This window comes from Perca fluviatilis, chromosome 19 (assembly GCF_010015445.1).
Source record: "Perca fluviatilis chromosome 19, GENO_Pfluv_1.0, whole genome shotgun sequence".
Lineage (NCBI taxonomy): Eukaryota > Metazoa > Chordata > Actinopteri > Perciformes > Percidae > Perca > Perca fluviatilis.
The window spans coordinates 34,270,298-34,558,655 of NC_053130.1; the positions used below are offsets into that span (position 1 = coordinate 34,270,298).

General features: G+C 41.1%; 2 protein-coding genes across 18 annotated transcripts; both read right to left on the minus strand.

Moving 5' to 3' along the window:
- Nucleotides 1-3,296: 3,296 nt before the first annotated feature.
- Nucleotides 3,297-40,266, minus strand: LOC120547505 (cGMP-dependent protein kinase 2). The gene is made up of 20 exons (XM_039782939.1): nt 40,160-40,266; nt 39,502-39,656; nt 36,642-37,007; nt 28,762-28,928; nt 24,564-24,677; nt 21,602-21,707; nt 21,263-21,326; nt 21,034-21,111; nt 18,065-18,159; nt 16,741-16,809; nt 14,953-15,051; nt 13,974-14,121; nt 11,523-11,659; nt 10,533-10,622; nt 7,772-7,913; nt 7,504-7,667; nt 6,731-6,853; nt 6,411-6,473; nt 5,715-5,781; nt 3,297-3,904 (listed from the first exon to the last, which is right to left on the minus strand). Exons 2-20 carry the CDS (start codon nt 39,621-39,623, stop codon nt 3,809-3,811), a joined length of 2,310 nt encoding a protein of 769 aa, XP_039638873.1. The 5' UTR covers nt 39,624-39,656; nt 40,160-40,266; the 3' UTR covers nt 3,297-3,808.
- Nucleotides 40,267-52,397: 12,131 nt separating this feature from the next.
- On the minus strand, nt 52,398-222,274 carry col13a1 (collagen, type XIII, alpha 1). 17 transcript variants are annotated; one of them, XM_039783669.1, is made up of 44 exons: nt 221,536-222,274; nt 211,662-211,731; nt 149,778-149,785; nt 142,186-142,212; nt 135,270-135,305; nt 132,286-132,312; nt 126,250-126,300; nt 121,815-121,850; nt 119,750-119,776; nt 119,440-119,466; nt 117,230-117,256; nt 117,108-117,134; nt 116,632-116,658; nt 113,778-113,849; nt 112,331-112,393; nt 108,793-108,882; nt 106,740-106,781; nt 106,605-106,622; nt 106,068-106,094; nt 104,369-104,413; nt 100,868-100,894; nt 99,988-100,032; nt 92,475-92,510; nt 92,329-92,382; nt 91,115-91,201; nt 90,957-90,983; nt 90,822-90,857; nt 90,657-90,713; nt 90,548-90,571; nt 90,404-90,457; nt 87,165-87,209; nt 86,846-86,980; nt 85,848-85,919; nt 85,595-85,636; nt 85,441-85,491; nt 82,153-82,179; nt 81,915-82,001; nt 80,637-80,672; nt 78,324-78,377; nt 78,172-78,225; nt 76,767-76,802; nt 70,246-70,332; nt 65,575-65,613; nt 52,398-53,051 (listed from the first exon to the last, which is right to left on the minus strand). In XM_039783669.1, exons 1-44 carry the CDS (start codon nt 222,034-222,036, stop codon nt 53,019-53,021), a joined length of 2,493 nt encoding a protein of 830 aa, XP_039639603.1. In that variant the 5' UTR covers nt 222,037-222,274; the 3' UTR covers nt 52,398-53,018. The 17 variants fall into 17 exon arrangements, with proteins under 17 accessions (XP_039639603.1, XP_039639602.1, XP_039639604.1 ...); XM_039783668.1 differs by having other exon boundaries at nt 108,793-108,885; XM_039783671.1 differs by lacking the exon at nt 52,398-53,051 and adding an exon at nt 65,359-65,441 and having other exon boundaries at nt 108,793-108,885.
- Between the last annotated feature and the right edge of the window lie 66,084 nt (nt 222,275-288,358).

Consider the following 288,358-nt stretch of genomic DNA (forward strand, 5'->3'; position numbering starts at 1 on the left):
GGAACATGCTGCTGAAGCCTGAAGCTGTCCTAACTTCTTCAGAGCTGTGGGCAGCCACCATGCAGCAGCCAGGGACCAACTGAGGCCAGCGTTTTGCTCAAAGGCAATGGAAATGATTATGCCTAAGACTGACTTACACTGTTGGCTACCACCACCAATACAGATTGTACTAAAGCATATTTTTGTTTCATTTTATTCTAATTTTAAATATTTGAGTATCTTTTTATACATTTTCTGTGTGTAGCATGGAGAGGGCTATGGACATATTTCATTGTGCAAGCTGCATAATGACAATAACGCTGATCCCTTGAACCTTGAAAACAAAGAGCAGACTGTTTCGTAGAGTCCACCTCCACAGAAATTGAAGAACAGATGTGTGTGAGATGCATTCAAATGTGTTCACCCACTGGGTTATTCCACCCACTGCAGCACATACCCTGGTTGTCACAGTCCTGCTCTTTGGCCAAAGGCCTTCAGACCTTCTGTTGTTCAGATTCTGAGTTAAAGTGTGACACTGACTACATTTACATACAATGATTATTCCTTTTTTTGCCCTTATTCTGAAAAAGACAATATTCCGACTTACGACCTTACACCAAACAACTTTTCAAGCGATTCCATTGTTGCAGACTAATTTCCAATATGGGAATGATAGGAACTATTAAAAGCAGGTGTTGAGATGGAAGGGAGAGCAAAGAGAAGAAGAAAGGAGAGCAGCACGCAGAGGAACCAAGAGACCATGGGAAAGAAGGAAAAGGACAGAGGCTGTGAGGAATAGCGGACCAATGAGCGGCATCGAAGGAGCGCCGTGGACCAGAGTAGGGGAAGTGACGTGGAAAAGCAGAGGGGTGGTATCGCAATACACCCCTCTTCCAGCTAAGCACCCTCTCTACACTTTCTACCATTGGATTTAGCAGAGCCCTCCTTTTTAATTGAACATTTTTACCTCTTTGATTTTAGTACTAAAGCTACATCCTTGTTTTTTTTTATCCCAGGCTGTTTGCCTTTTTACAGAAGGCTAGGTACTTTTTAAATTAAGTGGCGTCTGCATTTTAACTTTATTTTAGCCTTTTAATATTTAAATTCCAAATTGCTTTTATTTAAAGCTATAGTGCGTATAAGGAATGCTAAGTAATGACAACAAAACTGTCGGTGCGTCCACATGATACAAGCCTTCCATGATCGAGCTGGAGCTTGTGTATTTGGTCTTCTGTTCATGTTCCTAGTGCTTGTGCCATGTGGTCCCTGTAGTCCTGCCCAACAGGTCTTCCCTTGTACACCTGTTTTGAGTCTAGCCTCGTCTGCCTGTCAGCGTTTCCCTCTTTATTCCAGTTGCCTGCCCACTCCAGCTGTGCTTTGTTTTGTGATTAACCCCTAACCCTGACTCCTTGTGTATAGCTCAAGCTCAACAGTGTGGTTCCAGTTGCGGAAGTAAAAATCAGATTTTCTCCATAAGGATTGTGATTATTAGCCATAATGTCTAAACCATCCAAGGTAGACCGACCACGAGCTACGAGGTTGTGAAACAAAAGTTTATATTCCTGTCGAAGCTATAGAAGTCCTTATATTAACCTGGTGTTAAGAAAAACATTTTATTTGCAATGTTTTAGAGAAGTACTACACTACCCACAATCATAAGCGTAACAGTGACGTCTTTGATTGGTGGAGCTTGCTGTTACCATGGAAATGTTTACCACAGCCATGAACCTGAAAACAGCTACTGAGCTGCTAAGACTAAGGTCTATAATCATTTCTGTATATTGACTTGTTTGCCATTTTAAAAATGTTTTATTGTCACGATTTATCTTGTAGCTGGTTGGCTTGGTTCCAAACTGAAAACTCTTTATATAAGCATTTTCTAATGGAGCAATTGAATAGGAAAAATCCTTCCGGAAGGTGTTCAAAAAGTGGGCAGTCACTGTTGAGCTACCTACTGGTATGCCTGTGTGTCTTAAATGTGCTGCACTTTGACCAAACAAATTTCCCAACTCTGGGATAATAAAGTATACATTGAATTTGCTGAATAAAAAACTGCAATATAGTTAAAAGCTGTTGAATTCTATTCTAGTATTCTTTTCTATAAACCTCTTATACAGTAAATGCACAAATTGAAGTAACTGGCGGAATTACACTTAACTGGAATTTTACCTTATATACATGTGAAAAAACTGAAAATTGATTTAACTCCAACTGCCCAACAGCAACTTAATATTACACATACATGAATGTATATGGTGGAGAAACACAAAACACATAAAAGATGGAAGAAAAAAAGAATAAAATCATGTGTTAAAAGTAAAAGTTAAAAAAAATATAAACAAATTTTCAATTAAAAATCTTTGTAAAACATTAAATCAACGATTGTACAGATCACAAGTAGTTACATGTTTTGAATGGCAACTTACACACCTACACTGTTGACTATAGCCAATTAACACACCTTATTAAAAGGTATACTGAACTGTCACACTTTGTCCTGTGGGAAGATGGCATCTTTTCTGACGTGGCCCGGCTGGGTCTCACAGTGAACTCGAAGAGGGGCTCTATGAACCCCTCTCAGAGCATGACCTTCATTGGTGTGGCTCTGAACACACAGTCACTAGGAGGGCCTGTCCCTCACTTTAGCGTGTGGACAACATCATTTACCTGCTTCCCCCCACTCAGCTAGGGTTAGGGAAAGATTGTGGGTGGGATTAAAAAATGTACGTTTAAGTGACACGCGGGACAAGAACGGGACAAGAACCCTGGTCTCCTAGGTGAAAGTGTGTTGTTTGACCGATCCACCACCCCAATCAACCTCCTTATGTGGATTTTGTATCCACTGATTTACAGATGTGTCTTTTGTCATGGGGAAAAGTCTACAGGGAAAAGTCTTTTGGGCCAGAGGGCATCACGTGACAGGCCTGGAGTTGCAATTCCACAGTTTGGCCACTATGTTTGACTTACTTCAAAGCCACGCACACTTTCTAGGGGCCTGACTTTCAGCGGTTGCTGGCAGTGCTGTTTTTGATTGGTCCAGCATGTGACAAATGTGACTAAAAAAATCCAACAACAGTAACCACCAGTGTACTACTGCATCTTTATCAATTAGGACAACCAATACTTTGAAAACAAACCAACATGTCCAGGCACTCATCGATATTTCGGGAAAGGAGGTCACTCAGAGGGAGCTGGAGTCAGAGGTTTTTAACCAAAAGGAAGATCAGAAGATTTCTCAGTGACAAAACACACAGCCAAACAAATTATAAAGATGAAACAAGAAAAGAGAAAAACAAAAGGATCACAATGCGCACGGCTGACCAAAATGAAAAAAATATGATGGAGTTTAATGAGCTTGACTCATTTTGAGCTATTGACTGGCTTTTGACGGCCCCAACAGTGGCTTAGATTCTCTGTTGGCGTGTAAACCAGATGGGTAACTTCACATACCAAACAGTTCATAAAAATGACATATTTTGACCCACCATAGCCTTTTCATGGCATATACTGTATCTGAAATACATTAGTTTGAAAAATACTGTGAAAACACAAGTTCTTGACAGTATATAACTGTCTCATTCATTTAGATTTGATTAATGCTGACCTGTAGTTTTTACAGTAGTAAAGGTTACGCAAAAAAGGATGAACATTACTTTCCTCACAGGAGGTTACCTATTCAGTCTCAGTTACCATGATGTTGTGCTCCATTTAAAGTAAGCCACCGTGCGTAAAAAGCCAAAAATAAGCTTTAGGACTTAGCTTGCTAACACACTGCAGCTGAATGTGACAGATCCACTGCTGGTGCTTAGATTCTGTACGATCAGAGTCCTCAGAAGTCTTTATCCCAGCCAGACAGCTCATCAGGAGGCTCCTCTGTGTCAGGAGGAAACATGTCAAAGTAACTGTGATCCATCGGCCCCTTCAGCTGCAGAAACAAGGAAAATCATCATGAAGCCATTGCATTTTATCAGCATGGGATCACACATCTTTCTCATTGACAGAGCTGCATTTCCATTGCACAGCTTCTTATAAAACCCATGTCTTTAAAAGTGAACATTTGTCAGGGACAGTTTGGTTTCTTTTATTCATTTGGCCACAATAACAAGATGTATGTTTGGAGGAGGAAAAGCGAGGACTATCATCTGACAAGCATGGTGGTGGGACAACACAACCAACAACCACGGGGAAAGGATGCCTTACACGCCAGGACACGGCCACGGGGAAAGGATGCCTTACACGCTGGGAGACGGCCGCGTGGGAGGACGCCTCACATGCCGGGACACGGCCGCGGGGAAAGGACGCCTCACACGCCGGGAGACGGCCGCAGGGAACACGCGAAAATAACAGGACGGTTAACGGGGAAACAAAACGCCACACGCGGGACGCGGTAAGGAAAAAAACAACGGGGAAAGGATGCCTCACACGCCGGGAGACAGCCACAGGGAACACGCGACAATAACGGGACGGTTAACGGGGAAACAAAACGCCACACGTGGGATGCGATCCCCGGCCTCCTGGGTGAAAGTCCGGAATTGTGTGACATTTATTTTCGGCATTTAAAGCGCCCATATTATGCTCATTTTCAGGTTCATAACTGTATTTTTAGGTTGTACCAGAATAGGTTTACATGGTTTAATTTTCAAAAAAAACCATATTGTTGTTGTACTGCACAGCTCTCTCTCACTGCTGTAGATCCTCTTTTCACCTGGTTTCTGTTTTAGCTACAGAGTGAGACCTCTTTTCATCTTCTTCTTCTGTACTATCTTTGATTGCACTCACACATGCTCAGTAGTTCAGATGTAGATCATGTCAGCTAGCTAACTCTAGAGACAGTAAAAGAAAGCCTGTTTCTCCAACTTTGGTCAGTTACAAGGCAGGATTAGCTGGGAGACTTCTAAATGAGGGCGCACATGTAATTAGTTCTTTTGTAGATTATGGTGAACTTGTGTGTGTTGTAGCAGTGCTTTGCTATTGAGAACGACGTAGCATGCTAGCGTTAGCATTAGCGTTAGCATGCTAATGCTAACGGTTAGCATGCTAACGAGCTAACGGTTGTGGTTAGCCAGCTCATTTTGGACTGTGACCGAGCCGATTTTGAACAGCTCACTAGGAGACTGAAGGCAGGACACATTCAGAAACCGTATCTCACTCAAAACACCATGGATGGATTTTTTTCAAAGTTTGTGTGTGTGGAAGCACCAGAGACACAAAAGAACACCCCAAATCCCAGAAAAAAAGTGATTTTTTTCATAATATGGGCACTTTAATACTACTCACTACCATAGACGTGCTGTGACCACGACATATGCTTCCATTTAAATACATTAGTTTACATTTTCGTCCTGGCCACCACGAAACAAACGACAAAAACGTCCCCGTGAACACGTATCAATAGATTAAAGTCACTGCCATGAGACTGGGTTGGATGGGAACATGCGTGGAAGTGGAAGTTAAGAAGGAGGAAGATTACATAAGAATTCCTCAGGACCATCAGCTACAAAGGTGCATCTCAAATACAACTGGGTGTTCCAGCCATAGACTATAAAAATAGTGGACGTAGCAGCAGTGTTGTCACCCATTGGTTTGTGGACTGCCGTTTTGAAGCCTTGAGTTTGGCAATTTGGGCGTTGCTGTCTTGGTTTTTTGAAACCAGACATGCTGATTTTTGACGAGAGGGTGGAGCTGGGGTGGATGATTGATTGTTCATTGTTAGGAAACAAAGGTCATAGTTTTACCTCTCTCCTCAATGGAGACAGCAGCTTGTGACGCCTCAAACCCTCCCAGTTAAAGCCCTGGAACCACCTATAAGAAAAAAACTTTAAAGTTGGACTTCATTTGAGACTAAAACTCCTATTATGTTCTGACAATGTAACCGATCACCACATCACTATTTGGTGAAGAGTTTAAGGACACCTTTCTTAATCCAAATAGAAACCACGTGGTGCGCCTACTAGATTAAGCTTTTTGGGTCATTCACTGAACATTGAAAATCTTAAGTGAAGTGAACTGTACTGTACACTATGGCAGATTAAACCCTGAACAATCTATATCTATCTATCTATCTATCTATCTATCTATCTATCTATCTATCTATCTATCTATCTATCTATCTATCTATATATAGTGAACTGAAGTGAACTGTACACTATGGCAGATTAAACCCTGAACAATCTATGTATGTATATATATATATATATATATATATATATATATATATATATATATATATATATATATATATATATATATATATATATATATATATATATATATCTCTTTGTACTTTATGCTGCCATTTGGAGAGGATTGCTCCAAGAGAATTTTGTTGTATCGCATACAATGACAATAAAGATCTATTTTTATAAACTTAATCCAAAATAATAATGAACGGACAAGAATGGAGACTGATATCCTTTAGAAAGTAAACATACTTGTGTTTCTTTATGTCAATGATGCCATTCTTTTTGTTTCCCAGCCTCTCCACTGGATTTAGCCTGTAAGGAAAAGAAATAGACGTTTAGCCTATTTTGGTTTAATGTCAGAATTAATAACCCTTTTGATGTTCTGTTTAGAAAGAAAGAGCCAGGGAACTTGACATAAACATGATTAAATTAGTCTAACACATATGGTTTAATACAGCATCATCTACATACGACAAGCTAAATTATACTGCCTGGTCTGCTCCACACCACCAATTAGGCTACGCAGTGATTCACTGATTGTCTTTAAATTTTGCTTTGATTCACCGTACTTGCAGAGTCTCCGGATGAGGTCGTCTGGACGCTTCCCTATTCTCTTAGGGAAATCCACCTTCTCAATGCCATGGAGGACCATGGTGTAAATCTTTATGGGGTCTGAGCCAGCAAAGGGTGGGCTGGAAGAAAAACAGCTTTTCAGATTACCGGTTTATTGCAAAGGTAAAACTTCACAACAATGTTCAAAGGATGAGTTTACCATTTTGGCAATCATGTTTATTTGCTTTCTTTCTGAGAGTAAGATTAGAAGACCAAAGTCTCATGTCACATGCATATTCTTAGACTTCAGACAGAGCCACGCTGGTTGTTTCTACCTGCTTCCAACCTTTATGCTAAGCGAGGCTAACCCAGCCTGACTCCAGCTCTGCATTTAACACACAGATTGGTATCTTCTCATCTCATTGTCTGAAAGAAAGCAAACAAGTGTATTTCTCAAAATGTTGAACTATTCCTTTGAAGACACAATGCAATACTAAATGACATGGAAAGCTGCATTACAATTAGCACAACTGGACTTAATTAATCATCAAAAGGCCTCACTGACAGAAAACAGTGTCAGGGATTCTATTCGAACCTGACAGCATGTAGATGATGAATAATCATCATCTACATGCTTTCTCTGGGTCTCAGATTGAATTGCTATGTCGATGACACTAAACTGTGCCTTGGTGTCATCAAATCCATAGTTGTGAAAAGCAAATGTATATGCTTTAACATGTTTCAAGAAGTACACATCTCAAGAGTAGCAGATTCTCCCTAACTGACTTACTTGCCAGTGAGAAGTTCAAATATGAGGATTCCCAAGGACCAGCAATCAGCTCCAAAGTCATGGCCTTTGTTCATAATGACTTCTGGGGCCACATACTCTGGAGTGCCACAGAATGTCCAGGTCTTCTTTCCAAGGCCGATGTTTTTAGCAAAGCCAAAGTCTGCCTGAGAAAATACATAGGACTTAGGAAAACAATACAGATACACGATGAATAGCAGTCTTTAAGAAAAAAAAGACATAAACCTAACAAGTATTTAGAGTGACTTACCATTTTGACATAACCCTTAGCATCCAGTAGAAGGTTTTCAGGTTTCAGGTCTCTGTAGACGATGCCCATAGTGTGGAGGTAATCAAAGCCCTCTAAGACACAACCAGTACAGAACCTGGTTGTGGGCTCATCAAAATAACTCCTAGTAGGTTATGAAAAGATCAACAAATTAATAGAACCCTATGACACAAAGCCGACTAATGGCCAGTTTCAGGAAAACTAGGGCAGTTAATATTCGGTCTCTTAACCCCTGAACCAATGGGACATCCCAGGAACAACTTAATGTAGAGCAGAAGCACATGGCAATCAAGGTCTTCCCAACAAAATGTTACTTTGTATAGAGTTTATATGTGATTATAGCATGTGTGTAATTGCGAGGTGGGTCACATTCCAACTAATGTACGAAATTTGCATTCATCAATACTCAAGCTCATATTTTACTATGTTTAATTATACTGATGTGAGGGCGATCTGGCTGCGACATCTGTCACCCCATTGATCTCTAGGGTTTATTCGTGGGTGTCTTGTGGCTCTGAGGTAGAATGGTCGCCCCATAACCACTAGGTTGGTGGATCAATCCCTGGCTCCTCTGGCCACATATCAAAGGGTCCCTGAACCCCAAGTTGCTCAGTGGACGCTGTGTGTATAGCGGTCCCTGCTCCTAATACTTAGGATGGGCTAAATGCAGTAATAGAATTTCACTACATTTTACTGTGTGTATGTGACGAATAAGGAATAAAGTTTTTTTTGTACTTGGTCAGGTAGAGGCAGCATTCATTGTACTAAACGTAGTGGTGTACAACAAAAGACACAAAAGAAGAAGATGCTCCATGCACACACGTGTGTGTGTATATGTGAGTGCACACCTTCCGGTAAAAAGAGACAATGGAGCAGAGGCAAAGAAGCAGACAGAAAGCGGACTGACATAGGTTCCAAGACATTGTATTATCGCATAACAATATTGTTGGCAGTATATTGCATGTTGTGTTGAAATTCATTTATTTCAGAGTTTGAAGAAAAAAAGTTTGTAGAACTTGGCTAGCAGTCAACCTCCATATCGCTAGTTGTTGTTCTAAGGTCTCTGTCTCTCTTTGGGTTATTTGCTTCATAAAAACTAACTGAGTGTATTTTATCCATCCATGGGCTCATGCAAATCCAAACAAAACTATTTCCCCTAAACTATTGCTAAAGAGAGCACATACAGTAAGTACACAACAAGTTGCTTCACTCGATGATCAGGTTTTTTTAATAACCTTTTTGCTGTTTTTCGTTCGGCCTCTGTTAAGATTGTTTGCAGTGATAGGCCTACATTTTTCGGGTGCTCGACTTTTTATTACGCCATGTGATAGAAAACTTTTTCTGGGTCCAAAGAGAGCCCAGGGGCCTCATTTATAAAACCTGTTACGCAAGAAAAAGTTGCGTGAAGCAGGGTGAAATTTTTCGTCGCAACATTCCTCGCAATAGTCGGGATTTATAAAGAATTTCCATGCGTAAAAATGTTCCCAGTTTTCCGCAAACTTTTGACCACACGTGTGATCGTGCGTAATGCTCCCAAGGTTTTATTGACTGCGTTTTAGTGAACTCCGATGGTATGCCAGTTTTCCGAACCTAACCCAGTTTTTTTTTTCCTGAACCCAACAATCCTGTTCTTGCTAAACCGACCCAGAGCCGGTCGCGGCGCCCGGCGAGGGGCTGCAGCAACGGGGAGAGGCAGGGGCTCCTCCCACACCGAGCAGCGGAGGAAATGCGCTTTTCCTCCGCTGCTCTCCCCTGCCTCGCCCCGGGAAATGCGTTGTTTGTTTGATGTGTATCTGTGTGTGTGTGTGTGTGTGTGTGTGTGTGTGTGTGTGTGTGTGTGTGTGTGTGTGTGTGTGTGTGTGTGTGTGTGCCTGTGTGTCTGTGCGTCTTTATGTGGTCGTGTCTGATTGTAGGTGTCTGTTTGTGGGAATGTTGTCTTTCTGCACCTGCTATTCCCAAACAGTTATCATACAAGTTACCAAATTGTTACATTTCAAGCACTTTCACCTGTTTTGCACCAATAATGATCCAAAATCTTGTTTCTATTTTTACCTTTTTAATAACTGAATTTCCTTTCTCACAAAAAACGAAAATGATCATATGATCATAAATGTGATCTCACAGGGGTAAATGGCAAATATGAACAATAAATTATGTATATCATTGGTAATTGAGCTAAATCTGTTAAGTATTAAGGCTGCGTAACAACAATATGAACACTAGGGTTACGGTTTCCAAACAGGATTTTGTTTCGATGTTCTACCTCTGTTAGGAGCACATAAATCTCACAATCACTGAATCGTGTTTTTTCCCCATTTTCCCGTTTCGTGATTGGTGATCAAGGGCTCCTTTCAAGTCTGGAATATTCATTGATTGATTAACATGGACCTTATTAGGACAAATATGGGACGACCTTGGGAGGAGCGTGAGGCTCGTGCAGGACCGCATAAGGTAACGCACGTCCGTATTTATAACGAGAAGAGTGCGTACCGGTGTGCGCCGCAAGGTGTTATAAATCAGAATATTGTTTTTGCGTACGAAAATTCTGACTTTTTTGCGCACGAAATCTTTCAGAATAGAATCTACGCACAGTTTTATAAATGAGGCCCCAGGTAGGTGAGTACTAAATACAATTTAATATTGCTTTTGGCTGAACTATTCCTTTAAGTTACTCTTTAAATATCAATTTATGGATGTTTTCATTTGTAGTTGTTATGAATGTAGCAAAAGCACCTACACTCACATATCCCGCAGCACAGTCCACAGCTCTCCACCAAGACACACCTCCAGCAGCATGTAGACAAATCTATCATCCCGAAATGTTCGGAATAACCTGAAATACATGCACAGACAGCCAGGAGACCCTTTGTTAACTTTTGCATTAAAAACACCTCATAATCCACCTTCTAGCCTAGTAACAAAACATAGATAAAAAAATGAACTAAAATTAGGACCTCAAAATATAAATAAGGATAGTCCATGGCAATATGCTGTACATTGGTGGTGAACGTCCAGTAGAAACTGCATTCATGTTTTGTGATGGCATTGATTTTTTTGTATTGGTAATGCAATCTGAAAATGTAATAATGATAAACATATACCAACAACATGCCTTATAAAAGGCCACCAACAAAAGGGAAGCATTGCAGATTACAATTGCTGATGCAGCAGCTCTTCAGAGAAAGACTTTTGATGCAGGCTCTAAAAGATCTAATTCTCTGAACTTTACATGAACACGTAAAAGAATCGGCATTCTTAGATTTCATTTAACACTGAGACCCCGTACAAAATCTCTGAACTAATAAGGAAGAAACTAACTGGTAGGAAGAGTGTAGTATTAGTGAAGTGAGAGAGTGAACACTACATTTTGGCTGAACTTTTCCCTTTGAATGACTGCTTGCACAAGGACTTTGTTCTTTAAAGTCATAGTCCAGATAAATCAGCGGTGCAGCGGTGGGACCCGGGTCAGCAGCATTCTCCCAGCAGGTTTCTTAGCAACTCCGGAGAAACCAAGACAGTGACCAGCCCCCATTTTATTTTCTTCTTAGGGAATACAAGGAGATTGATCCGATGGCTAACCTACCCATTCTCTAGCCTCTTTTGTTCAACATTTCATATGCTTCCACTAGCTCAGATTATGGAAAACAACTAAATATCTAAAAAAAAAAAAAATCACACCTTGCTCTTCATTAAACAAAGAAACCTGATGGATAATGATGTTTGTGGCCCACACCTGATGATAAACGCAGAGTTTGTTTGCTGAAGGATGTTTTTCTCAGAGTAGATGTGCTCCTGCTGTCTGGTGTCCACAATGTGCTTCTTCTTGATGCACTTCAGAGCAAAAGTTGTGTCCTCGTCTTTCAGCTTCACCTGAGAAACAGCAGAGAGGAGCTCGTTGAGGAAACCACACAGAGGGACACTGGAAAAGTATGTCAGAATGTGACTTTAGCCAGCTTTTTCATTTTGTTCCCAATGTAGCATCTTTTGGTTAACTACCCAGTTTGAGGTTTAGTAGTGTGTGTGTATTTTTCATTTGGTTATTTTGGTAGATGTGTTGCATGTTTTAACAGTTATTATTTGCATGAGGTTGTGGATTTGCTGTGTTTTTTCTAATTGTTAGACTGGGATTATGAGAAGCAGCTGTGATTGTGTGATTGTGTGGACGGGAAACAGGTGTGGGGGGAGACAAACAGGAGGACAAAGAAAGAGAAGTCGGGGCTGTGACTTGCTGCAAGAGAGTTGTGTTTTTTAGTCTTTTTAGTAATGTTTTTTTGTATTGCTGTGCAGAAGGAACCAGTTGGATTTTCAATAAATTATTGAAGAAACCATCCTGTGGAGGCTAAGTTTTTTTTTTTTAACAGTGGAAATGCCTTGTTTTGCTGGTAACAAAGGACCTCCCACCACTGCGTGACAAGTACATAACACAAAATCTAACAAACCTAATTAACCAACATTACTACAGTAAATGTGGAGGCTGATCTAGAAACTGCATACCCTCTAATGGCCACTAGAAGAACAATACTCTGATTGTAGTGACGAGGCTAGGGGAAATCTCAGGCTTCTCTCATGAATTTCTAGAATGGCTTAAAAGCTAGATGTCACTTGAATGTTTGTCCTTGTGTTCCACAGCGCTGCGGAGGAAGGTCTCTGGTTTATTGACATTTCTTTAAACCAATCACTAAGCACCAGACAGAGCAACGGGTCCTCTGCAAGGAAGGAACTTGTTTTGGTGGAACATGTGTACGTTCAAAAGTAGTTTTAGTCGTGCAACAGAAATTCCATCAAATTTCCGGCAGCACCAGAACAATCCCGGAAATGAAATGTTGTCGATATAGACTACTGTAGCATGTATCCCTTTCTACGGGAAACAACAACAACCTCCAATCTAGCAAGATACACGCTGAAATTTACGAAGTTTTGATGACAATTTGGATAATGCAATAAGGCAGGCCTTGTTGTAAAGATTTACAAAGAATATGCTCACGGCATTTACTATTTAACAGGAACGTGCTAGCACGTTTGCCCACTGGTTATGAAAAGAAAGATACTTTGCACATCTATACCATGAGCCTGATAAAGTTTTTTTTGCAACTTTTGCCCACACGTTATGGAAAAAGTTTTATTTTCCAAGCATGGCCTATCGTCTGCAGTGAGCTAGCAACGGTAACGTTAAACACATAGACATGGCGTAAAAAAACGCCATGATTTTGGTTGTGTCCCCTGTGACAATGGAGGACCAGCAGTCAAGTGGGGTAACTGCAGCTTACAATGCAAGATAGAGAAAGGACGAAAGAATTGCTGCTGTATGTTTGTTAGCAAGGATTGATAAATAGCCATCCTTCCAATGTTGACCAACTGGTGGGGATTTCTGTAAACTAAGCACATACGGCGATATACTGGTATGAGGAAGTTTAACCATGTATCCAGCTAATTTAAATAGCTTACGTTACTGTATTGTGTGAACAGTTAACTTCATTTAATATTGAAAATGATGAAAATGTTTCGCCTAAACAAGTTCCTTCCCGAGGCTATTTTGCAGAGCCACAGTCGCTGCGTCCGGAGCTTAGCACCACCCAAGACAATTGTTATTGGTTTAAAGAAATAACAACCAACCCAGAGCGTTTTTTTTTCTACTATCCCAGAATTCATGTGTGGTGTAGCCAGATCTTACTCCAGCGCTTTGAAAATAGGTCTGGCAATGCGACGCTATCCCTCACCCTATCATATCCACCGATCCAACGTGAGGATGATGTCACATACACTACCCCTTTTGTTTTTGAGGATATATTTTTCAGTATCTTTTTGCTACATTGGTAATACTTTTACTCAAAAAGATGATGCACATACTGTATCACTAAGTGGGTCAGTTTTAACCAATAACAGGGTCAGGGATTGGCAAAACTAAAATATCAGCTGTAAACGCAACACAGCTCAATCATTTCCAATATAAAGGGGGGCTGACTAACGACAGGTGATAGTTGGGGCATTATACTTGGTCACTTTTCTCAGCATATTAACATGTATTACAACCACTGTCTTAAGTTGTGATACTTTTACTCCAGTTGGGCTTATTTAAATAGTATTTGATCCAGGATTAGCAAGAGAGCACGATGAGCCACGTCTGCTCACCACGCCGCCATAACAGGAAGTCTAGTCGGGGCATTATAGTGTTACTGCAGCTCACCAGCTCCACTCGTCCAAATCCTCCCATGCCTAGTGTAGCTATTATCTCGAGCTCCTGAAAAGGCTGGTGTAGAGGCAGGAGAGCAATCTTCTCCCTCAGTCTCCTCAGCTCCTGGGCCTCTGCAGAATCAATCTGAGGTGAGTGGGGCCTGAGAGAGGAATAACACAGGACATGTGATTACATTTGGGCCCTTATTGCTTTTCAGCCTAGACTGATACATTTGAAAACAAAACTTTAAATCAGTTTATCAGAAGTAAAACTGGAAATGCAATATGAGTATATGACATGCAATAAGTCACCACCATTATGACCTTACACAAAGGCCTAATTAACATTTGTACAGCTGCACATGATTATTCAGGCTGTTCTCATGAACCATTCGTACCTATAGCTACGAAAAGTAATGCACTGTAATTCGTATGTATTCCAGGTATTTATTACTGTATGCTCCAGGTTGACTGTTGCTGTATAAGAACAGAGTGGTGGATGCATGGGTCCTAAAACACTGGGCTTTCAAGCAAGGGAGCAGGGTCTGATCCCAGAAGAAATTAAGGGGAAAAAAACAAGATTTCCAACCAGGACACAGGTGTGTGTGTCCCGGGAGTACTACTTAAGGGGGCTGGTGTGTCGACCCAAACCACCGTTTTTTTCCTAATCTCAACTAGTTATTAACTGTTGTCGCAACATGATGGTCACCTTATGTCGGCTAAACTCAACTGTAAAGGCCACTGTCATGACCGTCCCCTTATGGTGCTCTGTACCTATCTTACCGTCACCTTTTCTCAGCTAAATTTAACAGTAAAGAATGCTAAAAACTGTGATGTTACTGTTCAGTTAGATTTCGTCATGTGACTGGCTGGAGGTCACTGTAATTTCATAGGAAATCATCCAAATTGTTGTGCATGAGTTTTCGTACAATATCATACCTGTTTATAAGAATGCGTTGGATTATTGTGTCATCCTGTTATTGTGCACTTACAGGGCATTTCTCCTCTCATCACTCCTGGAAAGCTCTTCCACGTATTCCTTCAGGTAAGACTGAAGTTCCTCATAAGTTCCCACCATTTGGTTGAAATTGCTGCAGAGGAGGAGACAGGGGGCAAAGGCATGAACAACTTTTATTTGAATGTGTGTGTGTGTGTCTGTCTGTGTGTGTGTGTGTGTGTGTGTGTGTGTGTGTGCCTTGCCATTTCTAAGCACAGTATTGACTTTTCATTGCTATGCAGACATCTAACTCTATTTAACAATAGTATATAGTTATATTTTTGTTAGTATAAATAATCACAGCTAGCTGTTTCCCAAACCAATATGTCATATCTTTAATAGATTACTCAGTGGGGACCTGTCCGCAGTTTTGGAAAGAGGCTAAATAATAACCTTTATCCCCAGAGGGAAATGCATCTTTCACTGGCTCCAACTGTAAAACTATTAGCATAGTCCCTGTGCTTAGTAAGATACTTTCCTAAATTACTAAACTACTTAAAAAGGCACACCATGCTTATAGACCAGGGCACTCTACTAGCACTACATTAGTACACATGACTGATCAATGTGGATGACAGGAAACTAGTTGGGGGCTGTGCTCTTGGATTTTACTGCAGCATTTGATGTCACTGACCATAGTATTGCTATTGCCAGGCTTGTTGCCAAAGGAGGGCTGGGCAATATATCAATATGTTATCTATATTGTGATATAGATATAGATGATTATCTGCTTCTCTTCTTAGTCATCAGATTCATCTACCAACCCTTATACAGCTGGCTCAGGTTTGCCTTGGACCAGCTTTTAGTTATGCTGTTATAGTTTTAGACTGCCGGGGGACTTTTTTGACACACCAAGCTCCTCTGTCCTCTCTCTTTCCATCTGTGTGCGTTCATGTCCCAGTAATGCATGTTACTAACTTATCTCTGGGGAGCTTATTCCACGGAGTCCTTATGTTTTCTCGCCCCACAGTTTTCTTTGGATTGGGATGGCACCTAAATCATGGTTACAGATGCTGCCGTGGTCCTGCTCAACGCTCTGCTACGCCCCTTTTTCTCACCACTTGAGGATTCTCCCTAAAAGAAAGTTTTTCCTCACCACTGTTGCACTAAATGCTTGCTCTTGGGGGAATTGTTGGGTCTTTGTAAATTATAGAGTGTGGTCTATCTGTAAAGTGTCTTGAGATAACTATTTTTATGATTTGATAGTATAAATAAAATTGAATTGAATATGAGACTAGATTAGTCTTAGATTTTGGATATTGTAATATAATAAGTCTGGTCTTTTTACTGGTTTTACAGGCTGCATTAAAGTGAGGTCATTTTCTAAATTTACCAGACTGTTCTAGCTGTTCTTTTATTCAGCTTTACCCACTTCATTATGGTCATTATGTTCACATTACTGATGAGTTTTTATAAAAATCTTATTGTGTAAATATTTTGTAAAAGCACCAAAAGTCAACCCCACAATATCATTGAAATATCGATATTGACTCCATATTGTCCAGCCCTACATCAAGGTTTTTCATCTTCAGCTCTTGATCTCTTCTCATCAAATGCCTAGTCAGATTCATAATCTTGTGTACTTATTTTTAGATCTGTCACTTTCTACAAAGATGCTGGGATCAGGGGCATCCACACTTCTTAATCTATCCCTAGGAATACTATATACCAGTTATAGTAAGAGTAAACAGCAGCAACAAAAAAACAGTATCTAAAAGGTCTGGTATATGGTTCCAAGTGTACATAATAAAACATGCCACAAATACAACATCCAGCTACTCACTCTCTGTCCACCACCAGGCAGTGTGTGTCGTTCTCACTGCAGATGATGTTGGCTGAGCGCACATCCTCACTGTAAACATACAGGTACAATTCAGTCAAACAAATAACACAAACACATATGTACATCCTCACTCTCTGTTTTTGGCAGTGGTGGTTCTGGGGGCAAGGGTTGCCAGCGCCCCCTTAATATTTAGCCTTGATCCCCCTCTGGCCCCCCTAACTGTGGCAAATATTTTCATAAATTTTCCCCCCAGTCTTTATCCCCAAAGAGAGGATATTGTTTATGTGCAGTGATAAATAAAATGTATAAGTATTGTTGTGTTTATTGTTACTGTATATGTGTATATGTGTTTCGTCTTTTGTGGAACCAAACCTATGGAGGGGTTGGTGGTATGTAACACTTGTGGTTTTTATTTGGTACCCCAAAAATCGCATGTGGCCCCTCCCATTTGAAATGGTCTAGAACTGCCACTGTTTCTCCTCTGCTCTTCCCTCTGTACATGTCTCTTTTTGGCCAAATTATACACAGCCATGGTATTAATTTCCAATGCTATGCTGATGATACTCAGCTGTATGTGCCTATAGAGGCGGATGGTCATTCCCACATTATTAAATTAGAGGCCTGCTTGTCTGCTGTGAATGACTGGATGTCAAGTAATTTCTTTCTCCAAAATTCAGATCAAACTGAGAAGTTGGCCATTGGCCCAGCTTGACATAGACACCAGTTTAATCAAGTAGAGTCAATTTAGACAACTCAGTGATACGCCAAAGTCAGACAGCCAAGAATCTTGCGTTTGAGTCAACCCTTTCTTTTCATTAGCTCAAAAAAGAAATCACTAAAATCACCTTCTTTCACCTATGCAACATAGCTAAAATAAGGTATTTTTAATCCATGGCTGATACAAAGATCCTAATTCAAGCTTTTGTGTCATCCAGACCGGATTATTGACCACATTACACCGGTTATAGCTTCCCTTCATTGGCTCCTGATCCATGTCAAATCATATTTGAAGGTGCATCTGATTGTAAAAACAATTGTTAACGGGCACGCCCCTTCCTACCTGCCTGACCTCCTTAAAGCTTGTGCTCCAATCTGGACTTTCCGTTCTCAAAATACAGGGCTCCTTTCTGTCCCCAGAGTTTAAAAGAAGTCAGCACAAAGTCACGGAGCCAGACTGTTTTTCTGCTTGGGGTGAAGATTTTTTTAATTTATTTAGAGACTGCAGAAAATTCTGAAAAATTCTGCATCCGCCGATTCCGTGTGGCACTGCTAATGAGGGAATCTGCACTGTGTCTTCAGCCTTCTGTGAAGCTCTTACTTGTACCTGATGAGAGCTTTTTCTCCAAAGTAGTCTCCAACTCCCAATGTCTTGATTTCCTGTGGTTCAGCCAACCCCTCGGTGCTTTGAGTGACTATGACCTACAGATAGAAAACATATAGAATGAGGCACAACAACTAGTGTGTATATCAGTGTTATTACCGCCGCCAAGGAGGTTATGTTTTTGGTTTGTCTGTTGGTTTGTCTGTCTGTCAGCAGAATTATGGGAAAACTACTGGCCTGATCTTCAAGAAACTTGGTGGAAGTGTGTAGCATTGGCCAAAAAAAGGAAAAAATACATTTTGGAGTGGGGCGGATACACAAATTATTTTTCACTGCATTAACATTGTGAGATAGGGCATGCCTTGGCGGAGGTCTGCACTATCCCAGTGCCCTTCTAGAATTGTCTGTTTTATCATTGGAAACAAATTCTTTCACTATTCGACTAACTGTACTGTAAGTCAGTCAAGGCAAGGCAGGTTTATTTATATAGCATCTTATCATACACAGAGCTCAATTGCTTTACAGGCAAAACACCAACAACAAACAGAAGTATACGATAAATGAAAGCACAGACATTTTATAAAGGTGCAGAGAAGTTAAAAAATTTAAATAAATAAAAGTACCACAACACAAGACTAATTAAAAGCTGTGGAAAAGACAACGGTCTAGAGGTGTGACGAGATTTCTCGTCGAGGTAAAAAGTGTCTCGCGATATCAGTACACAAGTGCAGAGCAGCAGCAGAGAGCAGCTCGAAATTAGCATAGAACATCCCCCCCCGTTCTCCAAAGTTGACTCTTAATTTATTTTTGCAGAGAAAAAAACGCCCGTATAAAAACCAGCGTTAGAACGTTAGAGAGTACCGCCGCTCTCACTCTCCCTCTCCCTCTCCCTCTCCCTCTCCCTCTGTACCTCTCCCCCTCTCGCTCTCTCTCTGAGTGAAGAGACTATCTCTACATACCGTATATGGAATAAGTACCAGTGTAACTGTTAGTTATACAGGAGAGGAGCCAGTCATTTGAGTTTGTGGCAAAACCTTTCAGTGCTGGTTTTTCATTTTGTGACTTTCGATGGAATAAAGGACTATTTTTCCAGTCTTATTTCCTCATTGAAGTTTTCTGTAAAATTCTGTAAAAAGTCCCTGCTTATCTGAGAGACATACCCGGCTTGTACTCAAGAAACATATCTGCAATATATTTTGGGCCCAGACCATTGAATGACTTATAGACTATAAGTATGGCCTTGAAATCAATTCTAAATTTAACCGGAAGTCTAAGAATTGGAGAAATATGTTCAGTCAGTATAAAAGCTTTGGATAATTTCCTTAAAAGTGTGTGTATTTGTAGGTATTTGGTTTTGAGTAATTTGCAACCACTACGCCTACATGCTAGGCTGGGTAAACCCAGCCAGATCTTCCGGCGATTTGATTTCTCCCTGCAGCTCAGGCCAGAAACCTGTACATTTATCTGTCCTGCTTCCGTTACAAATCTGCGGGAACCAATCACAAACTGGCTTATCCACCTGGCGTGCTACTGGTGGGTTTAACACGATGACGATAGAGAAGCGACCAAGCAGCTTTTCGTTTACAGTCGCTGCTACGTCACCCGGATCGTGATTGGTTGAAGGACTATCCAATTGCGTACAGTCATTCGAACTATCCCCGCTGATCACGCCTCTTGTGCAGTAGAAAATACAGAGTAGACTCCCCTGACTAATTTTCAATCTTAAAAGATTGAGCTTGGTCTGCTGCTAGCCAGACAACCTACATGCATCAATAGTTACTCTAATGGCCACAGTTTGTTTTAATAAAGTCTCTGTTCGTAGTTGCCTGGAGAGTGTGAGAAAAGAGATGCAAACACAAGCACTTAAAAAGTCGATACGCCGCCGGGCCCTTCTGCACACCATTTAAAAGGCATCACAGCGATCTGTATGAAGAGGAGTGCACCCACTATCTCCAACTCACACAAGCCTGCTGGGGGTTTAGTCCAATCAGATCGCGGCTCATTTGCAAACAGCCTCTCAGAGCCAATCGAGGACTCTGCTATTTCACCTATTTGAAACCTTTTTGAAGAGAATTGATTATGATGATGATTATTGGTTAAAAAAAAGAAGAAGATATTTCTCCGATTAATCGACTACTTTTTGGAAATAGCTGATGACTACCAAACTGCAGCAGTCGTGAATGCTGTAGTATACTGTATACACAGCTATCAATACTTTTTAGGCCCCGACTATGAATAAATATTTCCTCCATACCCGACTGCAGTATAGAGTATCGAAAAATATCCTCGTCAGTCAAAACCCAATTTCAATACCTGAGGAGTAAATTGCATGCTTCTACCAAGATCTGATAATGTCTGTGATTGGCAGTCTAACGTTACACGTCGTAGAGACACGCAAGAAAAACTCTACGTTACACAGAGATGGGGCTCACGTAGCAGGAGCTGGAACAAAAATAAAAAGATTTGTGCTGTAATGTGTAATGGTCTAATTTCTTTTTTTTGTTGTTAAATTGGTATCAAAAAAAGTTTTGTTTAGGAACCGGTATCGAAGTCACGGTATTGGTATCGGTACCGGTATTGGATATTTTTTAACGAAACCCAGCCCTACTCTTTATATATGTTTTTATACTTGCACCTTTATTGATATTTTATACATGGACTCTATATATTTGCACTCTTTCCTACTGTGCACTGCAACTGCTGCAGAACAATTTCTTTCAGGATAAATAAGCTTCTGCCTCTGATCTGATGTTATTTTGATGCCATGTGAGACACACCTGTAGAACTGTGGACATGGAATTGGAACAGTGCTTTGGCTGTGACTGATGACATTTTTCAAATCCATGGGAAGTACAGATTGAGAAAGGCCTAGTGGTTTTTACTAGCAACACCAGACTCCAACCAAATTGTTTTGAATTAAGAAGATATTAAGGCTTTAAGATGGGCACAACAACATTGTGCAGATATCTCACCTCTCCTTTTGCGATAATAAAGAAAGTGTTCCCTTCTTCACCCTCTCGAATAATATACTCCCCTTTTTCAAAATAGTCCTGAAAAGACAAAAGGTCAGTCACTCTCTTGTCCACTTAGATACAATCTGAAAAAAAAAAAACGATTTCGTCACAAACAGCTACTGTATGGAAGTGGATAGAATGAATAAAGATTATAAGCAAAAAAGGTGGTGGAGTGGGAAATACTCACCACTTCAAGACAATCGACAACCTTGGCTAGCTTCTCCTCAGGCAGCCCTTGGAGCAGAGACACACTTACACACACCCCAGAGAAACAAAAACACACAATCATTATGTGTGTTAGATCATATACAGGGAAACTGTAAAACAATGTAAATGTCAAATTGAATAAAGAAAAACCTTATGACGATAGGAGCTATTTAAATGTGGCTGTGTAACAAGTGGACTTTTGCTGAAAATAGACCAATTGTTTATCCTCAGGGATAGTTTGGAGTAATACTGCCAACCTCACTGAAAACACTAGTTATATTGTAGTTAAGAGACGACACACCGTCATTTGTGTTTGTACCTGCGCAGAAAGCTGAAGTACTCCTCATGTCTGGCCTGTGTGGTCCGCATCATGATGGTCTGGAACGTCTGGCGGTCCAGAGCCCAGATGTGAGACTGGGACACAGCTGGATGAGAATGGAACCATCAACAACTCATTAAACCTTTTGCTTTATCATCACTGTGGGGGATAGTTAAGGGTCCTTCTATTGAATTGGGTACAGAGCATGAAAGACCTAAACACATTTCCGACATGCACTTGGACAACAGAACTGATTGACTATCAAATGGTTTAGCAAACAAATTGGGAAAGATTTCAGATCTCCTTTTCTTTTGGCACTTGTTATCTCAGTTGGTAGTGCTACTATAACATTCAACTTTATGTTCTGGTAAAATGTAAATAATGCAAATGAAAACATTAGATTTCTAAGCACAAATCAGTTGAACATTTTTCACCAGCTGTAATTTGATGAACAACCTGTTTTTTCATGTCTGAGGAATAGTTCCTTATTTGTTTGATTTCAAAGAGTGAGATAAGAAGACTAGCTAGCTGTTTCCCCTTGCTTCCAGTCTTTTGCTATCCACATCCTGACTCCAGCAGACAGACAGACAGACACACAGACAGACGGACGGACGGACGGACGGAGAGACAGACAGAGAGACAGACAGACAGACAGACAGAGAAACAGACAGACAGATGGAGAGAGAGACAGACACACAAACAGACGGACAGTATTTCCAATAAAACATTGTTTAACTATTCCTTTAAGACCATGTTTGCAACGATAAACAAAGAGAAAGGAATAATCCTTAAAATGTGATTCTAGATCAACTAAGAAGAGGTATGTATTTTGCATTTGATTTTGAACAACCATCACACCAAACATGCATTTATTTTAATTTTCTCTTTAACTAAATCATCTTTATATTGTGATTATTGCATAGAAAAAAAGCAAACATGAACACATAAGATGAAGATAAGCTATACATTTTACAATTCATCATCAAGTCATCATTAAAAGTCACAATAAGAAAGCATAACTATTGAATAGATATTAATAGAGCATCATTTACATGTCAATTAAATTATTCAATTTATAATAACTATTTTAAACTAAGCTCTTTTTAAATAGATTATAATTCAACAGTAATTATTCCTGTGGAACACCCCAGGCTCAATGTGTTAGCCTACCTAAATTGTGCATTGTGAAAAACCTACAACTTCCATCCGACATTACAGTTTTTTTCGATTGCTAGACGACTCTGGGCACAACTGGAGTCACATGTGCAAAACTCTAACTACAGTCTGCACAGCAGCAGTTCATGTGGACCAAACTCTAGATCATTTTTCATTGCTTGAACACAGTTTTCAAAACTCTACACACTTATCCCATGACTTTAACCACAACGTGCACAACACTGTAGATTTACAGCACTTTGTTCAAATGCTAACACACTGCTGTCAGAACTGTTAACCACACATTCAAAACAGAATAGATTTCAGTGTGGTGCCTATCAAACACTGCTGATTGCAATTTTAGCTGAAAGCCTAAGCAGGTGTCTTGTTTTAGACTAGTTAGTGAAGATATATGGTATTTATATACAGTAGAGAAAGCTCAGAAAGCATTTTTTGTACACAAACACCAAATAAGAATGAAACAATTATACACTGTACTGTTTGAGAGAAACAGGTAAAAGAGCAAAGATACCAATATGTCCAGGTAAGATGTCTGAGGTTATGTACACAGCTATACAAAAAAAGTGAAAAATACTATATCTTTACTATAGTAAAACTGCGTTCTTACTGTTTTTCAGAAAGTAATGGAGGTGAAAGCAATGGAAACACCACATTCATTAGTATTTAGAGATGATGAAGACATCCAATGTGATGAAGAAAACTTGCCAAATGATGCTGGAGAGAGGCAGGATTAGTCACACTATTCTTTGGTATTGTTACGTATGTACTTTTAGTTTTTTTTCCCCAGTAATTCCATAAATTACTAGAGACAAAATACTTTATTGAAGAAAACTGCTGATTTTCATTCCTTCTTGTTTACCTTATGTAAAAACTGGTATGCTATACAATCTATATTTTTTCCTTAAATACACTGTTGATTAGTGTCAAGTCACTCAAATTGTTCAAACTGTAAAGATGAAAAAGTTTGTAATCTCTGTATTGGTGTGTGATGCTAGTGTTTTTACTCTCCATGTGTTCTGAGTGACAGTGTGTGTTATCTCACTGAGGACTGTTCATAGTGTTTGGCTGCACTGAGCCTGTTTTGAGACGTGTGTTAAGAGTTGTGTTGCTGTGAATGAGTTTTGCAGGTGATGTGAACTGTTTAGCTCAGATGACTGTTGGTAGTGCAGACTGTAGTTTGAGTTTTGCACATGTGACTCCAGTTGTGCCCACTGTCGTTTAGCAATCGGAAAAAACTGTAATTTAGTCCTATTGGGTGCTATAGTTACACAAAAGCTGGCAAGCATGACAATATCAGCACATCCCTACAGTATGAGAATGGATGTGTAGGTTTAAAGTATATTTAACAACCCCCTGTGTGAATAATCATCTGCTCATGTAGCATACAGCCAGCAGGTGTGTTATACTGTACATTATCTGGATATGGTTGTGGTTGTCAAACACACACACACACACACACACACACACACACACACACAGAGTGATGCATGTATGTAATCCCAAAGGTGATCTGGATGTGGTTGTCGAACACACACACACACACACACACACACACACACACACACACACACACACACACACACACACACACACACAGAGTGATGCATGTATGTAATCCCAAAGGTGAGACATATTACTGTAAAAACCTTTACTGGTTTGGTCATATTTAAAGTTTTTTTTATCCAATGTTTATTTGTATAGGGACAAGTATGTAGCATCGACTCATAGATATATCTAAACTAATTTTCAATGCATGTCCCTAGATGGACCCTTTTGTGTCACTCACCTTTGACGGTGGCTGTTCTCTTACAGTTGTACAGTATGGCCAGTTCTCCAAACGCTGTGCCAGGACGCATCTCCCCCAGCAGCTTCCCATTCTGGATGACCTCCAGCAAGCCATCTGCAGTTAGAACAACACAACATACAGTTCATACTCATTTTATCATCTACATTTTCATTGGATACATATTGTTAACTCGAGCTAACCTAGGATAGTCAGATATATATATATATATATATATATATATATATATATATATATATATATATATATATATAAAGAGTAGAACTTTATCTTCCTTTACTGTGGAGGATAGCAATATTTGTACAGTCTGTAGAACGCTCTAACTCCGGTGCAGACCAACTTTTTGAGTTCACACCAGAGCCAGTGAACAGCAACATTTACAAAAGCTGAACTAGAACTATACTGCCACCTACGTACTTCCGGTAGCAAGGTAACATGACTATAGTCTATATCGACGATGTTTCATTTCCGGGATTGTTCAGGTCCCGCCGGAGGTTCCACCAGATGTTCGTCATCTTCCTCTTTCTTTGTGTTGGCACACCTTGCTACTATCACCTATATACTCAGCTTTCCATTCCTGTGCATTGAGGGTACTAGAAGGAGGGCACGGGTTGACACCAGCCCCTCTTGAAATTTGATTGGCCCCCCGCTGACCCCCCCCCTGGTGGCATACTGAGCCTGTAGAAAACGTGTAATGTTTTCGGATATACAATATGTTTAAAATGAAAAAAGAAATGAAAAAAAAAATGAAAATGTTTTATTTAGCAGAATAATATTATACACACAGGTATTTTGGGCATTTCTGCCTTTATTGGATAGGAAAGCTGAGATATGAAAGGGGAGAAGACAGGTTGGAGCCGAACCCTGGACCTTCTGCGTCGAGGAACAAACCTCTGCATATGTGCGCCCGCAATACCAACTGAGCCAACCGGCCACTATGCTATCCAATATTTAACAGATTTTCTATGGTGTATTCTTATAAAATGTCCCCCATCGCGCCTGACTGATTATTGGTCCCCCCTGTGTCACCCGACTTAAAACAAATCCTGGAATCGCCCCTGCTCCTGTGCCAGATATTTCCATCTCTTTCGTTGCCACAACGACCTTTGTGACTTTTTTCTAAAGTGTTTTTTGCATGATTTTCGGTCTCTGGTTTCACTGCTTCTCACCAGTACCTCTCGTATTTTTTTCCAAAGGGCCTCGCTGCCAGCGCCAGCCACGAGGGCCGCTGTGCTCCAGTGTTTCCTCACCGTGCTCAGCCGGATTAGTGCCAGTCACCTGCCTGTCTCCTGTCGCCACCACCTGTGCCTTTAGGCTGCATTTTTTATATTAAAACTCTAAAAAACCTGAAACCTGAAACCTGATTCTGTCCCTGCCTAGCGCTGTGCAATTAACCCAGTTTTAATTGTGATTTTGATTTCGGCTCCTAACGATCATAATTCAAAAAGTTCAAATATTAAGGGAAAGTTCACACTTCGAGGGGTTTTCCCTGTTGATTTGTTTAATATAATAATAATAAATAAATGCCACATCTTTCCAAAAGTCAATGAGTGATCGTGTTTAATAATTGTGATTTCAATATTGAACGAAATACTGTAATTGAAACTGACCAGTTATTAGCATATATAAATCAGCCTTTTTGTGAAAAACATGATGATAGGCTTACTGGATACTAAGCTAGCCATCCACAGATACAGTTCATCCTAAGGGTTCACTGTCCAACATAAAAACATGATTTATAAAATTATACCAACAATTATTTTAGCTTAGTGTTCTATGCACTTAAAATGAATGTGTAAAGGATTAGGCTGCCCACACATTATTGTAGGCCCAGTTTAATATACAGCTTCATTTTATACAATATATGTAGTAGGGGGTCTCTGCTCCATCTCTCTCCCAGATAAGGGGTCCTTGGCTTAAAAAAACATTGAAGACTCCTGCCCACGATGTGAGTCATGCATGTGCAGAACGGCCGCCATCGTTGACAGCTAGCTATGGCAAAACCACTTAGAGCAAGTGTGAAAACTAAATACTTTCACCCAAGAAAAGCGTGTTGGTTCCTCGGGAGGGTTTTAATCACCACAATCATTTTCCTAAATTTAACTTGTCGTTTCGGTGCCTAAACGTAACTCTTTCTGGGCTAAACTCCACCATGGCCCCTGAAAGGACCGTCTTCCAGCTCACAATTACCTATTGGTAGCTATACTCAACTACAAACTGCCACTGATACAACGGAGCTCTGTAACCGGTGTCACAGAGCTCTGTAGCAGCTAAACACAACTACCAACTGGCCATAAAAAATAAAAGGAAAGGATGCGTTTCGTATCGCGTCGATCGGTATATATGTGGTTTGTCCAAGTGGTGTCACGTAGCTAGCTGTCAAAGATGGCGGCCGTTCTGCATATGTCCGACTCACATTGTTTAGACACTACATCGTGTCTTGACAGGCTTATCAGGTACAGACCCAGGAGCCCACAGGTCTCAGGGACCCGCTGAGCCGAAGCCTATGCTTAAAATGATGGTTCGGAGTAATTCACCCTAGGGTCCTTTGCACCATGACCTCGAGCCAAACACCCCCCCAGAAGCTTTTTTCATCAATGACCTGGGTCTAACATTGGGCGAGTTAGCGTAGAGTAGCGTTAGCCGCTGAATAGCTTAGCGCGGGGCTAATGGACCCATGTTTGTATCTCTTAAATGACCCCACTAATAATGCCCGAAATGATACCAAAGGTCTACACTAGTATATATAGGTTATGCTCTCATTAAACGATGGATTGGAAAGTTTGTAAGTACACCAGAAGTTTATGTAAATAACACTTGCCTGCTGGCTTCTGCTCTCTGCTGTTGTTGTTGCTGCTGTAAGACGAGTGCTTAGGGACATCTACAAATTACAACACCGAAAAGAGATGCAACAAAAATATTTTTTAATTTAACTTATTTTACTAAGTAAGTGCTGTAATATAACTAGCAGGAGACAAGTAATAATTGAGGTAAGTTTGGAGACATTACCTTATTTAATCATTAAATTAATACATATTTTTGTTGTATCTCTTCGGTGTAGTAATTTATAGACGGCGGCCCTAAGCACTCGTCTAACTGCAGGTAGCGCAGCAGCAGCTAGCAGAAGAGAGCAAGCAAGTTTCATAAATTTGGTCACTTTGCAAACTTTCAATGAGACATAACTCTATGCTAACGATAACCAGCTAAGCGACATACTATTTTAGACAGTTGTTACAAAATTACTCGAACCATAACTATAAGATCGTTTGTCATTGGAAAGTCAAAGAGCAGCAGAACCTCCTGTCCAAGCACTGCATCGCTGCACGTGTGTTTGTCGATCTCCTGGCCAATCGTATCCTCATTCAATGCCTCTTTTTCCCCCCCAAATAAATACATATTTGAGTATTTCAAAATTTATTTTTCTTCTACTTTTATTTATATTTTGTTGTATGTACTAACAATGACAATAAAGTCAACTTTGAATCCCGATTATATTTATTTAATGAACATATACACTACCTTTCATTGTCTATAAGTAGAATGACGTTTACTGAAATAAAGAGATGTGCTAACTGTGGCTCCTTTTTAACATTTACAGTTTTTATTTAAAAGAGATGCTAAAACTGTACTTTAAAACCACTTTAACATACAACTAAAATACATTTAGCCATCTTGAAAGATGAAAAGGTGGTTTGGGCATCTGGTAAGGATGCCCCCTGGGCCCTGTTCCAGGCACATCCAGCTGGGAGGGGGCCTCGGGGAAGACCCAGGACTAGGTGGAGGGATTATATCTCCACCCAGGCCGAGGAACACCTCGGGATCCCCTGACTGGGGAGTCAGAGCTGCCTAATGTGGCTCGGGAAAGGGAAGTTTGGGGTCCTCTGCTGAAGCTGCTGCCACCGCGACCCGACCTTGGAAAAGCGGATGATGATGGACGGATGGATGGATCTTGAAAGAATACTCAACCAGATTTTTGGTACATCTCTCATCCCAATGGGAAAATAACATCTGTAAATGATAAACTGAAGACTGTTGTAAATCATCCCTTGTGTTGCATTCTAGAATTGTAATCTCCCTCAATCACTTTTGCTAAACTTTGTTTCTATACCAACTGTTCTGTAAAGTGAGCAAAATCACACAAGAAGTCCCATCAGAGCTACACACATTCTGCTGAACTGACCTGCCAGTACATAGAGGTAGTTCCCAGGTTCCCCTTCCTGGATGACCAGCTGTCCCTCGGTGTAAACCTTCTCATACATACAGTCCACCATCTCTCTCATGTGCTGTGGCTCCAGCTTGTTCAGAAAGTCATTGTTCATGATGGCATCGTTGATGAGCTTCTTGGTGCTGGGATTAAAAAAAATACAGAAACAAACAGTGCCAAAGTCAAGTCAGTTTTACTTATCCAGAATAATTAACCGTTTGCTAAACCTTTCCTCCAAAAACAATTTGCCCAATCATAGCTTCGCCAATTTAACTAAGCACAATGGGTCTGTCAAGCTTTGGGTTTCTCCACCTGGTGAAGTGGAGTGGATGGTTGTGTCTTAAGGGCATGGGCTTGACGGGTGCAAGGACCCTTTTGCAACTCAAGGTATTATTATTATAACGTGAAATGAATCACATTTTTTAGGTGATTAAGATGCTGAAAAATGCACCAAAATATGCACATGCATCAGGACATAATTAGATATTTTATGGGTTTCGTTCTTGGGTGTGACAAAGTGTCTCAATAGTGCCCCCTACATTTTTTGAAGCCCCCTTCTTCAAATTGTATGTACACTAATGCAAACTGGTAGGCATATGTAACATGTAACAAAACCCTATTGGAGGTATACCCTAAACTCAACAGTAAGTCGGCCATTTTGAATTCTCTTCCAAGTACTTGAATTTTAGCAGATAAAGGCCCAGTCAAGCAAAAGAAAGAAAATACTGTGATATACTGTGAAACTGCCAGAATATTAAAAACATCGTAAAAAATACCGTGATACAAATCTTTCGACATACCGCCCAGCACTAGCAGAGAGTTTCTTTTTTATTGGTGATGGTTTTGCCCGCTCCCTATACTTCAGCCACGCCCCCTTTCATAACCAGTGTTGGGAGTAACGGCGTTAAATATAACGACGTTACTAACGGCGTTATTTTTTCAGTAACGGAGTAATCTAATTAATTACTTTTCCCATCGTTGCAACGCCGTTATCGTTACTGAGAATGTAAAGTGGTGCGTTACTTGGTTGAATGAAGTGCGAGGTGTCAGGCTTTGGCTACACATCAGCTGCCTGAAGAGAGCGGGTGGGGGGTATGATGACACCGTTGCAAATACGATGATGATTGGCTGGGTGGGCGGATGCCCTGCTCACGCTGTCTCACTGCATGCTCTGACTACCACTAAACACAAGACAGCGACAATGGCGACGAGCCAGGGAAATTCAAAGGTAGCGTTCTTGAACTTGAAGTACCGGCACCACTTCTCCCTCATTGAAATTGAAGGCAAGAATGTTTCTGTAACATGCACGCTATGCCCAGGAAAAAACACTTTATCCACATCTGCCTCAAGCAACTCCAATCTTATGAAGCACCTCACATCAACACATGCTAACACGACACTTGTTGTTGCTGCTAACCCAACCCAGAGCCCAAATGCAGCTAGCGGGAGCTCCAGCGAAGGAGACGGAGCCACTCTGTTAAAACAAGCAACGCTCGATTTTTCGGGTCAGCAACAGGTGATACTGTATATAGTGTTAATATAAACATTTTTGACGTTAAAGATGTTATAGAACGTAATAGCGTTATAGAACATAAAACATAATGTCACAGTTATTTTGCTGAGTAAATAATTACTTTTACAATGTGGTAACTGAGTTACTAAATCAATTACTTTTTGGGAGAAGAAATTTGTAACTGTAACCAATTACTTTTTTAAAGTAAGATGACCAACACTGTTCATAACTAAGTAGACAGTGGTACATTTGCAATACACCATTTTAACACCACACACTCCACGTACAAAATAAAGTCTAACTTTTGGTCCAGCTGTCCATCTTGGTGTTGGTCTGGACTAAAAACACACATCAACAGAATTACAAAATCAGCCTACTACCGTCTCAAAAACATAGCAAGACTTAAAGGACTCATGTCTCAACAGGATTTAGAGAAACTTGTTCATGCCTTTGTTTTTAGCAGACTTGATCACTGTAACAGTGTCTTTACAGGTCTCTGTAAAAGATCACTCAGGCAACTACAGCGTATGTTATAGTTGCTGTTTGTTTGCCTTGTTTTTGCTTGTTGAATTTTATGGTACAGTACATTTGCTTTGTATGTGTATGCTTATGTAAAGCACTTTGAATTGCCTTTGTGTATGAACTGTGCTATATAAATAAATTGCCTTGCCTTACATCAACAGGTGAGAAGTATGGCTTTTTGGGGTATCATTACACAGCACTAAGTTTGCATGCTATCACTGGTTTCTTTGGAGACATTAAAAAGTCAGCTGGACAGTTTGATGGTAAATCTGTTATCACTGTGAACTGCATATGTGCCAGAAAAAACATTTGGACAGTGAGTGAGGAGACTTTGATAATGGCATTGTCAAAAGCAACAGCTGGTTTAGTGTGAGAGTAATGTCCTCATGTTTGTCCAGGATTGCAAACTCAAGCGATAACCAGCTGCCAACCTCAAGGCATTTAAACAAAAAATGCCAAGGAGAGAAGATACCTTGAATCGAATGCTAGAATTTGTTATTATGTTCAATAACAAATGTGATCATGTCAGTACTGCATATGTTTTTACCAGATATGGTTGCTAAACCAATAGAATCTTGCAAATGTGGTTCCAAGCCACTGCATTATGTCTGCAGTTTCAATTTATTCCACAGATTTCCCTGAGCGGGTGTTTGTGTGAACACCTGATTAGCACATCACACAGCTGATCAGTGAAAAGGAGAGTGCTGAATGGATCTGACAGTAGTGGGCAAGAGAGGCAGTGAAGGTTGTGTAATTCAAGCCCATAATGATCCAGATACTGCATTTAGATTGTGTGGCCTTTTGTTTCCCTCCATGTCTTTCTATTATCCTGCCATGCTAATATAGCCTTTCAGATGTGGGGGGTATTAAAAAAGCTTGCCAGAGCTCTCAAGTCCTCTTACCAATGATATTCTGTTTGGGTTGATCATAACTGATCAAACTGTTTTAATGACAACAGGACCGTCTTTTGAGCAAGTGAAGAACTTGTTGATGATGTAAAACAAAATTTTAAGTTGTATCATAAGTGATTTGTTTGACATTTTCTATAATCGCAATCATAGTTTTTCTACACTTCAGCTATTATAATCAGTGGGTAATGTGTAGAGTCCTGCTTGAGGCTGATAGGCTATCAGATGTGAAGCAGATCTTTCGGTATACATTTCTCTTAGTCTCAGTTTAAGTAATCAAATGCAATTTCACAAACAACAGCTACATTTCAGGCCAGTTTGTAATATTTCTAACACTTGTCATTTTGTTTGACTTTATTCATCCAGTCTGTTGGCCCATCCCATGCAGGGATAGGCATTGGAGTCATGTGCATTGCCAGACAGGTGACAGTCAATCACAGACAGGTTCTTAAATTCGGATATTTCTTTAATTGTATAGTAATTACAACAAATACATAATTTTATTTTCAAAAGCAAACTGTAGTTTTAGATTTGTAATGCATTTTGTTAGCTTGCAGGCAATCATTCGGCCTCATGCAGCAACAATCTCTTAAATTTCTTTTATACATTCTCTTATTTTTTAGAGAATTTGGTTTTGTTGTTTTGTTGTTTTTTTCTGATTAACCAATGATTCTTATGTTTGCTCTTCTCTCGGCTCAGAGAATAACTCAAGGAATTTTTAGCAACATAAAAAAGAGTATATCATATAATCAAATTTAGATTATATATTATTATATTATAGATTAGATTGTTTTATTATGTTTTTGATTTTTTTTTCTGTAACGCCAGTAGCCTACTGACATTCGAAAATTAGACATTTACATTTACTTTAAAAAATAAGAGAAATTTAAGAGAATGTATTAGGCCCACTATGTCATAATTCTGTAATAAGTCTGATAGGTCTGATCCCTGCACAATGTGCCATGTGTGACAATCACCCCCATCGGGAAAGTGGTAAGTAAGGTAATTGCAGTAAGTGTTTAAAGGGAACCTTTGAGCTTCCGGGAGCGGACGCTGCCGCGTTTTGGCTGCCGCGTTTTGGCTGCCGCGTTTTGGCTGCCGCTGCTCACCTGGCCTGCTGAATGTTTGTCTGCCTGACGCTGTTGGATTTGTAGTCTATGCTTTCCACTGCTCATCCTATCGGATTTGAACGTGCATGTACGCTTTTCAAGATTGGATAATTAATTCCCCAAAGAGACTTTTTCTTACTCACCTACAAGCTTGGACAGCCCCTAACTCAGGCCCTCTTCTGCCCTGATCAACAGATCATCCCTCGGCGTATGGGTGTGTAAGTCTCCCCTTCCTCACTGTTGTACGCTGAGTTTATCTGTTTGGGCAATTGGCTACCGAGGATTTCAACTTGGTTGTGAGTCTCGGAGTGGCCCGAGATTTATGGTGAATTAAAATGCGTCCGTTTCCGATCCTCGCCGTTTTATGGATATTGTGGATTTTTATTTTTACCAGTGACTTTTCTATTGCATCACATCGGAGTATGGCCTTCTCGTACTCCGCCGAAGAACTTCGCAACTAAATGTCGCCGTCCCTCCATCTGCCCGCGATGGTGTACAAGCTGTGTACCGCCCTCGGAATCTCTCGCCAGCGACCTCGTTATGTGCTTTGAGGAAGCCGTCACCCACAGTTTGCTTTAAACGAAATCTTGTCCTGCTCTTCTTGCCTGCTCCCAGATTCCCAGTGACTCGGATTCCTGTTCACTTTGCTCCTCGTCCCATCTCTGCCAAGACTGTTGTCCCCCGTGGCGGAGTGGATTTGGCATGTCTCCGTTCACTTCGTTTTGATGGACATGTCTCCACTAGATCAACTCAAACTTCACCTGTTAAATTTGCTCTTATTAATGCCCGTTCTGTAGCCAATAAGACATTTATCCTAAATGACGTCATCACATCTCATGAGCTGGACTTTCTCTTTGTTACTAAAACCTGGCTTAGTATTGGTAGTATTGGCTTAGTATGTCCTCCCCAGTGGGATTTCCTAAATTCCCCAAGGATCTCAGATCTCAGGTGGTGGCCTAGCTACACTTTTTAAGAATGTAGCCTATTTAACTGCAAAATCCTTCCTGTAAATACCTTCATTTCTTTTGAAGTTCAACTGTTCTTACTTGTAAACTGTCTCCAAACCCCCTGTTATGTGCACTGGTGTACAGACCCCCCAAAGCTACAAGCTTTGATTTCTCTGACTTCCTGTCTTCTATGGCCATTCACTCTGATGAGATGCTAATTCTTGGTGACTTCAACATTCATGTCTGCTGCCCAACTAAACCGATGGTGAATTCATTTTTAGCAATAGTCAAATCTTTTAACCTCACCCAATCAGTATGCGGTCCTACTCATGTCAAGGGCCACACACTGGACCTCGTCCTGTCATCAGGGATATCAATTGATAAATTTGAAATCACTAATGCTGCCAACTCTGATCACTTTCTGATTGAGTATGAACTCTCCGGGCCTTACTTACCACTGACTCTGGATCATGTGCATTGCTCATCCTCCTAGACCTCAGCGCTGCTTTCGACACCATTGATCAAGGCATTCTTATTGATCGCCTGGGAAATGGAGTTGGACTACAGGGCTCTGTCTTAAGCTGGTTTAAATCATACTTTACAAAAAGAACTTTCTCTGTTAAACTGGGTACTAAGTCCTCCTCTCCAGTGGGTATTAAATTCGGCGTCCCCCAAGAATCAGTTCTTGGCCCCATGTTATTCTCCCTATACATGCTGCTGCTTGATTCTATCCTTGAAAAGCACAACTTAAATTACCACTGCTATGCTGTTGATACACAACACTACTTACCCATCTCTCCTGGTTGCACTTCATCAATTAATAAAATCTTTAGCTGTTTGGAGGACATTAAATCCTGGATGGCAGCAAACTTCCTCCAGTTGAATGACAAGATAACTGAGATGATTTCATTTGGATCCCCCACCTCTACAAAAAACCTGAGCAATGCCCTTGGCCCTTGGTCATCAAATTTACAGTGCATGGTCAGAAACCTATGTGTTCTCTTTGACAGCTCTCTAAATTTTGATAAAGAAGTCAGCTCTGTTGTTAAAGGTAGTTTTTACCAGCTTAGAACAGTAGCTAAGCTGAAATACTTTTTATCTAAGAACGATCTCGAGACAATCATTCATGCCTTTATAACCTCACATTTAGACTACTGCAATTCACTATACACAGGCCTAACCCAATATAATTTAAACAGACTCCAATTAGTCCAGAATGCTGCTGCAAGACTCCTCACTGGCATGAAAAAGTATGACCACATAACTCCCGTTTTAGCTGAGCTTCATTGGTTGCCAGTGAAATTCAGAATCGATTTTAAAGTTTTAATTTTTGTTTTTAAAGCACCCCATGGTCAAGCCCCTCCGTATATTTCCGATCTCCTGTCTACTTACTCTGCCGCCAGTTTATCGGTGGTTTTTGCCCCCAACGGCTCCTTCCAGGCAGCGCTGCACTAGGATTAGGCACTGGTTATGGTTAGGGTAAGGGTTAATGTTAGGGTTAGGTGCCTTGGAGGCAGCAGTCGCAGCGCTGCCTGGAAGGAGCAGTTAGGGGAAAAAAACACCATTGAACCTGCCGCCAGGGCACTCAGGTCCACAACCCAACAACTCCTTGTCATCCCCCGGACACGCATAAAAACCAGAGGGGACCGAGCCTTCTCTGTAGTAGCCCCCAAACTCTGGAATTCCCTCCCACCCCATATCAAATCTTGTAATACAATTGCTTGTTTTAAATCAAATCTGAAGATGCATTTTTACTCTCTTGCTTTTAACTCCCTTTTTTGAGATTCAGAGCTATGAACTGAACTCAACTTTTTCTAATCTTTTTGTATTTACAAACGTTCCATTGTTGTTATATTCTATGTTACATTATTTAATTTTACCTTTGCCTAACTATATTCATGGTACCTTGCACACTTGATTATGTATATTTAAGGCATACTGTTTCTGCCTTCCCTGCTCTACCTGTAAAGCACTTTGGGTCAACTGTTGTTCGTTTAAATGTGTTATACAAATAAAATGACTTGACTAATATGCTTTTCTGTTTTTTTCTGTCATATCTATGATGTTTCAATTTCAGGTTTTTATGTTAGATGTGGCCAGAGCTTCAAATAATGAGGTAAACGTATTCGGTGTCACGTAAAACCGAGCTGGGTCTCTATGATTGGTCCAGGCAGGCTGTTGCAGTTTTTTTAGGCTACTGCTGTGTTTACGTAGGACTAGCTACATGCTAAGTCAGGGAAAGCTGTAATCTTGGCTGCCATTGTTGTTAATTTCTCCCCAATTTCGGCCCATACTACTGCTGAAACATATCCAGTTGGGTAGTATTTGGTTTAGAAGCATTTATTGGTGATTTTTAACGGTAAGTCCTGCTCTGTTGCAGTCAGTCTCAGGCTTGGAGTGCAAACAAGCTTGATGGTGTTTTAAGCCCCCAACGTCGACTTCAAGGCAGCGCTGCGACCATCGACTTCAAGGCACCTAACCTTAACGCTAACCCTAACTCTAACCATTGCCTAATCCTTGTGCCTTCCAGGCAGCACTGCCTGACGACGTTGGGGGCTTATAACACCAAACACTGTGCAACAACAGCTAAGATTTCAGAGACTCGTGGACATGCAGAAACACGCTAAGCAATCAGAGCAGACTGGGCTTTTTTGGGAGGGGGGCTTAGGGGACAGGCGCTCCAACAGAGCAGGTCAGACTGAGGGTGAATACAGGTGCAGCAGCCATGGGCAGTATGAGAAAAATAAAGTGTTTTTTGATCATTAAAGCATGTAAACATGTTCTAGTAGAATCACAAAATACAAATAAGAATCTGAAAATCATCATAGGTATTGTGTGGTGTGTCCCTTTAACTTACTGTGAGTTTTTGCGGACGGACTTTGCGATGGAGAAATTAGCTGCTCTTAACCCTCCGCAGAAGTTCTCTGAGGTGGGTTCAGCAGAGACGCCCTCTTTGGCTTTGAGCCTGCGGTGGACCTCCACGGCCACCCTGTGGAAGCGGCTGGGGCCCTGGTTGATGACACTGAAGCGGCGGTGGCTGTGGTGGCACAGGGCCGGCGGAGAGCGGCCCAGGCTGTTGTTGTAGCCAATGGCATCCTGGAGCTTGTCGATCTGGGAGATCTTGGCCTCCAGTTCCCTCTGGAGATGCTGTAACTGAAGCTCCTGGGCTCGAAACTCTTGGTCCCGATGTGCCAGCTCCGCCTCTAGGTGGGTAATCCGCAACCTGAGGATCAGTATAGGTTCAATCAGTGAATACACATAAAGGCAGCCACACAAAACCAGATTAGTGTAGCCTACACAAACTCAGTTTTCACTACAAGACACAATGCAGACATCTATTGACCATATACTGTACTTGTCAGACTAATCAATAAATTATGGGGAAATTTTAGATGGAAACATGACTCAAAACTATATATTATTATAATAGTCATCCAATTCATCTACCAACCCTTGTAGGGCTGGTTCAGGTTTGCCTTGGACCAGCTCATAGTGATGCTACTATAGGTCTAGATTCCCAGGGAACTTCCTTTGACACACTGATCTCCTCTCTCTTTCCATCTGTGTGCATTCATGTCCCAGTAATGGTTGTCACTAAGTTATCTCTGGGGAGCTTATTTCCCAGAGTCCTTATGTTTTCTCACCTCGCAGTTTTCCTTGGATTGGGTTGGCACCTGAATCCTGGTTGCAGCTACCGCCGTGGTCCTGCTCAACACCCTACTGTGCCCTACTACACCCCACAACGCCCTGCTATGCCATACTATGCCCCGCTACGCCCTGCTACTCCCCGCTACGCCCTACTATGCCCCGCAACTCCCTGCTACACTCCACATTGCCCCGCTACGCCCTGAACGGCTACAACTATTATTTCTAGTCATAGTTCCACTATTTTTATTGTTATAACTACCACTGTTCATCATTCCAACTGCTATAATTAAAGGTGCCCTGCCACACGTATTTCATTACTTTGTGGTAATGTCTGAAGTTCTACCATGGACTCTGTAACATTTTTTGTGGAAAAAATGCCTTGGTTACCTTGTTTCAAGCCATTCTAGTTTGGTGTAGAAAGCCTGCAGGAAGCCTCAGCTTGATTTCTGCCATTTCTCATTACTATTCAACAAGCTAAGCTGTTTGAATCTGATTGGCTAACAGCTAGCCTATGAGAGCCTGGCTGTCAGCATCCTTTACCCAGCGCAACTGGGCGAGCTCATGAATAGTAATGAGCTCAGGCAATATGTCAGACTGACCAGCTTTTGTAATTGGCCTGATTTCTCCTCTTATTTTTTTCAGTGGCTAGAGCTGACAGAGGAGCTAGCAGTTCATTTTCACATTCACATCATAACACAAACACATATGGACCTAACATATTTAAAAAAATACAAGGAAAAACGGTTTTGTGTGGCAGGGCACCTTTAAGTGTCTGTGTCCAAACCGGCAGTGACAAATGCCGCCCACAGAGAGCCTGGGTCTGTCCAAGGTTTCTGCCTAAAAGGAAGTTTTTCCTCGCCACTGCTGCACCAAATGCTTGCTCGTGGGAAATTGTTGGGTCTTTCTAAATTATAGAGTATGGTCTAAATCTGTAAAGTGTTTTGAGATAACTCTTGCTATGAATAAAATTGAATTGAAAACTGGAAAACCATGTGTTTTTAGCTTAACCCTAAAGAAAATACTAATATAAGTCTTTTGGAAGGCACTGATAAACAAGACATTTTGCCATTAAGTTTGGAGAAAATCTTAGTTATAGAGGAAGCATGTGTTTGCTACTGAATGCTGTATTTCACCCCAATATAATCAGAAACTGAACTGTGAGACATTCTCAGAACAGCCTCCATATTTTTCCAGTTTCGAACACAGAAGCAGAGACCAGTGACATCCAAGCGAGGGGTGGATCAATCCAACTAGGTGATCATGACAGACTTCTTGAAATGATTCATGTTGAAAAAGAATTCCCTCCCTTTAAAGACTACAGTGGGAAAAGTGAAAATGATGTGCTGTCATATTTTTAGCAACAAAGTTTAAGAAGCAATCATGCCATGCGAAACCGACAAGAGAAAATTATACAGTTTATGGTACTACCTTGAGCTACATCGTTAATAAAGACATAAACATTTCTTAGGCCGATACACCAACTCCAGGCTTCCTGAATGATAGCTGTCAATCAAGGTAGACTAAGGAGACTAGTGTGGGTGAGATCGCTTTGAAAGTGACAAATCATGAGACTGCCAGCGCCTCCCTTGATTTCCGCCCCCAAAGTGTCAAAAGCCAGTTCCAGTTGCACAAGCATAAATCCACTTTGGAGAGTGATGTGTGAGAGCTTGTATGCTCTCCAGCGCTCACCAAGCAGACACTCTCTCGTACGTGCTGGCTGCTCTGTGCACTTCTGCTTAGTTTAATACGCGCAGGTGTAATTCTTTGCCTCTTCTTATGTTTAGTTTCTCGCTCCCAGCTGCCTGTTCACTCTCAATTGTTGAATTGTTGTGCAAGGACTTATATAGTCCAAGTGGCATTTAATACCTGCACGTGTGAAATAATATAATTTGCTCACTATTGAAATGTATATACAGCAGAGCACACACACAAATCTCAATATAACACAAAGGATGAAATGGTTAAAATGTTGAGAAGTAGTTAAGTATGAAGTGCATATTTACAGGTCATCCTGTAACAATAGGTTTTCATAATAGAGCACATATATATTCATGAGGTTTGATTCTAACCTGAGGACGTCTGTGTCCAGGCCAGGAGGCTCTGTGTGGATGGAGGCCAGGCAGCTGGTCTCCTCAGCCTGTGGGGCTTTTATCGAACCGTTGCCCATGGCCAGGCATTGGCTGGCCACCATAGGAATGGCCCTCTGTCTCTCTGCGATCACTGTCTGAGAGGAAGCACTACAAGTTATAGAATAGAATAGAATAGAATAGAATACACTTTATTGTCCCCGAGGGGAAATTTGTCTTGGACACAGTGCCACATCCGTTGCTTCACAACACAAACAATATGTAGTTTGTTAGTTTCAAATTGGAACGGTGTTCTTTCTTCTTTATTGCCTCCTTTCTTAAAATTCCTAAACTACTTTACAAAAATGACAATTTCTGATATATGATTATTCTGACTGAGGATGTGTGTCAGTCATATGATTCTTAATATATATGAAATGAAAACCCGTCAAATTACTTGTTTCAGGTTAACAGAATTCTGTTACAAACATCCTTTACACATACTACTCACTCAAACATTATCCAAATGTTCCAGCACATTAATTCATTAATTATGCTTAAGCATGTCTCAAATTGGGTTTTCTACCATACAGCTTTCAGATTCTCCCAATGTCTACAGTCTATTTATCAAGAAAAAGAACAGTTTGCATTATTTACTTACGGAGTGGCTGAGTAATGTGTGGAAAACGATAATCCTGATTGTCTGAAACACAGACTATATGATCACGGCTTTATGATCCCTCTAGAATCCAGTTGCGTCTTATTTGGTTGCTGGCCACAAGCCCAATGACACTCATCTATGCTGGGAGACTGGAGGCTCTTTGTTCATTTCCAATTGTGTCACCAAGAAGTGGATCTGCTGATGAAGTGGAAGTGTCTGGCAACCCCTGGTGGCCTTGTGGCGTTTGACATGTTGAGAGAGGGAGAGGAAATTGAAAATAAAAAGTTCAATTCTATTTTTGTATTTAGTATTTGGATAACATTTTGAAATAAAAACCCTTTCTGTGTTTTTTTCTCAGTATCTGACTGTGCCTTGGTACTAAATTAATTAATTAATTGTGGCTGGAGCACTACAATTGCATATACCGTAGTCAGCGTATGGCGCACAGTTCCGAGTGTGTTACAAATATGTGATCCCATAATGATAAGTTTTCTTAATTGGATTCAATCTGGCAAATACTCACAGCTTTAAAAAATTATGATAGTTTTAACTGCAGAATTAGAGACAGCCACTATAAAACCTGTTCAATCTGCCAATGTATATCTGCTTATTTAATTGATTACAAGGTTATTTTAAAAAACATATTGTGTGGGAACACCACCCAGATAAATATTAGTTTTATTCTGTATAATAAATTAATCAGCTATATTCATGAACATGTGAAACTGTAACCCTTTTAAAATCTGGATGCAACAAATAGAATTTGTATATGTGCCCTATTGATTAGAAAACAACATTGTCCAAAATTATTGACAGACACAAGTTAAAGCCCAAAAAAAACAGGAAATCATGTTCCATCTGATTTTGTTGATGCTTTTCTTAGTGATTATTTGCTACACAATTTAGGTTGGAAACATTTATAAAACAATTATAGAGCCCAAACACATTTGCGAATCATGACATTACATTGGAGGAAGTAAAAAAGGGCCATGGACAGTGGAACTTTGAAGAAAAACGCTCTGAATGCTCAGATCTCATTGGGTCTGAGTGGGGTCTTTGAATTTCCCATATTTGTCTACGTCAATGAAACAGACTTCCCTACATGGTCATGTTGCTGCACGCTCCGAAGCCGTCCCGTTTGGAGGTCATCCAAAGATGACCAATCACAATGGAGTGAGCTTTGCTGGAGCAACCTGTTCTCACTCCCAACTCGTAAAATACAGACGCTTGGTCAGTGTCTCTCAGCATCAGATATGACGCAATAAGCACCCCTCTGCTTGTTTAAGGAATGCACCGGGCAAAGCGACAATGGTAGCGAGTATGAAAGCCCAAAATTCCGCATAGGGAGGTTGTTTGGGTTGACAACGCAGGACTTTCCCCCCGAAAACCGGGGTTCCTGTCACTGAAACGTTCGTTCAATGACCCCACCCACGATCTATCCTATACCCAACTGTCCCTTTCTTCTTTTCCTAAACCCACCTGTCCCGTTCTTCTTTTTCTAAACCCAACTGTCCCGTTCTTCTTTATCTAAACCCAACTGTCCCGTTCTTCTTTACCTAAACCCAACTGTCCGTTCTTCTTTTCCTAAACCCAACTGACCTGTTCTTCTTTTCCAAAAACCCACCTGTCCCGTTCTTCTTTTCCAAAAACCCAACTGTCCCGTTCTTCTTTTTCTAAACCCAACTGTCCTGTTTTTCTTTACTTAAAGTCAACTGTCCCGTTCTTCTTTTCCTAAACCCAACTGTCCCATTCTTCTTTTCCTGAACCCAACTGTCACGTTCTTCATTTCATAAACCCAACTGTCCTGTTCTTGTCCCGTGTGTCACGTAAACAATCCTTTTATAAGCCCACCCACCATCTTGTCCTAAACCTAACTGCATCAAAAGTAGGGTTGGGCATCGAGAACCGGTTCCAACTTGGAACCATTTAAAAAATAACGATGCCATTGGAATTGTTTAGAAAATTGGTTTTCGATTCCGATCATCGGTTCCAAACGTGCAAGTTTTGGTTTCCATAGTGGCCACCGGATTTCCGGAAGTGCTTGCCACGCCCGCTTGTTCTGTTGCAGCCATGGAGCACAGTAAGCGCGTTCAAAAGTGTGGCTTTATTTCACCTTAAAAAAGCCTGGGTCGGCACAGTGCAACACATGTGACAAACTTATTTCTTGCACGCGAGGATGCACTACAAATATGACTAAACACCTACGCCTGCATGGTGTACAAATTAACAAGGAGTGTAGCGTGTTCGACGTGCTGCGCAGGTCCACTGTCGTCCTCCTCGGGCAACACTGCGCTAACCAACGTTAGTAGCGTTAATCAGGTAAATGATTGTAGTGTAACAAAGTTCTTGACCAAATTGCTAATTGTAGTGAACAACAACGTTACTGAAATTATTTTTTTCCCTCGTAGATGAATGTAGAGTTACGCAAATTGCCCACGCTAGTAGCAGTCCTAATATTACTGCTGCTAATGCTAAACCGGTGGAGACTCGGTGTGAAACTCCATTCACCTTTGCAGGGAACAATGCAGGGGACAATGCCAGCGGAGAAAGTGGAAGAGTGCCACAGAAAAGTTACTTCATATCTGGTGAAAAGACTGCATCCCTTCTCTGATGTAGAATCCACGACGTTCAGGTAATGTTAATCAAAGAGTTAAGATAGAAATCTTGCTTTCCAACCTATACTAAGTTAACGTTAGGTCCTATCGTTATGTGTTTTTATGTTCACAGGGATATGATCCGTTCTATCAACCCCAAGTACACCCCCCCTACCAGAGACTATTTGGCAAACCAGTTAATCCCAACTTGGCACAAGATAGAAAAATCTAATGTTATCTCTGTGCTTGCTGATGGCCACTCTGTTGCCCTCACTTGTGACTCTTGGACTAGCATTGCTCAAGACCACTACCCAACTGTCACAGCACACTATTTAGTGGAGGGCAAAATGAAGCAAAAAGTGCTGCAAACCAAAGCTGTCTACACAGCCTAGACCGGACGTGCCGTGGCAAAGGAGATCGGCGACATCCTGAAAGAATATGGCATTTTTGACAAAGTAGTGGCTGCTACTGTGGATAATGCAGCAAAGATGGACATAGCCATAAAAAGACTAGAGTTTGTGAAACTGGGCTGCTTTGCTCACACACTCAATCTTGCAGCACAGAGTCTCTACTCCCTGACTGCAGTGACTCAGTGGACTGCAAAGATCCATGCCATCATCGTGTGGATGAAGAGGTCCTCGATGGCAAAGGTTGTTCTGCGAGAGAAGCAAGATATAATTAAAATGCCTTTTTTAGTAACATAAATTTTCCATGCATTTACTTTTTTCAAATAGTACAACACTAGCTGATGTGTGAATGTAACTAAATCACATAAATGTTGTATGATGTTATATATCATTTGTTTCTCTGTATTTGTGATTTTATTGTTCGTGTCAGAGCTGCCGCAACACTCATTCACACTTGATGTGAGAACTCTATGGAACTCTCTCTACCTTACGATGGAGAGATTCCTAGAGCAATACCCTGCAATTCAAGCAGCCAGCTTGGATCAACGACTGAGAAAGAATATGGAGAGGGACAGGTAGAGCTAGATAGGAGAGAGGAAAATCTGGGTATCCTTCTCAATGTATTTATACAGCACAGCACCAATACACAAGATGAATAAAACACTAAGCAGCTCAAGTTTCAGTCAACTTCAAGTGAGAGTAATGTTAGATAATTAAAAATAAAAAGCAAGAATAACTATTCATTTTATATTATAAAATGTATCCTAATTGTCACACACAGACTTGCCCGCCTGAGTGATGAAGACTTCAGGAAGGCAGAGGACTTCATCAATTTGATGAGAGTTCTTTACACTTCCACGCTTTGCGTTTCAACTGAAAAGAACCCCACATGTGGTCAGATCCTGTCATTTCTCAAAAAGCTTGAGATGCACTTTACTGTTTACTGGGAGACACAGTATTTGTATCCAATCTCAAGAAGCAAATTTGGGCAAACTTGTCCCAGCGATATCAGGTAAAAATTAGGTGAACTTTCATTAAAGAACAATATATTAAATAGTTCTGTTCCTGTGACTTTGTATATTTAAATAACATTTTTATTTTACAGAGCGAGGACATCAGGAACTTTCTTGAAGTGGCAACAGCATTAGACCCACGTTTCAAACAAAATGTGGATGGAGAAGGTAGTGATGTCAGAACAATGTGGTAGGAGAAAAGGCATGATAATGATGAAGTGGAGGAGGAAGATGAGAATGTAAGTCCAGACCAGGGTGCAAGTTCTGCATATATAAATCACGTTTTTTGGTCTGGTGCAGAGGCATTCTTAATTTTCTCCCACATGGGCTGCAGCTCCCAAAACTAAAACTCATTATTGAATCAAAATAAAATGTTCCTCTGTGAAATGAGCCTGTGACATGTTTAGACTCCACCCCTCAAAGAATCGGAACCGAAAATCGAAAGAACCGAAATCGAAAGGAAGAATCGGAATCGGAATTGGAATCAGAATCAGAATCAGAATCATTCAAATCAAAACCATGCCCAACCCTAGTCAAAAGTGACGACAATAGTCCCGACCTAGCGCACTTAGATATGGCGCTAAAGGAGACTTTTAGCGTCAAAAACAATGCCAAAAGCACCTGACCATGCGTCCGTATATTACGCAATGGGAGTGAGAATGTTTTGGCTGGAGGGGGGCGGGGGTGGACGGACGAGGGCAAGGAGGAACCTAAACCAAGTTTTCAGAGGAGCTGCAGATAACGGTAAGAGTTTCCCAGCGATCTACATTTATTGTGCTGTGACTCATGTCAGGCTGCTCCACAGGAGTCCTGAATCAAAAACTAACACCAGTGTGTAGAATTTAAAGAATGCAGGTTGAGAATTTTGAGCCGTCCATGGGTGGTTCAAATAAAAAGGCCTCCACAAGTGGCTTTTGCAAATGTATGCTATGAATGGATGCAAAGAAAAGTCTCCTTTGGCATAATATTAAGACACCCTTGGTCGGGACGTACATTTAACTGACATGCAGCACAGGAACAGGACAGTTAGGTTTAGGGAAAGATGGTGGGTGGGGTTACAGAATGTACGTTTCAGTGACATGCGGGACAAGAACGGGACATGAACCGAGGTCTCCTGGGTGAAAAACCTGTGTTGATTGATCCATCCACCACCCCAACCTGCCTCTCTATGCGAAATTTCGGTCTTTCATACTACTCGCTACCGTTGTTGCTCTTTTTATTTATTTTTTTCCTACCACCACCCCCCCTCTTCGGAGGACAACTTATTTTTTATATACACAGTATGTTACATTCAGATTTAGAATTACATTCAGTGCATTAACGGCTGCCCCACTGTGACCATTCACCCTGTTTTAGTGAGACCCTGGATCCATATAAGGGCAGGGGGGGGATTTCAAGCACCACGTACGGAGTGTAACACATAACACATAAAACGCGACAAGGTGACAAACAGAACAACAGAGGGAAGTGAGATGGGACAATAACAGAACTGACAAGACGGGACTGGACAGGACAGTTGACAAACGCCAGAATGTATTATTAATAATTGGGTAGAATGATCTACGATTCATATTTGGTTGATCACGGTTTTCGTGTTTGAAGGGAGTTGGAAAAACATGTTATGCATAAGTGTGGATGGTGTTGCCGTTGTCGCTCTTAATACTATGTCATCGTACAGCGCCGCGGAGCTGCTGTTCTTCCCGGTGCGTTCCATATACACACTGAAGCGAGATGTTTGCGTCGGTATCTGACGCTAAGAGCCACGGACCAAGCGTCTTAGTATAAAGTATTTTATGAGTTGGGAGTGGGAACAGGTTGGACTTGACCAGCTGACTTTGCCATTGGCTGTTGAAACAGGTAACATGCCCTATGTTACATTGAGATTTGACCACCTGAGTTGCAGGCAACACCTCTAGCTAGCTTGAATCAGGCTGAGACAGGCCGGTTCAGACCGCTGCAACTTGTCCCTGCAACGTTCTAAAATGGTTTTGTCTTGTCGCGATGTGACAGTACAATGATGTTCTTTTTGCTTAAAGGTCCTATGACATTCTGCTTTTTGGATGCTTTTATATAGGCCTTAGTGGTCCCCTAATACTGTATCTGAAGTCTCTTTTATATAGGCCTTAGTGGTCCCCTAATACTGTATCTGAAGTCTCTTTTATATAGGCCTTAGTAGTCCCCTAATACTGTATCTGAAGTCTCTTTTATATAGGCCTTAGTGGTCCCCTAATACTGTATCTGAAGTCTCTTTTATATAGACCTTAGTGGTCCCCTAATACTGTATCTGAAGTCTCTTTTATAAAGGCCTTAGTGGTCCCCTAATACTGTATCTGAAGTCTCTTTTATATAGACCTTAGTGGTCCCCTAATACTGTATCTGAAGTCTCTTTCCCGAAATTCAGCCTTGGTGCAGAATTACAGCCACTAGAGCCAGTCCCACAATGAGCTTTCCTTAGGATGTGCCATTTCTGTGTCTGTAGCTATTGAGGAGGAGAGGGGGCAAGGTGGAGAGTGGGGGTGTGGCCTTGACCAACTGCCACTTTGCTTGTTTGCAAGCTATGATTTCTCTCTCTCTCTCATCGGCAGGCCAAATTCTCTGGGCGGGCAAAGCAGAGAAAGGGGAGGTAACCTTGCTCCTTATGATGTCATAAAGGGAAGATTCCAGATCGGCCCATCTGAGCTTTCATTTTCTCAAAGGCAGAGCAGGATACCCAGGGCTCGGTTTACACCTATCACCATTTCTAGCCACTGGGGGATAGGCAGGCTGGGGGAACGCATATTAATGTTAAAAAACCTCATAAAGTGACATTTTCAAGCCATGGGACCTTTTAAGATGAAATTAATAGAGGGATAGTAAATTCTAGGCAGATCTTTTCAATTCCTGGAAATGGATGTAGAGAGACAGAGTGAGACAGAGAGAGAGAGAAGTTTATCAATGTTGGCACTGGATGTAAAAAATGTTAACCAGGGTTTTGCAGAATTGTAAAATACTGATATTTTTTTCTGGAAATAGGATTGTGTCAGAAGTAAGAAAAGAGATGCTTCACTGCAGGTATAATAGTCAAATACACATTACAATCCAACAACAAAAAGACACATATGCAAGCAAACACACACAAAATGAATTCCATTGAAAATAGGTATCTTTATTCTGAGTCAGTGACAAATTGTTTAAAAAGTTTTTAAAAACTTGTACTGAACAGTGAATCTGTTTGGCAATCAGTGACGTCAGCTGCCATTTTTGGATTATAAAAAGTAAAAATAAATTCCTTTGGAAAACAAAAACAATATCATTACCTTATACACATTCAGTTCTGACACTGCACTAAACTAACAGCAACTCAGCATGTGGATGCAGTGAATACCTTACCTGTGGTTGGAAGTCACATTGATTCAAAACAAAATAAACTTATACATCTCAATTCAATGTTGTGGCAGCACAACAATCTGGAGCATTTCTTTTGAATGTGCGAAACACATCAACTGTACAGTATATCTAATATTCCATTACCAATAAAGGAAAGAAAGATGTCAAAACAATAGCATGCCAATTCTGTATAATGCCCTCTTATCCATTCTGAGATATCGTTTTGAATCTGACGAGTACAGAATTTCAAACTGAAAACAGATAATACATCAAGATTTCTACCTTGATCAAAATAAAGCAGGTTAACTGTGTTCATGAACTCGTTTTTTTCTATTTAATTCTGCTTTACGTTCCAAATTTAAATACAAATGGTGTGACCTAAAGAAAATAAGCGCAACTGCTGCTGAAGCAGAATGTGTTAACACTTCACTTGAAGAGCAGTGTCAGGCATGAGTATATAATCCGCACTAGAGAATGTAGGGCTTTTAGTGTGAATTGTTGTTATCATTGGCCCTAACCCGTAAATGCTACAGTACCCATGAGCTTGAGCCACCATCGCTGTGGAGACAAAGACTGTCAGAGGCACGGATCATAGCTGGTGAAACTAACTGAACCAACTGACTGACTACAAACTGAAGTTGGGTTACACACACACTACGCAGTGGCGATGCTAAAAGCACAATAATGCACTCACTACTTTGTGGCCCTAAAGGTAAATACATCCTCAAATTCTGCGAGAACCCTCTGTCCCAGCATATTTTCAAAATGCAACAGAGGAGTGAGAGAGCGATGACTGTGGGAGGCGGGGCCTCGCAGCTACATATCTACTGTCACCCCTATTTTCCACCGGGCACGTCTGTGCTGCGTTCTGGAGGCGCCGCGGCCCCCGAGAGCAATCGCAGCCATTCAAGTCAATGCTTGGTATTCCACCAGCTGAGTCCCAGAAGCTTGCATGAAGCAGCTCTCCGCTCCGCTAAAGATACGCGCCGCCAGGTCTATGAAGTGAAACAGCGAGACACCCTCCACTATCTAATGTCTCCTCTACAACACCACGGACGACGAGAGACTCATCTTGGAGGTGGAAAAACATAATTTGACATCACAAATCCTTTTTATAAGGACAACGCCAGAAAAGCGAAGGCATGAAGTTTAATTTCAAGAGTGCTTAGAGTGGAAGGTAGATACTAGCTCATAAAAACGTGATTATTCTTACAAGTACTTGTACAGACAATAAAATTTGCAGCGCAGCCGGAACGCAGCACAGTGTAAAATCTGGGTCAGACTTTTGGTTTCTCTGCTGGAAAGACAGGGAGTCTGAAGGAGCTTTGACGTTCCCCAGAGGCACACACTGGTCATTTGAGTCTAAAAGGTAGTCAGATCATCAGACTGATGGCCTCCACCTCATCTATGTCATTTTTTTCATATATATATATACTGTATAAATACAGTATACAGTATACATACTGTATATATACTGTATATATGAGTACATTATGAATTACCTGAAGAAATCATCAAGTGAAGTAAAAACACAGACTGGCATTAACACATCCGTCACACCAACCACATGTTGCACAGCTTTTATACAAACCAAAAAGTATATTTGCATGTAAAATGAGTCAAATAATGCCTTTTTTTGGATTCAGCGTTACTAAAAACACATTGCCTGGTTCACGACCTGTTGCAGATGGTTAATAAAAACTTATATTCTCATAAACTAACATAAAACTTATATTCCGTAACCCAAAGTCATGCACAAAAAGGTAGTGATTCCTGCTTTGTTTGCAGTGTATTACATAAAGAGCACACTGTTTCAACTCTATAGGCTACAGTATATATGGCCATAGGACAGAGCAAACCAAAGTAAATAAAGCAAATGAACAACTTGCTTTCTTTCTCTAAAGTGTTAGTTCCATATTTGTGCAAAATAGAAATGTGAAGGTTAAAAAAGAAACTACATAGAAATGTTAAACATGAAATGTCACAGGTGCAGTCCCCAATTTTGTTACAGCACCCAACGGCAACCCAAACTTACTTCTCCATTCTATTTGGATGTTTTGAAGAATGGATGGGAATGGAGAGGGGCTGTTGAATTCTGTAAAAAAACAATCAGGGAGTGTATCTTTGTAATAAATTAGTTATTAAATGCTATGTTGCCTGGCAGCAAAGTTGTTATTAAAAATGATTTCTTTAGACAACACAATAAAATCCTACCTAAATGTTTAAATAAACTCAGATGTTACTTATTGTGAATTGTAGTTCCGGTGCCTTTCTATGGCGGTTGAGAGAGCTCAGGGCATTTCAACTTAAAGTGACTATATGTAACTTTTAAATGTTTCTGAAACTGTGTAGTTTTTCATATTATGATCATAAATGATCATAAAAAACAGCAAACGAGACTAACAGTGAAAAGAACGCTATTTTTATATAGTTTTTATTAATGCCTCTGCCCGGGTGCAATTTTCCCTGCTATATCACAAAATGATAAGCGGCAGGTAGACGGCGCTACAGTAACACATTGTGACGGGTCACAGATTTTGGTGTAACACCGGAAAAGCCTGTGTTAGTGAGTATCCAGCCAGGTAAAAGGTAGCAGGAGATTTCTTTCTATAGGCCTAATTGTATTTTTATTTTATTTGAGAAGTTATCTGCTGTAGTTATGGCTGATCCTGACAATCACAGGAAAGAAGGAAATTAAACATAGAACAACTAAAAGCTGAAAGGGAAAGAGAAAGACGAGGGTCAGGCTTTCAACAGATGGAGAAAATTACTGGATTGTAAATTATTCAAAAACGTCCCGAATTGGCCCTCAGGTATATAATATGTCTATTTCATTCATAAAATAACTTTAGATTACGCGATGTGGTTGTAGTCAGTAGCCGACATTAAATTATGTCCCTCTTCCATTTAGCGTGAACGTTTTATTCCTTTTAGTTTGTGTTTGTGTTGGCCTACTATTTTCTTTTCCCTTTTCCCCCTGTACCTGTGTAAAGCGTCCTTGGATTTCATGAAAGGCGCTATATTAATCTAATTATTACGTTGGTTGCTACAACAAACTCTTAAAGCTTTGGCTGGTGACCCAGTGCAGCCTGCTCTCACAGAATTCCGTGAAATGATCACAAACTGTTAACAGCGCATTACGTGGTGGTGGCATGGAAGGTGTGAAAATTCTGTGTGGCCACCACGGAAAACAATGCCAATGTAAAGTCAAGGAGAAGATGACGTAGCATTAGGAGTGTCTACGGTAGCGAGTAGTATGAAAGCCCGAAAATACGCATAAGGAGGTTGGTTGGGGGGGGGTGGATGGGTCAAACACAGGACTTTCACCCAGGAGACCGGGGATCGTGTCCTGCGTGTCACGTTTCCTAAACCCAACTGTAACCGTCCCGTTCTTCTTTTCCTAAACCCAACCGTCCCGTTGTTGTCCCGAGTGTCATGGAAATGTGAGCCCACCCATGACCTTTTCCTTAACTTAAGGGGCCGTGTTCATTTCACGGAATTCTTCCGTGGGCCCATCACGGAATTTTTTGCGATTCTGTGAAACTGCCACAGATTTTGAGTTTAGGGGCTGTGTTCATTTCATGGAATTCTGTGAGATCAGGTTGCCCGGTGACAGTGATACTCTGTTTAGCTCACGAGACATCCAAAGTAGGCTAAGTTACCGTTTGCAACCCTTGAAACAATGCATGATTCTTTTATTGTGAATTAATGATTTTCTGTCTGAGCAAAACATTGATTGCAACTATATGACCTCCCGGTAACGCTCACTCCGAGTCCTGTATGACAGCAGGGTGTGGTACAAACACTACCGCTTTTCTCCAAAGGGGCCGCTAGAATCAACACAAACTGAAAGTTACGTATAGCCACTTTAAGAAAACATACAAGTCAACAGACAAAATAAAAACAGACAGCTCAACGAACAAAACACAATTAAACCAGCAAAACACAGTCATATCGACAAAACATAAGAAAATGATGATATTTACTTTCTTTGCTCGTGTTTTGTCTTTTTGCTTGTGGTTTCAAAAGTTGCAGTGCTTTGTACTCACTGTATTTTTGCTTTTGAATTTTTTTTTTTACAGATTTACAAATAAAATATATTCAATAATAAAGCGTTATTTAGGCAAATTTCATTGCATCAAATTTAAAAATGAACAATAGGTAAATGCCACTCACTAAATAGTTTTTGTCGGTACACTTGTTGGTACCCATTGAAACAACGAAACAGCATTACATTTCTTTCAATCACTGAACTCAAAAACTGAAGAAAAAAAAATATGAAATGCCAGTTTGACCCAGGTCTGTTTAAAGGCAGCTGTCAATACGACATAAGGAATGCTTCTGTACATTTGATTTTCGATGAAACAGGAAAATGTGACACACTGACAAAGGGCATTTTTTTGATTATTTGCATGTACAGTTACAGCTGTGAAAATAGTGTTTTTTAGTTTCTGTGCTTTGTTTTGTTTCATTATTTTACTAAATATCCATTCATATTCAGAGTGATAAAACAATAAAAAGACTAATTGGACATTTTTTGGAGAAAAATAAATACTGTATTACATGCAATAGCCTATTTTATTGCATGTGGTAGAGACTGGTGGAGCATGCAACTGAAAATAGTTGACAATTGCCAAACTTGTGTAGCCAACGTAATCAGCAAATGAATACTGCCCTTTGAGAATTTTGATGCTTACTCTGTATGTAAAATCACGTTTCATCAATGCAATCTATTTACAAAAAATGAGTACTTTTATACATACAATCCTTTGTCTTATATTGTACAATACTTACAATTACAGCATTAAATCATGGTGTCCTTTAACACCTCAATACATACAAAAAGAAAATAATATTATATATATGTGACCAGGCATGATATGTGATGCTGGTTTCAAAGTATTTCCTATACAGCACAATCATTCAAACAAAATGTCATAGCTGCATGTAAAGGGATTTTTTAAAAAGGCAGTGAGTGAGATAATATCAAGAAGGAATCATCAAGAGGGTCTCCCTTTGTTATTTCTTGGAAACACCTGACATCTACCTGCTCTGTGAGCTGCTCTGAATTCTTTATCACAGTTACAGTATCGATGTCACGTCAAACACAACAAAAAGCATGTGCTAAAGTGTCCATGCCTCGCTTTCACCGGGAGTTAAATAGATCAAAGTGAATGCAGTCAAAGAAACACATGGGTAGGTACAGTATCTCCCTGTGGCTGCGATGGCTGTCCTGTCCACAGAGCCTTCAATAAATAACTTAAGGATGGTGCAACGCCTCTACTCCCCAGTCTTATTGAAGTGAATGTGCTCACCACTGCCACCGGAGCCTCGGACATTACTGGCCCTGTGTCCGACCTCCTGGAAAAAACGTTGAAATGCCAACTCCAGGTTTGGGTAAAAACTCAAAGATATCTCCTAACGTCTTCAAGTTCCCTTTCTGCTTTCTGTGGCGTCATGGAGACAGTCTCTAGTAGTCCTACTTCTTAGCCAGTTGGAAAGGATGTTGACCCTTAAACATATGTGTGAATACAGTTTAATCACTTCGGAAACACAAGCAAAAGAAACAGGGATATTAACGCTTAAAGAGTTATAATCATTAGTCTTTGATGTCCAGTGCATTTCCAGAATGATTTGAGCTTTAGTTCCTGATTTACTTTCAATTTTTCTTACAATTTTAAACAAATGTCTTCTTTTTTTTTTTAGAAACCTCGCACCCCCCGTGGCCAAACCTAGAACCGCCTGCACTTGACTGTTTGCTTTGATGATTTTATTGAAAATATCTGATGTTACCTGGTGATATTAGCAAGCTCCAAAGCCTCAAAGAGCGCAGTGTTAGGGTCTCATTATGACGTTATGGTCCTGCCAATTTTTTGTAAGTTCCATAGAGTGCTTTCACACTTAACTCGTTTTTTGGGTCCGGACATTCAGAATTTTTTTCAGTTTGATCCAAACCAAAATTACAGATGTAAAACCTCCCCCGGACCACGGTCTGGACCAAACAGCCAGAGGTTGGTCCTACGAAAAGAGGTGGTTTTGTTCAAACTGAACCATGGTCCAGATCATTTTGTAGCATGAAAGTATTTTTTGGATGGTTCGGACTTTGGACAAATTATGAGACGTTCTGGCAGGCTATGATCGTGTTATAAGAGTTGGGAAGGACCTAAAAAATAACTCAGGGCTTAGTGTTTACACAGTGAGTGTGTGGTCAAGCAAGAGAGAGAGAGAGAGAGAGAGAGAGAGAGAGAGAGAGAGAGTGATGACGCTTTGAGCAGACAGCTGTTGCGATCGGAGCAGAAGAAATTAAATAAAAGTTTTTAAGTGGTAGTAAATGAACTGTGTATGTTCCAGTCTGTCTTTGAATAGTCTCGCATTGCCAGACCTTCCTCCACAGTGCTGCGTTAAAAAAAAAAAAGTGCTCTGGTTTATTGGCATTTCTTTAAACCAATCACAATCGTCTTGGGCAGCGCTTAGCAACGGACGGAGCAACGGTGTCGCTGGAAAATAGCCTTTGGAAGGAACTTGTTTTGGTGAAACATGTGTACGTTCAAAAGTAGTTTTAGTCGTGAAACAGAAAACTCAGAGTGGACAGATAGTCTAGCTAGCTGTCTGGATTTACCCTGCAGAGATCTGAGGACACCAACTCAAAAAAGAGGAGGTCACAGATATCCGGCCGATAAAGACGACATCAGGCAAAATTTCCAGCGGCAACGGAGCTATCCTGGAAGTGGAATGTCGTAGATATAGACTAGACTTTGAACAAATGCTGCAGCTTCTCAAAACCAAACAACACAAAACTAAATAAGCTGCAGGAGTCAGTTGGAAAAAAAACTCCCAACAATTCTGCCACAAGAGAGAAAAGAGGGACGGGGAAGCCTGTCTGTTAGAAAGTATGTCATGTACGCTCCAGTCGCGACAGATGGCCGCTCACCAAGAGCCAGAGTCTGTCCCAGGTTTTTGCCTGTTCAAAGGAAGGTTTTCCTTGCCACTGTTGCACTAAATGCTTGCTCTTGGGGGGGAATTGTTGGGTCTTTGTAAATTAGACCTACTCTATCTGTAAAATGTTTATGGAATAACTTCTGTTGTGTGATTTGACACTTTAAATAAAATTGAACTAAATGTATAGTTCTTTAATAAGCTTTTCATTGCAGAAAACTAATTGGATCAAATATATTCAATATAACAAAAAGGTGACCCTTGGAACTCAGGTGTGAAAAGGCCCATAGTAATAGCACAGTATGAGCACACATCCATATTGATAAGGAAGTTCCATGGCCCAAGGCTACTAAACCAGATCCAGGGAGGGTTAAAAGATAATCTACGGAGTCATCTTCCACTAGCTACTTTCTTTGGTATGCTGTGTTGTGTTGTAGATGTTTCTATCGTGAAATATTTTCAAGATTACTGATGCTTACTGATGTTATTTAGATTGTATCCTTTTAATTTACCATTTGAATCGTGCATGGATGGTTTGGTTGATCTGGCTGTTCACAGGAAAAGGGTTTATTCTGACAGACTAATAGCTGGCATTACACAAAATAGTTGTTTATATCTGATTTACTGAAAGCAAAGACGTAAATGTTTGGCTATTGAAACTTAAAAAATGAGCGTCGGTCAAGGGACTACTTCAATAAAGCTTCATTGTGTAATGTTTTGAGTTGATTCTTTGTAAAAAAAAAAACTTTGTTCTTTAACAAATATGTGCTCACTCATGTGTAATTACTTCCACCAACTAATCTAAGTATTCTCGAAAGCGTAGAATCTGCCATTCAGAATCATTCAGAATACATACGGGCGAGTCGCTCGAATTACGGCCGCCATGTTGCGCCTCCATCTTTAAAATACATTAGCCAAAAAGGGACATACCTCCACCTTTCGCGCTTTTAAACTCAGGACATGTAACGGAGTCGCTAAGGAAGTTAAAAAGCAAATTAAAACGACAATGCGACAGGCAACGCAACAAGACCAAAGTTAATATTGGAGTGGCTTTTCCAAGATGGAAAGAGGAGCAAGGATTTTAAAGGTCCCATGACATGGTGCTCTTTGGATGCTTTTATATAGGCCTTAGTGGTCCCCTAATACTGGATCTGAAGTCTCTTTTTATATAGGCCTTAGTGGTCCCCTAATACTGGATCTGAAGTCTCTTTCCCATAATTCAGCCTTGGTGCAGAATTACAGCCACTAGAGCCAGTCCCAAAATGAGCTTTCCTTAGGATGTGCCATTTCTGTGTCTGTAGCTACTGAGGAGGAGAGAGGGGGGGGGGCAAGGTGGATGTTGGGGGGGTGGCCTTGACCAACTGCCACTTTGCTCGTTTGAAAGACATGATGTCTCTCTTTCAAATGGGCAGGCCAAATTCTCTGGGCAGGCAAAGCAGAGAAAGGGGAGTTAACCTTTCCCCTTATGACCTCATAAGGAGAAGATTCCAGATTTCAGAGCTTTCATTTTCTCAAAGGCAGAGCAGGATACCCAGGGCTCAGTTTACACCTATCACCATTTCTAGCTACTGGGGGACCATAGGCAGGCTGGGGGAACTCATATTACAGTTTTTTCCGATTGCTAAACGACAGTGGGCACAACTGGAGTCACATGTGCAAAACTCAAACTACAGTCTGCACTACCAACAGTCACCTGAACTAAACAGTTCACATCAGCTGCAAAACTCATTTAAAGCAACACAACTCTTCACACACGTCTCAAACACTATGAACAGTCCTCACTGAGATAACACACACTGTCACTCAGAACACACTGAGGGTAAAAACACTAGCGCCAAACACCAATACAGAAATTACAAACTTTTTCATCTTTACAGTTTGAACAATTTGAGTGACTTGACACTACTCAACAGTTTATTTAAGGAAAAAATATAGATTGTATAGCATACCAATTTTTACATAAGGTAAACAAGAAGGAATGAAAATCAGCAGTTTTCTTCAATAAAGTATTTTGTCTCTAGTAATTTATGGAATTCCTGGGGAAAAAAACTAAAGGTACATAACATTTACCAACGAATAGTGTGACTAATCCTGCCTCTCTCCAGCATCATGTGGCAAGTTTTCTTCATCACATTGGATGTCTTCATCATCTCTAAATACTAATGAATGTGGTGTTTCTATTGCTTTCACCTCCATTACTTTCTGAAAAACAGTAAGAACGCAGTTTTACTATTGTAAAGATTTACTGTTTTTCACTTTTTTTGTATAGCTGTGTACATAACCTCAGACATCTTACCTGGACATATTGGTATCTTTTCTCTTTTACCTGTTTCTCTCAAACAGTACAGTGTATAATTGTTTCATTCTTATTTGGTGTTTGTATACAAAAAAAGACTTTCTGAGCTTTCTCTGTATAAATACCATATATGTTCACTAACTAGTCTAAAACAAGACACCTGCTTAGGCTTTCAGCTAAAATTGCAATCAGCAGTGTTTGATAGGCACCAGACTGAAATCTATTCTGTTTTGAATGTGTGGTTAACAGTTTTGACAGCAGTGTGTTAGCATTTGAACAAAGTGCTGTAAATCTACAGTGTTGTGCATGTTGTGGTTAAAGTCATGAGATAAGTGGGTAGAGTTTTGAAAACTGTGTTCAAGCAATGAAAAATGATCTAGAGTTTGGTCCACATGAACTGCTGCTGTGCAGACTGTAGTTAGAGTTTAGCACACGTGACTCCAGTTGTGCCCACTGTCGTTTAGCAATCGAAAAAAACTGTAATGTTAAAAAACCTCATAAAATGACATTTTCATGCCATGGGATCTTTAAAAAGGGACGCCGAAGTTGCCTGCTTTCTTCTCAAAAGGTAATTCTGCCAATTTGTGTAAATTTGAAGTTTTATAGTTGCGTGGCTAACTATAGCATGGTTGTGCATAACACTAGAACGACGTCTATAATACTTTTCCTGGCGTCAATGATGAAAAAGGATTGTCCACCTTGTAACATAAACGTGATCATATGTGTCGTGATTTCCCTGGCAGACAGCTCACGTCATACACAGAACACAGACTGCGTATAAACGATGTAGATACTAAAAGCTAATTTTGGTTTCATTGACATTGTTCATACTGCTCAGAGAAATATATTAAAAACACAAACCCCTGTTGCTTCTCTCCTATGCTGGAAATATTGCCTTACATTATTATTCTTGCACAATATACAGAATAACGATAGCACTTATACTTTACTAACATTAACTTGCATATGTTTGGGAACCTGATAGCTGATGTTAGCAATGAAATGGTACCAAAATAACGTACCTACGTAACTATTATTACACCGGAAGGAACACTCACGGACGAAGTGGAACTTCTTGGAATAATACGGCCACCTTAGGAGTTAAAACACGCTTGGAATGGGAGGGGTTAGAAAGTCTTATTCAGTTGGTTGTAATATACAATTTCACCGCTAGATGGGAGAATTTATTACACAATGTAGCTTAAAAAAAACAAGATTTTGAGTCTAAAATTAAATTCTTCCTTTTAATTCCAGGGTATAAGGTGCATGAGCAGCAAGTCTCTAGTCTTTACCAGATTAAGAACTGTTAGAGCCACATCTGCTTCCTTACCTGAAAATCTATTTCTATTATTCAATAATAAAAGTGTAAATTACTTTAAACCTGCAGCCAATTAACATAACTGTGATATTTTGTTGGACTTCCAAAAAGAGCAACTAGAAGACTGCAGTTGATTAGAAAATACTGCAGCCTCGTAGAAATCTAGACACTACGGATCAAATTATCCCAAACTGTGTATGTGTCTATAATGGCTGCCTGTTTAGCTCCAAGATGCATTTTAAAGTTCTTGCCATTGGATATGTAATGCTTTAAACAGCCTTGCTCTAAGGTATACTATCAGCTTGTTAGGCAAAAGTCTATCACATCACTCAGGTCAACAGCTTCTGGGTTCCTGAGTTCCACATTCTAGTTTACAATGTAATAATGAATGGCATCTTATTTAATACACTCCCATGGAACAGCCTGCCTGCTGTGCTGACCAGGTCTGCTGTATTATACTTATTTGAAGTCAAAGCAAAGAGCTTTCAGTGCCTACATAATATAGCATTTTTATGTGGTTCGTGTCTGGTCTGTATTTTGTTTATAGCTTTGCTGGATACATTTTGTCAATATGATGAAAAAAAAACTGCGACCAAAAACTGAACTGTGCGGCTGTGGCTCAGGTGGTAGAGCGGTCACCTACCAATCCAAAAAGGTTGGTGGTTCCACGCCCTGGCCCTGCAGTCCCATGTCCAAGTGTCCTTGGGCAATACACTGAACTGAGGGTAAGTGTGTGTGAATGTTTATCAAATGAGCAGGTGGCACCTTGTATGGTAGCGTCGGCCACAGTGTGTGTATGGTGAAAGGTTCCTGTACTATGTTCAAGTGCTTTGATTAGTCATTAAGACTAGAACAGCACTGTATAATTATATTATATGTAATGTTAATGTATTTACATTAACTCTGGTTTGCACTGGACATCATGACAGCTGTTTCACAAGTGTACGTTGAGGGATCTTTCCTTTAGATTTAAAACATGTTTTGGTGAGTCTTCCAACAATAAAATTGTCTTGCACATCATTAAAAAGCCCAAACTAAACCAAACTTTGCAATCCATGCGGTGAGGCACACACTAATGCAACTTCAAATCAAATACTGTTAGCATTCTTTGGACACAATCAGCAAACCAATATAAGTGGTCGAACCCATGCATAGACAGGATCAGGTGTACATAGAGGTGGCGGATACTCTCAACATCTCCCATGTGAGCAGTTATGTTACTCTTTAGATTTCAAAAGGAACTCAGGTAAAAGCAGTTCCGTCTAAACGGCATTCCTTCAGATTATTGTTGGTTCTGTTCCTGAGAACAATATTTATTTTTCATTCATTCATTTTGAGAACTGCTGTTTGAGAGACATTTAGAAATACCAAAGAAACAATGCAGTGTGTGTTATATCAGCTTTAGGGTAGTTGCACCTTTGAGTAACACAAAAATACAATATTCGTCTACATAAGTGTGTACCATATCCTGCAACATTTTGACCCTACAACAATGACTACTGCACAGTGCATAACCTGAAAAACATATACAGTTTACGGGCCCTATCTTGCACTATCTTGTACACCGACGCATGTATCATTCCTATTTTGCACCCGACGCACAGCGGACTTTTCCCTCGACAGATGCACGTCGGTAAATTAGGGAATGAATTTGCACTCCGGGGGGCGGTTCAGCAAAAAGAGGAGGCGCAAATGTTCCCTGGTGCTATTTTGCAGTTTCAGAAAACAATTCCGCCACTGACCAGGAAAAACCTGGTCTAAAGTCAGTGGCGCTAGTCTAAAGTCAGTGGCGCGTTATTCAGATGCTATTTTAGGGGCGCATGCTTGGCCGTCATCTAGCTTGCGCACAACCGCATACACGCATGCTTCTCTCATCTACACGGACGCAGCAGTTCCCATTTTTGCAAACCATACATAATTACAAAGAAAAATATTACTGAAAATGCGCTTCAGGTGTTTGTATAGGTCAGGAGGCATTTTACAGTACAGTCCTCAAAAAGTCGCAGCATTCTTTGTGGCTTGTTGTGTTTTACACATTTCCATGAATCATGGATGTGTTGATGACATAAATGAGGAAATATTAGAGGACTTAAGGAGACGTGATGTTGAACTACGGTGGGATTGGACACTCCGGCGGGATCTGGTCCGGGAGTGGCAATGCGCTCCTGGTGGAGCGGGTGTATGGAGATGGAGTGGGGGGAGGAGGAAGAGGCACAACAGGAGCAGGTGGTGCGTTTGGAGGCCCACGCTCCATGGCTGCAGCAATCCTCTCCAGACTTGAGGAGATGCGCTTGAGAGGCTGCAGCAACATCGCCAGTTGTTAATCAATCCGGTCAAGACGGGCATTTATTACTTTGGCGCATCCTGGACAGCTCCCGCTGGCGTGTGCCAGGCAAATCCACCGTCATAATAGCAATCCGCCATGGAAAAAGCGCGCCTGCTCTTAAAGGGAATGTGAGCTGATGCTCTGATTGGTTTATTGCACGTTACGCCCAAACCACACCTAGCTACTTTAGACCAACCCATTTTAGATTTGGGTCCGGCGCAAGAGTCATTTATCCAGCTGGTATCATAGCAACAGCGCCCGAGATCCGCCCATAAAGCTACTTGCGTTTCAGATCGTTAAAATAGGGCCCTACGTGTGTTTGTTTTTAAATGTATTTTCTAAAAAGCTGTGTCTTGTACAGAAAATGACTATAATGAATCTAGTGGCACTCTCTAGACTCCATACAGGAGTAAAACATTATTTGAGAACAAAACCAAAATCTTCAGAAATGTATATTTAATTATGATTGTCACTTTGAACACAATCAACACTTTGAACATTGCAGAACATATCTGGACATAGGCCTAAGTATTTATGATCAATATGACAGCAAAATAAGGGCCAGCTTGTGACGATGGCATGGGTTAATGTGAGGTACTGTGCAGCAACAGGACACAATGAATATTTAATCTCTGGCAAGGATCCAACAACAATCTCTCATGGCAACATCAAATTCAGGCAGACACAAACACAAACAAAGCTTTGTCAAAGAGCAGCAGCATATAATGGATCAAGCTCCAATCCGGTCAGTCCATCCATTTCTTCAGCACTGAGTCACTTGGTAAAGTTAATGAGGTTAGCTTAATGAGGACAGATACTCCATATAATTGCTTGTAAATAAAATGTTCTATAGTTCTTGATTTAAAAAAAAAGATCTCCATTGTCCGAGCAGGTTACAGCTTTCTTCATAAATGGATGAGACAATGGGACGATTGCAGCAACATGCTGTAAGGGTGAGCAGCAATATTTCCATCCAACAACGTGGGCTGTATACTGCGCTTTGAATTAGAAGACATACAAACAAACAATCTACAAACACTACAGGTAATACACAGAGCCTGACGATCATGAAGCAAGGAGTGGCTGCCCACAGAATTTGGCAGAACTATTTACAATGAACTGAGTTCTCACTCCGAACTCGTAAAATAGGGACGTTTGGACAGTGGCTGTCAGCGTCAGATACGACGCAAAAAGTGCCCTTCTCCGTGTGTGTGTAGAATGCACCGGGGAGAGCAGCAGCTACACAGCGTTTGAAGATGACGTAGCATTAAGAGCGACAATGGTAGAGAGTAGTATGAAAGCCTGAAAATCCGCATAGGGAGGTTGGTTGGGGTGGTGGACGGGTCAAACAACACAGGACTTTCACCCAGAAGACCGGGGTTCCTGTCCTGCGTGTCATGTTTCCTAAATCCAACCGTCACTTTCTTCTTACCTAAACCCAACCCCCAATATTGTTTACCTAAACCCATCTGTCCCGTTCTTCTTTTCCTAAACATAACCGCCCCGTTCTTGTCCCGCGTGTCATGGAAACGTAAACCCACCCACGACCATTTCCTTAACCTAACTGTGTCAAAAGTGACGCCAATAGTCCCGACCCAGCGCGTTTAGATATAAAGGAAACTTTTAGCGTCAATAACAACACCAAAGGCACCTGACCAAGCGTCCGTATTTTACGCGACGGGAGTGAGAACGTGTTGCTTTCCTGCTGTACAACTTAACATTGACTTTTCAGGATCTGTCGTGCCTGAACTTTAAAGCTTCAAATGATTAAGAGATCTTGGTTGACACCCTCCTCCAGGACACAAGTGTTGGCTTTGGGTATGTTAACAACAAACTGATTGTCTGGAATACTTGATTCCAAATCACATCTCAAAGGCTTGATTGAAGGCTGTCCCCTGATAGTTGATTAACACACCACTTGCTGGCAACCCTGTCATCAATTTTGGAGTGAAATTTTGACTGGATGATTGTTTTAGATCAGACATGCAGAAGTTATTACAATTGTTAAGAATTATGTATTTGAAAAAATTATAATGTAATAATTGCATTCGATGAATTAAACAATAATCCTGGCCATAATGTAAAATGATGTTGAGCCACAATGTAATAATTTGTTGCGTGTAATGTAATAAGTAATGAGTAATAATGTACTCTCTCTGTGCTAACTCATCTAGACCCCTTTCCCCAACTAGCTAGAGTTCCTAGTGCAAAAAACAGGACGAAACAGGATGAGCCCTCACTGGCTTCTCATCCAGCCACCAACACTGCCAAAGCTGGTGGCCTTGCCGTTAAGAAACTATAGCCTGACTGATACTGGATTTTTGAGGCCAATACAGATATCAATATTTGTGACTTAAAAAATCAGATGGCAATATCTTGGTGTTTACATTTTCAACACGCTAAAAAACAAAGACAACCTTGATAGTGATCCCTTATAATATTTTAAAGTATTGTGACCTGGATACTGACATTTTACAGTGTAAAATGTCAGTATCCTGTTTCTAAATTACCTCAAACCTAGTTTGGTATTTCTGGACTGCAATTTCTATTTCAAATCAGCCGACCTATACACAGATACCCATATATTTACAACAAGCTTAATTCTGTAAATATATTAGCCTGGCTAAATTATCGGTCTAGCTCTACAAACCCATGTTTGTTGGTGTTTGTGCTTGCTATAGAACATGCTGAAATGTGTATATATTTATCCATTTAATACTTTAAAGGCACGTCATTTTAAATTGTCTTTTAGGCTTGTTATTGGATTATATAATCTATGCAATTACATTTTTCATTTTCAAATTGCCAACGAAATCATGGTATAACCATGTGAGGCCCCGGAAACAACAAAAGGCAGAAAAAGAAAGAAAAGAAAAGAAAAGAAAAAAAGAGAAACATAGAATATCAAGTTTTTTGTCCTTTTTCCTTCACCTTTTATTTATATATTTTTACACTTCATTTGAATGATTTAGCTAACAGTGTAATTAACTGTGACAAGTATGATAATTTTTAAAAATTGAATATATTGAATGGGGATGAGAAGGACTCGAGGTTATTGTATTGTGTACTGACTGTATTGTTCTTGGGGTTATACAACATGTCTAGTTTGGCTGGGTTATTATTCAACATTAACTGACAGATGAAACATAGACATCAGTAGGTGATAGTTGGAAACAAAACAAAAATGTGTATGTATTTGTGCATTCATGTGTATATGTGCCTGTATGTAGGTATATATGCATGTATGTGTATGTATACATATATAAAGAAACATTTTTTTTTAACTTCCTACTCCTTTTTGAACATGGAAATCCTTATTTGAATCACTTACAATACTTTTGAAAGATATGTTTGGTTTTGTTGGTTGTCTTGCTTGTACTGAAATGTACATGCTCTTATTCATCTTTTTATTTTATTAGTTCTAACTATTCAAAATAAAATTAATTAAATCAAATAACCCTTTGCTGCCTTTTGTCGTTGACGGGGCACCCCAGCAATAACAATCTCAAATTAAATGTTCAGTAGTTAATTATGAATTATAATACATTATACGCAACATGTATGAAAACTATGTTATGTGGTCAGCAATTATATTACATTAAAAACAGGTTTACATCATCAGTTTTATTACTTTAAAAAGAAAACAGCTATGACATTATCAGTTTCTACAGGATCTGTACCAAACTTCATCTGGCCATTATTGATTATATGAGATATCGTGCTCTGGACCATGGACTGATGGAGCAACATTGCCATCCTTAGGATCTACCATTAATGGGACAAGTAAAGTTATTAATCAGGTGACAGCCCTAAATCTGATCCTTTAAAGGTTGATTACCATTTTTTCAACCTGCACCCTATGTTCCTATGTTTTTGTGTAAGTAACTGATGGGAACAACAATCTTTGACATTGGGCCAGTATTAAGTGAAATCGCTGCAGTCGGCAGCGGTGAAACAAGCTACAATAAATAAACCGTAATTTTAGCATCATAAAATACACTTCATTCAAAGTTGACAGAAACAAAATAAAACTATGAAAAGACGTTTTGGGTCATCTTTCCACTTTTCCAACCATCGCAACTCTAGTTTTGGTTGAAATAAACACATGGTGTACCGATTTTACATGTGAAAATATGTTGGCTCTATACACGCTAAAAGTATTGTTTTTATGAATGGAGTCTGGTGGATTTAGCACTAGCGATCTCAGAGCTGGTTCTGGTTAAACAGAAAGATCTAAAACAGGTTTTAAAAAGGTCTATCTCTGTAGGGATCCTTTCCATAATGTTTGCCTTTCAGTGGCAAAACAAAGCACTTTTATAGGACCAAACTGATGCTGAACATTTGCCCCAGAGGGTTATATTGCAGCCTGGTCTGTGGCTGCTGGTTACATCATTCACGCTTAATACTGGACCAATGTAAAAGATTGTTGTTCCCATCAGTCACTTAGACACAAAACATAGGAAAATAGGGTGCAGGTTGAAAAAAACAGTATACCCTTTAAGTGTGCATGTTCATCAGAAAAATAAGAACACAAATTCACAGTGCAGACTTGTAATAGCTTTCTGTCACTGTGTGAACATTTAGTAACATTGAAACTATGCAGTGCTTTTCCCATTTTTGTTTTTTAACACTTCATCACAAAAAGGAGAGTTCAGCTAAGACTTTCCAACAGCTAACACATAATCTTTCCAGCCCCACAACCCAGTGCAGCATGGTCAATTACAACAAAACAACATAATACAATAAGTTAATAAGCATTATCCACTTCACATGATGCACAAATATCATGCATATGTTGCCACATTCTTATTTTCTACTTATCCAATCCATTATTGAAATAACGCATAGATATAAAAATCCAATACATAAACACTGCCATACATATTAAAATAAACAATCTGTACAAAAATGTTGCCTTATATTTTTAGGATTTAAATTTTTTTCCACGTATAACAGAATAGGGGGAAAAAGTAAAAAAATAAATATCCTATGTACAATCACACAAGCCATTCCAAAGTTATCGTCACTGCAAGGAGAAAGCAAAAGGCAACAGATCAAATGTTAGTTCAAACAATGTTCCTGGTGAAGTTAGCATAAAGCGTGTGAGCTGCTGCAGTGCTGCGCAACAAAAAAACACGGCGTCAAACTCTCCAACTTACTTTATTCCAACATCCTGGTACAGGTAAGCCATCGTCTCCCTGGACAGAGAAAAACAACACAGGAAGTGAAAAATAGTCTACGCTGCAGAGATTAACACTGTTATCATGCCTGAAGCAACAACGCATACAAAAGCAGCTTACAATTACAGTTACAGTATAAAGGAAATTACAGTATATAAGAAAAGTATTCTCTTTGTAAAGTAGCAAAGAGTTATTATTTTGGCCATCCAGGGTTCTGGAAGTAAAAGTCCTGTTCTATTTCTGCATCATAGCTCTGTGCCTGAGTCAGAATCTTCCAGGTTGAAAAATATTTCCCAGTTATGTGCTAGTGGCTCCATCTTTTTGTTATCCATACATAATTTTGGTTGATAACACTGTGAAATGTGCTTAGTTGTATCAACTTAAAATAACGAGTGAACTACTTGCAGGCATTATTTTGAGTTGTGACAACTCTTTCTGGATTGTGCTGCCAACGTAACAACAATAGTTGAGAGTACAAACATAATTTGTCCCTCCAACTAATTTCCAAGTTTCCCAAGTTTAACAACAACTAATATCAACTGGCAACTTGCAATTATAATTGTCAGAACAACGCAATATTTCAAGTCACTTGGACAAAAATATTTGTATTGACACAACATGAAATAACATGCATTGCTGACAAAAAATGCAAGATGCTTCTTATCAACACTAGAGCAACAGTTCAAGCAGCTCAATCATCTTTGGAACAAGGTTCCCAAGTGGAGGTGTTACTGTGTTATCAGCAGTGGTTGATTCCACAGATGCATGTAGGTCGTTGAAGAAATGTAATACATTTCACCAAAAGGTTACTTTTGATGTAGCTTTAGTCTTGTTTAAGTCATTAAAAAGAAAATCATCAGCAAATGTTTTTGTAATAGTTTTCGTTTCGAAAGAATTAACACTGTGTAGCATGCTCTGCTAATGGAGGAAAATACAAATTTGTAGAATCCATATAACACATTCATCAATTTAAATAACTTCACTTTAAGATTTTAGGTCATTTTAGGATGAATTTGGCGACTATGGCACCATGTTTTGTTCTTAATTGCAATGTTAGTTATACATTTGCTAAAGCTCTAATTCAAGACACTGACTGGTCTATTCAGTCATGTGTCTTTTGGTATTTACAGCCATTTGCCACAACAAATTGACACAACTAAATCTTCACTACTGTGTTTTTTTTTAAGGAACATGAAGGATATCATTCAAAGAAACCTTCGCAGTGCTTCAAATTACTTCCAGAACCAGCGGATCCCCCAACTTCACAACTCTTTACCACATTTTAAATTAAAATTTCATACTTTTGAGTGTAGATACAATCAACAGATGAGACCATCAAAATCCCTTTTACCATGTTTATCCTTGTCACTAAAGATAAATGGTGCCTTCAAATGATGGCTGCCAGTTTTTGTGCAACGGAGAATTTCAGCAATTGTACCGAGGATCCACGCTTACATTTACAAAGACATGTTGATGTGTAAGAGGCTGATCACACTGAGAAGCCTCACCTGCAAAGCCAATGTTTTCCTATGGTAACAGTGCTTTTGATGACTACTGACTATAAATGGCCAAGCACGCCCTGGCGTGCTTTAATTTCTTGCGTTGCATGTTTTTCTATTTTTTTACAAAGTACAAATATTCTCAACGTTTTAGTGGAAGCCGCAGAGTCATACTGCTTCTCAATGTCACAATTGGCCCCAGCAGCCAATCAAATCAAGCAATAGGCGGGCTTTATTACGTTACCACTTCCTTGCTGTTTTGATGACAGTAGATAACAGCATCTTGCTTCCTCCTGTTTGTTAGCATGTAAACAACACTCTTTATACGTCACAGTAACAAATTTAAAATAACACCGTATGATTTTCTGGGGTTGTACTACATTTACTTAACGTTTTACCTGGCTTTACTGAATGTAATTGACAACCATCAACACTTTAATTGGCCCGTAAATTGCTTATGTTAAACGCTAACTCTCATATAAGCATGCAAACTGCTAATTTTGCCGCTTTCTCTCAGCTTGAATCAATTGTTGTTTTGATGCGTTAATCACATTTGATTGCCCAGTTGTGCACGCTGCCCCGCTCCACAGGTCCACCACAGTGTTTACCCGACGAGGCTTTTTTGAAGCGGCTGCATCTATAGCGCGATTCTCAGTGTGATCGGCCCCTAAGACATAGCCTTACCTGTGAAGATGAAATTCAGAACTTCAACAGACCTATACTACCGATCCCTTTCTCCATTACCAGATTTATAAACCATGATCAAGGTACCTTCCAATACCAAATCTAACCACCTGGAGTCCTTTAGCCTTGCAAAGCCAGATCACATCTCGCAAACTTAAATTTTGCTAATTTGGAGATGTCCTGACATTTATCTGTGCATAACAAGATGCATGTTGGAACAGCAGTGTTTAAAAAATGACTTGCTACCCCCCGAGACTCCCACAACCTGTAACCAACTGTTTGAACTAACGTTTTGTTTGTTCTAGGTTTCCTTTTAGTGATGCGATGACTCAACTGTTTTACCAATCACAATCCACAGCAGTGCCAGCTGCATTTAGTATAACCTTTTGAGCAGGGTCCAAATTTTATTTTAACTCATACCCATATCAGGCAAAAAACAATGGAACCAAAAGCAGAAACCATGGCAATGAGTTGTCTTACTAGGAGTGAGAAACTCAATTGTGGGCTGGCTTTGTAAGACTAAAAGTCTAAACAGGAAATCAAAAAATGTCTGCAATGATGCTTTCCATGCTAATGCCAGAACTCTTAAATTCCTGTAGCTCCATTGTGCTTTCCACCACCTGTGGTATTCTGATGCCTTGAAGATTGAAAAATTGGTGCCCCATGCCAGAGATGGTGTAGGAAACAAGGGGTTACGAAGACAGGCTCTAGTATACTTCAACAACAATTTCAAGGCTTTAACTTTAAGATTATATCAGGTTATGTAATTGGTGATATTAGTCACAATCATAGATCTGCATTTAAAGTTAACAAGGTTTTAGAAGTTTTGATGAAAAGGTTGAGTTAAATGAGCAGGGAAAGGCTTGTTCACATTAGTTCTACAGTAGGTCAGTTGGAAAGGTTTTGGCTTATTACTAGCTAAGTCAACTACAGTAGATTTAAACGTCCATGCAAACATGCATGTTTTTGTGAATTTACAATGCAACATCTGAGTGGCCATAGCCAATAGTGTGGTTAGGGATAGCTAGAGGCATGCTGGTGAGAATGAAGGGAAAGAGAGCACCATACCACAGGGCAAGGGGCATCCAGCCCGTCCAGGCCTGGCAAGCCTGGTTCACCTTTCTCCCCTTTAAAGCCTCGGAAACCCTGTTTGTGAAATCAACCATGTAAAAACCTGGTGGTCTGGTTACTCATGTGTCGCAGAGGACTGCTTATCTTCCACTACTTGACGGCAAGAAGATCTCCCGTTCTGTCCACTGGGTGACCGGATGCAGGTTTCCTAAACATGCAGGCAACCTGGGACTGACAGGAACTGGGCTCACTGAGATGACTTTGAAAGCTTTATAAAAGGTGTAGGATAGGATGACAGATTGTTTCTTTGGTAAAACAAGTAGAGGTTAGTTCTCTACGGGAATGGGTTTAATCTAGAGCTCTGCCAACAACCCGAACCCTAAGAGTCTCAACAACTGGGTTTCAGATCAGGTTTCAGCCATTTTTTTTGCAGAATCATGGGCTAAGGTCAAGCATGGATTTGCCACCTGGATGCCTTTTAGAGGGCAGGTTTGACAAGGAGGAGACCCTGGGACAGACCACGTGAACATGGCTTCCTTGCTTAGCCTGCTACCACTGCAACCCGGACTAGATAAACAGAAATGTTGGATTGATGGGTCAGATGATAGATGGATGAGATTGGGGTTAAGTTATTTTCAAATGTGACTTCTTTCTGCTCTCTGGGTGTGCAAATTGTCTATGTTCATGTGTCATGTGTTGCAAGTGCCCAGTGCCTAATGGGTAGAAGCCAATTATAGAGTGTAACCTATATGTTGCGTTAGCCAAGCCTGTAGGTGGTCAGTGAATATTGAAATAAATGAAATGAAATAAAACAAAAAGGTGCAAATCTTGCACAGGTCTGAAATTTAAAGTACCCATTGCATTTATTTGGGCCGGGTATTAAGGGCATGGTTTGGGCAGGGTTCGGGTCTCCATTTTTTGGCTTGTGCAGAACTCTAGGTCTATTCAGGGTTGCAGAGCTGCAGGATAAAGGCTGAAATTAAAAAATTATTTGGTATCTGTTGATACTCATCAGCAGTGGCTGCCTGGTTCCTGTCAGTCTCATTCCTGGGAAAAAAAAGAGGTTCCTCCGGCAAAGTTGTGGTCTGTGGTCCATCCAAGTCACATTCAGCTGTACACTATAATCTCTCATGAGACTTTGTTATTGGAATAAAACATCAAATTTTAGATCTCACCAATTCAATTAAATATATACTCATATCTCTGATAGACTGCAGTGGACACTCCGACCAAAACCTTCTGAGGTTGATTAGAAACACGTACAACCAGAGCCAAAAGGAAGCTGACTGCGGAATACAGATCTTCAGAGAAACTGAGGAACTATGGGATTATTCTTTATTCTAAACTAATGCTTCTTCCTTTTGCCTCCTGGTTACACATCGGTCTACTGACATACCAACGGACAGGGGGCATCTAATCCAGGTGCTCCTTGGTCTCCCTTATCCCCTTTGGCCCCCCTGTTGCCTTTCTTGCCCCTCTCTCCCTGCGGACAACAGCGTATTAAAAAAGACAAACTTTAGTCCTCCCTCATTAAGCCACACATGAAGCAAATGTTTTTTGTAAGATTACATCTGTCAGGTATTCTTACATATATGTAATTTAGACAATACTCACTAATACTTCACTAATGTGTTTTGTGTGCCTTTTCAATATGGTTTTGTAATGCACATTTAGAGAAAAGGGAAGGTAAGTGGAGGGAGTTAGGGAAGAGGGATTAAAGCCAGTGCTATTGGTGAGCAGGTTTCAGTTATTTTGCAGAATGACCTACAAGCTACAGTAAGTAGGTTTTGGAAGACTTGCGAGTGAGAAGGCTGCTACGTGTACTCTGATGTTTTCATCTCATCATGGAAGATAATCTGTTGAACAAATGAATAAATAAGAAAATGACCAACAGAATAATGCCCAAAACTAAAAGTTAATAACTAGTGAAGTTGTGGATGGACCATGTGAGGTGACTGGATGGTAGAGCAATTTCAACGCTGGGCCAATGAACTATTCTACTGTAGTTGAGTGATCATTGCTAGTTATTATGAATCATATTTCTGTATATCTGTATATGTGTCTGTGTCCCAACCAGCAGCGGCAGATGGCTGACCACCAAGACTCAGGGTCTGTCCGAGGTTTGTGCCTGTTTAAAGGAAGTTTTTCATCGCCACTGTCGCACCAAATTGCTTGCTCTTGGGGGAGAATTGTTGGGTCTTTGTAAATGATAGAGTGTGGTCTAGACCTACTCTACCTGTAAACTGTCCTGAGATAATTCCTGTTATGATTTGAGACTATAAATGAAATTTAATTGAATTACAAAATTCATCAATATCTGGTTGAGAAAAAATAAGTCAGATGTTCAAGAATGAGAAGGCCTGCATATAAAGTTTTGAGGGCAGTCAACTACAAGTACAATATAGCATTATGGTTAAAATGCTTGGAGTGGATAGATGGGTCTGGACCAGGGGTTGATGCCATGGATGTATTAAGAGAACTTGATACAGCGTTCAACGCAAAGCCCCTCATGGAGTTTGAAGAATATCCGGATCATTCGCTCTGCTTTCACATTGTGCGGTACATGACGCCATGATGGACATGCGCACTAGAGATTCCTTTAGCCCCCACCCCTCCCGGCCGTGCTCGCTTACAGAGTGACAGTTTGTGTTGTCAGAGCAACACCGCACGTTCATGAGCTTGCTTGCTCGAGTTACTTTGGATGTATTGCTATATATTCACTAATGTTAAACACTGTGTTTTTGGTGTTCCTCATAATTTAAAATGCTTATCTAAATAAACGATGGATGTATTGGGAGAACCAAGGAGATGGAATCATTATGTCGTGCTACTAGCTACCTCTAGCTACTAGCCAATAGCTGGCAGTTTGCGAACAGAGACGTTAATAATGTTACATCCATGTTACAGGCTTTACAGCATACAGCCCTCGGATGAATTACAGCCATTATTTGCATTATCACAGCTGCAGGAACTCTGGAGAACTGTCGTATGAGCCTGCAGGGCGGCTCAGCCGGGCGCAGTCTCTCATGTCTGCTCGCGTTCATTATGTGTGTTTATTATGCCTAGTTAAATAACTCTGGATTCAGCTATTAGTGCATGTTCAAATTTTTGAAACGATGATGGTTTACATTAGGACTTTTTAAGTGTTCAGACTGGTAAGTTGATGTACCTAAAAGAAATTTTTCACCCATATATAGACATGTCTTTCGCCATGTAAAGTATATGTGAATAGTCTTTCTGGGCCAGAGGGCGTCACATGACATTGCAATCCCGCCACTGGCTGCAATGCCCATGCATCAAAGCCTGCCGCTGTTCCTGGGGGCTTGGTTGATGCATGGACTGTGAAGTCAAAGTGAAGCCAAAACATCTGGATTGCCACCTGGTGGCTGGCTGCAGTATAGGTCATAAATCCCGCCCCCTCTATGTTAGTGGATGGGTTGTTGTTTGTTGAAGTGTTCATTTTTCAGATCAGTTTTTGTTATTATTTGATGCCTTAAAAAACGTGCTGAAACGTCGTGATTGACAGCTGTGATTGGCTGTTACTGGTCGGGCGGGTGTATGGGCGGGACTTTGATACCACTGCTCCACCGCCAGATCATTAGTACTGTCCAGACACTGGCTCCAATATAATAAGAAGGCAGCGTCAGTATCCAGGATATTAAGGATTCCCTTTTGTACAGTGGGAGTAAGAGGAGACACGTCGTCCATCTTTTTTTTACAGCATATTGTCTTGACATTAAACCTACATTGTGTAATATTTTGAGTTGATTCTTAGCAAAAAAACCTTTGTTCTTTCACAAATATGTGCTCATTCATGTGTAATTACTTCCACCAACTAATCAAAGAATTCTTGTAAGCGTAGAATCTGCCATTCAGAACCATACAGAATACATATGACGGCCGCCATGTTGCACCTCCTTTAAAATACATTCGCCAAAAGAGGGACATACCTCCGCATTTCGCGCTTTTACACTCAGTAGTGCCGTGACGAATGCCAGGGGGAGATTACTCCCCAAGGAAGTTAAAAAGAGAACGCGACAGGCAAAGCAACAAGAACAAAGTTAATATTGGAGTGGCTAGAACAGCTGCGTGTAAACGATGGAGATACTAAAAACTAATTTTGGTTTCAGCCACCGTAGGAGGTAAAACGCGCTCGGAATGGGAAGTGCTAGAAAGTCATATTCACTTGGTTGTCATATACAATTTCACCGCTAGATGGGAGAAATTCTTACACAATGTAGCTTTAAGGATCGCTATTTATTTTATAATTTTCTACCAACAGTCAGTTGATTGGTTTATTTAACCATGACAATTTCCCTATCAGTTTTCTTTACTAAATCCTTTTTAACAGTGATCTGTAACAGTTTAAAAAAAAAAAACTGTATTCGGCTGATAAAGGAATCAAATTATGCTGATATGGTCATTTTTAAAGGCAATGAATAATGAGTTAGTTTAGCATTAAAGTGGAACTGTTTGTGTCTCCAGAGGGAGCTGCATGAAGGCAGTTGAGTCAGCATCTGTTGTGGCCAGGGTTCGAAGTATGGGGTAGCTACTTGGAGCTCGGCCCCCCTGAAAGAGACGTGAGGTCCCCACTAAATTCATAATATCCCATATATTTAGCTTTCTGAAATAAATAACAGGCTGATAATAAAGCAATTGTCAGCATGCATGTTTATTCATGCATAACAATTTCCAATAATTTGTGTCTACAGTAATTAAGCGAGCATTGGGTGTTGTGGTTAGACTAGTCTATATCGACGACGATTAATTTGGGGGATTGCTCAGGTGCCACCAGAAGATCCGCCCAGATGTCCCTCATTTTTGGCCGGATATCCGTCCCCTTCCTCTTCCTTTGTGTTGGTGTTCTAACCTCCGGTGGATTTGTGAGGACTATGGTTAACTGCTCCTCAGATCTCTGCAGGGTAAATCCAGACAGCTAGCTAGACTATCTGTCCAATCGGAGTTTTCTGTTGCACGACTAAAACTACTTTAGAACATTCACGTTCCACCAAAACAAGTTCCTTCCCGAGACTATTTTGCAGAGGCGCCTTACCAGCTTAGCGCCACCCAAGACAATTGTGATTGGTTTAAAGAAATGCCAATAAACCAAAGCATGTTTTTCGACTATCCTATCCTGTTGTGTGGACTAGCAAGACCTTCCTCGGCAGCACTGTGCAGAAAGGTCTGGCATTGCGAGACTATGTTTAGATCTCGCTATGTTGTCTGTAAAATTAACATTTGAAGCTGTGGGCAAGCTCTTAACTGTGATTTGATGCAGCCAAGGTCTGGTCTTTTTAACAAAGTAATGCAAACCATTGCCTGTCCTGTGCACTGGTCTGGTTTGGGTACAAATCTGGAGGCATGGAGTTAGAAAGAACTGTCAGCAGTCACGTTGCATTGTCCTTTAACTGTCCATCATTTGTCTGACAATGTTATGGGAGTGCAATGCTAAATCATTGTACTGTTTTGAGTTTGGAGTACTTAATAAAGCTATATTCCAACTTTAAGCAGATGGTAAAACTGAAACATTGCTTCGTCACTGTACCGACACCTGCTCACCAGAAAGGCTGTGAGGGATCAGATAAAGAAATTACAAACATTATAGATAGGGAATACACAATAATATGCAGTCTGACTGCAATGTTCTCCCATTGCTGTCTGAGCATCCCCTACACAACTGGAACCTCATGTTTTAGACTTTCATCAGGTTTAAGGCTTGTCTCAAATGGCTCAAATGCAAAGGCTAGCTGTGAGTGTGAGTGTTGCTAGTAGCAGAGGCTCCCATTCAGAGATGAGATAGGTTCATGCAGTCACTGTCAGTGACATGAAATGGTTCTGTGTGCAGTTTTGCTATTCTTTGATTGAGTTGTTGTGCCACTTGGGAAATTATGAAGCCCACTGCATGACCTTTTAGTAGTTTGCAAATCATGCCAGTAATACAAATATGACATGTCGAGAGGTTCAGTGTGTGTGGAATTTCACCTAACTCTAACAAAGTAAACTGTCATAAGAATGACAGGCTCAGAAGCATGCATCATTTTTGGTGTGCTAGCATCATCAAAATGTACTGTAGCATACATTTTGACAGTGATGGGAGAGCACTGCTTGCCGATTTTGGGTATGGGTCAAGGGGTGGAGGGACTAAATGAAAGTTGCAAGGGAGAGGTAGGCTACTGGTAAGTAGGAGTAGGAGGAGTAAAGAGGAGGTGTAAGAGGAGGAAGATTAACCCAGGACTACATTAGAATGCAGGAGGAGGAGGAGCAGGAGGCCAAGGTTTGAGAGGGAGAGAGGGCAACCCCGGCAATAAAAAGAGCCACGGGCCACAGAGCAAGGCGCAGGGAAGGAAAAGGGGATAGGAAGACCTGCGGAAACAAAGGAAGACAGGACAAAGAGTAAAAACACCAACACTATCCCATAGCTTGGTCTTCAACACTTTCAACTGGACAGTCGCAATTTAACAGAAGTGTGTTCTTGTTTCTGTAGCTGTTCACTGAAAATATTTGAAAAGATGCCAGTTGAATGTGCTGAGAGAGCTTATGAAATGTGAGGATTTAAAAGATGGGAGTGGAAATATTAAGAGAGTCACAGGTTAATGGGAAGGAAACAGAAACATTCTCTTAGAGGAAGGGTATGGACATTATAAACAGCGCAAACTGGAGGTGAAATACTGTTTGACACATTATCATTTTGCAGGGCTGTTTTGATATCCAGTGCCAGTTAAAGGAATTGTTCAATATTTTGGGAAATATGCATATTTGCTTTATTTTTGAGAGAAGATGGATATCAATCTCATTTTTGTCTGTTAAGTAAATATCTTTTGGAACGTTCATTTCATTTCCAAGAGTAAAACGAAACCCAACCAAGGGGGAAATCGCTCCAAGTTTACAGACTCATCAACTAAGTCAGACCAAAGGATTGTCTGCTGTTTGGAGCAGGACAGGTAGCGTACAGAGCTCTCTCTCTGAAAACAGCTGCTGCTGGAAACAATGCTATGGAGCAGTGAGAGTGAACCAAAGCAGTTACATTGCGGTCTATAAACAACCATGAGCGGAACTAGGATATAAAAAATAAGATTAGATGAGATAAAGCTCTGCAGAACTTGCAGAGATGGTGATAATTCATTGTGGAACACCTTTCACCCCTTACACATAGCCTACTGATTTGATCCATGGTTGTAAATATATTGGTTGAAGCTGTTTTAAATGCACAGACATGAGAGTGATATCCATCTCTCACTTTCAAGTCTAAACTGAATCTTCATTATGATGTCACATAAAAGACAATAAAACAGGAGAACTGTTTAAGACAATCTCTAATGTATTTTGTATTTATCTTTGATAAAGGAAAATCAATTCTGAAATATTAGCATACATTATTCAGGGCATTTAATCTGTTAAAGTTTACTCTGAAGTGCATCCAAGACCGTCAAAACAAAGCCACTGCAAAACAAATACATTTGCCTCAGAAAAGGCAAGATACATCTTGACGTGAATTATTCAGGATCATTGAAAACAAATCAAAGCAAACTGTCTGACTCATCTGGCTTTCTTTTCATGCTGGATATCAAAGAGAACATCCCATTTAGTGATATTCATTTAAATCTCGTCTCCTGCTTGAGAGTGTCTTTGAAGTTGTCACAACCCTGCAGCTCAGCTGACCTGTTAGGCCCCACAAGGCCGTGGCAACAATACCGGCAGAGGTTAAATAATGTTGTTGATGCAAATACCAGCCTGGTGTGTTTACTATGAGTTTTAATAGAGTGGAGTTCAGCTGCTGAATTGAATGAGTAAAAGCATAGAGGTGACCTGCTCTGTGTGTATTCCACAAATGGGATGTAAAGTGTGTCCATTAGCCAGATTCATGCCCTCGCTTCTGCTATCTGTATAACTGGCACAGCGCTATGGGTGCTATCTTACCCGGTTTCCTTTGAGTCCTTGTGGTCCTACTAAACCCTGCGAAAAGAAATAAGAGATAACATCAGTGGCTGCTTATTTTCATTTTAGGTTTAGTTTACTATAATAACCCTGAATGCAATGCGACGTCAGCAACAGCCTGGCCTGTCACATACAGTATGTGCAAGCAGTCCCAGTAGATGGTTTTGTACTACGCTTCTTATTTGTGTAGTAAAAAAATATTAAAAAGCAAGACTAAGTGCAGCATCTCAAAGGTCCTGTCCTCATAGTCATATTATTATGACCTGTCTCTCTTAGTTACCTGTTATAGTTACGCTGTTATAGTCCTAGACTGCCGGGGGACTTCCTTCCTTTGACACACTGAGCTGCTCTCTCCTCTCCCTTTCTATTACTGTTACTATTACTATTACTATTACTATTTGTGTGCAGCCCGTCCCAGAAATGCTTGTTACTAATCCTAGCTTCTGGGGAGTTTACTCCCCGAGTCCTTATGCTTTTTCCCCCAGCGTATTTCCTTGGAGAACTTGGCACCAAGCCCCTGGTTGCAGCTGTCGCCGTGGTCCTGCTGCACTCCCTGCTGAGCTCAGCGATGCCCTGCAATGTCATGCTGCGTCCTGCTGAACCCTGCAGCTTCCCGCTACATCCAGTCACTGTTCCATTATTAATGTGACTACTATCGCCACTGTTCATCACACCCCCAACCGGCTCGTCAGACACCGCCACCAAGAGCCTGGGTCTGTCCGAGGTTTCTTCCCAAGAGGGAGTTTTTCCCTCCGCCGCGCCACTGCTTGCTCTTGAGGGAATTACTGGAATTGTTGGAATTGTTGGGGCTTTGTAAATTATAGAGTGTGGTCTAGACCTACTCTATCTGTAAAGTGTCTCGAGATAACTTATGTTATGATTTGATACTATAAATAAAATTGAATTGAATTGAATTATTGTACAGTGAGATACAGCCTGCCAGAGAACAAACGCCAGAGGAGAATAGTGGATTTGAGGCTTTTGGACTGAAAACGTAGTCATTTGGTCTCTGTGAGAAGCCCTTAATGTGAATGTATTCAAATGCAAACCTTTGACATGATAATAACTTTGTTATCCTTCTTCTTGTTTGAGCATCCCCTTGTCTGAATGTTGCCTCACAATTTCAAATCATACCAGCAGAAACCGAATCGGAATAGTTCCTTCATTGTTCTTTCATTTTGATATGCAGTTAATTTAATGAGATGGATGATGGCACAAACTTTGGTCACCCTGCAGCCTAACTAACAGCTAAGGCTACATCAGTATTGGTCTCAGCCTGTCATCATGTCAGCCTCTGTCAGAAGTCCTATTGTGATAAACATACAGCTTTCAAAGAGCTAAATGCTTCCTGTTGTGATCAATATTTAAAATGGAATTTCAGACTTACAGGGATGCCTTGAGGCCCGATTGGTCCTGGTAATCCTGCATCTCCCTTTTCACCCTGTTGTGACCAGACAAAATCCAAAGTGTATATTGTCCTAAAACGTTTTTTGGGAATTTTAGAATCAAAACAGAAAACACACAAACAAAAATACTCACTCTCTCTCCCTTTGGTCCTGCTGGCCCTGACACACCTGATGGTCCGATTAGACCCTTTAAAACAGAAAACGGAAAATAAATACCTGTATACACGCAGAATAGAATGAGAAAATATCATAGTAAAACGCCTCAAATCAGTAAATCAACAAGCTTTCGGGTGGAAATGAATAGATGCCACAAAAGATAATGTCATGGACCATTTAGATGAATTTCTTCATGAATCTGGAGTGACAGAAAAAGGGCTAGGACAGAATTTGCTGTACACCTGTAGCATTAACACACCAAGCTTGTGGAACCACTGTCTGTTAAAAACGAGGGAAATTGAATAAAATGTCAACAGCTGCAGTTCTCTGTCTGAGTAGCAGTCAGGATTGGAGAGGAAGACCTTGCATCTCAGGCATATCCAGATTGTACAGTGCTGTATGGAATCAAGCTGTCCAAGTGTACTGTAGGACATGTCAACATGCAGCACGGGCATCTTTGCATGCTCCTTGCAGGATAGTTCTTAGCAATGGCAACTCTGCAGCCCACTGCTGCCGATTCAGCATCATGATGCAGGAAACTGTTGAGGCAGGATTGAGGACTGAGGATGTACACTGGTATGATGTCCAAGATGGAAAATCAAAGCAGAACTAGGCAACATGCCACGCTAGTTGTGGGAGACTATGAACAGATTTTAGGATATTTTGACAGACTATTAGCCTAATATGATGCTACAAACCCAGAGCAGCCATGGTTGCTTATGATTTGTTTGGACCGATATCAAGATATTACAATATTTTATATATAACCACAAAATGCTTATGTTTTTATCTTGGGCTAAACAAAAATTACAAATGTATGGGGTTTAAACTGTATATGCTCAAATAAAAGCCAGTATTAAATGAATACATGGCTGTGTCCAGCATTATAAAGGAAAGGCAGAAAAACCCAATACCATGAATTGAATTCAGGGCAAATTCTGCATGGTACATTTCTACAGCACGAATGCTATTAGCAGGACAAAAGAGTCATGCCATACTTCATAGGTCTGAGTTTCTCGTTTTAACAGAAATACTCTAATATATATATATATATATATATATATATATATATATATGCTGTACTGTCAATAAAACTCAAAACTTCCTACAGGTGTTTCACAATAAAAGCCTTTGTATTTTGTGGATCCATTGAATAATTTGAATGTTAGCACTGAGTTTTACCCTATCTTTCTCTATATGTGCTTGTTATATGTTCTTCTCTGTGTACCTCAAGTCGATTGCCCTGTCAGCTCTGATTTGAAACACCGTTACTACAACGATCAGTCACATGACCGTTGAATTTAATCCTGAAAACAGGCAGTGTGCAGAAAAGTCAGTACTAACAAAATGACATGTGCAGCGTTTCCATTGGTTTTCACAGCGTAGCCTAAGGGTAGGATTATGCTGGTTGAGCCACTGGAAGGCTTTTAATGTGAAACATCTGTGCAGGAAGTGTTGAGTTTCATTTACCAGGGCCACGTTCAGCCCCAACAAAACGTAGCAACACGGTTTTCAAAACTTGAAGCAGGGGTGCGTTGAACACCTTGTTGTGTGCGCAAGCACTCTGTCTTTATATCACCACGAGTTTACAGACACGTCTCTGCTGATTGGGTATCACCTGTGACACAGCCAATAAAAGAGAGACACACCCACTGAACGGAGAAAACATAACTCAAAGCCCGTTGCACACCTTTGTCCACAACTCAAAGATGTTCAGTTTACTCTCACAGAACTGGAATCCAGGAGTTTTTTCATAGAAATTGTTCATAGAAAATGGCTCAAACCATTTGTAAAAAACAGTTGCAGATTAAATGTATTAGTTGTCAACAAATCGATTAATCTTTGCAGCACTACCTCAACCATATTTTTGTATTTGCTGTTATATCTGCTGAAAGTATGTTCTACTTTGTCCCAATTGTAGGCTATGGGATGTTTTTCTTTGCTTAGTTTGGAGTTTTAGAGTTGGAGAAAAGTTGTTCTGGCCAGCTCAAATGATTTCTGTAGGGGTTGTCAATATAAACCATGGGAGCAAAATGCTGACGTAGAGTTGCCTTGTTTTTGTCGTCATGCCAGTGAATCCTCAGAACCCAATCCTGAACAGTCCTGTCCTCACAGAGCTGCTTCAGGAAGAAATAGAGACATGACAAGCATGGGAAGCAGGAAAGCAAGCGGACATGACAAGCAGACATAACAGACATCAAGCAAGCTGTAGCAGGGGGGTGGAGGTGGAGGTGGAGGAGGAGGAGGATGAGGAAGAGTAGGAGAAGGGTGGGGGGGGTGCGCCACTCACCACTGGACCCGGTCTGCCGTCTAACCCATGAGCCCCCTGTATAGCGTTGTACACAGTTAGAGAGCAGAGATGATGGGGGGAGATGGTGGGGGAGAAGGGGGTGGTGAAGGTGGAGGGGAAGGTGGAGTGAGTGAAGCTGTGATTCAAGTGACTTCAAAAACACATTCAGATGATGACAAATGAAGGGTGACGAGTGGTGGAGGTGGAGGCAAAGTGAGTGACAGTAGATGGGAGTCATTTCTTTCAGTGCTCATCAAGTCTCCGGCCCTGTCATGGCTCATAGTAACGCTAGGACTGTTTTCACATTCAATGTGCCAGTCTGTCTCTTAATACTTTCTGCCTTCTCTACCCTGTCAACGCATTCTCATAAAAAGGTTTGTATGATATCCCCCGAAATTACAACGCAACCGTTGCAGTTAAGTTTTCAAAAGGTGACGTTCCTGAGGCGACAACATTTAAGTTTAGGCACCACAACAAAAAATTTAGTTTAGAAAAAAAAAGGTTTTGGTTAGGGTTAAAACACCTGTCCCCTTGAGTAGTACTCCCAGGACACGAACACCCGTTTCCTGGGTGAAAGTCTTGTGTTTCCCCTCGTCCCCTCTCCCTGGACATGAACTCTGCACCCACACTGAAAAGCCCTGTATCTTAAGACCCACCCATCCACCCTGACCTCCCCCCTACACGGATCTCCGCAGACTTGCACAGCGGCAGTTGATGTGATGCATACGGTAATAAATATGTGGACCACATTTGAATTACACAGCATTACTTTTTGTAGCTATGTGTACAAATGGTTCATGAGAACAGCCTGACCCTGTCTGTGGCCCTCAGCCCAAAGCCCAGCGGCCCTACTCAAGACAATTGTTTAAAAAAAAAGCTCCAAAATATGTAGTTCAATTTTCTCAAAAAGGTTGTTATTTACTAAAACAGCTGCTCAGCGTACTGTAGCTTTAGCAAACATTACTCAAATAGGAGGACATAGAACAAACGAATTTATGGCCAAAGAAAATCTGTTTTTTACCTGGGAGCGACTGTATACATTGTAAATAAATGACTTTTAAAGTTTAATCCAATCCAGTTACTGATCCTAAACTACAGGGTTGAAGCAATGTGGGCTTCAAGGTTGATTTTGCATATTGCTAACATTTTTGCACTGAAGCCGTGACATAATCCCTAAAATAATCAAGATTAAGTAAGAAAACTTGACAACAGGATGTAACACAAATAGAAGAAAGAGCTCTGAGACTTATGAACAGACAGGAAGTGCAGTGTACTTACAGGAAGTCCAAGATGGCCTCTGTCTCCCTTGTCGCCCTTCTGACCCGTCGCTCCCTTTTCTCCTCTAATGCCTATGCCTGGTTCTCCCTGAGAGACAGGACGAGATAAAATCCCATCCTTACACTGTCATGCATTGGATGGCTATGCTGTAGAATGTATGTATGAATGGTGGCAGATGTAATAAAACCAGGAGCAGGTACTGTAGGTATTATTTTACAATATAGGAACAATATCTCACCTTAGGCCCTGAAAATCCTTGAGCTCCCTGGATGGAACAAAAACAGTTTACTGACACAGTCTGTACTCTAACTCACTTGTGGCCAGTGCACACCACTGAGCCCCAAAAGATCAATAGTACAAATACAAATTTAAGCCACGTGAAAAATAGCTTGCAGTAACGAATTGGATAACCTGAACAGGTAGTGAACAGCAGTGGTTGAATATAACTATGTACATTTACTCAATTACTGTACTTAAGTAGAAATATGTCTTTTCTTTTCATGCCACTTTCTACTTCAACTCCGCTACATTTCAGAGAGAAATATTGTACTTTTTCTCAACTACATTCATCTGTTACAGCTTTAGTTACTAGTTACTTTAGTTACTCCACTACATTCATCTGTCACAGCTTTAGTTACTAGTTACTTTAGTTACTCCACTACATTCATCTGTCACAGCTTTAGTTACTAGTTACTTTAGTTACTCCACTACATTCATCTGTTACAGCTTTAGTTGCTAGTTACTTTACTGTTTAATTCTGAAGTAAACTAGCCAACAATATAACGGCCTACAAGTCCAACTGAAATGATTAGACCATTAAACACACAACTGTTTCTCTTTTTGGAATCAAATACTTTTACTTTTAATACTTTAACTACATTTTCCTGATGATACTTACATACTTTTACTTAAAGTGATGGTTCGGAGTAATTTCACCCTAGGGTCCTTTGCACCATGACCTCGAGTCAAACACCCCCCCAGAAGCTTTTTTCACCTGGGTCTAACATTGGGAGAGTTAGCGTGGAGTAGCGTTAGCCGCTGAATAGCTTAGCGCAGAGGCTAATGGATCCGAAGTGTCTCTTAACATTACCCCACTAATAATGCCCGAAATGATACCAAAGGTCTACACTAGTATATATAGGTTATGCACTCATAAAACGATGGATTGGAAAGTTTGTAAGTACACCAGAAGTTTATGTAAATAACACTTGCCTGCTCTCTTCTGCTCTCTGCTGTTGTTGTTGCTGCTGTGAGACGAATGCTTAGGGACATCTACAAATTACAACACCGAAAAGAGATGCAACAAAAATATTTTTTAATTTAACTTATTTTTTAAAGTAAGTGCTGTAGTATAACTAGCAGGAGACAAGTAATAATTGAGGTAAGTTTGGAGACATTACCTTATTTAATCATTAAATTAATAAATAATTTTGTTGCATCTCTTTCGGTTGTTGTAATTTGTAGATGTCCCTAAGCACCTTACTGCCCGGTAGTAACAGCAGCAGCAGCAGCGAAGAGCAGAAGCCAGCAGGCAAGTGTTATTTACATACACTTCTGGGACTACAATACTTTCTTCAATCCGTCTTTATGAGAACAAACTATATATACTAATTAACCTCTGGTAATGACATTTCGGCATTATTAGGGGTAATGTTAAGAGACAATTCTCCATTAGCCTGCGGCTAAGCTATTCAGCGACTACTACGCTTAACTCTCCCAATGTTAGACCCAGGAAAAAGCTTCTGGGGTTTGGCTCGAGGTAATGGCGCAGGCATCCGAGGTCATGCAAACTAGGTAATCGAACGTAACTGTTTACATGTCACTGTTTACTGCATTACATTTACTTGTAACAGAGTATTTTTACATTGTGGAATTAGTACTTTTACTTATGTAAAGGATCTGAACACTTCTTCCACCACTGCTGAACAGCAAGTACTTATGGAAGGGATGGATATAATTAAAATGATCATACAAATTACATACATAGAATCCATCTGCATTCTATTGAATATTTGTCTTTGTCTCAATTCAGATACTTCTGTTAGTACACTTAGATGTACAATGTGTATGTGAAAAGGCTTCCTTTCTCCCTTTTCACTGGACCCTGTTCCCAAAATGAATACTGTTTTGTGTTAGTGGTAGATCAGCTGATCACTAGCTTAATTTTGGAGAGTGCATAATGCAGGTTGGCCTCATTAGGTCCTTTCTGTAGGGAGGGGCTGGGCAATCCTAAAGTGTAGAGCAATAGGTAACACGGTTTTTGCAGTAATTGGCATTTTGATATTATGTTGGTGCTTGTGGTTGTGTAAGCACATGTTTGTATATATATATATATATATATATATATATATATAATATAACTAGGAATGTCAGCAATCACATTTATCTACATGGAATGGTATTTTCCACATTCAAGTTTCTTGTTTTTCTTCAGTTTGGCTCACCCTCTACCCACCGGTACAGGTGGTGGGTGCCAATTGGGTGAGGCTGGGTTAAAGGAACACGGCGACTTATTGGCTTATTAGCTTATTCACCGTAACCCCCAGAGTAAGACAAGTCGATACATACCCTTCTCATCTCTCTGCGTGCTGTAAAGCTGTCTGACGGCTCCAGCGGCATCAGCCCATAACAGAACATGCAGGTGAATGGTTCCAGTAATCCTACTGCTCCGAATAAGTGACAAAATAATGCCAACATGTTCCTATTTACATGTTGTGATTTGTAGAGTGACAGCGTGTACAAAAAACAACCTAACATGAGACACAGCCATCTTCTAACCGTAAACAAACCAGGAACTATATTCTCAGGCGGAAGAATATAGTACTTGGGCGGAGTGATATGCTCGCAGCAAGCCTGTCTGAGAATATAGTTCCCGGTTTGTTTACGGTTAGAAGATGGCTGTGTCTCATGTACGTTATTTTTGTACACGCCATGACTTACAAATCACAACATAGAAACAGGAACATGTTGGCATTATTTGTCACTTTCTGTCAGACAAGTAGCGCTAGTTGGAACCAGTAACCTGCAGGATCTGTGCTGGGCTAAGCTAATGCCGGAGCCGTCAGACAGCTTTACAGCACGCACAGAGATGAGAAGGGTATGTATCGACTTGTCTTACTCTGGGGGTTACGGTGAATAAGCTAAATTCCCAATAAGTCGGCGTGTTCCTTTAAAAGGGCTTGTTTGGACTACAGTACAGTGGGACTACTACTACTAAACACATGTATAAATTACATTTGTATAGAATGGCGTCGCCATTTCGCTCAAGTTTGAAAGATGGTTCCGTAGCAAAGATGGCAACCGTTGAGGGTGCGCCATCCAGATACGTGTAGTGCCCCTCATGTTGTTCTACATCGTCAGTGTGAACGCACTATGCACTCAAAATAGCAAGTATAATTGTGCCAACTTGAGACACAGCATTTGTCTTCGTCACCTGTCTGTAAACTAAAAACTCTTTGCAAGTGTGCAGGGCCTTTAAGCGTGGGCTAGTGTTAAGGTTAAGGGGTTGAATGAAATTTTGACTCACTGCTGGGCCAACTGGTCCTGGAGGTCCTGGGGGCCCTGGAGGCCCATAGATCTAAATACAGACACACAAACACTCTCAGAAGGTTTCAACTCAGAAAATATTGCTCATCAAACTTGTGCTCTAATTTTAAGTAAAGTTAATGACCACCCCTTACCATTTCTGACCTTCCACCATCTCCAGGTGCACCTTTTAGGCCCTGTGACAAGAGGAGGCGAAGACACAGAAAGTCAAAACATTGTCAATGTATTTCCTAGTCAGGCAAACTATTAAGTGAATGAAAAATTAGGCAACACAGCACATTTTCACACAGCATTTGGGGTGAATACAAAGTATCTTCTACTATTCCCCCTTTTCCAGGTCAGATACTGCATCCAGACAGATGCAGCATGAGGGGCACCATTGCGTACCATTGAGCCAGGTAATCCAATAGGGCCAGGGGCCCCTGAAGCCCCCTTTTCACCAGTAGGGCCATCTAAACCCTACAGAACAAGAAAGGGGAGATGGGCATCACGATATCGGCAGAGCGTTTTAATTCAGGGACTGATGAGTTCATCTTCATGTTAGAATCAAAGAAAAAAAGACACAAGAAAGTTTTATATTCATCCAATCTTAGGGGGCTTTCACACCTACCTCATTTGGTCCGGACTTTCAGGCTCTTCAGTTTGAGCTGAACTAAAATTACAGGTGTGAAATCTCCCCCGGAGCACGGTCCGGAACAAAGAGCCGGAATTCTGTCCGACCAAAAGAGGTAGTCTCGTTCTGGATCAAACTCAACCAAGGTCCGGTTTGTTTCTAGTGTCAAAGCATTTTTTTTGGATGGTTCGGACTTTAATATTACTTCTTTCAATTACAATATAGACCTTTGCACACCTCGGTGGTTGGACCCTACTAAAACAATCGAGGATACCTATACATCATCATCCACAGATGCATCTTTGTGACAATCTTTTTTGAACAACCCAAGATCCAGCTGTACGGAAATGCTACAGTCAGGAACGCAATGCTGCCCATCCTTCATCAAAAACAAACCCTAACAAAAAAAAGATGTATACCCAAGAGCAAAATAGATGCCTCCCTTAATAGGTAACATAGCTAAGTATCAAACATACAGATATACGGGATACAAAAGAACATGGCTCTCAAAGTATCACAAGGCTACAAATAGCATAGGCCTTTATATGGGGGCACATTTGGGATCCATGCCACAGTGAATTAAAAGTTAAACACAGTGTCATTCCTGGGGTCCCTTCCAAGCTAGTGAGCCTCTAATTAGATAATAAGAGGGCAGCTGGAAAACGCCAGGCCTTCCCTCTGGATAATGACAGCTGTGGGACTTGGGCTTTGGTCAGGGAAGCCCAGACAGTGGTGTGGTGTGGTGTGGTGTGTGGTTGACACAGTCACTCACAGGTGATCCAGATGGACCCATGTCTCCCTTGTCTCCTTTGGGTCCCGCAAAGCCCATGACACCACTTTCCCCTCTGGGGCCTTCAGGACCGGCTGGGCCTACAGGACCAGGCTCTCCAGGCTTTCCCCTGGGTCCCTGAAAACACAAGAGATCAAGTTTGACTCAGTGAATTGTACCTAACAGACATATTTTACATGAATTTTAAAATGGGAGCTTAAATCATCATTACTACATATTGTCATCACAATTAATAAATTTCTATCACAATATGCATTAATTGCCTGGCTGATAATATGAAGTACTGATAACTAAGTATTACCTTCTCTCCGTCCAGCCCTGGAGCACCTGGCAGACCAACTTCACCCTGAGGACACACCAAGGCTTTATTACCAACTAGGCTAAGCAGGCAACTGTTCCAGGACCTTAGCCCATCAGGGGGCCCAGATTCAATATACGTCAATTGGTTTCTAGTAATTTCATTAGTTGCAATTTTTATAGCAGGTGTTCAGAACAAAATCCCTGCATTAAAACAATGCAAGGGGCTGTGTTGGCGGGGCATGCTTCCTCAGGTACAGGGGAAAAATGAAAGTCCAATTTGAGTAACAGAACCATTTACGGTTATCAATAATAGCTCCTAGTGCAAATTATTGGGGTACAAAGTTCTAGGATGCCAAACAAAAAAACTGATTTTACAACACTGAAAAATAATCATGGCAGCAACTATTTATCTTTGCCACAATAGTCACAAGGTAGACTGTAGAAATACAGCATTGATGTTAAAAGTTAATCCACCAGGAGTGTGTGCTTCCATGTATTTGATTGGTCAATGCGGCTGGTTGATGTAGCATTGCAATGCGGTAAGAGTTGAGCAGGGTTTAGTCTCACAGGTCTTGACAGACCTATCTCCATATCACTGTGTCAGTATTGGAGTATCGTCTGGCTACTTTTCTGGGAAAGAGGAAAAAAACGCCCTGGCATTTTTGCATTTCTTTAAACCAATCCCAAATGTCCTGGGCAGCGCAAACTGGATGCAGCAACATTGCCCTTGCAAAATAGATAGCGGAAAGAGCGGTCAGGCTTTATCCCAGCACTGTACATCCGGTATGCCAGCCTAAGCCAGGTTCATTTTTGATGTAGCTTTGTAAAAGAGATTTTCAGAAAACGTATGCTGTAAAAGTAAACTTGTACGGCAATTGCGACTCCCAGCTTGTTACGTGATGCCTGTGAAAAGGCTTCCTTTCTCCCTTTTCACTAGGCCCTGTTCCCAAAATTAATACTTTTTTTGTGTCTGCTTAATCCTTCATTTCAGTGTAATGTTGTAGGTTATTGTTTTAGTTTATTTGTTACTTTATTATTTGACATAGGCCTGTTCAGCAGGTTTGATGGGTTCATTGTGTTTTGCTATGTGATGTGATGGGTAGATCAGCTGCTCACTAGCTTAATCAGGGAGAGTGCATGCAGGTTGGCCTCATTAGGTCCTTTCTGTAGGGAGGGGCTGGGCAATCCTAAAGTGTAGAGCAATAGGCAAAACAGTTTTTGCAGCAATTGACATTTTGATATTATGTTGGTGCTTGTTAATAAATACATAAATTGTGCACTTTTAAAAGCCTCCTCTTCAGTCTTCAATCGTGACAATTCCCTTATACATCCATGGTTAAAAAGCTATATATTAATAAAATCCCAAAACTGATCTTTTAATCGATATCAAAGATCGATTTTAATTGGACAATATTTATTTTAACCCAGCCCTACTGCCTAACTGACCTCATTTAAATGAATTCAGGTGTGCTTCAATTTTTATAAATCCAACTGAGTTTTAGGTCCGTAGCAGAACTTATCTCTGGTCAGATTAACACGTCAGACAGCACATATCACATGATGTGTGTCCGGTGTAAACATGAAGCAGATTTATTTTTTATTTAACCTTTATTTAACCAGGTTAGTCTCACTGAGATATAAAATCTCTTTTTCAAGAGAGACCTGGCCAAGATAGAAGAACAAAGTAGTTACATATAAAACTATTTACAATCACAAAACAAACACAAAAGAGGCCAAGACAACTCAGGTACATTTCAATTAAATAAAAGTGCCATAAATTAAAACATTTGCACGTGTGGATGGACTCTATGTTCTATGGTTTTAATATAACCTTTAAAATAATTTAAGGGAATTAAACACTGTAGTTTGATTGTTTTCTGTAGGTCATTCCAAGTAGAAGGTGCAGCAAACATGAAAGCCTTTTTGAACAACTCTGTCCGGGCTTGAGGTACATTCAATGAAAGTACAAGTATAAGTACTCTGTGTAAAAGAAAGAAATTCTCCAAAATCCAGAATTTTTTTGGGGTCATTTAGATTCTCAGTGGTTTCAGATAAGTAAAATTCAGCTTTAGCTTTTCTGAAGAGTGAAGTGAATCTGTTTCGCAACCGTCTGAAAACAAGCCAGTCAGCGTCAGTATCTGATCTCGTTGCTTTTGCCCAGGCTACATTTCTCTCGTGGAGCAAATTAGATATCTCAGAAGTAAACCAGTGATTGTCCCACCCCTTAATTCTAAATTTACGAATAGGTGCGTGTCTGTTAAGAATATCCAGAAAACTGTTCTGAAATAAAGTCAGGTTTTGTTATTTTTTTTTTTTTGTCTGACGTTAAAAATTATGGATGTATAAGTTGAAAATTCAGAAAATACTTTGGAGAAAAAACAACATTGGCGAAAAGTAAGAGCAGGGAGTTATTAGCTTGGACCGAAGATGATGTGGAACTGTTACTGAAAGGTATGTGAGCTATCCATCCAATAAGACTTACTGATGTGGATGTCTGTGTCGTCATTTCCAAATGTTTGTGTCCGTCCAGACTACAAGGCAATCCCAGAGTTTTTAAACCAAAACGGGGGCAGCAGTGTTTCCAAATGTCTCTGTTTTAAAGGCTCAGAAACGCCAGAGTAGTGTGAAGACGAGGCGTAAATGTAGCAAAAGATATTTGTTTTTAAACCAAAACGAGTGGCATAGATGTAGCCTATGGTTGCTGCTGCAGCTCTGCTAACATGCTGCATGCTACGCCTCCTGTGTAGACACTGTTAGGGAATTTGCAGCACTTACATACAATATGAACTGAAACAGGCCTGCATTATAACCTAATCCTTTGGCCAAGTCTCGAGAAGTAGCCCTGTGTCAAGACCTTAAACGTGCATTATTTCTGTTTTTATACTCATGGTGCATGGTGCATAATCATACCCATTACCCATAAAAACTGACATAAAAAAAAACCTGGGGCCAGTTATCTGAGCACTGGGAATAGGGGCCCAACAGTCAGCTGTTGCCCCCAGGCCCCTTAACAGGTTAATCTGTCTATGGAACGCACATCATTAAAAGGAAAGGTACTTTATTGTCACATACACATACATGTAGCGAAATTCCTTCTCTGCATTTTAACCCATGATGACCCATGATGTTAGGCCACAGTGCTACCCACTGGGCCACCATGCCTCAAACACATAAACACAAATTAAATAACACATAAAAACCCAGCGCAGGTCGCAATTGTCACTCTAAAATGTCTCTTACCTTGGTACCAGGGAGTCCCGGGGTCCCTGGAGGTCCAGGTAATCCAGGTGGGCCCTAGGGCCAGAACATTTTATGTCATTTAACAGAATTTGTACTACTGCAATGTGTTTGCATATGTCGTGATAAACCCTACAAAGTACTTACCATCATGGGTATGTTGCGAATATCCTGTGGAGGAATATTACATTTTACAATATAAATAAATATGAAAAAATAAATATGTAATAAAGTTGCAACTTAATGAGTTACATACATTTTCATTGTTTTGGATTTCAGCCTTTCCTGGCTCCCCAGTTGGGCCTGCAGGACCCTGTTAGAGGAAAAAGACCACTTGTAAACGTCAACATGAACATAATGATTAGATATTGGATATTGTGTGTACTATGCATCATTATTTGTCATTGTTTGGGCGACTTACTCTTGGTCCAGCTGGGCCCTCAAGGCCTGCTTCCCCCTAGAGGATAAATGAAGGAACAACACTTAAAATCTCCATAAACACACACAGCTTGTGTTAGTATTTGGAAAGTCCTTCCATAATGCTGTTTTATCCTACCTTCTCTCCCTTGTCGCCTGTGTCACCCTGTAATAGAAATATCGTAAGGTGACTTCCATGAGCACTAGCTTTTGTTGAAGTGTTAGTTTATTAATTTATGATGGAGGCATTGCTGTGTGTGCAGCTATCTATCCACTGATCAAACTATTACGCTTTACCTTGGGTCCCATTAGGCCTGGAAGTCCTGGTGAACCTGGTTCTCCTTTAATTCCCTGGGCTGCAATGCTCGGATCTCCTTTCTCACCCTGCCATACATAAAGAACAGTGTTTACCTGAACGGAACACAATCATTACTATTAACCAGACACACAGTGGCGGTTCTAGTGGGGGGGCTAGTGTGACAAGTGACTTTGTAATATTAAGCCTCGACCCCCCTCTGGCCCCCCTAACTTTGGCAAATATTTTCATACATTTTTAACCCCACCTTCATACCCAAAGAGGGGGATATTATACATGTGCAGTGATACATAAAATGTAGGTTAACACTGAATGAGTATTCTTGTGTTTATTTTCATATGTGTATTGCTAATCTTTTGTAGAACCAAACCAATGGAGGGTTGGTAGTATGTAACACTTGTGCTCAATATATTTGGTACCCATAAAATCACATGTGGCCCCAGCCTGGCCCCTCCATTTGAAATGGTCTAGAACCGCAACTGTAGACACATACAATAATAAATGGATTTTGACTGATTAATATGGATTTTGATGTCCAATGTAATGCTGTTAATCCTGTCCTGGATACTGATGTTTTCAAAGGTGTCAGTCTGTGATATCTTTGTGTATAACTTTTATCTGAATCTTCCAATTTCTATAACAGAAACTCTTATTGGACACTAAAGGTGGGATCCCCAGATAAAACTCAGATAATGAGAACGTGAGCTGTAGTTGGCATCTCTATAAAATAACAAGTTAGTAAACTAGAAAGTGGATTTGAGTTGAGATTAGTTTAACATTTCGGTACATTCCCACAGATCACCACACATTTAAGACAATCCTTCTTCGATTCAGAGTAAATCAAAGAATGTATGTATGAGTGTTGACTGACAAACGGTACAGTATGGTGAGGTTTGTACAACACAACAAAAACGACTTTTCAGACAATTCTGAAGCAAGGCATTTAGGTTGGCTATTTATACCATGCGTTGTAAAGACCTAAACACTCCAACAAACACCAAGCGAAGCACAGCTAACAGCACAGAAAGGTAAAACGAAGCACATTGAGTCTAAATTGGAGCTTTGGCCAGTCACAAACACAAAACACTGATGTGATGAACATGTGGTTTTACAGACATCCAGTTACTAGAAGAATAAGGATGACTGACAGAAGGACAAGCAGACAGTTAGGGTGCTCATTCCATTCCAGGCCTACCCTGTAGCCCCTCTTGCCAGGGATGCCAGGGATACCAGGGATGCCAGCCTGGCCCTTTGCAGTAGAAGAAAGACAGTTACGACCCGCTGATCTCTCTCATTGGGTATGTAATAACTGCCAAACAAACTGCTTAGAAATGACTTTACCTTTAACCCAGGAGCGCCCGTGAAACCTGGTTCTCCCTACCATGGCCAAGATGGCATAGAGGTCAAAGATGGTGGAAAAGGAAGAAAACAGTTGATTTTTTTTTTTCTTCAAGATATTGAAAAAGACATGCAGACACACATACAGTAGAAAGCAATTATTCATGCAATTGCATGGATAGATTACAGAATGGGCAAACTAGGCACAGCCCAGTGGAGCCCTGGGCCTGAGCCTCTGAAGGGACAAATAATATTTCTTGTAGGGAAGTCAATCAAATGGCTACGAAGACATGCAAAACAATCACAGTGAGATGCACAAGGACTACAAAGAGACATCTGTCCTCTGTTATAGTTGGTATTAAGCCGCAAAGCGCAAAATTTGAAAACAACAACAAAATGTGTTTCTTTCAGTCTGGGTGTCTTTTCCTGTGTAAGAGGGCTGAGGGTCCCATTGTCTCTATCTGTTCATGTAGATGTATACAGTGAAATGAAAAACTGGGACTGATTAGCATCCATCAAGTGCCAGCCACAGCATGATGAACACTCTGAAATTGGTTGTTAAAAATAGAAAAGAAACACACTCGAGCCTTTTGGTTCATCTGTGTTCTTGCTCCTCTTTACAGACTAATGAGTAGATGGTTTAAAGATGATGAACAGTCACAGCTGTGACCACACAAGCACAGACATATAGCTGGCTGGCAGAGGCCCCAGTGGAATCAGTATGCTGTCAACTGTGTTAGCAGAGTGCTTCCACAGATACAAATACTTAATTACCAAATGCAAAATAAACCAGCATTTATCAATGAGTACTTTCCCATTAATAACTAATAACAGGATCAGGACACCACAAATGTATACCCTTTTTCCACCAAAATTAGTGTGTACACTTTAAATACAGGAAAACCTGCTAAAACTCTCCTCCTTTCCCATTGCCAGTAGACGAGTATGCCTGTTTTTTTTCCCTGGGGGGGGGGGGGTCACGTTTGATGTCACAAACCCGCTGGAAAGAGGTGTTGTTAACGTTTAACTTAAACTCTCCTCTGCTCAGACGGATCGCTCTGTATTCATTTCACTCTCTCACTCGCTCCAACACACACTCAGACACCGCCACACACACACACACACACGCATGCACGCACGCACACACACACACACACACAACACACATACACATGCACACACTACGTAATGGCTCTACGTAGCAGTGACGTCACCCATTTGTTTGTGGACTGCTGTTTAGAAGCCAGCAGTTTGTGTTTGCATGACGCCATCTTGGTATTTTGGAGCCAGAAGTGACCATATTTGGACAAAAGGGCAGAGCTGGGGAGGATGACATGGTAAAGCCAGTGTCTCTTCGGTTTTAACGGCGCTGCGCTAAGCTAAACGCTAAGCTAAACGCTAAGCTAAGCACTAAAGATGGAAAGTTGCTGATTTTCAACCCTTCTCACGCAAGTCTTCCAGCAGAGATTTTCCGGCCAGTTAACACAGACCTCAGGGTACTGCCGGGTATTTGTCTGCATGTACGGCAGTACAAAATATCAACAGACTTTCCCTCAAGTTATAAGCTAATGCTAGTGCTAGCTAGCTTTGGTTGAAGAGGTGCTACCGAACACTGAACAAGACATGTTTTGGCAACCAAATGTTTCAATTAAGTTTAAGATGAAAACATGGACAATAACCAAAAACAAGTTGAGTTCTATTGTAATGTCCACAGTGCCATGGTTAGCATTGCTAAGCCTCTATCATGATTGCCATGCCCCTAAAGCAGCCCCTGATTTATTATCTATTTTAAAATAAATGGGACCATAATTTATTATGAAAATGTTTACTTAGGTAATAAATCAAGGCAGAAGTAGGGTCCCCCTAGAATTCCACAGAAACTGACTTATTTTTTAGGCCAGTGGAGTTGTCCCCTGCTGGAAATTAGATCGAATGCAACTTTAAGGCACCTCCACATTGGCTCCACTTTTCAGGCATGGAAGTTGCTGCTTGCTTGCCTCTTAATCAACTTTTTTTTTTACAGCAACCTTTGAGATAATATGAAAACATTCATTCTCTGATATTGTCATCACTGTATCCTGGGAACTGAAGTTCTTTTCACGTTCTAATCACACAGCATCAGAGTGTTATAGCCTAATGGTATCATTAGGGCTGTACTTTTCTCCCTCATGTGTTACTTGGAAGACGGAGATGGAAAGGGACCACATCAGGACAGAGTGTCTGTTGGCCTACATGAGTTTGTGGTCAGATGAAAGCATTTCTGGACCTCCATTATCCCCGCTACTCTCAGAAGGACCTGAGTGGTGATGGCTCTAAATGCACAGAGGGGTTCATTAGAAACGTTCCCCAACAACCAACTGCCCCAAACAGGAAACAGAATCTCTCTTTGATCCATGACCGCTCCAATCAGCTTGTAGCATTCCTCTGGTCCTGGAAAGTTTGTCCTTCGGTCTATTTTAACATCTCTTTTTCCGTGACAAACAGTGGGTGTAGGCCCAGATAGATCTGTCACACTGGCATGCTATGTCATGATTTATCAATATGCTAATCTCTTTCTTAAAGCCATGCAGCTACAGGCTTTCCACTTCAGAGGAAATGTATGGACAGATGGGTTTGAACCAATCAGTCACCCTCACACTTACAGGAACTGCAATCATCTTCCAATGATGCTGCAGGATCACTTGTTTTCACTCTGTTTGTACTGCAGCCAAGTCATCCTGTCACACTCAGTTCCAGAGGGAGGACATGGAGAATCACTGCCAGAGTTGTCATAATATCTTACAAGTACAAGTTCATGTACATGTGTACACAAAAAAGTAAAATAGTATGGTTGGTAACAGATGGACAGGATTAGGCTTACACCAATATATCAGTGTGCTGATACCAAGCTCTTTTAAAATTAAGAGCACTTAAGTTATTAGTCAGCCAGTGTCACTAATGGCAAATATTGAAATGAGGTATTTCGCTAAAAACATTAATACCACATGGTTGCTGGGAAGCAACTATGCCTTACTTATAAAGGTCAATTTAAGATGTTTTCTTCACATTACTCTTACAAGACAGCAGACAACAGTTTAATTGTCTCTCAACTGAGGACCGCTACTTATTAAGGTCTTTACACATCAGGGATTTGTTTCGTGCAAATAATTTACATGCCAGCATATTTTTTCAAACTGTTATTTCTGCCTTGAGTACTTTCACACAGAACACCAATATTACGGGCCGATAAAGCCACATCATTTTTTTTGGGACAAGGTAGATTTTCCTGAGCTTTCGCACCGTGATAAGGACTTCAACCAATCACGTTGTGTTGTTTACTTAATATAATGATCATAATACAACAACAGGAGGGTGTATAGACAGCCAACTGTATTACTCCTTTCAACCTTGACAAAGGCAGCTTTTAACAGAAACACTTTCTGTTCTTACCTTTCACAATAAAAGCCGACACATGTGCTACACTCTATATACAGTCTATGGCTTCACTGTGTACTGTTAACCAGAGGGAATGAAATTCACGCAGAGTATTTTGCTGAAAGGAAACTCAATAAATAGATTACAGTAGCTTAGTGTGTGTAAGCTTTTCCTGCTTCGGCTCCCTGACTGTGGGGGGACAGCACAGGGGGAGACGGAGCGGGAGTCTCCGGAGCTAACGTTAACCCCCGTCACTCCACTCAGTAGTCGGAGAAACCAAACAACTTGGTTGGTCTGGAGGAGCTGCAGGATTTGTTTGTGCTCTAGCTACTGTACATTCACTTGATAACTTCACTGCTTAAAGTTAACTCTCCTCTGCTCTTTCCCGTCCGCTCACATCGCATCTCGTCACTTTCTCTCTCTCTCTTCAGCAGCGTCTCAAGAAAGACCTCACACTGTCCCACGGGCACGGTAGATGAGCTGGCGGGAATATCCAAAACATTTATTGAACAACTGTCGCGAATTTGAATCACTGCTTGTATAAATGGTTTTGATATGAAATATTTGCAGGTTATCACAGGCGATTATTTCGCTTTTTCATGTTGTTTATTTGCCACGCCCCCCGCATGTAAAGGTCTTCACTCTGTACAAACAGTTTCTAATGAATGTTAAGTACAAATTATGCAGTTATTGGAAGTGTCATGCATACTAGGCTGGATTCCTGTTCAAAATGTGCACTTGTGTAAGGTACAATATGTGGTCTAGTTCAGATAAGATCAGAAAAGACCTTGAGAAAGTGTCACAGAGACTTGTTGTTTGCACCAGTCACCTTCCATCATTCCGAAAACCTGCCATTCCCTTCATGTCACGTCCAGCAGTTTCTTCACACCATCACCTGCTTCTCCTGCCATTGTTCTCTGCCAGACAGTCACTGTTGCTTTGTTACCATTCTAGCCACTCCTGTATCTGTGCATACATCCTGTTTCTAACCCTCTCTTCTCCTGTCTCTTCTCCAGACTTTGTTTGCCTCTTTAGACTGCCTTTTGCTGCCAATCATAAACCAGTTCATTGACCGTACACTAAAGTGCATTTATTCATTCTTCTCTGCCTTGGTGTCTGCATTTGGGTCCTCTTTCCTATCGATGGACTGTGATGTTGCATTTCTGCTTGCTCCTCTTAAATCATTTGCACAAATTGTCTGTAGAGAGCCAGGCCATTATTGGGGGTAATTGTTTAATTTGCACACATTACTAATAGCACTGTAATTTTCATTCTGAATTTTTATCCCCACATTCTAAAGGGTACATCCTCTTGAGACCAAGAATGTGCCGAATAAAATATATGTAATAGAATATGAAGTTGATAATTAGTCCAAAAGAGGAAAGCAAAGAGTAATGTTCAATGAATTATCCTCTGGGGACCATGAATATTTGGACAAAATAATAGTATTTGGTATCTTGCTCTGGACCAAAGTGTAAGTATGAATCTAATCCAATCTAAATGCCACTGTGTTCTGATTAGTTCAGGGAATTCAGATTTCTCAAAAATGTAAATGTAAATGGACTGTTTTTATAAAGCACTTTTCTAGTCTTAACGACTACTCAAAGCGCTTTAACATAGTACAGGAACCATTCACCATTCACACACATTCATACACTGCGGCCAAGGCTGCCGTACAAGGTGCCACCTGCTCATCAGATAAACATTCACACACATTTACACTCCGATGGCGCAGGATCGGGGGCAACTCGGTGTTCAGTGTCTTGCCCAAGGACACTTCGTCATGGAACTGCAGGGCCAGGGATCGAACCACCAACCTTCCGATTGGCAGGCGACCTCTCTACCACTTAGCCACAGCCGCAATGCCAAACAATGCTTTTCTATATTTTTTGTTAAAAATGGACATATGTCCTAGCCTAGAAATCTAGACTCACCCAAGCGGCAGCAAATGTAATTTGCAGCCAGGGGGTCTAGCAACTCTCCGTTGGCTTGCGAGCTGGAAAAACCAAACTCTGGCCGGGCCAATCACATCGTGTAGCTAGCTTTGCTACCTTCTTTGTTGCTCTGCTTGGTTGTAGCGCTATCCTATTGCGTGCAGAGAGAATTTGAAAGACAACCGTTTATCCCGCCCCTCGGATTGAGCCCTGCCAATGGTGAGTTCCCAGACCCAACATCTTGATGTAGGTCTGGCTTGTCAGGCTACATATGTCCATTCAAGGATAGGAATCCATTTAATTCATTTTTTCAGACGTATGGTCACTGGGAAGATAATAGAACACGGTGGGTGATTGGAGAATGTAACTTAACCCTCTGCTAATAATATTTTCTCCAGCTGGGTAGCTCATTGCTTCCCATTTGCATTGCAAGGAAAAAAGGCAGAGATACCTTTTCATTCAGTCAAAGAAGTGCAACTGTTTGCACACACTGCCATTTGTCATGAAATCCACTCTCTCTGTTGTCAAAAAGCTTCAAAGCTGCTTCCAAACACAGCTTATTAGATCAGACTAGAGCAAAGTAGTGTATTGTATTGACTATTTCACATTCAACAGATGGGACAAGCTCTTGAGGTGGTAGTTGTGTCTGCTTCCTTCATGGCTAGACATGAAGGCCTGTTGCCTGCTGGGAGCTTTGGAACTACAGAGCACGAGTCTAGAAATGTCATCATTTGTGGTCAGCAGACACTAATGGTTCTTGTGTATACCACAAACCTCTACCTGGCCCAATTTATTTCAACTCTGGCACAAGGCGCCAGCAGCCAGCTCTCTGAGATTATATATAGAACAGATTTCTCATGGGTTGATGGAAGTCTCAACTCCTTAGATGACCATACCCTAACTTTGAAAGATCGGCCTGCAAAAGCACTTTCTCTTTATTATTAAACAGTATAAGCCTTTCCAGATTGCTGTTTCCTGTGGATACCAGCGAATATGCTCTTTCCTTGAAGTTTTTCCGCTTTTGACTTTTTCTTCCTCTTTCCCCCATCTGTCCATCTGTGAGGCTTAATGGAGAAAACAGACACGCGTACGCACGGCTGCGACTGCTACTTCCACTTCCATGCTACCATGGCTAAAGAAGAGCTGCTGCAGGTCAGCTGGGACTCCTCCGTATGTAGTCCGTATAGAAGTGGACAGATATATCAGTGAATTAGAGGCTCATTGGAAGCATTTAGATAAACAAATAGTGCAGAAAACCAAACCCTTGACGCACTATATAACCACCACATCTCATCAACAATAAAATGTTTCTATCAGATATATAGGATCAAAACCAACCAAAAATAGAATCAAATAGGCCAGACAAGCCTAAAAAATAAGAAATGACAAGAAGTGCACTTCGCAATGTGCATCTTTGCCAGGTAAAGCCAGGAGCAACTCACTGCATTCTCATGAAGGGGTTCGTATGATATCGTGTGGAAATAATTTGTATGATATTCTATGACATTAGGCAACTAAGTTTAGCGGTCTTCACAGTTAATTTTAGCCGACAAAAGATGACTGTGAGCTGGGTTTCAGAGCACCGTGAGGTTACGCCCCTTTTAGGGGCCGTTACAGTTTTTGCTTAGCCGACAAAAGGTGAGCGTCATGCAGCGAGGACAGTTAAGTTTAATGACTCGTTAAGATTAGAAAAAAAGATTGTGGTTTAGGTTAAAACATTGATCCCCTTAAGTTGTACTCCTGGGACACAAACACCTGTTTCCTGGGTGAAAGTCTTGTGTTTACCCCTTCATTTCTTCTGGGACACAAACTCTGCTCCCCCGCTTGAAAGCCCTGTGTTTTATGACCCAGACTTCCCCGCTACGCAGACCAAAGCGCTCTTATACAGCAGCAGTCAAAGTGGTGCTGACAGTAAGAAATACGTGGAATATATACAAATTACAATGTATTACATTTTTTGTAGCTGTAAGACAGACAGCAGCTCCTCTAATAAAATACAAACTTTTGAAGTGCCTTTCCACTTAATAAATGTATAAATGTAAACCAAGTTTCAATCATGAAGACTCCAGTGGCCACGTCTATGATCTCGCCATGCATAAATAGACCTTGACATGCCACACACACACACACACACAACACACACACTCCATGCTTAACTTTCACTCTACCTTCTCTCCCCTCTCTCCTGGGAAACCCCTCTTTCCTTCATCTCCCTACAGAATGGATGGAAACATCAGCTCAGAGAAGCAGTGGGGCGGTTAAAACAGACACGCCCTTTCAACCAGGGGAAAATCAAAAGACTAGCAAAGGCTCGGGGGAAAAAAGGGAGTACTCCTTCTTGACATGGACCTGACAGTAGAAAGTCTAAATCTTCAGAGACGACATCAGGGGCCTTCTATCATGTCTCTCCCTGGACAGAAGCGGCAAGTAGTTGCCTTGTAAACAAATTAAACAGCAGCCAGTGGAGAAGAGATTTTTTTAACTAGACCAGGTAGGTAAGGCGACTCAAAGTTCACTCACTTTGATTAACTTTGAGTTTTAAAGGTTATTCTAGATCACGTGTCAAACTCAAATCCGGCCCCTTGCAAATTTTGATCTGGCCTGCATTTCAATTTAGGTTCACAATAAACAGTTGTTTAGTTGCCTCGTTGCCTAGATTTGCGCCAAACCAAAAGGACGGGAAACAAATTTGAGAGGAGAAATTCCCACAGAACCGGTCACTTTGCATATTCAGGCTATGTAACAGGTTGTAAAATACAGTTATTGTTTTGCTTGATAAACTCTTATGATGGCTAAGAAACTTTTTTGCCTACTATTTTAGGGCTTTATGTCGACCAAACCGTGAGACATAAATAGTCAAAGATATTTGTCTTTTTTCGACTGAATGTGCCCTTAATGTGATTCTCATTTTCCAGTGTGGCCCTTAGTAAACTTGAGTTTGACACCCCTGAAGTCCAGACTCAGTTATGGTGTTTTCAGTTGAAGGCTTGTTCATAGGAACAAAACTGGCCATTCACAAACATTTGCTGAAAAGGTAAAACATCTTACCTTAATTCCTTGGTCTCCCATATCTCCCTGTGAAGCAAAACAGAGACAAACCGTAAATGTAACAGCTGACAACAATCACAGCAATCCACTAGAGGGAGCAGGAGATCCTCTATAGGCATTAGAGTTTGCAGCGAGGACTGTCTCCACGGCCTCGCAGAATGGATGTGCAAACTGAAGAAGCATTTGCATTTCATTTAAGAAGTTGTTGTGCAACCTCTGAAAAAAAAAAAAAAGTCCAGATCATAGTGGCTACGGAGGCCTCTGCTGTGTCCTCTTAGTGACCCTTAACTCAGTCGCCTGATGTGCTCATAAAGCTCATAGCAGAAAACAGAATCAGGCTTCAAGGCTGAGTCCATGGGAAAGCAAAGTGAGATGGAAGAATGGCTGAAGTTTACAAGGCAATAATCTGCACAGAAGCTCACAGCAACACAGTTCCTCCAGCGCTCCCAGCGTCAAAACTTTAGAAGGAAAAATCCCTTTCACAGAGAGTCATGTAACAGATATAAACTGTGGCTTTGTTGTGCCAGCAGCAGCCAAACTGTTTGATGATGCCCAAATGACTGCGATGTTTAGTTATGTAGAGTTTAATAGAAGGAGAAGAGTAAAAGTTATTCATTATTTAACCTAATTATTGAATTACTGTTAGTATTGAAACTCACAAACATCAGAGCCATGTTAGAACGCGTTATTGAGCACAATAGCAATATCATGGATTGAATTTTTAAAGCGCTACTAATAGTTCTCTGAAATATTGTATTGAATAACTGTCCAATGTGAAAGGTGCCATTCTGTAAAGATGAAACCACTGAGGATAATCACCAACTCTTTTCTATTGGTGACCTAAGAACTCTACATTATTTCATGGTTTGGACACATTGGGTTCCCCATGCACAGTCTAGGGTAGTGTTGCATGTACACATTTGTTCCACCGCAAGCAAACATTTTATCATTCCAGACAGACAGTAGATACACACTGGATGTAATGGAATTAGTGTAGTGTAGTTTCTTTTGTATGTCCTTTTCCACCCCTTACTGGTGATTGTTAGTAGCTGCACTAAAGAGGAAGTGAGGTAACAGTTAATGAGAATAGGAGGAGGAAGTGATGTTTAGAAAGTAGCTTTTTCCCATGGCTTCATAGAGGGAGCATCACAGTGTACAAATCTGCTTAATCCTGTGCCTTAAAGTCCACAAGCTGGCTTCATCCATAAATTATCCATTATTTACAGTTAAATTAACATGTTTATGTTAATATGTATTTGGTTTGAGTACAGTATGTTTGAGTTTTATTCTCAACTACATACGGATGTATTTAATCTTTGGTCGTTAAAGCATTGGTGCTTGTGTAAATGATATTTACAGATTACAATACATAATTTTAAACACCTGTTTATGTTAATTTATATCAATAATTCTCTACTAATGTACAACAGATAGTTGGTACTTGCAAAGATGCTTACTGTGTGTATTTTTGTGTTCTTTTTCGCAGTTTTACAAAAAAAGTGATATTTTCCTTAATTAAATCCTGCCAAACACAACAACCTGCCTGTTCCTTGGAGAATATAATGCTGTAGAATATAATGTTAAGCTAGCTGTATAGCTGAAGAAGAAGTTGCCTGCAACAACCTTTAGTGAGGACAGCATACTGGATAACAGATAAAAGGCGTTCCCCCGAAAAACGCTCCCAGAGATCGTTTGTTCAAGCAGTAATTACGTCTCCTATTTCCATTTCTAGTGATGGCGCCCTCTAGTGGCCGTAGGAGTTATGACAGGAGCAAAAGAGGAAGTAAGGTGAGGAAGTACAAGAGCGCCAAGTTCTTCATTAGGAGGCAGGTTGGGGTGATGGTAGTATATCGATGACGTTTATGCTTCGACGCAGAGGTCCAGGGTTCGAGTCTGACCTGTGATAATTTCCTGTATGTCTTCCCCCCTCTCTCTCCCCTTTCTCACCTAGCTGTCCTGTCCATTAAAGGCAGAAAAGCCCCAAAAAATAATCCTGAAAAAATAAGAAATGCCAATAAACCAGAGCATGTTTTTCTCCCATCCAGGAATGCTGTGTGGACTAGCCAGACCCTCCGCCACATTTCTGTGGAGGAAGGTCTGGCAAAGCGAGACTATCTTCACCGGCAAAGAAACACAAAGAAAGCAGAAGGTAATGGACATCCGGCCGAAATGAGTGATTTCTGGTGGAAACGGAGCAATCCCAGAAGTGGAATGTCATGGATATAGAAGACTATTCTGAAGAGGACCGCTAATAATTTCAGCAAACCGCTGCTCTGTCTTGTCACTCTGTGCGCTTTCCGTTTCCTATTTTTACACCGCAACGTTTCAGTTCTAAATTTGTTTTTCATTGAATTGCGTGAGTCTCGCGGTCAATGCGTGAGAGTCGGCAGCCCTGAACGTGTTAGCCACAGTAACTTTATATGATGATAATATGTCAGGTTTAGGGTTATGTCGGGTGTGTCTCTAAGTGGCCAATACTATCAATAGAGCTTTAGAGCAGCTCAATATAATTTCCCCTAAACCCTCTTTAAATCATTCTTGTAGCCTCCTACTATCTATAATTTCACTCTCACTCAAGTAAAATCTCAGTTTAGTAATGGAGTTAATTCTAGAGACACTCTCTTTTTTCGTTTTAACATGTTTGGCATCTCTCCTTTTGTCATCTGTAATGCCCCAAAATCCGAGTCTCTAGAAATGCCATATAATGGCTTGGATTAGCGTGGAACAGTTGCTGTGTACATGTACGTGTGTGTCCTCTAGAGGAAGTCTGATAAGCCATGGAAAAGTGCAGGACAAGCACGTGAAGAGTGTAGCGGACATTGCTCACAGCTTCAAAGCCAAGGTTAGATCCTTTAAGCTGCTGCTATCCACACAGTGTGTGTGTGTGTGTGTGTGTACTTTGTTCATCCCTATTCAATACTAAGGAGACTATTTTACAATAACCCAACATCTACTTTCCATTAAATAAATGTCAAAACCATAAATGTGGCAGCATATGCTACCTGCATCATTTTGCGAGGTCACTTCTAAACAACTCCCAAAGCTTCATTCAATAAAAAAAGAAATTGTAAACTGCTGTGCTTGCTGGGACAAGATGGAGGACAACATCCACAGCCCTCACTCTTTAAGCTCAAGCTAACACGGGCTTTAACAACCTGAGTTAGACATCACATGTGAGTGTGTCTTCTTAAGTTTGTAGGTTAAGTTTTAAAATAAGATAAGATAAGATAAGCCTTTATTGTCTCCTAGGAGAAATTAGTCTTGGGCAGTTGAGACAACAAAAAAATGGGGTTAAGTTGCAGTGCTTTCATGCCTATGGACAGTGTTTCCCTGCTGAGTCTGATAGCTTTGTTTCCAGGACAAAACACAGACAGAAAACCTACACTCGGCTACAAAGATGATGATATTCAACTTTTTTGTCATGAACCTTTGAGTTAAAAACAAATAAAACTCCACAGTTAAACTTGATAACGCTCTCAAAACAGGTAGAAAGTGGAATACCTTTGAGCCTTCAGGACCTAGAGGGCCAATATCACCTCGATCCCCCTGTGGATGGACAGAAAGACAAATATTATAACTTAATAGTGATTCACAGAAAGTTGACTACACAGGTTTTCAACCAGGCCGGGATAAGGGGCATCATTTGGAAGATTTTGTCCCCCTGTCCATAATTCCTAACAGTGGGCCTGCTATCAGCAAACAGATGGTGTGTGGACACAACGCAAGCAAGGGGGCAAATCATTTCTTGAAAGCATCTTCTCCTGAGGCGTTCTAAAAGTCCTAGGATTCGTATGTCTACTTTCCTCTAAAATGCCAGCCTACTGCACACAGATAAGAAAACTCTTTTACTTCTGAAAACAATAAAACAGGATGTTTTTAGCCAAATCAAAGCAACAAGGAATAATTAGTATTATAATAATTAGTCCCTGCAGATTAAGGTGACCAGATTTCTGAGACATTTTCAGCTCAGAAGACAGGTAATGTTTTTATCTTTGTAAAGTTAAAACGGGGACACTGCCCCAGGGGCGACACTAGACCTAGAGCTGCACTGGGGGCACAAGCCCCCCTAGGAGGGTCCATGGGCATGCTCTCTGTAAGAAAATGTTGTCTATTTTAACGTTTAAATGCATCAATCTGGTGTACTTTGAAAAACAATTCAGACAACCAGCAGGTTCTATGTGTGGAGTAGTTTTGGAGACATGCCTCTTTGTAATTATGACATATATTAAAAAACATTTTATGGCAAAAAATATTCCCCAAAATTATGCATATGTCTATTTTTGTGCTGTAGTACAACCAGCAGAATAGTAATTATGTGTGAGGTAAGTTTAGAGACACTACTTTATTTAATTATTAAAATATTAAATGTTTTTGGCAAAAACAATTCCCCAAAATTATGATTATGCTTATTTTTTAAAGGTAAGTGCTGTAGTACAACTAGCAGGAGACAAGTTATAATTGAGTTAAGTTTGGAGACACTACCTTATTTAATCATTAAATTAATAAATATTTTTGTTGTATCTCTTTTCGGTCTTGTAGTTTGTAGACGCTCCCTAAGGTGTTGTAGTTTGTAGACGGTCCCTAAGCCCCTAAGTCTTACTGCCGTCTCACCGCCGGCTGCTCGTAGAGACCAATGTTATTTCTCCAGGTTGGAGGACGGCTCATTTTGATGAAAATGAGTTTGTAGCTCGTTGTTTACCTTACTACGGTAGGAAAGATGCGTCGTTTGTGATTTAATAACATTTCACTTTAGAGTAATTGATCACCGAAGTTCGAATCTGAATATCTTTCTAACTTTACCGAAGTTGAGCTCTGAGCAGCGCTTGCTCTGGCAGTCTTGAGCCTGCGCGTGTAGGATGTGCAAATATACGCTTGGTCAATGTTTTCTTTCTTTCATTCCAATTTTGGGTCTGTCAGTCACAGTGAAAACCGGGGACAGCTCCAGCCGGGGACAGGTCACCAAAACCGGGGACTGTCCCGGTTTCCTACTGCAGATACGTTAAAACACATACATCTAAGTCTACCGTTACTCATGGAAATAGATGGTTATTGCTTTATGTGCGTGATGGATAAGCCATCAGTTACTCAGATGACAATGTGTACAGTAGATTGTGTACTGGAAAAAATATTTGCTGTCCAATCTACCCACATCCTGGATGCTATATACTTTTTCAAAAGTGAAACACAAAAGATAGCTCACCTTTTCTCCTGGCACACCTGGCTCACCCTGGAGAGAAAAAAACAACAAAGTGTGTACATATCAAGCCAGTGTTTCAGAATTTAATATTGAAAAATAAATTGAAGGCCACCCAGATGATTTTCTGATGGTGCTGCATGCTAAAGCCTATCACAAGAGAGACAACTTCCTGCTGGCTTGTTTTCCATAGTGAGAGGCATTTACAGGACTCTGACCGTTTGTCTGACCTCAAAATCTACATTCCCCCTTTTAAATAATCTGTGATGATTAATGCATCATGTGGAGATCTACTCATCACATCCAAAGGACACAGAGAGTTGCTGTTGTGTAGGTGGGGTTGGTCTGAATATCAGAGCAGCTGCACAGAGACCAAGTGGAAACATGTTGGCTTGATCCCCGTTTCATGTGGCTTGTTTTATTTGGGCCTGACTGTGTTTGTCTGTAATAACTCTAGAGTCATCATGAGAGGCCACCGTGATGCTAATCAAGTTTTTCAGAATTGTAATTTTGCTGTTTGGACAAGAAGAGAAATATGTTTACCTTCATGCCTGGTAAAAGCTGCAGAACAAATGTAGAAATCACAAGAAGGTTAATGTCACACCAACAAACGTCCACTAATGAGAAGTTTTCTGGAAAAATATAGGTGGGCTCAGGACTCACTGAACCAAAGCTTACCCTTGGGTCTTTTCCTGGTTTGCCTGGTTCACCAGGCTTACCCTGTATGAAAAGAGCAAACATTCTTAACACAGAATCTACAAAACTATCCAACATACCAGTTCCATGGCGCCATATGAATATGCAACTAAGCCTTTTGTGGAGATAGTGAGAGCCTGACAGTAAATCCTAAATATTTCCCCACTAAAATATCAGGCTTGAACTTGAACTTGCACCTTAAACTTTTATAAACTAAACAGCTCTATTGGTTGTCTAAGTGAAAAGCTGACGAGTCATTTTATGTTCTAAGGCTGCAACAGTATTGAAACAGCTGAGTCATAGATAGCTTTTAATGGTGTCCCTGAGCAAAGGACTTGTGAATCCGCCCATTTTAATACTCTTACAATGTTTTCACTTCTCTGGGATCTTTATATACTGTAGTTTCCAAAGCATGAATGTGTTCTGGTCATGTAGGGATGGATGGTAAACTTGGAAAAGACTCGCTTGTTTATAATTTGTAAAATTCATGACATTGTACAGCTCAAAACTGTTGTAGGATTGTAGAGTTTGCTTAGTGAGGGTGAAAATACTGGGCATTAGTTTTACACAATTTTTTATTAAATTCATAAATTCATAAATTTCAGCAGAAAGGTGGGGGGGGGGGGAGAAGTTGTCCTGGATCTTCACAATCCTATCTACAGCACTTTTAACTGAAAGAGAGACAGAGCAGTGACCCCCTACTACATATATTGTACACAATGAAGTTGCATATTAAACTGGGCCTACAATAAAGTGTAGGGCAGCCTAAAGCCTTTATAGATATCTTTTTTTTGCATAGAATACTAAGCTATTAAAACAGCCTAATCATTTAATATTTTATAAATCATTTTTTTATGTTAAAACGTACATGTGGCACAGTGAATCCTTAGAGTGTATCTGTGGATGGCTACCTTAGTGACCACCTTACCTATAGGCCAGTAAGCAGTGGGGATTTATATTTGCTAATACTATTTTTGATTAATTTTAAGACTTTTTGATTTTTGAAAAGAATTTCAAAAATTAACAATATTTTGGAGCCCCCCCCCCTCCCCCTCAATTGACTCTGAGGACCCCCTAGGGGTCCCAGACCCCCTGTTGAAGATCCCTGCTTTAATCAACCGATTTTGGCTGACCTGATGCATTGACATGTTTGCTTTTCAGGCACTTTCGTATAATTAAGTGAAAATAATCAGATGTCAGTTTCCCAGTTATAGTAACATTTTAATATGTATTTTCAAGATGGAAACTGGTAATTATGGTAACTCCCATATGACACAAATGTGTCCACAGGGACAAAGCCCTAAAATTATTTTAAAATTGCCATCATAGATGGATGTGTGATTTATTGACTGACATCCCTATCACTGGAAAGTTACATTAACCCATGCTAGAGCTGGGCGATTTTTTTATAAAACTGGCAGCATATCCGTAGCTATGTAGAGGGTAATTGCCTGACTACTACTGAAGAGGGGGAGAAAAAAAATAAAAAAACATTTTTTTTTTTTAAATATGAATCGATTTGACCTACCAACTCGATTTTTAAATCAAATTGATTTTTTTCCCAGCCCTAACCCATGCATATCCTTTCCTTACGTTTTGTGACTGATACTCTCTTGTCTTGCTAATGCAACATTTCTGCCAGCCGGGCCGCAACCTGTTAGGGGTAGTTGATGTTGTATACCCTCATTATGTAGAGTATTCAAACAACTAGTTCCTGCCAAAATAAAATTCCAATAACCTGCTGTGGTTCCAGTGTAGTTTTCTCAATAACAATAAATGAAATGAATGCATTTATTGTAAAGTCTTCAGGAACATATGGGCTTGGGGCTTAGAGCCACAGACAAAGTAAGGAAGTCATAACGTATTGACAGAAACATGAAATGACCTTTGACCCAAGTTCAGTTTATGCCGTTTTTGAGTCTCTGTCCAACAACTTCTTTTATTTGTGCGAAGACTGAAATGATTTGCAATGTGGCTATTTAAAAGTTGTAAAGGTAGAATTTTGATTGCTGGTTGAACTCAGACTGGGACTCACCATTGGGCCAGTGGCTCCATTTAGGCCTGGGGTCCCTGGGAGTCCTGGGGGTCCTGGAGGTCCCGGGGGTCCCTGCGCTCCAGGCTCGCCCTGCTGGGAGACCTTGAGTTACAACCTTCGATGCTGGAGCATGCCTCGCCACACTGGCCATGCCAACACAACAACCTCACACAACACCACAAATAACTGCAGCAGGGGGGTTGCAGAGAGGAAGGTAAGCCAGGGAGCAGTACAAGCATCAAGCAACAAGGTTTTGACGATTCATTCTTGACCTTTGGAACACAGATCTGGGATCAAATATTCCAAACTCAAGGTTAATTCTGTTCCAGGGATTTTACCATATCCAATAGACTTTAAGGTATTTAGCTCGCTCAGGTGTTAGGACATGATCAAGGACCCTTGTGACAGGGTCTTAGCAAGTACCCTGGGCAGGAAGGGCACCAGAGACAGACATAAGTGACTATCAATATGAGACAAAACTGGTCACAGCATCAGATGACGTGAGCTTGGTGCAGAACTTTTTTTCAATGACACTGATTGATGACTTTGACACCTTCCTAGTCAATGTTGTAACTAGCTGCCAGGCCTAGTGGAAGAGCACCAAATGCAGACAACGTTAGTGAATATGAGACCAAAACTGGTCACAGCATTGACTGGAAATTTTGTAATACGGAATACGGAACTTTGGTCATGTAGTGAAGAATGGGTTCGAAGTCATAAGCACTGTCTTTTTTCAAGGAGACAGTGAGTACGTTTACATGCACACCAATATTCCTCCGGATATGACAATATTCTGTCTTTGATATAGGTCATGTAAAAAGCATATTCCGTTCCATATGAGGCCTTTTTCCGAATTTAGCATTTTCTGATTAAGACATGTGGGATAGCATTCTTTGGACATGTATACAGCGCATTCGGAATGTGTTACCCCAGTTTATGGCCTCTTGCCTGTTTACGGCTTACGGTCAGCTCTGTATGTTGCTATGATTGTTGTACACAAACCAACCAGTTTGCAGGGCTGCAGTAGAGATGCATGGCCAAAAGAAAAGATGAAGAAACTCAGCTACTTTTAAACATTATCAAAGACTTGGATATCAACAGGTTTTTGGATATGAGCAAACATCGCAACGCCGACCTTTTCAAGAACCTGGTTGAAGGAAGGAAAGAGGGACGCTGTGTTCGCACGGTCGATCAAGTCTGCAATTGGTGAAAAATCCTATTTTGCACGGCTACATGTAAACGGGAATATTAGTGGAATATTAACTTTCATTAGCCATGTAAACAGCTTAGTCAAAATATCGTCTTTTTTTGGAATAAGGAATATTACCGGAATATTATATGCATTTAAACGTGATCACTAAATGTGACTGGCATTTTTGATCTTTCTTCAGCTGTCTGCTGACTTTGAGCACTTCTTTGTAAATGGGGTCAAAGTACCTTAAGTACCCTTGGACCCTGGATAAGGGCCAGGAAACTGGTCACACGGAGGGCCAACCGAACCCACTGCGACAGTCAATATCTCTGCGAAAACGAGACCAAAACGATCACTGCTGCAACTGAGAAGTGATGAGAGTCATTGACCAGGAGTCAGTGCACTGCCGCAGAAAGATCAAGGAGGACCTTCACATCTGAGGACAGAGTCCATCTTTTAACAGAGACAGGGCTTATGATTTGTGATAACACCTGAGCAAGTGCAATAAGCTGACCAAGGCGAATGGAGTCGAAAAGCTCCAGAGACAGCCAGTGAGTGTGGAAAGTGCTTTCCTTTTAGGGACTACCTTTGTTTGGAGAGCAAGGCACTGGGCCATATGGGACACTGAGGTAGTTCTTTGAACTTTTTGACAAGCTAAATAGAATGAATGGTCCTGGATCTCTCATTTTCCAAGGACTAGTTGTCAAAGGTAGTCCAGCTTTTCTAAATTTAAATTTCCATTGGGTAAAAAAATGATTAAATTAGAGATTACAGAAGATCTGTAAAAGCATTAAGTATTTTGCTTTGTATTTGAAATGAATGAATGTAATTTTGACATTGATCTTTCCTGCAGCTTCTTTTTTTTTTTTTTTTTAAATCTACTGCTAATCTATGTGATCATTCTGAAGACTGCCCACTGACAGCCAGAACCCTGGGAACGACCTCAAACCAAAGACAAGACTAAACAAAATTAAATAAAGGAAATTTACAACGAGCACAGGATATGAAGATAATAAATACACCTCAACGGCTGAAATAAATCTGTCTGGCTGCTACTCGTCCTGAATCTGCTCCTCCTTTGTTTGAATCTATAATAATTTCCGCTACTCATCTTTTGGAACTCATAAAATCTATTTCGTGATTGCTACGGGTCAATCTTTTATAGAGAAGACACCCCCATATGGAAATATGCATCATTATTGAGGGGAAGAAGTTTGTATGGCGTGAAATTGAATGCATTGTGCTACAGTACATGATTTATTTGCACATGTGGTCCGACTTAGAGAAGTTCCTAACACAAAGCGCTGGCCTTACTTCAGTCACTCAACAATCACTGTGTTATTGTAGGAGAACACACATGTACAGTAGCTCAGGACCACAGAGCGCTGCCAAGCTTCTATTCTTAGATAATGGAGAACATATCCATCCATGTTAGATCCATATTTTATCATTCCTCCTCTGCGTCCAGATAAGATTTATGTCTCTGGACATGTTAGGCTTTTCCCAGGGGTTACACACACATTGCTATGGGTAGAGTGCAGCTGCCAATAGTTGATAATAAAATGTGCTGTTCTGCACAATTTGACTGCATGACAGAACATTCTAGAAAAAGAAAAGAAAATCACCCATTGTTCTAGTCTCATTATGATAGAAACCCCATTCCATCAGATGGTCAACGCTGATTGGCTGATATCTAATGCATTATAGAGGGAGGCAATATGAACTCTTTACACTATGGAAGTCCATTTTGTCTGTTAGAAGATCCTAGGACTGTATTTTTGTATTTTTGCATTGCAAGATCTTTTTATACATTTTGGTGATTTATCAGTGGATTGTTGAGTGCTTTGTTGAATTGCAATTTTATTATTTATTTATGTATTTATTATTATTTATAATCCAATGAACAGTGCACCTTAATCAACATTTTGGTTTCCACCTTAATGTAAATGTACCAGTTAGCTAATGAGCTAATTTCATCTGGCGTGCCCATTTGTATTTGTTGTCTATTCATGCCATTGGCTAAGTCCGCTTAAAACTACAATGGATAGTTTTAACTACAATTATTTGTTACTAAAGATTACAGAAAGCATTAAGTAAAACATAATTATTTGCGGTTTGCTTGAAACCTGAAAAATGCAGCATTTTGATAAATTTCCTGTCACGCATCATTGACAGCAAAGGCCTTGAAGATGACTCAACATTCAGAAGCAGTAGCAGCCAAAAGTTGGTTAATTACAGCATGACGGCGGAGGAGGGTTGGGGAGGTTTCGGCGACGGTTGATGGCGGTTGGCATCCACAGGGAGGACAGAGAGGAGGGGGCAAGTAGGGGGCAGAGAGAATTGTACCTTGAGGCGTTTTAGGATTAGAGGGCTTATTGAGGGCATGTTGCGCACGGTGATGGGCAACATCTGCTGGGGGAAGTCACAAAGCACAGGTGGCCAGCGGCGCAAAAAGATCACAGGGCAAAGGTCACCAGGAGGCCACAGAAAGGAAACGGGGTAGAACCAGGAGAACGAAGGAGGGAGGGGGGCAGTATATGGAGGAAAAAGAGAAATAGAACATCATAGTGAAAAGCAAGGAAATGGGAGGGCAAAGGAGAGAGAAAAAGGAAAACAAAGCTGAAGAAAGGAAAGACAAGAAAAGGCACCAGCACAGCAAACTACGGGCTTGGAGTGGCAAAGGGGATGGTTGATGTCCCGTGATGCTTTTTTATATCAAAAGAATGTGAACACTTGAACATGTCTTAGATACTGTTAGAGTGTGTTTGTTGCAAATCACCAAGCATCCCCTAGTCAGGATTTCTGTGCATCAATGTCCCCATTAACAGTAAGCCAGGCCCCTAGATTGCAGCGGAGCAGAGGTGGGCGCCAGTCTTGCCACAAAGAGAGTACAGCAGCACAGTTCCATTGCACAACCAGACTTACTGTGGCCAACTGTCCAGCACAGGGCTGCACAATACGCCGCTTCTGTTGAGATGACCAGCATGATCAGATACAAGTTTAGGACAGGACGGAACAGGTATGATCCCGCTTATAGCTACATTTCCCCGCTGACACCAAGTAGAACCAGCAGCATGCAACTTGCCTACTTTTTACACAGCGTACATATTTCCACAATTTTTACTATGCAGCAACCTTTAAAGTAAAGACTATCTTCACCCAATACCTGAAACCCCAAAAGAAGTATTCACTACTCTAACATACATACATATATATGTCAGTCTTGGAACATACTTCTTTTTGTTGTGTGGTCAATCGCACTATGTTTACGTAGATCAGTTGAAAGCCAAAAATAACAATAGTACTATTACTATGGAAATATATACAGAATGTTATAAGTAAATATAAGTAGGGGTACAAATGTAGCAAGTAGGCAAGTGTGCTGCTTTATCCCTCACCATTTCCAGCTATCCACCACATTGGGTTTAAATGTATAGAACTCAGAAGCAGCCAATATTAAAGTGAAATCATTTAGTGAAATAGAAATTTGTCCAATTATGTTAAAGTTATGTTTGTAGAAAATCTAAATAAATAGTTTGTTGAAAATTAAGTAAAATACAAACTCCATTGAATACTATTTTTGTGTGTACTCTTAAACAATTATTTTTATTTTTTATTTTTACAGTAAACCAATAGCAACCTCATCACCACATTGATCTTTTTTTTGGTTTTGGGTGGAGAGCCGAGGGCTGAGGAATGCCTTGGCTCTTGGGCACTGGCTCTCTTTGCGGCAGGACTAGGTGACACCCCCGCTGAGGGTTATCTATCTGGGTGTTTGGTGGCACCCACAAACCTTCAACATCAGAGCCTGACTGGAGCGCAAGGCAGCCAGGGTTTTCAGAGGAAGATCCTGCACAAAGAGGCCCTACACACCAGGGAAGTGGTCATTTCAGTCAGTGCTGGTAATGGTGGCAACAAGCCATTGTCTCACCACACAACAAGTGAGTCATGTCTCCTGTAGCCTGAATCTAAGATGGTTTCCGTTTTAAAGGAATAGCTTAAACTGTTGGGTTTTTTTTGCTTTCCGAGGGTGAGATGTTCAGAGGGATATTAATCTCATGTCTTTGTGTACAGTACAGAGCTGGAGTCAAGGTGTGGTTAGCCTAGCTTAGCATAAATACTGGAAGCAGCTAGCCTGGCTCTGTGCATAGTTAAAAAAAAACACCTGCTAAATCACATGATGTGTCCTCTTGGTTTAGCTTTTGATGTGAACACAAATGTAAAATAGCAATTCATGAATCAGAACTTTGGGTATCACGACAAACTCGTGCTATATAGAGAAATAAACTATGGTCTGTCAAGAAACCATTTGCTCCACTCCAGGTTCGAATTGAACAAAAGAGATACAGTTAGTTAACAGTCAGCTTTATACTGTAGTTGTTTGTAGGTTTATCTTTTCACTTTGGACAGAGCCAGGCTAGCTGTTTCCCTCTGCTTCCAGTCTTTATGCTAAGCTAGGCTAACCCCGTCCTGACTCCAGCTTTGCACTTGATATGAATCTTCTCACTCTAAAAAATCAAGGCAAATAAACATTTTCCAAAATGTTAAACTATTCTTTCAACAGTGGGGCTTCTGCTGAAATACATATTACACAAAAACACAAAAATATATTAGCTGGCTTTGTCCTGAAAGGCAAAATCTCTAAACACTAAACATTTTACCTCCACCTACAGTAACCCCCCAACCCCCAAGGGTCTCACTATAGGATTGAGGCCTGAAGTGTTAGCAGACACTGGGAATGGACCTCCCTTACAGACTGCTGCAGGGGTCTCTGAAAAGTGTATGAAAAACAAATTCAACAGGCATACAACTTGTTAGAAAAGGGAGGGGCGGGGGGTTCTTTTCAGGCTAAAGATATCAAACCTGAAATCCTCTCTGGGCCCTGTCCAGAGATGTATATCACAACATGACACATTATCGATAACAGCTCATAAAACCATTTCAGCATTGTGCATTGTTATTTGGAGGGGCATTTAAAAATGGGAGCTTCATAGTAGAATAAATGTCATGGCAATAGCAAAGCATGACAAAAAAACAACAACTTTGATCATCTTACCAGGAGCAGTTTAATAACTGAAAGGTTGAATTAGGCTGGAAATGGACTATCTGAAAAATCCCCTTTACACAGGAGACTCTTATTCTTGGCACCGCGCACACAGGCTCTTATCACGTAGTGCTTCAGCAGGCTGCCGGTAATTGCCTTGTTTTCTCTCAACTAGCCAAACCCCAGAGACGTCTGGCCAAAGAACTGCAGAGCTCTGCATGTGCTACCCATCAATGTGCTACCAGCCATTTATCTGTCCAGCTTCTGTAGTAGTTTTCTCTCCTTCCAACTTTACTTTTCTATTCTGTTCTGACATTATAAGACTGCAAAAATGCATGTGGACCTGTGAGAGATGTGTGTTATACAATGTAGGATGGACAACAGTAAAGGTTAAGTTTGTGTCATAATCATAGACTGTAAAAATAATGGACGATCCTTCAGATCTATAAAAACTGAAGCCTTAAAAGTGCATTCTATCTCATTTCCAGCAGGGGGCGAATCCACTGGCTCCGAAAAGAAGTCTGTTTCTATAAAGGTCTATGAGAAAATGACCCTACTTCTGCTTTGATTTATTACCTCAGTAAACATTTCATTTTCATATCGAGTTTTTGGTCTTAATCACTAGTTTCAAGTCTTCTTCAATACAGCAAGATGTTCACTTTGTAATTTATGGTCCCATTTATTTTAAAATAGACGATAAAGCAGGGGATGCTTTAGGACCTGTTAATCAGGACATAGGCTTAGCAATGCTAACCATGCTAACACTGTGGACATTAAAATGGACCTCAACTTGTTTTTGGGTGTTGTCCATATTTTCATCTTAAACTCTGACCCTCTCACTGTGTGTTTTCACTTCACCAAAGTTAATTGGAAGACTTTGGTCGCCTAAAAATGTCTTGTTCAGCGTTCTACCAACCAAGCTAGCTAGCTAGCAGTAGCAGCAGCTGGTAACTTAAGGGAGAGTCTGCTGATTTTCTGTAGTGCCACTATGCAGAGGACCGCGTTTACCCGCCGGTAAATCTCCACTGGATGACTCCCTTCAGAAGGGTTGACATTACATTACATGTCATTTAGCTGACGCTTTTATCCAAAGCGACTTACAATTGCTATATATGTCAGAGGTCACACACCTCTGGAGCAACTAGGGGTTAAGTGTCTTGCTCAGGGACACATTGGTTGATGTATCGCAGTGGGAATCGACCACGGATCTCCCGGGAATCGAACCCGGATCTCCCGCACCATCACCACCAATCGTTGAAAATCTGCAACTTTTCCCCTTTAGGATTTAGCTTAGCGCAGCGCCATTGCAACCATTAACAACACTGGCTTAGCTGCATCATCCTCCCCAGCTCCACCCTCTCGTCAAAAATCTTCACGTGCGGAATGTCCAAATTGCTCAAGGCTTCAAAACTGCAGTCCATAAACCTATGAGTGACGTCACTGATACTACGTCCACTAATTTTTTACAGTCTATGATCATGATATTAACACATTACAATACAGTAGGCAGATTATAATCATTTTTAGCATAGACACTGATGATGGAGTGCTTTTGGTTAAACTATAATGTCAAAGAATTAGTTCCACAATAATGTTTTCATACCCGGTGTGTGTAGTCTCCACATACGCCCTGGAGAGAAGAGAAAGAAAGTTCAATCAGAAAAAAAGACTATTTTATTTTGGCGACTACAAATTTATACCATAAGGTTTTGTTACTAACTGAGGGCAATATGTTTAAAAGAGGTGTTTACCAGGCAAAGATGTCTTAACAAAAATCTATCATCTTGCATTTTGGGAAATGCAGTGTTTTGGAGGTGATTGGCCCATGCTAGGGACTAAAAGTCAGAATATCTCAAGCTTTGCTGCTTTAATTTTGAACATTTCTTTTTTAATCCTTCTCTGCAGTCTTCCCCTAACTGTATGAAATGCAATGCTAATTTTCTGGAATACTGCTTTCACAGTAAATAAACAGTAACAGTTAAGTAAAGAATCTGAGTAGTTCTTCCACTACTGCTGGCTGGTAAACTATTGGATGTGTTACTTGACAAAATTATCAAACTACTGGAAACCATGTCTCACCTTTTCCCCTTTGGGTCCAGGTTCCCCCTAGAAAAACAACAAGAACACGGGTGAATGAGATAACTAAGTGGTTAAGCAGCAGGTTATGATCTCGGGACTGATATCAGACTTCACAAACTTACTGGGATTCCTTTAGCACCACGCTGCCCCTGAAAGACAACAGCAACAAAGTCGGTATTGAATGCAGTTAAGGCATAGATGTGCAGCTTCACAAAGAATTCAATATGACTGAACACATATACCTCCAATAAACATGAGTGAAATAAGTAAACATGTCAAGGTATCAATCAAACTGATGAATTAGCTGTTACAGGAGTCCATTCCAATTACTTTTTCTGTGCAAAGGCACTTACTTTGACTTCCCAGCAGGCCCTGGGGCGTGCCCAGTGTAAGTAGCTGTCAGAGCTCAGCGACTGGTTGATTAATGGACTCAGGGAGAGGGCCCAGTAGGACACATCCAGTGAACCCCATGCTGGTGACCCCACAGGCTCAGCAGCTCCAAAGCTACTTTGTGAAGGCAACAGCATCTCCATACATTTACCAGACAACCCCTCAAAGCCCTTTTTAATACTCCTTGACATTCGTCAGGAAGGAGACTAAGAAACAGGAGCTCATTACGGGGCCATTAATCAACATTTAACATTATTTCAACAGTATCCAACCCCACTCTGCCTCCTGGAAATGTTGTCATTTGTACTGGAATTGAGTTCACTGGAGCTGTCCTGCTTCAAAAAACAAACCCCCTTCCTGAGCAAGAGTAATGGTCTTCAAGCAGAGGCAAACAGCAGTGGGCGTGATAAAAGCCAGAGCATCAACCTCAGCTGGACAACACTAAAATGATCTACACCTCAACATCATTCAAGAAGAACAGAGCTCTTTTATACTGCAAATCTGTTTTGAAGCTGTTAATAATTCCAGAGGAAGATCCAAATTGGTGGAGAAAATGGCCAGTTGAAGAAACTCCAACAGTTAGAATGAGGTTTTTCCCACCCCTATCACCAGACAACATTGATTTGTTGTTTTGGATGATTCTGTGAAAACTTAAAACACATCCAATAACAATGTTTCTTTATTTTTTAATTTTTTTTTTATTCTTGCTTTGTTGTCTTTTGCTTTACAATACCTGCGCATGGCATCTACGGTATGGTTAAGAGTACAGAAGGATCATGGTTATGGCAGGTAAACTTTGGTTAAGGCGGTGGTTCTTAAACTGGGAACCACTGCCTTATCTGCCATAATTAATGCATGGTTCTGCTGCACTACTAGCAAAGCATGGACAAGTTTGTGAAAGGACTGTCATGTAAACGTGAAGCAGATGATGAAGCTACACCAAACACAGCCATGACAACCAAAATGAAGGCAAGAAAATCCGAAGTGGTGACCACAATTCGTTCTACAGTTAGGAGGCCACTGCCAATCTCCCAGTGGAATCGTATTGGGTCTCGCTTGGAAATATTTGTATTTACAAAAGGGGGCCCCTGCAGAAAAGGTTTAGGAACCACTGGGTTAAGGTATAGTTAAGTTTAGACAGCTACAGTTCTTGGTTAAGGGAAAGGGAAAGATCATAGTTAAGTTTAATAAAAAGAGGAACATTAGAGGTCTGGGACCGAACCATAATGCTGACCTCCACACCTTTATTTTCCACCTAAAGGACGCAAAGGACACACTACTTCCTGCATAGAAACTCATGAACATAAACTTAAATAGCCTGTGAAAAATGGGAATCCGCAAAGTTACTTTGGCTCTGTAATAGCTGAGAGTCGGCCACAGTAAGTCCTCTTCAGATCATTGGTTACAAACGATGCTGAAATGGATGATTTTAAAAGCCTAGTCCTACCTTACCTGCAACATAATGCTTATTGTTTGGCTAATAAGGTGTCAATGAGTAGGGGATATACACTTTTAATGGTGAAGAAAATGCTTGAGGCATCAAATCCTCCAAGCCTCAGTGAGCACTATCTAAAATCCCTTAGTGCCCATTTCAGTTAGTCAGAGTTGTACCTACTAACCCTGATTGAAAGTCAGAGTGGGGCAAACAGCTCCCATCTGTCAGCCTTTTCCCTACTGCATTCAACCCACTGTTAGCCCATTACTGGGTGGCGTAAATCAGGCCACCACTCTGTTTTTCTTATAACTTTGTGGGTACAAAATAAACAGGCAGCTAACTGACCTTAACAGCAAAACAAGGTTCAATGCAATTATTTCGTATTTGCTTTGGCTTGTTGGTGTAAATTTCAAGAGTATGTTCACGTTTTATGGGCTCAACGAGGGGTTGACCAGTGGTGAAGGTAATATAGTGCATATGTTTCTGACAAATGTAAGGAATGCTTACCATGTCTCCCTTCGGTCCGCTCTGTCCCTGTGTGAACATTAAAACAGGTGATATAATAATTAAATCAATCTAAACAGATACCCCCACTTGATTTCCTTGGAAAAAAGGTCTTAGAAATATCCATAGCATGTTTAACCCCACCCTATAATAACAGTAATGACACTAATAGAGATTTTATTACAATAATGACCATAATCATTCTTAGCTTAATTATGCTCATTATCATCACAGAGTGCTGGGTTCTGGGCACTGAAGAACCACTCCATTACTCAGTTATTTCACTATTTGACAGGAACTTGGGGAAACTCACAGATTTGCCATCCAAGCCAATTGGACCCTAGGATCAAAGAAGAGAAGGAAGTGTTTGAGTACATATGGAGATCACACAAATTACTTCACCAACTGGTCCCATTACAACATCAGTTAGAAAACTGGCTATTTGCAAATACTCGCTAAATACTTAGCGATTAAAGTAAATCGCTGAAGTGGTGTCAGTGAAGATTTATTAAATGATTTGGGTAGTAAAGTGAAATGTGAGTATCAATTAGCCATTCATGATTGTCATGCTATGCATCACGGGCCTGGATAGGCCTTTCACAGAACTCAGAAATATCATTTGCACAGTATCTCACCAATTTAGTTGAGGGAGGAATGTTGAAAATGCTGCATGGTGAATTTTAGGGTTGCTACCTATGTACCTTGGGTAGAATAACAAAATTAAGTTTTCTTCTTCACCCACCCAACTTGAGAGCTGTTTAGCAGCCCTCACTGCTGCCAGTGGTGGCCGGAAGTTAAATTGCAGCAACACTGATTGAAATAGTAGTGTAATTTATTTATATATATATTTAGTTGGCTGAGCAGCACTTCAGTCAGTCGGCTGAGACAAAACTGATTTTTCATGGCTTGTATTGCTTTTACAGCTATAGTACGTAGTTTCTGTCTCTCCCCTGAGGAATTCTGAAAGTAATAAGAAAAATTCTGTTGTTGCATCCACATGATACAGCCTTCCGTGATCGCGCACCACTCCCCCTCCTCCACCCAGTTGCTAGTAGCCAAGGAGGACACGGAGGATTAAAAAAACATGATGGACTCTTCAGAAGAGGTCATTATCTCCACTCGAGTTTCTGCGTGGGAAAGTCACCAGACGCCACAATCTTCTGAACATAGTCCTACTGAGAAATCCAGAGAGAGATGTGTGGAGCTGATGGTCTTAATTAGCTTTGTAGCAACTCATTTGGCTATGGCTTGAATGTGGCTTGTTCATTAATATTAAAAAGTTGTGGACTAAAGCTTTAATAGAAAACACCTCTGTCAGAGTGAATCACGTTTTCTGTTGTTGTTTTTTTGCCTACAATCCTGTGAGTTTGTATTCTCAACTTGGAACAAATGAAAACCAGTGCCTGCCTGACTGAAATAGTAGCTTGAGAAGAGATAAAGCTCCATTAAAGGGGTCAGACTTTTTGTTTTAGTCTTTTGTGCACATCTTGATACAGATACAATGGTTAATACGCTAAGAAACTGAAGAAAAATAAAATGAATCTAATAGATCAACATACTTTCATGCACAATCTACATCATATAACATACCACAAAAGTGTTAAGTATGAAGAAATGAAAGAATTCTAATATAATTCAGTATGATGCCCCACCTAACTTGAAGGGACACTTATTTCTTCTATTATGTATTAAATAAAAAAGTACTCATTAGTCATTGGTTGTGTGTTTGGCAGCTAATTCAGTGTTCATCAGGAACACTTTTTTAAGAAGGCATATAGAATCTAGATTTACATATAAAAAGGAACCGCCATTAGCATACTATCTACCAATCACGACTCATTTCACTTATATGTACAATCTCCTATCAGTATATATTCAAGAGATTAGATTACACAGGATAATTAATAATTATCCTGTGTACTCTAAATACGCTTTGCTGTCTTGCCTGTATAAGTCAAATAAAAGCACCATGTACTGTTGTACATGTTATGTACTTTGGATTTGGTGTGTGTGTGTGTGTGTGTGTGTGTGTGTAGGTGTGTGTGTGACGGAAAGGTGTGTCAGATGTTTGTTGGGTGACTATACAGATGTTTTTTTATGTTATCTGATTGTTGGAGCAGACGATGCACAGTGAACAGACAAGGTTTTTTCTTCCCTTATCTATACTTCTTTAAAAATGAAATAAATGTCAGACTGACTGACCGACTAACTGTAGCCATTAATGTAAATACATTCACATTTTTTATAAATGAAATAAATGTCAGACTGACAGACTGACATGTGAGGTGCATTCTTCTTAGAAAACAATTATTCGTTAAAGAATCGAATCGGGACAAAAGCCCAATATCAACCTGACAGACGGCATGGTCCTGACTTACTGGGAAGCCTGGGAATCCTCTTGTTCCAGGTTGTCCCTAAAACGGAAACAGAAAAACAATCATGTGTTTGTTGTACGTCTGAAAGCCTGACATAAAAAGCTGCTGGAAGCCGGTCAGTGGAAGAAGATTCACAGTTCTATACCCCCCCCCTCCCCCCATCCCACCACTGCACTGAGGTCTTTAGTGAGTACCCAAATTGATTTTGACGCAAGGAGTGATACTGAAGACTCTGGGAAATACATTCAGTGTGTGTGTGTTCTGTTGGCACAGGAGGAAATTGGATGCTGAAACGGAACACTGAAAATAAATGAACAAAGAGTAATCTAATAAAGATTAACAACTAGGGAGAAAAGGTGGACAAGCTTAATGAGTGAATGTCAATAACAATTAGCCAGCGTTTTTAATCAGCATAGTTTTTTTTTACCCTGCTTTCCAAACTGCTGCAAGACATTCAATATCCCCGGGAAAAGAAGGGTGAGGAGGAAATAAGGATGTAGAGAAAGACAATTACAAGCAGGGGGACCTGACTAATGACACAGATTGTCTGGAAACAGAGGTAGTTCCAGGGAGCTTTGGATGGTTTCTGTCCCCAGGGATGTGTGAAAAAACGCCAGACATGGTGGATTTTAAACCTTGACAAAAATAAATTCTTAACACAAGGTCCAAGGTTAAACAACTTTTCAGCCAACATGAACAAGAAGGCCTAGAAGATCCATCTGCTGATGAAGCCTGTGAGATGTTGTTGAGTCAAAATGTTTTTTTAACAAAATAGAATTTCCAAAATCAAGAAATAGCTTTTTGAGCTGCCTTGACTAGAGAGGAAAGCTGAAATGGGAGAGAGAGGGGGGTACACATGCAGGAAAACCATCACAGGTCAGATTCGAACCCTGGACCTTGTGCGTCGAGGAATAAACCTCTGCACATGTGCACCCGCTCTACCAACTGGGCTAACCGGCCACATCAAGAATGAGCTTTTATGCTAATGTTTATGTCATTATGAAGAAGACATCCTACAAGTGCTCCCTCTTCCAATAAAGACTGTGCTATTCAGCTGAAAGCTCTTGAAAAAAGCAAGTAAGTGCAGCATGAGGTAAAATCTTTTCTGTTTTGGCAAAATATTATATCTAAGGTCAAGAAATAATTTTCATGCTCAACTTTTATGCCAACAAGGATGACAAGTAGACCCTGAGACGAGGTTCAAATCTCTGCTAAACGCTATAAAGTGGACCATGTCAGAGCACTGTTCCTTAGGTCAAGAATTAACTTTCATACTCAAATGTTACGCCAACACGAATTTGTTCTAAAATTATAATTAAAAAGATCCATCCATTAAGGAAGACTATGAAATGTGGTTGAAAGCTCCAGAAAAAAGCTTACAATTCACCTTTCACACTCACTGACTTTCAAACTAGCATGGAAGTGCATTTCGCATCATTTGCAAAGAAGAATTATTTTCATAAGAAGTCGATAAAATGACTTATTTGCAGCCCATACACTCAAGAAGTAAGGTTGTAAACCTTTCTTGCAGTGGCAAATATCTTAACATCCATACATCTAGCCCGATGAAATGACAATGTGGCGAAAAAATCGAGGCGCTTGGCTCGCCTCAGCTGTCAGTTCCTCTCGTTCTCCTCACCTCTCTGTTGACTTAACTCCCTTATTCCATCTAAGGTCACGGCTGGAGTCTCTCATGTCCATCTCACCTGCTGTGGTAAACTAGCTTCTCAGTGTTTCTGACTGACTGGCCCTCTAAGTTCAGGACTTAGCAGTCAGACAGAGCTTCCTCCACAGCCTGTTATTCATTAGAAATGCCTATTACCATCTGGGAAGAGTGGGCACATACAGCTACGGATTTAAGAACCATCAACTAGAATAACAGATGTGTGCTCCACTTCAATTGGTTAGACTCTTCGGCCATAATCCAAAAAAAGGTATTTTACGCTACGTAGCCTAGTCAGGCCTCCTGAAATTAAAAAGGAGAACAAAAAGAAACTTTGGCCTCAAAGCAAGAGAATTTGGGTGCATAACAATAGGATCCATTAAGACTAGGGTTGCGTCTGAAATCTCATACTCTGCACTACATACTCAACATGTAAACTATCGTTTAACGTACTTTTGTGTAAATAAACAGAAGTGTGTATCTAAGCATTTTCATCATCACTTCCTGAGAGCCTCCTTGCCGTTGAAGACGCGTAACCATGGTAACCCATGCCGATGTCCGCTCTAGCAGCGTCGCCAGAAAATGCTTAAATTATACCACTAGACCAACAATTAAATATGTTGAAATGTAAATTAGAGCGTTATTGACATTACAGAGCTCCTCAGTTTCTGTCCATTTGTCTGTTTTGAACATTGTTGCTACTACAGCATTGCATTGTGGGATATTTATGCCGTCGTAGTGTTCAGTATTGCATACTGTTATATTTTACCGGAAATAGTATGCTATTCAGGTACTATTGGTTTCAAACTAAGGTTTTGGACATACTAAAAACCTCACATACTGTTTCAGCGTACTTAATATCATGTTGGTACGGCCCCTGCAGCTCATTCAGAACGCAGCAGTTCGACTGGTCTTCAACCTCCCCAAGTTCTCTCCCACTACACCACTCCTCCGCTCTCTTCACTGGATACCAGTTGCTGCCCGCATCCACTTCAAGACACTCGTACTTACATACAGGGCCACTAACGTATCAGCCCCAGCTTACATCCAGGACATGGTCAAACCCTATACCCCAACCCGCCCACTCCGCTCTGCATCAGCCAACCTGCTTGCTGCCCCCTCACAGCGAGGGACAACTCGCAAGGGACAAATCACTCATCGAAATCATGACTGTTTGCTGTCCTGGCTCCTAAATGGTGGAACGAGCTCCCTATTGACATCAGGATGGCCGAAAGCCTACGCATCTTCCGACGAAGGCTAAAAACACATCTGTTCCGACTGCACCGCGGATAAAAATAAATAAATAAATATATATATATATATATATAGTTGTAAGTGTTCTGGTAGCTGTGCCAAGAGAAATCTCAATCATTCCCAATCTTACAGAGACGGAGAGTGTAGGTATATGTAAGGAGATAACATAAGCACAGGCTAATTATTGCTAACTAACATGCTAGTTAACATTAGTAATTAAACCTAAACAGCTAATGTAAGTCGAAACTGCCTGTGAGCTTCTCCTGTACTATACGGTAATTCCTCTACTGTGTGACAGTAAGTCTCGTGGTTATGACCCAATCGTTAACCTAATTTTACAAAAACGTCTGCTACGGAGCCATAACGTGAGGTACAAGGTAATGCAGCCTTTTATACATTGTCGTGTTTCTTTAGAAATAAACAACGGACAAATAGAGTCTTTAAACGCTTCAGATGTAAAGTTATTCACAGTCAAGTGACGTAAAAAAAAAATGGCGGTCAGAGGAATGCTAACGGGAGGTGATTGCCAGGTAGCAACAAAATGGCGCCATAGATGGCTCGAGTTCTGAAGCGAAGCTCACCCCCTTGGATGAGACGGTGTATCATCTCCATAGCAACGACTCTTTGTACTTCCGTTTCCGCTTTTTTGTTGCTGGATATTTTGCTTGTTAAGTGTAAACAATATGAATGTGGATAACGTTGGTGATATTGAGATGCTTGCTACAGTTGCATTTCTAGAGATGAATCGATGAAAACACGTTTTATTTCTCTGATTCACGGCTTAGTTCTAACACCGCTGGGCTCTCTCTCTCTTCAGTCTCTTTCTATCTGGGTTGACCATATAACGTTACTGTGCTTTCAGCCGGTCGTTCTGCCATTTCGACCAGCTGTTTGTAACATAATAGTAAAATGGATTATGGATCATTTCATTTCTATAAAGCTAAGCTAACTTTACCAGCTGACTTCTCTATTGGCTGTTGAAACAGGCGACGTCTCTTACGTTCTAAAACCATCCTCTGCGATTGACCAGCTGAGTCGCAGCGAAAACATCAGCTGGTTTCGGTGGAGTCAAGCTGAGACGGGCCGGTTCAGACCGCTGCAACATTTTCCTGCAACGTTGTGAAACGGATTTGTCTCAAATCTTTGGTCTGACCTGGGCTTAAAGGAAGAATGACTAATGATCCAATTTATGGCCAAATCCCAGCTCCTCGAACAATGCTGCTGTTTCCACACAGTCTGTTATTCCATTGCATTATTCTATCATTTGTGGTGCATACACACGATTGGCTGGGCTAACATAACCCCCGAGCCAGTGGCCCACAAGTCTGGAAAGAAGTCTCTCCATTTGTCTAGTTTAACCAACATAACTGAAAAGTCTGTTGGCGTTCAAGAACCTGATGTGTTAAGCAGAGGTCTAGTAAAATGGAAGCTAATAAAAAAAAAGCTTGACGTGCAGGCAGGCAGCACTGATTCAAGATAAGTGGTTTATTAGGTGCAGAGAGAGGAGGTGAAGACACTTACAGGAGGTCCTCTTGGTCCAATGATAGAAAGACCTGGCTCGCCTGGTGCTCCCTATAGACAGATAGAAAGAGAGGAAGAAATAGGAAGATATTATTGGAGAAATTCAGCACATAGATGCATTCCTCCAAAGGTAAATAGATATAGCGCAGGCAAATCCATCCACTAGCATCTGTATGACATTCACTGTGTCTAATTCTGTCACAGAAATACCTCCTCTCAAACAACCGTGGTGGACATGCATAGCGTCTAACTTTGGTCACACTAGAATGTTCCACAGTGATGTTAATCTGCGTGATCTTGTGAGATGGGTGGTGCTAAAGGCTTGGTAACTATTTGAAGGGTTAGTTGGTTAACTGCTGCAGCTAGCAAATTAACTGCTAACATGCTATAGCCAGAACATGCTATGGCTGTTACAATCACAATGGCTCTTAGAGTTGAGATAGTTTAGAGTTGATGTTGTCATTTAGCAACTGGGGCTGGGTATCGCTCAAACATTTTGGATACCGGTACCGATACCAATACCGTGACTTTAAAACCTGTTCATAAGCAACACTTTTTTTCGACCATAAAACCAAAACAAATTACAATATTACACATTACAGCACAAATCGTTTTATTGATTTTGTTTATACTAGGTGAGCCGTCTCTGTGTAACGTAGAGTTTTTCCTAATTGTCTCTACGATGTGTGACGTTAGATCTTGGTAGAAGCATCCTTCGTGCTTATTGGCTCACTGACGCTGATTAGATTTACTCCTTAGGTATTGAAATTGGGTATTAAATGACGAGGCATTTCCCGATAAGCGATACTTTAGAGGCAATTCAATTCGGTCGGTGCGTTAAAAGTATTGAATTCTGTACCCTGCCCTATTGCTAACCAAACAATAAGCTAAAGGGGCACTCCACCAATTTTACAAACCAAAGTCAGTTCGTCATGAGGAGTACTAGCCTGGGAACCAAACAAATCAATTGCTCTGGCAGATACATATGGTCCACCTCCCATTCAGACACATTTCCAGCCGAAGATAACTCGGACGTAGTTACTGGACTTAAGGGACATTCTCCACCCAACGCATCACGCCAAGCTCACAAAACTCAGATCCAACTACCAAACTAGGCAGTTCTGATGAAATAGGAATCAAGATCCTGTTACTGTATTGCATAATTTTTACCTCAAATGTTTTCAGAAACACTGTCTAAGTGCATCTTTGGTCTTGTACCGTTGATAACACCCCTTGGAAATCATCTGGCGTTGCCAGGCTAGAGGAGTACTTCTCAGCCTGTGAAAGCTGTTATTTAATGTCTTCTTAGCAAATAACCCAGATGATCTCATACTATTGACATTATCAAAAATCTAGTCTGATAATTGAGCACTTGTTTTCCCACTGTGACATTCCTTAGGTGTGAGGCCCGTGAGCTATGGAGAGCACAGTGTCATATAAGTAAAAACTATATCCAGTCTAAATAATACCCACATGTGGCAGGGTTGAAATAGTTTGAAATATGGCCAAATCAAAAAGAAATGTTCAAAAGTAACCAAATGAATTGAGTTGCATCCCCTGTAAATTACAGGCCATTAACTGCACAGAAATGACTAAAAGTAATATTTTCTTAGCCCGCGTTACAAACTGAAGGTTATAGAGTTTGAAAGATGTAGGCATTTTTCAGGCACAGAGAGTCTAACAAAGGGGGGCTCCACGTTGCATTATATGTAATAGCATTTGGAATTTTTGGAGTTTAACCCATATATTTTATTTTTATGTAATTTTGTATTCTTTATTTAATCAAGCACTTATACATAAAAGTCAGAATATCTCAGCCTCGGTTTTGACCACTGATTTTTTTTTTTTAAATGCTCGTATGATCTGGCATTAAGTATTCAAATGGACTATAACTTAGAATCCCAGACAAACTGATTTCAGGATCGTACTTCATAACTCGACAGTGGGACTCAAAAGGTCAGCGGTGCTGCTGTACACACAGTGCAGTGCCTCTGAGCTCTGGATTTGGCCCAAAATAGTTGATTTGCACCGCGACGCGGTCTGTCTGTCAATCCCACAAACGACTGAGGCCAGACTGGCCAACTCAGGTTTCCAGCACTTTCCCTTATTAGCTTCTGTCCTCCTGTAGGGAAACCCTATCTCAAGATATATCTGATGGTCCCAGTCATCCATCAAAGACAAAGGTGATTCTGAATATGTCTGAACAAATGTCTACTTTAGGAAGCCCAGAATTTAGTTTTTTCACTCTTGGTTTGATGGTAGATGTATCACTCAGGGGCCAGAATGCGAAGGTAATGATGGAAAAACAGGGTTCATGTCATCTGGGGCAGTCTTCAGTTACTTCATTGTTTTTCTACAACTTTAGTAGATTTGACAAGTGAAGATCTACAGATACGCTCGTACAGAGATTGGATTACTTTGGCTGCAAGAGGTCAAGGTAACATGGCAAAGTTACAATCACAAACCAAAACCAGGACCCACTCAGAGCAAATTTTCCTTCTAAACGAAATTTTCTCGAGCCCATAAAGAGTAGAGTGTCCATCTGCTGTGGTTCTTTTGCAAAACCAATCCGTCTTTCTGTTTTTTCTCTCAGATGCTCCAAACACCCTCCCACAAAACCCACAGAAGCCATTTGTTTGAAGAGAGCAGTGTTCTAGAAAAGCGTGTCTTCACGTACTCTCTTTGTGCCCGTCTCAAACTTCCTTTTCTGGGGAAGATGCTTCCTTTTAAGAAACGATCTACACTGAAGTCTGCTCTGTGTTTCTTCATCCTCTCCTCATACTCTAAGAGACTAACCACACAGTGGACAGATCCTGATAGCACTATTACAATTAGTTCCCTGCCTAGAAATAGAGAAGCAACCAATGGATTATTTTGGCTGCGGATCTGTGGATCGATCCAAAAAGCTGCCGCTACATTGTCTGCTTGTTAGGTTACCATTTCTGCTCTCTCACAAGTCAGGCCGGGGCTGAGACTACTATTTGTTTTGGCTGACTGACAACATTAAAGATGCTTGGCTAATAACCACACTTGTCATTGTGATATGACAGTCAAGAATGTGCTGAGTGTTTCCCTTTTCATTGACTATTCAGCCCTACACATCACAAATCACGTATTTGACGAGAACAAATATGTAAATCTGCTGTGTCTGGCTTTGACACAGCCGATAGATTAGGATGTTGTGACTGCTTTACCAAATGTGGAGAGCCAGTGTTGAAGAGGGTTCAAATCGACCAAGCCCATGCATTTGAAAAATGTTTAAGTGAAATGGGAGACACCTTATTAATGCTCCATTAATCTATTATTATTATTATTATTATTATTATTATTATTATTATTATTATTATTATTTTTGCCCACCTGGGGGCAGCGGAACATGGTGAGGAGACAACATCTAAACAGTTGCCTCTTTACACATCCTGCAGACACAGACTAACATTATTATCTCATTGGACTGCTGTCTCTGTCAGCATACAAATGTAAGTTTTAGCTCTGTTTTATATATTAACTCAGATAAAAATATGAGGCTGATTAGCTGCAAAATGTTCCACTTTCTTCACCAGCTAGTTGTCTGTGTGCTGTTTATTGCTGGGCCGGGCAGGTGCTACTGCTGGAAACACAGTTGAGAAGAAATACTGTACATTTGCTGGCTGAAAAAATAAAAATTTCCAGGTAAAAGAGGCTAAAAAGCTCTGAGGTCAATTTAGTCAATATATTAGTATCGCATTGCCAGACCTTCCTCCACAGAGCTGCGGAGGAAGGTCTGGCTAGTCCACACAGCATTCCGGGATAGGAGAAAAACACGTTCTGGTTTATTGGCATTTCTTTAAACCAATCACAATCGTCTTGGGCGGTGCTAAGCGCCGGACGCAGCCACGGTGCCTCTGCAAAATAGTGTCAGGAAGGAACTTGTTTTGGTGGAACATGTGTACGTTTAAACGTTGTTTTAGTCGTGCAACAGAAAACTCAGATTGGACAGATAGTTTAGCTAGCTAGAAGTGGAAAGTCGTGAATTTAGATTTTTCAGTCAATATTGATATGAAACCTATTTAATGGTGCACTTGAAAAGGAATCACTTAACATTTTGGGAAACATGTTCAGGGAGCTTAAAGAACAAAGAAAGTGGCTGAGTGTATATCATAAAAATTATCAGCTAGTCCTTTTAACATGCCCGATGTTTCAGTCAGTGTTTCTCACTATAACACATTGTGTGAATCCTTTAGGCCCATGTGTAGAATGTATCTCCTTCCTCATAAAAGAAATTGCAAAGCCAGTTTTGAAACTTGCATTGTTACCATGTTTATTAGCTAGCAGTCCTTTCCTTCCCTGTCTTTTTTCTACGTATTGCTGTATTTTTTGGCATGTCACTGCCAACTGTTGATCAATAATGTGAAACCATTGGTATGCATTGTGCACATGCATCTATGTGTGCCAAGGGCGTAATTTTGGATTAAACATTCGGGGGATTGAGAGCTCAAAATTTATTTTAGAGCATCAAACACTTTGTTTCCTGCATTCGGGTGAATTTTTCTTTCAACAACTTGTGCCTTTTCTGCATCAAGTTATGGTGCAAATGTCTTTATTTACGTAAAGGAAATTATTATTAGATATTTGGGGGGGATTGCAGAAGAACAGATTAACAACATTTCTCCGTAGTGCTAAGAGTGATCAAAAACTCCACACCATTAACTTTTACTTGCAAGCAGCTATGCATTTAACTTTCACTGGAGTTCATTGTCATGGATGGACTTAAAATCAACCTTTAACACACTGCAGCAGACATCACATAGTCTTTGCGGGTAGAGTTCATTAAATTGATGTGAATAAAAGTGATCCTTTAGACTTTTCTGTTCCTGTGCTGCTGACATTGACAGATTTATTGCATGTTTACCGTCTCTGTTGACACACTTTTGCAATTCATGAAGCCAAGTGGGAGACATCGGAGCCTACAGTAAAAAATGTCTTATATGCAATTTCCACCTTGAGGCCAATATCAATCTTTTCTCTCCCAGCTGGCAGCTTATATTTATGGTAACTTCTACAAGACTGAGAGCTGAGATTTAACAGTTGTGCAACGCACCAGTAACAGCATTTATTTATCTCAATATATAACTATTCATTCTTATTCAAGTTCTCTTTGAGATCCTCATCATAGACTCTGCTGTGGCCTCTAAAAGTGTTTCTCAACTTTCTTTAGGGAGTCTTAAATTTGAACATTCAGACGCTTATGTGACAAATCGTTACTATTGTGTTTCATGGTGTAAAGAGTGCAGGTAATCCAACCAGGGTGGGAAACCATTTACAGAATGTGACCCTCTTGCCGTTTGCTTATACAGATATAAATCACATGCTACCTGTACTCAAAATACTGTGCCCTGCTCTGCACTTCTACCACCAAGTCACATTTAGCAGTGTCTCAAATGAGCAACCTGTTTATATTTCACTTTTCTTCTGCAACTCTTCCTACTCGCGCTCATGCAAGCAGTCTGCTTTGACCTAGTCTCGCATTGCCAGACCTTCCTCCACAGCACCGTGGAAAAAGGTCTGGCTAGTCCACACAGCATTCCGGGATGGGAGAAAAATGTGCTCTGGTTTATTGGCATTTCTTTAAACCAATAACAATCGTCTTGGGCGGTGCTAAGCCCCGTACCTCAAATGGGCCAGTACTGTGTACCGGTAGTTTGGATTTTTGTACACATTTGTACCCTTACCTTTAATTGTTAATAAAATATTTATTAATGGCAGCCCCCCCATTTAGGGCGAATGGAAGGATAGCCACACTTTCAGACACTGCGATGATTCAACTGTGAGATTGGTAGTCGAGTCAGGCTCCTTGGATTGAATTGTCGACCATTCGGGGTTACCCAAACAAGATATATGTATGAATATAAATAAATCCAAGACACATGCAATGATTATGTCATGGAACTGATGCATTAGGGTACTGGCACCTTTTTTGTTGCAATTCAGACAATGGACAATGGACTGGTGCTAAATTGTTTTTTTAAGTAAACCTGCTAATGGTTCTAACCTTACCTTCTCCCCTGCTTGTCCTTTTATGCCCTGGGTTCAGTCACAGCAGACACAGTCACATGCACAAATATGTGAAGGGAGGAGAGAGACACAAGAGAGAGAGGAACCATTGTTAGAGACATGGAGAGGGATCGGGGCATGCAGCATCCTCGGAACTAGTGATGGGGAGGTGGTGGAAGAACTAAGGCCAGCTACTCTATGTGTCAGTTAAGTGGAAACCAAAGGCCTCAGTGTGCTTCAAACAAAGTGCCTGTCTGATCATCTAACAGTGTCTGACACATCCTTTCTGACGGTGGAATCAGGGATCCGACTATTCATCCAACACTTTTCAAAAGAAATAATAATTTGCCCATTTTATGCAGCTTTTTTCATTATTCATACAGCGACTATCATTAATGCTTTCAAGGAGACTGTCTTAACATAGTCTCGCATTGCCAGACCTTCCTGTAATCCCGTAAATGAAACATCGTTGATATAGACTAGTCTAAATCTTATCCACAAATACACAATTCATCACAATGATATTACAAAGACAGGCAAAAGAGACAGAGTTCTCGGAGAGACTTTTGCCATCAGATGATTTTAAGCAATTTTGGACAACCAAGTTTGTTTAAAGCATACCGAGACTTGCTGAGTAAGTGCTGCATCAAGATGGACTCCTAACACCGTGATACAACAAATCAGAGTCAGGTTTAACATATCACTTCACTCCACTTCCTTTGAGAGAAATATGTCAGTTCACCCTGGCCTTTCATTTAAAATGAGACATAACACCTTTGGTGTATTAGATATAATGCACTTACATAATTACATATTTATTGTAGAGTTAACCAATTGTACAATGATTTAAATCCAATGTTTCTAATTCATAGTATCCACGGTGTTAAAGCTGTTTCAGTGGCTCTTCTGGCTCCTTTGAACATAATAGAGGATATATGCTTTGAACAACCACAATCAATCACTATTGATGTAAAAAAAATTTGAACCCGTCTATTCAACAACTTGCCCCCTGTTTTGTTGCACATATAGCAGACACACTCGCTTTCCCTGGGCCTGCTGCGTTAAAACACGGCTATGAATGTGAATGCGCCTCAGTGGCCTGGTCGGGCCGTTGGAGGTGCGGGAGGCTTGAAAATAATTGACTTGAAGATGTCAGAGTTCTCAGTCACAAACTTCATCTGCTCTTCATCAGCTGTCCACTGTGTTTTGCTAAAAAAAAAAAGTTTTTACACTGTGACATTTTTTAGCTAGGTGAGAGCACTGTGAGCTATGGAGACCACAGTGTCATATGATTAAAAACTATATCCGGGCTTAAATGTGGCAGTGCTAAAATTGTTTGAAATATGACCAAATCAAAAAAGAAATGTTCAAAAGTAACCAAATGAATTGAGTGGTAGCCCTGAAAATTACAGGCCGTTAACTGCAGAGAAATGACTGGAAGTAATACTAAAGTAAAACAGATTTATAATAAGTGGTTATACTACGCACTACAGCCTGGGTGGGCTGAGAGGGACGTCAAGTACAGGCTGTTTTAAATAACACACTGCAACGTCTAATACCTGAAGAATATATTATACACCACTGACAGCTGTAAGGCCCTAAAGACACATTTAAACGTTTATCTTGAGTTACTATGGAGTATGTTTTTGTGAATATAAAAATATGGCAGTATCACTGTATCACTGCATTTTAAAGTGTTGTCCAACATCTTATAATTCACCTCTGTCACATTACAGTAAGGCTGTAGTTGGACATTACCTGACATCACACTTAGGGGTGTCACAATTCTCCAAATGCACGATTCGATTAGACTTTCCATTTTAAGGACACTATTCGATTCAATTTTCAATTGAAATCTTTTGTTTTCAGCAGTGACGGCAATGCCACTAGATGGCAGAAGGGTATTTACAATAATAGTTTAGTATATTAGAAAAACGAAGTACTATTGGATGCACCATTAGTTTAACGAGGTGTACATGAACCCACCATGAAGTCAAGTCAGAGCCCACATGCTTTACCTTTATTATTTGCTTCCATATCTCACACGGAAGGCAACGTTGTCACAGTGACTTTAGGGAAGGAGGAGGATTTTTCTTTTCTGTTGTTTCTCCGTTATCTCCGACTCCGGCAGTGGCCACGGTGTATGAAAAAGTGCAGCTGCAGGCTACTGCTAAGCTAATGTTACCCTGTGTCTTCAGCTGCATGCTACCAGTCGGTAAGCTATGCTGTGTCTGTTTTTTTCTTTGGACATGTGCAAGTAGGCAGGTAAAGAGAGATTACACATACTGGGGGAATTGCTGATCATGCTTTTTATTTCAATAGTAGAAATCGAAAGCTCATTTAGATTGATTTTCGATTTAAAATCAAAATCGTGACACCCCTAATCACACTGTAATTAATGGTATGTAATTTAAAAGTCTAGCAAACTTAGGGAATTGGAAGGGGATTTCTTAGGGAAAGCAATAGTTGTATTTCATGTACTTGTATAGTAACGCCACACTTAACGCCACAATTAACTTATTAGAATTTACAAGTGTTCATTTATGATGGTTACATTATCAGCAGTTCCATGCTCACTTAAAGCTGACCCATGAGTTATCGTCAACAATCACAATGCTGCACTTCTAATATACATACAATCAATGATAATGACCTCATCTCAGCTCAGGTTTAAGGTGGGCAAAACCATGCTGGTGTGTATATAGGGTCACATGATTCCTCAAACTCAAAATTAGAATGATAAAGGTGTAATTAGTCTCACCCTAACAGGTGAGGTACCGTCTGCACACACCCCCTCACACCTGAGAAGAGCTCTAATCAGCCAAAATAAGGGACACCTCTGCTGTGGGTAGATCACAGGTATGTAATAGCATTCTCTTAAACCCCTGCTTTCATTAGAACTGATATGTTGCTTTTGTCATTGGCTGTGTCATAATGAATGTAACCATTACTATAGTGTGCTTCATACACAAGCCCAAGTCACTCACCATTCTCCCAGGAATCCCCATACTTCCTTTGTCACCCTATTGACCAATGCAAAAAATTCAAAGGAACAAGCATCAACAAGAAGGTTAGACTGAAGTGGACTCTTAAAGGGATACCTTGACATTTAGACACTACATGAATCCAATCTCATCTAATTACATGGAATCTAAATTCAACCAAATCCCACCAACATTATAAGAACAGAATTGCTACACATCACTAACATTTTTAGCAGTGATTATATAACCTAATGGGTGCTACTAGTGGGAAAGAGATGCCAATAATGGGTTTGTAATGGTACGTGTCCATATAGGCGTTGTTTTCACAGGCGGATCGCCCCGCTTCCAAGCATTGCATGCTAGTAGGCTCGCCACCAGCAGTTATCAGTTTCTCTTCACTGACCACTGACAAGCAAAGAAAACAGGCTACAGCCTCATACAAGCCATATTGTTGCATCTGATTGGACGAACGCGTCACGTGGGGCTGTCTGCTCCTATATTTCTAACGGACCATGGAGTATGATCTCTTTTTTCATGAAAATAGTTCACAGAAACGTGTTTCTAAAAACCTTTTTTTTTCAAAGATTATTTTTTGGCATTTTAGGCCTTTATTAGATAAAATAGCTTAGACATGAAAGGGGAGAGATATAGGGAATGACATGCAGCAAAGGGCCACAGGTCTGAACCGAACCTGCGGCTGATGGAGTCTGCCTTCTCTTCTCTGCTTCTCTACATAGTCGTCAGATTCATCTACCAACCCTTATAGAACTGGCTCAGGTTTGCCTTGGACCAGCTTTTAGTTATGCTGTTATAGTTTTAGACTGCCGGGGGACTTCCTTTGACACACTGAGCTCCTCTCTCCTCTATCTTTCCATCTGTGTTCATTCATGTCCCAGAAATGCTTTTTACTAACTTAGCTCTGGAGAGCTTATTCCACAGAGCACTAATGTTTTCTCGCCCCTCGGTGCCCTGCTCTGCGCTGCTATGCCCTGCAGTGCCCTGCTATGACATGACCCACTACAACTACTATTTTTATTCATAGTTCCATTATCTTTATTGTGACCCCAACCGGCACCGTCAGATACCGCCCACCAAGAGCATGGGTCTGTACCGGATATGGGAGTTTTTCCTCGCCACTGACGCACTGAATGCATGCTCTTGGGAGAATTACCGAAATTGTTGGGTCTTTGTAAATTATAGTGTGGTCTAGAAATACTCTATCTGTAAAGTGTCTGATAACTCTTGTTATGGTTTCATACTATAAATAAAATGGAATAAAAAAATTGAATAGCAGTGAGGACTGAGCCTCTGTATATGGGCACATGCTCTAGCAGGTGAGCTACCCAGGCGCCCATCTAAAAACATTTAAAGCGAGAAATAGGCCATGCAGTTGCTGAATCTGTCTTCTGTGCTCCCATAGAAATCAATGGGAAGCGTTGAAATGACGCTGACAAGGGACACGTACCGTAAAAGTCCTAGTGCCATGGTATCCATTTAAGGACTAGAATCATTTGTGTTGAGAGGACTTAGTCAGTTAACCATGCCATGCCAAATGTTGAGACTAGAGACAAGCATGCACGATACTGTGATAGAGAAATAACCACATTTTGACGCAGTCATGCCCAGCCCAAGACTCCTGGTACATTTGTTTGGATAAGTTTGGAAAGTGAAAAGTGAGCATCAGATTTGAGGCAAGAGGTTGGTGGCCATGACAAAAACTCTACTCTGTTGATGACAGCTGTTTGAAGACTCACTGCTGCAGGAGGTAGTCTGCGACAGTGGAATCGTTTGAAAAGTTGTTTGGTGTAACGTCGGCATTAGTTATAACATTAACCTGTGCTCTCATCTGTGAGGAGGGATTAGTGGAGACAGACTGCAGGACTGAGGAGACTGGGGATAGACTTTAGGGAGCGTCTGTGGACAACCTCTGATATCCCAATAATTCACCATGGACCACTCCATGTCCGAGATATATTCACAGGTTTGCCAAAAGTGAATCAAGATTTCTTTGTTTGAGGTTTAAAGTTTAATCTTATCATAAATATTCACAGCTCAATTAAGGGAATTTGCATTTCCTGAACTGAAAGCCAATGCAAATGATTAAATCACACCTACAGCATGAAACAACAAATACTACTAAAGCTGCAATATTTTTTACTATAGTGCCTTTTATATTGTGGCCTGCTACATGTTAATACTAAGAGTTTGGGTACAGTAGCCTTCTGTCACAGTGTAAAGATATCAGAAGTCTGAGTGAACACCTTCCACACACTACATACGTTTTTTTCAGAATTGGCTTTGTTTTGGTTTATTGACACCTGTGGTTACCTTACATTGCTGCTTTTAAATATTACGGACCCACAGTTTTAAAAGTGACACATGTATGGGCCACTGGGGGCAGCAAACAGCTGGAGAAGCTATTCTCACAGAAATGCAACAGAAAAGCAACTAGTGTATCAGTTTACAGCAAGTTTATAGCCATGAGTCGAAATACCATAAAACCACTGCACTACTCAAGCACAAATCCATGTTTTACTGTGTGGTTCTAAGCTATTGACTGTTGTCTGTCTCTACTCTGCCCCATCACTCATTGTGGAAGCCAATGCAAATGGCTGCTAGATACATGGCCCCAAGAAACTAACTAACTCAACAGTCATGTGTCTTTCCTGAAACGAGCTAACGAGTCTCTATTGGAGGTCCAACCACCATCTGTTTTTATCTGACTGAGCCCCAGGAGCATCACAGCTATTATTGCATCATTTTGTAACTGCATGGTCTATTTATCAGCTAATATTTGATCAGGAACCTGTTTTTCAAAGACCAATGCCTGTCCAGTGAGTGCTGCATTCGTCCAAGATGTTAAAATGGTTCACGTTGATGTTTGCGTAAAATGTGAAACATCCATCTTGTTCCCAAGCAATACACCAATGGAATTATGCTACACTAAGGGCCTGTCTTCTCCGGCAGACCGGAGATGTTACAGAATATAACTAGCAGTGTTAATGAAGATATGGTCCCTGGCTTTCTCATACAAATCAGAACCTGTCCCTCATCTCAACTGAGCCTGGACCCAGATTCAGCTGTTTTCAGTCCTCCTGATACATAAGATGTGCTGGTATCTCTGTCATTAGTATGTGGTATATTTGTTCAAGCCTTTAAATACTATCAGGCTACAGCTGGGCCCTTTGAAGCCCTGTCCAAGGTCCTGCTTTAAACCAAGGCCTTGGGGAGAATCTGCCACCACCAGAAATGGTTTTAATGCAGAGCGGGGGGCTTTACAAAGTGCCCAACGTGATTATCTGCTGTGACCACAAAATACAACCTTCACTGAAGTAGGTTTTAGAGCCATGACAAATTAAGTGTTTTGTAAAACCTCATTCAGTTCATGTGTTGCACTTCATTCCACAGACAGAAACCTGATTGTTGCTGCACTCTTCCTCCTGCTGTATGTCCCAAACATGTTTCTACTCATCTTGTCCTTGCCTGAAAAGATAAGAGTCAGGAAGGCTAGGTACACAGGGGTGCCCCCTCCCCCCACCCCACCGAAACGTAATTGCCCCCCCGGTGCCCCCCCAATCCATTGGGCTAGAGTGCTGTCAATCTGACAATTGTGATTCCCATTGGATCAGAGTACTGTCACTTGGCTCCCTGTTCTGCCAATCTTCCCAGCCCTTGTCACATGACCAATTAATGTTTCCATGACGACTATCCAAAATTCGGATACCATGGAACCAGCGCTGGAATTGTTTTTTAAATAGGTGGCATACTGAGTCTAGCAAATGTGTAATGTATTCAGATATACAATTTGTTTAAAATGAAAACAAGTGAAACTAAAAATGAATGTGATGTTTTATTTACACTGTGTTGTTCTATCCTATTCAATATTTCCTATATTTCTAAGCAGATGTTCTATGCTGTATTCTGATAAAAGGTCCCCCCTGTGCCAACCCTCTTAAAAAATCCTTGAATTGCTCCTGTAGTTACACACACACACACACACACACACACACACACACACACACACACACACACACACACACACACACACACACACACACACACACACACACACACACACACACTATCTTTGTGGCACTATCTTTGTGGGGACTTGTCATTGACATAATGCATTGCCTAGCCCCTTACCCTAACCTAATTCTAACCCTAATCCTAAAACCAAATCTTAACCTTCAGACAGCCCTTTAAAGTTGTGAGGTCCAGCAATTTGGACCCACAAAGCAGTTGGAACCCCAGAAGTATACTGGACTCCCGTTTTTTTGACCCTACGAATATAGTTAAACAAGAACACACACACACACACACAAACTTCTTGTGAGAAAGACCCATGAGATCACAATTGTTGTGATATACTGTAGTTTTGCAGTTGATCAGATGAAGGCAGATATCTGATGTTAGCTTCTATTAATAATTATCAGGGAATTATTAATAGATTATTGGTTATAAAGAGTTATAATGTCCCTTTGCGAAAGAACCACATTCTATGGAACACATTGCTCGCTGATTTTCAATTCTTACAGGCCCTCTTTCCAAAAACCACATCCTCCTGCCCCCATTCAGTCAAAGACCGCTCGTGATTTAATTCCCCGCTGCTTGACAGGTGTAATCAATCACAAATCCTGGAAGGAATGTCTTCCTTACTTTGACACAAACCGTCAGCAAAACTCCGGCAAAGGAACATCGGGAGGAAACATGGGGCCGGTCTCAGCTTGACACAGTTTTATGGACCTGTTTCACAAGTGAGCTTGTCAGAACCAAGCGGGGGGATTGCTGGTTGTAACTGGCTACCCTGGACAAAGGTCAGATACTAGATGGCCACCTGTTGTCATGATATGAACCATGTGGGTTTGACATGCTGTGACTACTTGCTCAGCAGAAAGAGGAGGAGAGTGTTAGACTGAAGAGAAAGGAGGGGAAGAGATGATACAGCAGAAGCAGGTTTGGTCAGATAAGCATTGCATCCAAGCTGTAGCAGAAATGGAGACAGAATGTCAATTAAAACAACCGAGAGGTCATGGCACAATCCAGCCAACAGCTCACTGTGTTATGAATGGATATTGTTAAGGTTTTAAAGCTATAAGCACTCAGTACTGCTGTACTGACATCTCTGAGGTTCCTGAACTGAGAAGTAATCATAGAAACAATACCGAATCAGACTGACTCATTTTATTTCCATGTTGAGTGGATCTGAACACACTGGAGTTCAATGTAACCCTGTTTCCTTAAAAATACATTCATACAGAACTAATTTGCAATTCTGTTCTGTAGGGAACCTAATCCTGCCTAGATTACATGTTCTATCTACATAGCAAGGAAACTATATTGAACTACATTGTATAAACTTTAATCAGTCATGTCAATGGCTGTAAACATTACAATATTCACTTTCTTAAAATGTAACCAGAAACCATTATCTTTTCTTGTCCTAACTACCCAGTGTTTCAGTAGTCTGAACCTAACACAGACCCTGTCCTGTTCTTTAAAGCCAGACGATGTCACTTCTTGCCACGAGTGCCAATTATAAGATAATGGTGCGTGTCTTGAGTCAGTTGCTATAAGGACTGTGCGAGAGAAGCAACTTTGAAACAGTAGTTACTGAAGGGAAGCTCTTGGCCGGAGTGTGAGGGCAAAAGATGCCCCAATTAACCATCATTCTTCCCACTCTCTTTGGAATGTGTACTTTTCTGAGCTCTTTCATCACCCGGCCCTATACTATTGGTATGTGGTGATTTGATTTGTTTGATTAAACGCATATTTTGAAACAGGCAGTTGCCCAGTTGGTAATCCAGTCTTAGGCACTAATGTTGTGAATCGTTGGGGGTGAATGCGTCATTATGGGCCTATGTGGTGCCTTTGGGTCTACCCAGGAGGATGGGTCTGTGCTCAGAGGTCCTAACTTGACCACACCCACACCTTAATACATTGTTAATGTTTCTTGCCTTCATGATTTTTTAGCACTTTTCACCTGTCTCTCTACCTACTCAGATTTTTATGTGTTTGTGTGTGTGTGTGTGTTCGTACGGTACAGTATGTATGTATGTATGTATGTACATTATGTATGTATGTATGTATGTATGTATTGTATATGTGTATTATGTATATGTAATGTATATCTTGGCCATGTGAAAAAACATATACAGTATATATATGCACGTGTTTAGATGTTGTATAATTTCCCTTCCTCTGTTGCAGCTGTTGCCCTAACTGTTTTGTTTGTTCCATGTTTCAGGCGGTTGATCCGGAACTTCTTCTCATTTAGTTTTGGCATTTTTTGTGGCAATAAAAAAAAACTAGTTTTCATTGGAAGTTACTAGGCTATAGCAAAACAGCTATAGTAGTACTAGTAATAACATTAAAATAAAAATGCACAAATTAATTTGTGCAATAAATAAACTAATGTGATTGTCGAAGACATACACAATTACATTACACAATGACTAAATGCCTGCCTACTTTTAAACGTGATGACGTCATGATTTTGCAACACAGCTAGGCTACCATGGGTCGCTTCTCCCCAACACATTCTCACTCCTTACGCTAAAGGGTGCCTTGTGCATCGGTATCTGACGCTGAGAGACACTGACCACATATTGTTGTGTTGACGAGTTGTGAGTAATCTGACTAAGGCTACTAATTCAGCAAAGCAAATTAGTATCATATAAATGTATTTTGTTGGACACAGCTATGGCTATCATCTGATAACAACCACTGGATGTATTTAATTTGGATGTATTTAATTTCAATATATATATGATCATTAAAACTCATTTGAAAATCCAAATAAAGACAACAACTAATCAGTAGAGTGCAGACGAGACATCAATACTGCAGTGATAACTATCTACTCATGCAAATACTGTGTACAGAGACACACAAAGACACAAGTTAAAAAGACAGTTACCGGAAAGCCTGCCCGTCCAGGAGGACCCTGAAAAAGGGGTGAGAGAAAATTGGTACAAAAAGGAAAGTACATTTGACAGATAAAGTCCATAATATATAATATGCCTGCACTGAACCAGGCCAGAATAAAATTAATTGGAGACTCTTGAGGTAGTTACTATCTTGTATGAATATGTTTTATTTTGGCCTTTTTTAGCTCAGTGACAGCACACAGAACACTACTGATGCAGTAACATGCCCCATTCTGGTCAACAGGCATTTAGTGAATCATATTTTAACACAACACAAGGTTTTTCCGAACATAAAAGAACAACCAGTTGTTTCATTTCACCACAAACACTCAAACATGCAAAGATTGGTTTGGGACAATGCATGCTAAAAGACCTCATGTTTCTGCGTAACTGACCCTATTCCCCCCTACTATGACAACATGGCAGAATAGGGACTTCCATCAAAAACAAATCACAAAGAACTAGAATACAATGTCCAGGTTCTAAGAACAAGAAGGAGCACATTGTAAAAAGTCAAGTGTGTTTTGTTTTCATTGAGTGTGCGAGCGGAACACGAATGCTTCTAGTGTGAGCAGCTCTTAAGTAAAGGATGGAACGCTAATTGGTTGGAAGTCAAAACAGGAACTCTTGACAGTTTCCTAAAAGCTACTGAGGAGAATAACTGCCTGATCTTCCCAGAGAGAGAGAGAGAGAGAGAGAGAGAGAGAGTGTGTGTGTGTGTGTGTGTGTGTGTGTGTGTGTGTGTGTGTGTGTGTGTGTGTGTGTGTGTGTGTGTGTGTGTGTGTGTGTGTGTTTGCGCGAGCGTGCAAGAGAGGGGAAGCCATTCCTCTTACATCAGTAATGCTGGATGGGAGGAACCTCAAACATTTATCTGAGCTCTTGCTTACTGGCTTTGATGATTGAATGTGAATGTCTATTTATAATTTAAAAATAGAAATCCCTTTGTTTGGGAACACTGAACTAATCAATGATATTCGTTTCAGATATTTGTTTAAAATATGAAGAAAAACAGAAATTAGCTGACAGACCAAGGTACCGTGTAAATGTTGTGAGAGCTTTTATATGAGAATTTACGAGACTGTCCTCCCTGAAAAACGGCCACATAAGTCGTTTGTTCAAGCAGCAATTACAACTCATATTTACATACAGTGGTGGCGCCCTCTAGTGGCCATAGTAGTTATTTATAAAGGGAGCAAAGCAGGACGTAAGGTGAGGAAGTATAAGAGCACCAAATGTCCCGGTAAAGAGGCAGGTTGGGGGAGGGGGGTGGATGGGTCAAACAAACAAAGTAGTTTCAAGTTGCAGCTGCTGAATCTGTCTTCATTTCAGATCGACAACGGTCAGTTTAAAAGATTTCCATCAGCTTTTGAGAGGTGGCGAGCCGCTCCTCGTTTGCATAAAGTTGTCTGGATTCAATTTTATGCAAATGAGGAGTGGCCGGCTCGACGCCCCGCTTCTCCAGAGTCCCAGCGACGCTACCAGAATGCATTGCACGGCTGCTCCCATAGAAATGAAAGGGGAAACGTGGAAATGACGCCGACAATGGACACCATTAAATTTGAAACGGAAAACGCTCCTGTGGGTCGTATTATTGCGGAGGAACAAACCAGCTATATTGTCGTACGGGTTTGGAGGACTTGTTGGAATTTACAAGACCAGGGTTCCTAGGGTTCTGGGGCATTTGCCCACTTTGCCTTGTTGGTAACCCAGCCTTATGTGCATTTAGTTATGTTGTAGAGGAACTGAGAAGTGGTTTTAAGGATTTGACACATCTTTGTGCAGTGATGATGAAGGTGCTAAAAACGTTTTAGAGCCATCTTTAAAGGCTGCAGGTGGTGAATGTTTGATTGTTAAAGACATTTCAGTGGATTACTTCTTTAATACTGTTCTGTGGTATATTCTGATTGTGTTTTAGCTTTGCCAACTGGGTTCTTTGCTACATAAAAGTCATTGTACTGCATACAGCTTGGTGTCACCTTTTTTATGTGTTTGATGTGAACGTGTTGTGTCAAATGTTCTACAACATACAAATCCAGTCTGTGCTCTATACAAATTGAGTTTACTCTTTTGTTAGTATGTAAGAAAGCAATGTGCTTTACAGTTTTATAACCATCCAATCCACTTACACTCATTATTAGACCCAATATATCAGTCAGTAGGGACACTTGTGGACTCTTGTTGTTTTATGAACCAAAACCCCAATCTTCTAGCTTTTTGTAGGATCTTTTATACTCATCAGGCTGGCAGTCAGAGGGCAGTGCACAAAGGTGCTTGGCCAGGTGCTGAGTGTGAACATGCTGCACGTAAGTGCCTGCCCGTTAGCTACTGGGTCTCCAGGGGCCGTCTGCAAGGGGCAAAGGTCACCCACTGCCGGAAGGAACCCTTCACTTGAATTACACAGTAACCCTCCAACATGTGGCTCCCATTTGGAAATGTGCTGCTGAATGAATGGGAATGGGATGAATGGGGGGTGGGGGGCAGCCATCGTACGTGGGATGTATGGTCCCCTGGGTACTCCTCTGTTCAATAAGAAGTTAGTTTGGGTTGTATAGGAAACAGGTTTGATTTAAATTCTTATTGGTATTATTTTACCCAGAAGCTGACTTTGGTGTTTCCTACAACTGAACACACACACACACACACACACACACACACACACACACACACACACACACACACACACACACACACACACAAACATTAGCATGAAGCTGCCTCCTTTTGTGTAGCTACATTGAATACTTGTTTGAAATGGACATTGTAAATTGTCCTTCTATGTTTGGAGCTTTTGACTGACAGCTTGTGAAGGACCCCTGTTGGTGTCCTGTCCGGCTTTATCAGAGTCAGAGGGTGTTTCCCATCATCTCTGATTATGTTAAAGTGTGTTACATGCACAAGGCTCATCCGAGGCCAACGGAGCCCTGCCCCTGTGATGTTACCTGTGAACAGTCGCGATCTTCTAGGTTTTACAAAGGACGCAAGCAAGCCAGTTCTAAGAAACAAAAAAAAAAAAGCTATTTCGTATCACTATTTCGTATTTTCATATTACAGCTGTGTTAGGGTCCATTTTTAAGGAAATAAACCCCTGAGAGAATAGGGTAGCCTTGTCCCTGCAAGCTGTGATGGGACCCAGTCCCCTGTGAACCTCGGCAGGAATAGACATTAACTACATTATATGTACTCATGCTACTGCTCCATGGATCATTTACCTGGACTTGAGAGTATCTCAATCATATAACTTCTGAGGAATCACCTCTAAAGAATGGATATGTTCTCAGGAAAATTTTCTTAGTAGATCGGAAAAATTCCAAAAGGCGGAAGGCCATAATTTATATTTTATACTTTTTTTTATTGATCCCCAGTCGGGAAATTACAATGTAATATGTAATAGTTTAATATAATGTACATGTAATAGCCAACTGTTATTGCTAATGTGCTTTATCTGTAAAAATAAAGCAAGAGGAAGGATCAGAACAGGATTCATAACAGCTATATTTTGGCCCTATAATCGATTCATTTCAATCTAATTGCTGCAACCGTGGATTCATTTGTGAAGGAGAGCTCAGTTCACGAATTTCATGAATTTGGAAATGAATGGAGATTTTGCACTGTTAACGACTGTTGAGCTTTGAGAAAGCAGTGAGCTTTGGACTGAGAAAACATGCTTTTGTCAAATAAGTACATTGGTATAATTCTAGTCTCGCTTTGCCAGACCTTCCTCCACAGCGCTGCGGAGTAATGTCTGGCTAGTCCACACAGCATTCTGGGATGGGAGAAAAACGTGCTCTGGTGCATTGACATTTCTTTAAACCAATCACAATCATCTTGGGCGGTGCTAAGCTAGTTTTAGTCGTGCAACAGAAAACTCCGATTGGACAGATAGTCTAGCTAGCTGTCTGGATTTACCCTGCAGAGATCTGAGGAGCAGTTAACCATAGTCCTCACAAATCCACCGGAGGTTAGAACGCCAACATAAAGGAAGCGTTAGGTAATGGAAATCCGGTCGAAAAAGGGACAAAAAGACAACAGAGTAATCCCGGAAGTGGAAGGTCGTGGATATAGACTACTATAATTCGAAACCTATACGTTTGAAAGATACAGAAACAATTTTACCTGCTCTTACCTCACAGCAACTAGGTTACTGTAATAGCCATTTTTTACATGCCAAAATAGAAAAACCGTAGAGCGGCTACAGAGCTGCCAGGCTTTTAACCAGGGTTGAACACATGAACACATGATCCCGGTTTAGGCCTATTCTTTTAATTACTTAGGTACTAAATGGTCTGACTCCTCAGTATATCTCAGATCTTTTTGTCCCCGTATGACCCTGCTCGCTCTTTGAGATCCTCTGGCAGGGGCCTTTTATCTGTTCCAGACTCTGGGCTGAAGAAGGGGGACAGAGCTTTTGAAATAAGAGCCCCCAGGCTCTGGAATTACGGCAGGCTGAGTCACTGGCTTCTTTTAAATCCAAGCTTAAAACATACTTTTATCGCACCGCATTCCCTGATTCCATCTGATTCATTCTGATTCATTGTGATTCATTCCGTTTATGGTTCTGCCATTTTTTTTTTAAAGTGGTTCGTTAGGGTTAGTACTTTCATTCTTTTATTGCTGTGTGTTTTTAATGTATTTCTATGTTATGTGTTCTCGGCTTGCTATGTGAAGCACTTTGTAACTTTGTTTTTAAAAGTGCTATACAAATGAAGATATTATAATTATATTACTATCAACTGTGTTGATCCCATTTTATACACAAGTGCTCTGTCGCATTATAACCAAGCTTTAAGCACCATCAGAATCACAATTAATTTTGCTGTGCCACTTTCTGGTGTGACTGGGCCTGAAAGGTATCGGACACTGTTCTTGCCAATTTATCATGCAGCTGTCATGCTGTTGAGCTTTAATTCATCCCTTCGCTGTCCATGAAATAGCCTGAGTGATGTCTTCAGTCCTACACAAATTCGGCCAGAGTAGTGTGTGTCTGTCTGACTGGATACAGTCAACTCATCTGTGAAGTCATTGTACAGTAATAGCCAAAGCAGGACCACAATCATTATGCTTCTAAAGCATTCTCGAGCCTTATTAAAGTATAGAGCAGAGAACTTTAACAGGGGGTCTGTGACCCATAGGGTGTCCTTAGATTTAGTGCAGGGAGGCCACCAAATTATTTAAAAAATATGTTTTTGAAAGTTTATTTTTTTCAAAAATTAAACTGTCAGCATATATTGTATACAATTTGGTTGCATATTAAACTTGGCTGAATGGATGAAAATAAATGGATATTATTCATACATCATGTTTTAACGTTGAACATCCATGTGGAAGGCACAGTGAATCTTTAAGCTTAAAGTGATGGTTCGGAGTAATTTCACCCTAGGGTCCTTTGCACCATGACCTCGAGCCAAACACCCCCCAGAAGCTTTTTTCACCTGGGTCTAACATTGGGAGAGCATGAGAGTAGCTTAGCACCTGAATAGCTTAGCCGAGGCTAATGGATCCGAAGTGTCTCTTAAATGACCCCACTAATAATGCCGTCCGAAATGATACCAAAGGTCCACACTAGTATATATAGGTTATGCACTCATAAAGCGATTGATTGAAAGTTTTATACACCCGAAGGTTATGTAAATAACACTTGCCTGCTGGCTTCTGCTCTCTGCTGTTGTTGTTGCTGCTGGGAGACGAGTGCTTAGGGACATTTAACACCCGAAAGAGATGCAACAAAAATATTTTTAATTTAACTTATTTTTTAAAGTAAGTGCTGTAGTATAACTAGCAGGAGACAAGTAATAATTGAGGTAAGTTTGGAGACATTACCTTATTTAATCATTAAATTAATAAATATTTTTGTTGCATCTCTTTTCGGTGTTGTAATTTGTAGATGTCCCTAAGCACTCTTACTGCCCGGTAGTAACAGCAGCAGTAGCAGCAGAGAGCAGAAGCCAGCAGGCAAGTGTTATTTACATAAACTTCTGGTGTACTTACAAACTTTCCAATCCATCGTTTTATGAGTGCATAACCTATTTGTACTACTGTAGACGTTTGGTATCATTTCGGGCATTATTAGTGGGGTAATGTTAAGAGACACTTCGGATCCATTAGCCTCTGCGCTAAGCTATTCAGCTGATAACGCTACACTACGCTAACGCTCCCAATGTTCGACCCAGGTGAAAAAAGCTTTTGGGGGGGGTGTTTGGCTCGAGATCATGGTGCAAAGGACCCTAGGGTGAAATTACTCCGAACCATCACTTTAACTGTACGGCTACCATGTGATTGGTGGAGCTTGCCGTTACAATGGAAATGACTTGTACCTTTGCCTTTTCTGACACTTTATAAATGTTCTTCTGCACCGAATCAAATGTGTTATGGTCACGATGGTCATATTGTAGCTGGCTGGCTTGGTTCTAGACTTAAAGCTCTTTATATAAGCAATTAAAGTTAAGATAAAAAAGTGGGCGATCACTGTTGAGCTCTATAGGTGTTTGCCATACAATATCTCAAGTGGAAGAGACATGTGGAATCTGAGCATGTCTTTGAGCTTGAAATGCTCAGATCCTGTGGAGATGGAAGTGTACTGAGAGTGGAAAATCCGCCTCGCTATCTGACCTCATGTACCTTAAAACTGCCTCTGTAGAAATTATCCCTCACATTTTCCAGGGAGGGATATTTGGCAGAGGTGATTTTAAAACTGACACGGCTCTACAAAAGTCAAACTCATAGTGGCCAGATGTTTGGAAACTTTGTGCCATCAAAGCACTGGAGTCAAGACGTTTTCCTTTTGAACGAAGGCTTGATTACAACTATTTGCATGCACGTATCAGTGGGCGACAGGCAGACAGGTCAGTAGTCTGTCACACAACTGGCCATTCACAGTCACATTCACCAACCCAGTGTCACGCCTTTAAGCGTGTAATACACCCGCTGGTCCATTAGGTTTGGCGTGTCAGTGTCACGAAATGAAAGTAACATGGCAACACTCATAGGCAATCTAAAACAGTTTAAACAAAAGCCATTAATGAATTAAAATATATAAATATATTTCATCTTACCTGGCAGGGAGGCAGGTTGGAATGTACTTTATGCTTCTTCTCTGCTGGTATAGCACCTTCATACATGCGTGTAATGTTCACACCTCAGCGAGGCAAAATGTGACACTGACACGCCAAACCCAATGGACCAGCAGGTGTATTACACACTTTGGCGTGATACTGGGTTGCATTCACACCTACAGGAACCTCAGAGTCACTTACTTAGAGGTTCCTTTTTAAATTTTAATTCACGCGGTGAATTCTAAAAACTGAAGAGACTTAAATGATTTGTAAGAATCAAAACTGTTTGGACAATTTGAAGCGCAACCATAACATGTACACAACACATTTGGCTCATGACCAAATATAATAAGCTATGTTGCAATGAGCCATATGATGGAGCACTGCACAGTGTCACTGCATCCAGGCGAGGCAATATATTTGCATCCGGTATGTTCGAGGAGACTTTGCAGTTTATCCACTTCACACCAAAGTGCAAAAATAACCAGTCACTTTACCACATGCAGGTCACACAAGGGGTCTGGTCTACTTACTGGAGGTCCTGTAAGACAATGAGAGAGAGAGAGAGAGAGAGAGAGAGAGAGAGAGAGAGAGAGAGAGAGAGAGAACATTTTTAGATGTATATAACATACATTACATGCAGACAGTCTGAATACCTAACATGCCATGCTTATGGTTGGTTCATACGGTATTAAATACAGTGAACAGGGTCAAATGGAGCTAATGGTCTGGGGGCCTCGAGCAGGTGTCCCGGCTGTTAATCCAGCCAAGAATGTGAAGCTGAAGCAACTGAATATGTTTCAGAAACATTCTCTGCGGCTCTCTATGTTTTTATTTGATCGAGCAGAAATGTACACTTTGAAGAACAGAGCATTACTAAGTGATGTGTTTCATCTATTTCTTCAGTTAACAAGACACTAGGAATCTTCCCCAGACACAGACAGGCTGAGTCATGTTTTTAAAGACACATCATGTAAAGGTCTTCATGGATCCATCCCAACCATAGGACCAAAGACCTTTGGACGCCTATGGTAATACCTGAGAGGATCCGAGAAGACCCGGCTGTGATCAGACAGGGTCGATCATGATGGTGTGTGTGTGTGTGTGTGTGTGTGTTTGTGTGTGTGTGTGTGTGTGTGTGTGAGTTTGTGTGTGTGCATGCGCGCGTGCGTGCGTGTGTGTTCTAACTTGCAGAGGTCAAACTCAAAGAACACAGATGATAGCAAATTAGCAATGCTTCTGTTAGCAGAAGTTATCTTTATTTTGCTAGACACAACAAAACTGCAAATCAGATTTTTTAAACAAGCCTCACTTGTCATCCGTCACCGTGACAGCAAGTGGACTTCTTAGATGAAATAACGAGTGGATTAGCCATGCTGTTTAAATCAGCAAGTGAGGAATAACAGAAAACCTGGATGGATTTTTACCAACTTTCTTGACAAGGAGGAGGATTTATATCAACAGGGCAGGCACAGGGGAGAAGGCTACTGACGTTACATTAGGCAAGACACAAAGTTCTGTTTTGACAACTTGTAAATTAAAGTTAACTTGTTAATAGCAATCAGCTGTCAAAACAGTGCCGATCGGGTGTGTGTCTCCCGGGTCCAGTTAGGTTTGAGTCCGACATTTTTGGGTTCTCTGCAGGTCTGGCTCCAGATTTGAAAAAATACACCAGTACGGTTCCAGAGAGCACATTTCCGGGTCTTTTTGGATTCTGCCACAAATGTTGGGACCTGTGAAGACCTCTAGTGTCATGTTCAATCATTGAGATATAAAGTACTGTATTCATTTCAGAATAACAGTGGTCTGGATCATCATGCATCTGAAAAGTTGTGTGGTGTCCTGCGACTTTGTCCAAGTCTGCTGCTCACATTGGCTTTTTGTAAGAAATGGGATAAAGTAAATTATTGTCAGTCACTACATATGGATGTAACAATTAGATGTTCTTTGTAAAATTAATCAGTACATGTATTCTTTATTGACTTGATTCTACTTGAATGCATGTTTTATTATTCCTATCTTTTTTTATATACCGATGTTTCCATGGAGCGTTTTAGTGTCCCAATTTGGTTTAAATCATCCAATCCTTTTTTACTGAATATCCCTTAAATTAAGTAGTGTCTCTACTTGTGATCTCTCATCAGAGCTGTTGACTTACAATATGTTTCCACACATTTTCTCATTCGAGTTCAGAGGCTTAATCAAGTCAATAATAAAGTTAGTAGAATTTAGAAGCTGTTGACTACCTCCGTCAGCTTTTCCTTCATTATTTGAAAGTACTTCAAATAATGATAATTGAGCGGACATTGACTCTTAACTTGTTTTTTTCAAGCTTAAAAACATTGCTTAACTTAGGCCCATTGTGTATCAAGCTTAGATTTAAAGGGGTGATAGAATGATTATATAGGGTATTTCACACTGTTCCTTATGGTCTCCTAATGGGGTATGTAACATTGGTTGGGCTGAAAATGGCCTGGTTGATATTTTATTGGCCCTTATGCATCCCTGTGTTTTGGCCCTATTTGTAACAAGAGCTTTTCTTCCAAATATGGTATGGTCATGAATGTTTAGATGAGCTGCGCTCTGATTGGTTGAGCGAATCCCCAATACACATACATTAGAGAAGCGACAGAATCTCATATTCCAGACACTGCAATGTTTCATTACCAAATTCACTTCTGAGACTTTTTTTAAGCGAGAAATCAACTATATAAAGCTGAAATATGGGCCGTTTTACAAAAATTGATGGCTAATTGCAAATTTGGTAAGACGTGTCGGACTTTAGGAGCTCCACACAGTCTGACGAGAAAGCGGCAGCCTGCTGGGCTCCATACCCAGGGCAAAGTCACCCTTTGTGGATACTGCACTACGGGGCTCCGCGGCCAGCTGCCGGCATAACTCTAATATATTTACGGTTTGAATTTCGTCACGCCACTTATATAACATCATTCCCCAATGTCTTATAAAGCTAACCGTTGTGTCCGATTTGATTTTAAGGCTTTTTTACGGACGTGAGGCGTCTTTGTAGGACCAGCAGCTGCTTGCTATATGTCCCATTCATTACAATGGGGAAATACCGCGAGCACTAGCTACACTGTCGCCATAACTAAATTATATTTACAGTTTGAATTTCGTCACGCCACTTATACAACATCATTCCCCAATGTCTTATAAAGCTAACCGTTGTGTCCGATTTGATTTTAAGGCATTTTTATGAACGCGAGGCGTCTTTGTAGGACGAGCAGCTGCTTGCTATATGTCCCATTCATTACAATGGGGAAATACCGCAGCTAGCTCACTTTCGCATAACTAAAGTATATTTACAGTTTGAATTTCGTCATTACAGGTTCCTCAAGGTCTTACAAAGCTTAGCTAACACTTGTCCGATTTCGGATTTCCAATTGAATGTATTTTTGTGAATGTCAGAGTTAGGAGGAGGCTAGCTAGTCTCACCGCGGCTCTATCAATGAGACTCGCGGACAAGAGGCGTTTATTTCCCCGATTGTTTGTTTAAATAACTCAACACACATACCCATTATAAGATTTACTGGAACCTGCGGGCTGCGGTAAAAGATTGCGGGCGTAACAAGCTCGCTGACACTGCGGTCAGGGCGGCGATGTAGCAACCCAGGCAGCACCAACACCGGCACTAAACTCCGACACACAGTCGGAGAAAATTTTGTAATGGAATAGCAGAGATCTGCGTGACCTAGCTAGATTCAGAAGACTACCTGATCTCAGGTCAGTTGTGTAGCCTATGTAAATGATGGGGCGTGACCGTTCTCTTAATACACCCATGGGCTGACAAAGGTTCCGGTTTTTGGGAGGTTGACGTCAACTTCCAGCTTTGTTGGGATTCGCCCGTTTTCAGCGGCAGTTTCAAAATATGAGATTTTCATAGTAAAGGGGTGTCAGTGGGACTTTGAGCTTCTATGTATGTCCTATTTACCCACCGAACTGTCCTCATTCAACTATGACAGGGTAAAATCGGTTTTGCATTCTATCACCCCTTTAAATGATTATTCCACATTTAATTCATACGGCGGAAAAAGGCGCCGCACAGCTGAGAGGGACCCACAGCCGACCCCTTAAACCTAGGCTGACTGCTGACACCCCCGCATCACTGACAACTGGAACACTTTCTTTATGCTGCAGTCAGTAACATCAAGAAGCCACGAGGGATCACTGAAGATATGCCCATTTTGCGCTGCCTCATTCTGGAGATCCTGTAGTCAGGCTTGAAAGTTCTTAGCTTAAAATTCTTAGCCCACTACCCCACGCAGACCCTAACCACTCCACACATTCTGATTGGCTGTGTTCTCTACAGCCAGATTTCCTGCTGTTCATTGTTCCCACTTGTTGTCATGTGTAAATTTAATGTCAAAATGTATATTACCTGGTATCCTGCACATTCTTTGATACCAAAGATCTCAATTACTTCCTATACAATTTGCTGCTTATGTCATTGTTACAGTGCTTAACTATTCTATTTATAAATAATAGCTTGTAAATCCTAGATTATACCTCTAATACTTGATATCTGCACATTATCTGTTCTTGTACCAAATATTCTACTTAACGTGACTTTAGTATTGGCTTATTTCAATGGCTTGAAAATCCTATTTCACCAAATATTCTACTTACTCTGTTTTTATTTAACATTTGCATTTTTCGTTCCGTCACAGTGCTTAACTTTTATTCTATTGTTAAATAGAACTTGTAAATCCTTGTGTCACAAGTCAGCATTGCAGTTATAATGGTCTGTTCTACTACTGTTTTTACCTCAGTATGTATGTGTAAATATCTAATATATATGTGTGTGTATTTCAGTGATCTGACACGTCTTGTTTCAATGACAGTTACTGTACTTTGAAATGTGGAATTAAAACGCCAAATGGAAATTTGTCTGGTTTGATCAATCATTATTCTTGATAAACTGCATGCTATAAATATTAAATATAAATAAATGAATATATATATATATATACACAATAAGCAGCGGCAGATCGCTCGAAAATAGCGTTTGCCTCCGACGGGCCACCTTTGGTATAATGGCGGCGGAACGGCGGTTGTCCCGCGGGCCGGCCTCGGAACGAAGGCGTTAGGAAGGCGGCAGCCGCTTTTAAAAAGCGGCTGCCGCCGGCGGTACGCCGGCAAACGTGTTTGCGATTACGCCATTCTGACGCTTCTACTGCCTCTGGAGCACCGCCGGTGGTCCGCCGACTCATTGCTATCTGGGTGTCCAGGTTTGGATTGGCCGTCTGGAGTACCGGGAGATTTCCCGGTGGGCCGGTCTATTTGTGTGGGCTGAATGTGCTGCACTCCGGTCGAAAGCTTCTTCTTTTTTTTGACCGGCCCACAGAGAGGAGAGAGATCATAGGATTGGCCCACTGGTTTGTCTCTCATCTGAACACTGGCCAATCACATCCTACTAATGGCCCACCTTCATCCTACCATAGAAACAGAGCGCATTTAAGTCCCGAAAAAAAATTCAATAAAGTGCCGGAAGCTAGCTAAAAAAATGGTTTATTTTAGCACCTTTTGTCTACCAGAGAGGATAAGTTAGCTGTTAGTAAGCTAATGCTAGTTATGTGTTAGCAAGCTAAGGCCTGGGCAAAGTTACTACTATAGCTTCCTGATTTATCCACATTCCACTATGACACAGGTTGCATACTGTGTACAAAATGCAGCTTTAGTTTAACTTACAGACTTGTCACCTGTTTGCTATACAAGACATATTGATGATACCCATGCTCTAACATCAACGTTATTAGCCATCTTCCCATTAAGAACCAGGTAGCCTTTTTCACTCAGTGAGTACTACTGTATCTGTATTACCACTCAGTTAAGTGGCAGTATTAGGGGCTGGTATGCAGAGTTCAAAATTAACTTTTGGTCCACCAGCTAAATGGCTAGTGAATGTTTAAATTTGACCAGCCACTCAAAATATTACCATTGCTTTTTTGGCTGGTGAGTGAAGCAAATCTACCAGCCACGTGCATATTTTACAAGCATTTGGCTGGTAATGGTGCTTATGTTGAGCCCTGCTGGTATGTACATGTGTTAAAGGGGAGTGCAAGGATGGGTGGTGTCTGGCTGATTGGGGTGGGCTGGTCTAGTTCTCAAAAGACCAGCCCTGTACTTGTCTTTACTCCCTCTTTAATATTGCTTTCATACAACGCAGGGGTCAACATTGGTCTCAATGTGTTGTTAAGGTACCCGTGAGACAATCAGATCCAGGAAGTCCAAGTTGTTTAAAATACTCACAGACATGATTTTACAACTGTAGAAAGTTATTATAGCGGCAGCTGTTTTCTCTTTAGTTGCGCCAATCACAAGGTAAACTGTAAATATACAGCGCTCATGTTACAAAGTCATCTACCAGGAACTTTCAATTATTTGTATGAATATTGTATTTTTATTCCAAAAAGGTACCGTATTGGTATCACTTTTGGTGGAACCCTTCAATTGTGTGAAATCCTCTTCTATAAAAGACTCAAAAGTCATGTTAGTTTATTGCATAGCTGGGTTTATTAGTATGTCCAGACAGAGAAACCTTATCAAAACTCTACTTTTTGGTAGTTCAGATTGTATTAGGCTCAGAAAAACTCTTATCAAAAACTTATGGGAGGGACAGACGGCCAGGCCCAGCTATGACTCACAGTCAGCCCTGTAAAAAAAAGAAGACCTTTCACAATAACCAGTATGTTTTCCCTTGACCTTTTCACAAGCACAATGAGGTTATCGGACAAAATCAATTACTGCTGAATTCAGACAGGGGCCATTAAAGATGTTGTTACGTCAATCACAGCAAGGTGGGGAAAATCACTAATGACAAATCTCTTGCGTAAAAGGTCAAATCAAATCCCTGGCTTTATCTTCTAAACAGGTTTATTATGTCTGCTCCTCAGACTGTTCCATCCCAACCTGAAGCCAGCTGTCAGCTCAATTTGTTCACTTTGCACATGCATAAAATGAAAAGCAGTTGGAACAAGTAAAAGAGAGTTCAGGGGAGGGAGGGATTTTATGGGCAACTCAAATAGGTCTTCTAACTTTTATGAATGTTTTAGTCCCCTCCATAATATTTTTTTTTACTAGTGACCTGGCCTAAAGGACCTTAAAGAACGGAAAGGGGCAAGTTGCTTCCTATTCATATCAATATAAAGCATGCCCAGCCCGGCAGCAGTGGCCTACTTCAACAAGTACCTCACCACTGGACCTAAAAGTGTTTGTTGATTGGTGGGTTCACCTAAAACTTTGGTCCAGGACAAGATGTCTACTGCTGACTACACTGCCATGAAACTAAATACGGATATTTGCTAATTGTCCTCAGAAGATGATTGAGATACTTTAATTGCTTTGGAGAGTTATGTGTGTCTTCCAGAGAATTAGAATTATTATTCTAAGTCTGACACCTACTTAAAGTTGTTTTTAGAACAACCCCTGCAATGCTCCTGCACACCTCACAGTTTGCTCTATTTCACCATCAGACCAGAACATTTCCTTTTGTACAGAAGAAATATGCATATTTCCATGAAATTCCTTATCATTTGGATATTGACATTAATTTGGAATTCAAATATCTTGAGAACTGTTCATCCGATCTACTTCACACTTTGCGGGTGTATTGCTCGGGACCTAATGGCATGCAGTGTCATATTTGGTGAAATGTGACCAGGAGGTGGCGCTATAACAGTGAATTTTACGTTTTGGCCTGTAACTTATTAACCTTAAGTCGCTGAAAAAAACATGGATTCTGTGGTTCCAGAAGAATCTATCCATGAAAGCATTTAAACCAATTTGGATTTAGACCGATTTTCCTCCATTTTGAATTGTATCCAAATTTGCTGCTCCTCCTGCAAATGTCTAGCAATCACACATGCAACAAAAGTGGTACAGAACATCTCTGGACCAAGGCGGAAAAGGCTACCTTTTCGTTTTTCTGATATTCCATACAGTTTTGCTATGGCTGACCCTCAACGTTTGCTCGAATGCTGTGGGCAGGGCTTACATTACAAAAAAGGTCATATCTACTGAACAATTTGTGCTATTGCAACCACATTTGGTAGACATGGTGGAAATGTCACATCCGGTGGCATTTGGCTAATAGGTGGCGCTGTAGCAGCATCATTAAACTATAAATTAACATCTCTGTCTGTGTATGCATGTATGACTGTCCTTCACATTTCAGCATACCATTTTTGGTTAATGTTTTCCTGAGAATATTAACTAATATTAATGAATAATGTTGGATTACTTTTTCATATTGCAGCGGCATATTTTGGAGTAATGTATATCTAATGATGTATTTAAAAAAACAAACAACAACAACAATAAAGCATTCAAAAACTGATTTGAAACATCAATTCCCATGGCAGCTGTCGAAGCTTTGAAGCATTTAGGTCAGCATTTAGGTAACCGTTCATCCAATCGACTTCGCACTTGGCAGGTGTATTGCTGAGGACCCAAGGGAGTGTGGTGTCGCGTGTGAGGTCGATCGGATGAGCACTTCTAGGGAGCAAGCAATCGGAGTGCTCCGACCAGGCACACATTCCCAACCGCCACGTGATCCGGACGGGCACGGCCCCTGGCAACGCTGCGGGCAGCAATACTGAGCGCCAAGTTGGCCCATTCCGTACGACACTGCACTAACTACTTAAATGCACACCAAATCTTAGGGACGATAACTTTAAACTAACAAATGCTACCTTACTTTCTACACAATATAACCACCAACAATCTTAACATTTGTGAGGTTTCTGTTGTGAGACGGGATCAGCATGATGAAGTTTCAGTTACAGCAGGGCATGGCTGTTTCAGTCATTCCTGCAGTTGTTATCCACTCCCTAAAGGGTAAGCCTAAACCTTCTCTGAATGCAACAGTGGGGAAAGCTAACATGGAAGCAAGATTCCTGTTGCATTCTGGGCCTGCCATCACATCCTGTTGGCTGGGATCACTCACCCAAGGGACATACTGTAGAGCACCTTGATCCAAAGGCACTTTGGGAGGCCTGGGGGAGGAGGGGAGTTCAAATATAGCGCATGAAGTGGCGCCTGACGAGGGGCCGCTGAAACAACAGCTTTACATGCAACAGTGGGCACAACATGAAACAAACTTTACACTCATAAACACACACACTCACAAGGGAATTTGCTTGACTGCATTGATGTCATGTATTTCAAGTCATCCTCTGCTGAGCTTAATGCTGTCTAACTATTGCTAACACCTGTTGTTTCTGCTTATGTAAGGCCACTAGTTAGATGTGGCCGGAAATGGAGATTTAATATTGCATGCCAACATGCAAAGTCATGGGCGTTCCCCTTTCCTGCTCTTATTACAGTCATTTACTCAACACTGGCTTTTGCATGTTCTTAAAGCAAATATGCAACCAAATGTCTAGGACACTTTGCAAGTATCATACAGTACACAAAGAGTATGGTCAACTCTTAAGTGCCCCGATATTCTACTAGGATACTTTAACCTCTGCATCTGCAAAAATTCAACCCTTCAAATCCACCATAGTAATGGCCCATTTTTACTCAGCTTTTGTTTTACATAAGCTGATGTGGTGGGCAGGTGGACTGCCATCTTGAGACATGGGACATCTCCGTCGCAGCATATGATCCAGGAATAACCTGTGGAATTTAGGTTCTGAAAATATCCAGATCCCAAAACCCACCACAGGCTCCCGCATCGACCACTGCTCTCTCAGATTCCCCTGCCTCTGCAGTTGCCCTTGTAAACACACAGCAGCAGCCGGTGAAAATGTCCTGGGGTGCCAGGCTTCCGTTTGGTGAGCACCACAGAGAGATTTGAGGAAGGCTATATTCCAGACTACATTGGGAGACAATTGGAAGATAGGGCAGCAGAAAGCAGACATAGACAGAAACGTCAAGGCCAGTTTAAGTCCTGGAAGATATATGTGAAGTCCAGGTGAGCATGTCATGGTCCACTGGAGGACGGCCCTATGGACTTCTTCAAGCACTGAGATCAGAGTGTTGGACTGAGGATTGAGGTTAATGCAGGCAGCATGTAGGATTTATATTTTCGTCAAGATTAATGGGAGAGATGGATCAAACAATTCCTCACACCTAAGTATTAAAATATAGCCTGGTTGACACCAGACCCTTCTCAGTTGTAACTGCTGCCGCTCAAATGCCTCTGGGTGCAACTGGATAGTCCAACCAATCAGACAAACGATCCAGGTGACGCTGCGCTTCGGTAGCCGTCATGTTGGCTGTAAACAAAAAGGCTGCTCGCCATCGCTGCGCTATCGCCGTCGCGTAAAGCCCGCCTCAACGGTTGTGATCAGTGTAGAGCCCGTCTCAACGGTTGCGATTGGTGTAAAGCCCGACTCAACAGTTGTGATTGGTGTAAAGCCCGCCTCAGCGGTTGTGATTGGTGCCTCGAGTTTGGGGGCATTGGAAATGGGTTTGAATGGGCTCTTCGCCAGACTGACTTGCAGAGCAAATCTCAAATTTGCCGGAAGTTCGTTAGGGTTTACCCAGGCTAAGTAAAATAGGTAATTTATCACTGCCTACCAAAACGACACACGAGTGCTCCAAAAATGACTCATGTACCTTTTGGATCTAGAAAGGGTGTAATGGACATGGAGTATGCAGGGAACATGTGCCCTAGACCCCCCCCCCCACCCCACCCAAACACATACACACACACATATTTACAGCACCCCGTCCCACAAACTAGATCCCACGTCCCGGTGAGTAATTTATTGAAATGTGAAAAAATTTCTTATGTTTTTGCATATTGATGACCTTAGTACCACATACTTGGTTCATTGGCATGCTCCGCCTCCATGTGGCCAGTTAAGATGTTAGCAGGTCTCCCATTGGGCGAGATCAGATCAGATCATCATCATTGTAAAAATAAAACCAAGCAGGCTAAAGAAGATAGCCCAGATGTCTTTTACTCCAGCCACATAGTCCAGCTCCTCCTGATAGGATATGTAGAATCCCCAGGGGTCAGACGGAAACCTCCATAGGCAGCATCCCGTAAGTATCATGATTAGATGCCTAAACCAACTCAACTGGCAAGCAGAGAGTAAAGTCCTCAGAAACTGAGGACACTTCATCCTTTATAAAGCTCCACTGCAGATATAAACTGCGCTGGTGTGCAACACTATCGTCAGTTGGCTTTACTGCGATTTTTCATTGTAAATCAGACAGCCTGGACCAATAAGTAGCCTGATGAATTGTGCAGGTGGTGTGAGGTGAGCTTGAGATTTTACACCACGTTATGTAAAAACTCAATCCACCCTGACGTCAAAGGTTTCATTTAAAGATATAGTGACAGGACAGTGAAAGGCCTGTTTGCATTGTCAGCAGAGCATGTCCAATCACCTTCACAGCCATGCATTAATCACTTGGCTCTGAAGACAAAATCGTTCAAATTTGCAGATTTGGTTTTTTTTAGGGGAAAAGAATACTATGCTATGAAACTTCACTTTCACACTCAAAGGATTTTCAGCTGCAGTTGTGCAAACAGTAGAGGGGATTTACTGAGGGGTGTGTATCAATCAAAGGATAATACTAAATGAACTTTTGTACCCCACTCATGGAGAAGAAAAATGCCTCCACCTCTTATTGAGACCTGGAAATATCACACACATGGAGTCCTTCAGTTTCCAAATGAAACGTGGATAGACAGCCGTCTGAGGGAGAGGTTAGTTGACTTTCTTGAAAAATCGTACAGACGTCTCTTTCCTGCAGCCACAGGGGAATAATAAACCCGAACAGCATTGATATTGGGTTCAGAGCCCTCCACAAAAAAACATTCATATAGACAAACTAACAGTTCATCAAACACCATTTCCTCTGTTCATTTCCAGCCTGTCCAGTGGAAAGAGAGGCACAGACAGAGTCAGGACAAAGGCTCCCATTCTTCATCCTCTGAATATTTAGTATATACAAGACAGCTTAGCCATTCCCATGGAGCCTGTATAGATTTGTTGCCTTGTAAAACATGAAGTCATAGTTCAAAAGCTGCCTGTGATTCTTTGGCTCCATGCTAACCTAATTTCTTGCTATGAAAAAATGTCAAATGTGAAGAAAAAGGGGCCACGCTAATATGAAAAGATGCTTTCTAATACTGCTGAAAAGCCACTTGTAAACTCTAGGAATGATATTGCTTTGGCTGTCGGACAGAGGGTGAACCTGCACATCCAAATGCACATGGCCAAAGGGTGTCATTTGGAGAAGAATGTTGCATCTATAGCCTCTTTGGGATATGACACCTTCAGAGCACAGGCTTCACAAATGTGGAGCCAATTTGCTTTAGGGTTAGGAACAACATGCCGTTCGCACTGATGAAATCTCCATGTGCAGACTGTAAAAGTACCGTTCTGCAGGATATCTGACGCATTAAATCAATTAGAGGCCAAATAGCCTGCCCCGTATTATACAAACAGCATCTAATTCCATTAAACCCTCCCCAGCTGTTTCATGTCATGTCATTCCTGCCAATCCAAGAATGGGAAAAATGAATGAGTGTAGTTGTTTTGCTCTCAATACCTTTTGTAGGGAGACTGGAATATTTTCCAACAGGCCCAAGACCACAAAGAACAACGCTAAGCCTGGGATTAAATAATTACCCAGCAGCTCTTACAGCAGGTCACCACAGAAACAACACTGCATCTTTGCCAGAAAAGCCACTATTAACCTGACTCAACGATTATTCTCTGAAATTGCTCTCAGGAGTAGGAAAATGCATGCATTGAAAAACGTCCTGCTCCACTCCAGTCTGGACAGAAGTCAAGCTTCCCAATGCAATTCATGGCAATGAGTGGGACTGAAGTAGAGGCGTATAAATCATACCTTTCACTTTTCTTTCCTCAACTTTTAAGCCCACACTTAAAGCTGCATTAATAGGTTCCTTTGGCCACTGAAGGGTAGCAGAACAAGCAGAAAAAACAACATCTGACATATTATCACCCTATAAAGTTGTTGGCAAACAGTTGCATAATTACAAATCCAAAAGACAGAGGAACATTCATAGAGAGTCACATTTCTATCCATCTGATGAATGAAACAAGGTTTAGGGGTTAAAAGAAGCAATGAGCTAAAGGCTAAAAAGCTGAGTGAAGTGCAGAGTTGGTGACAGTTCTCAGTGGGTTCGTCACTATGACCAGGGTGCAATTTTCTGGGGGGGTGCGTGGGATTTCCCCCTATCTGGTCGAAATATCCCTGCCTCTGCTGAATTTGTATCCCCGGTGGGGACTAAATGTATCCCCTCAAAGTGATCAATGCTACTTCACCAATATACCATATATTATATACCTAAAATAGAAGTATATTAAACTAAGTAAAGCACTGTAACGTGAACAGTCTGTTGTGCCATAGAAGGATCAAATCTGAGCAGCAGTTGCTGGTTGGCTTTAGCTGCTACAGAGCTCCAGGACGCCGGCTACCAGCAGCAGTTGTTTAGCCGCCAACAGGTGACTGTGAGCCGGGTACAGGCACCGCCAGATGACGCTCCTTTCAGGGGCCGTGGTGGTGGAGTTTAGCCAGAAAAAGTGAGCGGCATGCAGCGATGACAGTTAAGTTTAGGCACCACAGTGACTCATTAAGTTTAGGAAAAAAATCATGGTTTGGATTTAAACACTCCTGAGGAATGAACTAAAGGTTCCTGGGTGAAAGTATTTTGTTGTCACTGTGAAGTGAACTCTGCTCTCCGGCTTGACAGCTCTGTGTTTTATGTTGACACCACGTTGTTCTATTTCATTCTGACATTATTTTCCATTTGATTTTGAAGTTCATAAATACGTCTTTTGGCATGGCTGGCTGAGTGGCTCTATATCCATGGTATTGAAAGGGGGATTTAATTCTTGAAGTTCTGTTGTGCATGATCAAAAAACAAAGAAAGAAAGAGAGTTAGAAAGACATACTATATTTACTTTATATACATATGTCCACTAAATCATGTTTGACTGCATTAGTTCCATGTTCTCATGCAACAAACACTTTACTCCGAGCTTGGGAAGCTAATAAACCCCACGGTCTATCATTATGAAATTAGGCTAAACATCAGTGCCTCAGGATACACGGTTACATTTCCCTGACTCTCTAATTCATCTAACCACTAGCAATGCACAGTCAGGGCCTTTTTGCAATAGGCCAGAGCTTTAATGAGCCTTTAGCCCCAGCTCCTTTTTCATTGACTTAATGGTGGGGTTGCATTCAGGCACACTGAGGGTTTATTCAGGTTTTGCTCTTGAACACGGTGAGCTGTTGTTAGGCCTCAGGGCAGGAATTAGCAGGACACAAAAGATCTGTGGAAGGAGAAGTAATGAGTTCTGTGGTTGAAGAAACTGACAGAGGTCAGCTGGTTTCCAGCAAAACCTCACCTTTTAGCAGAAAACAAAAAACTATGGGCTGCAGATGGATAATTCAGACTTACAAATAAGACTGAGCCAAAAGAGGAAGACCTTAAGAGGTGCTAAAAGGAATGAGACGGACTCTCTCTTTAAATAGTGAGTGATAATGTGTGAGAAAACCTGAGGAAATCCACACAGTGGAGAAAAAAAAAGTAAGATGTAAAAAAAAGGCTTCTTCCCAACGCCTTTGACTTGGATGCGCCCACCGCCCTGACTGTAACCCAAGAGGGCCCCTTTGCCGTTAAATAACCTTCATAAGTCCACGGGCCCCTGTAATGAAAACCAATATGTCATTCAGCTCACGCTTCCTTTGCTCGATGTCAACAGCCAAAAGGAAGAGAGAGACAGACGAGGCTGTGGAAAACAGAGAGATAGCAGTTGCAATTCATCTGCTTTGGGTTTTTAAACGATTGATTCAAACACATCCTGTGGGGGTTTTGGAGCCATTTCCCATAGCTGTAGGTGTGGCGGGTGGATGTCTGAGGTGGGAGTTGAAGTGAAAAGCTCTCTGGGTGGAGAGACTTTCACAGGCAGAATCCGTGCCAAAGGAAGATGTACTTAAGGGACAGGGATTTGATTCAAAAAATGATGCCAAGTGTCTGTCTTAATTTTCTATTGTGTGCTTATGATTAATTGGTTTGGATTATTTGTAATGCATCCTTCTGTAAATGGATAATACAGCCTTTGCCTGATGTTTCGAAGACTTCTTTCCCACATCAGAAAAAGCTACATTTAACAAATCTAGTAAAGGGAAAGATGGAGATGAAGATTTGGTAGCCAATTACACCCAACCTATTATACCCTAACCCTAACCCTACTAACCCTAACCCTGTGGGAACATAGGGCGTAATTTTAAAAAAAATCTTAGAAATGTGGGAACATAGGGCCTAATTTTCATTGAAAAAAAAATTCTTAGAAATGTGGGACCATAGGGCTGTTGGAATATAGGGCTGACCCTGATTCCGAGACGTTGTCTTGAGACTGGTCTCGAGACCAAGACTGAGATCCAGTACTACAACACTACTGTGAGGCGACATTGTTTCAGTGGCCATTACAGTTGAGTTTAGTCGACAAAAGGTGACCGTCAGGCGGCTACGACAGTTAAGTTTAGCCATCAAAACTGCTAGTTTAGATTAGAAAAAAAGATTGTGGTTTGGATTAAAACAACAGTCCCCTTAAGTAGTACTTAACATGAACTGGGTGGTATTGTGTTTTCCTCTTAACTTCTTCCGGGACACAAACACACTCGGACACTCCCTGGGCTTGAAAGCCCTTTGTATAAGGCCCACCCATCCTCCCTGACCTGCTCTTTATGTGGATCTCTGCAGTCTTATACATCAGCATTCTTTGTGATGCATAAAGTAATAAATGCGTGGAATACATACGTATTACGCTGCATTACTTTTCATAGCTATATGTACGGTTCATGAGAGGTTCTGGTTATAACACTTTAAACGAGCTTCCTGTTTTTTATGCTAATCTAAGATGCAGTAATGGTTCTTGCTTCGTAAATAATGGAACAACATGAATGTGGTATCAATCTTTTCATCCCTCTCTTCTCAAAATGGTGATGTATGTTCTTTAGCAAAGACCAAACATGCTTGAGAAACTCATTCTTTCAGCTTTCCTGCAGTAACTGTTTCACAATTCACTACTTGGATTCACAGATTTGAATGTCATTAGAATAATTGATCATCACGGTCATCTTGCCCTTACTGACTCATATCACATCCACAGATGTTGCATAATGTAAAATAACCAAGGTCCAACAAAAAGTTCCCTTACTTTTCCAAAGTTAATATCTAATTTCTTCATATAGTTCCAAACTTTCGCTGTGCAGGAATCCTGCCCTTGGAAACGTATCAATCCATCTTGAGGACATGATAACATTATTCTCAATGATCTATTGATGGCAGTTTCTAATAATAGGCTGAGGCAGTTCCAATGTGAGCAGTATCCAGGCGCCACTCTCTTCCTCTCTGCCTCGCATTAACAAGAGGCCGAGGGCGTCCTGGGAGGGAAACCCCACCTCCGCCTGACCCGTAGCACATTACTTAACCCAGACAAATGGCAAATCAGCAATGGTTAAAACAACAAATTCACCAAGGTAAACTCACAGAGTGTTTTATGTATGGGTTAAGACAACAGTACGGGTATTGTGCAGGTTGCACCGTTGCCCTTCCTGCATCTGTTGATGCTTACTGTGCATATATCCATGTTCTTCATTAAGAGTCTTCTGAGACTTTATCTAAATAATGCTATTGGTTTCAGAACCTGATAAATTAAATATCAGAGAGAGCAGTCTTATGAAAACAGCTCTATTAAAACAAACAAGAAAAAAGGAAGCCAGTAAATACAACCCGTTCTCACTCCCAACTCGTCAAATACTGACACTTGGTCAGTGGCTCTCAGAAACAGATACCAACGCAAAAATCCCCCTTCAGCGTCTGTATGGAACGCACCGGGCAGAGCAGCAGCTTGACTGCGGTGCTGTACGATGACGTAGTATTAATAGTATGAAAGACACACAGGACTTTGCTCCAGGAGACCGGGTTCATGTCCCGTTCTTGTCCCGCGTGTCACTGAAACCTACATTTTGTAACCCCACCCACGATCTTTTCCTAAACTGCCCCATTCTCATGCTGCATGCCAGTTAAACGTACGTCCCGATCCAGAGTGTAAAAATATACGCCAAAAGTCCAGATCAAGCGGGTCTAAATAAAAGGGCTAGATGCAAGTCCCGAGAGCATCAAATATGCAACTTGGGTCTTATTTTTGGAGTTTGGCCATCATTCCAATTAGTTAGGAACGTGACCATTTCCAGAATACTTTGTTTTAGTGATGGGACCAGAAACATTAGCAGTTATGAGACATTAGTCTAATTTATAGGCGTAGATTTCAGGGATTGTTAAGGGGGTGCCTGAAATTCCGCCGGATGTCCCTCTTTTTAGGCAGGATGTCTTTTACCTTCCGCTTTCTTTGTGTTGGCGTTCTAACCTCCGGTGGATTTGTGAGGACTATGGTTAACTGCTCCTCAGATCTCTGCAGGGTAAATCCAGACAGCTAGCTAGACTATCTGTCAGAGTTTTCTGTTCTAACTACTTAAACAACTTTAGAACGTACACATGTTCCACCAAAACAAGTTCCTTCCTGAAACTATCTATATATATTTGAAGTGGCAGCGTACTGCGTCCGGCGCTAGGCACCACCCAAGACGATTGTGATTGGTTTAAATAAATGCCAATAAACCAGAGCACGTTTTTCTTCCATCCCGGAATGTTGCGTGGACTAGCCAGACCTTCCTCCACAGCGCTGTGGAGGAAGGTCTGGACATGACTATAATGTCACTAAGGTCATGCCAAAATGTAATACGTCTGGGTACATGAACAAGTGTAAGAACGAGCCTTCCTCTATATCACAGCCAAGTGCATTTGTATTCAAAAATAACAACTATTATATACACATTTATATCATTAGTAGTTAATTATTAACCATTTTTGAATGGACACATTGGGAACATAACAGGTGCAGGTTTATCAAACGTCAGTGTTGGTGTTGTAATACTGATGGTTCCCCTCATTTCAAGGCTCCATGAATCCATGGTATGAAGAGGGAGCAGGTTTATTGACCTTACGTAACGGATTTCAATGCACCTCCAACAAATTTACAGCTACTATGAGCTGCAGGAATTTTTATGAGCTAACATTTTTCAACTTGTGAGTCAATTTCTCAGTGTTATTCATCGCGGGGCCACTAACATACATCATCATTTTGTGAGGAATGTAATCACAGCATGGATTTTAAATTACAATTAGTTGCTTTCTTGACACCCTGCAGTCTTAAACCAACCAAAACACACTGGTTTGGTCTCCTCGGGTTACCCTATGTGTCATATTACCGTGGTGAGTGAGGCAAATATGTGTAGTCCAGCTTTGTCACATCCCTAATGTGAAATATCTCCCGGATATTTCCCTGAGGACCAGCGGGGCTGGAACCCCCAGTGCCCCATGTGACTTCATAAGTCAGTCTTCTGCCAAGTTTAAGAATGAGGTGCTGTGAGGATTTAAAGAGGTGATTCATTCTTAAATTGAGTTACCAGGCAGGAGAAATGGTAGCCGACACACTGCGCTATGCAAGCTATTAAAACAGAAGCTCAGACAGAGGGAGAGGGAGAGAGATTGCTCAACTAAATGGATGCTTTTACCATGTGTGCTGGAGGAGTTTTGCGCTCCACACTACTCTTGAGTGTTAAAGCGGAGGGTCTCACTCTAATAGCTCTCGCCTGTTACGTTAATAACAAAAGCAGAACCACCGACATAAACATCACAAGTCTAACATACTAGAGGGGACCAGGGGGAGTCTGGATCTAATCAGAGAGGGTTAAACCAAAATGGAAAGGAAGTGAAAGAAACTATAGTAACAAATAGATACAGCAACCCAAATTATATGAGCATTTCTAGATGGTAGATGAATGGAAAAGATTAGATTGGGGCCTGATAAACAGAGGAAATGGCCCCAAGCCTTCCCTGTGCATTTTATTAATATTTGGCCACCAATGTACACCCAAGTCCTTGAAGTGTTTCTGTGGCTCCACAAAGCTGAAAGAGGAGCCCGAGATTCAAGCTAACACCCCCCTTGCAGTCTGATGGTGGGACCACAGCAAAGCTTGGGTTTCAGCTTCTCTGAACACCCACACCTCTTCACCCTTGCCCCATGATCTGACACACCGAGCAGCGTAGAAGAAGAATGTAGATGTGGTTGCCAATATATTTGGAGTAAAGCCAGACTTGCATTCTTTGTTTTTCAGAAAACTGCATTCCCGCCAGGTTGAAAAACATCTCTGAAAAAATCACTTTATATGTGTGTTTAAACACACTCTAATTAAAAAAAAAAAAACTGATAAATTTAGATCAAAGCAGCTGATAACTAATATTACAGGTGTAAAAATAAGCCGAAACTTACAGTGGCGGTTCTAAAGGGGGGAGGGCACGGGTGCCCAGCGCTTCCATAGTCTATATCGACAACGTTCCACTTCAGGGATTGTTTAGGTGCCGCTGGAAATTCCGCCGGAAAATGTCTGGCCCTTGATGTGATTCTTATTTTCCAGTGTGGCCCGTAGTGAAACTGAGTTTGACACCGCTGTCCTATTGTCAAGACGGAAAAGTTATTTAGGTAGTGCCTGGTATTTTGCAGTGCAATAAAGTCACTGAAACAGGCTTTTAGGCCACAGATGAGTAAAACTTAGGTTTTCTTGCATACTTGGGTAAGATGCTTTGATTGTTTGGTTCAACCCCACAATTACATCCTCCACTTAAGTTTGAGCTGGCCAAGAAACTCCAGCCCTCCATAGCAAAGAAATCCTCCATCATCATATCCAAGTGCTGTTTGTCATTAGTCGGTACACTTGAATGTCATATGGCCAGGCTCAGAATGGGTGCTGTCATCAGAGACATTAGTCAGCTGGACGCATCCGTCCAAAACAAATGAATCAAGCACAGATGGAGACATGATGGGTGTAAACAATCACTTTAAAATAGCACACAGCAACCCTATTCATCTTCAGATGGAAAGTGACACTGGATATAATGTCAGTGCAAAGACATATGTTGTGGTGAACAGGAAATGCAACATTTTATTGCTCACCTAATTTAGACAGATGTGTCGGTTACAATATGGTGCATTATACTTAACTTGAAGTCAAATGTTGAATTCCCCAAACCTGGGGCCAGGAATAATGAACAGAGAGAGGGAACAACAGGCGGTCAACAGGGGCCTCGCAGCTCAGTTTTGCCCTGGGGCCACTGTCACCAACTGTACCTATTTTTCAGGATTCTCTCTATTTAATTATGTTTTACACAAATTCCTGGCGCTGAATCAAGCATTAGTCTGTTAATCAGCAACATATTCAATTAATCCTTTAATAGCTAAAGTCATTTCTAAAGCAAACATACTGAACATGCTGGCTCCAGCCTCTCCAATGTGAGGATTGGCTGCTTTCCCTCCTTTGTATCATTTCAAACTGAATATCTTTGTATTTCTGATGTCTCATTGTGCTAATGCACAATATGAAGGAGGATGGTTACATGACATGAAGAAAGCTTGAAACTGAAATGATCATTTTAAGCCTACATTATATTAGGTTGAGGCCGGTGTAAACATTTTCAAACCAGTTTGACATTAATTCAAACACCGAACCAGTAAACAGAATTTTACCACTAGGAGACTGATGAGAAAGCCCATAATGACAGTGTAGCGACTCCAGACCACATGGTGGTGGTATTGTTACAGAAAATGATCTGGCGAGAGCACTGTGCTTTTCTACGCTGTGACAAAAGTTTGTGAAGTTGTTAAACTTCGCTAATTTAGTTGCCAGCTGGCTAGCTAGTTAGTTAGCTTGCTTGCTAGGAGGCTCAGTTCTCAGATCAGCATCATCTGTATAGGAGAAAATAATCACTTCATCTGATGTTTAAAGTGACTAAAATAGCCCCCCCACCCCCAATCTGTTTTACGCTACCGCAGTATACTCGATCAATTAAGGAACTAAGCTACTGATTTGATTCAGAAAACAGCAATGCTATTTAGAAGTAGTTAAACTACCGCCCAACACTGCTTGCAATACAAGGTAAATTTATCGCTGTGACGATGTCACGTTACTGACATACGCTACTTTTTAATTTGTCAGAACGACAAATGGCGTTTCAGCCGGTGTGCATAGAAATCTAAGCGGTTTAAGCTCATACACGGGATCGGACCGGTAAAACTGGAAATCGACCCAACACTAAATTATATGTCATCACCATTATGTATTTGTGGACTGCACAATCTATTATTATTATTTATCATGACACAGCTGTAAGACTAGCAGGCATATGGTAAATGAGGATCGGAGCCACACAGGGGGGTATTGTGATTCCTGTGGTAAACCTTCAGGTCAATGCACAGTGGATTGTCTCGCTCTCCTTCCCAAACAGCCTATCAAAATAAACAGTAACGTCTGATGAGGGATGGCATGTCCACTGCAAAGACAAACAAAATGAAAATCTCAATCACACGATGGGATCCGGTTTCATACGGAGCAGCCCATGATGAGAAAAACAGGCCTGGCCGCAAAAACGGCCGTTTACCTCCAACTTGGCAGAGTAATGACTGACAGGACATTCCTTCATCTCACCACCAGTGACCCCTTCTGCACCTCCTTGTTTCCTACCCCTCTAGCATCCAGAAAAGAACAAATCTGATAACAAAATAGAGCTAAATTATTCTCATGTGGACCACGCAGGCTTGTGAGGCTCATAATGCTGAGCATTGATATGTGACACTCCATGCTGTGCACTTTGGGACACCACAAACTTTTTACTGCTTTTTACAGTAAAAACACATAGTGTGCATCACTGTTGATTATACAGTATAGAGCATGGACACATTGTCGTGTGTTGGTCAAGCTCACATTTAGAACTAGCAGGGTTGCTAGAGGAAAGGTCATGGAGGCCACCAAGAACACTAGAAACCATCCTCTGGGGACCATGAATGTCCACAGCAATTTAATGGTCATCTGTCCAGTAGCTGTCAAACACTCTTGGTCTGGAACAAAATGACAGACCGAAAGGAAATGCAAGCCTAACATCCTTCTGAGGCCAGTCAGAATTACTCATTAAATGCCATTTGATCAAACAGTTGTTTCATTGAGTTTAATGTCCCATGTGCTGTATATAGTAAAGTTTCAGAGATTTTTCCTGCAGAGAGCAACAAGACTAAAGTTGGATTTATAGTCAACACAAGGGATTAATGGGAGTCCCACCATAGGTATCTATGGGGTAGGTTTTGATTTATATATCCTGTTGTCTATATCAACGAATGTTTCATTTACGGGATTGTTCGGGTTCCGCCGGATGTCCCTCATTTTCGGCCGGATGTCCCTCACCTTCTGCTTTGTTTTTGTTGGCATTTGGGAAACATCATCTAAGCTAGAATTGACAATCAAATTATATTTATAATTTTTTTCAAGTAAGATTCTCATCACACACTCAACAGACATTTTAATTCCACGTTCCACCAAAACAAGTTCTTTCCCGAGGCTATTTTGCAGAGGCACCATTGCGACGTGTGGTGCGTAGCGTCGCCCAAGAAGATTGTGATTGGTTTAAAGAAATGCCAATAAACCAGAGCAGGTTTTTCTCCCATCCCGGAATGCTGTGTGGACTAGCCAGACCTTCCTGGCAAGGTCTGGCAATGCGAGACTATATATCCTGTAATGCTCATTGTAAAGAATCCAAACAGTTTTGAGAGTTGAAACAAAGACTTGGACAAATTAACCAGATGGTGGCACAAGATAAAAAAAAGTCAGCGGATCAGCTTACAAAGATCATGAAGGCGCACTAAATTGCATTTTAATCTATCCAATAGTTGTTGAGACATTTCACTGGGATACTAAAATGTCAATTTGCTGGTGGCGCTTGGGGAAACGTCATCAGAAGTCATTACGATTCATCCTCTGGAGACCATGACTGCCTGTACCAATTTTTGTGCCAATCCATCCATAGAGCCACGCTGCTGGCATGTCTAAAATTCTTGAGGAAACGTCAACTCTTCAAACCTTTAAAAAGACATTTCACATTGAAATTCACAAGACATGGTCTGTCACCAACGGCAGGCTTGTAATACCAGTCTTGATCTTGAAACCATTGACAGTGTAACCCCAATAAACAAAACTGGTTTCCACAATCTGCTCTTTATAAAAGTATTTTTAAATTAATGTTTTGATATTAGAGATGTGACAGCTAAAGATGGAAAAGAGATATTTTATAACATGCAACAAAAGTCCCCAGCTGAATCATACTGGTGGTGGTGATGTTGTAATTACATGGTAAGCATCTTAAACCCTTGTTGACCACAATGCCGCCATTTTTTTTTCTTTTTCGGAAAGCTGTCTTCCCCTAAATATTCTCTTTCAATTGTTTTTCTCTCCCTTTATTTCTGACTGTTTTTCTTCCTTGGGCAGGCTCTCCTCGTCCCTTTCTACCTTTCTCTTTCTGTCACATAAACATGAGTTCTCTGTGTGTCTGTTTCCAGATGGTCTCTGTCCATAGACAGACTCAGATCTGATCTGATCTTCATGGGATTTCCTACACATCTGCCTATCAGATCTGCAGTCAAACACACCCACCCACACACACACACACACACACACACACACACACACACACACACACACACACACACACACACACACACACACACACACACACACACACACACACACACACACACAGAACACTGTGCACCTCTGCATGCCACCCAGATTCTAAACCTAACTTAATAGAAAACCAAGTTAAAGCTACAGCTGGGAATCAAGTGTAGGATATTCATTTTAAAATGTATCATGTTACTAATCAATTGAAGACATTCATATTCGTTTGGCTGTTATTATCTACTACATCATCTCAAGATAAATCAAGTTGTGTGGTGTCCATATGTAATTGGAATCTGAGATTCAATTATGTTGTTATTTGAAGATATGAGATTTTTTTTTTTGCTGTGTTCTCTCATTGTGAATGGGAAAGACTATGATGATGACTACAATATCATAGTAACTGTTATGGTTTTGGTATTTTGCTTTGTTTTCTGTTCTAATTCTGATCTGGTATTTTGGTTCTTGTCTCCTTGTGATTGTGTAATTTTCGGTCTTGTTTTGTATTCTATTCTGTTTCCTGTTTTATTGCGATAGTCTGGTTTTCTGTGTTGGGTTTTGGATATCCTGTTCTTTGGTCTCTCTACCTTTTGGAGTAAGCTTTTTGCCTGCTTTTGTTCTGGACTCTTTTTGTATGAACTTTGTTATTTCTGAAATAAACCTTCAAGTAACAAATCGTCAGCCTGCTCTCTGCATTTGGGTCCTCTAATTCCCTGGAATACAACAGTAACCCTATAATGAAATGGCTATGTTTGAATGTTTTAAATAACATCTTTAATTCTACATTTGAGCCCCATTTGTTATCTGGAGATGATAAAATCAAATTGTGTAAGCCTTACAGTACTGAACTGAGCATGACACTGGCAAGAATTGGTTTGGCTGAGATATTGAGGTCTCTATGAAATGTTGCAGCTGATATTTAGATGCTGCGTAGAGGCGCAACAGGTGACTTATAAAAGGAAGACACTACATGAGAATCTTAAGTAGTCAAATTAGTACCTGAGCATCAAAACTGTAAAATCACATTTAAAATGTTTTCTATCAAAATATTTAAATCCACTCCACTCCAAGACAAGTGTGTATGTGTGTGTGTGTGTGTGTGTGTGTGTGTGTGTGTGTGTGTGTGTGTGTGTGTGTGTGTGTGTGTGTGTGAACAAGTGATTAAGACCTGGAGGTGGTCACTGGTCATGCACTTCCAGTTTTTAAAGACTTTCATAACATGGACCTCAGTTGTGCCACAAAATCCAATTAAAACAACCCCAAATTGCTTCACACTTGTTGGGGTGATGATGAAAAAAATAACTCCAGGGTTTCCAGACAGAGGAAGCTCAGAGACACAAGCACTGGGCCTCTGCTCAGTGCTGATTATGTTGGTCCAGATCAACCATCTGCTATTCAATTGTTACCTGAAGAACAAAAAAGTGGAGGCCACTGTTTGTCTCTGTGTCTCAGATCAGCAGAGTAGAACCTCTGAGCCAACAGGCCTCTAGTCGCCCGGTGGGCCCTCTGACAATGCACTGCAGGCAGGGGAACTGTGCTGTACTTTTAGGCTCACTGCAGCAAGACTGAGCCACTGTGGCAACACACTGGTTGTCTGAACCCCCTTTGGTGGCCATCAGGTCTCATAATCTGGGATATCCATGTCATCACGCGTGAATGGGCACAATAGGGCAAACCGTGACGGCAAACACTGCCCCCCCCCGCAAATGAGAAGCTCTGATTCACAGAAGGTAAAGGTGCAGTGCAGGATAAAGGTGTGTGGTTTAGGTCCGGGTATCGTAAAAAACTATTCAATACCTGTACTGATACCAACTTTTGAGAGCAACAGGCAATCAGCTCCATTTTGCCTCAAATTTGTGCCATCTGCTTTTATTACCAAAGGCTGTCGGCATGCATATTGTTGTTTTCCCACACTCACTCACGTGTGTGCACTATATGCAATATCAGGAATGTTATTTATGTAACTCATTTGAAAGAAAAATCTAAATTGTATTATTTGTATAGGTTGGTGTGGATGTGCGTGATCAGATGGCAGGTTGGCAGGTTGTGTGAACTGAAAGACGCACTGCGCACGGAAGAGATGGTGAGACAAACATATTTCCAGGGCGCAGTTATTCTCCAAAATGTGACAATGTAATCATTGCACTGTGATTATATTAACCATTTAGTTTACTTGCCAAAAAAAAAGGGTGGCAGTAGCTCAGTCCGTAGGGAGCACCAAAACCCCCCAACTGCTCGGAGCACCTGTCCAGCAGTCACAGCCCCCTCACTCTGACATCACTACATTTGTGCATGTAAAGGACCAATTAGATCTGTTTTTTCATAAACCTCCGAGACTTTGTGTCGACTGAACTGAACGATGCAATGACCGGACGATTACTGCCTCGAGTGGCAGCGTGAAAATATTTTTTCTAAAAGTAGATAGCACAATCGCACATTCCTGCTAAGAGTTTATCAGTTTTGTTTGGGCTCAAGCTGTTAGCTAGAATACCTGGCTGGGGATCGTGTGTGGGGGGGCTGTGTGGTTGCTATAGAGATGGAGACTAATGATGTGTTGATGGCCCATCGGCACAAACAAAAGGATACAGATGCTCTTGGGCAGAATTATATTAATTGCAATGCACCCCCCATTGATGGCGCCAGTGGATATATCAATAATAATTTAATTTACCTAAAGCAGGTTGGGAAACACACATCCAGTATTTCCACTGCATCCCTTGTCTATCATCTTGCTCCAAAGATAGCTATTAAACAGCTATCAGCGTCAAAGAAATGGCACAATTTAATCCAACATGGTACTACGTGCAATCATGTCATTGCAGTTGCATTTGCATTCATGACAATAAACCAAAAATATGGTATCTATCATAGTACAGGGTGCTGACAGAAGTCAGACACCCTGGACATCATCCTGAACAACATCTCCATATAAACAGGGATTTCACAGACAGCTTCAAGAGCAGCAGAGCGGAGAGGTTCAATTCCCAAAAGTCTGCTGACAGTGGTTGCCCGAATGTTCACTAGTCTGCCTTTTGCAGAGCGGTAGTGGAGTTTTACAGGCAACACTGGCTGTAAAATCCAGTGTTAGAACGTAAACATATAAAATAAGTTGTGTTTAATTCTCTCTGCACCCCTGCAGTTCAATGAGCATGAAGCGTTACTCTTAAGTGGAGGAGGCTATGTGACAAGTTAGCTGTTCACTGAACAGGACGTGTAAAGCCCCGCCCATTTCTAGAACTTAAGTTAATTGTTATGCATTGTTCCAGGGATGTACCCATGTTGACTGGCTTGGTTTGAATTTCCAAAAGTTCAGACAACCCTGGCCCAACCCTAGTCATTGGTGTAAAATAGGTACAAGTGGCACAGGAGATCATCCCTGCCTGTGGACATCAAACTGTTTAATTCCTCGCCATTCTGTGGCAGTTTGACATCAGAGGACTGGGAGGCTACTGAGGTCATACTGGACTCATTCACTCTAACTGGACTCACAATTCCATTCCCTGTCTGTCTGTCTGTCTGTCTATCTATGTAACAGACTGAGTGTGGAATGTGTAATTCAGGATGTGAGGAGATGTTGGACTGGGAACCTGGATCTTCCTCTGACTGCCCTCCGGAGCCTATGCTTGATGACAGCATCCTGGGCCGTTACTCAACCATCAGCTGGGGACACATAGAAGTCCATGTCTATGATCTCACCAGTTAACTGCTAAGGTGTATCTGTCCATCTAGGTTTGTTTGTCAGTGTGGATTGTCCAGTGGTGGAATGTTACTAAGTACATTTACTCAAGAGTACTGTACTTAAGTCCAAATGTTGAGGTACTTGTACTTTACTTGAGTCTTTTCTTTTCATGCCACTTTCTACTTTAAATATTGTACTTTTTACTCCACTACATTCATCTGTTACAGTTGTAGTTACTAGTTACTTTACACATTACGATTACTGCACACAAAACACATGTAGTTTATAAAATCTGATGTTTGATTCTAAAGTAAACTAGCCAACAATATAAAGGCCTACAAGTTCAGCTGAGATGACTAGGCCCATAAACACACAACTGGTTGGATCCTTTACTCTTGCTAAAATGTGAAGATTGTTCTGCAGTGCATACTTTTAATACTTTAACTACATTTTCCTGATGATTCTTACTCACTTTTACTAAAGTTACATTTTCAATGCAGGACTTTTATACAGTGTTGTATTAGTACTTTTACTTTAGTAAAGGATCTGAATACTTGTTTCCACCACTGGGAGTGTCCCTCTGTTGTGCAGGGTTAGTGATGAATCCTGATCTAGGATCTTGGACAGTCTGAACTTGTTGGAACTGATGCATAGTGTATGTGTTGTTGTCATCATTTGTCCGTCCATATAGTGACCCAACAGTTTGGCTACAGACTAAAAGTATTTCCATCCCACGTCCAAATTATTGTCAAAGATAATGGCAGGTAATGAAATGCTTGTGTTTGTAATGCCTGTGGTTTTTTGCTTCTTATTAACTTTCTACTGAAAGCAGCATTTGACCAATAAAAACTGACCAGTCGAAATGCTCAAACATTGTAATCAATTTCAGTTTTTCAAATTGTTAAGTAAACTAAATTGTAAATATAATCATGGTGCAAATTTGATTCAATTCAATTTGATTTCATATTATATTCTTTCATTTCATTTTAAATCATAAATGATTATATTATCATATTTTGTCTAACTAAAGAAGGACCATAAGTACCCTCAGCATTTATATTTGTCTCTCAGTTCAACAGACAACACACGACCTGCCATCTGATCACACACATCCACACCGACCCACGTATAAAAATAATACAATTTAGAAAAGTTCATGTTTTGTTGAAACGAGTCACATGAATAACATTCCTGATATTATTATAGCGTATATAATATTTATATTATTATATATTATATATTATTATTTATAACTTTTATAAAATGTTGACTAGTTTGGATTTCATTTCTGATATTTTACACATACAGGTATGACAGAATGAATACTGTTGGCCTAAATACCTGAGTGTGATTATAAGGGATTATTAGTACATGTGAGATAATTAATGTGATATGTCCCATTCATAGTCTCAACACGCTGTACGGCCATAATGCAAATGCATCAACTAGGCTGCAGAACCCCCCCCCCAACCCATTACTGTGGTTGCTCAGCCTGCAGTGTACCATGGGAGAGAGAGCATCAGTAGTGTTCTCGCGCTCCACCTCTCCTGATTAGTCTCAGTCATCACCTCCAGCTGAGCTGATGTTGACACAAGTTAAACAATAAGAATAACACACACACACACACACACACACACACACACACACACACACACAAACACACACACACACAGACAGAGAGTGGGGGTTAAACCTTGAATACTATAAAGGGGGCCTTGACAAGCTTAGAGCACTGATCAGTGCACGCACACACACATACAAACACACATGCGCACGCGCGCACACACACACACACACACACACACACACACACACACAGGGGGGGTGAACCTTGAACACTATGAAAGGGGGCCGTTACGGCCTTAGTGCACTGATCAGTAGATGCATGCACATACGCCACACACACACACACACACACACACACACACACACACACACACACACACACACACACACACACACACACTGTACTCAATGCTGGGAGGTGTACACTGCAGTAATAATGATATCAGGTTTTGGTGGCTGGGATGTGAGGCCCTGGATGCCAGATTTGTTCTTTCCACACAGCCTTTACATTTGTGTGTGGGGGCCCCGGGTCCTGGCTCCAGAACACCAAGAGGGTCCAGGGGCGGTGGTGGGACACATTGGTGTCTTGCACACAGGTTTGTTTTGTTTTCATTTCAAATGAGAGTTTTCATTTCAATTGGCAGGGTTTTACCTTTCTGTTAGGCCGCTTAAGTTGTTTGTTACCCTCCTTTATATCATTTTCTTACTCTCCTTTCATGTTTTCTGAATTGTTTTGGTTTTCATGCTGATGTTAAACGCTTGTGACCAGCTGACTTCAAGTAGGGTTCAACTGGTATGGGTTTATGAGGGCTAACATCTGACTTCCATGCAAAATTACAGAGATTATAGGCTTCAGAGAGACTGTCACACTGTGAAAAGTATCTGAAATGACACCACAAAAATCATATCATATATTCTTCCCAGCAGCAATTTAAAATGGTTAAAACATAGGAGAAAAGACAGGCACATGTGCACCCACAATATTCCTGTCGCAATTTGTGATGGGAGAGTCCGTGGTTGTTATCTCTGAACTATTAACTGAGAAAATGTGAATGGAATGTGACTTAACAAAACTCTGAAGTGCTCTCTGCGTGGTCCAGCTCGACTCTACTTCCCTCACTTCTGGCACCAGGTATATTTCTTTCTTTTTGTCTCTTTTGATAAAACATTTTTTTTATTGATTATTCATTAATGTAGGTGAACAGCCATGACATCTTCTTCGACAGAGCTATCGCTGAGTCCTTTCATCGCCAACCAAACAGAGGAGCAGGTGCACGTCGTCAATTGAAAACGCAGTAGTTGTGTGTGCTGCCATTTTTTTTTTCTTAAATCATGGCCATGGAATAAGAAATAACAAGATATGCTGTTGCTATTGATGGTAGCTTGGCTTTAAACTCCACCCTTTAGTATCAGCCACCCGGATGGGACCAAAAGATACCACTGTATCTTCAACCTTTGCTCATGGAAAACCAAAAAATGGTTTCAAGCGCGTCAAACTGTGCCGCTCCATGCAGTGTAAATACGGCCTAATGCACCATCAGCTGATGAAGGCAATGAGTGGACAGTGTTGGGGAGTAATGGAATACATGTAACTGCGTTACGTATTCAGAATACAAATTATGAGTAACTGTATTCCGTTACAGTTACAATTTAAATCGTTGGTATTTAGAATACAGTTACATTGTTGAAATCAATGGATTACATGACGAGACTTCTCTGTTTCACGAGTTTATTCACTCTGACTAAATTAAGGCAACTCTATGCATTTTCCAGAAGGCCCCTAAATGAAATCGAAAAAATAGCTATTTGCGATCAGTCACAATGGAGTCGGAACCGCGTAACGACAGAGCCAGGACAGGAATAAGTTTCTATCTTGGAAATTCAAACAGCATTTCACATTAAAGAACGAACAGGAGAATGAAATATAACTGTGCAGTGCAACCTCTGCTTGCCAGCAACCAACCTCCTTTCAGCGCCTCAAATTACTCCACCTCCAACCTGAAGAAGCATCTTAAAGTAAGTTATTTTTTAATTAGCCAAGGGTAGTCGTCTGCTGTAGTTTTACTGGTCACCTTGCTCTTTTTATACATTGACGCGCGACTTTACATTCTCCCTACGTGCTGATTTACTAGCTCCAGAGCCGCGTTTAAAGACTGACTAGCCCCGTTTGACATACTAGCTAACGTTAGCTAAAATTAGCTCGTGGTAGCAAGACTGCGGTTAGATTTTTGTAGTATGCAGTTCGGGACTACCAATACAATAATCTATCTGCTTGTTCAGGTACACATTCAGCTAGTTGGAATAAAAAGAACACACCATTATAGGCCTGTTTAGTAAGCTGGATGTGATAGCTGCATTCCTACACTTAACGTTACCTAACGTAACGGAATACGTTACAAATTACATTTGTGGGCATGTATTCTGTATTCTGTAACGAAATACGTTTTGAAAGTATCCTTCCCAACACTGTGAGTAGAGCATCGGGTTTGTACTGGGTAGCTGGCCGCGTGAACGAGAAGCACACTGCTGCTGGAAAACAGCGTGGTGCGCAGTCAACTTTCCCCAAGTAAACAACCAAAACACACATTTGCCTGACGACTCCTGTGCGTGTGTGTGGAGGGGGGGGGGTCAATTAAGAGCGAGTAAGTGTCCGTCGCCTCCACCTCCTTACTACCTCCTCCTGCTCTGTAAACAACCCTGTTTATGTTAGTAACATCAAACGGCTGGTTAACAGCTAGATGAGCAAACCAACTGTCCACTCCCTCCCCCTCCCCTCCCCCAACCCCCACCAACCCCTCTTCCCCCCCCTATACTACCACACAGCGCTCTCTCATTTAACAGCTGGGGAAGTCATCACGCACAGACGCATGGTGTCATCATCTGCCTTCACACACACACACATACACACACACACACACACACACACAGACAAACACACACACACACACACACACACACACACAGCCCGGGGGTAAGCCAGCAACAGGTTTGACCTCTGACCTGTAGATGAGAGAGAGAGGCCTGCTAACTGCAGATCTGCAGCCAGATAAAATCACTTCACCTCCAGCTAGCATCAGCACAGTCACCCTATCCCCGCAAAATGACATTTTGATACAGGAACAGGAAGTAAATAGGAAAATACATTATGATGTTGCAGTTGGTATGCAAGTAGTCAGTGTACTGACAAATAAAAAGACAACAAATTGTTTTCCAAAGATTCCAAGAAGCTTCTAGCCTGACCAGCCAGACCCCTGCCGCTAGGGTGCGTCAAGATTTCTAGGCTAAGAAGCTTCTCCATTTCCTACAAAGTAATGCATTGTGTGGGAGTATAAGTTAGTGACATTAAAGTGAACGCACTACAATATCAAAAACCTGTCTGGTTGTAGAAACAACCTTTCACAGAAGACAAAGACTTTCTTCAGCTCAAATAAAACACTAAAGAAAAGATGAAAGCTTTGACAGCATTTAGACCATTATACATTATAAATAGTCACAGAATGAATACAATCTGAAACAAACAATTACAAGTTTAAACATTTAACACCTTTTGGGTGCCCAGGGTTAGACTCCGACCTGCGGCCCTTTGCTGCATGTCATTCCCCCCTCTCTCTCTCCTCTTCCACGTCTTCAGCTGTCCTATCAAAATAAAGGCCGAAAATGCCCCAAAAAATTTCGTAATGACCGTTACTCTGGATTGAACACAGTATCAAACAGGTTGTTCCTTGTTTTTAACCTCATGTCTATTTCCGTGTGTGTGCCGTGAGAGCAGCAGGAAGCTGGAGTCAAATTCCCCTGCATGTGTTCACACGCCATTAAAGACCATTCTGATTCGGATTAAGTACATGCTCATGGTCAGTGGTCTTTAACGTGAAAGGGTGCTGGTGATTTCATATTAAAGTGGGTGCTGTCCTCTCTTTTGTATAGAGAGGACATTTTTGAATTCATTTGACATGTATTTTGAGCATGATGTGAATGCTAAGAGTCAACCTATCTGGTAACTCTTTCACCAAAATGGTACTTAAAATGCAGTGTGAGTTATGAACATATTTGACTTGGAAATGTTGCGTCATCGTGTCAAAAAACAGCTATGCACTGTGGAAATAGGTTGTAAACTCTTTATAATGTGACACCCACTTATTGTCTGTATTTGTTCTTCATATAAATGAAAAGCATCAGGCTGCAGGGATCAGCACTGTCTGACAGACACATGCTTTAGCTATGCATGGGTGCAAGATATTTTTTTATTAAAACTGCTCAGTTATTATTAACATCAGCATGTCACAGATAGGTTTACATGGCTTCCCCACTGTGGTCCTCTTAAAAGTTGACCCTTGTCTGGCAGGCATTTTGTCTGTCGTTTGAAGTGGCTTTGATGGAAGGACTTTGGGAAGGCCTCGGCCGGTTGACAGCTCCATAGTCTGACTGACATGCTAGCGAGCAAACACTAAACTATTCTTAGATGGGGGGGCTTCTACGGGGACTGCAATTGATAAGTGTGTGTTGAAGTATGGGTTCTGGAGAAAAGCTTAACCTGACTGCAGCCCCAGTCTTGAAAAAAACGGTACTTACCCTTTAAAAGTACTAATACCACACTGTAAAAAAAAAATAATAATCTGTTACAAGTAAAAGTCCTGCATTGAAAAAGTATTCACAGTAAAAGTACTCGCAGACAAATCCTCACATTATAGAAACTGGAAACCATCCAAACTTACTGTCAGTAAGTGTTGGATGGTGTAATCATTTCAGCTACTTTTAGGCCTGTATATTGTTGGGTAGTTTAATTTAAAATAAAACATCATATAGTATAAACTACATGTGTTTTGTGTGCAATAATCTTAATGTGTAAAGTAACTAGTAACTAAAGCTGTCAGATGAATGTAGTGGAGTAAAAAGTACCATATTTCTCTCTGAAATGTAGCGGAGCAGAAGTAGAAAGTTCAACATTTGTGCTTAAGTACAGTAGTTGACTAAATGTGCTTTCCACTGCTGGATATGTGTTCCCAGACCTCGGCAGTAGAAGAACTGACTTTTTCAGCTTTTCAGATGCTTTAGCATCTGAGACCAGGAAAAGAGAGAGAGATAGATGGACTGGTGAGTGGAAGACCACACCAGAGGTGGCTTTTGCAAGGCCTTTGAATGATGGATTGACAAGACTATTCGCTGTGTAAGAGCACAGCTGAACTTTCCGTCTGGATCAAATCTCTGCAGTTACTGGGGTGTCACATGCAACCTGAGCGCTTCGATAGTCTTCTTTCACTTCTCACTTCTTCACGATACAATACTCCAGTCATACTCAGTTCCACTGCTCCGGATTTTTTAGCTTTTCACTGACTCAGTGTCTCTGGTAAACCCATAGAGCTCCTGTTGCATTCTTCCACTCACCTCAGAGACCTGACGCGCTAACGTCTTTACAAGACAACAAGAAGCTCCTACGTGGGTGCTCGGCGCATTCTTGGGCTACTGAGAGGAATCTTACGCACTTTGGCTCCATGTCCAAATTCACACATGACTCCATTTTCTTTGAAAGGAGAGTGTTTCTGTAGAGTGGGCTGCATAAATGAAATGACTGGGAAGCATTGACCAAGAGGGAGCACTGATGAGTGTTTCTTGGTTGTATTTGTGTTAAAACCTTCACATTGTATTCTTTAGATAGTTAAGCCAAGCATCCTAAAAACAGAAGTGAACTTACAGCACTGTACCTTCAGAAGGAAGAGCACGATTGCCATTAATCATCACTGTTTGTTTTCTCAGCATCATAAAGTCACAGTGTGAGACACATCCAAGTTCATTTCCTTCCTGTCTCTTGTCCAAGAGAAAGCTCCAGCTTCAGCAGCGATAAGAGCGATTCAGAAAAACCCCATTTCCTACAAATGTGACACTGTAAACTTGCAAATAATGTATTCATGTTATTTGTGTCAAATAATATCTCGAGCAAGAACAAATAAAGACTGGCCGCCAATGAAGTGGGGTTGGGGGGTTCAGGGTGGTGTGATGGTGGGATTATCTTACATGGTAAATTCAGCCCGATGTACTGTATATATTCACAGCACTGATTCCATCAGTCCAATAAGAATTAAAACAGAAGACATAATTAAATATGCAGAAAATCTGAAGTAAAGGCCTGTCTGTAATATAAACTTGTTTCGAAATGAAGGCCTTGTTTCTCTGTTTGTGGTGTATATTTATGGTATTACAGGTCATTACCTCACTAAAACTCAACAATGCCAAATTACAGCAGCTGACTTCCTACTTTAGACTTAAAGAGGCACGGAGACAGAGGCTGTTCAATGTGTGCATGTGTCCATCATCGTGTCTGAGGTTTATTGGAATTTCTTTAAACCAATCACAATCGTCATGGGCGGCACTAAGCAACGGACGGAGCCCCGGTGCCGCTGCTAAATAGCCTTTTGAACCTTTTGTGCAATATCTTCAGGGCCCCTTACTGTATGTGATACTGTAGATACAGGCTAATATCTGTATTAGTCTCACATGTCCAGACCTTCCTCCACAGTGCTGCGGAGGAAGGTCTGTCCACACAGCATTCCGGTATGGGAGAAAAACGTGCTTTGGTTTATTAGCATTTCTTTAAACCAATCATTACAGTCTCAGGCAGCGCTAAGCGCTGGATGGAGGAACGGTGCCTCTGCAAAAATAGTCTCAGGAAGGAACTTGTTTTGGTGGAACATGTGTACGTTCAAAAGTAGTTTTAGTCATGCAACAGAAAACTCAGATTGGACAGATAGTCTAGCTAGCTGTCTGGATTTACCCTGCAGAGATCTGAGGAGCAGTTAACCATAGTCCTCATAAATCCACCGGAGGTTAGAATGCCAACACAAAGGGAAGTGGTAAGGTCACTATTTTACAATTTGTTACTTGTTGATTTAGCAAAGCCAACTTGACTCACAGTCCTCTTCTACAGATTGCACTACTAACGCATTACAAGACATAAAATGCTGCCTGAACTGCCAGATTCTTCTGAAATTGCATCGTTTGGATGAATACAAAATTATAACCTTTCACCAAATTGATGAATTCTTCTCATTGTCTTTCTTCCAACTTCTGTTTTTCTCTATGCAACTTTCAATCTAAGATGTTCTGAGCATGAAAGTGTATCTTTACCCAAAAAAACATTTCCGATTCTCACTCTTCCATCTTGCTAAACAATACCACAGTTTTTATGTTCACTTAAAGTGATGGTTCGGAGTAATTCACCCTAGGGTCCTTTGCACCATGACCTCGAGCCAAACACCCCCCCAGAAGCTTTTTTCACCTGGGTCTAACATTGGAAGTTAGCGTAGAGTAGCGTTATCAGCTGAATAGCTTAGCGGGCTAGAGTGGACCCACGTTTGTCTCGTAAAGTTACCCCACTAATATGCCCGGAAATGATACCAAATGCCCCATAGGTACACAAATAGGTTATGCTCTCATAAAACGATGGATTGGAAAGTTTGTAAGTACACCAGAAGTTTATGTAAATAACACTTGCGTGCTGGTTTTTTGCTCTGCGCTGTTGGTTGTTGCTGTTAAGAAGAGTGCAAGGACATCTACAAATTACAACACCGAAAGAGATGCAACAAAAATATTTTTTTATTTAACTTATTTTTTAAAGTAAGTGCTGTAGTATAACTAGCAGGAGACAAGTAATAATTGAGGTAAGTTTGGAGACATTACCTTATTTAATCATTAAATTAATACATATTTTTGTTGTATCTCTTTTCGGTGTAGTAATTTGTAGACGGCCCTAAGCACTCGTCTAACTGCAGGTAGCAGCAGCAGCAGCAGAGAGCTGAAGAGAGCAGGCAAGTGTTCATAAACTTCTGGTGTACTTACAAACTTTCCAATCCATCGTTTTATGAGAGCATAACCTATTTGTACTACTTGTAGATGTTTGGTATCATTTCGGGCATTATTAGTGGGGTAACTTACAAGATACATCACTGGGTCCATTAGCCTCTGCGCTAAGCTATTCAGCTGATAACGCTACTCTACGCTAACTCTCCCAATGTTAGACCCAGGTGAAAAAAGCTTCTGGGGGGGTGTTTGGCTCGAGGTCATGGTGCAAAGGACCCTAGGGTGAATTACTCCGAACCATCACTTTAAGTTCGAAAGGGAGTTTACTATTGCTGTCAAGTTAATGTGGGAGTGTGTGTAAGTGGTATGAAAGCCAACTCATTTGCAGTGTTTGATATTTTGAGTTGTCAGAAAACACTAAATAACAAGCCAAGCTGTTTTATGTCAAGCGGATGAATTTAAGGACGTAAAGGATTTGGATGGCACATAACTCTGCATTTCTGCCAGTCAGTGTAAGAGCAATGCACAGTATAAAGTGGCCCCACAAGCCCTGTGGCTTATGGCTTCATATGAAAAGTCCATTGAGCGTGAGGGGGAAATGGAATAAGCTCAGCCTCAAGGCTGATCGGACAAATCAGAGCCGCATGTCTGACACAAAAGGTAAGCCATCCATGGGTGAAGCCTCTCATACTGTGTGCATCTGGAAAAGTCCTTGGTAGTATAAAGGCAGCATAAAAGCTGAGGTTTTATCCACAATGACTGATCTGTGCATTGATTTGGTCTTTGAAATATCAGACACAGGACCTCTTTATGATGTTCAAACAGCATTACCTAAACCTCTCGGCACTCTTTGTTAAAGCTGTGACTCTGGTACTTTAAACTAAAGCATGGGTTTTAAGTTTATTCATGATGTTGGGTTCAGTACCCCAACATCAAGTATAAACTTCCATGCATATAGGACAAAATTACCTTAACCCAGGTTCCATTTATTAGCTTTTTTTGGAGCTTTCAACTGCATCTCAGCTGTTAATCATCCTATGGAAGTGGCTCAGGTGGCATGACATGACTTAAGTGTGGAACGTCAAGCCCAGTATCCTGAAGAATTACGCTCATATTGGATAATTCCGCTGATTTGCGTCCAGTGTCAACATTCAGTGCCAATGCAGGAAGTAGTGTGTGCTTTATACAGGTGGAAGGTGGAAAGTAAGGTAGGGGTGTGACGGTGGTGGAAGTTTGTCTGACTTTCAATTGCAAGAGACCAGAGTTGGTGTTCTGTCACAGACCTGCAATTAACATTTGTTTTTATTACCACAATCTTTCTCTATCCATAACCAAGTTTTAAAGTTGACTTATAATTCTCAGTCTCACTCACATCATTGATTTCTCTTTTCTTTTTTAGATTGTTCACTTCTACTTAGATCTTCTCCATATGGCAGTGTGCTCATAACCTGAACCAGAGCCTTCCAGATGCCTTTTGGTATTTGTAGTCCCTTATCCATACTGTAGATGCCACACACAGATATTTTAAAAAGTAAGATATTGTCAAATCGTTGGGACCTGTGACCCCGGTCTCATATGACTATGAACACTGTTTTAAATTCTGTTCTAATCCCTAATGAAAACAGACAAAAAACACAATTTAAAGCTCTAGAAATTAGAGCTAAAGTTCAATGCACAAAAAACAGGCCTGATTTGTTGAGTCATATCAATAAAATGCCTTTTACGTTTGCATTCAAGGACACATCCATAACCAACTTTAAAACATGGTGATGGATAGAGAAAGATTGTGGTAAAAAAAAAAATGTTAATTGCAGGTCTGTGACAGAACACCAACTCTGGTCTCTTGCAATTGAAAGTCAAACAAACTTCCACCACCATCACACCCCTACTTTACTTTCCACCTTGCTGTATAAAGCACACACTACTTCCTGCATTGGCACAACGCCACATAAATGCCTAATGTAAAACAAAAAAAAACACAGTTAAATAAGGAAACTCCATAGTCCTGAACTGCTTAACTCATTCAGAGTCTGTTTTATACGGATAGAAAGGAGAGTCCATGGAAACCCAAAAACTCTCACCTGTCTGGCAGGAGCTGCTTCTAAAGCTCCATTCAAAAGAATACAGCTCTTTAGAAGCTGATCATCCAAGTTCCTTTTCCTGAAGCCCAAGTTGTAGGTTTCAGCTTTCCACATTGCTCAACTCTTTTTAAAAGCCAAATATGTGGACAGGTTCTCCAGCAACCAACTTGAAATGCAGAACGAAATAGTAACTCAGCAGGAACCACATAACAGAGAGCTATCAGTCCTCATCAAACCTTGGCCCTGAAACTCCCCCACAAACAAACCAAAAGCAACACAGTTAGCTTTTATAATACACCAGCGTTGGGTTTGATTCATGCCATTAGCGGACAAGATGTGTCAGAAGCAGAAACATCTTGTGAAAAACTGTTCTACTGCCTGACATAGAGGGGAAGCATCCATCAATGTCACCACGGCACATAAACCTTTTCCTCCTGAACTGACTGTTGATGTTACAGCTGGACAGAGAGGAAAATCCACTCCTGGACCACGGTTTGTAGACATTTTTTACAGGCGGACATAATATTATTCAAGGTTTCAGTCCTTTTGCACAATCAGACGGTGATCCAAGGCAGATGGTCCTTCCCTTATTGACATTCAGCATTAAAGGGTCATTTCTTCTTTTTTTTTTCAGCCTGAACCTCATTTCCCCATGCATGTGTGTCTAATGGCGTTTTTCCATTACATGGTACCTGCTCGACTCGCCTCGACTCTACTCGCCTCGACTCGACTCGGCGCACTGTGCGTCCCTTTTCCATTGCAGATTTTAGTACCGCCTCAGCGTGGCTGGTCGTCATAGCGACTGCCGTGGGCGTGGCTTGGTAGCGTTGCATTTCCCCCCCGACTCATTTCCTGGTTCTCCTTCTCCGTAAACAACATGAAATCAACAAGATAGTTAACTTTTACTGCTCCAGATTTCCCACTGTGGTCAGAAAGAACAGGGGAGACACTTTGTTTCTCTCACATATATATGACTCTAGAGTCGCTACTCGCTGCGGAGCTAATCGCCGGCACTCTCTCACTTCTCCCTCGCTCACCAGCTACACACACACACACACACGGCAACTCGACACACACCAGCGCACAAGTATAACCATCAGGCCACTTGTATGCTACGGAGAAAGCTCTACGTGGAGCCTCCGGCAGCAACAAAACACCGCTGGCTAAACTATTTAAAAATGCCGTCTCTCGCTAGCAATGCAGTGATCAGTGACGATTATTTCCGACCAATCAGCAACCTGCAGGGTTTCACGTCACCTTCTCGGCTCGCCTCAGCTCGCTTGGAACCTCGACTGAGGAGGTACTAAAAAAAGTACCTGTTAGCAGGTACCAGGTACTTTTTTTCGTAATGGAAAACCAAAAAAGGCGAGTAGAGTCGAGGCGAGGCGAGTAGGTACCATGTAATGGAAAAGCGCCATAATAGATGGCCATCCAATTATATTGACCTCATCCATATTGTCGAAATCATTTCAATATTGAGCCATGGCACTGAAAATCTTTTAGATAAAAACACAAACCTATAATTTTTGTAGCCTACTCCGAAACAACAGACTCCCAGAACGTCTTTTTGCTGACTCCCGTTCCATTCTCCACACCGCTGTCTTCGGACAAGAAGCCACCTCGTGAGGGCGATAATTGTCAGACACTTTTACTAACAATCGGAGCCTTTCAGTGGCAAAAACAATCCCTTTTAGTGGACAAAAATCAAGGTTACACAATTGCACCATTAGGTTACATTGTAGCTCAGTTGGCGCCGGCCCGTCACTGCGTCCTCCTCAATACTGGACCACCATCAAAGATTTTTGGTCACATTAGTCTAGTCTAGATACAGATGTATGGGGAAATAGGGTCCAAGTAAAAAAAACAAAACAACTAAATTACCCTTAAAGTAATAGTGTTTTTCCATTGGCACTTTTGGCCACGTAGAGTTAAACCATGTTGCGTTAATTTGCTTCCCATTACCAGTTTAAACGCACAAGTTGTGCTGAGTCGCACCGGAGATGGACCATCTCCAGACACAGGCGCCCTACTCGCCTCCAAGCCGGTTGCGGGGCCGTCTTGCCGACCGCGGCCAACCCGAACATACCAAAACTGTGATCAAAGTAACTTTGAATTGGTATGAATGTTTATTCTTATGACCAGCAGTTCGACAAAATAATCTTAACTACAGGTGTCTTACGAGCTCTGTCCAGAGCTTTTCTTTTTGGATGTTTGCTGATGACTGAAAGTACCTGAAAGCTCCAGAAGGCTGGTATAAGTGATCACAAGCAATAAATAAGTGTGGTTGTCGACAAATTAGTAAACCCTTTGCCTTTGCTCACTTCAGGTGAGAGGGCCAACCAAACCTGATGTGCACATACTGCTTGGATTGCCAAAACAACGTGGGTTATAACAAAATGTGATGGCTCATTTTGTAAATGAAGCAAAGGACTATGGATACGCTGATGGATCAATCAGTGGAGCCCTACGACTGATAGTAGTGCAGCAACTAAGGATTATTTTGTCCAATAATAAATCAATTTCTTTGTCTCTAACATGTGAGAAAACAGTGAAAAATGCCCATTATATTTCCCTAAAGTCCAAGATGGCGTGTTCACATTGCTTCTTTTGTCTTTGCAGTCTTATACAGCAGCAGTTAATGTAGTGCATACAGTAATACATTTGTGGAATACATATGAAATTACAGTGCATTACTTTTCATAGCTCCATGTACGAATGGTTCATGAGAAACAGCCTGATCCAACCCAACTCAATCAGTTGTAACTGATTGGGTTAAATATTTTGGTGATTTTCCTGCTGTCCAGTCTGCAACTTTATTTTGTATTAATCTACAAGTAGATATCCAACAATCTACATGCCATGCAATGCAAATAATCTGTATCTCTGTTCTGTAAAATCTAAATCACATGTCTTCGCAGTCTTCTGGATTTAAGTACTTGAGATGCTTGTAGAAAATGTTCACTTCAGACTGCTTGTGATAGTTTTAGATTATCAGACATTTGAAAGATTGCGTAAAGACGGTCAGTTGCTCAACACCATATGTTGAAGTGGGCAGTGTTGTGTGTGTGTGTGTGTGTGTGTGTGTGTGTGTGTGTGTGTGTGGTGTGTGTGTGTGTGTGTGTGTGTGTGTATATATGTATTCCCTTCGGTCCAGTCTTTCAAGTGCTCCTAATTACAACTGAACTTTGAAGGTGATACATGACCTTTGCAAATGAGCTACTGCAATTTTAACTGCCATCTCCTCTGCCCTCCTGTAGCCAGCAAGAAGAAAAAAAACTCATTCTGAACTGAATTCCTAAAAATGCCTTCTGAAACGTGCTGTTGTTGGCAGGCAGCCCAGGTCTGTTAACATAAGAGCATGCTCCCTGTGGGTTTGCTAAATCACTCTGATACCCACAGGATGTCTGGAGCGAAGCAACACAGGCCTCACAGACTGTATGCCAAACTCTGAGTGTGTGTGTTGTGTGTGTGTGTGTGTGTGTGTGTGTGTGTGTGTGTGTGTGTGTGTGTGTGTGTGTGTCAGGGGGTCCATGGATAGCTTACAGTATATCAATTTTGGCTCAGTGTTTCCTGTAAACAGCTATTATTAAATGAATGTATCTTAATGACTCCCATTAACTGACACAGTAGCACAGTGTTTTCCTGTACGGTGGGTGTGTGCCCAAGAAAAAACTAGGTGTTGGTCACTATGAGCTGTGTGTTAAGCAAAATTTGTAATGTCACACAGAGTCAGACAGTAATTGTGTGCTTTCATCAGCTGTTTTAAAGGCAATGAATCAGCCTTCCAAACATCTGAACACAAACGAAGGGAGGGGGTCTTACTGATTATTAACATTGAACATTTAGGATTAAATTCTTTAACACAGTATATGTAATTCCATATTGCAATATTGATATACATTATGATACAGTACTTTTTGCTGTTATGGAGACGTCTCGTCTCTTAGGTGTGTTCTGAGGCATTTTTTTGGACCAACTTGGGGAGACTGATCAGTCCGACTGCCTTTTCTGCCGACGGTTGGCCGTCTGGTTGGTGTGTAAGCAGCTTTAATTATACTGGACCACTAGTATGTGGAGCAAGTACCCTGTGACAAGTTCCTCAAATTTTTTCTAACGTTCTAACTCTTAAAGGACAAACAGTCCTCCAAACCATACAACAATAGGTTGTTTATTCCTCCCCTCTAATACGACCCACAGAAGAGTTTTTCCGTCCTCATATCTAAACGAGAGAACGTAACAGTTGTGGGTTTTAAAAACATCGGTAATGTTGTGAAACGATGGCAGTTTGGTTAGGTTTAGGCACCAAAACTACTTAGTTAAGTTGAAAAAAAAACTTTCTGGTTAGGGTTCAACTCAGACGTTACTTCCCTTCCGGTTACACATGTGATGCTGAACACGACGTAGCTCCGTCAACTTAAAAAAACCCTGACCATTTACATTTACTTTCAAACGGGATTCAAACCCCGGTCTCTGGGTTAAAGTCTTGTGTTTATTTTACCCATCCACCCCAACCCCCCCCCCCCAACCGGCCTCCTTACGCAGAATTTAGCGCTCTCATAATTTATCACCGTACTTCATGCTTTTCTACCATCATAGTTACCACGGCCACTAGAGGGCGCCACCACTAGAAACCTAAGTATGAGACCTAATTGCTGCTTGAACAAACGACCTATGGGAGCCTTTTTCTGGGTCTCTTAAGTCTCAGTCTGTCATTGTGTTATATTAACAGGTATCTTTTCTAATTACTAGGGTTGGTTGTGGGGGAATCGATACAGCATAGCATCGCAATATTTTCCGTGGCAATAGTGTATCGATACACAGACGCCAAGTATAGATCTATTATTATACATGTATTCAGTTTTGTCTGTGCGACAATCCCATTTTGCAGCAAAACAATTGAAGTGAGATGAACAAACAGAGAAATGTGTCTCTATAGATAAAACAGATGTTGACAAAGTTTCCTTTTAGGGACATAATTTCAAATTGGGAAAGATTTGAAGTTGGAAAAAAGGTAATACATTGCAACATATCGCAGAATATTGCAATATGTTTAAAAATCGCAATATCATATTGTGACATAGGTATCGTGATTATATCGGATCGTGAGGCCTCTGGTGATTCCCACCCCTATCTAATTCCATAAATTATTTTCAAAAACGTGCCTACTTTCCTTCACATTTGGATAGAAGCTCTGCTACTATCAAAATAAAGCACATAGTTTTTTTTCCTCTTTATACAGTGTCATAAATGTGTGATTTCTACTTGATGCCACCTCTTTCAAATGTACAGTAGGCTAGCACAGCCTGTTGCTACAGTAGTGATAGTGTGATATTCACACAGGGACTAATTAACACTGTAAAAAGCCTGAAATGTGTGAACATGAGCAATGTGTCAGAGTGTTTTGTTGTAGAGGGTCGACTTGTCCAACAAAGCTGTTAACTTTCCACTCTGTGGTTGCAGATCTGTGCTAATAGCCAGTAAATATCGACGTAATACCATAATGTGAACAATCATACTGGCAACACACCAGATCAACCAACAGCAGTGTCAGTACTGAAACCTGTAAGCTGTTTGGTTGGGAATTTCAGGACCATCTGGAAAACAAGTCAGCTATCCATGAGAATAACATTTCATTTTGAAAATGAAGCCGAGGTGCATGTGTGTTTGGGGGTCTCCATCCAATGCAAACAAACATGGTTTTGCATTCACATACTTCAGTTTTTTTACTCTCAGTTCCTCGCCTGCATGTTTATGAGGAAGCTTTCAGCCAAATCTTCCACCCATGCGCTAAAGGTTTGGCTGGTCCACATATGGGAATTCATCACATTTGGACAATAGACTCAGAAAAACCTAGATACAACTTTAATTTTTTTTAAGGATACTTCTGATTAATTGCCATTGTTTTGTAGTGTTGGTCATCATTCCTATCTGTAATAGCATTGTATAGTTAATACTTGTGGACACAGAAGTCTGACAGGTCAAGAAACATGAGCAGTCAGAAAATTGAGGTTGTCAACAACCCTTCATGTTAGTCAAACTTATTTGGAAGACAAAACAAAGGCAAACAGTTCAATTATTCCTCAAAGTGTCTACCTAGCACAGTCCTGATCATTGTAGCGATGTTACCATATTATCACATCTCAGAAAATATTTGATTGTTTCCAGACCACTCAACCGCCACCCACATCAAAGATTTATGTCTTATTCTTGTGCTTATTTACTGCTGTTTGAAAACCAACCAAGCCATTCAGAGCGTTGTAGGTGAGCATATGATGGGGGAGTTATTCCTGAGCTTGAATAATTTTTTAACAAAAATAGCAACATAAAGATTGGAGCAGCTGTGCAGGTTATTGTTGTTGTGTTTTTGTTGGAAATAACTTAAGAGTATCCGCGATGGACAGTGTAAAACAAAAAGGATTGAAATCAGAAGAACCAGAGATAACATCTGTTTTTATTCCACACATTCTTCATAGTCTATATCGACGATCCTCAGATCTCTGCAGGGTAAATCCAGACAGCTAGCTAGACTATCTGTCCAATCGGAGTTTTCTGTTGCACGACTAAAACTACTTTTGAACGTACACATGTTCCACCAAAACAAGTTCCTTCCCGAGGCTATTTTGCAGAGGCACCGTGGCTCCGTCTGGCGCTTAGCACCGCCCAAGATGATTGTGATTGGTTTAAAGAAATTCCAATAAACCAGAGCAGGTTTTTTCCATCCAGGAATGCTGTGTGGAGTAGCTAGACTACATTCTTTAAAACCTGTCACCTACGTGACACACAATGCAACTCCACCACAAAGTTCGGTCGAAGATTCGGGTGTGTTATGCTAGTAGCGGCTAATGTAGCCTGGATCAGAGAAGAGCAGCAGGCTACAGAGCTCTGCTAAGATCACTTCGTTATAACTCCACACCTCCCGATTTTTTTTACCTTTCAAAGAGTCAACCAACGCTGACTCAAGTGACATCGCTTGAGGACATTTATCAGACATCACACAGCTACGTCTGGAGACACTAAAGGCTCCCCAACACCTGTAAACAGACTTTGATGTGTACAATTGGGGTTATCCTTTCAGATAAGTGCTCCTGGCAGCAAATTTACGAATCCCACTATGGCCACGCCAAGTCCCGACCTACCAAGCAGCTCGATTAGTTGGGGTTAGGCATTTGACCTTGAGTGGTTAAGGTTAGCACAGCCGATTGGTCAGGGGATAGGACCTGTACAAATGGGGTTATGTTACCTTGCGTAAGCATGGACGCCTGGCCAATAAATGCTTTTGAAGGGCGGGTCTTGGCGTGGCCATAGTGGGATTCGTAATATTGCCTCCTGGCAAGCATTAGCGCTGATACGGATCCAGTGAATCAGATCAGTTCATCCTCATATACAGGGTGCTGCCGGAGGATATGTGGGATTTCCCCCTTTCTGGTCTACATATCCCTGCCTCTGCTGAATTATTTTTTTTATCCCCAGTGGGGACAAAATGTATCCCCCCTCAAAACGATCAATGCTACTTCATCAACAGACCATATTATATACCTAAAATAGAAGTATTATAAACTAACTAAAGCTATACGATCAAATCCGAGCAGCAGTTGCTGGTTGGATTTAGCTGCTACAGAGCTCCAGGACGCCGGCTACCAGCAGCAGTTGTTTAGCCGCCAATAGGTGACTGTGAGCCGGGCACCGGAGGTTAGCCAGAAAAAGAGAGATCCATGCGGCGATGACGGTTAAGTTTAGGAAAAAGATTGTGGTTTGGATTAAAACACTCCGGTGAAACAAACGTGTTTCCTGGGTGAAAGTATTTTGTTGTCACTGTGAAGTGAACTCTGCTCTCCAGCTTGAAAATCTCTGGGTTTTATGTTGACACCAAGTTTTCTATTTCATTTTGAGATTATTTTCCATTGGATATTTAAGTTCATAAATAAGTGTTGTGGCATGGCTGGCCGAGTGGCTCTATATCCATGGTATTGAAAGGGGGATTTAATTCTTGCATGTTTTGTTTTGTTGTGCATGATCAAAAAACATCCCCCCCCCCCTCTGCTTTCTTCACAAATCACACCCTGCTTATCTCTAATTAATGGGTAGGACAAAATAACCCAAACAGAAAAGAGCTAACAGGAACATGATGGCAGACGAAGGAATGGAGTAACAAAAAGGCAATTCAGTCCTAAGATATGCAAACCCATCATAAGTGAAAAGAAAAACAACGAAAAAAGCTTAAACTCGTGTAGCAGCAAATACTCAACCTGAACTTTTTTAAAGTCAAATCTACACCCCCAATCTGCTGCGATCCATGTGTTAAAACACAACAGACACAGAAAAGTCACGTCAGTATTAAACCCTGTGGGGCCGCAGCACTGTGCCAATACAGCCGGACTCCATTTGAATAAGAGGCAGCTGAAGAGTAATTGTACTTTGGGGATTGGGGTGCACTATGGGAAGGTCAGATTCAGTTACATCTAATTTCACCTTGCTGTATTCACCAGCATGCTTTAATTTGGATCAGAAATGGCTGCTTGTTTGCAGTCAGCTCCTGCTGAATGACTGTGCATTTCCTAAATCCAATTCACACCAACGTGCACTGAATGGACCGACGTGAAACAAGATACAGTGGAGCCTTTGGACAAATATCTCATTCACAAGTGTCTTCAGTACCGATGATCTTCGAGGAAGGACACTTTTGGGATGTATCATGCAGAAGACAAGGACATCATTTGATTTCATTTGTATGTCCTTGATTTAAATTGAAATATGTGTTTTTAATTCTCCACATGTTCATAGATGTTCATACATTGATCTATAAATCACATGCTTAACCCTCATGTTGCCCTCGGCTCAAATTTCATTTCAAAGCTTCTAAATCAGGAATATGGATTTTTTTCAACCAAATTGCCCAAGAATTACACGGATGGTTCCACACAACGCTCTTTGCGAGTAAAGTGTCAGTTCACTACTTTCATTGAATGTTGGGTATTTTATTCAACTGCCATTAACGAACTGAAATAGTTTCTAAACAGTATCCTGACTACACTTTGACACATATCAATCTGTGATAATCCATCAACATACATTCCTCTGATCTTAACTAGTCAAAATAATTCACAATTTGCTTCTTTTTTTAAACTTAAATTAAGTGTAATTTTATATAAATTAGGTGTATTGACCATGAATTAAAAAAAAAAAAAGAGTGTAAAACTACTGGTAATAAGTTGGAATGAAGTTGGCAAAGACAATGTTAACAAAGAATTGGGTGATCATTTGTATGCTTTAGAAACTGGCAAAACAGACCGTGAAACCCTGTCCACGCTCACACACACACACACACACACACACACACACACACACACACACACACACACACACACACACACACACCATCCCAATTTGCATTTCTAAAATTCAGCCTGACAAGATGCAGGAGGCCAAATGGCCCGTAAAGAGACTTCTCTCTGAGTTGGCTGTGAACACTTTCCAAACAAGATGCTAACAAGTTTAGGGTGTGAGTGATGTGCTGTGTGTGTGTGTTGTGTTCAAACTGGAACAGTGGGAGAGAGAGGAGATCAGGTGGCTGAAAGCTCATGAGGAAACCAGATGGTGTTTTCTTACTCACCTACTGTACTGCAATCACCTTTTCAGACTCACTTTCTCCTGACTGCACCCATGATTTAGACAACAACTATTAATGTATTCAAAAGGGCAAACTGTAAGTGACCCAAAGCGAGGGGTGGGTATAAGTGGATGTTAGAGCTTTAAATGCCAAAAATGTGCGACCATTAGACTTCCCTTTACATTAAGCTGTATACATTTTAGAATGCGGTTTTCGTGTGAAAACAATTTGCGTTCACATTAGCATTTCTAGGTTGTGTTAATTAGACCTCGTTTCCCAGCGAAAGACCTGAACAACTTTAAACTGTGTGGGAAGAGCTCTGTTATCTCTGTACACACTGAAACACCAAGCTGGCATTTTATGAATTTACCCATTTTGGAGCCCATTTAAGGAAAAGGTGGTACTTCATTTATCGGCAGTTTGGCTACCAGCTGACTAGTAACGTCCAATCATATTCACGCAGGTGTTGTAAATAGTGACTCATTGGATGGTGTCATCACTGGGTTTTCACATAGTTAAGCCTTTAAATGCTTTAATGTTGTGTATTGGCAGTGCTTTCACTTGGGTTTAAAGCTCAGTTCAGTTGTTGGTGACACTGGTGCTTTATTCTGAGAGGTGTTTCCATCATTGCAGCATTGAAGCAAAAGCTGAAAATTGTACCTTGGACAAATATATTTATTGCAAGGCTGTTTAAGGTTTGCAAGGTTTGCATACGTTTATTCATGTGTGGCTAATAATAAACATTCGTTATTCTTTCAAATTAATTTGGGTTGACAATGTTAGGTTTTGGGAAGTGGTATGGAGCCCTATGTTAGCCTAAGTGATCAATAATCCAAAGCCAATTACAAAATAAGATTATTTCATTCATATTGCGAGTGCTCACAAAAAAAACGTTTTTTGTTGAAGCTCTGCTTGTATTTCTTAGCTCCGTACTGTAGTACTAGTAGTAGTGGTAGTGCTGTAGTATTTAAAAATGCAGGCAATTGTAAGCTAGAAAGCGGTCAATGTTGCAAATCCTACAAACCATAGGGACCAATAAAATAAAAAAATGCTGCTTTAAAATTTTGATTCTTCTCTTCATTTACTTATTTGTCTATCTCCTCATTTGTCTGTCATGTATTTTCCCTCTCCCTGCCTCTGGCTGCCACATTCCTCCAAGTATGGCCACACACTGGCAGCTGCAATGTGAACTTATCACGGACGAAGAAAGGGGATCTGCCGTGCTCTCTTCCTGTCAGCACAGATGTCAAGGTGAACTTGGGGAACTCCTTAAATAACCTGCTTTGCGACCCCCCCCAACACACACACACACACACACACACACAGATCTGAATGTATCTTCTCCTTTCTATTGTCCATGATAAGATTCTATGATGAGAGCAGTGAGATGTGGTTAAAGACTCCACAAAACTACCACTACTCACCAAGTCAGGAATTAACTTCCATTAATCATGATACAGATAGTTTTAACAATACGTTAGTGTGATTTGATTACAATTTGACATGATTCAAATCATCTGCTTTTCAGTACTAATAAGCTGAGATTCAATAGCAATTGTTAATTTCACTTTTACATGAATGAAGTTCTATTACTTTTGAGTATAGGCTGTACACTAACATGGGCAGTGACACTGTTAGGACTCAAATTATGTTGGGTGTCCTGGTGGCTTAGGGGTTTAAGGCGCTGGCCATGTACAGTAATTGTGACATCCCCAAATTGAGAGTGGCAGGGAACCTTTTGATGCATGTCATCCCTCACCTCTGTCTCTACCAAACTGTCCACTATCAAAATAAAAAGGCAAACAGTCCCACCAAATACCATCCCTGTGTGTGCCGTGTTCACGTCTAATTATTCAGACTGTAATTAAAAACAGCAGAGTGGGGAAAAAACAATGAAGTCAACTTTAAAAGTTCTAATTCAAAATCAGAAAAGTCTGGCAGTTGCTACAGTTATATTTCCCACTTGGTGAAAAGAAAAACAGAAGTGTTAACAAACGTATGGCAAAACAGCTGCAAAGCCTCCATCATTTGCAGTTAGCTCTAAATAAAATCCAATATCAACACTAATACAGCAATGATTACGTATGTGTAAAAAATTTAACAAAGGTCTCCTAGCGCAAAGTCAAACGTGCACTTTGAGCATTATTCATTTGGCCACCAGGGCTCCCGGAGGCCATGTCCGCGAGGACTTGAACAGGCCTCTGTGTTGCCAAACATATGAGGCAAAAAATATTGTTAGGACAGTTTGCAGCATCTACACATGTGAGGACACGTCTGTTTATGCAGACAATCAATGTAGTATAAAGTCTAGGAGTATTTCCTGCTCAGTCTCCAAAGAGGGTGAGTTTTCACTAAAATGCTTTGGAGAATTGTTAACCTCAGTTCATTGGTAAGTTAATTGACATCCATATAAATGTGGTATTGTCAACAAGGCTATATGGGCAGATGGCATTCAGATATTGACTTTAACTGAGAGAAATTTGTGGCAAATGTATTACCGCTTGCATTACTGGCCTTAGGGTTACTGTTCCTGTTGCTCCCTTTACCGTCAGTACACACTTTATCTTTATAATTTAGTAGACAGGTTTGTGGTGCCACCATTTCCTGGGTGAAGGTCTTGTGTTTTCCCTTTATCTTCTCCTGGGACACGAATTCCGCTCCCCTGGTTGAAAGCCTTGTTTTATGACCTACCCACCAGAGCAGTCTTATACAGCATCAGTCAATGTGGTGCTGACAGTAATAAATATAAGGAACGAATGATTGTGCATTACTTTTTGTAGCTTTGTGTACAAATGGTTCATGAGAACAGCCTGATTTTTTTAAATGATAAATGCAATGTAAAGATTTCAGGGGACTTCAGTGGAGTAATCTGATGCCCTACTCTTAGTGCCCGCAGACCCAGTTGCCCTCTAGTTACACCACCACCCTAGCAGCCGGGGTTTGTATCTTGGGGCAATAAAAAAGTCACATTGTTCCTGCATAGCACGGTCTACACATGTTGCCCTGCTGTCCTAACCAGAGTGCTATTTACATCTCAGATACAAGCACAGCTAAGCTCCTCTGGTATTAGCATGAAATGGCTGAGAGTAGAGCCAGTTCTGCTTCATCAAAACTATCTGTTTTGATGAAGCTTGTGGGAAAAATACTATGGCTCAACTTCAGTCTGTTTGTCTAATGGTTCCTCCATCTGTCCATCTGTCACAAACAATGTTTGGGACATCTTTGGTCATATTTTAGTGGGTTTTTTTTATATAAAAACTGAGTCATGAAAAGAGCTGTACCTGAATCTGAATTTTCTTTTTTTCCTCAAATCTGATTCATTAACTTTGAAGATTTGCAGTACGGGTGTGATGTTAAGGGTCTGTTAGTTAGGTTTACAGTTTAGATACTGACAGGATTTAAACAGAATCAATCAGTGTTCTTTTACTTGGTGGGAAAGTGACACTTTTCTCTGCTACAGATCTCATGTCTCACGCAACAAACATCAACCTAAATGTCAGTAACCTGAAACTATAGCCACAATAAAGAAGTGTAGACCTTTTGGTGGGTGAGTAACAGTTTGAATGGGGTGAGGGCTGAATTATGCCAACCATGCCAGGCTGCCAAGCTGTGCGGCTGGCAGGGAGAGGGTAGAGGGGCGATGGTGATCAGGGTAGAGGGGTCAGATTCTGTTCTTCTGTGTTGACTTCCCCTGGAATCCAGCCAGGTAAACTGTCAAAGTCCACTTCCTCCCTTTTGAAGTGGCAGGCTTTTAGGGGCCTTAAAAACACCCACCAGCCCTCGCGTCTCCTGTTTTTACCCAGGACTAATCCACCCTCACAGCCCTGCCATATCCATCCAAGCCAGTATGGGTGGAGGCTTCATGTTATTGGCCAGTCCTCTGTAGAGATGGGCCGACAGTAGCAATGACAAGCATGCCCCAAAATAGAAGTGTGGTTCCAAGCACAAAAATATCCAGGAAAGTAAGGGTTTGAAGCAAAACTGTTAGTATCACATGGGGGTCTTGAAGGAAAATGTCGATATTTTGATAGTTTTGGCCATCATTTTTATCAGTTACAAAAACATTGCAATCACTAAAGTAATTGCTGAGTTCTGGAAACAAGGCAACAATGCAACAATGCATTTCGACAGGTCACAAACACAAGCAGAAAAGAAAACTTTGCTCACACAACTACACTGCGTTCCATCCCAGTTTCTCTAAGAATTAGGTTATTGTTATGTAAATTTATTCAATAACGTAAATACATAAGACCCTACAATTACCAACGTCCTATGTAATGCTGACTTTCATGCAGAAAACTAGGGTTTGCAGTCTGTCACAATCCAACTGTTATTGTGAGCATGATCTTTCCTTAAATTGCCTAACCCCAACCATACCTTGTAAGGGTGTGACGAGATCTCGTTTTACGATATCTCGCGAGATCTCGCGTGACGAGATTTCTCGTCGAGGTGAAAAGAGTGAAAGAGTGACAGACAAGACGAACACAATATGTAAACATTGTAAGAAAGAAATGCCGTACTACTAACTACGTAGTTAGTAGAGAGCTGTGGTGGTGCTGTAAGTGTTTTTGCATAGTGCTCGTGTTAGCCGCGGCATACGGCATTTTTTTCTTACAATGTTTACATATTGTGTTCGTCTTGTCTGTCACTCTTCCGGGTTATTTTTCCGCGGGAAACCCAAAATGTTGCCACACAAATGATTTAAAAGTGGCAGGGGGATTTTCAATAGTAATTCCACGCTCCATCACGCTGACATCACATCGCCACGCGGACAACTTTTCACCGCTGACGAAATCTCGTCTCGTTCTCATGAACCCAATCTCGTGATGTGTTTCGTCTCGTGGAGTAAGCGTCTCGTCACACCCCTAGCTTGTAACCTTGGTTCTCTGAGTAAAGACTATTTTTCCCAGTCATATTTCTTAACTGAAGTTTTCTTTAAATTAGTGTTAAAATCGCGTCTCGCTGTCGTGACCCCAATCTCGTGTCTCGTCTTGTCTCGTGAGCGAGTGTCTCGTCACACCCCTAATACCTTGTTTTAATGATTTATTAATTGTTCTGCCTCATGGTGCCCCGGCTGGATGCACACTAAGGTTATTGCGCTTCATGGTGAGCGTTTTAACTGCTAGGCAACCAGGGTGCCTCAAAATCTTTCCTTACCTTAGCCATACCACAGTTGCTATGAACAGATATTGTATATTGGCATAAAATGCTCAATGCAATCCTGTGTTTTGCAGAACTGTCCAATATTGACGATGTTGTCTGCTGATAGCGTTCTAAGTACAGCAGGTCAAAGGTGTTCAGTATACTGAGATGGAGGTCTACAACAGGTTTGGCGGAGGAAGGTCTGGCAGTCCACACAACATTCCAGGATAGGAGAAAAACATGCTCTGGTTTATTGGCATTTCTTTAAACCAATCGCAATCATCTTGGGTGGTGCTAAGTGCCGGATGGAGCAACGTTGCCTCTGCAAAATAGTCTCAGGAAGGAACTTGTTTTGGTGGAACATGTGTACGTTCAAAAGTAGTTTTAGTCGTGCAACAGAAAACTCCGATTGGACAGATAGTCTAGCTAGCTGTCTGGATTTACCCTGCAGAGATCTGAGGAGCAGTTAACCATAGTCCTCACAAATCCACCGGAGGTTAGAACGCCAACACAAAGAAAGAGGAAGGGGACGGACATCCGGCAGAAAATGAGGGACATCTGGCGGAATTTCCGGTGGCACCTGAACAATCTTGGAAATGAAACGTCGTCGATATGGACTACCGTGACCCAAACCTGTTTGATTTTTTTGCAATATCCCAGATCTCATTAATTCCAAACTGTGATCATCAGCTCCCATATCCACTCTCAAAACCCCACATATTTCCAGACTTAAGCATGGCTTCTCATAGATCAATATACAAAACCCTCCCCCATAGCTTGAAGTCCTTTGGCATTGTGACGCAGTGGCACAAAGCAACTAAATCCTGTGAGTCAGGGCTTCTTTTCTGAGGTGGAAATGCGATTGATAGGAGAGGGAGGAGGGGTATTGGTGTTTCACAATCCTTTCTCCCTCTTCTCCTTTGTCTTGTCCAAAAAGAGGTGCCACTCAGCCTATCCTTGACAACAAAGTGGGAAATTAAGACAGTTGTCACACGTCAAGAGTGCCATCCCATTCTGCCATGTTCCTCTGCTCTTCACTGTGACCTGATGAAATACTTGTACTCATGTGTTTGTTTAAACAGATATGGCCTTGTGCTTGTTTTGCTCAGAAATAGTTGGTGAGTTGGTATTTGGCTCTCTCTATGGTGTTCTAAATAAAATCAATGCAAACATTGTTCATGACAGGATGAGGCTGATGAACTCTTGCTCATGTATGTTCACACCCATAAATCACTGTGTAATGTACACACACTGTATCCTTTGACCTAAACACAACAATGGCCTGATCTCATTGCAGAACAGGACAACACAAACAAACCTAAAGCTCTGTTTATGTGACGATGAGGTACACTTCCTCTGATAGTTACTCAGATCTTAAAAAGGTTATTAAAAGCTATGTACATCTATATTTAATTTCCTGTAGCACAACATGACTTTAAAGGCTGTGACTCACTAGAAGTGTGTTTGTGATCTTTCAAGCTGCTCAGTGGTCCAGAGTTTTGAAGATAAGAGGATGACATGTTTGGATTTTGGAGGGTGTCGCAGAATATAACATGCGTAATGAGTCTCTAGTTCTTGCTTTCAGACCTTGCAACAACATTTCACAGTCTTCATTTAGCCCCAAAAGCTAGCGAGTGGACCTTTAAGCTTAGATTATTTTCTTACATATACTGTTCCCAAGGGTCAAACTTCCATGCTCAAAGTACCTCTCTGTTTGAGAAATAAGGGTTTAAGAACAAGAACCAGCTGGGGATCTGCATATGTTTCTTGCCTGCTGGACCCATTTTTAACAATGTTGCCACGTTCCGAGATGAGTGGGGCTACAAGGTTATCATAACCGATTGAATTGATGGCCAAACTGAAATAAAACGTAGTTTTCCTTTATAAGTCTGATCAGTATCAGCGTAAGCCTGATTTATTCATTATGAAACACTGACTTTATTGTTTTTGAGCATTACAGGCTCACATGATCAAAGGATCACTGTTCCTATTACTGGTCACTGATAGGGCTCAACAGAAAATCATACATCAACTACCCATTGAGAGAAAGAGTTTTCAACCATGTGCCACAAGTTCTAGCTCCTCCTAGCAAATTGCACAAGCAGACAGTCCTTAACTCTAACTCAAACTCCAAATTTAGATTTACATAGACCAATTACCTACTTCATCCCAAAATGGAGTTGGTATTTATAACTTGTTTGGACCAAAAGCATGCAGGTCATTATATTAAACAAACCTAACAAACCATGTTTTAGCTGCAAATGAAAACAAAGGCTCTGCGGAAAGTCCTATCCTCAGGGAAGAATCTTTATTCCTGGCAGCATTGCTGGTTGGCAAGTGATACTGAGTAAGAGTTGACACATACAGTACATAGCTTTACTCATTCAGATAACCAGGCCAGGGTGTTCTCTGGCGTAGAGACCAGGATTAGACTGGTACAGTATATGGGGAATGTTTAGAAAATAACTAGACTAGAATCCGAGCCTGCAGGTGTGCGCTTAGACTTTATAATCTAACAATGCTTAGACAAATGGCTCGATATTGAAAAAACATGGTATCTTGATAATGCTTTACTTCATGAATCCATAACTTCTTAAGAATTTCTAAGACATTTCTCAGAGATAACTATCAGTTGGTATTAATCACAGGGAAATATGTCCTTGTAATAAAAACTAAATTTAAACAAAACTAAATATTTGTCATTGTTCATCTATTATCAACAACTTTATTCTCAGTTTGTGTGGAGTGCTATGCTTTCACATTTTTCATGTTCAGACAAAAAGACTAGCTAGCAGTGCATTAGAATAAATTTATTGAAATAAATGCATCAATTGAAAGCTGTCTCAAATGTCCCTATAATAACAAATTGCTGGGATATTATTCAGAAATGGCAGACCCATTAAAAAGTAAAATATGTTATATGTGGTATCTTTCTTTAGACCAATTTCGTACAGTGTAAACATGACATCAGTACTCACACTTGGCCCATTTGCCTTGAACCGTGCCGAACATTCTACCATTGTTTTTACGGTTTCTTCAGAAACTGCTTCTGAACTTAACATCCCAACATACTGCCCCTAGTCTTGCATTGCCAGACCTTCCTCCACAGCGCTCTAGAGGAAGGTCTGGCTATTGCCATTTCTTTAAACCAATCATCTTGGGCGGCGCCAGACGCAATGTCGGTGCCTCTGCAAAATAGTCTCAGGAAGGAACTTGTTTTGGTGGAACATGTGTACGTTCAAAAGTAGTTTTAGTCGTGCAACAGAAAACTCAGATTGGACAGATAGTCTAGCTAGCTGTCTGGATTTACCCTGCAGAGATCTGAGGAGCAGTTAACCATAGTCCTCACAAATCCACCGGAGGTTAGAACGCCAACACAAAGGAAGCAGAAGGTGATGGACATCTGCCCAAAAATGAGGGACATCCGGCGGAATATCCGGCAGCACCTTGAACAATCCCGGAAATTAAATGACGTAGATATAGAATATACTGCCCCTGACGTTCATGGGCTTGAACTGCATGTTTGAAGACACAACTTCAGGGAATGTGGAACAGCCATCATGTTGTATGCAAGTATAGAAGCACTCTAAGGGAATAGCAGCAGTGAGGGTATGAGAGGAAGCTGAGCACTGACAGCTTAAACACACTGTCCTATAGCTAAGAGTGTGTTGGATGTGTGATGTACAGAGTGGAATATGTTACATGTGAGTGTCAGAGCCCTCCAGTTGTCTGCCTAAACCGGCTCATGGGCTTTGCTCTATGATTGTCCCTCAAAAGCCCATCCTGGTCAAACCCTAATAGGGCCATGTGGTGATTGCACATACACAGCATAGCCAGACTGTTGATATGAGGTTCACTCAGCCATAAGCAATGTGTCTGCTGATTCATCTCCATCCACTTAAAGCAACACGTATGTTACACATATTTTTAGGCCCATGGTCGTGATAAACATTTGAAAGACAACAGACTCCGTGGCACCTTAGAGGCCTGAAGTGTCTCAAATACTGCTGCTCTACTTTTAGCAACGTACAAAGTTCATTTTTCACAGGCTGCACAGAAACATGTCAAGCTCAGAACACTACTCAGTGTCCTTCAGATGGAACACAGACAGCCAGGACACCCAAACGCACACACCGGCCCACGGCTACAACTACAGCTATGCCTGAGTACTAGAATATATTCACATCCGAAACATTGATGATGTATAGATTGGTGGTAGAGAAACTGTTACTGGGTCATTCCATTCCACTGGGCCATTCTTATAGGTAGCATAAATATGCTCAGTAAATTGAATGCCCTTCTATCATAAGATATGCTATTTTGGTCTATTATGTCAATCCGTAGGCCCCACCACAAGTGTGGGGGTTAATAATTACACGTACACCATGTTTCCAGAGTTTGAATCATCTAGATCAGGGGTCTTTAAGCCAAGGACCCCTTAACTGAAAGAGAGATGGAGCAGGGACCCCCTAGTATAAATTTTATATAAAATTAAGTTGCATAATAAACTGGGCCTACAATAAGGTGTAGGGCGGCCTAAAGCCTTTATATATACCTTTTTTGCATAGAATATTAAGCTATTGAAATATAATAATTGTTGGCATGATTTTATAAATTATGTTTTAATGTTAAACACATATGAGGCACTGTGAATCTTTAGGATGAACTGGATCAGTGGATGACCTCAGTGACTACCTTACCTACAGGCCAGTAAACAGTGGGGATTTACATTTGCTAATATGTTGGATTCATGTTAAGAAGACTTTTTAATTTTTAAAAAACTTTCAAAAATTAACAATAATTTGGAGGCCCCCTCCTGCATTGACTCTGCAGACCCCCTAGGGGTCCCGGACCCTCTGTTGAAGATCTCTGATCTAGATTCTTGATCGCATAAGCTGTTTCCTTCTTTTTCCCATCTTCATTAATCAAATGTATTTGTCCGTGATTAAATTCTGCAGTGTCTCTATGCAGGCGTCAGAGTTCTGCCCTCTGTGTCCCCTGGCGCTGCAAATAATCATAAGCATGGCAGTCATGTGAGCATAGTTTGCAGTGGGTGCTCTAAAGCCATCTGGACATAAATACATCCCACAATTCCCTGCAGGGCAAGGATCAGGGCATGGCCTGCTGGACTGACAACAGCTACAAGTTAATTAAGAGAATATTAAACAGTGGATGTGTGGATGTTGTCCTCCATCACTACCATGTCAATTGCAGTGAGAAGGGATGTCTTAAGGGCCAGTATGAACAGGAGGAATGATTTCAACAAGAATTTGGACACCTGACTATGGTTAACATCAGTTTTAAGAAAATAAATTGAGAACCTATCCTTTAAAGAACATAACTTTCCTACTCAAACATACACCACAGAAAAATAGATCAAAAGTAGACAATAGGGCAGCGGTTCTCAAACGTTTCACTCAAAGGTCCACATCTGATTTTTCTTCCAAAACGATTTGGCAATAACAAAACAGCATTTAATTAACTCACTTTTAACTTAAGCAACATTTATTCAAGTTGAGTACTCTGTTATCCTGCTCAACCTTTGGACCGATTTGGGTACTGGTACCCAACGGTACTTTTCCAGCTTCATGCAGTAAAAGTACAGCATTATTCTCAGATCCATGCAGTAAAAGGATTTTTTTTTTTTATAACGTTTTTGTTGCTGTTTCAATGTATTTTATTTTATGTTTTCACAGTTTTTTGCCCTCTTTGTCATTTATTTCTGACTTTTTATTTTTATTTATTTTTTGCATTTTTAATCACCATTTTTCAAGATTTGTATTGACTTTTTTGTTTTTTATGTTTTTTGAAAATAGAAAACGTTACACTTCATAATGTTTTGTACTCATAAGGTGTGTGTTCGGGTCCGGATTGACTTACATTTTGGTCCGGATGCGAACCATGGTCTGGACTTTGAGAAGCACTGCAATAGTCATAGTCAGTAAGTTTTTGCTTACAAGTAACTTACAAAACAAAAACCTCCTTCTCCCAGACTCCCAGTCAGACTCCCAGTCAACCAGTCGTGGGACACAGAAAGTCACAAGGAGCTGTAAAAGTGGCGGACCATCTGGCAGCTCCAAGTTGAAAGACTTCCACACCTGCAGCGAGCCGAGAATCTCCTCTGAAGCCGCGAGCAAACCGCCACCTTAACAGGCGTTCACGAGCCATCTCACAGACACTTACCGCCATGTAAAAACACTAACAGACCAATTAGCACTAATGTGGAGTGGCTGGCCCCTCCCCCTGTTCTCACAGGGCTGTCACAGGTACACACACACACACACACACACACACACACACACACACACACACACACACACACACACACACACACACACACACACACACACACACACACACACACACACACACACACATAACAAAAAGGCTTGTACCCTGGAGTTGTCTGTTTCATTCTTAGCTAAACCACAGTCCTTTTTACGTATTCAACAACTTCAGCTCCCATGAGTCTTAGCGATAAGCATTCTTCCAAAATGTCACAGAAGCTGAAACTGTTAAATAAAAAATAGTAATTTTTATTAGTAGTATTTTTTTAGTAACAGTAAACGAGATTTACAGTGAAAAGAACGCTATTTTTATAAAGTTTTTATTAATGCCTCTGCCCAGGTGTGATTTTTCCCGCAAAGTCACAAAATAATTTACGGCAGGTAGACCGGCCCTACAGTTACGCATTTGAAGGCAGCTTCATTTCATGTAGAAAGAGAGAAAGAAAAGAGAGGAGCGAGACATAGCGAGTGCTTTATTGTTGCAGGAACCATTCAGCTATCACACACTCAGCAGTTTAGCTGCCTTAGCTCTGGGATGCAAATCTCAAACGTTATTGAGTATTTGCAGTTACATAAATCTAAATTAAAAAATGTCTGATGAGGGCAATGAATCCAACAAAGACGGGTGCACTGGCTAGCTGCGGGCAGCTGTGCATTGTGCCACAGTCCGTGCTCCATGTCCAGTTCTCAGGGAGCCAAACAGAGTGATGTGGCCCATTACCCAGGGATGCTTTAAATGATGCCACCTCATCACAACAGCTTGCATCATGACCTAATATGACACAAAATGGCCCTGGCTGCCAGCTGGGCTGGAAATACACCTTGGCTAGTCGTCACGTCTGAGTGAGCTGAGACCACCAGCTGGCATGTACACTGTTAAATGCAACACATAGTTGTACATCAGTAAAACACGCTCGATTGCTAACGTTTGATTCTTCAAGTGAAAATAAGGCCTAACCCAGAGAGAGAGAGAGACTTATACACACACACACACACACACACACACACACACAAACACACACACACACACAAGCCTGGAACACATTCTTTTTTATTTTTATAATTTTTATTATTATTATTATTATTATTATGATTATTATTATAATTAATATTTGAATAGCTTATTCTCATATTAGTTGGATTATTACCATTGGTATATTATTATTGTTACTTTGGTTTGGATTTTTTCTATTGTTGTTGAATTTGTGTATATTAATTGTGTGTGACGCTTCAGCAATATTGTTCTGTACATTCATGCCAATAAAGCTAATTGAATTGAGAGAGAGAAAGAGAGAGAGACAGAGAGAGAGAGAGAGAGAGAGAGAGAGAGAGAGAGAGAGAGCACTACATGACACAAGTGGCCAAAGGGAAAGACATGCTTTTTGTTAAGTAGCACTACAAGATCTCACACACTGCAGCTCTGTCTATTGAGGCACACGTGCTCAAACGTGATGGTAGAGCAAAATAGGAACTCGTCATAAGGAGACCAACTCACTGCTAGGTCTAAATATTGAATATCCAGTGTGAAAGCAGCATTTTTGGGAATGTATGAAGCGACACTTGCAGACTTGCATTGTGCGTTGAGCGGTGATGACTTTGAATGTCCAACAGTTTGAATGGCCAAATGCAGCTTCTCACTATAGGCTGACATTTTTCGGGAATCCTGTGGATCATGGGATTCCAGCGGGATGGGATGGGAATTTATTTATTAATCATTATTTTTACGGATTTTATTGTTGTTATTGAGCCGTAGCTGCACATTGTACTGTTTATGATTGTGTATGTGACAAAAAATTATAATTTGAATTTCACTTTGAATTACTCAACTGGGCAGTCACGGGAGCAGGCGGGATGGGAATCAACATAACAATGGGTCAGTTTTTATACATAAATAGGACTGTACAGTACGCAAAAATCAGGCTGTACATTGAATGAAATGGAAGCAGTAACACCTGTGTGATACAGCTTCGGCTGTGTGTGTGTGTGTGTGTGTGTGTGTGTGTGTGTGTGTGTGTGTGTGTGTGTGTGTGTTTGTGTTTTTTTTTTTTTTTTTTTGTTTTTTATTATATTTGTGGGGTCCCATAACTGGGAGTCCAGTATAAGTATGTGTCCTTAAAATGCTTTAGTAGGCGCCAAAATGCTGGACCCCACGTTTAAGGGTTTTTTTTTTAAAGGCTGTTTGAGGGTTTTGAAGACTTGTTTTTTTTTTTTTTTTAGATTAAGGTATGATTTTTGTTTTGGGTAGGGTAGGGGTTAAGGTTTTTTTTTTTTTTTTTTTTTTTTGGTTTAGTAAAGGGTTAAAGTTTTTGTATTTAGTTGTTATGGTTAAGGTTAGGTAAGGATAGGAATGCATTATGTCAATGGACGTACAAAGATAGTGACAACATGTGTGTGTGTGTGTGTGTGTGTGTGTGAGACCAAGATGTGGGGGGGGGTTTTTTGTATGATAGCTACTTGGACTCTACTTGGTAGTTGTAGTCCATCGTGCGGCGGTGTGATTGGGACGGGACAGGAGTTTTTTGGGAAAGTGGGACGGGGACAGGAGTGCAAATCCACTCCCATCTCACCGTCTATTTCTCACCTGTGTTCAGTGTTGTCCTTTGTGTGTGAAGTGGAATCAGTTCAGTAAGAGAACGAGAGAAACCTGTGGATGGGTGAATGGATGGACGCAGGGAGGAACTTACCTGGGGGGCACAGGCAGCTGTGGGGAGCCTCCCTCGCCTCTCGGGTCTTGGGTAGTCGCGCTGCAAGCTTCTGCACAAGAGAGAACAAAGAATAATGTTAGCGCTCACTAGGCCTGAAACAATTATTACATAATTATAACTTTCAACATAATACGCAGTAACAGAGAGTCAGATAGTGTTGTGGGGGGGGGGGGGACATTAAGTCAGACTCAGTGGTGAGAGAAACCAAAGCAGAGGGACAGACACAGAGCTGTAGCCAAACCAAAGTAGAACACTTTTTAATTCATTACCATTATCGGTTATCAGGCAAATAAAACGCTGATACAGATTTTTTTTTGGGAACTAGTTTTTTGCTGTAATAAACAAGTGTCTTTTAAAATAACGACAGCAAATAATTCGAATCTCCCTCAAATAAAAATGATGTAAACGAAACCGAAACCGAAGAATATGTAGACCAGAAACGGGGAGATCCCACACATCCCCCACACAACAATACCTTTACATTACAATTCCATTCCTATGTTTCAGTCTATTCCTTTCTGTATTGGTCAAGTATTGATTTCTTTAATCTATTTTGGAACTGAATGATATTATGGCTCTGTTTGATGTCATTGTTCGGTCCATTCCGTAAGGTCGCCCCCCAAACTGAAACACGCATACTTTTAACCGCAGTTCGCACAAGAGCTTGTTTGAACATACAGTACATTGTCCTCTTAGATGATACCCCCGTCTCTTTCATTAAACATTGCGCGTATGTTACATGGTCAATCCTTTTCTTTAACTTTAAACATAAATGCAGTCTTTCTGCACATATCCAAGTGTGACAGTTGACCTCATTAGATAAACAAAAGCCTGCATGGGATTTGACCCTGAACAGAATAGAAAACCATCTGAGGACATTCTCCGCGGCATAGCAGTCAGTCCCAGTGCTGGTGGTTACTAGCCGGAGAATGCCAGCGGGGCTGTTTAGAGGCCTGCAACAGGTGCTGAAGGGATGCTAGGAAGGCGCTGTCATTCGGAGCACGGCTGCAGTATTCTGGGTACAGCCTCATTTACCCGTCATCCGGTTTGTGTGAGGACGGTGTGGCGGCGGCGCCTGCTGCCACACAGCTGATTTTAAAGGACAGTTCACCCCCAAATCAAAAATACTTATCTGTAGTGCTATTATCAATCTAGATTGTTTCGGCGTGTGTTGCCCAGTGTTGGAGTTATCGGCCCGTAGAGAGGTTGGCTTTTCTCTCTAACACAATGGAACTAGATGAAACTCTGCTTGATGTCGGCTTTCTGTGTTGCTCAAAGCGTCCAAAAAAATAAATTTTAAAAACTCAACAGCCTTTTGCCTTTCCAGAAATCCAGCCAATCTTTACTAAATTATTTAGTACCAGTACAGCTTGGCAAAGAGAGATGAGTGAGGAGTCCCAGAGAAATGGACGGGCAATGAATTTACAGAGGGCTACAGAGAACTGTCTGAATTTCCCTTTGCATGAACATTTTAAACATTATTGACATTAACATTAATTTTTACATGTTTCATCATTCAGATCATTTCTCTGCTTCTGTATTTCCAGATTGTAGTGTGGATCATTGATTGATTTAACCTGATTGTCATGTATCAATGCTTGACAGACCATGTATGCTCCTGCCAACTGACATGGTTGTAAAGCTATTGTTATCCCAGTTTTGCTCTCCAAACATCTCATAACATTCCCATATTTAGATCAGGGAAAGGGCCACGTCTCCAACCAGGGATCATTATGGGGAAATGGTTTTGTGTATATTGACGTCTGAACACGTCTCAAGCCTGCCGTTAGAGAGTGGGCCAAACATGAAGTCTTTGAGGCATTCTTGTTGTTACATTAGAAGAGAAATTCAAACCCTGCTTAATTTTAAACCTCTTGAAACCTGGCAAATTACTGCATAAAGCGGGCACGATCAGATCACGATCAGGTCAGATTGTCTGTTTCGTAAAGTTATCAAAATTGTTAGATAGCGCCTGAACGCAATTTCGCAGGGGAGTTTCAGATGCTATGTCCAATAAGCATTTAGTTTGAAGCATATTGATTTGCCTTAATGAGCATACCAGCTGAAGAGAAACCAAATGTAGATAAAACATCTTAAAATAAATAGACATGTATGTCCTACAGGCCTTCTGTGAGTATTTAATTCCATAAGTATGGGGTTAGCTATGAAACACACTCTTAAAAATCTACGACTGCCTCAAAATAGCCAAGGATTCCAAAGTTAAGTGCTCTCGTCATTCAAAAGTCCCATGCGGAATCAATTGTAGGACGGCACACATTTCCCTTAACCCCACTTTATATTATTCACGAATACTTCCAGGAATTTATTTGGTTGATACTGGCAGAGCCCACTCACAACTGGAGAAGTCTTTAGTAAGACTAATGCAGAGAGGCGTGCAGCCAGAGCTCTCTATGGCCCAACCTGAAGCAACAGAACTAAAAGACACACTCTCCAAACTAGATCACGGAGATAAAGCAGAGTGTGGATTCAGTTCAGCTGTAGCAGTCACATCTAACAAAAAGAGCTGCACCTAAACCACATCAAGGCCCACAGCAGAGGCAGAGACATGTAATGACCATACTTCACTTTTACATTCTCCTACAGTCTAATGACCTACCTTAATCAGAGATCTTTAACAGGGGGTCCAGGACCCTTAGGGGGTCCTTAGAGTTACTCCGGGGGGGGCCACCAAGTTATTGTTTAATCATTTTTAATTTATCTGACCCTCTTAACGTTAAAATATGTCTGAAAATATACATAAACATGACTCCAACACATTATTAGCAAAGATAAATTGGCCTATTTGTGATTTGTTTATTTATAAAATAACATTGATGACAGGCTTATTGGCCAAGTAGGTAAAGCATCCACTAGCCATCCCCAGATACAGTTAAGTTTAAGGATTAACTGTCCTTCATGTATGTTTAACATTAAAACATGATTTGTAAATATATGAATATGTTAATAATGATTGTAATACCTTAGTATTGTATGCACCATAAAAAGGTATGTATACAGGCTTTAGGCCGTCCTACACGTTATTGTATGAGATTCAATTATATATTATACTGGGCCTACAGTAAGTAGTAGGGGGTCCCTGCCCCCTCAGCTAAGGGGTTTAGACCCCTGACCTTAATGATCACTAGTTGCTCTGTATGAAACCCTGGTCATCTCATAAACGGAGGTACATTTCATGAGCAGAGCCAAATGTAAATGTAAAAGTTGGCTAATCCAGACCTTTCAGCACAAATAACCTAATGGAATGATTGATTCTCAAGGTCCACTGTGCTTTAAGTTGTGTTTTCCTTGTCTCCTGTTTTCTGTGTTTCCTTTTTTTTCGCCCCCGGTTTTTTTTTTTCCGGCCCCTTTTTTATCAGGTACACTATTAGCACATGGCTATCATCAATCACACAGTCATATAGCATTTAATACTGTGTCATGAAATGTCTCACTTTCCTTCTGGACAGTGATGGGATGTTTTCATTAAGAAAACCCTTAAATTTGCTCGCTGTATATCTTTGCAATATCTACAACTGTCAGCAGGCCTGTTTAGTCTCAAACTCCACTGTAATGTATCATTCAGGTAGGCGAAGAAGTGACTGTGTGTGTGTGTGTGTGTGTGTGTGTGTGTGTGTGTGTGTGTGTGTGTGTGTGTGTGTGTGTGTGCGTGCAGCCATCACTAACTGTGCTCTGACGAAAGTGCAGAGGTGGCTCGGCCACTTCTACTTGAGTGTGCTGTTTGCATTAGGCTGTCCGATTAGCACATGGTTCATTTACACACACACACACACACACACACACACACACACACACACACACACACACACACAAAAAAAACCACACACACACACACACACACACACACAACACACACACACACACACACACACACATCGTAGAGGATGTAGACATGTATTTATTTGTGTTTGTGTTGTGTGAATGCGTAGACCTGATGCATTGGGTGACAGCTCTGTGGGGAGCAGAGTGAGGAAACCGGGGCAGGGGGAGACTATATTTTTCATGTTTCTACACCTCACAACATGGCCTCCAGCTCCCATCATGCCCCTGCATTTACTATGTGCACCAGGCATCTACCAGGTCTGCAGAGAGTCTTTTGTGGTTCATTTTAAATGTTAAAGGGGCCAAGTTTGGGGTGAGATAACGACGGAGGGAGGGGGAGGTCGGGGCTGTTTTCAGGGGTGTTGTGAAGGTTATGGCAGTTGTTTTGGGGGAGGTATGATTCAATTCCAGGACCTCACAGAGCTAATTCTTAACTTGGACACCTGTTGAGAATGTGCAGTTACGAGGGGCCGTGAACCTTTATACATGCTATTTCTTTTCTTTTTCTTCAATCTGCACAAAAACAGTAATGTGAAAAACAACAAGGGGACATGCTGGAACTAGTTCTTTTTTCGATGGACAACGATTTGTCCATCTGGCAACCCTTCTGTGTAGTGTCTCCCACTATAGGCTGCCAGACAGGTGTCAGGTCATGGTTATAACGGTGTTATGTCAGTCTTATGCACACCCTTTCAAATAAAGTGTTACCAGAGGCTCAATTATTTCCTCCGACAGCTGCTCACAGTAGTTTATAACTAATGTTACCTAATCAGGACAAATAGTGACTTTGTGGGGACTATTTTCAGCGGCGGATTAATCTACATTTGGTGCTCAAGGGAGTATTTGGTTTTGGTGATGAAGGAACATGTCACCCAGAGCAACAGTGTGGGAATCACTGATGTGTTTTTAATAGTGGTTTTAAATTAGTTTTTTATTTGTATCTGCACAGCCTCAGACCCCGGGCACAATAACTGCCAACAAAATTGACTATAAACATTACTCAATCAGCTAATGGATTCTGCTATGATCCAAATTTGACTGCAATAATACTAATAATAATAATAATAATAATAATAATAATAATATTAAGGAGCAACTCTGTGCAGCTTGAACAGGGCACATTTTCCATAACAGAGGAAAGGGGTCACCATCGAAGGAGACAGGGAGGTGGATTCTGCATAGTGTTGGGTGAAAGTACCACAGACGTCTCTCTCTGTCTCTACAAAAGGACACATCTGTGCTGGTGTCCCATTAATAATGACTATGTTTACATGCAGAGCTAAACAGAGAGGCTAGCTGCATCGCCCCAGGCCCGTCTGGAGATGAAGACGGAGAGCTCCTCCTCACTAGGCCCCATGGAGGAGCTCCAGAGCCAGGCACTCACCCAGGACTGCATCCCCAGTAGGGCTGTGCAATTAATCCAATTTTTAATCGTGATTACGATTTCAGCTCCTAACGATTACAAAAACAGAGTAATAGAGAAAAATGATTATTTTGCACATTACGTTTTGCAAGTAAACACGTATTTTGTCTTGTGTTCAGAATGACAAGCGCACTTTGGCCCCTCCCCTCCTGTTTGTGGTATCTGGTGCGCAAGCAGACAGATAGCGAAGACGACCCCAACAACATTGTCTGCAACACAGTCATTTATTTTAGACCGACGTTTAATTTATCCGTCGAGTTCGGAGAAGCACAAAAAAATAACAGGTGGCGTTGCATACTTTTTTGAGAAAAACATGTGCCCCATAAGTTGAGAACAACGGCTTTAGAAAGGAATGTGAATATAACAAGCGATATAAATTCACATCTCGCCACTGTTTTACCAGAGCTGCTCTGCCTGCTTTATTTGAGAAATGCCTTGCAGAACGGGAAAAGTTTGAGTTCAATAAATGCAACATCTTTCCAAAAGTCAAAAAGTAATCGTCTTAAATAATCGTGACTTCGATATTGACCAAAAATTTTGTGATTATTATGTTTTCCATAATCGAGTAGCCCTAATCACCAGCACCTTTGACATAACTGTGTCCTTCAGTACTTCAATTAGTAAAACTGTATTGCTTTTTAATGTTAAGTGCTGTATTCTCATTGATAGTTATTCAAAATATATCCAATCCACTTGTCCGCTCATAGCTATAATGGCCTTGGGCTGTGCATCACAAAACAAGTGTTTCGGAATAGCTCAGTGAGCTGTGCGTTCAGAACGGAGCTGGAGACAGGATATGGTTATCTTAGCTTAGCATAAAGACTGGGAACAGGATTATAAATTATTATTAAAAGGATTGATATTGTCTTCCAAACACGTGATATTTGCACTGATAAAACGAATGGTGAGTGCAATACCTCCTGTCATCCACAACAGTATACCCCAGACTGTTAGAAAAGTCCGTAGAAATACGGGATAATATACTGCGTTAATATGAAGGAATTTTCTGTAATGATTTTTCACAGTTTTTTTTTCTCTATTTTCATTTTTGGATTAACAGAAATGTCCGTTAAAGGTACAGAAGGTATCATAGGCGTAATTTACGGGAGGATTGGGGGTTACAAGCACCCCAATTATCAAAACTGCACCCCCTCCCATATCTATACTAGTTTCCTTTACTAATTAAAGACATTTGAATCATAAGTTGATGCAGAAAAAGGCAAAATTGTTGCAGAAAATGTTTGATATGCTCAAAATTTCAATTATGCTCAAAAGTGGAGATGTCAATGTTGAACCCAAACCCAAAAAGTGACGCCCTTGGAGGATATACTTTTTGGATTAACAGAAATGTCCGTAAACTTAACAGAAAAGGTACTGGTAATTTTCTGCCAGGACATTATCCGTTTTTCTATGGATTCATGCCTTGCACTCAAACTGTAGAATAGTCTATTCATTCACACTGTAGCACATGCTATTTAACATGTATTTAATAACTGCTTAAGCACTTCTAGTTAGACACTAACTACATTGCGTTGCTCTGTACTTGTGACATGTGCAATGACAATAAAGTTGAATCTAATCAAATTTTTTTCTTACAGCATATGCTCTTTCTTCTCATGGGAAGTCTATTATACTTGCCCTAGTGAAAGGGGTCAGGTTAGGGGGGAGGATGGGGGGGGGGTGATAAAAGTTAAGCCTAAGCAAACGGAGGAAGGGAAAACAGGGTCCCTGCCTGACTTCAATCACGCTGGAAGAGCTTGTTAGTGTAGCTGTGGAAGTGGTCAATGAAAGGGCAGCACAGAGGGCGACTTTAAAGCAACAGATGTGAAAGGCCAGGGAGAGCTGCTCACACGTTATCTCAGGGAAGATGCACACATGATACGTATAACACGTGGACTGCTTGCTGTTAATGCTCGAATTCAGAGACGTGCACAAATGTTGTTGAATTTGACTAAAGACATACCACTTTCTAATAACTTGCTGAAGTCTTTAGAAATACTGCCTGGGGGCTTTGTTAATGATTATTAAAGCATCTATGCTTTATAATCAGGTAAAAGAAGGCCCGTAGCCAGTCTAGTGGAAGTAGAGCGGGGGTTCTTTTACTCTAAAAGTAGTCTATATAGTAGTCTACGAGGTTCCACTTCTGGGATTGCTCCGGTGCCGCCGGAAATTCCACCTGATGTCCCTTATTTATCATTCGTCCCCTTCCTCTTTCTTTGTGTTGGCGTTCTAACCTCTGGTGGATTTATGAGGACTATGGTTAACTGCTCCTCAGATCTCTGCAGGGTAAATCCAGACAGCTAGCTAGACTATCTGTCCAATCTGAGTTTTCTGTTGCACGACTAAAACTACTTTAGAACGTCCACATGTTCCACCAAAACAAGTTCCTTCCCGAGACTATTTAGCAGAGGCACCGTGGCTCCGTCCTGTGCTTAGCAGCGCCCAAGACGATTGTGATTGGTTTAAAGAAATGCCAATAAACCAGAGCAGGTTGTCCCAGAATGCTGTGTGGACTCGCCTTCTCGACCTTCCTCTGCAGCGCTGTGGAGGAAGGTCTGACAATGCGAGACTACTCTAAAGGTGGACCTTTTTTGCGGTTTTCCCCTCATTTTGTATTTAATTATGAGTTTCAAATATTTCATTTTGGTGACATTTTATGCACTTATTTGTGCTGGATTAAGTTGTCTGTGGGTATCTTAACGAGCACGCTTTGTGATGCACCGAAAATATTTACTACAATGTTGTCAAATTGCTTACCAAGATCACCACCACCTTTTCTAGTCCAAACGAACACACGCATGCCTCAAACATTTTGTTATGAGTGCATAAAGTTGTGAGGATTGTTGATACATTAGACGTTAGATTGTCACTGCTGGGTGTCAGTTAACACATTCACAGAAGTGGTGCTTTTAACCAGATCAGGGCTTCGGTTTGGTTTACATCATTTTTATTTGAGGGAGATTCGAATTATTGGCCGTCGTTAACAACAAACCAGTTCACAAAAAAACTGACTTAAATTATGGACCTTTGCCATTGAGGGGGGGGTCTTTCAAACCACACGAAGATGTTTTGGGTTGCCAGGTTGTAAAGAAAAAAGAATGGTTTTGCTTGGTATTTACCCTTTCATTAACACTTTCTAACAAGGCAGCTTTTTTCAAGTCTTTATAGTTGTTACCAATAGCTTATTACTGGTTAATGACAAATGTACTTATGCTTTATAGACCAGTTAGAAGCCATGAATAAAAAAAAGTTTTGATTTGCCTAAATAAACTGTTATAGCGGACAAGTTATTTAACTACAAAAATCTTTTCAATCATATCAGTCAAATGCAGTAATAGTTCATGTTCATGTTACTCACACAACCATAAAAAACAACAAACACATCCAACGTCCTTAAAATTCTTATTCCATCAAGACTAAATCAAAGAGTAATGGACTTAGTGTACAGTTATCATTCTTGTTTCCTATCCTTCTGACACTATCCTCTGCTCAACGTGACATCAACTAAAGCTCCCATCTGATGGTTGTCCAGCATAGAGCCGACTACAACTGAATGATACGGAACCCTTTTTTAAAACTTATAATTCCATTAATGTATCTATTAATAACAATTTGGGTGATTTAACAGGGTAACTGAAAGCTTGTTATGAGATTGTCCTACTGAATTGTAATGTATGATCTTCTTTGTCAGGATAAAAACCTTAATGAAATTGACAAAACAGTTGAGAACTCCCTTTAAAACCCCAGAACCCTATTCATTAATTTCTCCCAAAATCAGACCCAAACCTATATTAAAGACCTGAAAAACTGAATAATAATCCTTGAAAATAACATTAGATTGCACAAGAAACTATGTCAGAGCCCTAACATGAACCAAAGTCTGGACGGTGATAATACAATGCTTTGGGTAATTAATGGTTTAGACAAACCCATACGTGTCAATTGGATCGCGTATGTAAATGAAGGACAAAATAGCCCTTAAAATGTATGTGACGTGTTAATCAGGGGCGTTTGTAAAGGTACTTTCAAGGGGTAGTTTTTATCTTTTCAAATGAATGGACAAATGAAGGGATCCCTGGGTAAATGCTTGCTGTGTTTCAAGGGACAAATTCAATATTATTTTAGGGGATCTTATTTTAAGGGGTTGTATACAGAGTCCACTTGTGGAATGAGTCTACACTAAACAGCAACTTATAGTTCAATCATGACAAAGCCAAATTATTCTATAGTTCATTAAAAGAGTAATAATTCATTCCTCTTTTAATGAACAAATGTAGTAAATAGCCTAATATTTTTAATAAAGTTTTTCCTCGCCACTGTTGCACCAAATGCTTGCTCTATATAATTTGTAAATTATAGAGTGTGGTCTAGACCTACTCTGATCTGTAATGTTTCCTGAGATAACTCTTGTTATGATTTGGCACTATGAATAAAATTGAGTTGAACTGTATATATATATATATATATATATATATATATATATATATATATATATATATATATATATATATATATATATATATATATATAAGAAGTCATTTTGCTGCTTCGAAAACCTTTAGATTTTAAGTTTGGAAGCGAAGCCCTCACCTCGTCCAGGATCTGGTCCAGCCGGCCCAGGATAACGGGCTCCACCTGCTCCAGAGACAACATCCACGCGCCCCGCTGCTGCTGCTCCAGACTTACTATCCGGCTCTGCAGCTCCGAGCTCCGCACGCAAACCACGCTGCAAACTCCCAGGCACAGAACAGACAGTGCAACGCAAATCGTTACTGCAGACATATCCCTCCAGTTCCTCCACAGCGGCTGCTTGGAAGCCGCTGTGTCACCCGGTTTACCAGCGACTCCCCACTTCTGATTCTCATCCATTTTAGACGCGTAACTCTGGTTTTTATCCACACGGAAATCCCTATACGCATCAGGTGAAGAGAAGAAGAGGGATCCTGACAACCTGGGAACCTGCGACGCTGGAGCGTGTGTCAGGCTGTTGGGAGTGGGGGGGGGATAAAAGTTTAACAGATGTCTATTTTCTTCTTCAAACTGTCTCCAAACTACAACTTTGTTGCACTCAGATGAGCAACTGCATCTCATTTAGAATGCGAGTCATTGTGCAGGTTGTGAGCAGTCAGTCAGTGATGTTGTTGGTTCACAGGGACGGACTCTTATTCCTCTTGCGTTCCGCTCCGTCTGTCCCATTCGCTGCTTCTCCTCTGAGCGATCCCGCAGTGTGCCGCAGGGCCAGCCGTCAGTGCGCGTCTCTCTGAAACCCGAGTCAGCCTCTCTCTCTCTCTCTCTCTCTCTCTCTGCGCAGCTCTGGATGCCGCGGGCCCTTTGCTCTCAGTGTAGGCCTATGCTCCTCCTCTGAGAGGCTTTGGGGTTAAATGCCGGGGCGGGATCCGTGAGCGGTGTTGCTGCCCCCTTTGATCCGCGCACTTGGTGAAGGATATTTTTAGGTTGCGCAAAGCGAGGACGCACAGTCCCACAGCCGGCATACTGAACGGCCTGCTTGACATTAGTGCTCAGCTCCGGACCAAAACAAACGCAGCACTCTGCTTCCCTTGGTCCTGATCCGGCTCTGTTGGCAACAGGGTCGCTGGATCCTGTCGTGCGCGCTGAGCAAAATCAATAGAACAGAAACCTCATGGCCTTATCTAGTTTTCATATCCAGTGGCGTACCACTAAATTCTGGGCCCCTTCCCACATCGACAGCTATTTATTCTAGCATCTTTTTGGGCCCTCCTCACATGAGGGCCCTCCTAATTATCGGTGTAAAAATCTACTCAAGTAAAAGTAAAAAGTAGCTAATTTGAAATGTACTCAGAGTAAAAGTTACTTAGTTACTTTTTAACAGCGGCAGGAGATACAGCTTTTTATATTTATACTTAATATATTATTTATACTTGTTTTAGCCTACTTATTTAATTAAATTGAAGTATTTTAAACTTTTTTTTTTACTCAGTAAGGGATGTGATTTAAAAAAGTACCAAAGAGTAAAATTACGAAATTTTTAAAACTACTCTAAAAAGTAAAAGTACACAAAAAAACCTACTCAATTACAGCGTAGAGTAATTGTAATTCGTTACGTTCCACCTCTGATAATAAGTAACCATTGTCCATCACTATTTCAAAAAATAAGTTTGAAAAATTATGGCTTACAGTTAACTTGGTACTGTAAGATACATATCCTCGCTATACAGTGCGTGTATTATTATTCTAATGTATTGGTTGACTGCTTGACTTGCAGTGATTGTATTGATCACTGGTGGAACGTTACTAGGTACATTTACTCAAGTACTGTACTAAAATACACAGGTTGAGGTACTTGTACTTTACTTGAGTCTTTTCTCTTCATGCCACTTTCTACTTCTACTCTGCTACATTTCAGAGAGAAATATTGTACTTTTTACTGCACTACATTCATCTGTTACAGCTTTAGTTACTAGTTACTTTAGTTACTAGTTACTTTATACATTAAGATTCATGCACACACATGTAGTTTATAAAATCTGATGTTTGATTCTAAAGTAAACTAGCCGACAATATAACGGCTACAAGTCCAGCTGAGATGATGAGACCATTAAACACACAACTGGTTGGATCCTTTACTCTTTCTACAATGGTTTAATACTTTATACATTTTCCTGATGATAGCCTACTTACAGAATTTTACTTAACATGTTCACTGCAGGACTTTTACTTGGAACAGAGTATTTTTACAGTGTGGTATAAGTACTTTTACTTAAAGGTGCTCTAAGCAATGTCACGCGTTTTTTAGGCTACAACATTTGTTGTCACATACAGCAAACATCTCCTCACTATCTGCTAGCTGTCTGTCCCCTGAACACACTGTAAAAAACATCTCCTCACTATCTGCTAGCTGCCTGTCCCCTGAACACACTGTAAAAAACATCTCCTCACTATCAGCTAGCTGTCTGTCCCCTGAACACTGTAAAAAACATCTCCTCACTATCTGCTAGCTGTCTGTCCCCTGAACACACTGTAAAAAACATCTCCTCACTATCAGCTAGCTGTCTGTCCCCTGAACACTGTAAAAAACATCTCCTCACTATCTGCTAGCTGTCTGTCCCCTGAACACTGTAAAAAACATCTCCTCACTATCTGCTAGCTGCCTGTCCCCTGAACACACTGTAAAAAACATCTCCTCACTATCTGCTAGCTGCCTGTCCCCTGAACACACTGTAAAAAACATCTCCTCACTATCTGCTAGCTGCCTGTCCCCTGAACACACTGTAAAAAACATCTCCTCACTATCTGATAGCTGCCTGTCCCCTGAACACACTGTCTCTGTAGACAGCTCAGGCTCCACAAACAGCAACAAAAACAAACTGCAGCAACCTGCCCCACCAAACATAAACAGTGTCCCAGCATTAACCGACAAGAAGGATTTGGGGGTAGGGGTTGGGGGGGTTAGTGCGCGGATGCACGGAAGGGAGGGGGAGGGGGAGGGGGGGGACGGGATGAGGGAGGGGCGAGCTAGCCTCGTTTTGTTTGACAATACTTCGAACGTCAACAAGAATTGCCATCACCCAACATCACTTAGAGCACCTAAAGGCTCAGTAAAGGATCTGAATACTTCTTCCACCGCTTGTATTGATGAGGATATACTGTAGGTATATATATATATATATATGGCTGGTTATTAGGCAAACATGTTGTTGGGTCCAGTGATGGAAAGTACAATACATTTCAGAGCAAAATACTGTACTCTTTACTCCACGACATACTGTATATCTGATGGCTGTAGTTACTAGTTACTTTTTAGAAAAGACTCTGAAGCTTAAGAGGCATTGTAGCGATTTAAAATTGCTGTTATCAAGTCTGAGCATGCTCTTCTTGTGGATTGTTTGAAAGGAGTGTGCAACAGGTTGACCATTGATCTTAGCACAAACTTTGAGTTGATTATATCATTTAGTAATAATGGAAATCAAATCAATCAAACCCACTTAAAACACAAAATCATAAACATGAGACAAAGGCCAGTGTAAATAGGCGAGTCTTCAGCTGCTTTTTAAAAGCGTCAACAGAGACACACAACGTAGGACAATAGGAAAGGTGTTCCACTGTCGGAGCCGCCGCTTCAAAGGCACAGCCTCCTTTTGTTTTAATGGAGTATCAATACAAGCAACGCCAAGCTGAGATAACCCTGATGACATCACTGTGACATCACCAGGGGTTATCATACAACTGTCTTCCCGCCAAAAAACAATAAGCCTATAAGTCTTCTTTATTTCCTACAAGTACAAATGCATTAGCCTAGAGTATTTAATACTTGCCATGTTGTTTGTATTGTTGGAACAAGTCAGGGCTGGACTGGCCATCTGGCATACCGGGCATTTTCCCGGTGGGCCGACGGACTTTTGGGCCGAATCGCCGATATAAATAGGCCTTTTTTTAATTTTTGGCGGGGCCGGCCCATAAAGAACTCACAGCGGCCCATTGGGTAATTTTCTTTATTGGCACTGGCCTGACCCAATGAAATCCAGGAACCCCCTTCCCCACTCCGGGCCGCAAATTTACGAATCCCACTATGGCCACGCCTCCCGGCCCTGAGACGTGAGCTGTAATAGTTATGCTGGAAGTTTAGCATTCACGTTATAATGGACAAACGACCACCAAGTGCAAGGGAGGTGCAGAGAAATTAGAGGAGAAAAAGATTAAGAATCTACAGGCGGATTCCTCAAAAATTTCGGACATGTTTGGGTCTGTAGTAGCTGCTTCAACATCAGCATTACCTGAAGTAGAGGAGGAGAGGTGGCTGGCTATAGAAGCAGAAACAATGTCAGGGAAGAAGGCGAGGAGGAGGCGAGTGAGGAAAAGATGGAAGAGAGAGTAGATGACGATGTGGTAAGGAGTAGGCAAATTAACACAGACTCTCAGGAAGGGAGGGAGGCTGTGTGTGTGTGTGTGTGTGTGTGTGTGTGTGTGTGTGTGTGTGTGTGTGTGTGTGTGTGTGTGTGTGTGTGTGTGTGTGTGTGTGTGTGTCGTGCGCGCTCGCGCGCTCGCGTGTCACGTCATAACGACAACAAGCAGTTTGGCTGTAACATTAAAGTTAGTGGCTGTCTGGTAACCTAACAGCTTAAGCTTACATTGAAAATGCTAGCGGTTAGCCTGTTGGCTAGCTGAAAAGTCTGTGTGATCTATAAAATCAGTGATGATACAAGCATCAGTGTTCCTTGAATAGCTTAATTAGCTTCTCTTGTATTGGTGCTCTTTTCCAGGGCATATACTACTCTCAGCTTTATTGTAGCTTTTAGGAAGGGTTATAGTTATGGTTATTGTATTTAGCAGACACTTGTGTCCAAAGCGACAAAATATGAATCTTACAATAGTTAAAATTAACAGTAAACTGTTTTTAAAGTTGCTAAGCCAATATTAAGCAAAATAGTAATAATAAAAATAATGACAATACAATATCAAATATCAATAATAAAAAATTATAAAAATACCATAAATATACAAATCATAACTCTAAGAATGAATGAATCACTTAAGTGTAAGATCAACAGATAAGTCTTGAGTCCCCTCTTGAAGGATCCAAAATGAACGCTGAACACTAGGCAACTCATTTAATGGAACGCACGCATATTTTAAGAGGACTGTCTGCAGGGAATTTGTCTGACCAATCACGGTGGGTGTGGGCCGCCTGGCCCAAAAATGCCAGGGCCGATTTTTTGTCCCAGTCCAGCCCTGGAACAAGTCAAATCATCCACTTGGACCACCTTTAACTGATTATCTAGCAGTTATATTTCAAATTCTGTCATTTTCATCTGCAACCTTAGTGGTCCATTTCTAGATCATCTTACAAGAGCCAAGTTGGGCTGTGTAAATGGAATACAAACACAAAGGAGTGCACAAGCCACAAAGTACTGTTCCAGCCAATCGGCAACATGCAGCATCAGTTGATGTTGAGGGAGAGGGGGGGCGGGGGCAGCATGTTAACAGCCAGTATTATCTGTCTGTGATTCTGGGGGGCAGGGCTTCTGAAGTATGGAATGCCACTTTATTCAATATTAAATAAATGAATAAAGAAATAAATACATAAATACATCAATATGTGAATAAATAAATCAATATGCATTTGACATACATCCTGAAATTAATGAATGAGGCAATAAATACATAAATATATAAATAAATGTAAATATTATATAAATGAGTCAATTAGATAAATAAAAAAATTGATTTTACTTATCTCATAAGGCCACATTTATTTATTTCAAGAGACTTTTATCTCATAAGTCCACATTTATTTATTTCCGTGGACTTTTATTTCCTAATACCACATTTGTTGATTTCTCTCTCTATTTATTTCTAGTCCTTACATGCAAATCAGGGGGCGTGGCCATGGCTCTCACTTTTTTTTTTTTTATTTTTTTTTTTTATATTAAATTGGTTTATATATTTTAAAAAATTTTTATTTTAATAATAAAAAATAAAGTTAATAAAAAGGGGAACAGAACACTCTGGACTAGATTTATCAAGCCGTTTGCGCCTGTTTCCAGGCGCTAATTGGTCGCAAAGACGGACGTAACCGATGCGGGCTATTTACAAACAGGGCGCATTTGGGGAAAATGGCAGATTTTCCAGCACATGAGCGAGAAGAGACAAGTTGCGCTTTCAATATGCGTTCGTGGGAGGGTCATGGGGAAATTGGGCGTTCCACCCAAAAAGGTGGGAGGATACGCGTAAAGTGCACCTAATTATATATTCCGTGGTATTTACAAAGACGGTCAGTAAGAGCGCGCCTCTATTCTGCGGGGGGAATTCTGTGCCTCTTAAAAGCAGTTCTAAACCAGAGAGCACGTTTTCCTGCGTGTTCAAATTTACCTCAATGGCAGCAGTAATCCGAGCAAGGCCAAGACATAGGCCAAGACGGCGAGCAGACAGGCTTTATGCCACGAGAATCACTCTTTTCCAATCAAGCGAACAACAAATCATCCGACGTTACAGATTTAGCAGCGATGCAATAATTCAATTACTGGACGAAATCAAAGATGACCTGGAACCTCTCACTCAGCGCTCACATTCCATCCCAGCACACGTTAAACTCCTGGCAACATTACAAATATTGGCATCAGGATCATTTCAAATGGTCATTGCATCAGCTGTGGGAATATGGCAGCCTTCACTCAGCCACATACTCACCCAGGTACTCAAGGTATTACTACTGCACACTGGTCAATACATACATTTCCCTACTACTGACGCCAAAAAAAGACGCATCAAAGAAGATTTCTTTCACATTGCAAACTTTCCTAACATTATAGGAGCCATTGATTGCACTCATATCCCTATACTCCCACCTTCAATCAACGAGCACATTTACAGAAATAGGAAGCATACATACTTAATGAATGTTCACGTCATATGTGATGCCAACATGTCAATCACCAACGTCGTCGCCAAATTCCCTGGGTCTGTCCATGACAGCTTCATTTTCCGTCATAGATCTATCTACCAAAGATTGAGCAACCGGGCTTTTGGAGAGGCATGGCTACTTGGTAAGCATTGTTTGGAGATGTTTTACAGTGAACCTTAATTTCCCTTGTGAAAATAATTTATCCAGCCATATATACCAGTATTATCCAACTGCTCATGCATTAATACCAGATCATTATTTTCTTAGAATGTGCTATATCTGTAATGTTCTATATTTTGCTGTAGGTGATGGTGGGTATTCCCAACAGCCATGGTTAATGACTCCAATTAACCCCACAACTGCAGCACAACAAAAACTACAACCAAGCACACATACAGACGAGGGGGGTGATTGAGCGCACTTTTGGTGTTTTGAAAAGCCGGATGCACTGCTTAGACAGAACAGGTGGAGCGCTGGCATACACACCGGAGAAGGTGTGCAAAATTGTGGTAGCTTGTTGCATAGTGCACAACATAGCCATCTGCCATGGTATACCCCTGGAGGACATGGAGCCACCGGAGGACATCGCGCCGGCAGAGGACATCGCATTCCCCCCCCCCCAACAATATGACATTGCCGAAGGCAGACGTCTACGACAAGAAATTATTGGCAGATAATTTTTATTAGGTAGAAATTGAAAATAAAAAAATGGAGTAAATAAATCAAGCCAGACTGGAATAATTGCTTTTTGTGTTCTTTTTTATTTGTTTGACTATGTTTTAACTTAGACTGTTTGCTTAGTTAGGCCATAATTCTTTTTCTTAGAACACGTGTGGGCATAGATGTGGCTGGAAGAGGCTCAGGTGTCTGGGGGTGCATGGCGCGGATTGTGCCATGCTGGATGGCACAGGTTTTGGCAACCCGTTCTCATTCCGAACTCGTAAAATAAGTACGTTTGGTCAGTGTCCTTCAGCGTCTGATGCGACGAAAAAGGCACCCTTCGGCGTATTTGTGTAACGTACTGGGGAGAGCCGCAGTTGGATGAGATTTAGCGAGTGGTATGTAATGGGAAATTGCTGCATAAGGACAATGGATGGGTAAAACACCGGACTTTCACTCAGGAGACTCGGGTTTGCGCCCCGCGCGTGGCGTTTTGTTCCCCGTCTCCGGCGTGTGTTTCCCGGCTTTTGAGGCGTCCTTTCCCCGTTGTTTTTCTCCTAAACCCAACCTCCGCGATTCCGTTCACCCGTACCGACCAAGAGCGTCAAAAGGGACGAAAAAGGGACGGCAATAGTGGCGACCAAGCACGTTTACATGAGACGCTAAAGGAGACTTTTAACGTCAAATAAGAACGAGAAAGGCTCCTGACCGAACGTCCTTATTTTACGAGTTGGGTGTGAGAATGTGTTGGGTTTTGGTGGCGCAGATGTGGAGGCTGCACATGTGGATGCTGCAGGTGTGGATAAGACGCCAGAGGTCCCCTGCAGACCACCGACCATGCCTGCAGCAGTGGTCCTTAGGTCGTTGGTCTGTTGCTGGTGGCGACATAATCTGGTTACTGCCCTGGCCAATCCATTCATTGCACTAACCAGTTCCTTTACCTGCCCGTTATTCCGTCTCATTTCACGGTTCATCTGCTGCATATTACCAGATATATGTTGAAGGGCCTTTGTCTGGGCACATAGCTCAGTCAACAGCATTTCATCAATATCATCTATCCTGCGTGCAGGACGCTGAGACGAGGCAGGTTGCACAGGAGGCTGAGACAGGCCAGGTGGTTCAAGTTGTCGCTGTGACAGGACAAGTTACAAACATAGCATCAAATACACTTGGCACAAAAATAAAAAACGCCTCCATGTCTGTTCCATTTTTGATAAGCAATTTTGCGATTATTTAATTATATAACACTCTTTAATTACTTAACCCCATCGGTTGGGTTGACATATTAATGATATAGGCTAAACATATGCATATATACCCAACGCCAACACAACAGTATCATAACAAACCACACATACCTTCACTCTCTACAGAGATCTCAGCAGTATCTATGCCATCCACACCTTCCACCTGTTCGGCAACGAGTGTTTACTGCACCACCTCTTCAGTAGTAGTTAGCGTGTCTATTTCTGGTGGACCTGAACCGGTTCTCCTCGATTGTGCCCGGTTGTACGTAACCTTCTCTTTTGTTCTGCGCTTTATGTCTTGCCACCGTTTTTTTACCTCCTCCACTTCTCTCCGTGTAGATGATAACGAGTTGATTTTATTTGTTATGGCAATCCAAACTGAATTTTTTTCCGAGGGTGTGGATGTTCTGCCCTGTAATATGTTCAATTTATAATGTTCACGATCTATTCATATTCACGATTTTTACACTTTAAACCTTGCTTAATGTATGTCAGCCTGAAGGGGAGAGTGACTCTTGTTCCTGGAAATACAGATATTTGCATTCTGGGAAATAAAATAAAGGTGTCTGAGGTGAGTCCAGCTGGTTATTCTCCTCCGAGCCTGATCATTAACCGTCGCTTTTTCAAGTCTGTATTCCACTGTGTTTACTGGGTATTAATTTTATGACCTGCTTATCTCCTCACACTGCACAAATACATATGATGTAACATAGCCTTCATGCTGCCAACATAAACCTTTAATAAACCTCTCCCAGCCACAGCGATGATGGTTCACATCAGTGTCTCTCTCATTCATACACTGTCATTATTATTATTATTTTTATTATTATCATCATCATCATCAGGGAGAGCAGCACATTTGTTTTCATCATCTCTCCAGCTGATATTACCAGAACTTTCAGACCAATAATATTCTTATTATACCCACTAAAATAAGTTTTAAAAAGGTTACTGTGAAAAGGCTTCCTTTCTCCCTGTCCTGTCTCCTTAATTTCAGTGTAATGTTGTAGGTTATTGTTTTAGTTTATTTGTTACTTTATTATGCAATCACATTTATCTACATGGAATGGTATTTTCCACATTCAAGTGTCTTGTTTTTCTTCAGTTTGGCTCACCCTCTACCCACCGGTACAGGTGGTGGGTGCCAATTGGGTGAGGCTGGGTTAAAAGGGCTTGAGGAGAGGGGGGTGAGAGAGAAGGAATGGGCAGCTTGCAGAGAGGTTGCTGGTTTCGTTTGTTTGAGGATATTTTGCCCTAAAATTCTTAGAATTTATTTTTTTGTATTTTGGTTTGAGTATGTTTTGGTGTTGTTTTGTTAATATATACAGAAATTGTACACTTTAAAAGCTTCCTCTCCAGTCGTCAATCGGAAAGGAAAATGTACTTAAAGTATTAAAAGTAAAAATACTCAATGCAGAAAAATCCTCACATTTTAGAAAACTGGAAACGACCCAAACTGTTCTGTCAATCAACTAAGTGTTTAATCAGCTAATCATTTCATTATATATATTGTTGGTTAGTTTCCTTTAGAATCGAACATCAGATTTATAAACTACATGTGTTCTGTGTGCAGGAATCTTAATGTGTAAAGTAACTAAAGCTGTAACAGATGAATGTAGTGGAGTAAAAAGTACAATATTTATCTCTGAAATGTAGTGGAGTAGAAGTAGAAAGTGGCATGAAAAGAAAAGACTCAAGTAAAGTACAAGTACCTCAAAATTTGGACTGAAGGACACTACTGGAGTAAATGTACTTAGTTACATTCCACCGCTGGTTGTAGTGACGAACAAACACAGAATTATTACAAACTCTGCAGTTTCACTCTGAGATGTTCAGCCTCTTTTAGCTCTTCTGCTTTTAAAGGCAGGGTTGGTGATGTTGAAAAGCTAGCAAGATTTTAAAGTAGCAAGGCAGGTAATCCCATACAGGAAGGCCACGGTGCAGCCTGATACTTTAGAAAAATGAAACAAATTGTGTTTTCGATGTAACCCCTCTCCCTCCGACCCACACACGGCACTGCTGCGTCGCTGCTTCAGAGCAGAGCGGACAAAGGACCGCAGTTTGACTTCCTGTCTCACTCAGCAGTAAGCAAACACCTAATATCATCAGACCCAGGGCCTGATTTACTAACACTAGCGCAGTTTGCGCTGCGTCTGTTTATGCGAGTTCGGTAATAGCGCACGCTATGCTTCCACATTTTGCGTAGTATTTATCAACCCTGACACCCATCAGGCAATCAGCGTCTTTCTCCGCCCACTATACGTAAATTGCGCTGTAGCAAAGCGGTACTTGTGCTATGATATGGCTGAGTGCAGACTGCGATATTCCCACTGCTGATGCTATGACTGTTTGAAATGATCCTGATGCCAATATTTGTAATGTAGCGAGGAGTTTAACAACTGCTGGAATGGGATGTGAACGCTGAGTGGGAGATTCAATTTCATCTTTGATTTCTTCCAGTAACTCTAATATTGCATGGCTGCTTGATCTGTAACACTAAATGATGTTGTGTTCACTGACAAAGTGTGATTCTTGTGTTAAAAATATTTTACACTACTAAATATTTTCATTAATGTCTTCGCCTTGCTCAAATTACTGTTGCCATTTCACCAGCGGCATAAAGGTCTACGACTGCGGCTGGTTTAGACCTGCTTTTAAGAGGCGGAGAATTTCCCCCGCAGAATAGAGGCGCGCTCTTACTGACAGTCTTTGTAAATACCACGGAATATATAATTAGGCGCTTTGCGCTTATCCTCCCACCTTTTTGGGTGGAACTCCCACTTTCCCCGACCCTCCCACGAACGCATATTGAAAGCGCAACTTGTCTCTTCTCGCTCATGTGGCAGACAATCTGCGATTTTACCCAAGTGCGCCCTGTTTGTAAATAGCCCACATCGGTTACGTCCGTCTTTGCGACCAATTAGCGCCTGGAAACAGGCGCAAACGGCTTGATAAATCTAGCCCCCAATGTTTAAAACAGACATAGTCTATATCGACGACGTTCCACTTCTGGGATTGCTCCAGTACCGACGGAAATTCCGCTGGATTTCATTTAGGCCGGATGTCCGTCCCCTTCCTCTGTCTCTGTGTTGGCGTTCTAACCTCTGGTGGATTTGTGAGGACTATGGTTAACTGCTCCTCAGATCTCTGCAGGGTAAATCCAGACAGCTAGCTAGACTATCTGTCCAATCTGAGTTCTCTGTTGTACGACTAAAACTACTTTTGAACGTACACATGTTCCATGTGGGGGGCGGCATTTCATTACCTTGAAAACATCCCGCAAATAGATGGTACCGTACTGATTTAACATCACCGCTCATTTTACACACAGTTTCACAACAAAACAAAACGCTGAGTGAACATTACTATGTTTTTCATGTTGGTTTAGACCGTATGCACCCCCACTAACCTGGGAAACGGTTTTTAAAACCGTAACGTTAATACAGCGTGTCGGAGGAATACAGCGTCTCCTGCAACGGGGAGTCAAAGGCAGAGGGACCGTCACCACAGCATTCGCTAACGTTAGCTTCTTGTCTCATGTCTCATCAACACTTTTACCATGGCGGGCCGCCGCGGTAATATCAACATAGAGGAAACACTGCGCGCACTGAGCTAAGGCTTGTATATGGGAGTGGTAGAGTACATGCAGCGGGCAAGGAGGCGTTTCGTTGGTGCTTAGACCAATAATGCGTACTGAATCAACATTTCCAGTGGAATAAGCTCTAGTCTACTGTAACACGTTTGCATGCACATAATATTCCGTTTTTTGCCGTTATTCCGAATAAAGAAGATATTCCGACTAAGCCATTTACATTAGTGAATATTCCACTAATATTCTCGTTTACATGTATTTGTGCAAAATAAGATTTTTTTTCAAACTTTTCCAGTGGTGGTGGACTTGTTGGAGCGTGTGAACACAGCGTCCCTCTGCGTAGCGATGTGTGCTCATATCCCAAAACCTGTTGATATCCAAGTCTTTCATAAAGTTTAGAAGTAGCTGTGTTTCTCCTTCTTATGAAGAATAATGCAGAATATGCCGTTTACATGACCTGTATCAAATTTGGAATATTGTCATATTTGGAATACAAGTGGAATATTGATGTGCATGAAAATGTACTCATTGAGCTGTTTCTACCAGTTAATACAGTTAAAGTGTGATGCCCCTTGTGAAGTGATTTTGCTGTTGACATTGTGGAGGTGTCTTCTTACCTGTGCATCCGGTTTTCAGGTCACTAATTGGAGCAACTCCGTTCACCCGGGCCCGGTGTGCTGAGTTTATTGAAAGCCTCTGAACACCCACACAGGTGATTTCAGTTATTTTGGCTGATTAGACCTCTGCTCAGGTTGAAGGTGGGCTGAAACTTTGATGGGAATTTAAATTATTAGGTCACAAATCTCTTTTTACCAATAAGAATGGTAAAGGTGTCATTTCTGCTGCCTTAACAGGTACAACAATAGTAACAGGAGGCTCAGTAAGATGTCAGTCTAGACACCCTTGGAAGTCCTTGGAAGAGGTCTAATCAGCCAGATCAACTCATAACACCTGTGTGGGAGTTCAGGGCCTTTAGGTCTCTCTCTGCTCTGGCTGTTTCCACAGGCACACCAAGGTTTGGTTTGGTTGTGTTGTCCTAGGTTTGCCTTTTGCGAAGTTCAGACTTTAGAAGCCAACACACACTCACCTCTGTCACTCATGCACACCCTACACACCACTGACTCCACAGATTTCCACCTCCCATTCTGTACAAAGTTAATTTTGTCTAATTTGATTTAATAAAGTATTGTTTAAACATTTACCATGGTGTCGTCTCCCTCTCTATGTCCACCTGAGCCAGGTCATGACAGCGAGTTAAAGGTGCCCTGCCACACGTATTTCATTACTTTGTGGTAATGTCTGAAGTTCTACCATGGACTTGGTTACCTTGTTTCAAGCAATTCTAGTGTGGTATAGAAAGCCTACAGGAAGATTTCTGCTAGTTCTCCTTAATATTCAATGAGCTAAGCTGCTTGACTCTGATTGGCTCACAGCTAGCCAATGAGAGCCTGGCTATCAGCATCCTCTACCCAGCGCAACTGGGCAAGCTCATGAATAGTAATGAGCTCAGGCAATATGATATCAGACTGACCAGCTTTTGTAATTGGCCTGATTTCTCTGCTTATTTCTGTTCAGTGGCTAGAGCTGACAGAGGAGCTAGCAGTTCATTTTCACATTCACAACATGACACAAATACAGTAGTAAAACCGGTTATGTGTGGCAGGGCACCTTTTAAGGCTTTCACCATTCTGTAGCTTCCCAGTGGTGTTGCTGATTCATTTAAATCCAAACATTTACATTTTGGTTGGAGAAAGTATGTTTTAGCCTCAAAATGCTGTTTTCCCAAGCCCTTCTAAAACCATTTTTTCCACTTGACCTGACCTACGTTTCTGTATGACGACATTGGTTTAATATAATGCAGTAAAGCAGAGATCTTCAACAGGGGGTCCGGGACCCCTAGTTTAAAAAAGAAACTTTTACTTTTTTAGTCTTAAAGTGATGGTTCGGAGTAATTTCACCCTAGGGTCCTTTGCACCATGAGCTTGACCAAACACCCCCCCAGAAGCTTTTTTCACCTGGGTCTAACATTGGGAGAGTTAGCGTAGCGTAGCGTTATCAGCTGAATAGCTTAGCGCAGGGGCTAATGGACCCAGTGATGTATCTCGTAAATGACCCCACTAATAATGCCCGAAATGATACCAAACTTCTACACTAGTACAAATAGGTTATGTACTCATAAAACGATGGATTGGAAAGTTTGTAAGTACACCAGAAGTTTATGAACACTTGCCTGCTCTCTTCAGCTCTCTGCTGCTGCTGCTGCTGCTACCTGCAGTTAGACGAGTGCTTAGGGCCGTCTACAAATTACTACACCGAAAAGAGATACAACAAACATATTTATTAATTTAATGATTAAATAAGGTAATGTCTCCAAACTTACCTCAGTTATTACTTGTCTCCTGCAAGTTATACTACAGCACTTACTTTAAAAAAAAAAAAGTTAAATTAATAAATATTTTTGTTGCATCTCTTTTCGGTGTTGTAATTTGTAGACGGCCCTAAGCACTCGGCTTACTGCAGGTAGCAGCAGCAGCAGCAGCAGCAGCAGAAGAGAGCAGGCAAGTGTTCATAAACTTCTGGTGTACTTACAAACTTTCCAATCCATCGTTTTATGAGTACATAACCTATTTGTACTAGTGTAGACGTTTGGTATCATTTCAAGCATTATTAGAGGGGTCATTTACGAGATACAAACGTGGGTCCGTTAGCCCCTGCGTTAAGCTATTCAGCTGATAACGCTACTCTACGCTAACTCTCCCAATGTTTGACCCAGGTGAAAAAAGCTTCTGGGGGGGTGTTTGGCTCGAGGTCATGGTGCAAAGGACCCTAGGGTGAATTACTCCGAACCATCACTTTAACATGAATCCCACATATTAGCAAATATGAATCCCCATTGATGATGGACTTACTGGCCTATACTGAAGGTAAGGTAGTCACTAAGACAAACGATTAACTGTGCAACAGGTCTGATTAACATTAAAACATTTTATGTGATTTATAATACCGTGTCAACAATTATAAGGCTATTTTTAAAGTGTAATATTCTATGCAAAAAAAGGTATGTTTAAAGGTTCAGGTCGCCCTACACGTAATTGTAGGCTCAGTTTAATATGCAACTTAATTGTATAAAATATATGTAGTAGAGGGCTCCAGCTCCGTCTCTCTTTTAGTTAAGGGGTCCTTGGCTTAAGAAACGTTGAAGACCCCTGCTCTATGGATCAGTAATAAGCCATTAGCAAGAACAACTTCTGAGTTGCCAGGTTGTGAATATCCTTTTGACTAGTGTTTATCCTCCTACAGCATGACCAAAAGTCATCCAAATTCAACCCCAAAAGTGTGTATCCCACCTAAGCTCCTTTGATCTGACGCATCTAACGGCACTCAGGCAGCAGTAGCAATGCCTTTCAAAACTGTTACAAATCAACAAAATGCTACATATCACACACAGAATCAGCATCACATTGCTTGAGCAAAACAGAAGAGGTCACTGTTTCAGTGTGTCCACTGCTCTAGAGAATTTACAGCTCGATGATAGATTGAGCATGTGTTCATGCTCTGCAGGGCCCTGCACATGTAACGGTTTGATGCTTGTCCATTGACCATTAAAAAACTAAATTAAAATGTACAGCTTTTCTGTTTTTATGTGGTGGCTTCAAGACACCATGTTGATTAATCTCTTTAATTTGAGGGGTGTACTACCGTTAATAAATCCAGAGTTTGCTGTTCCGCTGCAGTTTGGCCAAGAAAATCAAGATCTGACGACCTCATGCAGTTGCTTGTCTAACTGCATTCATAAAAAAAGCACACAGGGTTTCTTTATGGTCTCAGGCCACCACGGAAGGCTTTTAAAAGGCTAATAAAGAGTTTCCTGTCTTGTGTCTTTGTACTGTAATTGGAGTCAGACCAAAAGATGTCCCCTTGACTGTCAGCCACATCTTAGGACGCCATGCTCCTGCAGAGGTTTATGGCGAAGGCTTGATGGGCCGGAATCACTACGTAATGACTCCATGTGCTGTGGGTCCTTGTAATTACCATGTGGTTCAGTGTGGCCAGCTGGCTTTGTGATTCTCTGAGCCGGGAAACACTTTGAAAATGATCCTCAAAATGAAATGTACATTTATTGCAATCATGGGATTCTTTCAAATTAAAAGTGACTAATCCTGCTGTTATAACAGCTGTGATAGAGATCGGAGTTGTAAAATGACTTGGAAATGAGTTTAACACTTGTTTTCATGCAAATCAGTGCAGGTAGTTGCGTCAGTCTCACAGCACTCATTTGATCTCTATAGACCTACTTCATTCTGGCTAACGAAGTCTGTCAGGGCTTCATTGGTCACTAAACTAGCTACTAAGTACATCACTGTATACAAATATGTCCTACTTTGGATTGATGTCTGTTGCAGAGATTATCAACAGGGGGTCTGGGACCCCTTGGGTGTCCTCGGAGTTGCTGCAGGGGGGTCCACCAAATTATTGTTAGATAGTAAAATATACATTAACATGAATCCAACATTATCTGTAAAGATAAATTTTTTTATTATTTACACAACATTGATGATTGGCTTACTGGCCTATAGGTAAGGTAGCTATCCACAGATACAGTCAAGCCTAAGGATTCACGGTGGCCTTTTTATAGCTTAGAATTGTATGCAGCATAAAAATGTATGTGTAAAGGCTCTAGGCTGCCCCATACTTTATTGTAGGCCCACGCTTTTGTAATATGCAACTCAATTTCATACAAAATATATGAAAGGTGTCTCTGCTCCATCTCTTTTTCAGCTCAGGGGTCCTTGGCCTAAAAAAACATTAAAGACCCCTGGTCTATTTGCATACTTGCCACTGTGAGACCTCAAAAAAGGGCATATTTCGAAACCTAAGCGGGTGGTCTAGGTGTCCTCCTCCCCCCAATCAATTGAATTTCAGATACTTTTCTGCATTCTGGTAACTTTTAAAGAATGTAAATAAGAAAATAATACCAGAAGGAGCAAAGGAGGCCAGGCTGTAGGCTTGGCCCATGCCAGGGACCCACAGCCGCCTGTCCCCCCTGGCCCACACACCCCTGGGTCCTGGATGCCTAAGCCACGATGAAAGGTAGGCTCACAGTCTCTGAATGACAGCTGGGTACCTGGGAGAGGGCAATAAAAAATGGGAGTCTCCCAGAAAAATTGTGAGGGTTGGCATCAGGGCTTTAAATTGACATTGCCAAATGCCGGTTAAAATAATAACTTTGGCTGGTAACATTATAAAGTTATTAGCCTACTTGGCAGCCAACAACACTGTCTGTTTGAATTGGCCGGCTGCAGAAATGGATCCAGATTAGTCTGTTTTCTGCCAAGAATTGTGGGCAGTTTTGTGTGTGTTTGGCTTGGAAAAGTAAGACTGCTTGTAGTACTAATCCTACTTTTCCCATGAACACCATATCGTGATGTGTCCTACAACCATTGGCTACGTGTCTAGCGTGAGGTATCAATGGATTTAAGTAGTTAAGTTGTTGTAATGTGTTGAAATTAGTAAAAAATTTGGCTAGTTGAAAATCTGATTGGCCAGTAACTTTAAAAATGTACTAGCCATGTTGGCTGGTGATTAAAACAGTTCATTTAAAGCTGTGGTTGGCATGTATGGTCTATCAGTCCTGTGTGTGCATGTGTGTGTACTTCTCGCCTATGAGTGTGTGTGTGTGTGTGTGTGTGTGTGTGTGTGTGTGTGTGTGTGTGTGTGTGTGTGTGTGTGTGTGTGTGTGTGTGTAGAGAAAAGATAACGAGTGAAAAAACTGAATTTCCTAAGGTGATTAATGAAGTAGTTATTTTTCTTGTTGATACATTTTTTAACATTTAGATTTTTTATTTCATGATATGCTTTATTAGGCAGTAACATGTCACTTTGAACATACCTTTTCTAAAGATGTTCCGTTCCTCAATGGATCATGATCTAAAGAGTGGTTGCACTGAAAAGATTCCGAAAAGTTTTTTTTACAATTGCTCTATATTGTGTTTTAAATAAGTTGAGGAAGAATCTACAGCGATGCTAGCAGCTCTGTGAGGCTGTACTTAGGCACAGGATTTTTGTATACTGGTTTATACGTTATGTAATAATTGTTATGTTGTTTGTTAAGCTAATCTGTTTTGATAGTATTGTCTATATTGTCTATATTTTTTTATCTCCCTTGCCCAGGGACCACAGATGTAAATAAAACTCTGGTACAGGGCTTGAACTGTGCATGGTCCCTGACAAATAAACTAATAAAATAAAAAAATAAATAAATGGTGCCCCCTTTAAACTAAATGCCAAAATAATCACCTGACGTTAAGCAGGTACTGTTTTCCATTTATTTTAAATTTGGCATGTTAACATGTTAACATTTGCTAATTATACCAGGGCGTGGATATGTAAAAATGGATAAAGTGCTTTGTCCTTTAAATTAGAAAAGTGCTATAGAAAATACAGACCATTTAACAGAAATCACACAGTACAGCTGAAGCTGAACGGAATGAGGATTTGCTAGCCTGACATCACCAGACCAAATCGCAAATGTGAATTAGTCTTGGATTACCAAGTGGGGGTTTACTTAGCCTGGCTTCGCCCTCCTACATACTTCCGCTCAATTTTCATTTTCCTTCAGCAATACGTTTGGGTTTGCGGTATTGTCTTGGGTTTTCTCTGGTCAAATCTTTACCGGTCCAGCGAACACAGGGAGTGGTTGAGAACGATGATGTTGAGGTCGTGCGCTAGTTTGAGTTGTAGTTCCGTAATGGTGGCGGAGAAAGATGCGAGCGAAGCCATTCGGTCCGTTGTGGTAACGCTGCCGAATATCCAGAGCCCGAGCAAGACCAATCTTTGCTGAGTTGCGTTGGTGGCCATGATGTCCTGGCCCTCCTCCCCACGGGGTTTGGGAACAGTTTGAGTTTCCAGCTCGCTCCGTTAGTGGTGAAGGAGTTGGCTAAGGCTAATGCTAGCAATGCTAAGCCAACGTCATGACCAAACGTTAGCGATTGGTTATGGCAGATCCAGAGTGGCTCTGGGCAGATCCAATAGTTTTAAACTTAAGAGTACAGAGTACCCGCCTTCAAGGAAGTTAACACTTGTCAATGGAGAGTGGCCAGACTCTCTGTACAAATTAAATGTACCAGAGTCTGGTAGGACCAGGCAAGGGTTTACTGGCTGTACAAACAAAAAACCGTTGGACATGATAGACCTACAACCAATCAGAGCAACGGAAATAAGTGGTGTAGCACCAAGTGGCAGACATATGTAAACAGACTACAGTGTGCATAGATGAGCTGTGATTGTGTAGCATCAATTTGTCTGTGAACGACATTTTGCGATCAGACTTTGAAGATAAAAGCTTCACAGTCTTTGAACGACAGGAATCTGCCGACTCATGTTTTCATTTGCTCTGGCAGAGGCATTTGCGATTTGGGCTGGCGATGTCAGGCTAGAGAACGTTCTACATCAGCTGCAGCCATCTTGCTTGACCAAAGTCTATCAGCAGATGTGGTTTCCTCAGTATTCCTGGAGCATTGGCCATGTCACCTACAGTTTAACTGAAGCAACAGCATCCGCTGATGAAGATCGTGTGATACGGTAGAAATCTCTAAAGCAAAGGTGAGTTGGGTTAAGATGTTTTTTCACTGCTGTCATTAACCAAAAGTACTGATTAAATAAAGGTCATGTAGCAGTTTACTATAATGTGTGAGCCTTTGGGGGCTTGGTTTTGAAATTGGGACAGAGCTAGACTAGATATTTACCCTGCTTCCAGTCTGTATGGTAAACTAGGCTAATCTCATCCTAACTCAAGTTCTGCGCAATTGATGCACAAACATGAAACTGCATTTTAGTGGACATAAAAGTAATCAGTGATCATTGTGAGGAAATAAAAGCAGAAAGTCTGGAAAGGATATGAAAGAAAGCGTTTTTGGTAAAGTTCTCAGCAGTTAAAAGCAGGATTGAACTATTTCTGCAAAATGTAAATACAAACGTAATTTACTCCTACCCAGAACTTGCTTATGTATGTGGCGGTTAGGGTTTTGTGTGTGTGTGTGTGTGTGTGTGTGTGTGTGTGTGTGTGTGTGTGTGTGTGTGTGTGTGTGTGTGTGTGTGTGTGTGTGTGTGGTAGGATTCAGGATGTGGGATTTGTCTGTTTGCAATTATCCACCCTCACTAAGAGAGAAACAGAAAGAGAAGGGAGATGGACGGGAGGAAAATATGTCTTCATCCCCTCTCCTCCGCCCCTCATTAATGCCACTCCTCTGAGTTTATAAAATCTGATGTTTTATTATAGCCTAAATTAATCTAACACAATAGTAATAATAATAATAATAATAATAAATTGAATTTATATAGCGCTTTTCATGGACTCAAAGTCGCTTTACAGGGCAGGGTAGATTATAAAAACATAACAAAACAAAACGAGCAAACAAAACAAGTAGAACAAAACAAGATACAGATGAAAAAGGGAGGGGGGCAGGTGGACTATGGGTAGGCTGAGGTGAAGAGATGGGTCTTGAGGCGGGACTGGAAGATGGTGAGGGACTCAGAGGTGCGGATCTCTTGGGGGGAGTTCCAGAGCCTGGGAGCTGCTCTGGAGAAGGCTCTGTCCCCAAAACAGCGCAGGTTGGACTTTTGGATGGAGAGGAGCAGACGGCTGAGGTGGATCTGAGGGACCGTGAGGGTTGGTAAGGGGAAAGGAGGTCAGTGAGGTATGAGGGGGCCAGATGGTGGAGGGCTTTATAGGTGAGGACCAGGATTTTGTAGGTGATCCGTGGGAAATGGGAAGCCAGTGGAGTTGTTTTAGGACTGGAGTGATGTGGTGCCAGGATTTGGAGCAGGTAATGAGCGCGCGGCTGAGTTCTGGACCAGTTGGAGTCGGTTGATGTTGGTAGAGCTGATGCCGAGGAGAAGTGAGTTGCAGTAGTCCAGTCGGGGAGGAGATGAAAGGCGCGTCGAATGAGTCTTTCAGCGGCGGGGGGTGTGAGAGAGGGTCTGATTTTGGCGATGTTGCGGGAGGTGAAAGAAGGAGGTTTTAATGACTTGACGGATGTGAGGCTCAAGGGAGAGGGTGGAATCAAAGATAATGCCAAGGTTGCGGGGCCTGGGGAGATGGGGAGACAATGGTGCCGTCGATGGTGAGAGTGGGGTTATTGGTTTTGCTGAGTGTGGATTTGGAGCCGATCAGAAGGAATTCTGTTTTGTCGCTGTTGAGTTTGAGGAAGTTGTGTTGCATCCAGGTTTTAATAGCTGACAGACAGGAGTTGATGTGGGAGAGGGGAGGATTGTGGGGGGATTTGGTGCTGAGGGAGATCTGGGTGTCGTCAGCATAGCAGTGGAAGTCCAGGTTGAAGTGAGTATCTGACCAAGAGGGAGGATGTAGATGATGAAGAGGAGGGGGCCAAGTACGGAGCCTTGGGGAACACCTTGAGTGACTGTGGCTGTGGCAGAGGTGTGGTTGTGGAGAGAGATGAAATGGGATCTGTTGGAAAGGTAGGAGTGGAGCCAGCTGAGTGCAGTACCGTCGATACCGAGGTCTTTGAGTCTGGTGAGCAGGATGTTATGGCTCACAGTATCGAAGGCTGCACTCAGGTCGAGGAGGATGAGGATGTTGAGGGAACCGGTGTCAGCAAAGGTATAGTACAGCTAAATGATTAGATGATTAAACACTTAGTTGATTGACACAACTGTTTTGATCTTTTCCAGTTTCTAAAATGGGAGGATTTTTCTGCATTGAGTACTTTTACTTTTAATACTTACTTAATAGAGCCACTTGGCCAGCCACTCGGCCAGCCATACCACTTATTTATGAACTTCAATTTCCACTGGAAAATAATCTTAAAATGAAATAGAACAACGTGGTGTCAACATAAAACACAGAGCTTTCAAGCCGGAGAGCAGAGTTAACTTCACAGTGACAACAAAATACTTTCACCCAGGAACCTTTAGTTAATTCCTCAGGAGTGTTTTAATCCAAACCACGTTTTTTTTTGTAAACTTAACTAGTGGTTTTGATGCCTACACTTAACTGTCATTGCTGCATGATGCTCACTTTTTCTGGATAAACTCCACTACTGAAAGGCCCCTGAAAGGAGCGTCATCTGACTGTAGCCGGCTCACAGTCACCTGTTGGTGGTTAAACAACTGCTGCTGGTAGCTGGCGTCCCGGAGCTCTGTAGCAGCTAAATCCAACCAGCAACTGCTGCTCAGATTTGCCGCTAGGGGTCTCTCAATCAAAACAATGGATGTAAACACGGACTTTTGATGACGTTGTGTAGTGGCATTATGGGAGTTGTAGTTTAATACAATTGCCGATTAAAATAGATCTGTTCACGGATAGGTTTATCCATTACAGTTTTATCCTTGTTACGTTTAACGTCTATTCATGTCATTCTGATAAATTAGCTACAGTTTCCACCACATAATTAAATTTTCTTGATTTGATTTGTATTGGTAGCTAACTAGTTGACAAGTTAGCGAACAAGCAAGCTAACATTAGCCAGCAGCTAAAAAAATCACAATATATTTCACCTCAGTGCCACTTTTTGGATGTTTTTAGCATCGGGGGGAAAAGGGTTTGTTGTAATGATACTCAACACCTTTGAGAGACTTAGCTACTTCGTGGCTGGGGCTGGCCACCGAGGATCTCTGGTGTCGAGCCACAGACCCGGGCTGGCCGAGTATACGCTGAGAGACTCACTTCACAGCTGGGGCAGGCTGCGGAGTATTTTTGGGGCAGAGGCTCGGCCGAGGATACGCCTAGCCACATCGGGTGTTGCTTTCGGCCTCTCTCCACCTTCCCCTTTTGTCCACAGGACAGTCACCATTTGTGGGTCAAATGAAACAGTAAAGAAGACTGCTAAAGGGGGGAGAATTTCAGCACAACACCACGGCCAGCCAGACTTGGACACCTGGGGCGATATGGTCTGTTTCCCCGATGGAACATACAACTTTCTGTTACTGCTGTTAGCATCGTTATCAACCAGTGCTGGAGTTTGTATTGCTGTAGCCTACGTTTATAAGAGTGGCTGGCTGCTGGCTAACTGTGGATGTGTCCCCGGGGCTGTTGTCTGTTCTCATCCCGACTGAACTAGTCCCTTAGCGGCGGGGAGTGAGGCAGAAAGAAACAGGGTGGGATAGCTGGCTAAATTAGCATTAGATTTGTCTTCTATTGATACAGCTAGCTAATGTTAGCTGGCGAACGTAATCGTGGGTTAGCCCAGTGCTGTTTAACGGCAACTTTACCTTGATCAAAACAATTATACTTAATATAACTTCTTTAACAATGTTGTAACCTTTATAACTGTTAAGGCTGTATATATGGCCCAAACGCACAGAGATACCTCACAGGACACAGATAAAAGTTCAAGTATTTATTAGATGGCAATACTCAGTGGAGATGAACCACCGAGGCTGAGTTAGTAGTTTTCTGAAACCAGGCAGTGGCGGATCTGAAGAAGTTCCACAGTTGAAACCAGGCGAAGCAGGTGGATATGTCGGAGTTGGCGTGAGGCAGGCAGCACGGCGGAGCACGGCAGGTTACAGCAGGATCTGCACAGAGGAATTGCAGTTAGACAAAGAAAACGTAAATTCGAGAGAGTTGCTAGCGCAGGGATACTGAGCCAAGTTACCACGTCAGGGTATGTAACGATCTGGCGCTGAAGAGGTGAACAGCCCGGGTTTAAATACTGCAGGTGTGAATCATTGAATGAGCCTCAGCTGTGCCGGGGACAGAGCAGGGATGAATGGCCACGCCTCTTGACCCAGTTCCTCCTGACACGCCCCCTGCCACTTCCAGGTGGAGACAAACAGTACAGACACGGAGGGGAAAAGGGAGACACAAACACACAGGAAGGGGGAACAAGGCAGCTGACCCACAACAATAATGTTCCCCACCGAGCATTAGCATGAGCTAACGCTAATGTTACTTGTCAACGTAGCACATTACGTTAAACTGGATCAATCGATATTGAAATGTATCAATAAGATTGAAATGTATCAATAAACAAGATATCTGCTGTATTGTAAGTGACATGTAATCAATGACAAAATTATGCTGTGTGGCAGAAAGCAAGCTGTATAACACAGAGTGTTATTCTTTCTGTGAGATTGTATGATTTACGATTACTCTGAACGTATCATCTGAAACGGACCGTGTCATTAAAATAAAATAACAGATTTCTCTGGGTTTGAACATTGTTGGAAACATTTCGGATAGTGTAAGTACACAACTAAACAAAATACATAACATAGGTATAGTCCTTTTTAGACATTTGAATGCAGAAATGTAACATATTGTACCTTTAATCTAAAATACTTCTATTTTAGGTATATCAAATATATGGTCTATTGGTGAAGTAGCATTGATCACTTTGATGGGGGTACATGTCATCACCACCAGGGATCCAAATAATTTAGCAGAAGCACAGATATATAGACCACAAAGAGGGAAATGCTTTGTGGTTTTGTGAGTTTAACTTCCACCAAAGTTATTTGTACTTTACTTTTACTCTTTAGTATTGCTTTCAAGTACTTTTGATTGAATCATGTTTTGATGGTAATAGTCATTCAAATGATGTAAACAGACACACACTGACTTGTCTAAACAAAACGCAAAAGCATTTAAATGTTAAATATTTGAAAAATGTTAGAAACCGTTTTTAAAACACACTATGAGCGCTATCCAATACAGTGGTTCTTCTCTTCGGGCTCAGCATGGAGACTGGATGTGTAATAGATGATGCTGTTGCCCTGTGTGGATGGGTGAGCCGGTTTCACTACAGCAAACGCACAATTACAGCAATCTGTCTTGAGCTTTTTCGAAATTAGGGAAATATCCCAAGGTCAGAGGGATGTTCACAGCCCTGGAGGCGAAATACCACTAATCACCTGAAGAGCCCTGTCCTGTTAAAGTGGACACATGTGTCCACATCAGGCTCTATGTTCATTAGAGAACCTGGAGAATGAGAGGGAGCCAACAGGTCATTTGTCTTTGATTGGACCACCATGAACACTGCACAATAAATCATTGAAAACTTTGGCTTTTGGACCAACACTTTCCCTTCTGTTATTTTACTTACAAATAAGGTTCAATTAGTGTAGTGGCACACGGTTGGATAAGGTAGAATTGGGTAGCATTTTAGCACTAGATATATATCAGAAACACCGTTCTTTTCTGTACTGGTGGTGAATACCCTAACACTTGAGATCAAACCCAAATTTTCCAAAAGGTATCAACTGGCAAAGGTAAAGACCCAATCACAATGTTTGTTTACAATAACTTCCGGTTAGAAAAGTCCTGCGTCCTGTACATACAATTTTACCGTGCTAAGCAAACAGGCGAGGAACAACTGGATATACTCTTACTGTATCTCCTTCATGTAAAATAAATGTTTGATGCTTTCATATTTCAACACTTTGACTAACGTTAGCTTGGAGAGCTAATTTACCTGTTGGGCCACAGGCTAAAGAAAGTGAGACTACCCAAACTAGCAGTCAGTCCGACCGGTGGTGAGATGTTGCTTAGCCTAACACTAGACTTTCACCCAGGAGACCGGGGTTCATGTCCTGTTCTTGTCCGGTGTGTCACTGAAAAGTACATTTTGTAACCCCACCTTTTCCTAAACCTAATTGTCCCGTTGTTGTGCTACATGTGGTCAGTTAAAGAAACATCCCGACCCAGAGCGTCAAAAAGTGACACCAATAGTCCCGACCAAGCGAGTCTAAATATGACGTTAAAGAGACTTTTTGCATCAATAACAAACGCCAACACCTGACCAAGCATCGCTTTTGGCGCGATGGAAGTGTGAATGTGTGAAAGCTAGCTAACTAGCCAGCCGGCAGCTAATCTATTATTATTATTTTTTTCATTTTTTATTTATTTGTTTATTTGACAGGGACAGTGCTAAATATTCAACCGCAAAGTAACATGAGCCAGAGTTTAGCTCAGCAGGCTAATCTTCATCTGTTGTCTCTGGCCAGTTTTAAAATGGCAACCCAAAAAAATAAAATACAATAAAATGACTTCATACAGTCAACACGTAAAAGCAACATACACAGACCAACCAATCAGGCGCAATGCACAACAAAAAGTAACGAACACAACACAAAGGACAGCAAGCAATAAAACAAGACAAATCTGCAGGCAGGCAGCAAAAGTCAATAGGCAGTCAGTAGTCTAATGTGCACGTCTGATTATCAATAAGCCAGTTCTTCAGCTGACCAGTAAAATAACGATAAGTATTTACTTCTGTTATCTGCATAGGCAACATATTCCAGCCTTTAGATGCTGTTACAGAGAATGCTGAATGACCAAAAGCACTCTCATGTACTTCTGTTAGTATATTTTGACAGTTTCAGCAAGAGTTAGCCACTGCACCTTTAAACAACCTTTTTCCATCTGTGAATACACTGGCAAGTCTAATGAGCACCAGCTTTTCCATGGCCCGGCAGGCTGGTGCTGAACAGGCCACAAAGAGATCATCACTCTCTCTTTTTCATTAATTTGCCTTTACTCAGCCTCAGTGAAACCAAATGAGATGAACAGTTCAAGTACTCACAGAACACAAGCCACCTTCCAGAGAACTTCAAGTGGTTTTTCATCTTTTCCTCTGTTACCACAATATCAAGCAGCTGTGGTTTTTAAATATCCAAATTACAGCCTGTCTCCCTCAGCACCGTGTTATTATACAGTAGAGCAGTCACGGGCTACACTTGTTCAAAGAGGCACAGAGGCCTGCAGGACTCTAATAAGGCCATGCTGAGGTTCAGGTTCTACAGTACATCACTTTACTTGTGATCTCCTCTGCCTCCTTTTATGTACACATTTTTGCTCATCTTTCTTTCTTTCTTTCTTTCTTTCTTTCTTTCTTTCTTTCGTTCTTTCTTTCTTTCTTTCTTTCTTTCTTTCTCTCTCAACAACTGTCGGATGGATTGCTATGAACCTGCCATGGTACAGATATTTTGAGATGCGTTCAGGCAGGGTGTGATTAATCCATTAGAGAGGCCTGGGACAAAAATAATCTGTGGGCCACAGCGCCGTGGAGGAAGGTCTGGCTAGTCCACACAGCATTCTGAGATGGGAGAAAAACGTGCTCTGGTTTATTGGCATTTATTTAAACCAATCACAATCGTCGTGGGCGGCGCTAAGCGACAGACGACAGACGGAGCCACGGTGCCTCTGCAAAATAGCCTCGGGAAGGAACTTGTTTTGGTGGAACATGTGTACATTCAAAAGTAGTTTTAGTCGTGCAACAGAAAACTCAGATTGGACAGATAGTCTAGCTAGCTGTCTGGATTTACCCTGCAGAGATCTGAGGAGCAGTTAACCATAGTCCTCACAAATCAGCCGGAGGTTAGAACGCCAACACAAAGAAAGAGGAAGGTAACATACATCCGGCCGAGAAGAAGGACATCCGGCAGAATTTCCGGCGGCACCGGAGCAATCCCTGAAGTGGAATATTGTTGACTAGCTCTGACCCAACCACGTTTCTCCAACCCAATTTGGCCAGAGTTCTAGAAACCAACCTGTATTTCTACACAGGAAACTAACTGTACTATGCCACAGGTTTGCTGCATGACAGCTAAATTCACTTGTAAAGTACTTGCTACACAAAATACACGAGGCTTGGGTCTGGGGCCCAACATAATCCAGTTTTCCCCAAGGTTTTTTAGTACTTTGGTGAACCCCTGACTTTTTTCTTTACTTTGGAGTATTCCAATACTTTGGTTAATGACCAGACATATTTATCCCATCCTGATTTCTTTTTTAAATGTGACTTCACTTTTTCCTATTGATTTCTTTTGAAATATATTCACTTTCCCATGGAAAACAAAATCCACTTTCCATACTGATCCAGTCCTAACCTAAATAATTTAGACTTCAGTGGGAAACCCTTTATCCTGAGGGTAAAGCAATGGCAAACTGATTTGAACGGAATAATTCAACATTTTGGGGAAATGTCAATCTCTTGTCTGTGCATTAAGTACAGAGCTGAAGTCAGGAGGCGATTAGTATAGCTTAGCATGAAGACTGAAGGCAGGGGGAAACAGCTTGTCTGGCCCTTTTGCGAATTTGACATCTGTACCAAGCGGCAACCTCCGGTGCTGAAAAATGGCATCGGAACAGATGCATTTGAAAGTATTTACTCACATGCAGGGACACAGCAGGGAGTTGGCTTGTTTTGTCAAAAGCTTTGAATCTTCTAAGGTTTTTATAATTTAGTATATGTTCTTGTCACAGTCTTGCTCTTGGCCAGTTGGTCTTTATTTATTTTCATATGACCAGGTGACAGTTTTTTTCGTGTTTACCTCACGTGTCTCTATAGTCCTTACCTGCCTGTTGTTTTATGGACCTTTTTCACAGCAGACATGTTGACTTGTCATAGTAGGAAAAGCACAGCTGAAATTGATAACCTTAACGACAAAACCAGGGCCTCTCCTAAGTAGAATGCAGCCATCAGTAATGGTTTAATACCAGGGTCTCTACTAAGTGGAATGCAGCCATCAGTAATGGTTTAATACCAGGGCCTCTCCTAAGTAGAATGCAGCCATCATTAATGGTTTAATACCAGGGCCTCTCCTAAGTGGAATGCAGCCATCAGTAATGGTTTAATACCAGGGCCTCTCCTAAGTGGAATGCAGCCATCAGTAATGGTTTAATACCAGGGCCTCTCCTAAGTAGAATGCAGCCATCACTAATGGTTTAATACCAGGGTCTCTCCTAAGTGGAATGCAGCCATCAGTAATGGTTTAATACCAGGACCTCTCCTAAGTGGAATGCAGCCATCAGTAATGGTTTAATACCAGGACCTCTCCTAAGTGGAATGCAGCCATCACTAATGGTTTAATACCAGGACCTCTCCTAAGTGGAATGCAGCCATCACTAATGGTTTTGAATACACCTGTGCTTTTCCTACTATGACATGTCAACATGTCTGCCGTGAAAAAGTTCTTCTGTTGGCCTATTAGTCAATTCAGAGTATTGAAGAATACATTTACATGGTATTGTTGAGGATTGTTAGCAGCCCAGATTATTATGGGATGGATTCAAATGTAGTAAATTTGTCATTTTAACATTGATTCTGTGAACTCTACTCCAGCATAGTATAACAAAAATTGTTTTTTAGATTTAAGATTAGCATTGCTGTTTATGACAATTTCCTACCCTACCTATGGTATGAAACTTAAAGGTCCCATGGCATGAAAATTTCACTTTATGAGGTTTTTTAACATTAATATGAGTTCCCCCAGCCTGCCTATGGTCCCCAATTGGCTTGAAATGGTGATAGGTGTAAACCGAGCCCTGGGTATCCTGCTCTGCCTTTGACAAAATGAAAGCTCAGATGAGCTGTTCTGGAATCTTGCTTGTTATGAGGTCATAACAAGCAAGGGTTCCTTTCTCTGCTTTGCCCGCCCAGAGAATTTGGCCAACCCATGAGAGAGAAGAGACATCATGGCTTTCAAATGAGAAAAGTGGCAGTTGGTCAAGGCCACACCCCCTCCCTCCCCCTCTCTCCTCCTCAATAGCTACAGACACAGAAATGGCACATCCTAAGGAAAGCTCAGTGTGGGACTGGCTCTAGTGGCTGTAATTCTGCACCAAGGCTGGATTTCGGGAAAGAGACTTCAGATACAGTATTAGGGGACCACTAAGGTCTATATAAAAGCATCCAAAGAGCACCATATCATCGGACCTTTAAAATAGCCACTTTTTAGGTGGCAGGACTGAAAACTAGTCATGAATCCAGTTTTTCCCAAAAGACAGAGTTTTAGGCATTCTATTAAATGAATGAATGTTTACAGCTCCTGATCCTGACCCTACTCACATGCACTTTTAATCACATTACGGTATGTAGGCCCACAGTATTTATATGTGACCAATATTAGTAAGTTACATAGTTTACCTATTTACATGTGAAAATATGTTGGCTCTATACAGGCTAAAAGTATTGTTTTTTTCAAATGGAGTCTGGTGGGTGTAGCACTAGCGATCTCAGAGCTGGTTCTGGTTAAACAGAAAGGTCTCAAAGAGGTTTTAAAAAGGTCTATCTCTGAAGGAATCCTTTCCATAATGTTGTCAGACATACAATAATAATCTCAGTCTGTCAGTGGAAAAAACAGAACTTTTAGTGGACCAAATTGACGATGCACATTTGCCCCGTAGGGTTACATTGCAGCCCGGTCTGTGGCTGCCGGTTACAGCATTTACGCTTAATACTGGACCAATGTCAAAGATTTTTGTTCCTATCAGTCACTTACACACAAACACATAGGAAAATAGGGGGCAGGTTGAAAAAAGGGTAGTTACCCTTTAACTGTCTCCAACAATGCAAAGTGAGGCTGATCCATGTAAAATACTGGGCCTAAGTTGTTTGAGTCTTCACCCCAGGCCTCTGGTGGTTATGTGGTTTTCTCACTCTTCTATAATTAGGCACTCGCTCCACCCTCCATGTTGTTTTCTTTTTAAATATTGAAGTACTGCTGACATCCTCGTCAAATAAATTATAGGCTCTATGGAGTTCTGGTCAGGTCATTTAGCTTTGGTGTGAGCTGGACACTTGCCCCTTTCAGCTCCACATCCTGCAGACAGAGGCATCCACCAGACTCCTAATCTGCTCAGGATATCATCTGGAACAACTAAACTATATACATCATATGGATTTTCATAGCATTTTACTATACCATTTTTTTCCTTCTAAATATTACAACTATTAGACAGAAGTGGAATAATACAACAATGACATATACATATTATGTTTCCTGTTAGTTAACTTATAAAACTGCATTAGTTAAAACTCTAGTGTTTCTGTGGGTTAGGGTTAGGGTGTGTTGAAAAGTATTTCTGGAGCCTGTTGTGACCTGCAGAACCAACTGTGGCCAATACAGCAAAACTCCAGCACAGAGCTATCGCTGCAATGTTTGCATCCATACGTTTTAAATTAGGTAATTAAATCTCAACATTAAATTAGCTTACAGCAAGACAAGAACATAATTAATTATTTATAACTATAATGAAGTTGTTGGCTAGTGTCTATACCATAGATCAGGGGTCAACGTTTTTTAGCCATGGACCCCTTATCTGAAAGAGAGATGGATCAGGAACCCCCTACTAAATATATTGTATAGAATTTAGTTGCATATTAAACTGGGCCTACAATACCTTGTAGGGCGGCCTAAAGCCTTTATACATGTGTGGTTTTTTTGCATAGAATACTAAGCTATTAAAACAAAACAGGACTTTTCCCCAGGAGACCAGGCTTTGTGTCCTTTTCTTGTCGTGTAACTGAAACCCCACCCCCATCTTTTCCTAAACCTAACTGTTCCGTTCTTGTGCCGCATGACAGTTAAGGCAGTTACACACCAATCAGATGGCCAACCGACTGCAGAAAAGCCAGTCGGACTGATCGGTCGCCCCGAGTTGGTCCAAAAAGTGCCACAGAACACACCGAAGAGACGAGACGTAATATGTCTCCATAACAACTGGCAGCGTTAATCTGTATTGTTGCCCAAAAAAATGAAAACCGGCAGCTGATTGGACGAACGCGTCACATGGGGTTTTTTTTCTCCGGAAATTCAAAACCAGACTGTCATGGCGGCACGTTCAGAATACGATCTCATATTGTACTAAAATAGTTCACTGAAACATGTTTCTGAAAACATTTTAAGCGAGAAATAGGCCGTGCAGTTGCTGAATCTGTCTTCATTTCAGATCAACAAAGGTCAGTTTAAAAGATTTTCGTCAGATTTTGAGAGACTCTAGTCAGGCTCATTCCGCTCGCCATTTCCGGGTGAGTCCCGACTGCCCTGCCTCCGACTGAACATGTCAGGTCGGCCAAAATGAAGGCCGACAGCCCTCCGACGGACGACGGCACGGAACACACTGAACAGACTCGAGTCACCGACCTCGCCAGACTGTCCAACAGCCGATTATCGGGTTAGTGTGTCAGCGCCTTTTAAACATACGTCCCAACCCAGAGCGTCTAAAAGGGACACGGCAAGTTTAGATATGAGGCTAAAGTAGACTTTTAGCATCAATAACAAATGCCAAAGGCACATGACCAAGCACCCATATTTGATGCGATGGGAGTGCAAATGTCTTGTGACGTCAGGTAAGCCTAAAATGGGCAAAGAGGTGGAGCGTGGATGGAGCTGAGAGGGACTGAATGAAGACTACAGTCTATGCTCGCCTCCTGTGATGGCAACCCACCTGTCTCTCAAAGCAGAGTTGTCATGAAGGGAAAACCTAGCTATAGACCAAAACCATTTTTTGTTCCAGGCTGTAAACATGTTTAATTCTACTGTAAAGTTGGCCATTTTAACATGGGGGGTCTATGGGGATTGACTCCCTTTTAGAGCCAGCCTCAAGTGGCCACTCAAACTGCTGTTTTTTTGGCACTGCATTTTTCAGCACCAGAGGTTGTCCCTTGGTCTACAGTATACTGATACACTCTATATCCACGACGTTCCACTTCCAGGATTGCTCCGGTGCCGCTAGATGTCCTTCTTTTCGGCCAGATGTCACCTTCCTCTTTCTTTGTGTTGTAATTTTAACTCCGGCTGATTTGTGAGGACTATGGTTAACTGCTCCTCAGATCTCTGCAGGGTAAATCCAGACAGCTAGCTAGACTATCTGTCCAATCTGAGTTTTCTGTTGCACGACTAAAACTACTTTTGAACGTACACATGTTCCACCAAAACAAGTTCCTTCCTGAGACTATTTTTGCAGAGGCACCGTTCCTCCGTCCAGCGCTTAGCGCCGCCTGAGACTGTAATGATTGGTTTAAAGAAATGCTAATAAACCAAAGCACGTTTTTCTCCCATACCGGAATGCTGTGTGGACAGACCTTCCTCCGCAGCACTGTGGAGGAAGGTCTGGACATGTGAGACTAATACAGATATTAGCCTGTATCTACAGTATCACATACAGTAAGGGGCCCTGAAGATATTGCACAAAAGGTGACACACACATACAGACAGAACGTTGATATTGGATGATTCTGAAAAATTCCATACCAGCGTTTTTAACATTTTCTTCTTTCTATATGATTGGCACATGGATTTTACAGATCATGGTAAGTTAACAATGGTAAAGGGATGGTTAAGGTTGGCCTACTAAGAACAGAATAATACTTCACACATCTATAACATTAGACAGGTGCATCAGAAGGGGATCACACACTAAATTGCTAAAAATTATATTTAATAGCTGGCAACGTTTCTGTAATAGACCATCATCCGGCAAAACCATCAGCACCATTTGCCAGATGATGGTCTAGTACCCTAACGTTGCCAGCTATTAAACTTAATTTTGCAAGTTAGACAGTGTGTGGGAGTGTCTTTGCAACTAAGGTTGGGCAACTAAAACCCTTGATTAAGATTAAGGAAAGACACTGCTTAGTGTTCATAAACATGAATTGGAAGTCAGGGCAGGACACACCCTCCTGTCTCCTGTTTGAAAGTCTCCTGGAGGTCTCCAGGCTGCAGCCATACCCGACTCAAATATCCTTTTGGCCCGGTGATTTTTTATATATATATATATGACTTTTCAAGGCATTTGAGAAGGAAGGAGTGGTAGCATGCAAGCTCCCAAATTGATGCTCGTCTGAGAAATGGAGTTTTGGATAATGTTCAGCTTCGGCAGCTTTACCTACGCTAAAATATACAATGACTGAGGAAGCCTATAGGAAGTTATTACCCAGTGTGCTTTGTTGAATGGTCTCAATATTTTATTTCATGTGAATACTAGTTTACTAGATGAGTAACTTAGTATTTGAAGTAATGCAGGACGTGGGAATTTTACTATTTTAACTAGTTTAGTTTGTGTTTCCACAACAATGTTAGTGAGAAAATCTACTGAAATGGCCCCCACACCATAACAGAGGAGTGGGATGCGTATGATGAGAAAGCAGAGGTTAAGTCACGTATGTCATGGCTGTAAAAAACCAATGGACATCTGTATATCTTTGCCAAGTGCAAACTAGTACAGAAGGCATAAATAAATTGTTGGGGAGGGTTATCTCTTTTTTTGCCATATCATTTTGGACGGTCATCCAAAATGTATTTCTGGTGAAGGAAGGGTCAGGTCTATTTTGACTAAAGGTCCCAAAACTCCTCCGGTGGCCCCTGAAATAAATAACGAACAGTCCCTTACACAGTCTAAACTGACCTAAAGTGACATCTGGAGTTAGGTTTACATGTTGTTTAATGTGCTGCAGCTGAGCAGCTGATTTTCTATCTGGCCTTCCAACGGATGTTTGCAGTGCACTTTTTCTCTGTGCTGTGGTCGCTCGTTTGGCAAGCTAAGCTGCAGGACAAGTCATGTTTAACGGTCAGACAAAAAGACTTTAGCAGTGTGTACACCAGTGTGTACAGGAAATGGGCTTTGTTTTCTGACAAAGCATTCGTGTACAGTAGTCACAGTTTAGCTACAAATATATTAAGATAGTTGGTTATGTTGGGGTGGAACGGGGGGCTCTGGGTTCACTGTGTTGTTGTTGTTCCTGCTGTTTGTCATTAGTTAGTAAAGAGTCACTATCATTGATTGTCCCTTTAATAGGGCTGGGTACAGAATTCAATACTTTTTAGGCACCGACCGAATTGCCTCCTTAGTATCGAGTATCAAAAAAATGCTTTGTCATTCAATAACAAATTTCAATACCTAAAGGAATAAATCTCATCAGGGTCAATAAGAGCCAATAAGCCCGCAGCGTGTTTCTACCAAGTTCTAATAATTTCTGTGATTGGCTGTGACTCTATGTTACAAACAAGATGGCGTTCTCGTAGTAGAAGCTGAAAAATAAATAAAGGATTTGTGCTGTAATGTTGCTATTTCTTTTGTTAAAATGGATATTATAAAATTGGTATCGAAAAAGTATGGCTCATGAACTGGTATCAAAGTCACGGTATTGGTAACGAAAATGTTTGAACAATACCCATCCCTACCCTTTAACAGCTGACCAAAATGACAAACTCTGTAAAACTTGACTTAATCCTTTAAGGGATGACTCAACAAACATGTGTCCTTCTTACTAAGCCCTACCACATGCATAGCAAAATAAACCAAGTGCTTATTAGATGCCTTTGGTGTCATCCTCCTCCCAGCAACCCACTTGACGCCCACTCCCTCCCCCCCGTCGTTGTACCAGATCCACTTTAAGGCTCGTACGATTAATAACGTGTAAGGGATGACAAATTAGAACCAGCTAGCCTGAGGTTTTACTGTAGAAAGTGGGGAGTTGTTAAAAGCACATGTGGAGCAAAGATCCCTTTTAATGAAGAAAGCAAAACAAGCTGAGGCAGGCACAGGGAGAAGCACATGGGCACTGGCTGATCGCTGGAGGTCGATTTTCAGAGAAATGCTGAAACTGGAGTACCCAGTGTACAGTATCATCCATCTGCTGTCAAAGTGTGTCATTGAATTACACAGCTTATTTGCCTAGTGGTAAATGATTTATTTAGTATTGAGTCAATGGCTCTTGTCTGCGGTGATGAAGTTTGAAGGCAGTTTGCCACTATTAGGCTTCTTCTATTGAATTTCTGCTGATATATGTCCCATAATAGAGACAGTTTCTCAGTAAAAATTTTTATTCACGCTCAGATTTCTATTCATGTTAACAAAACACTCTACGTCCAGTCCAGTCCAAAGTGTGAAATAACTGAAAACATGTCTTATATTTTAGATTCCTCAAAGTAGCCACCCTTTGCTTTTTTATTAAAAAGGGAAAAAATTCCACTAATTAACCCTGACAAAGCACACCTGTGAAGGTAAAACCATTTCAGGTGACTACCTCATGAAGCTCATTGAGAGAACACCAAGGGTTTGCAGAGTTATCAAAAAAGCAAGTTTGAAAGTTTTTTCAGTTATTTCACACTTTTTAAAGTACATAATTCCATATGTGTTCATTCATAGTTTTGATGCCTTCAGTGAGAATCTACAATGTAAATAGTCATGAAAATAAAGAAACACATTGAATGAGGTGTGTCCAAACTTTTGGCCTGTACTGTATATATATAGTAAGTGTATATGATGAGGACTATGTATAGTTATATGGTTGCGAGAAAGAGTATTGTTAGTTATACTTTTCTTATTTTTATTTCATGTGGTTGTTTTGTCTAAACATGTCTTTTATGTTTTGTGTGGACCCCAGGAAGAGTAGCTGATAGTCTACATCAGCTAATGGGGATCCTAAAAAAATCTAATCAGATGGTGTACAAATAAATACACTTAAGATTGACTATACAGCCTTTGTGAATATGAATTATTCCAGCGACAGGCTTCACAATAGCGATGCGTCAATAAGTAGCTAGCAGTGCTACTTGAACTTGTGGTTTGTGGGTTTCTTGTTTTGGTCAAGTAAAGCCATCATAGATGATCTTCTCATCTTACACTCAGCAAGAAAGCAAACAAGTGTATTTCCTAAAATCCTAACCATAGTGGCCATAAAATCTTTCCCTGACATTAACCATACTTTATGGAGAGCAAGAATAAAAATTGGATTGGATGTAGGAAAATAAGCCATTCTTTGTAATACAGCCTTTTGAGCGATAGGGTTGCTCACTCAAACAAAGGTCTTTTTCACGTCTGTATTACTGGAGGTATATTGTTGCATATTCATGATTGATTATGTAGTATTAATCTACTCTAATTTATTTGGTCTCTTTCGACACAATGCTTTAAGGCACCAGTCCAAGCTTTAATGTAGAAAAGACAATCAAGATGTATGAAACAAACCTGCAAAATAAACATGAAATGAAAACAACCCCACCCACTTATCATATATCATTACAATCATTAATGAAAAGTTACTGCTTGTGATATTGCAAAGCAGGAATTGGATTTCTAAATAATCTGCAGCTCTATGGTTTAATTATAACCCCAACAGTTGTAGATGTGAGTAAAAAGTGCTGCTTCAGCATCGCTAAGGTTTGCAACCACTTTTGTCTGGTCATGCCCGCTGGCTGCAGACGACATGCTCAGACCCTGGTCAGCGACTGATTTAGAAGCTCGGGTTTGGCCTGCTCCAAACCTGGGCCTAAACCAGCACAGCTCCAACCACACACACTTAGTCTGCAGATGGTCAAGATGTCAGGCCTTGAAACAGACTGAGGTCACTGCATGGGATTGCAAGTAATTTTGTTTATTAAGCAAGTATTCCTGAAGACACTTGATGTTTTTTGTATCTAAAGTGAAGTGATCCCTCGATATGGCATGGCAGATTGTTTTATTTTTCACCAGCAAAACCGTTCCACTCAAAAGTCAAATGTCAGAAGGTCAGAAGTTATCGGAGATACAAAAAAAACGCTTCTTTAAGCGGGATTTATGCTTCTGCGTTAAATCTATGCCGTAGGTACGTGGAGGCACGGACCCTACGCCCGACCCTACACCGTACCCTGATGTGCACCTCTGGAAAAAAAAAAAAAAAACTACACGGCGCTGCGATGCAACGCACGTCTCTCGGCCGTGGCTTGGTAGCGTTGCATTTCCCCCACAACTCATTTCCTGGTTCTCCTTCTCCATAAACAACATGAGATCAAGGAGAGGGTTAACTTCTCCTGCTCCAGATCTCCCACCGTGGTCAGAAAGAACAGGGGAGACACTCTGGTTCTCTCACTAGGACTCACTAACATAATCACCGCCACTCTCTCACTCACTCTACCACACACTCCCCACACATACACACACATGCATGTCCCTGCTATTCTCTTAAAGAGATGGACGCACACACCAACACACAAAAATAAACTTCAGGCCACTTACGTAGGCTACGGAGAAAGCTCTGCGTGGAGCCGTAAATGATTTGGTCTTTATTAGTACAGTATATGTTGAGTTTAATACGGCAATATATGCCTTTCTAGTTGCAGCATCATTTTGGTGTTTGGTTTCTTATTAGCGTCTAACTGTGTTTGTTTTCTGTCTTATAAAGACAAAAATAATTTCTTGTTTTGGTCTAATTTGATAGAAAGTAAGGCTTATTATATCTTATTTATGTACTATTTACAGGATCATTTAGGTGTTTGGCCTTTAATTATGGTATATGTGTTCATGCTGGGAAAGCAAGTATATATTTAGTAAATATTAATTGACCATATGTGTATGTTGCTCTCCTAATGTGTACAGTTTGTTGATTAAAAATAAAAACAAAAGTGGGGAAAAGAGAGACCTCAGAGCAAATGACATATCATAGCAGTCATCACACACACACACACACACACACACACACACAATTTGTGGTACAATCTGCTGTCTAACCAGATTGTATTGTATTCAGTAGATGAAGTTTTGTGCCAAATGCAGCTATTTCCTGTTACTAACTCAAAACTCTGCCTATACGTTTGAGTAGAAGTAACTTAGTGAGTCCTCTGACAGAATCCACTGCTATCCTCTCAGCTGGGACGTCACCAATGTAAAGCGAAAGACTGTTGAGGCATCTTGGGATAACACAATCTCAATCCCATCCCAAAAAGTGATGCTTGTCCTGGTGCCTTTGGCGTTTGTTATTTAGCGTCGTATTTAGACGTGTTTGGTCTGGACTCTTGGCGTCACTATTTGAAGCTCTCTGGACCTGCGTGAAGCCCTTCGGCGTCATATTGCTCAGGGTCTGGAACAAACCCCCAGGAAGAGCGCCATGTCTAAAAAGCCACCATGGGCTTAGTGGATAGCGGTGGTACTGCACCCTATGGCCCAGAAAGACTTTTCACATAGACTTTGCATGGCGAAAGAAACTTCTATTTCAACGGATAATGTTTTTTTGGGGGTACACCAACCTACCAGCCCAAACACTTACAGGGTCCTTGTTTAAAATGTCACGTTTTAAACATTTTTAACATTCACTAGTAGCCGAAACCAGAGTTATTAAACTAGGTATGACGAACGTGCTCGCCCGCTCACACGACTGTTCTCCCGAGGTCCTGTAGCTGTAATAATGGATATAGCTAATGCATACCTGTCAAGTATCCCGTTTTGGCCGGGAAAGTCCCGTATTTTACCCTTCCTTCTTTAGTATTTTCCCGTAAATCTACCGTATTTTAACCTGCGTTATTAAAAAATATTAATAGCCCGGGCCCGAGCGGAGTAAAAAAAAAAAATTCCCAATCTGAGCTCTGTCACTAGCCTCGCGATAACTGCCACCTGCAGTAGCCTACTACAGGTACTGTAGGTGGCAGTTGTCGCAGGTTAGTGTGTGAGGTCAGATGATGAGTGACAACGCGGGGGAAAAAAAAAAAAAAAAAACAGAGACGGATGATGGACGCTACGACAGAGACGGTGCGCTGCCAAAACTTCTGAAGGCTTTACTATGCATTCCCCATAGCAATGCAAGTTGAGAAAGGGTGTTTAGCATGGTACGAAAGATTGTTCCAGAGAATAGGAGGACGTTAGACAACAGAACTGTCTGCGCTCTACTCTCATGTAACATTAACCACTCTGGCCCCGCCCACTACTACACTCCTTCCAAAACAGTCTAAAAGAATGCAAAGTCTGCAACACATTTGTACAATAACTCACTAAAAGAGTAAAGAAAATGTGAAATGAAAAGAAAAACTGTAAAAGAAAAGCAATATGAAATGAAAAGAATGTGTGGAATGAAAATAAAATGTAAATGTATGTTATAAATTGTAAATGTTTTCAGCATTCTGCATCAACTGGTGATTTTAGCTTTCTTGTACACCTGTCTTAAAATGCAAGGGATACTGGAGCTTGGTTGGGGTGGTGGGACTGCTCACGGTGGGCGCCGGAAAATTTCCCTTATTTTCAAATCCAAAACTTGACAGGTATGCTAATGGTTGTAATTCACCATGAGTTTTATTAATACGTCCATGGTGTTATCTTATGATACACCCAAGGGATGTATTTATGCTGTAAAGCCTGTAACATGGATGTAACGTCATGTATGAAGCGTTTCCCAAATGGGCGGGGCTATCAGGTATAGCTATTAGCGGTAGCTAGCATGGATGTATTAAGAGAACAGTATACTATACATAGATATGCCTATGTAATAAAGGGGGGCTGGTGGGCGCGTTAAAGTAAAATATAAAATTGAGCATAAAAAGGGCCGACAACACCACGTTTTTTTGGACTGAGGCCTAGGACCTCTTTAAATTTCAGTAAATCAACTAAGGTAAAAGATTAAAAAACAGGTCCTTTATGCCAGGGGAGAGCAGTAAGAGTATTTAAAACAATGAGTTAAAAAAAAAAAAAAAAACAAGTTAAAAAGGAATAACATTTATTTTAAAAAGATAAAATAAAAATTCCTCCTTTAAAAAAAAAAATAAAAAAAATTTAAAAAACTAAAAACACAACCACTAAAATAAAGTTAAAACAGTCCAATGGAACAGGAGTCTCTGCTTTAAAACGTCCACAGGGCTCGGCCAGGAACCAGCCTCCTTTTCAAATGTCACCTTCCTCGGGCATAACCTGCAACAGAAACTCCGGCCAGTAAAACATCCTTAGAAACTGCTACCGCTTCTTACAATTTACCACCACCAGTCTCAAAAGCAAGGGAGAGGTTTTACGCTCTCCCACTTTTTTCCGCTAGCGGTCGGCATTTGTGTTTTCTTCGTTGTAGCTTCAGGGCTCCTCTAAGGTTCTTTTTCCGCGTCTCTTTGTCCGATCTCCTGGCTGCTTCTCCGCCTGTTCCGTACACTCTATCGTGCTTTCAGCGTCTTCCCTGGTGTGCTCTCCGTGCTTTCAGCATCATTCCTGGTGTACTCTCCTCCATGATTCTTTTCCCATCTGCCTCTGGCCTTCTCCTTCTCCCATGTACCTTTCCCTGTTCCTGTTCTGCCCTTTTTATCTAAGGGCCAATCAAACCCTTCTCTCACTCCCAGGTGCAAGTCATTAGCCTGATTAGGCCTGCTACAATGTTCACTGATGGAAGTCAACATTAAAAACACACCACACATTTCAGAATAAAAGCATGCAATAAAAAAGATAACACAGCAAATAAAACCACAGCAAATCCAATAAAAGCATGCTCAAATAAAAATAAACTTCCGCCCCGTGACACCTACATAACGTTAATACAGACATAGTGATTACATGGCCTTGGTTCTCTCTTATGATACATCTGAGGGCTATATGCTGTAAAGCTTGTAACGTGGATGAGGGATGAAGCCATGGATGAGCTCTGTTCACCAAACTGCAGGCTAACCTCAGTAGCTAGCGCTAGCTAGTTGCTCGACATAATGATTAAATCTCCTCGGTTGTCTGAAAACATCCATCGTTTATTTAGCTAAGCATGTAAACGATCAGGAACAACCAAAACACAATGTTTAACGTTAGTGAATATTTTATACAATGAAACGGCGAGTTCATGAGTTCGCCACTTGTAAGAGACACGAGAGATAAGCTCATGAACGAGGGTGTTGCTACCGGTTACTACAACAACACAAACAAACTGTTGCTGGTGCGAATGTCCATCGTGACGTCATGGGCCAGTCAACGCGGAAGATCCGAGCTCCATGTTTGCTTTATGCTCTTTTGAGCACTCTCACTGGAATGAACGGGGCTTCCCGCCGAACACTGTATCCAGTTCTCTTCATACATCCATGGTCTGGACCCTGGGTGTAATTTTTTGACACTCTGGGTTGGGACGTATACGTTTAACTGACATGTGACACAAGAACAGTTAGGTTTAGGAAAAGATGGTGGGTGGGTAGGGTGACCAGATGTTGCGGTTTGACCGGGACAGTCCCGATTTTGAATTGCTTGTCCCGAGTCCCGACAAAATCCTGTTGGGACGCTAAAATGTCCCGGTTTACACCAGGAGCGGCTTGAGCCAATTTTGCCGAGTTTAGCCCCGAATGTAGCTGTGAAAGCCGGGTGAAGTTTTCGGAGGAATCCTAGCCAAATCAGTGTAATACATTGCTGCCATCAACACAAAGTTTGGGAGCGCAATACTAATGATTTGGTTTGAAGTTCCTGTGACGTGATGTCTCCAGTCTACGGTTCAGACTCAGACACATGGAGCTCTAACAGACCTGTGCGTCACTTCACTCTCACTGTAAAATGCAGAGCAGCTTCAGGTTTATAAAGATGCGCTCAGCTGTGGACATGCTGCGGCAGATGTGTTGCGTTTGTGCTCTGTGTATTTCTGCAGTAGTTTTGGGTTTCCACCTCCGATGTAGTACAGCCACTTCCCTAGCTAAACTCTTTGTCTCATTCAGACACCCAAGCGGGGCTCTGAGTCTATCAGAAGGTCTGAGATCTACCTTATCAGCAGAGCAATCACGTAATGCACAGCAGACTATGGTGCAGGTAGCCTATAGATTATTTTCTGAAATATTGTGACTTTATTCTTGTAATACCCTATTATAACTTTATTTTTCTCAAAATATCACGACTCCTCCAAATCACAAAAAACACAGATATACTGTATATTTAATGTGCACAAAGGACATTAGTAAAAGGACATTGCTCAAACACATAATATTACAGTCCAGGGGTTTATTAATACATTAACAACAAAAGACGCAAAACAGGAGGGAGGAGTAAATGATGCCTAGGCTACATGTGTGCTGACTCAGATATAATTAGAAAAGTCGATCCAAAGGAGAATAAATAGTTGAAAGCAATACAAAATGCCTGAGAGCCTTACTTCAATATATTCCATTATGTTTTTATATTTGGATTGTAATCTATGTTTCTCTTCACATAAAGATTTTTGCAGCATACATTGATTCAGAAAAAGGTAGAAATAGGTGCATACAAATTCACCAGAATGGAGGAAATGAAGTGTTTAATGCTCAAAATATTTCAATATTCAATAAATCATTTAGTTCTTTTGGTGTTATTGGAATAAATAACACTTCAAAGAATCTTTTTTAGAAAAAATCTCAACATAAATCTCACACTAAACTGAACAAGGCTGTTGCTGCAATTTTGTTAATTTTACAGGAAAAAACACTGTTATTATTAGATGAGGAGCCTACGATCAAAATAATGAAGTTACTGTCTGTGTCTATATCTGACCTGGGCCGGCACATGTTCACGTTAAAAAGCGTGTGCACGAGCACTACGGTCACGCGCAAAGTGTCCCGGTTTTAGCTCCGGGAAATCTGGTCACCCTATGGGGGGGTTACAGAATGTACGTTTCAGTGACACGCTAGACAATAACCGAACAGGAACCCCGGTCTCCTGTGTGGAAGTCCTGTGTTGTTTGACCCATCCACCCCCCCAACCAACCTCCCTACGCGGAATTTTCGTCTTCATACTACTTGCTACCGTTGTCTCTCTTAATACTACGTCAGAGCTGTTGCTCTGCCCGGTGCGTTCCATACAGACGCTGAAGGGGGATTTATTTTGGCGGTATCTGCTGCTGAGAACCACTGACCAAGCGTCAGGATTTTACGAGTTGGGATTGAGAACCGGTTGCTTGGGAATGTGAGAGCAGCAGAACACGGCTTTCGTAAGATGAAGCCAGAATGTGTTGTGCAGCAGAGCAGCCGCACCCTGCACCACTGCCCGCTGTACCAGCTGCCTGCTGACTGTGCCAGGGGAGCTGGGGGGGGCGGCAATCCCCCCTGACTGTGGGAGATAAATGAAACCAGGCAAAGCCCCTCATCTCCTCTGACTCGTTAAATATGCTGCTCAGTAGTCCAGCAGAGATGACACGGATACCTCCCGGTGGAGTTGTTTCTGTTATTCATCCCTTTCGTTTGGACCAGCTGAGCTATGGTTCTAGATGTGTAACGCAAGTCGTTACAACATGCTGTAGTTTACTTTGGAAGGAAGCTTTTCATTCTGAGATTAACACCAAAAAACAACAACCTGGAACTGCAGGAAATAACTAATAAATGTGATGTGATGTCAAAAGAACTTCTTTTTGTTAAAGTGACATGAAGCGGTTTAAGAGTTTGCTTCATTTTCCCAGGGAGAGGATAGTTGCCTGATAACCTACACCTCGGTCGCAACATCATAAATTACCAATAAGTAAAACCTGGGGGCCCTGGTGTCAGATCCATGGCCTGAACATCTAGCAGGATATTTATAGATATTTGGCAGGACAGTTTGACTTTAACAAAGAGACCTCTGGGTGGAATTTTTTTTCCAACAGAGTTCCGGAGTTTTCTGGTTTGGATTCTGATCCAGGATTTGGGTATTTATTGAGAGACAGAAGACTAATAGTAGTGAGACCAAACTCAACCCATACAATTATACTTTTGATAGGCTGTTACTGTTTATGGAGAGTCTATAAAGTGTGCATGAGAGCAATGGCTGGAAGAGACTTTATATTTGGAAATTGTGACTGTAATAGAGCTCTGCTCAGTTTTCATTGATATAACATTTGATACTAATTCAGACTCCTCTCTGTCTGAAGGCATCTCACCAGAATTAATTATATATATATATATATATATATATATATATATATATATATATATATATATTTATATATATATATATATACTGTATATATTTTAGTATTTGAAATAAAAGGGCGCTGGGAGAGCGCTGACCTCCAGCAAGGCAGGCCCGGTCTCACAATGTTAATACATCGTGAATTTTTTTATTCTGATACCACGTGAATGCAGCACAAATGCCCTATCTCGCCATGTTAACGGAAGCGAAAAAAATAAATTGTGTATCTGCCCCATGATTTGGATACACTCAAAATGTTATGGGTTCTTTCTTGGCCCATGCTATAACTTTTGACATCACTTTCATGAAAATGGGGCCAGTCGTTTTACAGGAATCCTGCTGACAGACAGACAAACAAACAAACAAACAAACTTCAAAATTCGGTCAAATTTACGTTTATCGGTGTTTTAAGCCCCCAAAGTCTCCTTCCAGGCAGCGCTGCCTGGTTTAAATGTGCATGTTGGGGCGACCTCCAGCTCACCCGATGCGTGCACCCCATGTAGGGTGTGTCCCTAGGAAGCGGCTGTTGTGTATTACATTATTGCTATGATATTGCTATGGTCAGACAGACACAGAACTTTGTTTTGGGCTCTTGTCTCTCTGCTCTTAATCAAAGATGGAATCTGAAATTAAGTGAAAAACACTTCTGATTAGGCATAAACCTCACCATTGTGCGACAAAGTTGGGCTGAGAGCTACTTTAAAAGTCAATTTTAACAGTGTCCCTAATCTATATACACAACGTTCCACTTCGGGGATTGCTCTGGGCTGCCGGAAATTCTGCCGGATGTCCCTCTTTTTGGCCTGATGCCCGTTACCTTTCGCTATCCTTGTGTTGGCATTCTAAATTCAGGTGGATTTATGAGGACTATAGTTACATCAATTCAATTTCATTTTATTTAGAGTATGAAATCATAACAAATAGGGTTAGACCATTCCAATTGTTCCCCCAAGAGCAAGCATTTAGTGCAACAATGGCGAGGAAAATCATCCTTTTAGGCAGAAACCTCAGACAGGCCCAGGCTATTGGTGGGCAGACATCTGCCGATGCCAGTTGGGGGTATGATGAACAGTGCCAATTATAGTAACAATAAAGATAATGGAACTATGACTAGATAATTAATAATAGTTCAGGGCGTAGCAGGGCATGGCAGGGCATAGTAGGGCGTAGAAGGGCACCGAGCAGGACAACGGCGGCAGCTGTAACCATGATTTAGATGCCACCCTGATCCAAGGAAAACTTATAGTTAGTTATAGTTAGTAACAGGCATTACTGGGACATGAATGCACACAGATGAAAAAAGAGAGGAGAGAGGGGCTCAGTGTGTCAAAGAAGTCCCCCGGCAGTCTAAAACTATAACAGTTTAGTTAAGAGCTGGTCCAAGGCAAACCTGAGCCAGCTCTACGAGTGTTGGTAGATGAATCTGACGACTATGAAGAGAAGGGGTGCCGGTCTAGGCGAATGCTGCAACTTTTCACTTCCTATCTATAAGCTTTATCAAAGAGGAGAGTTTTAAGTTTACTCTAAAATGTAAAGACGGTGTCTGCCTCCCGGACCCAGACTGGGAGCTGGTTCCACAGGAGAGGAGCCTGGTAGCTGAAGGCTCTGGCTCCCATTCTACTTTTAGAGACTCTAGGAACCACAATTAACTCTGCATTTTGGGAGCGCAGTGCTCCAGTGGGGCAATAAGGTACTAAGAGCTCTTGAAGATATGATGGTGCTTGACCATTTAGAGCTTTGTAGGTCAGGAGAAGGATTTTAAATTCAATCCTGGATTTTATAGGAAGTCAATGCAGAGAAGCTAATACAGGAGAAATATGATCTCTTTTCTTAGTATTTGGAGCATTCTGGATCAGCTGGAGAGTCTTAAGGGTATTGTTTGAGCATCCTTTTTTTTTATTATTAATGAGCGATACTTTTATTATACACGGTATGTTACATTCAGATTTAGAATTACATTCAGTGCATTAACGGCTGCCCCACTGTGACCATTCACCCTGTTTTAGTGAGACCCTGGATCCATATAAGGGCAGGGGGGGGATTTCAAGCACCACGTACGGAGTGTAACACATAACACATAAAACGCGACAAGGTGACAAACAGAACAACAGAGGGAAGTGAGACGGGACAATAACAGAACTGACAAGACGGGACTGGACAGGACAGTTGACAAACGCCAGAATGTATTATTAGTAATTGGGTAGAATGATCTACGATTCATATTTGGTTGATCACAGTTTTCGTGTTTAAAAGGAGTTGGAAAAACATGTTATGCATAAGTGTGGATGATGTTGCTAGTGTGTGTATGAGTAAAGTGATAACTGTAAGGGAGAAATAATGAGAAAAAAATTATTAAATTATATAAATAATGTAAAAGTACTAGGGAGGGCGGGGTATTACATAATGGAGGAGGGAGGAATATGTCAGGTAATATACACGGCTTGTAGTTATATTTTTGTTGAGTTTAGAAACGTTAGAAATGGGGACCAGGTATCTTCAAAGGCTGACATTTGCTTCTCTCTGTGTGCATTGTGTTTTTCCATTGAGATGTATTCTGAGATTAAATTTGTCCAGTGATTGATGTGGGAAGAATTCTTTGATTTCCAGTTTTGGAGGACTACTTTTTACTACGGATTCCTGAATTTTTGCGGGATGTGGATTTCGGAGATATCACCAAGGAGACAGAGTGTTGGAGAAGATGGGATTCTGTAGCTCAGGGTGGTGGACAGTGTCTCGGTGACTGTGATCCAAAATGATTGAACTGGTTGACAGAGCCACATGGCGTGTAGATAATCGTCTGTGCTACCTAAGGTGCATTGTGAACAAATACCTGTGTTTGCTAGGCCCATTTTGAACATTTTACTTTGGGTGATGTGAGTCCTATGAATGACTTTATATTGTATAAGCTGCAGGCTTGTGTTAGCAGTCATGGAGAAGGTATTCTTACAGATTTGTTCCCAGTAATCAGGGGTGGGAGAGAAGGCCAGATCAGCTTCCCACTTGGTTGTTGGGAGTGTTATTGTTGTTTAGGTTGGAAATCATTGTATATAGCCGGGAGGTTAGTTTTTTGAAGTTATTCATTTTCATAAGTTCTTCTGTGAGCTGAGAGGGTTGTAACATGTTATTGGTGATTCTGATTTTATCTTTTCTTTTAAGTCTAAGTTGTTGATATTGAAGGAACTGTTTTCTCCCAACCCCATATTTCTCTGTGAGTGTGTTAAATGACATGAAATGGTTGTTCTCAAATAGGTGGTGAAGGTGTGTGATTCCTTTTTGTGCCCTTATGGAGAAGTAAAAAGGTTTGTTCTGTAACATGAACAGTGGATTGTGCCAGAGTGGGGTGAACTTTAATTCTAGTGATGATTTTTTTGATTTGGTTTGTTTTCCACCAGGCTGTCAGAGTTGAATAGATGGTAATGCGTTGGCAGAAGTTGGATTTCTTGATTGATTGTGAGAGGAAGGGGAGATCTGCAATTGGGATGCTTGTACATTGGTTTTGTTCCAGTTCCAGCCACAGGTAATTGTGCTTATGTATTTTGATCCATTTAAACATGTATTGTAATTGATTTGCCAGGAAGTAGCGATAGAAGTTTGGTGCCTCAAGCCCACCATGTGATTTTTTGTTTTGTAGTGTTGAGAGTGATATTCTCGTTTTTTTGTTTTTCCAATAAAATTGTGTTGTTAATGAATTGAGAGTTTTGAACCATTTGTCTGTAGGAGTGATGAGGATCATAGAAAAAAGGTAGTTAATCTGGGGTAGGGTTTTCATTTTGACTGCAGATATTCTTCCAATGAGTGTGAGTGGGTGTTTAGACCAGTGTTTATATTCGTCTTCGGTTTTCCTGAGAAGGGGAGTATAGTTGAGGGTGAAAAGTTCTGATTGCTTGGGGGAAATCTGAATCCCTAGGTACTTGATGTTGCCTGTGTGAAGGTGGAGGGAAGTGTCCTGAGCTCCAAAATCCCATGCGTCATCTGAGAGGGATAGTAAGATTGATTTGTTCCAGTTGATAGTGTAAAGCGAGACATGGGAGAATCTGTTGATGATATTGAAAGTTTCTTTAAGTGATACCTGTGGGTTCTGTAAATAAAGTAAAACATCATCTGCATATAAACTCATTTTGTGTTGTACGTTGGCTACCTGAATTCCTTTTGATTATGCTGTTTTGTCGTATTGCTGCTGCGAGTGGTTCAATGAAAATGGCAAAGAGGGAAGGTGAGAGAAGGCATCCTTGTCTGGTGCCCTGATGCAATGTGAAGCTCTGTGACGTGATTCCGTTAGTGGTAATGGTGGCCCTGGGTGATCTGTACAGTGTTTTAATCCAGTGGATGAACAACTCTCCAAACCCAAACCTGTGAAGTGTATTGAATAAAAATGACCAGTTTACTTTATCGAAAGCTTTTTCTGCATCAAGTGAGATGATAATGGTTTTCTGTTGTGTTTCTTGTGATATATTGAATAGGTTGAAAAGTCTGCGTACATTATCTGTAGCGTGTCTATCTTTTATGAAGCCTGTCTGATCTGGATGAATGAGTGTGGAAGTGACTGTTTCTATTCTGGTATAAAGTCTGTATTCAATAGCGAGAGAGGTCGGTAGCTAGAGGGGTGAGATGGGTCTTTGTTGGGTTTTAACTGTAATGTCATGGCTGCTGTATTTATGTGTGTGGGTATGGTGGAGGAAGTTTTTATTTCAATGATTACTCTGTTGAATAATGGTGATAATATGTCCCAAAAGTGTTTGTAGAATTCGGCTGGCAGTCCATCTGGTCCGGGAGATTTGTTACTAGGAATTTATTGAGGGCTTTGGTAAGTTCATTGAGGCTAAGAGGTTTGTCTAGAATGTTGGTTTGTTCTGCAGTTAATTTTGGCAATGTCACACTGTTTAAGAAGGTATCGATTTCTGATTGTGTAGGTTGATGAGTAGGGGAATAGAGGTTGCTGTAGAAATTCTGAAATATGTTGTTCATATCCTGTGGGTTTTGATTAATGTTTCCTGTGGAGTCCAAGATGGCTGGGATGATTGATTTTTCTTTCTTGTGTTGGAGTAGATTTGCTAAATATTTACTGTTTACTTTATTACTGTACTGAAAACCATTATATTTCAGTTGCTGATTGTTTGAGCATCCTGATAGTAAGGAATTACAATAGTCCAGCCTAGAAGTATCAAATGCATGGACTAGTTTTTCTGCACTGTTTTGAAACAGGATGTGCCTAATTTTGGCAATGTTAACTGCTCCTCAAATCTCTGCAGGATAAATCCAGACAGCTAGCTAGACTATCTGTCTATCTGAGTTTTCTGTTGCACGACTAAAACTACTTTTGAACGTACATGTTCCACCAAAACAAGTTCCTTCCAGAGGCCATTTTTGCAGAGGTACCGTTGCTTTTCCATGTTGATAAGAGCAATAAAATGAGAAAAAATAATGGGACATGAACGCACAAGCTGGCAATATAATTCTCAAGAGACAGGGATTGGTCAAAGATGACACATATTACAAATATTATGCAGAGTACAAGCACTTAACAAGCCCATATACTGCTGAATGTCAGGAATTTAACTTTCAGGAGCAATTATAAGAGCTTCTGTTTTGGGGCAGTTTTCAGCGAGACAACCCCAAATATTCCTTAAAAATTGACAACACACAGGCAAAGTACAACGCAGGTTTAAAACATCACTGCTTCTGGCTTTGGTTGTGCTTTAAAAGGTCAGCCACAATGAGGTCAGTGTTGAAATCATTTTAACTTTGAGCGCAGCTTCAAGCGGTGCACTACACCAAGGGTAGCGCTTCCTCTGAGTTGTCTCCACCGCAGAAAACAATGGCACAGCCAGCACAGAGTGGTTTTACCATGAGACTATGAGACTTGGAAAAAAAAAACTCAAAATAAACTTCTCAAATAACAGAAAAGGGAACAGTTCATAGTAGGACTGGCCAGACTAGGGCTGGGCAATCATTCAATATGATAATTTATCGTCTTTCAGTGGAATCATATCTTGATGAAATCATATATCAAGATATTGTGACATACAATTGCTAAATTGATAATAACAAGCACATAATAACTCAATATTCTCAGAAAATCTGTTGTGAAACATTAATTGATGATTAGTTATGAAAAATCTGATTGTAAAAAATATTTTGTGATTGTCAACCCTACAATATCGTCGCAATATCGATATCGATGTATTTGGTCAAGAATATGGTGATATCCAATTTTCTCCATATCGCCCAGCCCTAGTTCAGACCAAAGATTCGAGACGAGTTGAAACTTGCATGTACTTGTAATGCGCCAGTCTGCAATGTTATGAAATCGGACAAAGTTTTCTGGGGAAGGAACCGCCAACCCCCCGCTTAATATGTGTACCCCCCAATTTTGAAGCGAAACCTATGCACTTGAGCCCTGGGATGGTCAGTCTTCAGAGAGAGGTCAATCCCTTGAACTTAAGAAAAAGAGGAAACATAACTACCAGCGTGAGGGTCTGGGGAAGTTTGTGAGCATGGCAATCGATGTTCCACCCCAGCTATCAGTCAGGACCTGTATGCTTTGTGCAGAAAGCTGTCTGCCTGTGCTCCCAGAACCATGACTGCTGCCTCCCCTGTGACTGCTGTTGAAGTGTCCTTCTGGAGAAGAAAAGAGGAAGTGCTTTGATGCTCCTGTGGGTGCTTTCCATCTCATCCCCTCCCCCGCCCCACTCCGCTCCCCCGTCTGCTGGCTGACATTGCTCATGTGTAACGGCCGACTACTCAAAAGAGATTATCACTGCTGTTTCAAGTAGCACAGATCAACTGATTTGTCTGTGATAGTATAATTAACATTGCGTAAATTCAATTGAAATTTCTGCAACATGAACAGAAGAAAGTTATTTGCAGAATAGTAATGTTTTGACTCATTGTAATCATAATCAACGTGACATATAGGCATGGGCGTGAACATTTGGGAGGGGGAAGGCAATTTTTGAAGTGGACACAAATAACACAGCCAACATTGTACAGTTATAGGACATGTGTAGTTGTGGAACTCCAGTAAGTAGGCTGGCAAGCCGTTTTAGTCACTTTAAACATTGGGTGAAGTGATTCTTTTTTTCTAATAGAGATGATGCAGAACTGAGAACTGAACCCCCTAGCAAGTGAGCTATATAACTAGCCAGCCGAGACTTGTAAATGCATTTCAAGCACCAAAACAACTGACTGACTGTTTTCACAAAAGATTTCAGAAATTTTGAAAAATCAACTTTTCAGCTTTAGGGCCAAATTATCTCTTTATACATTGCTCTGGAACAAATTTGGGCCCACTACAGAAAGCTGAGTTTGCTCTGAACATTTGGTATGAAACACATCAGGTTATATAAAAATATCCTTAAAAGGTGAATTTAAAAAGATATGTAAAAATGCCATTTGACCTCAGAGGGTTAATGATATGGAAAAAGTCAAAATGCTTTCATTACATCCAGGCTGGACTATTGTAACTACCTTTTTTTAGGTCTTTCCCAGTCTTCATTACAATAAGTCTCCTACAGATGGTCCAAAATGCAGCTACAAGGACGTTGACTGGTACTAAAAAATGTGAGCACATCACCCCAGTGATAGCCTCTCTTAACTGGCTCCCTGTCCACTTCCAAATCCAGTTTAAGACCCTGCTGATCACCTTCAAGGCTCTTAATGGTCAGGCACCATCTTATATTATGGATCTTATTCACTGGCACTTAGTGGTCCGAGGTCTCTTAAATCTGATGACAAATCTCTCCTGTATGTCCCCTGATCTTGACTCAAACTAAAAGGTGAAAGAGCTTTTGCACTGGCAGCTCCAAGACTGTGGAACCAGCTGCATTTTGGGAACTGATGCACTGCCTCCATTCCTGTTTTTAAATCTAGGTTAAAGACATTTTTACTCACTGGCCTTTTTAACACACTAGTCTCTCAATCTGCTTTAATTTCAATGATTCTGTATTTGTAAATTGCTGCTTGTTGTTGTTGGTTACTCATTATACTTACTTACTTTTTGGAACATCTAACTTTAACATTAACAGATAACATCTACTTCATTTACATGTTTCCTTCCTAAGCTCAGCAGACTCTTATAGCCCTTCTATGCCAGTAAATATTTTAGCAATTAAAACACAAGCAGGTCTAAATGCTGGCCTGCAGCTAACTGTCAGCTGAGAAAACGTGAAAGCACCTCTTGTAATCGCTGCAATTGAAGGGCTAATCAGTCGCCCTCAGAAACCGTTTAGCCTGGCAAGGATCAGTGAAATACCAGCCTAATGCTCCCTACTCTGTCTCTGCCTCAATTTCACCATCTACAGTGTCATTTCACATCCCACACTTCCTCTATCACTGCCTTTTATAACTAAAATGAACTTCCAGGATCAAGCATATTGATTGAATGTGTATTCTCATTAATATGAGAATACATGTTACTCTCATCAGAGTGTCTGTCTCAGATAATGATCCTGCAAATTGGTTATGCTTTTCTTTACCCGTTTGATAATATGTAATACCTTTTGACTTTTTGTCACTATTTATAGGGCGTCAGTTAAAGGGCTGGTGGGCTACTGGACATTCAGAACATTAATATAGCAGTAAGCAAAAATTTGCTTTGTAAAGATATAGTGCAGTTATGGCATACTGGGCAGAGAATGAAGACACACTCCATTTTTGTGTGTGTAGTAATAAAAAAAAGCGTAATTTGACGAGTTGGAGAACTGTCTGTGAGAGCCGTGTGGAGGCAATCCCAAAACACGTTTGGTTTCAGTATTTTAAGTACAGCCCCTTTAAAGACGAAATTATACTGTCCATGTGTCCAACGCGCTGCACAACCTGCAAACTGTTATTAGCTGGGGGTTACACACCCACAAGGGGCACAAAGTTTTCTTTGTTGACACCCATAAACGTCCCACACACAGCAAAATAAGAAAGAATTGAATACAGAGGGCAGGGACTCTGCAGATACAGACACTACCATATCTCTGAACTATCTCTTTTACCACATCACACACATGTAGGCTGTTTTATGTGATCTTGTTTTGAAAACTAATGTAATAACTAATATAATGTAATTTTTTCACTTCCATTCACTGAGCCTCCTCTGGAACAGTTTGGAGCCCCCCTGGGGATGCGCCTCCCACTTTGAAAACCTCTACTAGGGCAGTAGTTCCCAAACTTGTAGACATCACAGCACCCCTTTAAAGAAAAGAGAAGAAGTTTTTGTTATGGCAACCAGAGTCATGCAACCACCAATATAACATATATGTACACAGTTGGTCATGGGATTGAATACTTTTATTTATTTATTTCATTCTTTATTATCAAAATATAAGTTTAGAGAAATTTCAGTGAAGAAGTATTCATGCCTACTCTATTAAGTTATTTTCTCTCTCTGTCTCTCTCTGCTTGTTCATGCTTCTAAGGAGGCTTTCACACCTAAAAATCCAAACCAAGGTCCAGTCCGAGGTTCATGTTTTTGTAGTTCGGTGGGCTGGGGATCTCATCGCTGCTCTTTGCAGATGACGTGGTCCTGATGGCATCATCGGCCTGTGACCTTCAGCACTCACTGGATCAGTTCGCAGCCGAGTGTGAAGCGGCTGGGATGAGGATCAGCACGTCTAAATCTGAGGCCATGGTTCTCAGCAGGAAACCGATGGAGTGCCTTCTCCAGGTAGGGAATGAGTCCTTACCCCAAGTGAAGGAGTTCAAGTACCTTGGGGTTTTGTTCGCGAGTGAGGGGACAATGGAGCGGGAAATAGGTCGGAGAATCGGCGCAGCGGGTGCGGTATTACATTCAATATATCGCACCGTTGTGACGAAAAGAGAGCTGAGCCAGAAGGCAAAGCTCTCGATCTACCGGTCAGTTTTCGTTCCTACCCTCACCTATGGTCATGAAGGCTGGGTCATGACCAAAAGAACAAGATCCAGGGTACAAGCGGCCGAAATGGGTTTCCTCAGGAGAGTGGCTGGCGTCTCCCTTAGAGATAGGGTGAGAAGATCAGTCATCCGTGAGGAGCTCGGAGTAGAGCCGCTGCTCCTTCGCGTCGAAAGAAGCCAGTTGAGGTGGTTCGGGCATCTGCTAAGGATGCCCCCTGGGTGTTCCAGGCACATCCAGCTGGGAGGAAGCCTCGGGGAAGACCCAGGACTAGGTGGAGGGATTATATCTCCAACTTGGCCTGGGAACACCTCGGGATCCCCCAGTCGGAGCTGGTTAATGTGGCTCAGGAAAGAGAAGTTTGGGGTCCCCTGCTGGAGCTGCTCCCCCTGCGACCCGAGCGGACGAAGATGGATGGATCTTTTAATGGGACAACACTGAAGAAATGACACTTTGCTACAATGTAAAGTATTAAGTTTACAGCTTGTATAAAAATAACTCAACACACAGCCATTAATGTCTAAACCGCTGGCAACAAAAGTGAGTCCACCCCTATGTTAAATTCCCATAGAGGCAGGCAGATTTTTATTTTGAAAGGCCAGTTATTTCATGGATCCAGGATACTATGCATCCTGATAAAGTTCCCTTGGACTTTGGAATTAAATAGCCCCCCATCATCACATACCCTTCACCATACCTAGAGATTGGCATGGTTTTATGTCAGTTAGCCTAATAGCTGGTTTGATTTGCACTGAGAGATGATTTTATGGAAAGTACCCCATGCCAATCTCTAGGTATGGTGAAGGGTTCAAGCGATGAAAAACAAACTAAAGTCTAGTCCACATGAACTGCTGCTGTGTAGACTGTAGTGTATTTATTGCACTTTACTCTGTACTCTGATTTACTATTGCAGTTCATCAGCTATTATTTTATTAGATAGTGCAGATAGAGAGGAAAGGGGAGAGAGAGAGGGGATGAAAGCCAGAAAAGATAGTATGGATAACAGTTTTTCCTGCATAGATGAATTTTAGGCGCCCCCCCAACAAGGTTTTAGCCAGCACCAAAGGAAAATCACCAGCTGCAAAACGTCTTTGACTTCCAGCAGTCAACTTGCAGTTGAGACCGCTTTATAACTGGTTAAAGACTTCTCAAAGTCACGTTAAATAGTAGTCCACTTCCTCGTTTTGGTACAGTTGGTTTTTAGAAGCCAAGCCAAGGTACGGTATGCAATGTTCACACTAATTAAACAAATGGTACTTTGGGGGTCAAGTGTACCCTGACCCCTGTTGTGAAATGCTCTTACTGCATTATATTCCCTTCTACTTTTAATTTTTGATTTGTCACCTGTCTCCTGAATCTTGTGTTTTCCTTCACATAAATAGAGACGTTTTCACCATAAATTGGTGCATAAAAATTTATCAGAATGAATCATTTCCTAATGAAGTCTTTTGCTCAAAATTTCCTGGGGGTGGAGGAAGACCCACTCTTGATATGTCCCCCCCCCCCAAAGGTCCAATCGGAGCCAGGAAAAACCCTGTATAAGATGTGGAGGAGTAGAACAGATGCATGTCCCAAGACCAGCACAGCTGTATCTGTGTTAATAAAGTTGGTATGGGAACAGTTGCTCTATAAAGCCCCAGTGCCAGCAGTGACCCCCCAATTAAAGGCTTTGCTGGTGTTTCTTTGGCATAAATCACAAGTTTAACCCCAGGGAGCGTTGGGTCCTGCCCTCCTCAGCTGTCCATGTTTATATTTAGTGCTGCAGGCAGAAAGATGGAGCTGTGGTGTAGGGTTACTGTGAAACCCAACCTGCAGGGCTGTTTAGTCGTTTGGCCCATTTTTTTTCCCCTCAGTGGTCCCTGTGCAGGTATGTCCTGTATCAGATACTCCCTCCCTGGCATGGGAGCGTACGTTTTTGCTGTTGCTAGAGGCTGAACCCATAATATAGTCTATAGCATTTCTTAATGTCCATCTGTCAGCTCGATGTTATGGTCACTGCACACACATGTTCCTGGTGCCCACACCAGGTTTATTGCCAATGCTTAGTGCTTCTTCACAAGGGAACTTTATTAGGAGCACACACACTTCTGACATCACGTCTTTTCCTGCTGTCAGACTGAAATCAAAGCAGTGATGCTGTATAATGTGAAAATCATTATAATTCAAATTTCTATGATTGGGATGTTAACACAATAATGTAAAATAAACACTCAAAACTCAAAGTACTATATGCATGTTTCAGTGCAAATCGAGACAAAATCTAAATTACATTTAAATTGTATTTCACATTTTAAAAATTAAGTGTATTAATGCGCTATGAAAATAATACTGTGGTTAACATTTTTGTAAGGGGTGCTCAGAAAAGCCCCGTGTATGCACATAATGTGCCTGAATGTAAACAACCTATGGTCCTATGGCTACGTGCTTAATGTTGATTTTGAGTACTTCTATACTTTATAAATGTTTCATTTTAAAAAGATGAGTCATCACTTGGCTTGGTTAGTCAGGTGTTACATCAGCACAGAGAATGATAATGTCAATATCTGTGCTCTGTTTTCCTCTGTTGACTTCTACGGTCAGATATGTGGAAGGATTCTTCATTATGTTCTGTTTTTATAATAAAATGTGGTCAAGGATAGAATTTGGCACCAGATGTGGAGGTCCTCCATCTCCAGCTGCCGCTGACTCCTGGCCAGGCAACCTTTGACGATGCTGTCAACAGAGACAGGATAGCCACGAGTGTCAAAACTCAAATTCACTAAGGAGGGCCACACTGGAAAATGAGAATCACATCAAGGGCCACATCAAGTTTATCGCCTTGTCTTCGAAAAAGTCAAATAGCTTTGACTGTATTAATGCATGTCTCATATAGTCTTCTTTCTTACAGTTTGGTCGCCAAAAACATTGGAAAAAGCATTAAAAATGTTGAAAATAGCAGCTAAAATGTAAAAAAGAAAACGTCAAATGTCGGAAAAAGTGTCAAAAACGTTGAAGAAAGCGACACAAATTAGGTGAGCCAAAATTAATTGTCAACCTACATTGATATGGGGGCCAGATCAAAATTAGCTAGGGGCCGGATTTGGCCCACGGGCCTCGAGTTTGACATGACGTGTGTCCTATACCATACTATATGTAACCATTTGTTATCTTGTGACCCAAGTTCCAAAACAAGGTCACATGATGCCAACTGATCTATCTCCATGCCAAATGAGCATACTTCAATTTGCTAATAACCTACAAAATGTGAGATGCTTTTGAAAGTAAAAAAAAAAGTTGCTATTTTATGCTATTGTATTACTATTTATTGCAGAGTCAGTTCTGTTTAGACTTTGCTCACTTATAAAACCAGTGTATTAGTAATAGTCAGCCTGAACCTGGACTGAAACTTTGGAGAGCTTCAAAGGTTGAAAATACATAGACCCAGAATGTGTTTCAAAAAGGTAACTGGCAATGTACCAAATAAAAATTGTAACAACATCTAGACCGTTTTTGTGTATTCAAAGACGCGCAGCCAACAACAGGATGCATCATGGACGTCCACGCAGCTTCCTCTCTCCACAGTACAGCGTTTCTTGGTGCTCTATTTAGGGTGGGAAGCACAGATTAAGAAGGCTTTAGCACTGTCTGTAATATCCCCTTCCAGCTAGGATAACCTTGTTTTTACCTTGAACTTCATTCTTTGATTTATCAGGGCATCTTCTGCTTTCCTTCCAAGAACGTGTTTTTTATGTATCGATATCAGGACATGTTCTTCACAAGAGACTGCAAGATAAATGACATCCAAAAATGAATGCACCAGGTTCACGAAAGAGAACACACAGGGAACAGCAGATATGACGCAAATTACTGGATAAACTCTATCAATAACAGAGCTTTTACGACCACAAAATTATGGCTGAAATTTACCAAGCGGTATCAAAATATTTTCTCAGTAACCCTGAGAAAATGTTTCAATATTTGCTCCACTTTAGTAGTTTTTCCAATTCCTCTGCTCAACAAGGGAAATCAAGACTTAAAAGAGCTGTTGTAAATGTTGTAAATGATCATCCGGCAGACTGAGGTTAGAGCTATAAAATGAGCTGAAGGTGGTCTGACTCAGACCTTCCAAAGGCCAATCCAGGTCAGTGAACCACAGTCAGAAGCCACCACTGGGTTCCAGGGGACCATTCCAGTATTTGGGGTGGGTTGGCACAGGGGGGACCAATAATCAGTCAGAGTGGGGGCCCATGGGGATTTTATCAGAATAGAGCCTAGAAAATCTGCTTAGAAATATAGGAAATATTGGATAGGATATAACAACACAATGTCTGACGGAACCATGGTGCCTCTGCAAAAGTCTCAGGAAGGAACTTGTTTTGGTGGAACATGTGTACGTTCAAAAGTAGTTTTAGTCCTGCAACAGAAACCTCAGATTGGACAGATAGTCTATCTAGCTGTCTGGATTTACCCTGCAGAGATCTGAGGAGCAGTTAACCATAGTCCTCACAAATCCACCGGAGTTTAGAACGCCAACACAAAGGAAGAGGAAGGGGACGGACACCCGGCCCAAATGAGGGACATCCGGCGGTATTTCTGGCTAGGGAGATGGTAACTACCTTTGGGGTGGACTTTGGGCTTTTTCAATCTGTAAACCTTTTATATGCACAAAAAAGATTTATAACACAATAAAGAAAAGGGAAAAAAGCCAAAAAGCATAATATGAGCACTTTAAAACCAGGTTAGAAGAGACCCTTTGATTAAGCCAGGCGATGTGGTGTTGCTTTACCTTTGGCATGAAGCTCAATAGACTGCAGTGAGCTGAGACAGCAGGGGGTTGGGGGATATGGCAGATGGTATGTATGGGTTAACACCTTGGTTAACTGATCCCACAAACAATAGCTGATTACAAAATGATGTTTGATTTGCATTGAGAGTGACTATCCTACATGAACAGGCACTTGACGCCTGTTCAGAAACAATGTAGGTCAAAGCAGTCCAGACTGAAATGGATACAGTTTTGGCTCAACAGTTGGGTATGGACAGCTGATCTGCAGATAGAGGAAGGATGTCCAGGAGTATTATACAAACCTCACACAGCTTTGTTACATTACAGTCCAGTCCACATGGTCAAAAGACATAATGAGTTGATTGATTTATTATATTATTTTGATTCAATTTCACAAAAATGGTGAAGATTTGTGTTTTGAGTCTTCTCTGATAGTAAATTAAATATCTACCGGACTGTTGGTCAGATAAAACAAGCAATTTAGAGAGATCATGTTTAGGTCTGGGAAATTGTGATGAACATTTTTTTTCTGATATTTTATAGACCAGGGGTCTTCAACATTGTTTAAGCCAAGGACCCCTCTAACTGAAAGAGACGGATCAGGGACCCCTACTACATACTGTATATTGTATAAAATTAAGTTGCATAATAAACTGGGCCTACAATAATATGTGGGCAGCCTAAAACCTTTACACATATCTTTTAGAATAGAATACTAAGCTATTCAAATAATAATTGTTGGCATGATTTAATAAATCATCTTTTATTGTTACACATACATGTGGCACAGTGAATCCTTAGGATGAACTGTTTCTGTGGATGGCTACCTTAGTGATTTCCTTACCTATAGGCCAGTAAGCCTATCATCAGTGGGGATTTATATCAGCTAATAATATGTTAGAATTATGTTAATTTTAATTTATGAAAATACTTGCCAAAAGTTGACAATAATTGTGTGGCCCACCTGTATTCTGAGTACCCCCTAGGGGTCCATGACCCCCTATTAAAGATCTCTGTTATAGGGCAAAGGATTCATTTTGAAAATAACTGGCAGATGAATGAATAAACAGGCCTACTTGTTAGCTGCAGCTCTAATCAAAAGAAAAAAAAGTGTATAAGCCTTTTTTCATCTTCATGACATATATGTTCAATATCACAATTTTAGGTTTATGTTCACATCAAAAGGATGCACAGGTAGATTGGGTGTAAAATGCTCTGCTGTTTGAGGGAGCTCAGACAGAATCGATGCCGAACTGTACACCTGCAGGAATATGATTGGATGTTACCAGTCAGCTGGTAGCCTAACAGCTGATAAGTAAGCCACCGATAGAATTTGTGTGAGGTCAAACAACGATTGAGACAATGAGTCGCAATCATTTTCCAACAGTGATTTGACAGACACACACACACACACACACACACACACACACACACACACACACACACACACACACACACACACACACACACATATATATATCTTCAACTATTGCTATTTTATGTTAAGATTATTTTCCACTGGATATTGAAGTTCATAAATAAGTGTTTTGGCATGACTGGCCTAGTGGCGGTATATCCATGGTGGTATTGGAAGGGGGATTTCATTCTTTCATGTTTTATTTTTTAAATATGGATGTAAACAATTCACAATTTAAAACGTTTAATTTTTGCAAATGAAAATGCTTTATTAGGGAAGAAATGCATTCTACAAATTTCAACCTTAAAGCATTTTGGTGAGAAGGTAAACATTACTCCTCCACAGGGCATCTTTTTCCCCCCTCATAGGCCTTCTTCTCCAGCCTTTTGGGGGTAATTTTTAACAGTTAAAGACCTGAAAATGATCAAATTCCCAGTTTGACCCCTGGATAAAAACGTAAACCTCTTTACATGGAATGGCCGTTAAATGAGGTTATACACTGTTGTGTTAAATGGATGTCTATGCCAACTAATTGCATCCATGCTGGAGTGTAGCAGACGCTCTGAAAGCCTCTCATTACAGCTGAACACTCGCTCTGTTGACTCAGGTGCTGTTCGTCTTATTAATGACCATTGCAGGAGTTTGTGGGTGGTAATTTTGGCAGAGGCAGGTCGATTCATATGTCTACATGAGCGACAACTTAAGTGCATCTCTGACCAATGTGGCTCTTTTAAAAGGTAAAGTAAGGAGCCAAATGAAATACAAATCAAATGATGAATTTTGTACAATACAAAGACCTCGTTATTGTTTTTTTTTCCCACTGTCTTTCAATGGCCTTGTAAATTGAATAGTAATAGCACTTTGCTATAGTGAGAACATTTCTCCCCTGACGTCTTCCCTGCAGCAGTTAAGAAGTCCTGGGAAACAGTCCATGTCCTCTGGTGGGACAGGTACACAGGGAACCATTACTTCCCCTCTCATGCCTCTAGGCAGGTCACATAAATTCACATCAGTGTGAGTCAAGCTTGATCAGCTGCCATTGTGTTGTTTGACATGGCAGCCGCTCTGAAGAGGGGTGACATTTGATGGCCACCGCCTGATGAGCCAGTAAATGATGTTACATCTGTCTGTGGATCTCCAAGAAAACACAGCGGACACTGGTAAACTGAGCCAAAGCATACAATGTTAAAATAACATTTACATCATTCAGTGTAGTGCAGTAGCATCCAGCTGGCCACCATGGTGATTATGTGTTTGGTCATTAGCTGATTTGATGCACAACTACGGTATTTAATACCATGCCTTCAGGGGGCAATCAAACATAGAGAGAGCTCAGCATGCACAACATTACATTATTTTTAAAGCAATATTTTGGTTTTGAGCTTCATATCTATCAGTAACAAGACTAATAAGTCAGCAAACAGACCCCACTGGGTTAGTCGTACTTATTTGGAAGAAAAAACAAAGGTGAATAAAATTTGCAACAGTGTGTTTCCAGAAGGGAAAATCCCATTTTCTTCATAAAGATTATGATGATAAGCCATAATGTCCATCCAAGATAGACTGACCCCGAGCTGTGAGGTTGTGAGACAAAGGTTCCTGCTCCAGCAGAAGCTAGAAGTCTGTATGAAATCAACCTAATTTGAAGAAAAACACGTTTTATTCGAGATGTCATGGAGAAGTGTGTACCTGCAATGCTAAGCCTAACAGCGACGTATCTGACTGGTGGGGTTCGCTGTTACCATGGAAATGATTACCGTACCCGCCAACCAGGGAACAGCTAGTGAGCTGCTAGCACTGATCTCTTAAGATCATTTTCATACATCCTTGTACCTTTTGATTTTTTAAATGATTTACGGTCACGATTTATCTCGTAGCTCTTTAGCGTGTTTCTAGACTTAAAATTCTGTATGTAAGCATTTTTGGAAAGGTCAATGGAGCAATTAAATGGGGAAAATCACTTCCAGAACCAGAACCGTTCAAAAAGTGGGCAGTCACCGTTGAGCTCTATAGAAACTTATTGAAGTGATATTTCAAAGTTTAGAACAACCATGCTAAAATGTTTCTTTTGTTGTGTTTTTCTGTTGTTTGTGTTAAGTGTACTGCTCTGGTCCTGCTCAGGTTTTATATGATCCTTTATATGTTATTCTATTTCAATGTCAGTTTGCCTTCTTACACCTGCCCAGCAACATCCAGCTCTGACTCAAGTCAAGTCAACTTTATTGTCAATTCTGCAATATGTGCCAGACATACAGAGCAATTAAAAATAAGTTTCCGTCTGACCCACGGTGCAATAAGGACACGTACAACAAGTACAATATAAAATATAATAACTTTATACAAATAAAGATTAAAAAGATAAGTAATATATAAAATAAAAACTGAAAAAGATAAGTAATATACAATTAAAAAAGATAAGTAATATGTACAATACAGTAATACATTTTAAATAAAAACTCATTTAATGTTTTCTGTTGATCAACAGGCCCTTCCCTGGTACAGAAATAAATTCAATAAAAGGAAATAGAAGAACTCCAATATAAAAGACAATGGACATTCATGAACTTTTTGAACTAAAAACAATTTTTTTTTAAAAAGCCCCTTCAGCGCAGTTCAGACACTGCGATCCTACTCAGTGTACAGATGAGAAAGAGCAGCAGAGAAGGATGCAGCCTGAGAGGAACGCCTACCATAGTGTCCTTGAGCTGACCATGTAAAATAATCATCTTATTGTCCTCAAACAGAAGAGCAGCTGCCGCCTTTTGTGATCACAAAAAGCGTAATTTCTCCAAATTGTCACAATATCAGTAGCAGACTGAGGCGGACAACTTAGTGCCAGTAAAGTAAAACTGCAAATGACGCACTGAAAGACAATCAAATCCTTGGTATTACAAACACTGGATTTCCTCAGTGCTAGTGTTGATAATGGGGATATCCTGCTGGTGTAGATACCATGAGAGCCTTTCACTTCTGTTTCTATTTAAGTCCACTATCAACCATCCAGAGGTGGAGTCCACAGCTGTTAGGATATAGAATTTCCTTTCTAACTAAAAATATGTATTTATACTTGACAATTGTCAGAAAAATGGTGCTCTCTTCTTCTTTCTGCCTATAATCTGTCATCCTGACACCCTGAAAATCCTGACACCTAAAGTCAGGAGGGCTACATGAGACTCTTTGTCTCTACTTACACATTAATGCATCAGTAATAGTTTTCTAAAATATGATACATATAAATGTTGTCATTTGGCATAATGAGTACTTTTAGGCCACAAGGACTCTGATGAAGATGTAACTTTACACAACTTTACATAACTTCTGTGTTGCACCGGCGATTCGGTTTTACTCTACTTTTAGGCCACGTTTGATATATTTTCATCTGTACTTCGACTTTGGAAAAATCTTCAATGCAGAAATTTGATTTGTATTGGAATATTTTCATACTGTGGTATATTTACTTTTATTGAAGTAAAATATTTCAATATGTCTTACACCACTGGAATTATAGACAAGCAAGGGAATCTCCTGACAGTGCAGTAACACACACACACACACACACACACACACACACACACACACACACACACACACACACACACACACACACACACACACACATCTGTAACAGTGGATCTGTAAATGTTCCTAAAGCAAGCTGACAGTCATAAGTGTAATTTAGAGGGGGTGGTGGGGCTTGCATCCCCCAATAATCAAAACTGAGCTTTTTCCGAAGTTTTTGTTCCTTTTCAATGGTTTTGCCACTTTTTTCAATGTTTTTGTTGCCTTTTTTTGACAGTTATTTTAGACAATTTTCTTCGAAGTGTTTGTCGTCTTTTTCAATGTTTTTTGGGCAATTTTTTTCAAAGTCTTTGGCGTTTAAAAAAATATACATGCATACATCTCCCACGACCTCCTTGGATCAGAGATCTTCAACAGGGGGTCCTCAGAATTACCGTAGGGGGGCCACCAAATTGTTGTTAATTAAAAAAAAAAGAAGTCTTATCATGAATCCAAAATATTAGTGGCAAATATAAATCAGCCTATTTGTGAAAAAAAACCTTTGATGTTAGGCTTACTGGCGTAGGGTAGTCACTAAGGTAGCCATCCACAGATACAGTTCATCCTGAGGATTCACTTTTAACATTAAAATGTTGAACCCAAAGTTATGCGCTTGCCTACAGTAGTCTAATAAATTAATTCTGGGATGTGCTTCATCTGTAACATTATCATCCGTCAGCCTATCTTTACAGGTAGCACTAGCGGCCGACTCCAAATGCTTTCCATACATTCATCCATTACCAATACACGCTTATCCTTTTTGAAGGGTATCGTAAGCTTTGGTCCAGGCTTTCAGTTAATGATATGAACACATATTTCTGTAGTCTTGTTAATGCAAAACCGCAGATACGAATGACCAATAAATCTGTTCACGTGGGTAAACAGTTTGTGGCGATGATAGCTCACTGCATTATTTTCAAGGTAACCTCCCCTTTGTTTTCCATGGATTAGTTTTAAGCACATGGGGAAAGCATTAGCCCTTAATGCACTCTCTAATGACTCTATAGGCCTGTGTTCCTACTTTGGTAATTCTCTTCTGAATTCTGTTCAAGTTCAAGTCTTCTCTGCTTCCTGAGTAATCATCAGTGGCTTTTCTTTTGTACAAGTTCAACATCAAAGCACTTAAGCATGCCCATGTCCCACAAAAGACCTGTACGGTCTGGAACACAATGACCTTGGACTTTGGCACTGGTTGGCATGAGAACACCCGTCTTCTGCACTCAATTACAGGAAAGAGACTGAATCAGGCAGAATACAAAAAGCAGACAGGATGGACGTACATTTTACAGTGTGTTATGTTGAATTCTTACAGACATATTAAGCTTAAAGGTGACTAGGGTATCCAACTTGGGAGGCCTTAATGTGACACAGAAATGATGGTAATATGAACTGAGTTACTAGCAGCAGACTAAACTTGGCAGACAATGTCATACTGAGTGAAATATTGGACGTATTAGTAGCAGAAACATTCAGGGGAAAAGCAGAGCTAATATAAATCCAATTAAATGGCAGTACTTAAGCCAAACTGCTTTACAAACAGCATCAATAAATAGCTAAAGATTCTGAATGTGAAAAAATTAAAGTGTAAAAACAATTTTACACTTTTTAATTGTGTCTGTTAAACGTAAATTTTTAACCCCACCCAAAATTTTCCCTAACACTTGCTAAGTGTTTTTCCCCTGCACATTGAAAAATGACGCCAAGGGGGACCCAGAGCATCAAAAAATTATGGCAAGGGGTCCTGACTCAGAGCGTCGACCGACCCAGGGTATCAAAACGTGACGTCAAGGGGTACCCAGAGCACCAAATATCGGCGCGGATGGGATTACATTGGAATTAGTTGAAAGCCCCCTGCATCTGAGTGAGACACTAAAGGAGACTTTTTGTGTCAGTAACTAACTTCAAAGGCCCCTGACCAAGCTGGGATTGAGACTGTGTTGATACAGTTAGAACACAGAACACTGGTGAGGGACAAAGCCTGATGTCAGGCTTTATTCTGGAAATGTACTTCCATTGATCCAGACTAAATGGAAACTAGAACAGGCATAAAAGGTATGCGCACACACACACATACTGTGATGTAATGGCATTGACAGACCGGTAGAAGATATACGATCAGCACATACAACACGTGAACGTCCCCTCTCCAACGACTACCGTTTCTACCTGTGAGCTGCACTTGTATTGTCTGGACTGTACAGTATAGGCTTTATTGGAAGAAGACTGTGTGCTGTATGTAATGCTGTATGTAGCCTACATAATAACCTAGCTTTGCTGCGGTCATTGATAAATAAACATATTTGATGAGACCAAGTTTCTTGGGTTTATATTAGAAACATCTCTCCCTCTCCCTCTCTCTCTCTCTCTCTCATGTCGGGGTCTTTCGTCCTTACCTAGGTGGTGTGGATCCGAGCGGTGCTGAGCCGCAGGAGGCTGAGAGACGCTGCTACTGACTGACATTAGATCATAACCCGCTAAAACATCCGGGGAACAGGCTGCGTTTGTCTGCTGCGATCAAGACAAAAGTAACGAGGAACGAGCCCATTTCAATTTCAATAATTGTAATTGCGTTGTTCAATTTAAAAAATAATATACTT

Coding starts and splice junctions, on each gene's coding strand:
- LOC120547505 (XM_039782939.1), bottom strand. CDS start 39,623: ATGGTGGCCAGCCAATGCCTGGCCATGGGCAACGGTTCGATAAAAGCC. Junction 24,678..28,761: donor CTACCTCTATGTACTGGCAG/GTCAGTTCAGCA, acceptor TTCTAACTGCAG/ATGGCTTGCTGGAGGTCATC. Junction 10,623..11,522: donor AACTCTGCGTTTATCATCAG/GTGTGGGCCACA, acceptor CATGTATTTCAG/GTTATTCCGAACATTTCGGG.
- col13a1 (XM_039783668.1), bottom strand. CDS start 222,036: ATGAGATGCAGTTGCTCATCTGAGTGCAACAAAGTTGTAGTTTGGAGA. Junction 100,895..104,368: donor TAGGTCCTGAAGGCTCAAAG/GTATTCCACTTT, acceptor TTTGCTTCACAG/GGAGATATGGGAGACCAAGG. Junction 85,920..86,845: donor TGGGTCCATCTGGATCACCT/GTGAGTGACTGT, acceptor CTTGTTCTGTAG/GGTTTAGATGGCCCTACTGG.